The 202,675-nt window shown below is 46.1% G+C and overlaps 7 protein-coding genes across 10 annotated transcripts; 3 read left to right on the forward strand and 4 right to left on the reverse strand.

The window, feature by feature from the left end:
* Window positions 1-20,596: 20,596 nt before the first annotated feature.
* LOC129328706 (zinc finger protein 394-like) lies at window positions 20,597-34,970 on the forward strand. 2 transcript variants are annotated; one of them, XM_054977945.1, is made up of 5 exons: window positions 20,597-20,654; window positions 22,655-23,481; window positions 25,639-25,768; window positions 26,358-26,603; window positions 33,736-34,970. In XM_054977945.1, exons 2-5 carry the CDS (start codon window positions 22,723-22,725, stop codon window positions 34,530-34,532), a joined length of 1,932 nt encoding a protein of 643 aa, XP_054833920.1. In that variant the 5' UTR covers window positions 20,597-20,654; window positions 22,655-22,722; the 3' UTR covers window positions 34,533-34,970. The 2 variants fall into 2 exon arrangements, with proteins under 2 accessions (XP_054833920.1, XP_054833919.1); XM_054977944.1 differs by lacking the exon at window positions 20,597-20,654 and adding an exon at window positions 22,441-22,529.
* Window positions 34,971-40,084: 5,114 nt separating this feature from the next.
* Window positions 40,085-108,324, reverse strand: LOC129328664 (zinc finger protein 721-like). The gene is made up of 7 exons (XM_054977878.1): window positions 108,240-108,324; window positions 106,268-107,140; window positions 105,149-105,284; window positions 100,647-101,627; window positions 73,214-74,277; window positions 42,976-43,558; window positions 40,085-42,891 (listed from the first exon to the last, which is right to left on the reverse strand). The coding sequence occupies exons 2-7, from the start codon at window positions 107,042-107,044 to the stop codon at window positions 42,449-42,451; spliced, it is 3,984 nt and encodes a 1,327-aa protein (XP_054833853.1). The 5' UTR covers window positions 107,045-107,140; window positions 108,240-108,324; the 3' UTR covers window positions 40,085-42,448.
* On the reverse strand, window positions 56,342-68,104 carry LOC129328689 (uncharacterized). The gene is made up of 5 exons (XM_054977916.1): window positions 68,044-68,104; window positions 67,052-67,171; window positions 62,797-63,725; window positions 59,106-59,850; window positions 56,342-57,141 (listed from the first exon to the last, which is right to left on the reverse strand). The coding sequence occupies exons 3-5, from the start codon at window positions 63,490-63,492 to the stop codon at window positions 56,402-56,404; spliced, it is 2,181 nt and encodes a 726-aa protein (XP_054833891.1). The 5' UTR covers window positions 63,493-63,725; window positions 67,052-67,171; window positions 68,044-68,104; the 3' UTR covers window positions 56,342-56,401.
* LOC129328723 (zinc finger and SCAN domain-containing protein 30-like) lies at window positions 87,690-94,247 on the forward strand. 2 transcript variants are annotated; one of them, XM_054977978.1, is made up of 4 exons: window positions 87,690-87,759; window positions 89,950-90,774; window positions 91,212-91,350; window positions 92,363-94,247. In XM_054977978.1, exons 2-4 carry the CDS (start codon window positions 90,085-90,087, stop codon window positions 93,229-93,231), a joined length of 1,698 nt encoding a protein of 565 aa, XP_054833953.1. In that variant the 5' UTR covers window positions 87,690-87,759; window positions 89,950-90,084; the 3' UTR covers window positions 93,232-94,247. The 2 variants fall into 2 exon arrangements, with proteins under 2 accessions (XP_054833953.1, XP_054833954.1); XM_054977979.1 differs by having other exon boundaries at window positions 92,366-94,247.
* Window positions 108,325-111,049: 2,725 nt separating the features above from the next.
* LOC129327826 (zinc finger protein 287-like) lies at window positions 111,050-145,407 on the reverse strand. Its single transcript, XM_054976579.1, has 11 exons — window positions 145,341-145,407; window positions 142,377-143,190; window positions 127,695-127,765; window positions 127,063-127,232; window positions 123,837-124,174; window positions 123,257-123,358; window positions 118,539-118,973; window positions 117,455-117,569; window positions 116,328-116,398; window positions 115,995-116,121; window positions 111,050-113,334 (listed from the first exon to the last, which is right to left on the reverse strand). Exons 2-11 carry the CDS (start codon window positions 143,112-143,114, stop codon window positions 111,623-111,625), a joined length of 3,879 nt encoding a protein of 1,292 aa, XP_054832554.1. The 5' UTR covers window positions 143,115-143,190; window positions 145,341-145,407; the 3' UTR covers window positions 111,050-111,622.
* Window positions 133,130-139,423, forward strand: LOC129328715 (zinc finger and SCAN domain-containing protein 31-like). 2 transcript variants are annotated; one of them, XM_054977961.1, is made up of 3 exons: window positions 133,130-133,989; window positions 137,078-137,198; window positions 138,315-139,423. In XM_054977961.1, the coding sequence occupies exons 1-3, from the start codon at window positions 133,204-133,206 to the stop codon at window positions 139,262-139,264; spliced, it is 1,857 nt and encodes a 618-aa protein (XP_054833936.1). In that variant the 5' UTR covers window positions 133,130-133,203; the 3' UTR covers window positions 139,265-139,423. The 2 variants fall into 2 exon arrangements, with proteins under 2 accessions (XP_054833936.1, XP_054833937.1); XM_054977962.1 differs by having other exon boundaries at window positions 138,318-139,423.
* A 20,033-nt stretch (window positions 145,408-165,440) lies between the features above and the next one.
* Window positions 165,441-195,034, reverse strand: LOC129328770 (zinc finger protein 665-like). Its single transcript, XM_054978047.1, has 6 exons — window positions 194,963-195,034; window positions 192,883-193,751; window positions 191,423-191,531; window positions 189,977-190,243; window positions 179,490-180,496; window positions 165,441-167,579 (listed from the first exon to the last, which is right to left on the reverse strand). The coding sequence occupies exons 2-6, from the start codon at window positions 193,672-193,674 to the stop codon at window positions 166,878-166,880; spliced, it is 2,877 nt and encodes a 958-aa protein (XP_054834022.1). The 5' UTR covers window positions 193,675-193,751; window positions 194,963-195,034; the 3' UTR covers window positions 165,441-166,877.
* Window positions 195,035-202,675: the final 7,641 nt, after the last annotated feature.

Raw genomic sequence — 202,675 nt, forward strand, 5'->3', positions numbered from 1 at the left:
TGCAATGTGGGGAGGGGGAGATAACTTCAAAACAGCTGTCTATTGCGGCAGTTTTTAGCATGACCAGCCCTATTATGTCTCATGAATCCAGAGGTCCACCTGCAAGTGTATGTCCTAGATCCCTGAAGGTGGGAGGGGGTGGCAGAAAATGGGTGGGAAATGGCAGCGGGGGTCGGGGAGTAGATAACTGGCTGTGCTGGGAGAAGAGGAGGGGAGGATCTGCAGCAAAAGTGCTTTGGGCTGGCTGGGGCCGCTTCAGAAAAAGGATGGGAGGGTAGATAAGATCATTTGGTGCCTGTGCTGTGGTGGGGGGGGAGGAATGAACAAGCCATTGAGGGATGACTGGATGGGAGGCTTCATGGCAGAGCACCAGCAGGGAGGGGAAGTGTGAAGGTCTGGAACTGTGTGTGTGTGGGGCGGGGAGGGTAGAGAGCGTGCAAAAGCAAGGAAGAAGTGTGCGTGTGTGTGTGTGGGGGGGGGTAATTTAAGTGATCAGTTGGTGATTCTGCATTGCAATTTATATCCGTGTGTCGTGGAGGCGAATGCAGACTTTTGAGGTTTGGGAGAAGATATGATCTAAGTTGCCAGTCTATAAGCTGGTCTGTTCATCTCTGCTGTTTGCAGTTAGCTGTGGAGGTTCAAGAACTGTTGCACCAGGAACAGAATCCACCCCTGAAGCTCATATGCTGACCTTGGGCCAGATGCACTGTCCTGGCGTAACCCTCCTTAACGGTGGTAGTTGCAAAATGGAGTAGGGGAAAGAACCAAGTATGCCATCCTGAAGAACCTGGATGAAGGATAGCTTTATTCATACCTTTTCGTCATAAGAATATAAAGACAGTCAAGCAGGTTAAAAGGCTCCAGCATTCTGTTTTCACCAACTGTCCACTCACTGTATGATTCCCGAAGTATGCAAGTAGCGCATGAAGGTTACAGTTGGTCTCCTGTGGAGGCCTGCTTGTCATTTGTATGTTTTCCAGCAGTCTCAGCAAAACCCACATTGTTTGGGGCACAATCTCGCTAGTGCATGTAACAATGAAATGTGTCAGTTTCCTTTCAATTGACTGGGGCTGTAGAGGCCCCTAAAGGCCACATAGCTAACTCCTCTTCCCTATAATTTACTTAAATAAAACTTTGGCTGGTAACAATAAAAAGCAGTACAAAAAGATAGGGATGGAGAGAATCTCTTTCATCCACGTTGTGGCTACGGGACCCTGGTGCCTCAACCCAGCTGAAGGGAAGAGCTGGCAGTGCCCTATAGACCGGTTCACGCAAGTTACGAAACTGGCAAACGAGGGAAAGTCCCCCAAATGCCCTACAAATCTGCCACCAGTCCCTCGGTGTTTTCCCAAAGCCTAGGAGTGGAGGGACACCACTTCAAGCCTGTAAGGGAGCTAAACAAAACGAAGTCTACCTTGCAAGAATGGTTTTGCAAGCAGAATAATTTTACGGTAGGTGGTTCACAAGTGTTTGCAAAAGTGAGTTCAGCAGAATGAATTAAAGCTTTGAGACTCTAAAGTCAACAAACCCACACAGAAATACAATATAATTATTTAAGGTGCAAGGTCATACTAAATGCACGAGACAGAATGTGAGGATAAAACAAAAAAAACCTCTACCGCTTGCTTCATAAGCTCTAAGTATACATACCAGTATTTCAGCAGAAGGTAAATCACAGGGTTGTCAAAGCTACGGGAGGCACAGTCTCTGGTCAAGAAGCAAAGAATGGCCAGGCTTCATAGCAAAGCAAGACAGATGGTTGCCTGAGCTTCCATCCAGTCGGCGCCAGATTTGAGACGATGGGCAAGTTACAATGGAAGGTCACTGTAACCCACCTGAAGTCTGAATCTCCATGTTGGGTAGTTGGTTTATATGCTATTTTGGCGCCTCAGTGGTGTGGGCCCTGCATCCAATCAGGCAGCAAAATGCTGATGTCACTGGCAACAATAATTAATGGGAGGGGCGGGTCCTAGGTAGCCCATTCAAAATCGCTTTACATCTGCCAGACAAGCAGTCAGATGGCGGGAAAGATGGAGCCACCCCAAAAAGAAGAAAAGAGAAGCAAGGTGCAGTGGAGAGTTGTTTGTTTTATCCCAACACGTTTCACAATTACCCTCATCAGGGGATCTAACAAAATAAGATTTAAAAATATATTATGAAAATACAGTCACATTTCAGCAATTGATACGAAATGTTTTTAGAAACTAAAATTGCAACACCCAGGGGCTTGAAATGTTCAGTAAACCAATTAGATTTTATTACCTGCATTACTGCAGTTCGGTTGTGAGTTTCCTGAAGGAAAAAAGTTAGGGTGTTCCTTAGATAATAAGTTTGAAATTCATCTTAGTTTAGTGGGAATGTTTAAACCCCTGCAATTCCAGGTTATGCATTTAGTTGGGGGTCATCTGAGAATAAATTGTACCTGGCTTCCATACCTGTATATATCCAAGAGTGCCATGTTACAAGATAATAACAAGAAGATTACGTTTGGAATCAACATTTGAACTGTAAACTCTGAGATAATATTAAAATAAAATAAAAATCCCATTCCCCCCCTTTTTTTACAACACAACGATCTTCTGCAAAGGTTGGAACAGTAGCTCAGGGAGATTTAGGGCTTAAGCCTTTGATCTGTCCACAGAGTTTCTACCTTCAATGAAGGAGAAAGAAACTGTGCTCCCCCCTCCTCTCCCATTACTATTACAGCATTTATACAAATCGTTTATGTTCTTGGTTTCACTTTGCTTAATCGAATTGTGTGGAACAAGGTTGAGGGTCTTGTTTTTGTTCAGTGGTCGTAGTAAAGTAGAAGGTGGCAGCAGGAGGAAAGTGCCCCTCATTTTACTGGAGAATGCAAGTTCAGCTGATGCAGAAGGGCTTTTCCTGATTCCTGTCATGAGCTTGATGTAGAGTTCCTTTGTGGTGAACCAGTAACTTCGAGGTACGGCTCCACTTATATCTGATATTCGCCTTTATCAGAGTTTTGGTGGTTGCTTTTAATTCTCTGCATTTTTGCAAAATGTCTGGTGGAAGATCTTGAAAGAGATTAATTTTTTTCTGATTCATTTCAAGCCCACCTTTACATCTTGTTATATTGAGGATTTTATCTTTTGTTCTTGAATGGAGAAATTGCACATTGATGATCTGTGGGAATCTAGGTTTCTGGGAATCTAGGTTTGCTTTTAGTTGATGGTGGAGGGCCTTGGCGAAAGGATCTCATTATTAATGGTGCTACTCCTTCTAGTTCTAGGACTGTTGCTAGCCACAAGGAGATGAAAGTCAAGAGGTCTGTGTTTTCATCTGTATACTGTATTTATATTATTTAAAGGTCAGCCCCCTCCTTCTTCCACACTAAAGTTACTTAGATCATAAAATCCAAAGGGAAGAACCCCTTGAACAAGGGTAACCCAACAGGTCCTCTGTAAATAAGCAGCTAAGCAAAGGAAAATAGCAAAGAGGGTTGTAGGAATGAAATAAAACGCTATGAGCCACAGAAAGCCTAAGAAGCAATAATTCTCCTGTCTTCCAGCACCGAATCTTTCATTTTGGATGCTCTCATCATATGGTTTTTGGGGTAAGATGATTTATTTATTTATTTGATTTGATTTATTCCCCGCCCTCCCCACAAATGAAGTGGTTTACCATTGCTTGCTGCAGTACTAACCAGAGTTAGCTGGAGTGCCACTTCTTGATTGGCTTTACCATCTTCTGACATTTTAGAAGCATATGTCTCCCACTGATTCCATTCTGCCAAGGCAGGGAGCTCCTGTGGGTCAGCCTTCCTCTGACATAACTGCATGGACTGTTCTTTGTACTTTTTTATACACATTGTGTCTTCTATTCCAATAGCACTTATGCAGGAATAATTCTCATTGAATAAAATTGGGTTTACTTCTGAGTAAACATGCATAGGATTGCATTGTTTTTGAGCTGATGGAGGGGAGTGAGTGACCATTTGTGTTTGGGGGAAGGTGGGTAACTGCTCTGAAGTTTGCCTTCCTTGTAGCTGGCTAGATTTTCCCAGTTGTCAGTACTGACTTTGTGTTTGTTTATAGGAGTTGCTAGACAATCCTCAAAATGGTACTGCTGATCTCACAGTTAACGGTGATCTCACTGTTATGGTTTTGCACAAGCCCAGACATTGGTTCAACAATCCTTCCCCCCCCCCATAATTTTTCTGTTAAAGTATTTATATTTTTCTGAAAACCTGGAGGGTTCCTTGGGCTTTTATTTATTTGTTTCGATTTCTATTCTGCCCTCCCCACATCAGCAGGCTCAGGGCAGATTACATTTATGCACATTAAAAATTTACAGTTAAAAACACACTAAATACAATATAAATATTTAAAATACAGCACACCACTAAATTATTTCAGTTAAACCATTTCTACTGTCACTAAAGTTTCTTTGGAGGTGGATATTTTGATAGGGAGGGCTCCATTCTACCCTATTCGGCTGGCCGGGGCCCCACCCAGCATCAACCATACACCTGGCGGAACAGCTCCGTCTTACTGGCCCGGTGGAACGATAACAAATCCTGCCGGGCCCTGGTCTCATTAGACAGAGCATTCCACCAGGTTGGAGCCATGACCGAAAAGGCCATGGCTCCGATCGACGCTAGGCAGGCCTCCCTGGGGCCAGGGACCGTTAATAGTTGTTTTTCACTAGCTCGAAGTATCCTCTGGGGCACATATGGGGAGAGGCGGTCCCAAAGATATGCAGATCCCAGTCTGCATAGGGCTTTATAGGTTAATACCAAAACCTTGTAGAAGAGTCTCTTCTGTGTATATCTGGCCACATTCTTTCAGGCTACCAATCTGCATAGGGGTCAGGTTTGCAAGTAGATATGATATTGATGAAGTTGAGAGAAGGCTGCAAACCTTGCGAACAAATGGTGGGCTATTTTGCTTCAATAGATTATCTTTGGTCTACTTTCACTTCTTTAAAAGGTATTCTGAAAGGGAGGTAATGTGTAATAGTAGCTTAACATGTTTTGAGTGTAAAAATGGTAAAGTCTGCCAATCTTCCTTCTGAGGGGTGTTGGCATCAGGCCTAAAAGAAGGAATGTCTGACAAAATTGTATGTGTCCTCCTCCAAATAAGCGAATACAACTTGATAAGCAGCCATGGCCTCAGAGCTGAAGTTGCCCAACCAACTGTCAAAATGGGGACCAATGGTGCCCCATTGAGATCTGGGAGCTGGATTCCCCCCACCGACAACCCACGACCCAAGTGCAGGACCTCCATCTTCATAGGGTTTAATTTCAGCTGACTCTGTTTCAACCATCCAGTCACAGCCTCCAGAGCTCCAGCCAGAGCATGTGGGGCGGAGCTGGGCTGGCCATCCATCAACAGATATAACTGGGTGTCATCCACATACTGATGACATCTCAGTTCAAACCTTCATACCAGCTGGGCAAGGGGACGCATATAAATGTTAAATAACATTGGGGAACGTATCACTCCTTGTGGGACACCACACACCATCAGCCCCTTTGATTGCACTTTTTGATTTTGTTCCCCTCCAGATTATTAATAGGGCCAATGATGGTGTAGCATAAATAACTTGACGTGTGATATTTTCCATTTCTATGATATTTTTTCCCCAAAATCTGAACACTACTGGGCATGACTACCACATATGAATATAGTTACTTTGCTGACCACAGTTTCTTCAACAGTTTACATTATTTGTGTTGATTATTCTGGCATGACATACTGGGATGATATACCATCAGTGTAATAACTTCGAAGAATTTTCTCTGAGGGTTATTAATGCTGTTTTCGTTGTTTGAGATCCATAATTTTTCCCATACAGTTTGTTCTATTTTTATCTGTGTAATTTCCCCAAATTGTTTTTAATCCATTTAAAGTACTAGTATCTGTTTCAGTTAAATGTGAATATATTTTGGAAGTTAGTCATTTTGCGCTGTTCATGTTATCTCTTTGGTTATAGTTTGCCTTACTGTAGAATTCACAACTAGATGATATAATTGATGAAGATGGTTCCAATTCATTGGGATTCCCTGTAATTTTTCTTTTAATTGTACTATGGTAAGGGAGATTCATTTTTATAAAGATCTCTCATTCTATAAATCCCTTTTTCTTTCCATTTAGTATATAGTTCTATTTTACCAATGTGATAAAAGTTGGGGTGCAGCATGAATGGAATTAATGGGGATATTTCTGGAATTAATTTGTTCTTCCAAATTTTTAATAGGGTATATAAAAAGAATTCTCAGCTCATTTTATATCGCTTACTTTTTTCCCTTCGAAAATAGTTTTTTCAGTTAATTTCAAGTGCTCTTTACTTGCTTCCATGTCCACCCATATCTTATCAGAGGCGTCCTCCAGATGTGTTATCAATGTTTTCAATTGGTTTGCATCATTATATTTACTTATACTAGGTTCTCCCCAGTCTCCTTGATCCAATCTTTTTTGTCTCAGTTGTGGTTTTTTACTTTGATAAATGAAATTAGTGAATATCTTTTGCCATTTTGCTAGCTCTTTTGATTCAATTGTTACGGGAAGTGTTTGAAAAAGAGCATAATTTTGGCAGCGCTACCATTTTAACAGCATTAATTCTCCCCATAATTGTCAATTGTATCTGGGACCATTTCTTAATATCTTTTCCTATTTGTCTACTCACTGGGTGAAAATTTAGTTGCTGGAGTTTGTTTAAATCTGCTATTTGCCTTTGAGGTATACATCCCAACTGGTCTAAAGAGAGAATCTTTTATTATGGAGCTGATTCGGGATGCAAGGACTGCAGTGAATAATTTTGCATTTTGGTTTAATAATGCTATTGGGCGGTAGGAATCTAGTTGACCTATTTGCTTGCCAGGTTTCAAAATAACTGTAATTGTTGCATCTTCCCATGAGTGCAGTGCTTGTTTGTCTTTCACTACCTGGTTAAATAGTTTTGTCATATGCGGTATTAGCAAATCTTTAAATTGTTTGTAAAATTCTGGGCCATATCCATCTATGCCTGGGGATTTTCCTTTTCTTATTTCTTATTACTTCATCTATTTCTTTGCCTTCCGCTGGCTTATTTAAAGTATTCTTGGGCTCACTCTTCAGTTCAGGAATATTCAACTATTGTAAGTATTCATCAATCATTTTTTGTAATAGATTCTCTGAAGAGTAGTTTTTTGAAGTGTTTAGCACTGTGTTGTGTATTTTTATTACTACATTCAATAATTGCTATTCTGTTTCTGTTTTCTCAGAGTATTTACTAGTAAATAATTTTGAATTCTTGTTGCCAAATTCATAATGATCCTGCTTTACATACAGCAATTTTTAGTAATAGAACCTATCTCAGTGGTATCTAATTCTTTCCGTTTCTTTACCAATTCATCATATATTTTTGATCCTTTTTTATGTTTTGCTTCTAATACTTTTATTTCCACCTGCAGTTTCAATTAATCTGGCCATTTCTTGAATACATATCCTCTTTATTATTGGTTTTAGGGCATCCCATATGACATGAATTGGCATCCCTTCAGTTGTGTTTTCTTTAATGTAGTTTTGCATACATTCCTGTATTTTTTTTCCTGGATTCTGGTTAATAAAATGGTATTAAACATCCATGTATAAGTGGTTGGTTGCTGCCCAAGGATGTTCAAATCTACCCATACTGGGGCATGGTCAGATATTTTTTTAATGCCAATTTCTGCTTTAATAATACTTTGTATTAAACTTGATTATATTAGAATGAAATCTGTTCTAGAATATGTATTACATCTCTGCGAATATTATGTAAAGGCCATCTTCTGTGGATTGTCAGCTTGGCGTCTGTTTTTATTCCCTCTTTTATCCAAATAATTTGTATGAGTCCAATTTAGTTCTCCTCCTATTATAAGTTCCCCCTCCTTAAATTTGTCCAACTTTTGACGTGTCCCTTAAACTTATTTTGCTTCTTTTTTGATGCATAAATGGAAGCAACGTAATTGTTTTACTTGCATACTGTCCTTTTATAAAGATATAGTGACCCTGTGGGTCTCTAATTAATTTCTCTTTTTGGAATGGCTGCACTGCTGAGAAAACAATTGCTATTCCTTGCTATTTCATGGTGCTGTAAAACGTTGCCCAAAATATCCATGTTTCAATAATCTTTCTTTTTTACTGTGACGTGTCTCCTGAAGCATTATGACATCTGGATGTGATTCTCTTATATAATTTGCTACTCGTCTTCATTTTTAATAGGGTCACCCATTCCTCTGACATTAAATTTTAAGATCTCCCTTTGTAGCCATATCTACCCAATAACTTTATAATTCTATGTTTATCCTGTTTTCCTCGCTCCTCTTTTTGCTTTAGTCCCTCCATCCAGATATTTAAGGCAAAATTAAACTATGCAGGTGTCAAATCTGAGTCCCACCCACCCCATTCTGAGTTTAGGTCTTACATAAACATTACTTTGTTTTCCTTGGAACTCTGAGATAGGAGTTTCCAAACTTGCCTCAGAAATCTGTGGATCCTTTTAGTTCTGCCTATTTGCAGTAGCCAGAAGCAGCCAGACTGTTAGGTGATTAAAAAAATAGAGATTGAACTGCCACTTTGGATAGGGTTTAGAAGTCTAACAGGCAGGTTAGAAAAAGTTCTAGCCAATTGTTTTGGTTTCTGAAGAAAGCAGCTTGGTTTGGTGTGTTTCCCAGACGGGGCACAGACTGGTTGAGAAACCCTAGGAACTTCGTCTTTTGCCTAGAGGGGAACTAAAGGGTCAGACTGCAGTGTCTGTGGGGCATTAGAGGAGGAGCTGGATTTCAGGAGGGACGTCAGTGTCATTGTAAAAGTTGTAGACAGTCAGTGCAAGGCTGCCCCTCAATTCATTTTCCTGTAGACGTGAACCAAAAAGACCCCAAATCATCCCAATTCTTCTTTTTCCATCCCAGGAAAGAAGTAGGGAGGAGGGGATTGCTTCCACTTACCTCCAATGCCCCTCACCAGGATGGCCCACTTGCTCACCTTATCCTCCTCCTCATCTAATGTCGGCTGTGCCTGGCTGGGGAGAGACAATAGAACAAATGGAGCTCCCTCCCTCCCTCTAGGCCTAGGCATTGATCTTGTCCCCGAAGGCCAGGATGTATTCAGAGCGCTGGTCATCCAGAGGGACAACAGCACAAATGCAGATCCCTCTCTGGGCCCAGGCACCGTGATGTTGTCCTAGCAGGCCAGAAGGCATTCCAAGAGCTGCCCCTCACTCAAGCAGGCCTGGGATTTCTGAAACAGAAGGGGCAGCCCTCTCCTGGACAAAAGGGAAACTGCCCTGCCATCTGACCCTGTGGAGCCCCTGGCCTCTGCCCCTCCCCTATTGTCTAGCCCCTTGGGACAGAAATTCATCTGATCTTGCTATGCTCTTAAGGGCAAGGTAAAACGAAACATAAATAAGAGTGTAGAGGGTGAGTCCTAACTACAAACCGAGGAGAGTCCTGTGTCTGTTTGCACCACTGGCTAAAGAATTCCTGGCCGTGACTGCCATGTTTCCTAGATGGGAAAGGGAATAAAAATACTCGTTGCCTGAGACCCTCCCTTCTCATGAGTACCACCAGTACTCTAACTATGCTTAAGAAACCTGTGTAAAACTTGTTAAATGTACCTTCAACCAGATTTGACAGTTTCTGGCTGTATAACGCTTTTTATGAAACTTTTTTTTCTAGTCTGTGATCCATATGTTGTTACAAACTATTATATAAGTTCTCTCCACCACCTCATTTCCTGAGACAAATAAAGCTCTTGCTTTTATTACCTCTGGTCTCCTTGGTTCTCACAAGCAGACAAGGTTATTCCTTCTGTATTACACAGGCAAGTAAAAGGTGGTGTGCCTGCACAGTACTTCTTTTGAAGATGGGGCGTGTGGATGGTAACCACATAAGTATAATTTACTGTTCAGAAGGCAGCCTACAGAGAATCCACAAAGTAATGTTGGCCAGTCCCTAAATGTCTTTCTGGCTATTGGGTTGAGTTTACCCTGGGATGAGCAGTGATGGAAGGTGGCCATCAAATTCCTAAAAAGTTAACAGTACTCTACCAAAAAGAGAAATATTGGGTTTTATTAATCTGCAGCTCCTCTAAAATATAAATCATCTCCGCTGCCTTGCCAACATGCCTGTCACAGAAGCCCAGAAGCAGGACAAAAACTTAGTGTTGGGGAACACAAATTGTGTTCCAGCTGCCACATCAGAATATGCAATGTTGATGTTTTGTGATACTCTGTCCTGATACTGGCATTCCGTTATCACTTTGTGAGAACTAGATTAGGCAGATAGGGCACTTTACCAAGATGGTGTCTTACCAGACCCCCTGTCCACAACTTGACTTTCTGGCCAACTCTTCTGCCAGAATTTCACTTGTGTTCTCAGCGCAGAAAGAGGAGGCGGGGGGAGAAATTGTAGCCCAGGTCAGCAGCTTCACTTGCTTCAGGCTCAAATGGTACAGGCTGCAGCCAGCATTTCCTCAATCACATGTGTTCCAATTTTTAGCACAAAACATGTCTGTGTATAGGGAACTCCCCTGACATTTTTCACTCTGCCCAGCTCGCTTCCAGTCAGGAGCTAGGCTACCCAGGTCTCCTGATGTGGCAGCAATCTACCCTGTTCCCCACTGGCACCTCAAAGGCACATGGGAGGAAAATGGGGACAAATTTGGGGAGTGCTCCAACAGTGCCTCAGCATGTAACAACACTTGCGGTGAAAACCAAAAGTGATGTCATGGTTTAGAGGGACACTCTTATTTTTACCCATAGAGTTTTTGCAAATCCTAGAGCACTCCTGGGGACATCATGACATCATTTTCAGTTTTTGCTAGGACTGAAATTGTGTGTCAGCATGATTCCTCTATCCCTGAACTGATTATGGGGGCTCCAGGCTATGGTCTGGCAACCCTAAAGCCCGGTGGGGTGGGTGGTGGGTAGGAAGGAATTGGAGGATTGGGCTGTGAAAAGGGAAACCACAGTAAGGGGTAGAGATAAGTGACCACAGTGGCCCCCTTTTTGTAATTAGACCTCAAATTGCCTCTACTTTATTTTGTTATTGAGAGAGATTTGGACTGAAATAAATGAGTCCACCGCTATCCTGTGTAGCCCACTGTCTTTGGAATGACTCTCTGCACCTCAAATGGTTCATCAGTTTATTGTAACACAATTGTTCAAGGAAACCAGCTTTGTATTGTCGAAGGCTTTCACGGCCGGAGAACGATGGTTGTTGTGGGTTTTCCGGGCTGTATTGCCGTGGTCTTGGCATTGTAGTTCCTGACGTTTCGCCAGCAGCTGTGGCTACACCTCTGAAGATGCCAGCCACAGCTGCTGGCGAAACGTCAGGAACTACAATGCCAAGACCACGGCAATACAGTCTGGAAAAACCACAACAACCATCGAAACCAGCTTTAATAAAGGTTTTCTACTGCACAGCCTGCTGTTAGGGTTGCCATCTCCCACGTGTGAAATTCCTGGAAATTTGGGGATGAAGCCTAGGGAAGGTTTGAAGAGGGGGCGGGGGGGGGCCTGGCAGGGATGTCATGCCATAAAACCAACCCTCCAAAGCTGAGGAACTGATCTCTATAGCCTGGATATCTATTGTAATTCTGGGAGAACTCTAGTCCCAACCTGAAGGTTGGCAACCCTACCACAAGCACAGATCTTAAAAGACAGTTAAACTGTCAGCTCTCCCTAGAAACTGTATGGAACCTGGACCCACCAGCCAACAGCACCACCCACTGGTAGGAGATGCTTATATAACCTTTAGTATCCTCCCTTCTGTTGTAGGTCAAGCAGTGGGACAAATTATGCCCCAAAGTGTCAGATGCAGCCCACCTCAAGCTGTGGCATTTGTCTAGTACTCTGTTCCTCCCCAAAATTGTCTAGCACCTTGAAGGTCAACTGCCATTACGAACTGCAGAGTAGGAAAGAGGGTCACACCTGAGTCTCTGCCCGTTTTCTGAGTCAGTGTCTCACTCGGAGCCCTCAAAAGTGGATTGAGATCCAGAAATAGCCCTGAGGATGAAAAAAATTGCCAACCACTGTTGTAAATACTCCTGTAAGGCCCAACTCTCTCAAAGGGCATTTGATGTGATGAGGGAGAGAAAAAGTCCTCCGGATCTTTTGCTTCGTTGCTTTTTAATACTGTTATAAGGCATTATCATTTATTTCTGTTTTATTGTATGTAAAAGTGTGCACTAGCAAGATCTCTCAGGTTGGACTGACAAGTGAGCCCATTCATACACGCAAGTCGTTGTTTTGTTTAGCGTTACCGTTGTAAACCACCTTGGAAATCTTGTGCAGAAAGGTAGGATATACACTTTTTACTTATGTCATCACTATCTGCTTGAACTGGGCTTGAACTGGGAAACTCAGATGAGGGTGGGATTTAGCCTGGTGAGCCCCCAAGGACTCAGGTTACTAGTCCTCTTGGGCCATAGGAGAATAACAGTTTGCAATCTCTCCTAAACTACTACCCTTTTTTGCAAACTCGGTTCAGGCCAGGGTTTTTTCAGCCTGGTTTGCTGGCCTATCACAAACCAGGTTTTGGAGTATCAACCTGGGAACATCCAGCTTCAAATCCCCCTTCTATTCTGAATGATCTTGGCCCAGACACTAACTCAGCTTAGCCCACCTCACAGGGTTGTTGGAGGACAAATTGAAAGAAGGAAGAACCTGAGTACTTTGAAGCCTGAGGCTCAGGACTGGAGTGGCCGATAGGGAGGGTTGTCAACTCCAGGTTGGGAAATTCCTAGAGTTTGGGCGGGGGGAGCCTGAGGAGGGGAGAGTTTGGGGAGGGGAGGACCTTAGCAGCGTATAATGCCATACAATTCACCCTCCAAAGCTGGCGTTTCCTCTGAGAGATCTGATCTCTAGTCTGGAGACCAGTTGGCCCCATGTGAAGGTTGCCAACCCTGTCCATAAGCCTCAAGACATCCTTTTACTCACACTCAGGCCTCAGGCCCTTTCACATGTTTTCCTGCAAGTTTACGTTTCCCATGCAGCCTACAAGCCCAGGATTGGGCCTGGTGGAATTGGAGGGAAAATCCAAAAGCCAATTGTTGTGGAGGAGGAGGGGCCTTGAAGAACGTTAATAATAATAACAACAACAACATTCAATTTATATAAAGGCTTGCCCAAGAAGGGGCATTTTTCTCACGCAGCAGAGAAGCTGATACCAACAGAAGAGGATCCCTCACCTAAGAAGGGTGAGATTGACCTGAAAGGAACCAGATATTGAAACAGAGTCAGGAATTCAGTAAAACAACTGCATTAGGGAACTTTATTGTCTTATTTCCTTCTGGATTTATAGCATGCCCTGTGCTAATTCTTCGTTTTCACAACTATTCTTCATCTTCGTTCTTCTGTGCCTCCACACATGGGACTGCGCAGGCGCAGGCCAGCCGCCGGAGAATTTTCTAGAGCTTCCATGGCTCCGAAGGGGCCGTTTGTCGCGCGCCTCAGCGACCGTTTTCCCGCCCAAACGGTCACGTGATCCTCCAGCGACCAACGGCCCCTTCCCTCAGTTCTCTTCTTGCCGCCGCTTGGAGAGAACGTGAGCTTCGTTGCTCTGTGCTTTTTTGTGCTTCGTGCTTTATTCTGACTGATTGCTTGGCTTTTGACTTCGGACTTCGTGACCTCGACTATTCTTCGGATCTCGTTTTGGACTTTGTTGTGGACTCGGTAATTTGACTCGGACTGTTTTTGACCTTCCTTTCGCGTGCCCCTGAAGATGGCCTCAAAGGCTCTCTTCAAGCATTGTCTTCAATGCCACACGAAAATGGCCAAGACCGATGGCCATGAACTGTGCCTGTTCTGTTTGGGGGAGACCCATAATGTGACGGCCTGTAAGATTTGCCAGGGCTTCACCAGCAAGGCCCGGCAGGAGCGCAAGGCCCGACTGAACTCCTCCCTGTGGCAGAAGGTCATGTCCGGAGGCGCTCCGTTGCCCTCCTCCAAGGCCGGCCCAAGCCCCTCTGCCGAACGGCATTCCAGAGCTGGCTCAGTGGCCTCCGCGAGGTCGGGGTCGAAACCGCGTCCCCCGAGTACCTCGGCGTCGAGAGCGGCCTCTCCAGCGCAGGGACCGGTGCGGCCGCCCCGTAGCGCGTCATCTACCAGGTCGGATCCGAGACCAGCTTCGGAACCGAGGATCCTGGTACCGAGTCCCCGGTCGGAACCGACGGCCGGATCGGTTCCGATGAAGCCTAAGAGGTCGAAGCCGAGGTCCCCTTCGAAGGCGAGGAGCGCGTCGGTTCCGAGGTCTTCTTCGGAACCAGCGAAGAAGAAGAAGAAGACCAAGCATCATCGGTCGCCGCGTCCCGCTCCTCAGGAGGAGGTCATCGTGCTTCCTCACACGCCTTCCCCTCACCTGGGCTCCCCGGAGCCAGAAGACATCTCCGTGCAGGTGCCGGATCCGATGGCCTTCGAGACGGTGCCCGCGGAATTCTCGTCGGGGCCGGAGCCGAGCCCGCACCGTCGGAGCCGACCATCGCTTGCCCTTCGGTCGCCGAGGCTGGAACCGAGCCCGTCTCCTCGTCGGAGCCGTCCGTCGCCTGTCCGTCCGTCTCCACCTCTGGTCGGTCGTGAGCGGCATGGTTCCGGGGACAGTGTCCGATCAGTCCGGTCCACTGCGTCCCGGCATCGGCAGGCTTCCTACCTCCCCTCGCCATACCGTTGCCAATGGGAGGGGGCACCTGCAGGCTTCTCCGTGTCGGAACCGAGGCCTTCGACATCGAGGTCGGCGTGGGCTCCCCCTCCGCTCCAGGTTCCGGAATCCCAGCTCGGTTCCGATGAGGAGGATGGGGAGAGCTTTGGCGGCTACCAGTCGGAGTCCTGGTCCGAACCATCGCCAGCTGAGGAGCTAGTGCCATCTGCGGACTCGCCATTCGAGGACCTCCGCATCTACGCCGACCAGATGGCAAGGATGGCCAAGGCTCTCGAGATGGACATCTCTTCGGCAGTTCCCCAGACCAAGGACAAGCTCCTCAAACGTATCTATGGGGATAATCCGGCGTACGTTGGCTTTCCCATGCTCGAGGGTATTGAGGAGATTGTGGAGAAGGTGTGGCAGGTGCCCTGTGATCAACCTCCAACGTCCAAGCGCATCGAGCAGCTTTACAAGATCAAGCAGGGCACCTGGCCGGCGTTGGTGAAACACCCTCCACCTTCCTCCTTGGTCACAGAGGAGTTCAATCCCCGACGATCGGGTCACTCCTCGGTGCCTGCCGATAAAGAGGGCAAGAAGCTGGATGCCATGGGCAGGCGCCAGTACATCGTCGCTTCGCTGGGTCTGAGGATTGCCAACTACCAGACCATCATGGCAGGGTACCAGCTGTACCTCTGGGAGAAGTTGGCATCCTATACCCGGGACCTCCCTCCTGAGCAGAAGGCTGTGGTGTCCCTGCTGCAAACAGAGGCTGTCCGGCTGTCTAAACAGCAAATGAATGCTGGGAGCCACGCTGCCGACACTGCTGCTCGGGGAATGGCTTCGGCGGTGGTCCTCAGGCGCCACTCCTGGTTGCGGTCTACGGCCCTGTCCCAGGAGGTGCGTTCCAGGGTGGAGAGCATGCCCTTTGAAGGGGACTCGCTGTTCTCCAAATCGACCGACGAGACCCTGAAAAAGAAAAAAGAGGACAGGCAGACGGCGCGGTCCTTGGGGCTGGCTCCTGCGGACAAGCCCTCCTCCAGGCCACGGTACGCTCCCCGGTCCGGCCCTTACCACTACCAGGGCAGATACCAACATCAGCGGCCGGGCTACCAGCAGTATCCTGCATACCAGCAGCGGCCTTACCCTCCCGCACAACAGCAGAGGAGGCGTCGGCCCTTCAAGCCTCGTCCGGCACAACAACCGGCCCAGCAGAAAGATCAGCAGGGCGCCGGGAGGCAGTACTGACGGGTCACGCCAGCCGTATCCCCGAACTTTTCGGACAGACTGAGTCCACTCCTCTCTGAGTGGGAGTCAATAACATCTGACTCATGGGTCTTAACGATTGTCGAAATGGGATACGGGCTGGAGTTTGTTGAGCTGCCTAGATGCAGTTCACCCCTGACAGCTGTCAATAACACTATGGCCGAGCTGGATGCGGAGATCGTGTCGCTCTTGGCCAAGGGTGCTGTGGAAGAATTGCCCTATGAGGACTCTGTAAGGGGGTTCTTCTCTAGGTTCTTCCTGGTCCCTAAAAAGGATGGGGGCTTACGTCCCATTTTAGATCTGAGGGGCCTTAATGCCTTCCTCAAGGTGACCAAATTCAGAATGGTTACGTTGGCGGCTGTGATCGCCTTGCTGAAACAGGGAGATTGGTTTGCGGTTCTTGACTTAAAAGACGCATACTTTCACGTGGGCATAAGGAAGGAGCACAGGAAATACCTGAGCTTTGTTTACCGGCAAAGGGTTTTCCGGTATAAGGTGCTCCCCTTTGGCCTGTCCACTGCCCCACGAGTGTTCACTAAATGTGTGGCCCCTGTGGTTTCCTTCCTACGGGAAGAAGGCTGTACCATCTTTCCGTACCTTGATGACTGGCTCATCGTAGCTGAATCAGAGTCTAGGCTGGTGCAGGACATTGGCTTGGTACTTAGCACTTGCCAACGCCTGGGGCTCCTGGTGAACTTGGAGAAATCCAAGCTGGTGCCCAATTGCAAGGTGTCCTACATTGGTGCACTGTTAGACTCTGTGGAGGGTAAGGCCCTGCTCCCCTTGGAGAGGGCTCGGTCCCTAAGGGGTCTAGTGTCCATGTTTAAAAGGAACCGATTCCAGTCTGTGCGCACTATCCAGTGCTTACTAGGGCATATGGCAGCGGCCACCTCTGTGGTGCCTTTCGCTAGGCTGCGTATGCGCCCTCTCCAGAACTGGTTTGTGCGGAGGTACGATGCTCTGCTGCACCCTCCGTCCCTCAAATTCTCTATCCCGAGGGTCATCCTCTCCTCCTTGGACTGGTGGCTGTCTGATGACAACTTGTTTAGAGGGACCCCTTTTGGGTATCAACACCATGACATCACGGTTACCACTGATGCCTCTCTGTTGGGATGGGGGGCTTACTGTGGTGATGTGTCTGTGCAGGATGTCTGGTCTGACAGGGAAAAGACCCTCCATATCAATGTGCTTGAACTAAGGGCCATTCGTTTCGCACTTGTGTCTCTTACAGCACTGCTGAGAAATCGTCAGGTCTTGGTGCAGACGGACAACACGACTGCCATGTACTACGTGAATCAGCAGGGGGGCACAGTGTCCATGGCCCTGTGCCGGGAAGCCACACTCACTTGGCAGTGGGCTATCAAGAACGGCGTGTCGCTCCGTGCTATACACGTGGCTGGGTCAGACAATGCCCGGGCAGATGCCCTCAGCAGGGTCCCTTTACTGGACCACGAGTGGGAACTGAACGTAGAGTGCGTTGGGCCGATCTTCCAGATGTGGGGTCATCCAGTGATAGACGTGTTCGCCACTGCGGCGACCACCAAGGCCCACACGTTCTGTTCCAGGGCAGGGAGCGACCCCCTCTCTATTGGGGATGCCTTCCAGTTTACGTGGACGCAGGGCTTGCACTACATGTTTCCTCCGTTCCCCTTGATTCCCAGGGTCCTGTGCAAGATAGAGGAAGACGGGACGGACTGCATCCTGGTGGCCCCCTTCTGGCCACGGCAGGTTTGGTTCCCGAAGCTCCTGCGGATGTCCCAACGGACATATGTGAGTCTGCCCCCTCGGCAAGACCTTCTCCTAAACGGGAGCCTAGTCCACCACGATCCCAGGAAGCTGCACCTAACGGCTTGGCGGATCGTTCCTCCCCTGTAGGCTTTACTGACGAGGTGCAGAGGGTCCTCCTGAATGCCCGTCGGCCATCCACTAGGCGCGCTTATGCGGCCAAGTGGCGCAGGTTTGAGCTCTGGGCACTTGCCAAAGGAGTGGTGCCTGACAGCAGTCCCTTGGGGGTTGTATTCGAGTATTTGTGCCACTTACGTGGCCTGGGCTTGAAGGTGTCCTCCCTCAAAGTACACTTGGCAGCGATATCAGCTGCTCACGCCCGAGTTGAGGGTGCTACGGTGTTTTCTCACCCACATTCCCGCCAGTTCCTTAAGGGCATGTACAATCTTTACCCACCTGTGTCGGCGCCAGTGCCTCAGTGGTCGCTGTCCTTGGTGCTCTCACGTCTCATGTTGCCTCCATTTGAACCTATGGCTACATGCCCCTTGGATATGCTATCCTACAAGGTAGCATTCTTGGTGGCCGTCACATCGGCCAGAAGGGTCAGTGAGCTGTCTGCGCTGCGGTCTGACCCTCCCTTTCTTGTGTTTCATCCCAACAAGGTGGTCCTGCGTCCCTGCCTCGGGTTTCTGCCCAAGGTGGTGTCCGCCTTCCACCTCTCGCAGGATATCTCACTGCCTGCATTCTTTCCTCAACCCTCCTCTAAGGGGGAAAAGGCCCTCCATTCCCTAGACTTGAAGAGGGCCCTAGCCTATTACCTGGATAGGACGAAGGGATTCCGCTCCAGTCCTCACCTGTTTGTATGTTTTGGGGCCAAGGACAAGGGTAACAGGGCTTCCCCACAGACCCTGTCTAGGTGGATTGTGACGGCCATTAGCAAGGCCTATTCCCTGGCAGGGGTGGCTTGCCCGCTTCATGTCAGAGCCCACTCCACGCGGTCCCAAGCATCCTCTTCGGCACTCCTCAGGGGGGTGCCCCTGGTTAACATTTGTAAAGCAGCCACATGGTCCTCTGCAGACACCTTTGTCAGGCATTACGCCGTTGATGTCAATGCGGAGCAGGATGTATCTGTGGCCAAGGCTGTCTTACACTCCCTCTTTTCCTGAGGGAGTTTTGGTATGACTTTCTTGGCGTACCTGTTGGGTACCCTTGAGTGAAAGTGTGTATATATGTACCTGGGGGTGTGTATATATGTAAATATTGAGTATTTATGTGTCCTTACACAGTATTTTTTACATAGATGTATATATGCATATCTATTTATTGTTGATCTTGTTTGCTTAATAAAATTGTGTTGGACTTCACCCCCGCCTTCCTTATTGTGTGAAGCTTGGTACACTCCCATGTGTGGAGGCACAGAAGAACGAAGATGAAAACAGGGTTAACATACCTGTAACTTATGTTCATCGAGTTCTTCTGTGCTGACACACAACCCTCCCTCCTACCCCGCTGTGAACTCCAATGCACAATAATGTGATGGCTGTAACGGAAATTGGTGTTTTTAAGGTGTTATGGCTGAGGTGTGTTGGTCAAGCGGCGGCAAGGGAGAACTGAGGGAAGGGGCCGTTGGTCGCTGGAGGATCACGTGACCGTTTGGGCGGGAAAACGGTCGCTGAGGCGCGCGACAAACGGCCCCTTCGGAGCCATGGAAGCTCTAGAAAATTCTCCGGCGGCTGGCCTGCGCCTGCGCAGTCCCATGTGTGTCAGCACAGAAGAACTCGATGAACATAAGTTACAGGTATGTTAACCCTGTTTTATTTAGAGCCAGTGTGGTGTAATGGCTAGAGTGGAAGACTAAAATATGGGACATCCAGGTTCAATTCGATGCTCTGCCATGGAAGCTTGCTGGATAATCTTGGCAAGTGAAATACTTTTAACCTAACCTACCTCACAGGGTTGTTGTGAGGGGGGAAATGGAGGAGAATGATGTAAGCCGATTTAGGTCCCCATTGGGGAGAAAGGTGGGATATAAATGAAGTAAATTTTTTAAAAAGAAATAAAATGTAGTCAATTGTTACCATATTTAGTCAGGGTTTTCTAGGATTGCCACCTCCATGTTGGGAAATTCTTGGAGCTTTGAGTGTGGATCCTGGGGAGGGCAGGGTTTGGGGAAGGGAGGGAAGTTTGTGGTGTGTAATGCCATAGAGTTCACCCTCTAAAGCAGGGTGGCTTTGAAAGGGGATCAGACAAATTCCATGGAGAAAAGTGTAAACAGAACCTCCATAGTCAAAGGCAGTGTACCTCTGCATACCAGGCATGGGCCGTTTCCATGCCATGTGTGCTGGCCTTTCCGATCATCTGGGTGGCCACTGTGGGAAATAGTATTCTGAATGAGATGGCCATTTGAACTGTGACCTCGCAGGGTTCCTTTTTTAACCTTAGCAAACTGCAACGTACTGGATAAAAATTTGATTGGTAAAAATTCAAATCTTGCCACCTCGGCTAGTGCCTGTCAACACATCTTGTGGCAATATGTTCCATGGAGCTTTTATGTGGTTTGTGACAAAGCTTTCTTTTGTCTGACCTGAATAGTCTGTCACTTTCACTGGGAGGAAAATACTTCTCCCCACCCAGGTCCCTTGGGGAGAGATTTTTCTCTGTTCAATTTCTTCCACACGTGCATAATATTACAACCCTCTATTATGATCTTTCCCCGTATACACAGCATGCAACCATAAATGCTGTCATGAATATAATGATCTCCCAAACTGCAAGTATCAAATGGAGAGCAGTGACAGATTTAATACAACAGATAACCTGCAACAGCCAAGTTGGTTGGACAAGGGTTAAACCTAGAGAGTTCCCCTGGAAGTCCTTTCTGAAAACGGTAGAGAGGATCTGAGGAAGTGTGTGTCTGGGTCAGTGGGTGAGAGAGAAGGAGGTCTGAGCCAGGATGTGAAATGTGACAAGTTCACTTCCTGTTGCGTCTCCTTCTCCCCAGCAGGCTGGGAAACCCGGGGAAGGAGGGTGATTGTGGGGCACTTGGGTGAGTTGTTTGGGGGGGGTTATCTTAAAAAGAATGTATTGCCTCAAAGAAGATGAGAGGTGGGGAGGGGTGCAGTTGGGGGCTAGAAGGAAAAAATTATGAAAAGGAGAAATAGGATGCAAGATCTTCCCATCGAGAGTTGCCACCTGTCTCTCCATCCAGGCAGAGGATTTAGAGATATCAACTCTTAGATTGGCCTCCGTAGTTGTGCTTTGAAGATCAGCTTGATCTGTACCCAGGAGCCACTGAAAATGTTTCACTGTATGCTATGGAAAGTTCCACGTGCTGATTTTTCCCACTCAGAGCTCTGTTAAAGGCAGAGGAACTGCCAGATTTGATGTAGGAATTTTTCACCCTCCTGATCAGTTAGCAACGCTCACAGGTGAGGGGCATCTACAGAAGTGGCAGAGGTTTGGAAGGGGGGGATTTTGCTCTCTTGTCACACTGGCATTATCCAGGCAAAGTTCAGGATCTGTTAAGCACACGCTTAAATCCCTGCCCTTGAAACCAACAAGAGCTGAATGTAGTCCTTAAGACAGGCTGAGCAAACCTGTGACAGGTCCAGTTTCTCCCACTGCAGCAGGAAACAAATCATCTCAGTTCATACCACTGGAACTTTTTGGCTGGAGGCACATTCAGGACAAAGTATTTCTTCTTTATGAGATTTGATGCTACAGGCAGTGACCCCAGCTATTGGCTTAGCTAGCCTTAAAAAGAGATTAGACCTCGTCTGAATCATCAGCCATTTAGACATGATGAACTAAATGGAACATCCATATTCAAAAGTTGTGTACCTCTGAATACTAAATGCTGGAGGGCTGAATGGGGCTGGGGGCTGGGTCTGTAGCCTTCATGCCTGACTTGTGGGTTTCCTGGAGGCACCTGGTTGGCCTCTGTGGGAGACAGAGCTGTGGTCTGACCCGGAAGGACTCTTGTGATGGTCTCATGGTGAATTTCTTCCTCTGATGCCCTCTTCAAAGGCACAGAAACAAAATGGCTAGTGGTTACATCTCAAGATAGTGTGAGAGACAGTGTGGAGGGAACGGTCAGTGTGTTTGAAGTAGGATTGCTGAGGCCCGTTCAAATCCTAACCCTAATCCTTGAATCTCATTGGGCGTCCTTGGGCCAATCGTTCAGACCAACTTAACCGTACAAGGTTATTGCAAGAATAAAATGGAGGAGCAAATAAACACACCTGCCAAGCTTAGCTACTTGGAGGAAAGGGGGGATAAAAACCTAATATATTAATAGAAACTGTATCCAGGCCAGAGGCAAAAGTGTTTCTTTTACCTTTCAGACGAATTTGATTTATTATTAATTCGCGTCAATATGTCTAATTCTCAACAGGGTCCCATTTCTGCATACTTATATTTATTTATTTCACCTATACAGCCAGCCTCCTCTCTAATGGCAATCCAGTGTGGCTTACCTCATTCTCCTCTCCTCCATTTTATCCTCACAACAACCGTATGAGGTAGGTTAGGCTGAGAGACAATGACTGGCCCAAGGTCACCCAGCAATCTTCCATGGCAGAGCAGGGATTCATATCTGAGTTTCCCAGATCCTAGTCCCACACTCTAAATACTACAGAACAGAAAAGACAGATTTGTCTACAAATCAGGTTTTCAGAAAAGTCTGAAATCTAAAAACAAAACATTGGGGGCTACCTCCCCAATAATAGAAGCAGCCCCTGTACCTTTAAGAATGGAATGCCTTCTGGGTGGCTATTGTGGGGATTGCTAGGCAACCACAATAGTATTGCTAGTCCTTCCTTTCTTCAGAATTTCAAGCCAGCAGAGCACCGATTCCTCTTTTGGAGGGCTGTTGCTTCTGTGCTTTTCTGTCTCCCTTGCTGATCTGCCATTTTGTACTTCGGTATGAATTCTCAGATAAGAGGTTTAGTGTTTTAGCTTTCTGGTATGTTAACAGGGATGGGAGGAGCATTGGCAATGCCTTGGATAGTTTCACTCATGTGCCTGCGCATGTCTCTTTTCATCCAGGGAGAAGGCCCCCTCACACTGCTCTTGAACCCACAACCTCCCTTTCTCTCTCCCTCCAAGAGCCTTTGATGCTGAAAGATCAGCCAGGGATGAAAATGGAGGAGCAAAATGAAGGCGGCCCCAAAAGCATGGAAGGATTAGAGAGAGTGAGCAAAGTCCCACCAGTCAGCCAGAAAGGCTGTATCAGAGAATTCCTGCAGAGAATGCCAGCACAACAAATCAAAGAGGAAGCCGGTGAAGGTCTTCAGCGTTGGGAAGTCCAGTGGCAGGAGTTCCTGAAGACTGTGGAGTCCTCTCATGTAGGCTGGGGGGTCCCACAGTTGCCGGAGGAACCCACGCCCTGGGACGACACCAAGGCCTTCCTGGCCTCCTTCGAGCAAGTGGCTGAAGCCTGCTGGTGGCCTAAGGAAGAGTGGGCAGCCCGTCTCTTGCCAGCCCTCAGTGGAGAAGCCAAACAGGCCTATAATAGGCTGGATTCAAGAGACAGAGAAGATTATGGGAAAGTGAAGGCAGCCATCTTGCGTGGGGATGCCTTGAGCAGAGAGAAGAGCCGCCAGTGCTTTCGGCATTTCTGCTACCAGGACGCCGAGGGACCGAGAGAGGCTCACAGCCGACTCCAGGAGCTCTGCCATCGGTGGCTGAAGGTCGAGCGGCACTCGAAGGAGCAGATCCTGGAGCTCCTGATCCTGGAACAGTTCCTGACTGTTTTGCCCCCAGAAATCCAGGCCTGGGTGAGGGAACGTGGGCCAGAGACCTGCTCCCAGGCAGTGGCCCTGGCTGAGGATTTCTTGCAGAGGCAGCGAGAGGTCCAGAGGCAGCAACCACAGGTGAGAGATATCCTGGATAGTAATTATCCTGAAGGGCCCACTTCTCTTTTGGAAAGGACGGTTGCAGTGGGACTGTGGCTATCTTCCCCATTGGATCTGTGAAGATCAGCAATTTCCATATAGTGTATTGGAGGACTCTCTTGTGCCACGAGAGAGGGCTTATATCGCTAAAGGATAATTGCATGCACAAAGGAGGCTACCTGATGAATCTCTGTATGCTCTACTGCTCTTGCTTGCTTCCTCTCAAAGCTGAAAGTGAGGAAACTCATTCTGATTGCAGTGTAGTTGGGAATGTAGGGAATATCAATCAATCGTTTCCTCAGAGATACAGCAGAAAGACTCGGATACAGAGGAGGGTGCCTGTTAGGCCCCTTCATATGTTGCATCTGTGAGCTTTTTCCAATCAAGAGGGACAGTTACAAAGTAACTGATGCAGGCTCTGCTAAAGGCCCATAAATTATTCCTGTTCTTTCATGGCTTCTTTTGAGGCAGGTTGGAACTTTTGAGCCTATTTTCAGGAGTCTCTCACTCTACCCTTCTGATTTTATTTATTTGGTTTAGAGATTTATATTCTGCTACGCAATCCATCAAGCATCCAGGGTGGCAGACACCAAGTATAAAATCCAAGAACAGGGTGTTTGTTTGTGTGTGTGTGCGCGCGCAACCAGATACAAAGTGTTCAGTCTTCTGTCTAAGAGTGTGGGGGGGAGGATCCTCAGAACTGGGTTTTTGACAGAATTCATATAAGCTTCTATTTGTCTGACAAAGGGAGATTTGAAGCTTATACTCTGAAACTCTTGTTGGCCTTGAAGATGCTGCTGGACTTGAATCTGGCTTTGCTGCTGCAGGCCAACATGGCTACCCACTTGAAAAATGTGAAGTCCCAGTTGCTCCGTTGCCACAGATTGCTTCCAACCTTGATCCCTTTGAAGAGGGGCTAGATTTGTCCCTGCTAGTCTCAGGATAAGGGCCAAAGGCCAAGAGCTCTTTAGTTATTACCCTTCATCTCACACCTGAGGTTAAGCCTCCAGCAAGCTCTGGGTCTGAAAGCAGGACCTGCGGAGGGCAGGAGAAAGCTCCCAGTCAAGTGACCCCCACGCCGATAGGCTCTCCCTTGAGCCCGGCTGGGTCCTGCTTCAAAGGTATGGTGCATTGCAGAGATTCTAACCCCCACTTGATCCTGGACCCCACTGTGTGATTTTTAGCCATTCGTCATCTCAGCCAGTTCCTCACAGGGTTGCTGTGAAGATAAAATGGAGACGAGAATTTTTGGGACAAATTATGGAGTAAAAATATATCAGATGGACCCCTGACAGTTATGTTTGCTGGGGACTGCCTACCTACCCTGTGGAAAATCACTATTTTTGTGGGGAGTGGAGGGATGCCTTTAAAAACCCTATTGGTTTGAGTTAGGTTGGTGTTCTTCGGGGTTTAGCTTCTTTCTCAGAATCTCCTCAGAAGCTAAACCTCAAAATGGCCACACCTTGACCCTAGCGCACATGTATGGAAATGCCTGTGTATGGACAGTAAGGTGCCATGCAAAACACCATTGGTCCTTTCACAGCCTGCAGCAGCTTATATTTTGATATATGTAGTTTATCTAATTGATATCTTATTGCAGGACAGATCATTTCTCAAGTGTATCTTCAAAAAACTGGTAAATCACAGGGACCTATTGCCGAGTATATTATTAGAATATGCTGCGGACTGTAGCTGAGTGCTAGAGCCCCTGCTTTGGATGTAGAAAGTCTTTGGGTCAGTCCCCAACACTTCCCATTAAAGAAGCACGGATGGTGTCAGAGAAGACCATTTCTGCCTGAGAGCTTGGAGAGCCATTTAAACTCAGAGTAGACAGAACTGAGCTAGCGAGACCAATGAAACAATGCAGCTCCATATACCTGCAATCATAGAGAGGAGGCATAGCTGAGTGGTAGAGCATCTACTTGGCATACAGAAGGTCCCTGGTTCAATCCTAGCCTCTCTAGTTGAAAGGATGAGGTCCCAGGTTTGATCCTTCAGTTAGGGTCTTGGGTAGCAGGAGTAGTGGAAGACCTTTCTGGAGACCCATAACCCTGAGCTCAATGGACCCATGGTCCAACTTGTGATAAGGCAGGCTCATGCTTCTAGCCCTGAAGGAGATCTTCCCTGCTGTTCCAGGTAACGATGCCATTTGAGGAGGTGGTTCCAAGCTTCTGTGAGCCAGCGCTGGTTCCATCTGGCCCTGCCCACCAGCAGCTGCACAGGGAGACCAAGCAGGAACCTGAGAGTGGAGATGCAAGCATGCTGGGTAAGAATTCCTGGAGCCTCAGAGTTATCAGGGAGGGGGATGTCTTCAGGTGTGGCTCCTTCTGCCTGAGCAGGTAACTTTCCAGAATGAAAGGTGCAATTTCCAGAAAGGGAAAAGGAAAGTCAGAAAAAACCCTCCTAAGGTGCTATAAACTGTTCTAGATTTCACTGCTCTGGACACGCTTTCTATTTTGCACCCAAGCGACATTTCATTTGCTTGTATTCTGTGAAGGTCTTGTGAAGGAAACAAAGCTACCAAATAGATTTTACAAGGCGCTAGATCTTGTGCAAGTTCCACTCTTCTGGTTCACTGTGTTGGTTTTTGAATTTCTATCCTGCTGTATTTGGGGGATGAAAGGGAAATAGGCTTGTAGGCCTTCCAGTTGGCTGCTGTGTGAAACAGACTGATGGACTAGATGAACCACTCTACGGATCTGAGCAGAGCTGCTATTAAGATTTTCATGTTGATCTTTCCTCCTTGTCCTCTATGGTCAGTTGAAATAGATAGACCAATGATCTAACTCTGTAAGGGACAATATAGCAGTGAGTATCTGTCCATAGAGCCCCATTTTTCTCTCTCTTTTATCCAGGCACTAAAGGATGGGTGAGCCTTGATGTAGGGGAGAAGTATGCAGCAGAAGAGTTGGAGCGATTGCGACAGCACAGAATGTCAGTGTGGAGAGGAGAGGAGAACGTCGCCCAGTTTTGTCTGCCAGAAAACACTCCGAGGACTAAGCAGGAAAGCCACTCTGTGCAGGAAGTTGACACGTCTGTTCCATTTGAGGGATCTTTCCAGGATCTTAAGGAAGATGCATTCCAGCGAAGAGTCCACACCGGTAAGAGACAAAATATCTGCAATGCTTATAGAAAAAGATTCGGTCAGAGCTCAATCCTCATTAAACATGAGAGCGTTCACACAGGAGAAAAGTCGTTTAAGTGCTCGGACTGTGGGAAAAGATTCAGTCAGAAATTGCAGCTGATTGGGCACCGCAAAAGATGTGAAAGTGAGAGGCCCCACAAATGCACGACCTGCGGGAAAAGATTTTCTCGCAGCTCTTACCTTAATACCCATCAGAGAATCCACACTGGGGAGAGGCCGTACGAATGCTTGCGCTGTGGTAAAAGCTTCAGCCAGAAAGCTAACCTTAATACACACCGTAGAATCCACACAGGTGAAAAGCCGCACGAATGCTCGGTTTGTGGGAAAAGGTTCTCTCGTAATACCTGCCTTAATAGACACCAGAGAATCCACACAGCACGCTAGCGATATGCTTGGACTTTTAGGGGTATGACAGGTTTAGGAGAAGATCAGTATTGGTCATGGGGGAGTTGGTTTGGGACAAGCTTTGGTCAGAAATCATGTGATTTTAGTCATTGTACAACGCAGGAGAATTCTATCTCCTATATTCTAACTAATTGCTAACACAATAAAGAATGTTCTTAATTTCCTCCGTGGCTATTTTGTTTTTTTAAGAACATGGGGGGGGGGCAGATGGAGTGATGGTGCTTTCAAGGATAACCTTGTCAGATACTTTCTGAAAGCCCAAATATACTAAAAACAAAACCCCATAAACCTGCATTGAGAAAAACCTGAAATCCACAACCTACACAAAGCTGTGTACAGACGTACATTAAAAACAGGTTTATGGCATCATGAATTTATATATGCTTGTGATGTTTTTAGCTCTCTCTGTGTGTGCCTTTCTTAAGCAGCTAAAAAAGTAATAAAATAATCAAAAATATCAACACCATGAAACCAGCAGCAGATAAATCCACAGCCCTGAGCCCATTAAACTTCTAAAGCCTAGTAGGAAAGAGCAGTTTTGGCCTACCCTTGAAAAGAATCCAAAGAAGGGACAGGCAGACATCTTGAGGAAGCGAGTTCGAGAGCAGTACGTCCCTACTTGTGGGCTGAAGACCCGGGAAGGCCACAGAGTTATTGCAAGGGGGCTGCAAATCCATATGTGCACTAAGCATTGTCATTTTGATATTTATGTCGCTATGTATTTTCTCAGTTGCTACTATCATACAATTACTATCAACTAGTACAACTACTATGATGTGTGTGGGGGGGGGGTGGTCCTCAAAAAATTTTGAAGTTAAAAAGAGATCTCATACTCAAAAAAGTTGGGAACCATTGTTCTAGAGTATAGGACCCATCAGCAAAAAAAAGGTGGATCTTGTGGGATCTACCCTGTGTCTGCCAGTGAGAATATCCTGAGTGGAATCCCCTGAAAGACTTTTGGCAGCAGGGTGTGGAGGAAAAGATGTCCCACAAGGCAGCAACATTACTTCTGGGTGAAGACACAGAAATATTGTCACTGCATCAAGCGACACTCTAGGAATTTTCCTAATCTCTATAGTAAATAGCATAGAGATAGGGGGATGCCTAGAGTGTCAGTAAACATGGTGCCATCTTTCCCATCACTCCATTGAGCAAGGGCAAGGGAGAGCATGGCCAAGAGTTCACCTGCTATAAGCGGGCAGCTGGCATCCCTAGTCCTCGTTGATTAATTTTAAGCAGCAGGAAGGGGTCATAGGGGAGGAGAATTTCTTTCTCTAATGATGATATAATGATAGCATATCAGCAAATCCAAAACTGGCATATACTGCCCACGCTGGCTGGCTAATGCTTCATTGCTACCATGTCTTTCTCAAGTTTTCATATGCAAGAGGTGCTTTGCCACTGAGCTATGGAATCTCTTCAAACTACAGAGGGAGAGATGAGTGTACAAGACAGCGGGGTTCTGGAAGAGAGCACTCTTGCTTACCCCAAGAATTTTTGAGGCTCTAACTAAATGACAACATGGGGTGTGATCCTGGAGCATATTTTTGTTCTCGCAAGAGTTCTTGCAACACCGGAAACACAAAGAAGTCATCACCAGAAGCCCATGAGCTAAGTCAGCTCAACTGCATCTTGTCTTGCATTTCTATTTGTGCAAAGCATAGCCTAAGGTCTATTCCCACGACTTCCCCTCCGATAACGAGCTTTGGTCAAATCATAGCATACTTCCTGCTTGGGCTGTAATGTCTGCATCAAATAGTCTTTTTGATTTTTTGTATGTGGCGACATTGATGGAAAGGGGGTAGCTGCGGAAAGCTCTTGATCTCACAGTAGCTCTTGTGCTAATGGAGGCTGCAATAATGAAAAACTTCTCTTTGATTATTGCATAGCAGGCCCCAACATATTGTTCCTGGGTCCACCCCCAAATTCCCCTCGGTCCTGGAAAGCAGGCGTGTGCTAGGAGTTCCTGGTTGAAACAGATCCACCAGTCTGTGGAGGCCCAGTGAGGACTGAAACCGTGGCATGTGAGGAGAGACAGCTCAGGTCTTTCTTTGCCCCGTTTTTCCCACTCTGAAATGGCCCCAGGAAGCAATGCCCCACTGGTAGTCCATTGATACACACATATAGCACACCAGCACCCGAGAATCTACATTTCAACCAGGAACTTGCAGTGCGTGTCTGATGATCAAACATACCTTGGGACAAACCCAGGAACAATGTCTCATATTAGTTAGGCCCTGAATGGTGCTGCTGAGTCTGGATCCCTATAAATGGTTCTTTGTCAATCCAAGGACCTTGCCCGGACAATTACTAATACCGCTACTGCCGCTTCTCTCCCACCCACATAGCATTACCTACGCAATGGGTTGTCCCCAGATATGATTCTTTCTTAGAACTTGGGGGAGGGGCTGTGGTTCAGTGGCTGAGCATCTGCTTGGCAAGCAAAAGGTTCGGTCCGTAGCATCCCTCCTTCAAATGATCGGTTTGGTGGTGAAGTGAAAGATCTTGGCCTAAGACCCTGGAGAGCTGCTGCCTGTTGACGTAGACAACCCTGGCCCGGATGGACCAGTGTCCTGATTGCTCATCTCCCTGGTAGCGTAGAGAACCCCAAAAGGGGAGATTTCCAAGTTGTTGTAACCCTCCCATGATTTCTCACGGGCTCCCAGCTTGTCACTATAATGGCTGGTCCCTGTGTGAATGATAAGGATTGTGCAGTCACTCACAGAGACTGGGGTCTTTACAAACTCAAGAGACTCCTTAACTGCAGGAAAACATTACTTTGTAAATTAAGCAATAGAAAAAAAGAAGAAAACTCTTTAAAAACGTTCTGAGGAGGATCGAGCATGCCTCAGGAGGCACGAAATGCGGAGAGCAGCTGAGAATCAGTGAAAGAAACAGTGTCTTGGAAGTGGGGAAGCCTGTTGGAGCCTCTGAGAGCATACAGAATACTGGTGGGAAAGATTTTGGAGTGTGTGGGAACATTTTTCCAAACTGTTTATCCCTCAGCTTGTTTACATATGGAATTTTTTAATGCTATCCTTTCTCTAAAGAGCCCACAACACCTTACATAATACCCCGCACACACTGTGCGGTAGGGTTGTGGGTGGCTCAGGGTCACCCAAAGTGAGGATTTGAACTAGGTTCATTTTAATTGTTACACTGGAAGCCTTATAGAATAGCAGGAAGAACTCACAGCCACCTTCAGTTGCCTCCACTAAAGGAAGGGAGCCGTTTTGGAAGCTTTATATCAATCAGTGGCACCTGATTGGTTCCCTGGGGTCACTTGACATCACAGGCTGGGAGGAGTCCCTTCTAGGCCGTGGTACAGCGTTGTACGGGGTTGCCGTTATGTTGACCCATTGTAGGGGCTTGTCATGCAAACCGGAAGGGCTTCTCCATGCTGGTTGCCAACCTCTATAAAGAGGGGGACAAAATATTAGTGGTCCAGAGAACAAACAAAAAGCCTCCAATCCCCTAAGAGCTGGAGGGTGTGAAAGTCATAACCAGGGGTGGGACTGTGGTATACAGTAGGACTGCAACTCTTTCAACACCAGCCTATTCCATAAACAGGGCTTACTCCCTAATACGTGTGCTTAGGATTGCAGCTTTCATCAGATGAAAGCTGCAATATAAACTGGTTTGACTGATCTGAATAGTGCTCCCCATTTGTTCAAATTGCAGCCTTTAAAAAAAATGCTTCTTTAATGCAAATACTTACAAAAACTGTTGGTGTTTGGCTGATTAAAACATGCCCTTGAAGCAGTTTCCACTTACCAATAGGATTTGTGCATTTGCATAGATGGTCATTTCGATGTCTAACTTACCAGAAAACATGAATTTGGGCAGGGGTCATAACAAAAGGTAGGAGTAACAGACCCTCCCTACTCCAACCCAAGCTGCCCTGGAATTTATATACAACCTCTCCTTGCCAGGAAAAAAAATCACACATCCAATAAAATAGTGTCACATGGGTAGCCATGTTGATCTGCCGTAGAGGAGCAAGATTCAGGTCCAATAGTACCTTAAACTCCGACTAGATTTCCAGGGTATGAGCTTTTTGAGAGCGAGCTTTGACTCTCGAAAGCTCATACCCTAGAAATCTGGTTGGTCCTTAAGGTGCTACTGGTCCTGAATTTTGCACATCCAATAAGGTTATCAACTGGACTATGTAAAAAAAATGGCCTATCCCTTTTAACAGAGGCTTAATGAGTGGAAATGGGCTGCTGAAGGTTTTCATGGCATGAAGGTCAATCAGCTCCACCTGGCGTTTGCTTGCAGGTCGAACTATTAAATGGGCAAGTGAAGGTACCACTTGAAAGTGGGCAACCCTAACACCCAACGATCTGCTCACGGACATGCAGTTTCTTAAGGATTCCCATTTGTGCCCTGGGGCTTCACCCTTGCAGCTGTTAGCAGAGACACCAGTAGAGTGTGGGGGGCAGTTACTGCTCTGTCTCTAAAATTGTTTTTGGTAAGATGCCCCTGATCAGATCAAAGTTGAGCTGCCGAAGATGAGAGGTGTGGGTTAAAGTTAGTTCAAGCCCACCTAGAAACTGGCAACGTACATGCATTTTCTTCCTCTTTCCGCCCGTTAGTAGAGCATGTGCTCAGCTTGCGTATGGTCTCATGTTCAATCACTGGCATCCCTGGTTAAAAATATCACCTGAAGCAAAAGGATGAAAAAAAGGAAAGAATCCAGAGACATACGGTGGTCTGAGTAGACAGCGCTGATCTGGACAGAGCGCTGGTCAAGTTCTGGCTGCATCTGCACAAGCAACAGACCGAAGCAGTGGAATATATACCAATAAACTGCCCAGCCCCGCTGCATTATTCTGTTTTTCCAGAAATATATGCTGTTAGATTCAAATGTTTTTATTATATTTTGTAATTGGCTTTATTGATTGAACATTTTTGGTTCACGTTGGTCATACATCTTGTCTCCCAGTGAGAAAGGTGGACTATAAATGAAGCTAATAATAATTTTGAATGTTCCCCCAGTGTTTTTTTTTAAACCCTGCCAGTAGAAAAGTACTTCCACAAGAAGCTGGTTAGAAAATACTTTTTCTCTCCCTATTCTAGGGTTTTACTTGCAGACGTAAGCACAAATGGTACATAAGAACCACTGTGGTGTAATATTTAGCATGTCAGACCATGAAGTCCCAAGTTCAAATCCCCATTCAGCCATGAAAGTTGGAGCCAGTCGCTGTTTCAGCTTTTGTACCTCTCAAGGCTATTGTGTAAATAAAATAGGGGCAAGGAGAACTATGTATTATTTAGAGCTCCTTGGTTAAAAAAAAGTAGTTAACTGACATGACAGGTAAGGATATTTAAATATTTGTTACCTGCTTTTCCTTTTAAAAGAAACTTTCCAAAGCTGCTAAAAAGAAATGATTTTAAAAAGTAAGTGGACCCAGAAACAAATTAAATTAACTTTAAAATCTCAACAGTTCTTGTTGATTCATATTACACCACAAGTGAGATGAGACAAAGGGGGGGGGATGGGGAATTAAGGTGTCATTCACTCCCACCAACATTCTGTAATGATACTGTCCATTCTACCACCTCAGGACTCTACCACCTTTATCTATTGCATATGTAGACCAGGCATCAGTCTAAGCAATCCATATGTCCTATCTCTATTCCTAACAATTGACTTGGACAGCATTCAGACATCACAATAAATGATGGTTTGTTTAAACCCATTTGGTAATGGCAAACTCTGTTCAGTCTACCAAATACACACAACCCGATTTGTCTACTACATGTCTCCTCTCTGGCCTCCAGCAAGGGAAGACCTCTGCCTTTTACTGACATCTCTGTGGCCAGGCAGCCTTGAGCAGTGCTCTGCTCAACTACCGGTTTATGAGTTCAGATATAATAACAAATTTGGGAAGTTCACTTTGCGGTGATCAAGGTTTGGCGGGTGAACATACTGTGTTTGGTGGCCACAATCCCTTGTGTACCAAGCCTCAGAAGTCTTCATCTCCCCACTGTCCATGTCAAACATGTGCAGAAACAGAGTTTCTGGCGATTCCTAGAGCGATCCAATAGACCTCTAGAACTACTCTGCAGACCCTCTATAACGACCCTTTAACCATAGAGTTTCCATTGATTCCTACAGCTACCCTCTAGGTTCCTAGAGCCACAAAGGGTTTTACTCAGAAGCGATGACATCACTTTTCCCCCCTCTTGCTGTCACTTGGTGTGGTTGCAGCCAATGGCCTGGCAATTCTAATGGTCAGGTCAGGTAATTAAATGGCATGGGGGATGTTTAAATGACTCCTATAAGGCTGTATAAAAATGTGGACTTGGAAGCAACACCAAATGGTATGACTTTCTAAAAAAATACAGTTTTAATTTATAATCACTGGCAGATTAATTTGTTTATTTATATGATTGGCTGCTGAGGAGGGAGGGAGGGAGAAACTAGGACTCCCATGTGTGAAACGCTGCTGATTTCACTGTACTGTATGGAATGCATAGAACTGAAGCATGGAAAGGGACCCGATGACCAGGTTCGACCTCACAAACAGCTGAACACCCCATCAAAAAATTGGCTTTCTGCTTGCAATTAGCAAGCACAATATGGGTCAAACCAGCAGCGTTCAAACATCCTTACAACAGACTTGTGGGTAACAAACAAGCTACAAACCCTAGTTTGAAATCTTTTTTTGCTCTGACAGATGTGTGGCAAGCACGTGGGGATAGTGGAAAAATCGATCAGCAAACCATCTTGGATCAAGTGGAAACTCACCGAGCATCTCCAGAAGAAGCAAAAGAAAATCTTTCCCGGGGCCCGGAACTGGGTGAAACTTCTGAGATTCTTCATGAGCCAAAGACACAACAAGAAAGGCAGCTAAGGAACCGTGTGGGTAAATCTGTTTTTAGTGGGGTGCGCAAGGAAATCCTTGATGACACCTTGCCAGTGCCTAAAACCAAGACTTTCCCTGTGGTTGGAACTGCTTTAAAACAGAGTTCAGATCTCCTTAAACAGAGTGATGAGGAGACTCCATACCAATGTGCTGAGTGTGGCAAATGTTTCGGGCGCAAGAGACACCTGTTCGTGCACCGAAAGACCCACATGGGGAACACGCTCTATGACTGCTCAGCATGTGAGAAGAGGTTCGTTTGGATATCTGACCTTACCCGCCATCAGAGGATCCACACTGGAGAGAAGCCCTACGCATGTGCGCTGTGCGGCAGGCGGTTCAGTTCCCACTCCAGCCTCATTAATCACAAGAAAACGCATGGAGGAGAGAGACCGTTCCAGTGCCCAGACTGTGGGAAGAGGTTTGTTTTCAAGGCACACCTCACAAGGCACCAGAGAGTCCATCTTGATAGGAAATCGTACACTTGTTCTGAATGTGGCAAGAGCTTCTGTCAGATCTCGCTTCTCATCCTCCATAAAAGCACACATGCGGAAGAGAAACTTCTTTCGCAGCCTCTAGAAACATTGGACTTTCAGCCCGAGTGTCTGTAATGTGTTGAGATGGTATTGATCGTATTGTTCTCCTGTTCATGGGTTGTACATTTTGGTGCCACCTTTGACATCTTCCTGTTCAGAGCATTGTTCTTATTCTACCTTGTCCTCAGAATTGTTTGCAGTCCTACATACCTTTGCGTCACCTGCCTTTGTCCAGTTCTTAAGAGGGAAGGAGTTGTGCAAAATCTAATTTGTTCCAATTTCTTGGTGTTGCTTGCAGCTTTGATATCTTCTTTCCTTCAGGCTTGTCTTTTAAGGCTTGGAGTTACTGTGAAATGTTGTCTGACTTTAAAGCTGTGTCCATAACTGTTTGCAGTCTCTGACACTGTACACATTTAGTCCAGTTAAAAATTTAAACTTGAAATGTAAATGGTTAAGTTCTCTTTGGGAAAGGAAGCTGACCTTTTAATTTTACACTTTGTATAGCACTGTGAAAACAGATGATATTGTCTCAGTCAATAGTAATAATAATAAATTCAGAGTTGTATTTTGTTTGTTTGATTCTGAGAGCAGAAGCCCAGTGAGAAAAACACAGCTGGGGGAAAGGGTTTCTGGAACAAAACAAAGTGCGGGCGAAAGCTTCGTCTCTTAGGAACGGCAGATAAAATTTGACACAATATGTGCTTTTAAAAAATTATTTATGGAACTACTTGGACAATCCAGGTAAAAACTTAAACAGATGGAATCAAACGCCAGCTGGTCTTTTCGCCCTAGCTCCTCCAGTGTTTTTTTTGGTGCATAGGAACAACTAGTAGCTCCCTAAAGTAAGGAGTGTCTCGCTGATCACAGTTCTGTAAAACTGCAGAAAAGCTGCCATAAAGTCCACTGCTGGAAAACGCACTAATTGTATTTAACACTCTTCCACGCAGTTACTGTTTGACTGTTCTTTCCTCATCTACACACAGTTTACTTATCACAGTTTGCTGGATAAGACCCGTGGTCCATCTAGTCCAGCATCCAGGATTCTCTAAGCCAAGGTCCCCAATGTGGCCCCCACTAACACCCAAGTGTTTTTACAAAGCAGGTGGGGGAGGGTTGCAGGGGATCCCCATCTCCTAGCCTCTGCCCCCCCCCCGCCTCTGACTTGGCCGGCAGGTGGGGGGGGAGGCCCTGGGGAATGAGCTGGTGCAGCAAAAAACTTCCCAGGTTAGTGCGCAGTGGGTACACTCCTACCAGCTGCAATGACATCACTTCTGGAAGGGACATCACTGCACCTGGGAGCAGTCATGCCCCCAAGCTTCACAGGGGCCAAAATTGGCCCTTGTGAAGGGCAGGCGCATGCCCACCACCAGGCATGATGACGTCATTTCCAGAAATGACATTGTCGTGTCTGCCGAGAGCGAACACACATGCTTTGCATGTGCACAAGAACAGAAAGGTAAGTCCCAGATCAACCCCCCCCCCCTCCCACCAGGAGGGTAAGGGGACCTGGCAGCCCTAGGGTGGGAAGCACTCCTCTTGTCCCCTGTACTTGGGCTTCCTCCATGTGTGTGTGGCTCCACCTCCTGTAGTAGCCATTCCGTAATGTGTTCTGCTTCCTGTGGCAGCCATTTTGTGGTTGCACCCACCACCCTGCCTAAGTATTCCAAAGGTGCCCAGCACTTCTTAGGCCCCTGCTCTAAGCTATCAGGGCCTGAAGCAGGCTGGTTCTGGCCCCCCCTTTCCCCCCTGTCAGTTGTTCTCAGTGTTCATTAGGTGTCAAGGATTTTTGACCCAGTTTTTGCACCAGATGAACTGGTAATTTAACTCAATGGGATGAGATGCAGCTTTAGCTGAAGTTGTCCCGAGACTCTCACTATTGTGGCTTCAATAGATTGATGCAGCACACCTCCTCTGGAATAAGAAACCCATCGTGGTCTTAAAAGAGGCTACCAGGTTTTCAAAATCTCCCTCTGTGGCTCCAGTGTTCTCCCTTTCTGACTTGCTTTTCTCTCAACGTGAAAATTGCATGTGCCTTGGGCCAAGAACACGCGTTTCCTCTGTAAAGTGTGATGGCCTTCTGTGATCCTAAACAAGGCAGGGAGAATGGAGCTCGATGACTGTACTGGGCTGCCCAAAGAGGTGGTGGGACCTTCTTCATGCCGAGCAGATGCTCTGCCACTCAACCGTGGCCCCCTCCCTAAGTAAGCCTACCTTTCACAGAGTTAGACCCTTAGTCTATCTCATCCTTTCGACTGCAAGTGCCTGCCGGGGATTGAACCAGGGAGCCAAAGGCTCTGCCATTAACCCGTGTCCCCTCTCTTAATCATTTGAACACATAAAGCGTATAGTGTATAAGGTGTTTTATATATAAAGACTGGTACGGGGGCATTGGCTCTGTTGCTCAGAGTACCTTCTAATGCTCTAGTCTCAGCCGCCCATATACAATAGCTGAAGGAAAGTGGCCTGGAGAAAAATATCCTGGCTCTTTAATAGAGATTTCCTGTGTGGAAATGGCCTGCTGAAACTTTTCATGGCATGCAGACCAATGACAGTCCATCAAGCCTCTGTTAAAAAGGACTTTTTTATTTCCTCTAGGAAAGTGGCAACAGCACACATGAAGCTGTCTTATGCTGAAATCAATCCCTCAAGCCCATCTGGGCCCTCACGTTCTGTTCTGACTGGTAGCAGCTCTCCAGCCTCAAGTAGAGTGAGGGCCAAACTACAAGTGATGAATGACACAGGTTGGACACTTGTCAGCTTCCCTCATGTTTTGATGGGAAATGTAGGCAGCTTGGCAGAATGTTGGACAAGTGACAGTTGAAAAGTCCATTGGACAGCAGTCAAGAGAGCCAAGCTGCAAGACCAGGATGCCTACATTTCCCATAAAACTTGAGGGAAGCTGACAAGTGTCCAACCTGTGTCAGGCATCACTTGTAGCTTGGCCCTGAGATCTACAGTCCTTGGGCGGGGGTTGGGGAATGATTAAGCCTCCTCCAGGACTATTCATAGGGGTTATTTTGGCACCAGATAAATGGCGGAGGGGAGATTTAACCCCATTCATCTGCCATTAAATAGATATTTTTTTAATGATTTTTTAAAAAAGCTTCCAGTAGTACATAAAGACACATCTTTGGCTCCCTCCAACTTTTTCTTGAGAGTTGTGAGTTTTGATACTTTTCCCCAGCTGTATCTCAAGCACTAATTTTGGAAGCCCTAGTATCTAACTACCAGTATTTTTGTGAAACAATTGGTCTTTGTGATGTATTTTAATCCCACCACCTCCATTATTTTATTGCTGGTTTTCATTGGATGGGGACTAAGCTTGTATTACCATTCCTTTATCCTTCTAAGGAGTTCAAGGCAACGTCCATCTCCCCCCCCCCATTTATCCACACCATAACAATCCTGTGAGGTAGGCTAAATAGGGATGTGTGAGTAGGGTTGCCAGCTCCAGGTTGGGAAATTCCTGGAGATTTAGGGGGTGGCACCTGGAAAGGGCAGGATTTGGAGAGGGGAGGGACCTCAGCAGAGTATAATCCTATAGGGACCATCCTCCAAAGCAGCCATTTTCTCCAGGGGAACTGATCTCTATGGCCTGGAGATCAACTGTAATTCTGGGAGATCTCCAGCCACCACCTGGAGGCTGGCAACCATATGTGTGAGACTGGCCCCATGACCTCCAGTGAGCTTCATGGAAGAGTGAGGATTTGAACCCAAGCCTTCCCTCAGTGTATTTATAAAGAGAATTCACCACACAACCTATATCAAATAAATAATCGTTGGTTGTTAAACCTCCTGCTTCAGTGATCTCTGTACTTTGTGCAAAAAATTTACCTCATGGCAGCGAACTCAAACCCTTAACACTTCCTACCCTACAACCATCTTGTAACTGAAGGGGAAGTTTATGTCTCAAAACCAACCAGGCCTCTCAAATTCAACAGAAGCAGTGTGAGTGCCCTAGGTTCCACAAAAGGTTGGGTCTGTCCCAGCGGGGCTCTCCATTCACTTTATAATCCTGTAACTGAATCTTGGCCTTTGCTGATTCAACCTCACCTATCTACCAGCTTGTGGCTAACCTCCATCTCTCCAGGCCCTGCCTGTCTCTTGTGGAGATCCGCAGCCTCCAGCTTCTGCCTTGACCCTTGGATCCTGCCCTGTTTGTTCTTGCCGGCATGCCTGTGCTTCTTTAGCCTTACTGCTCAGCTTGCCAGGCACAGAACAGGATACTGCCCTAGTCTAAAACTCTACCAACTATGCCACAGTGGTTCTTACCACTATGAAACTGACTGGGTTATATTAGAGCAAGATTCTGGTCCTGTAGCACCATCTAGGCTTCCAGGGCATGAGCTTTCGACAATCAGAACTCAATCATCTGACATGACGATGGAAAGCTCATACCCTGGAAGTCTAATTGGTCTTTAAGTGCTACTGGACCCGAATCTTGCTCTTCTATTACAGACCAACATGGTTACCCACCTCTGTTATAGAAGTTTCAAGTAGATAGCCCTGTTAGTTGGTAGCAGAACAAAATCTGAGTCCACTAGCAGCCCAAAAGGCCAACATTTCCCAGGATAGTTAGGTGGGTAGCCATGTTGGTATGCAGGGGCCAGTGGCACCTTAGAGACCAACAAGATTTTCGGAGTGTAAGCTTTCGAGGGTCAGAGTCTCAAAGTGTCTGACGAAGGGAGCTCTGACTCTTGAAAGCTTACACTCCGAAAATCTTGTTGGTCTCTAAGGTGCCAAGTGGACAAAAATCCAACATTCCCCAGGGTATAAGCGTTTGTGACTCAAAGCTCACTTCATCAGAGAGCAGAACCACAAGTGACAAAAGGCACAGATTGGACACTTGTCAGCTTCCCTCAAGTTTTGATGGGAAATGTAGGCACCTTAGTCTTGCAGCTTGGCTCTCTGACTGCTGTCCAATGGACTGTTCAACTGTCACTTGTCCAGCATTCCGCCAAGCTGCCTACATTTCCCATCAAAACTTGAGGGAAGCAGACAAGTGTCCAATCTGTGCCTTTTGTCACTTGTGGTTCTGCTCAGAAGCTAGTGCTCTGAAACCACCACCAACAGCCAGTAGGAACAGCTCCCTTCCCTCCCCTAAGCGGCAGCCTTTTAAATACTTGGAGAGTGATCATGTCTCCCCTCAACTTCCTCTTCTCCAAACTGAACATTCTTAGATCCCTCAGTCTTTCCTCATACGGCTTGGTCTCCAGGCAAGACCAACTCAGACTGTGTTATATTAATTACTGAGAATCAGAAGCCAGCTGAGTAGCTATCCTTGCTGAGACGTAAGTGCTTTAAAGGAAGAATGCATTAATAAACTTCGACTTTGCTACCTGCCAAGCAGGTGGGCGACCACTCAGTTATGGCCTCACCAAGATCCACAAGCATCTGCATGGTACAGAACCGGTTTTGCTCACAGATAGTCCCGGGTTCAACCTACAGCATTTCTCCTTAAAAGATCTCTGATAACACATGTTGGAGGAGACTTTTCTCAGCCAGAGTGGACAAATGGAGCAAGACAGTCCAATGGGCATACATGGTCAGAAGACCTGAGTAGCACTGGTATATTTAAACAAACGCGCACACATGTGTATACACACACTGATAAAACTGCAATTTTTTTTATTTCAGCATGGGGAAAAAATAGATTTCCTTCCACTAGAGGGCATCAGTCTCGACCAAACAAAACATCTTCCCTGTTTGACAAAAGACAGTCCAACAGTACCTTCTTGAATTGAGAAGATTTGCTGTTGAGTGTTGCCGCAGTACTCGAAATGCAAGATCGAGAAAGATCCGCTTCCAGGGGAGTTGACGCCCCTAACCAGGAGCAAGTTCCTTTGATTTAAATGTGAGCATTACGTGATGATGAGCCACCTTGTAATGATGGGCGCAAGCTCAGTTCAAACACTGCTCGGTCTTACTGACGTTTTGAAAACGGAGAAAGAACAGCCAAGGAGGGGCCTGCCATAGCAACATTTTTTGGTCAGCTCTAGGCTCGAATTTTGCAGAGGCCCGCTTTGACGGATTTTTCATGCCCCGGAATTATGCCTCACTGTCCCATGAGCAGAGAAAAGGGGACGTTGATTTCAGTCCCAAGACCCAGAGGATTTAACAGAATTTGCTTCCCACGAAGCAACGTAACAACATATACCCTCCTTTGAAGTGCAGACAAACTCACCCCCTTTTGGGATAGGTTGGAAGTTATTTTCTTTTATACTTCACCTTTCCCACTGGGACTCAAGGCCGATTAGAGGTATGATTAAAAACTTGCAGTCAATCAGTAAAACTTCCAGTTTAAAATAATGATGAGAAACTCACTCAGAGTGAATTCCCCATGCCTCTCCCAACAGCCTGTCTTGTAGGTTTGGGGTTTTCTTTCCTATTGGCATCTGCCAGGCTTACCCAACAAAAATACTTAAAACTAATTCTCTCTATTGACAACTAAAAAGAGAGACTCTTCTGCCCCAACTACTGGCCAGTTTATGAATGCATAATGACGTGGTAAATTTTCCCAGGACTCTACCACTTTCTGCAGGAGGGAAAAATCCCACCCTTGAAGGATCCCTTAGGAATGTGTGCGACTGAAAGTAGCAAGTGAGAAGCAGAGGTGTTTTGACCATTGCCTTCCTCTGCAGAGTCTTCCTTGGTGGTCCCTCATCCAAGTATTAATCCTACTTAGCTTCTGCGATGTGATGAAATCAGGCTATACCATGCTGCCTTCCCACCAAAACATCCCTTAGAGAAAAAAAATTAATTAAGCTGCTCCTAGAAAACTACCTGGATAGCCCAGGTGAGCCTGATCTCGTCAGAACTCAGAAGCTAAGCAGGATCAGCCTTGATTAGTAATTGGATGGGAGACCTTCGAGGAAGACTAGGGTTGCACAGGCAGGCAATGGCAAACCACCTCTGTCAGTCTCCTGCCTTGAAAACTACCAAAAAACTACAAATCAAGGTGAAATGTTCAGCTTAGCCTCATCTCTTATATCCTATTTTTCTGAGACTAAGGAAGTGTCTCCCCTTCACCCTGGAGGCATGGGAGTATTCCAACGTGCAACCTCCTTGTCCTCTTATCAGATTAAAGGGGTATAGTCCAAAGACAATTTTACCACGTGCCCTGGCACTTGGTTAGTAAAGACAGAAAAGCAAATGGATTAAAATCCCTCTACATCCTTCTCTTCAGCCACGGCTCACTCTTCTTTCTAGGCATCCAAGTCCTCAGACCCCACCCCCCATAACACTAAAACCATAAAACTTTCCCAGAGTCAGAACCTTAGGCTCTGGGAAACATCAACAGCTTCAAGAGCAGAAGCTGGGATTTCACACACTGGGTCACGAAACTGAGATTTCAATCTGTTCCCCTTCTTGTTTCATTGCCCAGGGACTCCACTAGAACTTGGCATCTGAAGTCACCTGGCACCTTCCAATCCGGGCAGTATCAGGACCAGTCTCTTCTTGGAGAAGGAATGAGCCGGTAGAATTCTTGATGGCTTACAGGCAGCACTGAGATAAAAACCAAGCCGGCTGGATTAAAAAAAAAAAAACATAATCCCCCCTCCCCCCGCAAAAGTTTCTCTTTGTATTTTTCAAGGGATGGCTTCTCTTTAAATCTGCTCAGTCTAGCACAAGTCTTGGAGGGTTCCTGTCTCCTTCATACTGGAAAGGAAGAAACATCTTTGAAGAGTCAAAAAACCAGACCAGGATGGAGATGCCCTTGAGTCACCTGCCTGAAAGTATTTCTCTGCCCACAGCCTATAATTAACAACAACTAAGCATCTCGGTTCGCATCAACTGGCAAGATCTCTCTTCTTTTTAAGGGGGTGGTCTGCTCTGGGAATAGAAGTCGCTGTTCTCCTGTGACTGCTGGAAATACTCATCCCCAAGGAAAAAAAGGGGGCCATTGTAAAAATACTGAGGCCTGTTAAAAAAGGGAAAGGTATAGAGGGGTGGAAGTACTACATGACCTATGGATCATCCTGTGGAGATGTTCAGGAATTCCCTTCTGCGTGGATTCTCTGGTGACTAATGAGGTTTGAGCTCTGAGTGAAACTTTTCCCGCAGTCCAAACACCGGTATGGTTTCTCCCCTGTGTGTGTCCTCTCATGTGCTACAAGGCTGGAGCTCCCCCGGAAACTCTTCCCACAAACTGAGCACTGGAACGGTTTCTCGCCTGTGTGGATCCTCTGGTGGGTTATGAGGTGAGACTTGTAGCTGAAGCTTCTCTCACACACAGGACACTGGAAAGGCTTCTCTCCAGTGTGGATTCTCCTATGTGCGCTAAGGCGAGAGCTCACGCTGAAGCTTTTCCCACACTCGGTGCAGTGGTATGGCTTTTCACCAGTGTGGATCCTCTCGTGGCTCACAACCTCTGAACTGCGCAAGAAACTCTTCCCACAGTATGAACACTTGTAAGGCTTTTCACCAGTATGAGCTCTCTCATGCGCAAGGAGATCTGAGCTCTCGCTGAATGTTTTCCCACAGTCCAAACAGACAAATGGTCTCTCTCCAGTGTGGCTTCTCTGATGTTTCCGAAGGCGAGAGCTCACACTGAAGGTTTTCCCACATTCTGAACATTCATACGGCTTTTCTCCTGTATGGATTCTCTGGTGGCTATTGAGGTATGAACTCTGGCTGAAGCTCTTCCCACACTCCAGGCATTTGTACGGCTTTTCTCCCGTGTGGATTCGGTGATGGGTAATGAGGTTTGATATGTCACTGAAGCTTTTTTCACACACTGAGCATTGGTATGGCTTGTCGCCAGTGTGGATTCTCTGGTGGCTAACCAGACCTGAATTGCGTCGGAAGCTTTTGCTACAGTATAAGCATTTGTACGGTTTTTCTCCCGTGTGGGTTCGCTCATGAGCTATCAGACCAGACTTCACACTGAAGCTCTTGGCGCAGTGGGAACATTTGTACGGTTTCTCTCCCGTGTGGGTTCTCCTATGGGCAATGAGACTCGAGCTCACACTGAAGCTCCTTCCACACTCGGAGCACGTGTATGGTTTCTCTCCCGTGTGGGTTCTCTCATGGACTATGAGGCGGGATCGAAGGCTGAAGGCCTTGCCACAGACCAAACATTTGTGAACTTTCTCTCCAGTGTGTTCTGAACCTTGGCTCAGATTTCCCTTATAGACTATGATCTTCACAGGTATTTCACCTTCCTGAGCTTCCTTCTCAGTAGAAGCTTCATGAAGGTCTTCGTAGTCCCCCACCAATGGAATGGATTTGCGCACCCTCTTCCGTGGTGGCTTTCCCTGTAGCTTCTGGGGACTCTGATCATTGGCTGCATCTCCCTCTTCACACAACAGGGGAAATGTCTCGACGCCATCCTCGGTTGTCTCAAGCGGCTCCTCGGTTTCAGTCTTCTCTGGGTGAGGAATCCTCACATCATTTTCACTTGTGTGTGAACCATCTGAGAGCATAAGAAGAGCACAGTCAGAAGAACCCTGGGGGAGAGTAGACCAAAGGCCCACCTACTCTACCTTCCTGCAACCTATAGTTAGTTGACATTGATTAAAAATATTTATAGAAAAGAGTCCAGTAGCACCTTTAAGACTAACCAACTTTACTGTAGCATAAGCTTTCGAGAACCACAGTTCTCTTCATCAGATGCATGGAGGGCGAGAAGAAACTGGTCAGATATATAGGTGGAGAGGGGAGGGGGGGAGTAGATAATGGGATCCGTTTGCTTCTGATAATGAAATCAGTTACTTCTGATAATGAGATAACCATTCACAGTCTCTAATTTGACTCAGTCAGGCTTGGATTGAATAGAGACTATGAATGGTCCACTGATTGCGTCTACTCCCCCCTCCCCTCTCCACCTCTGTATCTGACCAGTTTCTTCTTACCCTCCATGCATCTGATGAAGAGAACTGTGATTCTCGAAAGCTTATGCTACAGTAAAGTTGGTTAGTCTTAAAGGTACTACTGGACTCTCTTCTATTTTGCTACTGCAGACTAACATGGCTAACTCCTCCGGATCTATAAAAATATTTATATATCCCCCTCTCCCCACCACAAGACTGAGGCAATTCACAACCACCGAAACCGGTAGAAAGCCAGCCCCAAACAACTGTGCCACTGAAAACACAAACACTAGCCAGTTCAACCAGGAAATCTAAAAGCGATTTTTTAAAAAAACAGCAGCATGTAGTGCAATGGGGGGGGGGGGGGACTATCATGTGGGGGGGAGTCACTTGTAGAGTTTTTCAGTCTGGAAGATCCAAATGTGGCACCAGGCCCAGAAGGAAGGAAAAAGTATTCTATAGCTAGGGCTATCACTGAAAAGTACCTGACCCTTTTATCCCTCATATCTGTCCCTTTTATACTCTGCTTCCTGCTTTCACTCCCCCCACAAAGTCCCCCATTTGGAAGCGGGCTTGTGAAATTTTAATGGGGCAGCTAAATAAGTTTTCCAATGGACCCTGCCCTTCCCTATGTCTAGCAGAGAAAAAATATATGGAAAATCAGCAAAAAGCATTCATGTATTCTTATGACACATAACTTACGCAGGATTATGCCTCTCTGAGGCACGTCATTTACCTTGGCACAGAATTTTGATTCATTCCTTCAAGTGCAAGCAGGGCAGAGCCCTCAAGACAAATGGAGCCCTTACCCAAAGAGTTGCCGTCATCAAGAACACTCTCTTCTTTGACCTCCAAGGACATCTGCTTCTGGTCAGGGTCCAGTGGAAGCCCATCTGCTTTTGGGGAGGCCATGCCCTCCACCTCAAACAGTTTGGCTGCCTAAAAGAGCAGGGATCGGGGAATGAGAGAATCAGTTCTTCCCTTGAACTCATACTGGGCAACCTTCAATGTGGCTCGGAATCACATCTAGCAACCACAATGGGACAGTAATAAAAGCTCAGTTTCCTTCCACACCTCACCCTAAACTGCAGCATTCACGGTCAAATGCTGAAAGAGCTTCATACCTGCTACCTGGCTGTAATCCTACAACAGCCTTGTGAGATAGGTCAGTTGCTGGCCCCATAGATCAGAGAGAGAGAGAGAGAGAGAAGCTGTCCTCCAGTTACTTAGCAAAGGCGAGATTGGACCCAGGGGCAGTTTTGGTTCATCATTCAAGCCTCATAATCCCTTGCGTCACACCAGCTCTCTCTCTAGAGCACCACTTGTATTTTCTGCTGACCTTTAAGGAAGAAATCAAGCAGGTGGTACCTGAAGTATGCTCTGACCTGGATAGCCCTGGTGAGCCTGATCCCATCAGATCTCAGAAGCTAAGCAGGGTAGGCTTTGATTAGTAATTGGATGGCAGACCTCCAACGAAGACCAGGGTTATAGAGGTAGGCAATGGCAAACCACTTCTGATAGTCTCTTGCCAGGGAAACCCCACCAGAGGTCACCATAAGTCAGCTATGATTTGAGGGCACTCGCCGCCACCACCTGAAGTATGTGCTTTCCAGTTCACCAGAACCAGTAAGAAGAATTTGGGGAAGGTAGAATGCCTCAGAAACACGAGGCAAAACTACCCAATTTGCCTTCAACTGACTCCATTTAGCTCCAAAGTTCGAAGTGATTTCTAGCCACTCTTCCACAAAGGGATCTTTAGTCTCACTGCTTTATGGAGAGATCACAGACACTTGTTGGACTTGCCTTTCCCTATGGATTTTAATACTTTTATTGACTTTTCTTGGAGTAACTTGAAGCCATCTAACACTCAGTGGAGGCTTTCACAGAGCTTACCACTATGTTATGAGTCATTCTCCCTTCCCCAAATCCTTTTTATACACGTATTTTGTTAACATCAGCTTGAAGAAGAGTTCTGGTGAACTGGGAAAGAATGTAGACTGTTCTGTTTCACTGGGTTGGTCCTAGTAAGAGGCATTACATAGATAGTGTTCCTGGTTTTCAGATTTTAGTTTTTGACAGACACTGCTTGAAACAACTTCCTCCATCTTTAAAATCTCCCCCCCTCCCTTCTATAACAACTCAGGGACAACCCTGGCCTACTTTACAGGAATGCTGTAAGCTGTCAAGCTGGGTTTTTGTTTGCTGCTATTGAACTTAACCTCCTAGAAAATTGATACCCATAAATAGAATTTTGCCCTGTATTTATTAAATGACCCAAGAGAGACAGGAAGTCACAAGGCATAAACAATGCAGGAGAGCATGTCATTTCCTGTCCCTACCGCCCTCTCCCATGGGATTGCTCATTCGCAAAGGTTCCTACCTGCTGTGTTGGCGTCTCAGCCTGTTGCTGCCTCAGCAGGAATTCCTCTGCCAAGGTCACCGCCTGGGCACAAGTCTCTGGGCAGCCATCTTTGACGAAGCTCTGGAGTTCTGGTGACAAGATGGCTAGGAACTGCTCCAGGATCAACAGTTCCAGGATCTGCTCCTTGGTGTGTCTCTCTGGCTTCAGCCACCGATGGCAAAGGAACCAGAGGCGGCTACAAGCCTCGCGGGGCCCATCTGCCTCCTTGTACTGGAAGCGTCGGAAGTGCTGCCGTTGGACTTCCGTGCTGATGGCATCCACCCGCAAGATGGCCGCCTTCACCTTGTCATAGTCTCCCACATCCCTGTCCTCCAACCGAGCTTCTTCTTTGAGGCCCGGCATGAGCTGGGCTACCCAATTTTCAGGCTGGGTGCTAATCTCCTTCTCAGCGGAGAGTGGAAATATATCATCCCAACAGGGGGTACCTGGTAACTGAGGGTCCTTGGGTTCCGAGTGAGAGATCTCCACTGATCTTGCAGCGTCTTTCAACTGGGTATCTTCACAGGCCGGGGGCTCTTCTCTTTTAACCTGGGCAATGTGATTGCTCATTTTGGTGCCCTCAAAAATGTCTCCAGAGACCCATGGGCTCTGGACTGCCATCTTCTCCACTGCCTGGTCTGTGGAAAAATATTCCTGGAGACTCGGGAGGACGGTCTCCTCCTCCTCTTTAGAGGCCATCTTGTCTCCTCAAATCAAGGAGGGCTTCAGGCTTGCTCAGTTCTCTTTGCTCACCTTTTGCCCCTGGCCACTTCAGTCCCTCACTGACCAATGTTGCCCAGGGGTCGGGGAGAAGAAGAGGCTTAACACCAGCTTTTAATATTCGCCTCACAGGTGATCTATGTACAAAAGCCTAATTAAAAAAAAAGAAGATATTTGTTCACTTAAAACATTTTGATGCCACCTTCCCTTCAAGAAGATCCAGCTGATGTAAATGTCTGTATTACTGTAATTGTTTAAAGGCGATGCACACAATTTTAAAGATTGCTTTAAGTCACTGCAACCACTTTTTGAAAAACTGGAGGGCACACAGGGGTATTTACACGCTGGCTGGATCGATCCACCTGTTCTTAACGCCCCAGCACGGATTGCTTGCACAACAGGACAGACTGAGGTGCGGAAGGGTTCTGGAGGGTTGCTGCCCTACAATCAAGAGTATTGAAATGGATAAAGCTCTTTCCCTCAGCGGACAGTCTGATGAAATTTGGAACTCGTAGTTAACTATGTCCCTACGGTATCAGAGAATGGGCACCTATCAAGTACTGTGGCAGAGTGGAGATTTGAACTTGCGTCTCCCAGGCTGCGGGTCAATGCCCTAACCACTACACCATACAGGATCCTGCTGAGACAGCTACAAGAAGCTTGAGAGAAGTGCTACCCTGAGGATTGTTGCTAAGGCCCCCTGCAACAGGACGTATCTGCTGTGCTTTGTTTCGTGGCCAATAGCGACTATCTGGAAATGTATAATTTGCAAAGATAAATGAGCTAACCGTTAAGAACTCCATCTGTAACAGCGCAAGAATGCACAGGGGACATATTTCCTTTAGCATGGGGGAGGGGGGAGTATGCACAGATCCAGGTAGGGCCAATGCAGCCAGGATTCCTTGATGTGGCCATTTTATCCCCCCTCCCATGGGAAAAATTTAAGTCCAGGCTTAAGGAGGGGAGGCAAAGTTATACAAAGCTGCTTCCCAGCATAATCCTAAACAGAGTTACACCCTTCTTAACCTGCTTCAGTTGCCTCTTTATATACATTATTTTTAAAATACTTCTTATTCAAACCTTCCCACCCACTCTGAATCCTTGAGGGTGGTTTTAGTATTTATATATAAACGAACAAACTGGTCATCATTCATTATGATGTGTGCACGTGGGGGGGGATTTGTACCTTGCTTTGGGATCGTTACGGCCTAACCAGACATTATGGCATCCGTGAATCTGTCGTGGCAACCCACCACTATATGGGAGCTGGGAGCTCCTGGTGGCAGCTCCTTTTAAAAGCGCTGCCCAATTTGGCCGAGGACCACAGCGTGGGGAGAAGGGGCCCCCCGTGTTCCCCTGGGGCATTTTCTTGAGCTGAAATGGTGTAGGCTAGGCAATATGGAGCCCCTCTGATGGGGCAAACAATGTTTCCGGACACCATATCAGCTCAGAAAAAAAGGCACAGGGGGAGGCAGGAGTCTCTTTCCCCTGCCGCAGTCCCAAGCCAAATTGGGCTCCTGCAGTGCTGTTAAATGAATTCCACAAGGAACTCTCAGCTCCAATATGGCAGCGAGACTCCATGATGGACTCACTCCAAGGTGGACTCTGACTAGATGCCATAACATCTAGTCAGGCCCTCACTACTCTTGAAAGACTCCTATTTATACCCAATCTTGGCCCTCTCCCCCGCAACCCCCTGTAATCTTCCTCGGAAGAATCCAGTTTGGTGTGGTGGTTAAGAGTGCGGGATCCTGATCTGGAGAGCCAGGTTTGATTCCTCAATCCTCCACTTGAAGCCAGCTGGGTGACTTTGGGTCAGTCACAGCTTCTAGGAGCTCTCCCAGCCCCACCCACCTCACAGGCTTCCTTCCCACCCATGCCCCCCCCCGGAAATAATAGTAGCCAGTTATGTCTCTGGATGCTACTTAGTTACATGGGAGAAAACAAAGGGATTGCCCCTGGGGTGGGGGCTAGCCTTGCTCTCTGGGCCTGGCGACACCACCCAGAACCAGAGTACATGGCATGGGGGCAGGTATACACACTGCAGACATCTCGCATCATTAACACACCCACCCACCTTCCCCACAAGTGTTCTGGACACCCTCACATATTAACAACTAAACGGGCTCCCTGCCAGTTGCTGAGAATCAATTCTGCTCCTCGATGCGCAGGGGCCTCCTGATCCTGGGTTAGGAGGCTTGGCGGATGGACTGACAGCCATTTTTTATTTAGGACATCTCTAAAATTCCAGCCAACTGTTAAAGAAGCCACAATAACCAAACCAGGGGTATTTATTTTATTTTAAATATTTATATACCTATCTTTCTCCCGGGGCGGAAAACAATCTCATCTACCTATTTATATCTCCTCTATCCAGATGGGAAGAGAAATATCCAACCCGCAAGAATTCTTTTGCATTTTGAGGGAAGTAGATAACACTTCTGGCCTTTTCACCCAAAATACTTGTCCTAAAACCTGTTTTCACCTAACTATGAGAAGTGGTGGGGATTCAAAACCACTGAAATCAACTGTGGGATATTTTTGGAAGGATGGCGCAGAGCTCAGCTGGATTTTTGGGTGCTGCTGTGTTTAAACACAGTTCCTCCCAACAAATACACAAAAGTTACATTTAAGGTTTCCTCTTAAAATCATACAGCTCAGACCTGTACAGTGATTTTTTAAAAAAGATACAGGACCAGTCTCCTCAACTTTCAGAATAAATAAAAACATCATGATCCCGCCAAAGAAAACCAAAGTGTTTTTTTAATCCTAACACATTAAGACAAAGTGACCAATTTTTAAAGATTTTTTTAATGAAGAAAAATTCAGAAATTAAATAATATTTCATGAAACCTTGCATAAAGGTACTGTGCTGATCACTTTAATACTTTGGCAAGGTCAGAACTGCATGGACTCATGAAAGAGAACAGCCAAGGCTGGCTCTATCCAAGTCCGGAAAGAAAGAATTCCTCCTCTCCAGTCCTAATAATGGACTTTTTTCTTTGCAAGAAGAGACTACCAAAGGAACCATCTAGTTCAGCATCCCGTTTCCCACACGGCCAGCCAGGAGCCTTTAGGGAAGCCCACAAATGCGGCATGAGAGAAAAAAACCCTTTAGCCTGCAGATGCACCCTCACAATACAGTGCTCAGATAGAGTGGCCCTGACCAGGGAAGCTTCATTTAAGCCCCCACGGCTCATAGCCACTGGCTGAGAGCACCCATGTCCTATAGCTACTTCCTGAGTTTGCAACGGAGAGATTACTTATTTTTATTTACTTATTTCAATTTATAGTCTACCCCTCCTCAAACGGGGGGTGGGGGCATGTTGGACAAGCAATAGATCGGTTACAGCAGACGATCCGTAGTAGAAGAGCAGGATTCGGATCTAGTAGCGCCTTAGAGACCAAGTGCAAGCAGAAAGAGATCAAAAAGAACCTTGCTGAATGGATATTTCTATTAAGAGTTCTAGGTGGTCTCTAAGGTGTTACTGGACCCGAAGCAGACAATATATTCGTGTGAAGAACCGTGGGAAAAAACATTATATATAAATATATAAACAGAAAAATTGTAGTATGCAGGCAGGGATAAATGCCTCAAGGCTGGGTTTGTTTGTTTTTTGCAATTTCTCTCCCTCCTTTATTTAAAAAAACTATTATTATTATTATTGCATCTGCATCATCACCACCACCCCATTAATCGATATCTCACCTTTGAAAAACGAGTCCTCCAGGACTTCTGCAATGCAAAACCTTATTGCTCGGATGCCAGTTCAATAACCAAGCCTTCTTCCACCCACCGCCGCCTCTTTCTCTCTCCCCCCCCCCCCAAACAGGAAGGAACTCACTAACAGTCTGACCCCCCCATGCAGTTCCTCCCACGAGCTCTCTAGCAACCTTAAACTCTATCGTTTTAACCCTTCATGCGCCCCACGAAACTGCAACCGATAAACTCAAAGCGGTACGAGCAAGGGGAAAATAGACGGCACTTTACATTTATTTGTTGCCCAAGATTTTTGTCGGCCCACGCCCATTTTGTCGAATGCGTGAGCCAGCAAGATTTTTGTACGGGGGGGGGGGGAGAAGCATGTAAATAGTCGGTGAAAAGGCCTTGATTGCGATATTGACTTCGAGTTAGTGTAACTCTTTAGGACTGCACAGTTTTCAAGTAGGCAGCTGAGTTGGTCTGCGGTAGAAAACAAGATTTGAATCTAGGGGCACCTTAGAGACCAATATGATTTTCAGGGCGTAAGCTTTCAAGAGTCAAAGTTCTCTTCTTCAGATAGGACTGCAGTAACACAATGCAATCCTATGAAGATTTACACTGTATTAAGAAACCCATTGATGCAACTTTGCAGAGGAATTGCACTATGAATTACTTACAGTGAAATCCCAAGGAGCCAGAGGAGTTAGCTGTGTTAGTCTGTAGTTGCAAAATAGTAAAGAGACCAGTAGTTCTTTTAAGACTAACCAACTTTATTGTACCATAAGCTTTCGAGAACCACGGCATTGCATCTGACCAGGAGAGCTGAGGCTACTGGACTCTACTATCCTAAGGAGTGTTACTCCAGTCTAAGCCCATTGAAATCAATGGACTTAAACGAGTAATTCTGCTTAGGATTTCACTGTTAGAGGGCTACAGCCTGGGAATTGCCCTGCAATAAATCTGCTCACCTGTAAAATGTCGCAAGACTCTCTGTTATCTAAAAGGGCAATTAAATTGAGTAAGAAAACCACTCCCATGTCCTAGTCAAGCCCAAGATGATTAATGTCCTAGCTGCATATGAAACTCAACAGCTCCGGGCTAGGATTTTCCTCCTAAGTGAAGGGCAGCTTTTATATCTACTACTGAATGTCCAAGGCAGAAATCCTGCAGGTCCAAAGGGGACATGGTTGGGGCAGGGAGCCGTCAGTCATTGACCTGCATTTTTAACAATAATCAGGTCTGTTTAATTTAATTTAATTTTAATTTATTACATTTATATTCCACCCTCCCTGCATCAGCGGGCTCAGGGCAGATAACAACAATTCAACATATTAAATATCACTAAAAGCTTTAAAAACTCTACATCTAATCATTAAAATTACATTAAAAGTCTCCACTTTGTCCTGCTAGGCTAAAGAATCCATGGCCTTTGGCTTTTGCCCTGTTGTGCCTGCTGGAAGGGCCAAGATCCTGTGGTGCTGCACACATTTCATATGTACAATGTATCCTAGATCAGTTTACAACTCAAGGGGGCAAGTCTGTAGAGGTCTCTTTGGGAAGGCGCGTGTTCTCTGCTAGTGTTTCCAACCTCCACGAGGGAGCTGTAGTTCTCCTGGAATTATAGCTTATCTCCAGAATACAGAGATCAGTTTTCCTGGAGAAAATGGCAGCTTTGGAAGGCAGACTCTACAGTATACCATAAAGTCTAGGAGAAAGACTAGTCTTGGAGTGATACAAGCCACTGAGCTCCCTCCCCTTCCCAAGCTCTGCCTTTCCTAGACACCACCCTGAAATCTCCAGGATTTGCCCAAGATGGAGTCGGCAACCCTCTCTCCAAGAACTTTGGTGAGCTAGATGGATCCAAGTCTTACTATCTATCAGTCTGCTATATTTCCATCTCAACCTTTTCTGTAATGAGATCCAGGCGGAGAATATGGTTCTCCTTTCCAGACTTTATCCACACAACAACCCTGTGAGGTAGGTGAGGCTGAGAGAAAGCAACTGTCTTGAGATCACCCAATGAACTTCACAGCTGGGTAGGGAACAGACCTCAGACTGGAATTGACTTTTGGGATTCTGGAGACACACCTAGGATTGCATTCATGCTCTGATTTTGGACTGGATTGGGCTTTTGGATTCTGAACTCTCCCCTGGCTTTGAACTAGTGTGTTTACTGTGGACTGGAGTGGGACTACTCTGCTTGGGCTAGCCCAGCCCACAACACTGCCATTCTGTGATGCTACCTGTTTTCTTTTGTGAGCTCAGCACCCTCTGCATGTTCAGCGCCTGTTATCGAAGATTCCTTGAGGATAAAGTTTAGAGGGCCTTCTAAATGGAGGGCTTCATCTGACTCCATCAAGCTCTCTATATTTTGGCAGCTCAGGCAGTTCTCACACATAGCAACGGGCGTTCCCTCTGGGAATGATGTCGGCTGCTTTGGGTTCCCCATTTGTGAGAAAAGGAGGTTATAAATGAAATAAATCAATAGCCAGCCAGGTAGATGCTTCAAGAAGCCCACGAGAAGGCAAGAAAGGTACCGCCCCTCCTCAATTTGCCTTTCAGCATGTAGAATTCAAAGAAATGCACTCTGAGACTTCTTCACTAGCTATCCTAGTAAACTGTGATTTGACCTCATTATTTTCAAGATTTTTTTAAGCTTCATTTATACCCCACCTTTCTTTCCGGTGGGGACCCAGAGTGGCTTATATCATTCCCCTCTCCTCCGTTTCCCTCACAATAACCCTGAGAGGTCGAGAGTACATGACTGGCCCAAGTTCGCCCAACAAGCTTCCATGGCAGATAGAGGAATCGGACCTGGACTCTCCCAGATCCTGGTCTATCACGAAGGACTGGGCTTGCTGGATCACACACCTAGCCCAGTATCCTATTTCCAATCGTGGTCAGCAAACTGACTCTGGGTTCAGGGGAAGGAGTGGGCAGATTCCTCATTTTGCAGAAGTCCTTCACATGCAACCTCTAGGCTGGGAGGTTCCATTTTCAGGCAAACTGCCCTTGATTGGATTAAGATCATCCAATCTTGTTTTTGAAAGAATAGCCAATACCATGTCCTGTGAAGGCAAGCGCCATAAGGTAATTAAACGTTGGCTGAAAGACATCAGATTCTAGCATGACCCACTTCAAGGATCTCACCTAACCCACCGGGACCCCAAATCACAGTTCTTGTGTCCTAAAGAGTCTGAGGTAGAACTAGTTTGTGCGTGGCTCCCGGCTTCTTGGTTGGACAAGCTGCTCCCAGCAACAGCACAAACCATTTATACACATAAGGTTGCCAGCTCTGGGATGGGAAATTCCTAGAGATTTGGGAGTGCAGCCTGGAGGAAGTGGGGTTTGGGGAGGGGAGGGCTCAGCAAGTTATAATGCCAAAGTCATTTCTGTAATCTGGAGATAGTATTCTGGAAGATCTCTAGGCCCCACCTGTAGGTTGGGCAAGCCTATAATGCGCATAAAAGGCCAGATCAGTAGACGACTCCAGAAATACGGCTCATCCACTAAACAAGACTTGAAAGGTACAGGTGGGTTTGTGTACCCTAAAACCAAGGGTCTTCAACCTTTTTTAGATCCAGGACTTCCTGAACAATGAACTGCAAGCCGACTGCAGGAAACCCTATGACATCAGATCCACATGACAGGAAGGAGGTGGGGCAGAATTACATCTTTGTCGGTGTCAAGACCAGGACCATAGATCAACAAACTCAGAGAGGGAAAATACAAGCCAAGTGCCAGGAGTACCACCACAGGAAGCATCAGAACCATGGAGGAACACACATTAGCAGCGTGTCCTTCCTAAAAGCTATGGACAAAAATGGAAGCTGTCGAAGGCTTTCACGGCCAGAGAACGATGGTTGTTGTGGGTTTTCCGGGCTGTATAGCCGTGGTCTTGGCATTGTAGTTCCTGACGTTTCACCAGCAGCTGTGGCTGGCATCTTCAGAGGTGTAGCATCAAAAGACAGATCTCTCAGTGTCACAGTGTGAGATCTCTGTCTTTTGGTGCCACACCTCTGAAGATGCCAGTCACAGCTGCTGGCGAAACATCAGGAACTACAATGCCAAGACCATGGCAATACAGCCCGGAAAATCCACAACAACCAAAAACGGAAGCTCCTTCACCTACAGTTTGAAGTAGCAAAATCCACTATTTCACCTCCAGACTCCACTGAAAAAGATGCCCATCACCAGTTTCTCCCAAAAGGCATACCATAGAGTGCCACCATCCACTCCTTTCTTTGTCCCTCTAATACTCCCCCCTCCCCCAGTATTCATTCATCTCCTCACCCACCCCTTGGTCACCGGAAAGCTCCATCGGACATCCGGCACCTGAGATTTCATGAGGCAGTGCCCTGTTTCCCCCCCACATACATCTTCACAATTGTAAGGCTCAGGAAGTGGAAATGAAATCTCAGGCTCTCCAATCACATTAACAACAATTTCTGATGTGAGATGGGATCACTTCGCTGCTAGGAAGGTAAATGGAGGACGAAGAGAAATTTGCTCTGGAAAGCAGGAAGGCCTGGGCTCTCCAGGATAGGACCTGGCCTGTTTGTGATTATATACCCGCTGTAATAACCAATGTGGCCACTGCTGAAAACTCCTCCCTGAAAATTCTCTATCGGTGTACGAACATCAGCTTTCACAATCGCTTTCAGGTTGCTTTTAATTGAAGAGTTACTTTTGCTGTTTCATTTTATTTCGAGTCTTTCATTAGTTGATGGTGGGCAGTATTTTAACTTTTTAAAGCCAGATCGTTGGGAGCCACCTTAGAGGCAGTAGTAGAAGCAACGGAGTCTGGAGATCTCCCAGAATTACAACTGATCTCCAAACAACAGGGACCAGTTTCTCCTGGAAAAAACTGGCTGCTCTGGAAGGTGGACTCTATGGCACCTGCTGAGCTCTCTCCCCTCCCCAAATCCTGCCCTCCCTAGGCTCTACCCCCAAATCTCCAGGAATGTCCTAACCTGGAGATAGCAATCCACGGCAATACCCTGTTTCCCAGGAGCTCCCCACAAGTGAGGTACGGAGCCATTATTCCCACTGACATGCCAGAGGTTTGCTACCTTTGAACCTGGACATTCCATTTCTGTTGTAGCCAGTAATTGCTGAGAGAACTATCCTTTGTCTATTTCCCGCTGTTTTTTTAAAAAGTACATCCTTTGGGGGGCAGGAAGTAACTAAAACCAACAAAGGTGAAACAACAAATTTACATATTTTAATTCCAAAGAAAAATCTGCGCTCGCTTGGAAAGAAAAAAGAAAACTTGGTCAGAGTTAAAAGCATGGGAGCCGATTTTCCCTCAGTCACAGTTTTTTCTCTTCATGACCTGCTTTGGACTGGCACCGAAGGCAGCAGACGAAGCTCCAGAGACCTGCTCAGGACTGGGAATCAGCAGAGGAGGGAAAGGATCAGTCTCAGAGTGGAAGCTGGTGGAAGGCCCAATTAAGGATGGAGCCCGGTCAGGCCCAGTATCGTTTTGCACTTCAGAAGAAACATGCCCTCTGGGTTCGTCATGGCCAGGAGAATGCAGAGGGGTCGCATTGCTTCCAGAAGTACCTGCCTGCTTCTCACCAGTGTTGGGAACAGAGTGCGGAGCAGACCAGGGGGGGCTGAACCCCGGGTACATATTGTAGCTCGGAAAGGGGCTGGGAGAAGGATATCTCTGGGCTGAAAAGGCAGTGGCAATAGTCTCCATAGCAGAGGTTTGCCTTCCCATGAGATCCGCCAGGGTCTGATGGGACTTCTCGATGGCAGCTATCATGCGGTGGGTCGTGACCCGGTCCTGCTCACGCTCCTGCTTCTCCTGCCGCCTCTCCAACTTGTCTTCCGCCCTCTCCTCCCGCCTCGTGTTTTCGAATGCCCTCAGGTCCTGCTGGTGCAGCTGCCGGAGGGTGTCCACTAGGTCAGAATGGGACTTTGAAGCAGATGACTCAGTCGTGCGTCTCGTGGACTCCAAGCGCTGCCTCCAGTTGCGCTCCCGCCGGTAGCGCATGCGCTCCACGTTGCTGATGGGCAACCTTGGATGCTCCTCTCCAGCATCTGTGGGAGACAAAGGCCATCAATAATTTTGTCGCCAGGGTCTTTCATATCACTTATGACCACATCTTTTTTACCTGCAGTTGCTAAGGAATTAACATGGAATCTTCTGCAAACAAAACAGACACCGCGACACGGAGCCTCAGCCTTCCCTAAATGAAGCTTCCTTATATCGACAGACCTTCAGTTATGCAAAATAGGCACGGTTCTACAAATCAGCTTAATTTTTAAAGACAGGAATATCCAGCTTTTCTCATTTTTCTGTAATATTAACAGCCATGATAATGCTTGGAATGTACATCGTTCTTTCAAAAGTTCAAAGCACTTCAAATATAGTATATCTGCAATCCTTACTGTGTTACCTCTGTAATTCTTGCTGCATTACCTCTGTAAAGTAGCATTACTATCCTTATATTTTAAATAAGGGAGTGGGTCTGAGAGATAATAGCCTATGTGAGCTTGTGAAGCAGGCAAGGGTTCCATTAGAGGTGTTATCAGCAGAGGTCAGGCCTCTTCACCACAGCAGAATGAGGTGTTAGCAGCAGGGAAAGCACAATTTTGAATGCTCCCCAACAATAAAGAAATTCCTTGCAAAAAGCAACTAGCAAACAGGAAGTAAACCGGAGGTAGAACTTTCGACTTGTTTTACATGCAGGGAGGCTGTTGGAAGCAACTTTAGTTTTTAATGTGTAAGTCGGGCCACTGGGAGAGATTATCTGTGGTTTTGGTGTTGGGTGCAAGATCAACGACACCCAGCTCTATGGTTCTGTCTAATGCTGCCACGACCATCCTAAAGCCAGTATTTGATGGTTCACTTTTAACCATTTGTCCGGAGCAAACTGAAATTGAATCCTGACAGGTCATGAAGGCCGAAGTCTTCTCTCTCCCATCTTCATTTGGCATGGAGGTTAGTTCCCTACCTTGACCCAGCTGACCTGGCCATGCACATCTACGCCAGGGTTACTTCAAGGCTAGACATGGTCTACACAGGACTGCCACTGGAGACAATGTGGAAACTCCCTCTCAAGCAACATGCTACAGCTCATTTATTATCGGGACCATTCAAGTCAGTATTAATATTGTCCTTAGAACAAGAAGGGAATGGAGCATCCACGTACAAGCAATAGCAGCCTCTTGCATTTCCTCCCTGTGCAGCTTCTCCAGAAAGCACAGGAGAAGGGGGGGAAATGGAAATTGATGAGGGAGAAAATAATGAGTCTCTTCTGGCAGCACTGGATGTGGTCTGATTGGGGGCGGGGGATCAGCACAGCCATCCTCGAGCTCAGACTGTTATCTGGAGAGGAGTCAATTCGAATCCAGAATCTGAGCAACTCCAAACTTCCTGTGGTTCCCGAGTCAATTCTTCATTTCTTAAGAAGCTGCCACACAGTCAATTCTTTCCCCTACACTGACCACACAACTCCCCTCCTTAAAGCCCGACAATAGCTTCTGGACCACTTCTATATCCAGCATAGACCCTTACCTTCAAAGTAATCCCTGGCCCTCTCTGCTAGATCTTTCCGCTGTCATCTCCCAATACCCCTCCTGCCTGTGACCTTTGCTCCTCCAGCTCTGCCACTGAAGGTCTCCTGCTCCCTCCCCCACCAATGACCCTCACTCTCTCTCTCTTATGGCCCCTTATGGCTGCTGTCACTTCCTGGAGCACCTGCAAGATGTCATCTCTCTCCTTTCCTTCCACTCCTTGAAAAACACCTTTTCTATGAAATCTGGCACCTTATTCCCCCCTTGTTGAAATTAAGCTTAAGGTAGAGATAAATTAAACTGATGCATATTTTCTCCCATTTAGCACCACTTCTGGCGTCTTCTGCTCTCTTTGCCATCAACCTTGCATCAAATTTACACAGTTCAGGGGAGGGTGCTGTCTTCGTGTACTCCAAAACTGTCAAATACTTTGATGACTAATGATAAGGGATGGCAGAATAGGACGGATGGTCACGGTCACTCACCAGCTACCTGGACATCAGCAGGAGATTCTCTGGGGGGCAGCAATGGAGGGTTATTCCGCACAGGGGGGTCCACTTTTTCCACAATTTGCACATTGTCTTCCTTGGACACTTTTGGGGGTTGCAACATGTGGTCGCCTGGGGTCACCTGCAGCTCTTTTGAAGATGCAGTTGGCGTGACGTACCGTTCTGGGGCTTCTGTCTCCTGAGCCACAGGTGTGGGATTGGTGGCTTCTCGTGCAATCCTGGTGGCTGCCATGGGGTTTAATGGCAACCGCTTCCGTCTCTTGTCCAGTCGCTCCACCACGCCAGCACCGCACACCTTGCCGCAAACAATGCCTTTCCGCAGGCACAAAAACTGCTCCAGGAGCTTGAAGTAGGGGGCAGTTTTGGGGGCCCGGCCAGAATGAAGATTCCCGCACTTGATCTCCTTGTAGCCCCTCTTGAGGTCCTTAGCTCGGCTGCGGCATTGTTCTGCATCACGCTCAAAGCCCCGCTCCCGCAGGCGGTCCGCAATCCATGCAAACAGCTTCATGTTGCGGTACTGCTGCCCCAGAGCAATCTGAACATCTTCTGCTTTCCAGATGTCAATGAAGGCGATGGTCTCCTTGCGGGACCAGGCGTCCCTCCTGCGTCGGGGCTCTGGAGAAGGAAGGTTAACATCCGAGGGGCTTGGAATGGACTCAGCCATCGGGAAGTGTTCCACAGCCAGCCGAGAGTTCTTCACGTCAGTCTCCGTCCGTGTATGCTGGAGAAACAAGCAAGAGAGAAAAGAGAGACTAGGTGACCGTTTAAGGGCCCGAGGGAAAGTCTGGAACTCAAGCGGGGAAGATGTTGGAGGAAACTGAGGGATCTGCCGGAATGGCAGCCTCAGCAGCGGCTCTCTGCTCTACATCTCTTGCAAACCAACGACGGACCTACCGCCATTTGTTTGCTTTTGTAATTTACTACGCGGTGCCCTTCCTTTGCATGACTACAGCTCTTGCAGGCAGACAGTACTAGAACCTAGGGTCATCCATTGAAGCCAATGGGAGGGAACTTCCAGATAGACAAAAGGAAGTACTTCTCTGCACAGTGCATATTTAACCTGTGGAACCTGCTGCTACAGGCTACCAACTTGGAAGGCTTTAAATGGGAAGTGGACAATTTCGTGCAGGATGGGGCTGGGTATCTATGCCTTCCCGTACCAGCGGCAGTATGCCTCTTTCTATCAGTTGCTGGAGAGCACGGGCACAGGAATGCTGTTGCAATCATCTTGCTCGTGGGCTTCTTAGAGGCAGCTGGTTGGCCAACGCGTGAACAGAACGCTGGTCTAGATGAGCCTTTGGTCTGATCCAGCAGAGCCTTTCCTATGTTTTGAACTTACACTTTGTGACATTAACCAGGTTGACTTGTACTGTTGCCACCATCATTCATAGGATTTATACAATGCTTTTAAGTGAGATGTAAAGGATGGAGAAACGATCTAAAGGAATGTGATCAAAAGAACAGAAAGAAGGGAAGTGTTTTCTCTGCTTCTGGATGTACGGCACATCTGTGTACAAGACAGCAGGCACAGAGAAGGAAGCAGGCCTGGCCCCAGCCGCCACCCAGCACTGGGCGCACAAGCATCACGCATAAGCACATAAAGCTGCCTTATAGCGAATCAAACCATCAGTCCATCAAGATCAGTATTGTCTACTCAGACTGCTAGCAGCGCTCTGTAGTCTTTCACATCACCTACTAAATGGTCCCCAACTGGAGATACTAGAGATTGCACCTAGGACCTTCTGGGTGCAGGGCAGATGCTCTGCCAGTTGAGCCACAGCCTCTCCCCTCCCCTCCCATCTATGCTCAGTGATCTTAATATGGGCACTACACACTCACAAATGTAATCAGGAATGCAGCTTTTTAACAACATGTGGGATGGATCCTACGGGCATCAGTTTTATACATGAGAAGCAGTGTGGTGTAGTGGTTATAGCATTAGACTGAAGAGATCCAGGCTCAAATCCCCACTCTGCCCCAGCAGATTGCTAGTCATACTCAACCTAACCTACCTCACAAGGTTGTTGTTGTGAGGATAAAATGGAAGACAGAAGAATGATGTAAGCTGTTTCAGGTCCCCGCTGGGAAGAAAGGCAGAATATAAATGAAGGAAATACATACAATATATAAGATGTAGGTGCTGTAACCAAACTGGGGAAAAACATATGTGAGTTGGCTGCAGGGACACCATGCTCCATCACCAGATGGGTGGGGTGTAGATCATATGGCTGAGAACCAGATTGGTGTAGTGATTAAGAGCGGCGGGGGTTTGATCCCCCACTCCTCCGCTTGACGCCAGCTGGGTGACCTTGTGTCAGTCACAGCTCTCCAGAGCTCTCTCAGCCCCACCCACCTCACAGGGTCACTGTTGTAAACCACTCTGAGTGGTTAAGTTGTCCTGAATGGTGGTATATAAATTGAACGTTGTTGTTGTTGTTGTTATGCTGGATCGTGATCCCCACCATACATGTAGTCCTATGCACAGATACATTACATATATGGAGTTTGGGGGAGGGGGAGGAAAGAGTCAGGGGTCTATAAATGTGGCTGGCCCAAACACCTTGCCAAATCAAGTCAATACCAAAAAAACCAATATGGATCTAATGATATACACTAGTTTATTTGAACTGGCTATCTTCAATACAAGATCTGAATGCAAAAAAATAACAACTTAGAACTGAAATTCAATTAAGCCTTTCAGATCAGTAGAAAAAAATCTGAACTCTAATTCTAGAAAGGTATTTGAACCAATAATTGAAAACTTAAACAGTCCCCAAATTTCCGAGTCAACCTGAGTCAGCAGAAACTGGGGGATACACCAGGACTCTATCAGCAGCTACTGGACAGAGGAGTTGATTTCTTATTTTCAATATGCTTCTTGGCCTGCAGAAAATAATATTCTTTCCCTGCTCAAATGAGATTTTCATATATCACAACTTTTGTTCTGAACAATAACAAATAGTTCAAAAAAAATAATATTCTGGACAAAGTGAAACCCAAAGTTTTAGGGCTATGAGAGCTGAAAGAGAAATCACTGAACGGGGAGGGAATAACCTTTCTGGGGCATCAGCCTCAGATTTTTTCCCCTCCTCATGAAAGAAAACCAAATTAGAAGCTGTGAACAAAATTGATCTGACCTGGGAAGTGAAATCACCACGACTGCCCAGCAGTAGCGAAGCCGAGTATCATAATTCTTTTCCTGTCATTTCTTCGGGAACTAAGAACCTGCATAGTGTCATTTTAATGAGCTAGATCAAAAAGATGCTTACCGCATCTCAGCCTAGCCTAGTTCATCGGGTGGTTGTGAAAAAAATGGGACCATCTCCACATATGCTATCCCGAGCAGCGCTAGTAATCATTCAAAAAGGGGTCATTTTATCTGAAGAACACCCTTTAAGATATTTTAAATTGAGAGAAAATGACTGACCCAAGGGCACCCAGTGAATTCCTCAGAGGAGGCAGAGTAAGAACCCAGCTCTTTCTATCCAATTTCTTAGCTAGACTCTTCTTTAGAAGCAAAAATGCAAGGAAGGGGGAGATCAGTCAGAATATCAGCATTTGTCTTCACCACAGAGAGACCAGACACCTGAATCTGCACAAAAAATAATACACCCATACAGAAGGTCAGCCCGCAGCTTGGCAAACTGATGTGCAAACCAGCTCTTACCTTTTGATCCCTCCTCTTGGCATCCTGTTGAATCTGCAGGAAATCCTCAGCCAGGCCCACCGCTTGGGCACAGGTTTCGGGGCCATTTTCCGTCACCCAGCTCTGGAGCTCTGGAGGCAGAATGGTCAAGAACTGCTCCAGGATCAGCAGCTCCAGAATCTGCTCTTTGGAATATCGCTCAGGTTTCAGCCACCGGTGGCAGAGGTACCAGAGGCGGCCACAAGCCTCGCGGGGCCCTTCGGCCTCCTGGTAGCGGAACTCCCTGAAGCGCTGGCGGTGTGTTTCCCTGCTGAGGGTGTCCCCGCCCTGGACCTCCTCCTTTGCTGCCTCAAATCCGCCCCTTTCAGTGACCGGAATTTGCCCGGGTGGGCCTTCTTTTCGGTGCCACAGACTGCCTTCCACAGCTCCCTTGAAAGGCACCAGGGTTGCCTTCGTGTCGTCCCAAGGGGCAGGCTCTGACAGTTTCCGGTTTCCTCGACCTGAATGAAGGGACTGCCCTGCCTTTGGCAAGTCTTCCAACTGGGATTCCCAGCACCGGGGCAGCCCCTCGTTGGGTTCCTGTTTGACCTGTTGCGGAGGTGCCCACCCAAGAAGCCCCCTTTTGGTTCCAAATTGTATGGTGTTTGGGCCTTTCCCCTTGCCCTCCAATCCCGCCAGAGGCTTTAGGCCTTCTAAGTCTCGGTCCTCCATTTTCATTCCTGGAAGAACAGCTTCTGGTTCTTCAGTGGAGATGTGAGGCCAACCCAGCCTGCGTTTCTCAGATATTCTCCCCTTTTTTCAGCTGGTCATGTCTCGAAGAAAATGAAAATAAAAATTATGGGGTGTTGGCTGGTGTGTCTTTCATTGAAAATGGAGACAACAGCAATCCCAAAAACAGGAAGCTATGCAGCAACTGAAGATCTTTGAGGCCTACTAATCTGAGTCTCCCCCTAAGAAAAAAAAGTCATGGAAACAATTAGGGCTGCAACAATCCAACAACTGGACATCATTAAAAAAAATAGTCTGTTCAACATAAGGCACTCGAGATGATTCAGTCAGCAGATTTTTAAGAAGTGCATTAAAAAGTTGCAGATGGTGAACACTAGCTTGGGGAGCGAAATGGGAATGCCTCTTCTAAAGACTTATCACACCTGCACATGGGAAACACCACCTTGAGAGAGGCATTGTCTTCTGTAAGAGAGAGAAGGGGAAATGCCTCTTGTAAACATTTATCAACACTGCAGCTGGCAACCTCCATCTTGGAAGAATATTCCTTTCTTTATAAGAACAGGAATGCCTCTTCTAAGAATGCCTCTTCCTATGACACAAATGCACATCATCTAAAACCAAAGAAAGCACAGGTCTCTTTTTAGAACTAATGTTCCCGCCCCCATATGAAAAGTGATGGAAGATTTAATCAATCTGCTAAAATTATATTAATTGACTAAGATGTTCTTAATTGTTATGATTAGAACTATCAACTGTACAAATGCAAATATAGTGCAATTTTGCTGTTGCACATGGGCAAAATCAACAGCTGCCTGTACACGGGAATTCTCTGTGGTGCTCCCACTTTATAGAATGGCCTACCTGGGGAGGTTGGCGGTCTCAAGACAGCCATCATTAAAGGGATAGGGAACCCATCAGTAAAGGAATAAGGAGGAACCACAGATTTTATTACTATTGCTGTAAATATTGAGGGACTATAGACTTCACTACTATTACTATAAATATGATCCTACTGGGTAGTTCCTATGTTGTTTAATATGTCAGTCATAGAATTGGTTATGCTCTGTTTCAGCATTTGTTTTATCCTGTATTGGATTTCTGCTGGTTTTTAAATCTTTGCAGATTTGCAGGTATATACCCATTACATGTATATTGAAACGTCTTAGATATTGACTGTACTGACTCACACTGTGTAATCTGCCTTGAGTCTCAGTGAGAAAGGCAGACTATAAATAACGTAAATAAATAAAATAAATAAATTACTAAAGAGAAGCTGTAATAGACGATTTCAGGAGTGTACAGCTAACTGGGCTAGGCTTTTTTAAAAAGGATAATTCTGCACCCAAGAAAACAGGAATTCTGAGACCTTCATAAATCAGGTCAATTAGCATAATTTTTGCTACAGAGGGAGGAGGAACAGCGCAAGGCACTGAGGCCAGCATGACTCAACTGTGAGCCACAATGGTGGCTAATAAATCTATAGCGGACCACTCTCTCTCAGCCTTCCTAAGAAGGTAAGAATTACCACAATGGATCAGGCAAAGATCCATCAAGGCCAGAATCCGGTTTCCGCTAGGGAACATCCAGATATCTTCACAGATGGTTAAACACAGAGGATGAAAATAGCAGGCCTCTCCCAGCATTTACTCCCTCCATCCCCACAATAACTGGAATTAGCAGTGTACTGGCTCTTGACATGGAGATTCCATTTAGCCATTATGGCTAATAGCTTCTCCTCCAAGAATTTTCAAATCCTCTTTTATAGCTGTCTAGGCTCATGGCCATGATCGCATCTTGTGGCAGTGAATTCCAGTGAGGGAAGAAGTGCTTTCAGCCAGCTGTCCTGACTTGACTGTCACCAAGTTCTGCCATTACAGAACCTAGCATGCCCTTTGTATCTCCCTTCTTAGGACAGCAATTCACCTTTTTGTGATAGAACCCCTAGATTCACTATGTCTGGGCTTTACATAGTTTGCTATTAAGTATTTTCCAGGGTTTCTGCCCTGTTACTTTGTTATTGTGCTAGGACTGAGCTTGAAGGGAATCTTGTCAGTGGGTCAGTCTAGATGTTCTCAGGAGTTCCCTGAGTGGTGGCAGCCAGTTACCAGGATGTTTTCCAGGAAAATCTTGTTCTAAGGGAGTTCCCAAGAAGGAACGGCCTCTTTCCCTCTTCCTAAACACACCATTCTTCAACTGCCTGTAAGACAAAACGACGTTATCCTTGAGACCCCAGCAGGTGATGCTGCTATGATTCATTAATTTGTTTTATTTCTTCCTTAACTGGCCGTAAAATTCTCAGATGTTTGTTAGAATTCATTTTCTCTTGGTTTTGATCGGATTTTAACAGCGTTGGCAGCATCTTTGACTACAAGCCATTTGGTATACTTTTAGTTTAAAAAAGGCACCAATACATCCCTCTTCAAAAGCAAATCGACATCAAGAATCTGAGGGCACAAAGCACAGCAAACATAATTATTGTCTTCCAAGATCAAACCAAAAATCTATCATGTCAGCATTCCAGTTCTCCTAATCAGATGACTTAGAAAATCTTCAAGCAAAACACGGAGGCCAGAGTCTACCTCATTTCTTGCTCCTCAGCTACATACAATTGGAAGTACATTGCCCTTGAAGATGGAATTTCCATTTAACCATCACTGAGATAGTCAACCTTGAGCCTTTAAAAGTTTATAGTTTTCTAGGAGGGGGAGATTTGAGTGGAAGGAGAATTGCCCGACTATTTATTCCCCCCATAGCTGCCCCCAGCTCTATTGTCCAAAAAAACAAAATAAAACCCTACTTTCCTCCAGCCATATATGATTTTTAGTTACCCAGCTGCATTCACCTATTTAAGCAATTTAAATTTAAAAAAACAAACAAAACTTTGCCCCAAGGTGCTTACAATTTAAAGCCACATACATGCAGTGAAACATAACCAGAGGGATTGTAGGAGTCAACGTTGTTTTCAGGCATAAAAGACATTGTTTTCACTTGGGCACCATTCCAAGTATATTTTTTATGCCTGGTTTTGAGCAACCCCCCCAACATTATGGATTTTGGATGAGACAGACTGTCCCCTTTCTTCCTGGATTTTATGCTGTTGATGTTTCTCATTGTTTAAGGGTTTTTTAAAATTGTACATTTTAATTTTAACTTTTACAAAACTTTTGAGAACTTCTTTTTAAGTGTAAATAAATAACGTAAACAAATGTATTTATGGGGCTGTTGAAAAGCTACCAGGTTACTTTACTACATTTCCTTTTTTATCACACTTCTCCATTTTATCCTCTCAACATCCACATAAGGTAGACCCAAAGTCACATAGGGAGCCTCATAACAAGGGAAGGGGTTGAACCTGGGACCAGGTCTCCCCAACCCTAGGAAAATGTTCTAACCACTAGAATACATTAGTGCTTAACAGTACTTAGTCCAGCAGCTGTTTTCCAACAGTATCAAGAAGGAAGGAACCTGTAACTGTCTTTCTCATTGAAAATATATACTTCCACTGATCAGAAGTGAAATAAACATAATGGGCGGTGGTCTCTTTTACCTTCACAGATGCAAACTTTTAGCAGATCACATTTGCCTTTCCAAAGTCTTGATTTGTTTTTTCTTGATAAAATGTGTTTTCCTTTATAATCGGCGTGGGGGGGGGGCAGTGTCAACAAACCTGAAATGCCAAAAATGCAAAGTTTGACACAGAAAAAACAACGGCCTGGAACGGTAAGAAAATGTCTAAGATTAGGGGCAACAGAGGCATAGTTTTCCGGGCAAGCCAAAAGCCCCAGCACCTCTCCATTCTTTTTTAAGCGCAGCAATTCTCCCCCTTTCTCAACCATCCCACACTTTTGCTTTTTTAGCGACCCCCAAAAAAGGAGCAAAAAAATCCATTTTCTTAAATATGAAAAATGAAAACCATGTAAATTCAAGGCAAATTCTTGCCTTATATTAACTTGCCTTATATATCGTGCCTTATATATCAACACAAATTCTTGCCTTATATTAACTTATCCAGAAAACTTGCCTTTCGCCTTTCTTGGCGATCCAGCCAAGGCGGCTTATCAAAGTCCTCCTCTGCCCCGCCCGCATTTTTACCCACTCAGAACCCCCTCCCCAACAACTGAGGGCGCCAGTAAGGGCAAGCGGTGGCTTCGCCTGCCGCCACCGAGCATGCTCCAGGCGGTCCGCGCATGCCTGGAGGGGGGAGGCTGGCGTTCCAGCCGGCAGGAAAGCGTCATGGGACAGGCGGGCGCCTCCTGCCCCCACCCTGTTTTAGTACCCCGCCGGGCGCTCCCGGCTCCCCGCGCCGCCCTGGCTTGGCAACGCCTCCCGGCGGCTCCGGGGCGTGCGCGCTTGTGCGCCAGGCGCTGCGCAAAACTGCAAGGGGCGCATTCCAAGGGACAGTCCTTTTGCGTTATTTTCTTTTTAGGAAAATACAGACAGGGCAGGAGTGGGAGGAAAGAAAGGAGCGGCAAAGGAGGCGAGGGAGGCGAGGCGAGCAAGGAAGGGGGGAGGAAGCGGAGCCCAGCCCCGTCCACTCACCCAGCCCCCGCCACTCGCCGAAGCCAAACTTCTCTCCTCTGGCGCCTGGGAAATCCGCACTCCTGTTTCCCACGCACGAGGGGAAGGCGGAGGGAGGGCGCGAGCAGCGCAGGAAGGGGCCGGATTAGCCCTTGACATCATGAGGCTCGCAGTTCGCCCCCGCTGGCCTCTCTAGGAATCGGAGTGAGACCACTTTCCGCCCCTCGTCTGAACGCAGAGAGCTCTAGATCTGGATTGGGACGCGCGCAGCCCCGATTTGTCATTCTTGTGCCTTGAACCGCTCCTCGAGCGGGGAGGGGGGGGGTTCATCCATCGCTGCGAGGGGGCTGTACCGGGCGGATTTCTGCCTATAAGCCACTCCTCTCGGCCCCAGCTCCCCAGCTGTATTGTGAAGCTAATAACAATAACTTGATCACAACTCTGGGTGAGGCATGAGTCTGTCTAGAAGAGCGGTATATAAGCGCAGTTATCATTATTACTCACAGGTGGTTCTTGCGGGTTTAAAAAACTGGCCATGTTAGATCTTAACCAACTTAAAATGCTGCACCACTGTCTCCAAGGGTGTACCATAGCTGAAGCCCCTATGTACATATGTGTGGTCAAGTTGCAAAAGACTTATGGCAACCCTAGCAAGGGTCTTTCAAGGCAAGTGAAAAGTAGAGGTGGTTTGCCAGTGCCAATTTGGATAAGGAAATTTTGTTTTATATATTGTCGAAGGCTTTCATGGCCGGAGAACGATGGTTGTGGATTTTCCAGGCTGTATCGCCGTGGTCTTGGCATTGTAGTTCCTGACATTTTGCCAGCAGCTGTGACTGGCATCTTCAGAGGTGTAGCACCAACAGACAGAGAGATCTCTGTCTTTCGGTGCTACACCTCTGAAGATGAAAGCCTTCGACAATATATAAAACAAAATTTCCTTATCCAAATTGGCACTGGCAAACCACTTCTGATTTTCACTTGCCACGGCGATACAGCCCGGAAAATCCACAACAACCAAATTTTATTTTGTTTTCTTTAATGCTGGGTCTTATTTATTACTGTCGGCAACAAATTCAAGAGCGACAAAAGAAAGTCCGGGTGATGTTCAGAACTCACTGCCGCAACATGCTGTTTGCTTTGAGAAGTTTTAAAAGGGGGATAGATCTCCCCATTCTGCAAGAGGACAATTCCAGTAAATGGATGCTCACTGTGATGGCTTAATGAAGCCTCATGTTCAGATAAAGTGTATCTGACCATGTGAGCTTTGACTCAAAAAGCTGATGCTCTGGTAAATTTTGTTGGTCTTTAAGGTGCTACTGGACTAGGATTTTGTCCCATGTTCAGAGGACTTATAGATTGGAAAGACAGTCACTACAGGGGCAGAAACCAGGGAATGACAATTGCTTCCGTGCCCTTCTTGTGGGTTTCCCAAGAGACATCTGGCTGACCAGTTTGTGGAAATAAGCAGCCAATTGGGCTCTTCAGATATCCTTTAAGCATCTGCAAGCAAGGGAGGGAGGAAGCTTCACCTGATGAGTTTGTGACTGGCATCCAGATGCTCATGACATGGACATCTTGCCAGATCTCCCCTTTTCCCTCCATCCACAAAAGTGGCAACTGTGGCAGGTGCAGGAAATTTCACCTTGGAGGATATGCACTTCAAACCTCGGACTTGGAATGCCAGGGAGGAAGTTGAATGGCAGTTGAACAGTCAAGAGAGAAGGGACGTTGGAAGGGCACCGGGGTTCTTTCTGAGATCCTGATTGCGAAGGAGGACAGCGCTGACCCAGTTGGTGAGGTGACAAAATTAGGTCTGATGAGGGCAGATTTTTGCTGTTTGTGGAAACAGTGGGATGAACTGTAAGAAAAGATGCAAAAGTATTCATAACAAAAGAGTTAATCCCCTTTTCTGTTCAGATTTTGAGATGTGCACAATGTGATTCTGTGCCTCCTTGCTCCAAAGGAAGTCTTGCTGAGTTCAAGGGCACTTATGTAAACATGTACAGGATCACAAATTGAAGTCCAAATTCAACCATGCCAGCATAGTGCAGCGATTAGAGTGTAGGTCTAGGATCTGGGAGGCCCAGGTTTGAATCCCTCCTCTGCCGTGGAAACCTGCTGGATGACTTAGGGCCAGTTGCACACTGTCAGTCTAACCTGCCTCACAGGATTGTTGTGAGGATAAAGGATGTGACATTGATGTAAATCACTTTGATCCCCATTGGAGAAAAAAGTGGGGTATAAATATGTACTATATCTACACACACATACACAAATATTAAAATAAATAGTTTCCCCAACAAAACCTATTTCAAATTAGATCCTTCCTCCTATGGATCTGATTCATGCATGACAACTTCCAAACTGATCACCTTGTAAAGTTGGGTTTTGAGCTCATGGGAAACGGGGGTCTGGTTCTTAAAAATTTTAGTTATCTATTTATATTTATTTACATTATTCATAATCCACCTTTTTTGCTAAGACTCAAGGAGGATTACACCGTATAAGTCAATGTATACGATCAATGGCTGGAACATTCAACAAGCAATACAATAGGTTATGAATTGCAGAATGAGCCTTGGGGAAGAGGGGAGCTCATTTACATCATCCCTCCTCCTCTAGTTAGCTCATTTGCTAATTGGTTATGTTAGAATAGGCTGCATGGATATTATTTTTAGAGTATGCTGGCCATGGAAGCAAGTCAGTGATAAAAGAGGTGAAATTTGTGATATGTGGAGCAGGGGAGAGCAGGTTTCCTGAAGCTTCCAGATGGATTCCATTATGGAATTTTAAGGTTATACATTGCTAGACGGCTATCAGCCAGTCTGAAAATGTGCATGATGACGTGGAATTAAGAGTCACTGAGTTCACCCAATACCTGTTTTCAATTGTTGGAAGGACATGTGACATGGAGGGGAGAGTAATCCCCACTAATTACCTCCTCTCAGGCTTCCATGTTGTCGTAAGGACAGCTAATAGGCGCTTATTTAATCTCTTAGGATCTAAAATGGGCTATAGTGGGAGGCAGAAAAACCTTGCTTCATGAGCTCCGCCCCAATCATAGTTCATGTTGGATATAAGCCATCATCACAGGTATGTATAAAAAGGCCTTAGGGGTGCCTCTGCCCACCGATTGCCAGCCAGAAGGCAAACCACTTTGGCAACCACCCGCCACCAGCAAATGGGCAACGAGCCTTCATGCCCCACTGTGCTGATGTCACTTCCGGAAGTGATGTTGCTGCACTCTTCCCCTGTACTTGCGATTCCAAACTGGCAACAAAAATAGTATCTGCAGTCCTGGTTTGCAAGGCAGGCAAGTGTGATAGCCGGAGAAAAAAAGACATTTCTGAGCAGAACTAAGAAGCATTTACTGACCTAGGGCAAAACTCGGAATGTGCCAAGAAATAAATACTTTTATCACTTTTCCCCGTTTTGCCTTTGGGTCTAGCTTGCTCCTGAATCCTTGAGACAGAAGAGGAACTGGCTACTGCCTGATAAGCAGCTCGAGAGTCACAGTGATGCCGAAATGCTGTGAAGCTGCCATAAAGCTGATGTTTGCCTGTTCAGATGCATCAGAAAACTAGAGTTTGTTGTAAGCCTTGAAACAACCAATTAGCATGCCACCCAAATGAAGGGTGGGTGGGTCCAGGGCTGCTTGGGATCTTGTTCAGACAGTAATTCAGCATTCTGTCTGGATCAAGAGCTTCTTGGGAGAATCTGTAGTACTCAGAAAAACTTTGCATGGTATAAGAACCTTTTTATATTCCTGAATCTATACAATAGCTAATTCAAAAGACTTCTAACAAGCATCCACTGTCTTAAACCAGCAATAAAACTCAAGGTTACTTCCGGCACAATGTCTGGGCTGCATAACGCAAACCGGAGAAGAGATTCTTTTCCTTATAGATCAGCAGGTGCTTTAAGAGCACATCTTTTCCACTTTCAGTATGTCTGTGTGTGAAGTCATTGGGGAAGCTGTGGTCAGATTCCCAGATGTGTAATGTTAGCTGGGGGGACAAGAGCAGCCACGGGGCAAAGAGGTAACACCCCCCTTCAAGGTCCCACTCTAGGTTGCGTCTCTGCAACTGCCTTTATTGCTGCTAAACATGATATCTAAAGATGTGCTCAGTTTGGCCTCAGAACATTCTGCAGTCTAAGAAGTTGTTACAGAAAAATGGGTATTGCTGGCTTGTCTGAAAACAAGTCTTTTAGTGTGGTTAAGAGAAATTCTCTTAATTCCTCTTTACCCCATTTCTCCCTGAAATCTGCTTCATGTCCTATTTTTAGGAATTTGGAGTCTGTTTCCAATTCATTCCATTTTGATCAACGAGGAATTTGAAGAGAGGAGGGGCAGGAAGGGAGGTTTTGCAAAATTTCAGAATTTCACTCTGTAGATGTTCAGAGGTAGGCAATGTCTTCCCAAGCCTTCCTGTCCTCCTGCTAGTGCACCCCCCCCCCCGTTCAATAGAAGACAACTTCAACTTGGACATCAGGTGCAGGACAGGCAAAGAAAGGCATCTGTTTCATGCACAACACCCAATTACTGAATTCTCATCCATCAGATGGTCAGTAACTTAACCAGGGAATGAAACACTAACTTAAAAGTGATTCGATGCATTCATAGAAAATATCTGTCAAGTGCTATTCGCTGTAAGAGCTAAATGGAACTTCCATGGCCAAGGGCAGTGTGCCTCTAAATATCAGTACCCACAAAACAGCAAGGGAAAACTGTCATCATGCCCTACTTGTGGGTCTTCTCAAGACCATCTGATTGGCCCACCATGGGAAACTGGATGGTGGATTAGATGGTCTTATCCAGCAGGGTTCTTCTTATGTGCTTCTGGCTTCATCATCTTTGTTCTAGCAACAGACCCAGCAGGGACATTCGATAGCTTCTCACCGTCATTCTGAACCATCTGGAGTGGATGGGTGAGCACACAGACTAAAAGTTTGCAAAACAGCATACAGCTACCCCATTGCAAATTGTCCTTTTCCTTAAATCAGTCCCAGACTGTTCATCACAATATTTGCATGCTGTTCTCTAGCACCATATGGAAGACAACTAGCTCATTTTTAATGAAGCTATTTACATTCCTCATTGTGTCCAGTGTGTCACAAGTTCATTATTCCACAGTGACCCATTTTCTGTAACGTGCTCCGCACATTCTGTATATTATCCATTTCTTTCCATGTGGATTTTCTGGTGGCTAACAAGGTTTGAGCTGTTCAGGAAACTTTTCCCACAGTCCAAGCATTTGAATGGTCTCTCCCCTGTGTGGATTCTCTCATGTGTCATAAGGGAGGTTCTTGCACGGAAGGCTTTCTCACACACTGAGCACTTGTACGGCTTCTCTCCTGTATGGATTCTCTGATGGGTGACAAGATGTGCTTTATAACTGAAGGCTTTCTCGCAGTCCATGCACTTAAATGGCCTCTCCCCTGTATGGACTCTCTTGTGTGTACTAAGGCGAGAACTCACACTAAAGCTTTTCCCACACTCCAGACATTTGTATGGCTTCTCGCCTGTGTGGATTCTCTCATGGCTTACCACCTCTGAGCTGCGGCAGAACCTTTTCCCACAGAAAGAGCATTGGTACGGCTTGTCTCCAGCATGAGCCCTTTCATGGATTATGAGGTCTGTGCTCACGCAAAAGCGTTTCCCACACTGCAGACACTGGAACGGCCTCTCCCCTGTGTGGATCCTCTGGTGTTTCTTAAGACGAGAATTCACAATGAAGCTTTTCCCACACTCGGAACATTTGTATGGTCTGTCTCCCAAGTGGATTCTCTGATGGTTGTGGAGGTCTCGTCTTTGGTAGAAGCTTTTGCCACATTCAGAGCACTGGTAAGGTTTCTCTCCTTTGTGGGTCCGAAAATGTGTGAAAAGGCCCGAGGTGTCACTGAAGCTTAGTCCACAGACAGAGCACTGGCAGCGCCTCTCTCCCGTGTGGATTCTCTGGTGGATTAGCAAGCCAGCCTTCTGACAGAATCTCATCCCGCAGTCTAAACACTCGTATGGCTTCTCGCCTGTGTGTATCCGATAGTGCCTCTTAAGGGCTGAGCTGACAGCAAAGCCCTTCCCACAATGAGTACACTGATGCGGTTTCTCTCCCGTGTGTGTCCTCTTGTGAGCGCTCAGACTGGAACTGACACTGAAGCTTTTCCCACAGTCTGAGCATTGGTACGGCTTCTCACCAGTGTGAGTCCTCTCATGGGCTTTCAGGCCCGATCTCACGTTGAAGCTTTTCCCACAGTCTGAGCATTTGTATCGTTTTTCTCCTGCATCCATTCTCGGACGGTTCAGATCAATTACATTCCCATGGATGAGAGTTCTTTTGTGGTTCCCACTCTTCCAGATTATCTGTTTACCTGTGTTTGGGGGGAGATCATTCACACGAGAATCACCTGGGTTCTCCTTTGAATGGCTTTCTTTTTCACTTGGCAGTTTCTTTTGACTCTTAGGGGCTTCTTCCTGCTCATAACACCCAACAACATTTTCCACAGTGATTCCCGGGGCGGTTTCTGGTTGATCAAAATGTTCCAGCTGAGTCATTTTCTCTAGTTTCATGTCATCTGCTGGAATGAAGAAAGACTCATTATTTTTAGTTCTAGTCCACCTTTTTCTCATGGACTCAAGGGGAATTACAAAATTAGAAAAGTGATCCAATAAAGGAAAACAGTGTAAGACAACCCATAAAAACACAACAACTGGATTACAATCATTAAAACACAATGCAGTACAAACCTATATCCCTCTCCTCGCAATAAACTACAACCCTATTCCCTTCATGAAAGTTCCCTCCTGGACAATTCTATTTATTATAGCCCTATTCTCATTATAAAAAATTCTTTTTGACATGATGCATATCAGAAAATAATGTCTTAAAATGAAAGCCAATGTGGGGTAGTGGTTAGAGTGTCTGACTATAACCTAGGAGACCTGGGTTCGATCCCCCACTCTGCCATGGAAGGTTGCTGACTGCCTTGACCCAGTCACATCCTCTCAGCCAGACCTACCTCACAGAGTTGTTGTGAGGATAAAATATAGGAGAAGAGAATGGTGGAAGCTGCTTTGAATCCTCATGGGAGAGAAAGGCAGGATATAAATGAAGCAAATAAATATATAAGGAATAAACTGTTGAGAAATGTGTACATAGTTCTTGACAGGGGATTTAAGAGAAGGATGTTGGTTGGGAAGGGGAAAGTGATTATGTGTGAAGTGAAGCACATCTGAGTGACAAAATGATAAAGAACCAAAGAGGGACAGACAGACAGAAAGGTTAAAAAAGAAGGGAAGATTAATTCTTTTTAGGAAGGGCTAGCCTGGGCAGATAGGGTTTTGTAGGTAGTTAGGAAAGGAAGATATCAGAGAAAGGATGAAGTTTATTGTTGTTATTTCGAATTGCTTTTCCCTTTGATGGATCTGCATTTAAGTATTGGACTGGAGGATGAGAGAAGGGAATGAATGAATATGAGGTCTGTATATTTCTTTAAATAAAGTTTGTTTTTATTAGTTTTCTTTGACAAACATGGTGTCCTCAACTGTTTGTCTGCATTCTCAGAGCTAACAGAGCAACACAGTTTGTGAGAACAGAAAGAGGCAGGGAAACAGACAGCACTTCAGTGAGGGAAGTGTGAGAGCTAGGGTTGCCAATCTCCAGGTGGGTCTTGGAGAGCTACCAAAATTACAACTGATCTCCAGACTGTAGAGATCAGTTCCCCTGGAAGAAATGGCTACTTTGGAGGGTGGACTTTAGGGCACTAAACTCCACTGAGGTCCCTTCCCTCACTAAACACCGCCCTTCCCAAGCTCCACACCCAAATCTCGAGGAATTACTCAACCTGGAGTTGGCAACCCTAGTCACAGTCTGCCCAAACTCTGGGGAATGATAATAGAGCAAGAGCCTTCCTGACCTCCTCAGGCAGGACTTCCCTCAAGCCGGAGCCACACCTGAGAATGCTCAGGTACGGGCAGCTGTCAGTCTTGCCCATTTGCAGTGTGGCACCTGCAGAGGACTAACAACGAGTGATGGGCAAACTTTTTCTGCCCCCAAGCTCAACTCATAATCCTGCTGCCAGTGATGAGCGCTGCAATCAAATGTTCAGGCGAGGAGTTTGGGGTTTTTTTTAACCGAGCGTTCTATATTGTCACACAGTAGGAAATGAGCGGCTATTATTTTGGGTCTATTTTTAGTCCAACACACAAAGGCTAGTTGCAGATCAAAGCTAAGCAAATATCCCCAAACTGAGATTTTTTTTAAAAGGCTCAATGTTTCAGTAGCCAAGCCCAGGTGGGGAAAGCCACATTCCCTGAGCTTGTCTGATCAAACTCTGGAAATATTTTTTTAAGGCAGTTCTTTGAGACAGACTATTATTTTCTGTACTATTCCCTTTTAGTCTGGCATTTCACATTAAAAGTTCCTCAGACCCAACTCAGACTCACCACAGCCACACAGACTATTATTTTCTGTAGTATTCTCTGTTTTTGCTGCTCCTCATTGAGTAGGGCAGAAAAATGGGAAAATAATGCCATGCCCCACCCCCTGTGACTTGTCACGGGAAAGCTGCTGGGGGGAAGCAGGGGCCCTCCCCCTGCCATGACGGCATTCTGAGCCCAAACATTCCGAGCTGTGGGGCTGTTGGGAATTCATGTTGGGTCTAGGGAAACCTGTTCCAGATCTCTTAAAAAATACATCTAGTCTGGCCCTCAGGCGGGGAAAGGTTTGCTTGAGTCCCTGAAGAATTACTGCGACTTGACAAACAAAAGCAGCGTGGATCAGCTTTGTACAAACGTGTTCAAGTGTAGGGATTGAACCAGCTCCCCAAACCAGCTGGCCTTACCATCTATGTTCTCATTCCCATCAGCCTCCTGTTTGCCCAAAGCGGCCTGCAGCCCAGCATCCAACGGGACCTGCTCTTCTTTGGGGGGATCCATGCCCTCTTTGGGACCCTGCTGAAAAAGCATGGAGTTGGATTCAAAAGAAGGCTGATGTGTCAAATGGTTTTTTAAAGGAACAACTGAGGGCGCATAAGTTTTGCCAAACTCTGCAGAGAGAAAACTCCTCGTTTTGATTTTAAAGTTCTAAGGAGCCAGGGTTGCCAGCTGCCTGGAGAAAAATGTCCCATCCCTTTAATAGAAATGTCACTGAGGTTGGGAAAAGTTTCAGCTGCCTATTTCCACATGTGAAAAATATTTTACTCCAGGTCTGTGTCAACCTTAACTAAGCTATATCTTGTGAGATTAGCATCACACACTTTTTTTAAAGGCTTGATGGTCCCTATGAGATGTGTATGCATAGATCTGCGGAGTGGGATTAACTCTTCTCCCCACACATCATTTTCCCAATGTGTGTCTATCTCCTGTGTATGTGTGTGCATGCATGCACATACTACAGTGGCTGTTTTTTCTACACAGGAAGTCATACAGGTATTGTACAAGCAACTACTTCTACGGTGTCCCCTACAGGTCAAATACCAGATGGGGGTGAGGGAGAGGAATTTATTTAATGAAGAAATACCAGATGGGAGTGAGGGAGAGGAATTTATTTAATGAAAATAGGCACAGGGGAACCCCACCCACACACTCTGGCTGAAATATGAAGAGGCCTTCTAGGTTCCACTACCTTTTTTTTAAAAAAAGGTGGTGGTTGTGAATCACTTGGTTGCCATTCTCAGTCAACCTTCAATTTAGACCTGACTCTGCCCCAGGATGATCCAAATGGAACTTCGTCTGTCCGCCTATCTTCACCCTCACCTTCTTCTCTTCTCTCTCAGACTCTGCTTGCATCTGCAGGAACTCCTCTGCCAGGGCCACGGCTTGGCCACAGCTCTGAGGTTCCCATTCCCTCACCCAGCCCTGGACTTCTGCTGGAAGGACAGTCAGGAACTGCTCCAGAGTGACCAGCTCCAGGATTTGGGCCTTGGTGTGGCTCTCTGGTTTCAGCCATTGGTGGCAGAGATCCCAGAGTTGCCTGCAAACTTGGCAGGGTCCCTCGGCCTCCTGGTACTGGAACTGCCTGAAGCGTTGCCGCCATTTTTCTCTTCCAAGGACATCGTCCCTGAGGATCTCTTCTTCCATATTCCCATGTTCTTCCAGGCTGTAAGACTGTGGGAACCGAGCCCCTTCCTCTTGCTCAGGACACAGGCTCTCAATGGCCGTTTCCCTGAAGGATGCCAGTAATCTATGTGACTCAAAAGGGTCCATTTTTCCAGGTCCCAGTTTAGTAGGTTGTTCTTGGGCCTGGAGAACTGGGAGGAGCTCCTTCCTCTTCATGAAACAAAAGATCTTTCTGGAGTGGGTTGATAGGCTGACTTTTTCTCTGAGACCCGCCAATTCCTTCCCTTCCATCTTTCTTCCTGGGTGGAGGACTCGCTCTAATGCAGACAGGAAGCAGAGGCCTTGACCCCCTTGCTCTGCCGTCTTTTCCTCTCCTACAACAAGCACGGATCGCTCACACAATTACAGTCTTTCAGAACCATATGGGAGGCATCCCTTCCTCATGACCTTTTTGGTTAGATCAATCCAACAGGGAGGATGAGTCCCAAAAGGGTCTTTTGGTGACAGTCTAGGTGTGTCATGAAGCTTACAGAAACAGAACAGAAACTGCAGGAAAAAATACAGAAGGGACATTTTTTATGGTACAATAGAAAAAAAAGTTTATTTGAGAAATTTAACTACCAAATTTTGAACCTGTGCCCTTTGTGCAGGATACTTAGAGCCACAAAATCCATATTGAGATAAAATATTTTCATTTCAAATAATATAACTGATCTCTACAAATAGTCAATGATTCTCTATTGTGACATTTGTTACTATAAAAACCTAGTACATTTTAGTTATTCTTCTTGAATTCAATAAAGTCATTGTGTATTCTGTGACATTTAAGCTAGACAGCAGTTTGAAGTAGACACTGTATGTATCTAACGGACGGAGATATAAATTGGCAGTCGAGTCAGACAGAACACTTCTTCATGTACAAGGAAGAAAGCATTATAATAAAATGCATGCTTAGCATTTACCTCACATTTTCAGTGTATTCAAAGTCCTTTTAAAGCATTATCATCCATTTATAACCCACCATTCTCACTGAGACTCAAGGTGATTTGCAAAATGTAAAAATTCAGTCAGATAGCAAAGACCTCTGAAAAACAACACAGTAGGACTAGGGTTGCCAGCCCCGTGCCAGCAAAACCCTGGAGCTTTTTGAGGGGGGGGGAGCGGGGTGGATCCTAGGGAGCCTGAACACCTATGAGGGACATCACAGCCCTCACACAGCTCTAAAAATTTCCCCAATATCTATGGTAAAGACCATAGAGATTAGGGGAAAATCCTAGAGCAGCATGGATGGGCACCTGGGCCGATTCCAGACGGCCCTCTCCATTCTGAAATGTCGTGTGTTGCCGCGCGGAAAACGCGAAATATCACATTTTCTGTGCGACGACGCGCGACGTTTCGGAATGGGGAGGGCCGTCTGGAATCGGCCCTGGAAGTGATGTGACAGACCATGACATCACCCCTCCATCTTTTTTTTCTTCCAATTGAGCACAAGCAGTGGAGGGTGGGGGAAAGGGCTTGCCCGTCCCAGGCTAGTCACAGTTCTCTGGAGCTCTCTCAGCCCCACCCACCTCACAGGGTGTTTTGTTGTGGGGATAATAATGATTTACTTTGTAAACTGCTCTGAGCGGGCATTAAGTTGTCCTGAAGGGCGGTGTATAAATCGAATGTCATTATTATTATTTGCCCTGAGTCTCAGTGAGAAAGGTAGCTTATAAGCAGTGCAACACAGAACAAATTCACAATGGTAGCAGCATCCTTGCAATGGATATGAAGATGCTATCATGTCAAGTGAGGCACTAAGACATCGGGTGAGCATAGTAATAGAACTTGGATTTCAGAAATCTGAACTATTCAAAAAGGCTTTTTACTCAAATGGGAGGGCTGCATTGTAGGGATGGGGTCTCACTAACAAGTTGGGGATCATAGACTTCATCACCATTTTTGCCTCATATGTTATCTGCTGTTTTAAATATGTGCTCCTATGTAAAACCAGCGCTCCATGCTGTCTAATGTTAGTCCTAGAATTGATTATGTTTTGCTTCAGTATCTCTACTATGTCTTGGATCCTTGCCAATGCTATGTCTTTAAACTTGTATAAGTTTACCTTATGGTATTATATTGAAATGTACTTACTTGATACTGATTGTATTAACCTCATACTGTGTAATCCACCTTGAGTCTCAGTGAGAAAGGCGGACTATAAATGACGTAAATAAATAAATAAAATAAAATAAATAGCCCAAGGTCACCCAGTTGGCTTCAAGGGAAGGAGTGGGGAATCAAACCTGGCTCTCCAGATTAGAGTCCCATGCTCTTAACCACTACACCAAACTGGCTCTCATTAGTTTAAGATGTATAGCTGTGTGGGTAGAACAGCAGAATTTGAGTCCAGTGGTACCTTAGAGACCAAGGAGATTTTCAGGGGTTAAGCTTTTGAGAGTTAAAGTTCCCTTTTCCAGTCATGAGTCAGAATGGAGATCCCAGAGCCTTTACATCCCAGCCAAAAGTGGGTGTTACAAGGGAGGGCATCAGGATGCAAAGGTACAATGCAGCTTGATTACATAGGAGAGATGTAGCAAAGGAAGATGTCAGGAAGTAAAGGTACAATGAGGCTTGACTAGAGGAGAAATTAGCATCTGTAATGAGACAAGAATCTTAAATCTTTATTCAGCCCCCTTTTCCATTGTTCTGACTCAGTTGGGCTGAATAGAGACTTAGGATTCTTATCTCACTACATATGCTTATTTCTGCTTTAATCAAGCCGCATTGTACCATTGTACCTTTACATCCTGTCATCTTCTTTTGTGGCACCCCCCCATCTAATCAAGCTGCATTGTTCCTTTACATCCATACTGACATCTTCCTTTGCTACACCCATCTCATCTAATCAAATCGCCCCTCCCATTCCTACTCATGTCTGAAGAAGGGAGCTCTGACTCTCAAAAGATTACATCCTGAAAATCTCTAAAGTGCCACTGGATTCAAATCCTGTTGTTCAAGGTAGATTATACAGTGCGTCAAAATGACCAACATGATGGGACATCCAGTAATAATAATAATAATAATAATAATAAGAAGAAGAAGAAGAAGAAGAAGAAGAAGGACATGATCAAGTCAAGATCTTGTGGGATTTTAGAATACAAACTGATTGACACCTTGAATACAATACACCAGATATAACAGTTGTGGAAAATCGAAAAGCTTAGATAATAGACATTGCAATTCCGGGGGAATGCCAGAGTTGAAGAAAAAGAACAAGAAAAAATGATTAAATATAGAGACCTAGCAATAGAAACCACCCGACTATGGATGAAGAATACAACAGTAGTCCTTGTTGTCAGCAGGGCATTGGGAACTATTTCGAAAAATGCTGCAACTTATATGGAAAAACTGCAGCTTTCCGACATAACACCTACAGAACTGCAAAAGACGGCATTACTTGGAACAGCATACATACTGCTCCGATACCTGGCTGATACTTAGGTCTCTGGTGGAAACTTGTATCAGCTCAGCTAGGCCAATCAATGATAACATGCGATCTTTATTTATTATTGATAGTGTTGTGTGTAATTTGAATAATAATAACAATAACAATAATAAACAGTGCATAATGTAGACATTACTCAGTATGAGCATACTTACAGCAGGCAGTACCCAGTCTGCAGTCCCTATCCCTTTACCAAAATATTTCTTTGAACCCTTCCTTTACAGTCCAGCCCTCCTACCTGTGTGAAAAAGCCCTCTTGAATTTTTCAGTTTTGCATAATTTGCAGAAAGCCAAGCGAGTGGGGGCCCTCCTAACCTCGTGCACCAGGCCGTTCCAAAAGGTGGGGGCCACAACAGAGAATGCGTGTGTATGGGCAGCTGTTGATTTTGCGTATTTGCAGGGTGGCACCTGCAGAAGACCCTGTCCAGATGAGCAAAGCCGCGGTGGCAGAACATAGGAAGAGAGATTGTCCTGCCGACATGAGGGACCAAGGCCATGAAACGCTTTGCTTATAGTAGCTATAGCCAACACCCTGAATTGAGTCCGGTAACTGATGAGCAGCCAATGGAGTGACTGCAAAATGGGAGTAATATGCATGTTCCTCCTAGCTCCTACTAATAGCCGAGCTGCGACTTTCTGCACCAGCTGGAGTCTCCAAGTTGACTTCCAGGGTAGACCTATATAGAGCACATTACAGTAGTCTAGTAGTTTAAAGTGATTTAGAAATGCCATGAGGGCCCAGTCCTCATCCAGCTCACAGCACGGTGGGCTGAGATCGTTCTTGTCATACCCCCATGCCAGTGCCAAAAAGGCTGCATCTCCCCGTCGTTTTTTCAGCACTTGAAAAGGCATGGGGTGTTTGGATGGGACAAGACCCTTTCAGGACTGGCAAAGTCAGCCATTGATGTTCAGTGGAGGGGAAGTCAAAGCCACAATGGGTAGTAGTACCTAGTAGGTAGAATTTCCCTCTTAAGGTGCTTCTTCAGGGGTAGTCTCTGTCTCTCTGTAGAGCACTGCAATTTTTTCCTGCTCTGAGTGTTGAGGTGGAATTGCCAACCAAGGACCACCCATTTCTTTGCCTTTCTTGTGTTATCCAGAGGGAAGAAAAAAAGGCAATCCAGGTAGGCTGCCCCAAGCAGAACCAGGTACATCTACTCAACACCCTGATTCATAAAACAGGGTGTGTGTGTGCTAAATAGCTGAACTGGCCCCTGCAAAACTGGGACGGGAGGGGGAGCCAAATCTGTGTAATACTTTAACAATTAAACTAGAGTCCGTGAGCCCCTCAGTGTCTTAACGTAAAAGACCTGGCATGACAAGGGCTTAGGATCGGCTCCTCGGAAGTCTGTTCTCCTTCCTCCCTTTTTACATTTCTGTAACATCCGCCTGACAAAGGATTTCAATGAACTTGAAAGCTTGCACCACGGTTCGTGATTCTGATTGGCCCCAATAAAAGGTATTATTGCTACATGGATTTGGTTCTCCCGGGGATGCTGGGACAATGAAATGCTTTCAGCTGCTTACAGAATTTCAGGAAAGATGAAAGCCGTTTTCCAGTGCGGATTGCAAAACTCCTGGAGAGATGCAAGCGTTGGGAAAAGGTCTTCAAACCAGCCTCAGTGCTGTGAAGACCAGCTGCAGAAGAAACACCCAATCTCCAAATGGGGGGGGGGTGTCTTTATCTCTCCTCCTCCCCTCCAATTATCCTCAGTTCCTTCCCTTCACCTACCCTTTCTCATCGATAAAGGACTCACCTTTCTTGCCTCCAGCTTCAGAGTGCCTCTTGCTATTGCTAGGAAATCCAAGACATCTTGGGTTTTTCTCTTTCTCCTTCTGGCTCCCCTCCCAATAGGAAAGGGGGGGGGTCTGAAACTAGACCCTTTACACCCCCCTCTTTACGTTTTCCTTTGCCTCTCTAGGAAGCAGAGCTCTGTCCATTTAACCCTGAGAAGAGAAAAGAAAAAAGATGCCTTCACCCCACATCTTGCTCCAAGGAGCGTTGCCAACAGGCCTGGAGAAAAAGATGTTCTGACCCTTTAATAGAGACTTAACAGACAGGTTTTTTTGCTAAGCTATATATCTCCATTTCATGCCAAACTTCACCCATTTCCCTATACTTCACTTTTAAAAGAACAGGACTTTTCCCCTCCAAGTTGTTGCAGTCCTTTCTTAGACAGGTTAGTCCAGAAGGGATTTGTGAATGTGAGAAGGAATAGTTAGCTGGGAATATTCTGGTGTTTTTGGAACTTGGAAGAGGTGCCCCTTATGTGGCAGAGGAGACTTCCCTTAGTAAAGGAGGGTTGCTGATTGATATTTCACTATTGGGAACTCCTGGTTAGAAGATTGACTCACAGGATCTGGAGGCTCTTTTATCGACGGTGATACTGAGTGAAGCAGAGAATGAGCTACAACTATTTATTTGCTTCATTTATACCCTGCCTTTCTATCCAGTGGGGGCCGAAAGCAGCTTGCATCACTCTCCTCTCTTCCACTTTATCTTCCCAACAACCCTGTGAGGTAAATTAGGCTGAGAGGGTGTGCCTGGCCCAAGGTCACCCCGCGAGATTTTATGGCAGAGTAGGGATTTGAACTTGGGGCCTTCCAGATCCCAGTCCGACACTCTTAACCATGACACTGTGCTGTTCCTGAATTCGGATCAGGAGGACAGACAGGCCATCTTGCTTGCTAGGATGGGATGCTGCTCTAGAGGACTTCTGGAGGCCAGGAACAGGCAGAGTCATGAAGCAACAACAATTCAGCTCACCAGCTCCTCCTCCTGCCTCGGGGGGGGGGGGGCAGGGTGAATTCATACTCACCCATTGTTAGCAGGGTCTGAGCTGAGTGGCCCCCAAGGTGATGGCTCATTCTAGAGCCCTTTAAGCATCCTAGTGCCCTTGATCTGGATCAAAAGAAAGGGGAGATTTGAGGTGTTGTGAATTGCCTGGATACAAAGCACCAGAAACAAGGTCCCTGAAGTTGGGAACCTCTATGTGGTTTTGACTGAGGTGGCCATCAGCTTTCAGAGAAGGTGGCACCTTGGTGGCTAAAGGAAATGTTCCTTAGTTGGGCAGAATGCTGGACAATTATCCAAGATAGCTGGCTGATTTTCCTCAGCCAGAGCTGCTGGGTAGCAGACAGGTTTCTGAGAGACAGGAATCTTTTCTATGTGTGATCTGTTTTCATGAACTACTTGTGAGCTACACATGAGTTGCTTTTAATGCGCTACCTTTATTCTTTTGTGTAGGGTCTGACTTGTTTGACCAATGTAGAGAGCAGAAGGGCACTGCTGATCCTTGATGAGACATATAACATTGGAAGATGAATAAGTGACTGAACCTGAGATGGTATGACTGGTGTTGTTAGGTCTGGGGATTGTGTTGTTAGGGTGAATATAGGGACAGAACTAGGATCTTGGGTCCCACCTTAACTGGGACCCAAAGCATCGTACACCGTTCGCTTCATCTCCATGTTAACCTTAAAACAACCCTGTGAGGTAGGTTGGACTGGAAGTATGTTACTAGCCCAAGGTCACTAAACAAGCTTCCATGGCAGAGAAGGGATTTGAACCCGGGCCTCCCAGATCCTAATTTGACATACTTAATCACTTGAGCTTTCGGTGTCTTGTACCCTTCCTAGGAGGAGCAAATGTTTACATTGCCTGAGCAAATCCTCACTCGGGTCCAGATATGAGGACAATCACAGAGGAATTGCTCAGGCCCTGTATTAGCATTTCATGTGTGTCCTGTCAGGTTCAGAAACATCTTTCACATGAGGAAGCCCATTCATATCCAGCAGACTGAGGAGAGGAAGTTGTGTGTAGTGGTTAATGTGTTGGATGAGGACACTGGAAAAAGGGTTGCCAGTCCCCTGCTGGGGGCGGGGGATCACCCACTCCCACTCTCCACCACCTGCCCCCACTTACCTGGCCAGCAGGGGAATGCACCTCCCGGACACACTCCCGGGCAGTACGGCCCAATTTGGCCCGAATCAGAACAGATTCAAGTCTAATCAGGCTGCTGCAGAGTGCAGGGGCACTCTAGGGCCTACCGTGCCACCCTGGCAGCACCCCTGTGCTCTGCCCAATTCAGCCCCCTATGGAGTGCGGGAGCACTCTCAGGAGTAGCACATTACCTACACGATGATGTCACTTCTCGGAAGTGACATCATCGTGCAGACTTGGAGTTTGCACGGGGACCACCGAGGTAAATGCCCACCTCCCACCCAGAGGGTAAGGGGACCTGGCAACCCTAACTAGGATTATTAGTCTCCAGGTAGTGGCTGGAGATCTTCTGGAATTACAACTGATTTCCAGACTACAGAGATTGGTTCCCCTTGAGAAAATGGCTGCTTTGGAAGGTGGACTCTGTGGTATTATATCCTACAGAGGCCCCTCCCCAAACCCTGCCTTCTCCAGGCTCTACCCCCCTAAATCTCTCGGAATTTCCCAACCTGGGGTTATCAACTGTAGAGGGCATCACTTCAGTTTTCAGGTGGGGGGGCTGTCCCATGACAGAAAAATCTCTCCTTACAAGTAAAAAATCAGAAGATTTAATGCCATAAAGTCCATCCTTCAAAGGAGCCAATTTATTTGCAGAACTGATCTCTATTGTCATTATTCCGAGAGATTGCCAGGCTCCACCTTGAGGTTCAAAACAGAAAGGCACGGCCTATCGCAGGATAAGGATCACGGCTTTTTTTCTGGGAAAAGAGGTGGTGGAACTCAGTGGGTTGCCCTAGGAGAAAATGGTCACATGGCTGATCACATGGCAACACAGAGGGCAATCTAAACTCCCCTCTGTCTGGAGATCAGGGGGCGGGGCCACCAGCCATGTGACCATTTAAAGAGGTTCCAGAACTCCGTTCCACAGTGTTCCAGCTGAAAAAAAGCCCTGATAAGGATGGTAAATTTCCGTCGAAAATCGCACCAACTGGAAACTGGAGATTGTTAGAATTTAATTTAATTTAATTTAATTTATTATATTTATATTCCGCCCTCCCTGCTTTCGCAGGCTCAGGGCGGATAACAAATACAAACATGTTTAAAAACATTTAAAAACATTAAATAATACATTTAAAAACATTTAAAAACATTAAATATAACAATTCATGCTGCCCAGTGGTTTATACATGCCTCTGTGTTTGCATAGGGGTGATGGTTTAACCCCCCCTTCATGGTGTATCCTTTGTCATGGTCTAATTGTGCCTTTGAAAAAGTATTTACCACGAAACGGGATTATAATGCTGGCACACACGCGTCAGGCTCTGCCCACTTTTAAAGAAATTAATCCTAAATACAGCTACAATTGGTTTGTGCAAAGGTTTTATTAATTTGCAGTAAATTCTGGAAGTGAGGTGATTCCGCCGATCTTCTTGTGGATACCCGACAACGGAAGGACTTTGCAACATCTGCAAAAGAAAAATATATTTCATGAAATAAGAATTGGATATTCATGTGCAATACAGACTGAATGCTCATCCTGGTGTTTAACTGTTTCCCTGACCATTAATTTATGCTTGTATACATTGCTTATATATTTGTATGATGGATTGAATGTAATTATTGTTCCTACTCTTGTATAAATTTTCTCTTCAATAAGTTTACACTTTTTAGCACATTAGTACTTTATAATTTAAAAATTGATACACATTTACTATTGTGCTGAGTCTCCATTTCCTCTGAGAGGCTGTGCCTTTCTGTTTTGAGCTTATTTCGGAGGCGCCCTTTCTTTTTTGTTGGTTCCACCTGGAGGTTGGCAACCACATCCCATGGCTCATGTGTCCCGCTAGCACGCCATTGTGTTTCCTCATTGTGAACTACAATGCCCATAAGCCTTTGCCAACCCGCTTGTGGGTTCTTTGTGCCAAGCCAGAAAGGTTTGTGGCAAATGCACAGCCAGGAAGGAACCCCAAGCAATGGATCACGGCAGGGATACGCACAAAAAGGCGCTAGGGAGCGAAATCAACACGATCCCCTTTTGCAAAAACTGGATTTGCACCCAGTAACATTTCATAGCTGAAGAGAAGCAGAGCCTCGATTCCTAGAAGGGAGCTCCACAATCGGGACAAGCCCCTTCCTGTTTTGTCTCCTCCCCAGGAAAGTCGCTTTTAGGAGTGCAGTTTTGGCCCGGGAGTGGCTGCAGCTTTGGGGGTCTGGAAAGAAATTCACAGCTTTTTTTTAGGGGGGAATATCTGGGTGAGTTGCGCCTCCAGAGAAGAGTTGGCTGGAGCGGGGAGGTGGGGGCTGGGGGGAGGGTGATAAAGAATCCTTGAATTTTGGAGCCACGGGGGAGGGGGGAATCCCCGTTCTCTAGGGGCCAGTTCGTGCATTGCATAGACCCAAGTGGTATAGCCATCTCTGGAACTGTACCACTTAGTCTTGCAAGTCCGGCAGTCGCCTACTTGAATGTCCTCCCCCCTAGCAGGTGGGTAAAACTCATTGTGCCTAGAAAACTAGAGCACTAAGGAGAGTTCAGGCTAGCTTTCGCCCTGAGATGCTAGTTTTCTTTGTGGCAGGGCCTTTTTTTCTTAATCTGTAAATTCCCACTCAACCCAAGTTTCCCCCAGTTCTGCAGATAAGGCAACATTTAGGGGGAGATGCCAGAATTCCTTATTCCTCAGGATCAAAAAAAGAACTTAGATTCCCAGATCCATACCCTCGATATTTGGGTGTAGCTAAGAAACTGGAGTCCCTGATCCAAATTCAGATTACCCTGAAACTTTCTTCACGACTCACCCATTTTTCAGGGTCCGAAGCCCAAAATTCTTTCTCACATGAGGCTAGCTGATGTGGGGTTAGGATTCCCAATTGCAAACTGGGTTGGGTTATGCTTCCAGTAGCACACTGTCAAGACTGCAGGTCCTTGATCTCATTACAAGAATCTCCACCTTCGACCTTATGGCGCCCTACAAACAGAGCCTCCTTCTGTAATGGTAACTAGTCAGTCCAGGTTTCCACCAGTTTGTGCTGGTCCAAACTGGTGATCATTAAAGTCTCTGCTCCTGAGGGGTGTGGAGTTCGCTCTGCCCTCAGACTGGCATTTGGAGGGGCAATGGAATGACTCCGAGCCCCAACAAGGTGGTGACGATAAGGTCCCGCTCCTTCTCTCCAGTTTGAAGTTGGGATGGTGCTTTCTCTCTCTTTGCCTGCATTATATTTAGATTCTCTCATAAGCAGTGAGATGCCTTTGAGGCTTGGCACAAAGTCAGAGAAACTCCCCCCCCCCCCCGCTTGACTGGGCTCCAAAGAAAGATGGGACTCTTGCCAGATTAGCAGCGTAATCCTCGAGAGAGTTACCCCTCACTAAGCTCTGTTGACTTCAAAGGATTTAGAAGGGTTTAACTCTGTTCAAGAGGGCACTGTAAAATGCACTGGTTCCTGCTTACTCTGAGAATGGACCACTTCCCTAAGCAAGATTACAATTCAGGCTGCATTCAGACATCATCAGGTCACAATAAAGCAGGGTTTGATCAAAACCTGGTTAGCTGTGATTGGCATGCAGGTGATCTAACAAACAAGGGTCTGTTAGTTGGCCCCAAACTGAAATTTTCAAACTGAAACCACAGTTCGTATTCACTGTGGTACATGGTGATGTCTGAATTCATGATTCATAATTTCTGAGTATTGCAGCTGGCAATTGAAGGAGGATATCCTCCCTCCTATAAAGCAAGAAAGAGCCAAGAAGCTGGCAAACGGGGGTTTAGGCACAAATCAGGATTTTTTAAACTTAAAGTCTGCTGGATTAAGCAGAATTTGTTACTCAAACCACAGTTGAACATGATGGTTGAATGCAGCCATCAAGATACAAAAGATTCTTGCTTGGGGACTGTGGAGGATTTGTTTCCATCCCACTGAAAACAATCTCTCAGGTGGCCACTTCTGCGACAAGCCTACATTGATTTTTATGCCTTTTGCATAAATGCCTGCAGAGAATCCTGGGAACTGTAGTTTGGTGAAGCCATGGAGACTCCTGCGTGACAGATGTAACTGTGGTTCCCAGGGTGTATCACCTACCTTGGTCTGCCAAGCACTGAGGAGATGTTTGCCGCTCCCCTGGATTTCTGGTCTAGTGTAATAGCCTGGGAAAAGGTAATCCTCACTGGTTGGCATATTGATGTAGAGCAGGAGTTATTCTTCTCAGCTGAAAAGCCTCCTTGTCAGCGGGACCGATAAGCTGTTTTTTCACACTCTCGGTTCATCTAGTATTGCGTAGGCTGTCCCCTGTCCTGCTGATTTTTCTAGGTATGGCAATATCTTTTTAAAAAAATCTTTCATAATGGAATACAACCCTGAAGTATAGTCTGGATCCCAATTTGCTACTTGAGGGATGGCTGAGCCTCTGTGTGTATGATTTCTCTTATTTCCAAAATCTACTCTCTTTCTCAGGCCAGCCTCAGGCACATTTGGTCTCCTTTTAACGTGGTGGATCTGCTGCCGTAGGACACACCTGCCGCAGTGACCCTCATTTGCTGGAGCCGCTGAGGAGATCTGAACTGGGATTTGGCAAAGAGAGTGAGAAAGATGGCTGCCGAGCAGGCCGCTCATAACCTCCAGGATAAGAGTATCAGGGAATTCTTGCGCAGGATCCCGGGAGAAGAGATTAAACAGGAGCCGAGAGAGGAGCTTCTGAAGCAGTGGGAAGACCAGTGGCAGGAGTTCCTGAAGAGAGTGGAGTCCCCTCACTCTGGAGCGGGAGCCCCGCAGAAGTCGGAGGAGACCTCACCCTGGGACGATGCCAAGGCCTTTCTGGCCTCCTTTGAGCAAGTGGCCGAAGCTTGCCGGTGGCCCAAGGAAGAGTGGGTGACCCGGCTCCTTCCAGCCCTCAGCGGAGAAGCCGAGCTGGCCTTCAACAGGCTGGAAGGCAGAGACAGGAAGGATTATGGGAAGGCAAAGGCAGCCATCTTGCTAGGGGATGCCATCAGCCGGGAGAAGCAACGCCAGCATTTCCGGCATTTCCGCTACCAGGAGGCAGAGGGCCCGAGAGGGGTTTATAACCGACTCCAGGAGCTCTGCCGTCAGTGGCTGAAGGTCGAGCGGCACTCGAAGGAGCAGATCTTGGAGCTGTTGATCCTGGAGCAGTTCCTGACAGTCTTACCTTCAGAAATCCAAGTCTGGGTGAGGGAACGTGGCCCGGGGAACTGTGCCCAGGCAGTGGCCTTGGCCGAGGATTTCTTATGGATGCAAAAGGAGTCTCTGAGGTGGGAGCAGCAGGTGAGAGAGCATCCTTTGCTTGCCCTTCAGTGTCTTGAGTAGGGGGGTAGGCGGATGGAGGGATATGTAGATTTTTGCCCATCTCATTCCCCCAAAGGGGAGGTGTGTGCTAGCTTGGATTGGGGCTGGATTGCTCAGCAAGATGAATTCTCATGAGGGATCAGGCTCTTCCCTTTAGCAAGAGCCCTCCCCAAGTCATCCCTCTGTGCTAAAAGGGGATCTGGGTGGCTGTGGCTGTGGCTCAGCAATAGAGTATCGGATTGGCATGCAGAAGGTCCTAGGTTCAATACCTGGCCTCTCCATTGAAAAGATCAGGTAATTCAGCGATATGAAACACCTTTGCCTGAGACTGGCTGCCAGTCAGACTAAACAATATTGATTTTGATAGACTAATGATCCAGTATAAGGCAACTTCATGTATTCATTTGCTGTTTCAGGCGCTGACCACAGGGGTGCCATCGGCCTGGGTGGCTGCCCCTGCTTCCGAGGCAGAGAAGGCTTTGTCTGATGCTGGAAAGAGGCCCCTGTGCATAGAGCCCAAGCAGGAGGTGGACAGAGAAGCTGTGGCCATACTGGGTGAGTGAGATGCCAGCCAATTGATTGTGAGTGCAACAGAGGTGGAAAGCCCGAGAAAGTCACACTGAGAGGCTGTGTGGTGTAGTGGTTAGAGTGTTGGGCTAGGATCTGGGAGATCCAAGTTCGAATCCCTGCTCCACCATTAAATCTCACTCTCAGCTTAAGCTAACTCGCACAGTTGTTGTGAGAATAAAATTGAGGTGGGGAGAATATCTTAAGCCATTTTGAGTCCCCTTTGGGGAGAGAAGCAAGTAAATAAATGAACAAGGAAGCATTTGGTTCATGAGAGTCCAGTCACACCTTAAAGTCCAACAAGACACTCAGGTGTAAGCCAGTGTTCCCCAACCAGTGTCAGAAGTTCCATGAGAAATCTTGAAGTAAATAAATAAAAATTTTGAAATACCATGAAAAATTCCAAACATTCCTTAAAATATCACAGTTATTAAGGTTATATTGAGTTGTATATACTGAAAGTCAACCTATACTGACTCTGCATGTGAACTTTATTTTTATGGTTAAGTAAACTTTATTTTGATTTGATATTTTGATATTTTTAAAAAAGACTAGATAATACAAAAGAAAGGGAAATGCTTCTCATTTTTCTTACAATGTAAGCAGATATATATAGACAGGCAGATCTTTACAAATACATATCCTTGAAAATAATTTAGTAGTCATTGAAGTGCATGCCTCACCATCAACTTTTTCTGGCCTCTACACATTTTCATAGGTAGGGGTTCCTTGGGATTTGAAAAATTAAGTTAGGGGTTCTCCCGTGGAAAAAAGTTTGGGAAACACTGGTATAAACTTTCGCAAGTCAACCTCCCTTCATCAGATACAAGTAGGAAATGAAGGGAGCTTTGTTCCCTGAAAGCTTATACTCTGGAAATCCACTTGGTCTTTAGGGTGCTACTGGATTCAAATCTTGCTCTTCTACTACAGACCAATATGATTATCCACCTGATGACTTTAGAAAGACTCTCTTTCCCTTCTGCCTTTCTCGTTATTCCAGTAGAGGATGTTCGAGGGAGTGATAATGGAGGGGAACTGCTTGGGATCCCATCTGCAGAAGTTGTGCTTCAAAGAGTGGAAGAGAATTTTGGGAGTCAGAATGGTCGCAAGAGGAGGGCAAGGAACCACCAGACCGAGAAATGGAGGAAAAAAACTGTTCCTTGTCAAGGTGGCGGGTTCCACGAGTCATCAGTTCCTGAAGAAAAGCAAAAGGAAAAGTATAAGTGCAACGTGTGTGCAAAAATCTTCAGTTACAAGTCAAGCCTTAAAATACATCTGAGAATCCACACGGGGGAGAAGCCGTACAAATGCTCAGAGTGCGGGAAGAGCTTCAGTCGGAGTGACCTCCTTGCTTCACACCAAAGAATCCACACCGGGGAGAAACCGTATAGTTGCTCACATTGCGGAAAGAGCTTCTGCGACCTCTCGACTCTTATTAAGCATCGGAGAATTCACACAGGGGAGAAACCTTATGAATGTCTGGAGTGTGGAAAATGCTTCAGTCAGAAGGCAATCCTGACTTCGCATCAACGGATCCACACCGGGGAGAAGCCTCATAAATGCATGGAGTGTGGAAACAGCTTCAGTCGGAACACATACTTGACTTCCCACCAAAGGATCCACACAGGGGAGAGGCTGTATAAAACCGTAAACTGTAGCCAGGGCTTTTCTGAGCAACCGAGCCTTTCCCACCCCCAGAGGATTCGTGTAGGGTGCTCGGACTATGGCGAGAGCCTCGGTCAGCACCCAGTGTGCATGACTCATCAGAACCTGTTCGCACTGAATGATGCGATTGGTGTTTATGAATCCGAAGAAAAACCTCATTTGGAGGCAGCTGCTTATGGGACTTCAAAGCCTTCTGCGAATTAGCTGCTCGTCTTGTGGCCGGCAGCAAATAAACTTTGCCTCCCGGTGGCTGGGCAGTTTTCTTTTCCTGTGGAGATACAATTCCCCCATGCACAACTGCTCTCGCTGTGGAAGGAGGCGTTGTAAATGCTGGAGCAGTCTCCGTTCGGTGATGATGTAAGGAGGGGAGAAGGCCTGTGAGCTTCCATTGGGCAAACAGCTAGTTGTGTCGAGTTTGACGGGCAAAGGATGAGGACGGAGTGGCAGTTTGCTTTCCTTTCTCCAGCCCCATGGTATCCCCACCTCACAAAACCTCACCACTCCTACTCCCCAAGGAAGTGGCTGGATCCACCACACCCTTGATTTCTCTGCCGGGGCAGAGAAATCAATCAAGAATGGGATAGTTTTGGAAAAGACAGGGCAAAGAGTTGAAAATAAGATAATTACACACCTACCCCTTCCCCCAGCTGTGTTCTGCTTTGGGAGAGGCAGAGGTAATGCCCTCCTTTTCCTCCTTCCTGGCTCTTGAGCTGCCTTCTCTGCAAGCTCGGCCGTGCAAGAGGATGCCTTGATTGTTTTTTTTTTGTGGTCCCTTTCGGTGGTGATACAGTCAGTTTTGCCTGTGTTGCAGATAGCACTTGAATTTCACCTGAAGGGCAGCTGTCCATTCCAAGAGGAGGAAATGAAGGCGTTCACATGGGGTCACTGGTGGAGTAGAGGGCCACAGTGCCCCCCCCCCATTGCAGCCCTTAAATGTTCTCCTTGCTTTGGCCCACTTTGGATTCTTTCTCCTAGTCATACTCCAAAGGATCAGAGCGTGACTCGTAGAGAGAGTTAGATGGCTTCACATGTTTGCTTTGCTTGGTAAGATGCTTTTATTTTGATTTTTTTTTTTTGCTGTCATTTGTAGTTGTTTTAAGAGGGAGCAGAATTTTTTTAATGCAACTTTGACAAAGCGTACGATTCCACCACTGGTCACCTTTCATCCTCTCAAAAACAAAGGGTTTAAAACAATAAAGTAATACGAGGTTTTTACAAAAGGCATGTTCTTGGTCTGCTCTGTGACGTCGAGACTTGAGAATCTCTCATCCTGCTCCACCTGGACTTCTTACTGCCACACTGTTTTGGGGAGCCTCTGCATGACGTGATCCTCTGTTTGTCTGGCTTCCGTGTCCCAACTTTCCTCACTTTGCTGCATTTCCCCCCAAACTTGGTTTGGTATGATCATTTTTGGAAAGATCGCAGTCAAAGCACTTTTGGATGCTGTGTGGATGGGAAGATGCACACTTCCTGCAGGATTCGCCTGCATCTGCATCATTTTCCTTCCTCAGTCCTCGTGGCCACCATTCCCCTCTCCCACACACTCTGAAGGCCTTTTCCAGTTTTAAAAATTGGAACAGCTTGATTGCTATAGCACTATAATATTATAGCAAACTGTTACAACAAGGTATTTCTTCGTTTATCTACGCTTTTTTGTTGTGGAGTTATAAGAGGAAAGGTGCAGGTTGAACTTTCCCCCTAAATTCTGCCTGAAAGGTGCTAGAGACTTTTTTTTAAAAAAAAAAAAGCTGGGAATGAACAGATTATTACTATAGCATTATAAGAATCTATTGCCATCTCACTGTTTAAAAAAATCTGATTGCAGGGAGGAAATGGCAGCCACAGAGGGCTGACATAAGGCAGGTCCAGGGGAAATGTCCATGTGATTGCTCTGTTAACATGGCAAATACCTGTGTGTTCACAGCACCAATAGGAGCTACACATAGAATCATCTCTGTGAGCAGCACAACAGATATCATATAGTTAGAATATTAGACTGGGAGACCAAGGTTCAAATCCCCACTCTGCTATGAAAGCTCACTGGGTGACTACTGGCCAACCACACACTGACAACCTAACCTAACTCTCAAGCTTATTGTGAGGATAAAATGGAGGACAGGAGAATGATGTAAATTGCTTTGGGTCCCTCTATGGGGTCCACATTGGGTAGAAAAAAGGAGAGTGCAAAATACTCCCTCCTTTACAAAACAAAGAGGGCTTGGTTAAGAACTTCCCTGAGTTCTCAGAGCCAGCACTCTGTAGTAGTTAGAATATCAGGCTAGGATCTGGGAGACTTGAATCCCCAGTCTGCCATGGAAGCTTTGCTGGTTGAACTTGGACCAATCACAGCCTCTCAGCCTGACCTGCCTCATACCTTGGAAATCTAGTCAGTTCTTAACGTGCTACTGGACCCAAATCTTGCTCTTCTAGTGCAGACCAACATGGCTATCCACCAGAAACTCCCTCCTCTGTATTACTCTCACAACAACCCTATGAGGTAGATTAGGCTGAGCCCATGCAACGGTCTTGTTTCATCCAGCAAGTTACATGGCACAGTGGAGATCTGAACATATTCTCCCAGATCCAAGTCCAAATCTTTAACTATTACACCAAGATGGCTGTCTTGTCATCCACCTGTTAAAATCACAGGTTCCCAATCCAGAAAAAGAAACTGCAGTCCTACCAATAACACTCAGCTGACACCATGGGGAGATCTCAAAACATGGGCACGTATGCATTCACGCGCACACACACAGATTGCATATAAACCACTAAACATACTGTAAATCCCTGTAGAGAGAGATCAAGATGGGTAGCTGTACTAGTCTGTCTATAGCAGTAGAAAAGAGTAAGAGTCCAGTAGCACCTATAAGACTAACAAAATCTGACTCACGAAAGCTCATACCCTACAACAAATTTTGTTAGTCTTATAGGTGCTACTGAATACCTGCTCTTTTCTTGCATAAATCCCTGTTACATTTAATTAATATATCTTACAGAAAGATGCTCCAGTCTTTTGTCAGTATCAGAATGGCCAGATTAACCTTATGCTTGAATTATCAAGAAGTTTGCTCCACCCCACTAAAGCTAAAATTTATCACACTTGTCATTCAAGGCACCTTGATTCCCAGAGAAACCTCAATGGCGCATTTTGTGAGTCTTGAAAAGCAGAAGTCAGACCATCTAGAAAGTTGGAATGTGATGCATATATAGTCCAATACAGATGATGATAGGGCTGCCAGCTCCAAGTTGGGAAATTCCTCGAGATCTGGGGGGTGAAACCTGGAGAAACCTGGAGTAAGTGGGGTTTGGGGAAGGAAAGGACCTTGACATGGCATAATTCCATAGAGTTCACCCCCAAAAGTAGCCATTTTCTCCAGGTGAACTGATCACTGTGGCCTGGAGACCAGTTGTAATTCTGGGAGATCTCCAGCCACTACCTGGAGGCTGGCAACCGTAGATGATGATTAAAAAGTTTGGCAATGGGGCTGTACTACTGAGGGTCAAAACCTTTTAACGGAGGGTCAAAACATGTACTTACTCTTTACAACCTTGAGCGATCAAAGTTGAACACGAGAGGGAATCTTGGGGCCTGGAGTTCCACTTTCTCTTCATATGCTTTAACCAACCTTAGATAGTGGTTGGAAGACTTACAGCAGTAGTCAAAAATTTGTTTTCAGAAGCCAAGCTTTATTATGGAGATTGTTAGGATATTTCCACATGACCTAGCAATGTAAAATTTGGTAGATATAAAGTCCATGATGCCCTGATTATTGGTGAGAGGAGGAAGGAAATTAAAAACGGGATAATAAAAAATTAGAAAAGGTACTTTTCCACTAGTAAGAGACTTGAAGCGTCCGTATAAGGCACACAGATGGATTACGTCTGAAATGGGACCTTTCTCTCTTTTTCTTCAAAAGTGCCCATTCAAAAATGGTTGATCCCATCATAGGAGGATGATTGACTAACCAGAAAACATTTTGTGGTTGTTGTCTCCCTCCATCAGCCTTTTTGTAATTGGTCCTGCTTCCAATGGCAGCCATTTTGTGGTGTCGCCCGCAGCCCTTTCTCAGAATTCCAAAAATGCCCACAGGTTCAACAAGGTTGTGGGTCTGTGATGTAGAGGATTCTGGGGTAACTTCTCATTTCTTTTATGGAAAGGGTGCCTTGTAGGTTCAACATTGGGGTCACCAACCTTAAGGAGCCTGTGGGTGCCTTTGGAATTCTGACAGGATGGTGGGCTCATCCACAAAATGGCTGCCACGGGAAATGGAGCCAACCACAAAACGGCAGCAGCAGGAGGTTGAGCTAACTGCAAAATGTCAGAGAGTGAGGTTATTCATAACACTAATAGTAATTCTTCACGATTTCAAGCAGAAGCTCTGTGTAACAGGATGTCTTTTAAAATGAACATCGTGTTGTAAAACATTTTCTTGCTAATACACCATATCTTCATAGGTTTGTGAGGTCCCAGGGCTGTTCCTCTGGTCCTTTCCCCCAGCTGGCCAGGCGAGTAGCAGCAGAGGTAAGAGGTAGGGAGCAGGGGATACCCCACTGGGGGACTGACAGCCATGCAGTGATGATCCTTGTGCTGTGAAGGCAGCTATTGTCAAAGCAACATTTTAAAAGATCTGCACAATCAATTAGATCTCCCAATAGCCAATCAGAAGCCCTGCAGGGCCATATGCACTTCCTAAAAACACTTGGCATGTGATAGGAAAGGTGTGTAGATGCCATGGTGCCCACGGGCACTGTGTTGGGGACCCCTGTTCTTCATTTTGGGGACTGCACTGTCTCTGTACTAGGGGATGATTGTGGCTGGGGGGCTGTATCCCTTGAAGAGCTAGGGTGGGGGGCAAGAGTCTAGCTCCCTCAAGTGGAAAATGTTGGCCTTCACTGGCTATAAAGCTTACACATGTCAAAAAGTGTATGATCTAGAAATATTCATAACTTATACAACAGGCATGCTCTGGAGCTATGGCTGTCAGGAAATTCCTGGATATTTAGGGGCAGAGCCTGAGGAGGGTGGAATTTGGAAGGGCAGAGAGTTCACCGTCTGAGGCTGCCATTTCCTCCAAGTAAACTGATCCCTGTAGCCTGGAAATCAATTGTAATTCCAGGAGAACTCCAGCCCCCACTTGGGAGATTGGCACCCCTAAGTAGGGGAGCCCTGATCCTCCTTTGTCAGGCTGCTCAGATTCTAGAGCCTCTTTCCACCCTACAGGCAAATGATGTCACTGTCAGATGATCTCAGCAGTTTGGAGAGGGAGTCTTTGCCCCCAAAGCTGAACAATTTCAAGCTCAATTTCTATCACCTTCATGGGTTTCCCTATGTGGTAATGGGGAAATTGCCCCACGATCCTCCTCCAACTGTGAGCCTATAAAACACTGGCCCGTTTCTGAGAGGAAGGAAGGAAGGAAGGAAAATGAAGTGCAACTCTACACTTTCAGTCAGTGCCAAGTAAACCTCAGGGATGCACAAATATGCAATTTCCGCCCATTTATTCTCATATTTACCCAATCACTTTTCTTCCCTAGATTTTTCCATTTCATTTGCTTCTCTTTTGTGACACAAGTCATAATGCCTTTTCTGTTTAAAAAAACATCCATTTCCATAGCAATAGTTCTACTGATCCTTCAAAGTACGGTCAGGTAAAAACAGACAATTGTTTTGTCCCAAACATGTCAGAAACTGAAATTTTCAAATCAAAACAGTGTATTCACTATGCTGGCATTAAAGTGTTGGAATAGTACCTGGGAGAACCAAGTTCGAGTCCCCACTGTGCCACGGAAGCTTGCTGGGTGAGCTTAAGCCCAGCTTGCTGTCTTAGCCTAACCTAATTCACAGGATAAAGGGAGAAAGATGTAACAAGACTCTCTGGGCTGCCACTGGGGAGAAAAGTGGAATGTACATAAATAAAAATAAAACAATTGCTAATAGCCTTACATGACATTGCTCAGGCTGTGGGTCTCCCCAATGCCTCTTACATCACAGGTGCGCCTTGGAGTGGGAAAATGAAAGGTCATCTCTGATTTTTTGCTCAGAAGAGCACTAGGGAGGTGAGAAATAGCATCTTGCAAAGGGAAGTGGAAGCAAAGCAGGTCTGCCAAGAGCCTGCATCGACCTCAACGCAAAAGATTCCCTCTGAGAACACCCCCCATCGTCCAAAGGAGGGCTTTCTTACACAGGTGATAGGTGTGTGTGTGTTATAGGCCATCAAATTGCGAGTCCCAACATACAGTGAACCTATGAATTGTCCTCCAAAATATTCTATCATGGGCTGTGCAGTTCAAAGAGATGATTCAATAAAGGGATAAGGACTGTACCACTGTGCACTGTCTGCTACTGTCACTTATATCATGTGAAATTGGTTCTGTTTTGTTTCAGCATTGCTTCAGCTCTGTATTAGATTTCTGCTTGTTTTCAAGTTTCTGAAATGTATACCCTATTGTATTGTTACACCTCCTTCCTTACTCCCTCTCAAAATGCCAAACCAAAGAAGGAAACAGAGACCTCTCGGGAACCTTAGGAGAAGAAAGGATGGAAGGAACCTACCAATGGAGTAGATAAGGGAAAAAACCTCTCTAGGAATCCAGATTCTCCAACTCTATGACTTAACTGGAAAAGACAGCAAGAGCTGTTTCACTGCCAAAAAAGTACCTGTAATGATTTCTGGTCAAGCAAAGGGTTAAGGACTCCTATTAAGGATTCCAAAGAAAGGCTTACAGCTGGTGCTGAAGTCCAAGCTTCTGTGGGCTGATTTAGCTGTTTCCTTCATCAGGTATGAGAGAAAAAGGAGACAGGTGTACTATTTGGCTCTCAGACCCCCAGAATAACTCAAGCCCTGGGAATTTTGTAACCCTATTCCCCCTCTGCCTTCAGCCATGGGACAAAGAAATGCTCTCAGGGTTGGATGCAGCCTATGTCTTCTTAGTTGTCCATTCCCATTCTATAGGTTAAGAATAAATAAAGAATGCACCTTTTGAGAAACATGGTATGACTTTTATTGTTTTAGAACCTCAAGTGTCCGCAAAGGCGTATCTGCAAGACAGAGAACCACACCATTCGTAACAGCACATGGGGGGGGGAAATGCTGCTCCTTCTTAAAACCATAGGAAACAATGAAGAAAGCATGGAAGCGTCTCAGCAAGCAGAGGGAATACAGTTTGCTAACCTTGGACACAATCTCTTAGTACCAAACAAATAACAGCCAATAAGGGTGGCGTTACCACTGAACAATGGGAATACTGAAAATATTTGTAATCAACTTTTCTGGTCACTGCAATGGCATCTACACATGCCACTTTATCCTGGCAAGAATGGGGAGGTCACCTGATCTTTGGAAGACAACATTTATGCACTGTACATAATTAGACAAGTAGCAAATTACTAGGATTGCACATTCAGTTGAAGTTTTTCCCACTCTAAAAACATCTATACATTGTCTAAGTGTTCGGATGTGCACAGCACGTACTGCACAGAGGCTGAATGTTTTGGTCATATTCTGAGCAATTTCTCCATCTTTTAGTTAATAAGGCTCGAACACTGAGACAGCATTGCCACAGTTTCTACTCCGAAAGGATGTCTTGATGTGAAGTAAGGTGAGCATCTTTCCCACATTCTGAACATTTGTATGGTTTCTCCCCTTTGTGGATCTCTTGATGTGAAGCAAGATAGGTGCTCCAGCGGAAGCACTTGCCACACTCCAAACATTTATATGGTTTCTCCCCTGTGTGGATTCTCTGATGTGCCTTCAGGCTAGATTTACTGCAAAAGTTCTTGCTACAGTAGGAGCAAATGTAGGGTTTCTCCCCTGTGTGGATTCTCTGGTGTGAAGTGAGGTGTTCACTCCGGCTGAAGCTCCTTCCACAAACCAAGCATTTATAAGGTTTCTCTCCTGTGTGGAGCCTTTTGTGTGAAGTCAGGTTAGTGCTCTTACTGAAGCTCTTTCCACACTCCAGACATTTATGTGGTTTCTCCCCAGTGTGGATTCTCCGATGCGCGTTAAGGCTTGATTTTGTACAAAAGCTCTTGCTGCAGTCCAAGCAGTGGTACGGCTTCTCTCCTGTGTGGATTCTTTCATGGGAAGCACAATGGTGCCTCTGGCTGAAGCTCTTCCCACAGTATGAGCATTTGTAGGGTTTCTCCCCAGTGTGGATTCTCTGATGTCTTTTAAGTCTCGGCTGATCAGAAAAGCTCTTGTCGCAATTTGGGCATTGATATGGCTTCTCTCCCATTTGAATCCTTTGATGCGATGCAAGGTTTATGCTCCAGCTGAAGCTCTTCCCAAAAGTCAAGCTGGAGTTTGTTTTCTCCCCCGTGTGGACTCTCCAGTGTGCATTAAAGCTAGACTGACGGCAAAAGAGTTTCCCACAGGCAGGACATTTAATCCATCTTTTTCCTTTGTGTTTTTTTGGCTGCGTGCCGCCACCATCACTAGCAACAGGCTCTTTCTTCCATTTCTCCATCAGTTGCTCTCCTTCTTGCCTCTCTGGTCCTTCTGTATCCCCAACACTCTCTTCTGTCTCTTCACACTCTGCTGTTTCCGATGAGACCCTGCTTGGCTCTCCCTCACGTTCACAATCCCACATGTCGTCTCCTGCAACACAGAAAGAAAGACACTGAGACCATAAGGAAATTTCTACCCTAGGGAGATCTATTTGTCTCTCTTTGTCATTGTCTTCCACAGTGCGGGAAGACTTTGGGGGGAGGGGCATTTGCTCACTTTCTATTATTGGATATCCTCCCTGTTTGTTTTTTTGTTTATGTTGTTTATAATCCACCTTTCTCACTGATACTTAAGATGAATTCTATAGTGTAAGTCAATATGATCTACAGCTAAGTCATGCAATAAACAATGCAATAGAGTTTGGATAGCAGAGAATTTGAAAACAAGCAAAAATTGGATAGAGAGCTAAAACAATGCCAAAACAAAGCACAAGTATGACAAATTAAATGATGCAGAAGTTACATAGTAGGAGCATATGTGCAACAACCAACAGTACATAGTAATATAGTCTCCAGTTCCTAACACTTTACCAAAGTGTCTCTCTCAACCATTTCCTTACAGTACAGACCTCCTTTGTTTAATTCTTTTAAATATGTTGTGTGTGGGGTGTGTGTGTTTTAAATGCTGTGTTTTAATGTTTGAAATGTTTTAATGTTTGCTGACTTGCGAACCCTGAGTTGGGTTGCAAGGTAGCCACAGAAATGTTTTGAATGAATGAATGAACGAATGAATGAAATTGACAGAAATCCAAAGGGAGGAGGGACGGAAGGATTGTCAGCAGTGGAAGCTCCACTGAAAGACTTCTTTTCCACAAATGATTTGTCTAAGTTCTCCCTTTAAAGCCATTTCAGCCAGCAGCCATCAACATTTCCTATGGCAATGAATTCCACAGGTTAATTCTGCTTTGTCAAGAAATTATTTCCTTTTGTCTGCTCCGAACAGATTGCCCATCAATTTCACTGGATGTCAGTGAATTCTAATTTTATGAGAGAGGGAGAAAAAGTTCTCTCTGCCTGCTTTCTCCACCCCATAAATAAATTTATAAACCTCCACCATGCTGTCTCCCCTGAGACCTTCTTGTTCCTCAAGTTTAAAAGCCCCAAATGCTTCAGCCTTTCCTTATAGGAAACGTGTTTAACTCCCACAGCAGCTGGAATTATTGTTTGCATATTATTAGACATCCAATCTTTGCATCACTACCCCTGTGAGAAGTTTCTTCTTTCCCCATAGTCTCAAAAGTTCTGGAAATTTTACATCACTGCTTCAGGGTCTGACCAACTCCAGGCCTGCTTAGCTTCAGTAAGGGGGTTGCATTAGGTCCCCGCTGCTTGTTCCAGACCTGGGCCTTCTTATGATTCGTCAGAGATTTCAAGGATTCCTCGGTATGAAAATCAGACACAGCAGACAATTTGACTGTTGTTTTTGGCTGTCTTACCAGCCAATGTTTTCCCTCTGATAACTCAAAAGCATCAGCAGATAGAGGAGTTGGGGCGAAATTAAAAGATACATAAAAGCTTACCTTCCTATTGTACCTAAACCCATTTTACTGCTTTAACAACACCACATGTATTATTTATAACTTACTTTGCATATACAATAGTGTGTATGTGAAGTGTCGTCAACCGGCAGATGACTTGTATAGATCTCTCAAGGGGGTTTCAAGGCAAGAGAGGAGCAGAGGTGGGTTGCCACTGCTTTCCTCAGTGTAGTGACCCTGGAGTTCCTTGGCAGTCTCCCATCCAAGTACCAATCAGGGCTGACCCTGTATAGTTTCTGAGAGCCAACAAGATCGGGCTAGCCTGGGCCTTCCAGGTCAGGGCATATAAAATTGTACTATTGAACATGTTTATAGAATGCCTGGTTTTCCAAGAAGCAAAACTGCAAGTATGCCCAATATCTGAGACAGGGAACCAAAAACTGCCACTTAACGGAGGTATATTCATTTGCTGTCTGAGAGGAAGGAAAAAATAGCAGTTGATATTAAAAAAACAAGCTTTGTGGTAAAGCAGTATTTTATTTGGCCAGAAACCACCCCATACTGCTAACACATTTGACTATCAAGTTTATGCTGCTGGAAACACTGAACTCTTTAATAATGTACTATCAATGCATTAAAACCTATTAATTGTTGCTATCACCTTCAAGCCATAAACGTATCTTTAAAAATATGTTTGCGTGAGCGCATACAGTATACATAGGAAGAGGGGAAGGGGGTATGGTATAGCTTGATCTTATCGAATCGTGGATGGAGGACCACTAAGGAAATGGTCATGACCTTCTGGGACATTAAAATCTTTATGAGGCACATTCCAAATGTTGTCTTGAAGGAAATATTTCACTCATTTCAACAGAGAAAATGAGTGAAGATTCCCCCCACTCACTGTTCCCCCAAATTTCTGTGGAAAAATTGTTTAATGGATTTCAGGAAAAAATGGTGGGGAGATGCTTCTCCTCCCAGGCATTGACAACTGTAGCCTAGAGACCACCAAGGAACCTTCTGGCACCACCTCAAGTTCCACAAGCCGAAAGTCAAGATGGACGGACACCCTGCCTGTCCCAGGCACTAGACAGTAGAGGCTGGAGCATTTCAGGGAAGGCGAGTAAGGATTGCCTTCCTACCTGCATTCTGTGGCCCACTGATACATCATGAAAGAGAGATGTGCAATATGAATGAACACAAGAAGCTGCCTCGTTCAGACCACTCTAGCCCAATCCTGTTCATTCTTGACGGGCAGTAGCTCTCCAGGGATCCAGGAAGACAAAGATCTGTCCCCAAACCCTTGGAACTAGAGATGCCAGGGACTAAATTGGGGGCCTTCTTCCTGCAAAGTGGCTGCTCTGCCCCTAAGCCCTAAAGGAAGCTACTGGCTGCCTGCTCCCGAGTCAGTCCTTCGGTCTGTCCAGGTCAGTATTCTCGCCTCTTGACAGGCAGCAGCTCTCCAGGGTCTCAGGCTGAAATCTTTTACATCACCTCCCACCTCATCCCTTTAACTGGAGAGGCTGGCGATTGAACCTGAGACCTTTCATAAGTCAGAAGCTGCCTTGTCCAAAATCAGACTACTGATTCACCTTGTTCAGCGATGCTGGCACTGATTGGCAGCAGCTGTTCTGGATCTCTGGCACAGAAAGGCCTCTCCCAGTACTGTCTACCAGAGATCCTTTCAAGTGGAGATAGCAGAGGCTGAACCCAAGCACCAGCATCTTCTCAAGATTACCAAAGTGGGAGGAAAAATTACACAAAACGTGAGAGGTATCAGGACCGTTACCCACCCCAATAACATCAGAGGTGGTCTTGAATTAGGAACCGTGTTCACAGAAAGCTTCAGTTTGGTGTAGTGCTTAAGAGCGGCAGGACTCTAATCTGGAGAACCGGGTTTGATTCCCCACTCCTCCACTTGAAGCCAGCTGGGTGACCTTGGGTCGGTCACAGCTCCTTCAGAGCTCTCTCAGTCCCATCCACTTCACAGGGTGATTGTCGTGGGAATAATAATGACATACTTTGTAAACCGCTTCGATTGTGTGTTAAGTTGTCCTGAAGGGCGATATATAAATAGAATGATGATGTTGTTCATGCAAAACCAGGCGAAACTTTACGAACCCAAAGTCCTTACCCAGCTGCTCCCCGTGTGAGCTTGTATCTACTTCATTCACCTCCTGCTTGGCCTCTCCACACAGTTGCCTCATCCCTGAGTCCGATGGAGCCTGATCTGCCTTGGAAAGGGGGTCGGCCACTGCCGGTGTCAGCTCCTGAAATGAAAGGATCCCTTTTCAGTACAGAGAGGCCGAACTAAGGATGATAGCAGGCCTGCAAAAGGGAGACGCCTGGCTGGTGTGATGCACTAGGCCTTATCCCAATACCTGCAACTGCAGATAGTGGGAATTAAGCCCAAGATCTTTGGCAAGCAAAGCAACCCTTGCCACAGTCCCTTCCCAAAAGCTGCCTCGCTCCCTAAGGACTGTCCACCAGGAATGACATCAGTCCAAGGCAGGGAAAAGTCATTTCTAACCTCTATTATTTGAGATCCTCAAATCAAGCATGTCGGGGACTGAACCTGGGACCTTCTGCATGCCAAGCAAATGCTCTGCCACGGAGCCATAGACGCTCTGAGACATAGATGCATGTTAGACTCAAGGCTCTAACGTGAAAAGTCCATTCTTTTATGTATCACTTTTTATGTAATGCTGACTTGTTGATAGCGTGTGGCTGATAGAAGACTGCAACAAATAAAACTGAACCGAATATTAAAAAACAACCACCAATAAAGCCAGCAGTTCCTGTTTCTGGCTTCTGTGGGCCAAAAGGCACAGTGCTGTGTAGTGGTTAGAGTGTCAGCCTAGCATCTGGGAGACCCAGGTTTGAACACCTACTCTGCCACGAGAGCTTGCTGGGTGGCCTTGAGCCAGTCACCTACACTCAGTGTAACCTACCTCGCTGGGTCGTTATGAGGATAAAAGGGAGGACAGAAGAACACCGCAAGCCACCTAGGATCCCCACTGGGAAGAAAGGCAGGGTATAAATGAAATTCGAAAAGCCCCCCAGTCTTGAAACTCGGGTTGCCAGCATTTTTACATAGCTGTTGCTCCCTTGCTTTAACAGCAAATTAACCTTTGTGGAGGCCAACATAGGAAACATCACCTATCAAGCAGCTATCAAAAGCACAGAAGTAGGCAAATACTCCCTACCCCAGCAATCCGGAATGCTCAAGATATCTGTGATAAGTCTCCCTTACCTGTGGCTCTTGTCTCTTCTCGACAGCCTCCCTTTGCAGCTGCAGGAAATCCTCAGCCAGGGCCACCGCTTGGGAGCAGCTCTCAGGGCCATGCTGCCTCACCCATTTCTGGATCTCTGGTGGGAGGACAGTCAAGAGCTGCTCTAGGATCAGCAACTCCATGATCTGCTCCTTGGAGTGCCTCTCCACCTTCAGCCACTGATGGCAAAGTTCTTGGAGTCGGCTGTAGAGTCCTCTTGGCCCCTCGGCCTCCTGGTAGCGGAAATGTCGGAAGTGTTGGCGCCACCTCTCCCTAGTGAGGGTGTCCCATTGCAAGATGGCTGCTTTCACTTTCCCATAATCCTCTCTGTCTTTGGCCGCCAAGGTGTTGAAGGCCTGCTCTGCTTCCCCACTGAGGGCTGGCATGAGTTGGGTCACCCACTCGTCCTTGGGCCACCGGCAGGCTTCGGCCACCTGCTCAAAGGAGGCCAGGAAGGCTTTTGTGTCATCCCATGGCGTGGGCTCTCCCAGCAACTGTGGAATTCTCCAGCCTGTATGAGGGGACTCTACTGTCTTCAAGAACTCCTGCCACTGGGTTTCCCACTGCTGAAGTGAACCCTCACCTGGTTCCTGTTTGACCTGTCCCTCAGGCCTCCTCTGCACAAATCCCCCAATACTTTCAATCCGGGTGACAGGAGGGGCTCTTCTTGAGCCCCCCGATTCCTCCCCCAGCTCAAAGCCTGCTGCATCTGGACCCTCCACTTTGAAACCCGGCTGCATCCGTTGTTCCAGCTCCATTGGGATCTGAGGGCTGGACTCTGGTTTTCTCTCCTGTTCCGTGGCCACACTTTGTGTCTGGCTGAGGCAATCTGTACCCCAGGACCAAACTCTTCCCTAAGGGAAAAGAAGAGAAACATATGAGAAGTGAGAAAGAACATACGCAGGACTTCAAGTGAGCAACAAGGAGAACTTTTGCAAAGCACAGAGAACATGGTAGCAACCCTCCAGAACACTGATGGCTACTGGGGAATACCTTTGAGGTGCAAAGCGCAGGATTGAGCGCAAAAAAATGAATCCTTGTTCCTGTGGGGTGTTGAAGGTACCCCATGAACAGTCTTGCCTTTCATTTTAGAAGTTTATCGGTTTATTTTCGAAAAAGCAATGAGGGTCATCAAACCCATCACTTTGAATACACTAAACCGATCAATAAACTGGTCTTCACAGGAAACAACAACAACAAAAAGAAACTCTAATGTGACACTGAGAGATCTCTGTCTTTTGGTGCTACACCTCTGAAGATGCCAGCCACAGCTGCTGGCGAAACGTCAGGAACTACAATGCCAAGACCACGGCAATACAGCCAGGAAAAACCACCACAACCAACAAAAAGAAAGCTGCACCATGGTCAGCAACCTTCTTAAATTAAAGCACCAAGCTACATCAAGGGAATTTTTACTCTCAAAAGATTATACCCTGGAAATCTAGTTGGTCTTTAAGGTGCTACAGGACCAACATGGTTACCCACCTGAAACAAACTACATCTCCAGGTTAGGAAATTCCGGGAGATTTGGGGTTGGAGCCTGGGGAGGGCGGGGTTTAGGGAGGGGAGGGAACTCAGTGAGGTATGATAAGAGGAGAATGATGTAAGCCACTTTGAATCCCCATTAGGGAGAAAAGGCCCGCTATAAATGAATTAAATAAACATAAATAATAATGCCATACCGTCCACCCTCCAAAGCAGCCATTTCCTCCAGGGAGCTTATCTCTGTAGTCTGGAGATCAGTTGTAATTCTGGGAGATCACACTTGGAGTTGGCAACCCTCAGTCAGCCCCACAGAATTACTTTTAATGCAGAAGGCAACACCCCGCCCCTCCCCTGTTGCCCTATCTTGTGGGGAGGAGGAGAAGGAAAGGAAGGGGAAATCTCTCTTCTTTCCTCCCACCCTGGCAGGGATTTCCTTGTTTTGCTTCTGAAATTGTAAAAGTTACTCACCCTGATCCCCCCCAAACCAAAGAGAGAGGAATATGCAGGAGAAGCAATCCCTCCAAGGGGAAAATTTACATTCAAACGAGCAGCTAGGTTGGGGGGGGGGGAATGGGGGGTTCCCTTCTAGGACTCCACGCTCTATGTCTCCCATAGACTTGACAACCAAACTCCCAGACTGGTACTTCCTGCCTCTGCAGGCGGAGGTTCCTAGCTGCCTTTGTTTTGCTGCTCAGCTGCTTGCAGGAGGCGACCGTGGGGGAAACGAGAGACTTTGAACTTGGCAACAGAGGGCTTGTCCGTGCAACATCAGTCCCCATCGAAAAGTCGATACACAGCCAGGAATTCATCCGTTCCCCACATCAAGTCTTCTCCTGTGGGGTGTGGGTGTGCTCCATTTAAAAATGCTAAGCAAAATTGCCCTGCATTTGCCACTTTGATTGTTACTGTCCCCACTGGGGGAGCGGCTGACACAATACCCTTTTAATGCAGCCATCCTCGTATGAGGTGGAGGGGTAGGATGTCTCTGACAAAATGCCTTCTACTAGGGTTGCCAACTTCTAAGTTTGACCTAGAGATCTCCCAGAATTATGGCTGATCTCCAGACAACAGAGATCAGTTCTCCTGGAGGAAATGGCAGCTTTGGTGGGTGGCCTCTATGGTGTTATACCCTGCTGTCCTCTCCAAACCCTCCCTCCCCCAGGCTCCCCTACCAAATTTCAAGGAATTTGCCTACCTCCAGGTGGGGGTTTGGTCTCCAGGTCACAGATATCAGTTCCCCTGGAGAAAATGGCTGTTTTGGCAGGTGGACTCCATGACATTATGCTCTGCTGAGGTCCCTCTCCTCGAATCCTACCTTCCTCCATCCCCCAAATCTCCAGAAAGTTCCCAACCCCGAGTTGGCAACCCTCGCAACTGTACTTTGGCCAAACCAGTGGAACCCAGTCTTAATGATGTATTCACGCCCCTTTTTGTTCAATTTCCAGCATCCGTGGCTGTTCTAGAGTTCTACCCAACCCACAAAATACCTTATTCATTGAAAACACATTTCTGCAGTAATGATAAATCTAGATAAACTTGTCTTCCCTACGCAGCTGAATTCAGCCAAGCTTTGTGCCCTATTCCCTTCCATGCAGACATAGCTGGACTTTTACAAGTACATTGATCAAGCAGAATTAACCAGTGAGTGTTCACACTTACAGTAACAGAACAGGGTCTGGGAAATCAAGGTCCAAATCCCTACTCTAGCTACCTTGGACCAGTCACTGTCTCTCAGCCTAGCCTACCCCACAGGGTTGTTCTGAGGATGAACATGAGGAAGAGAGAACTCTATATAAAATTCTGAGATCCTTGAATGTATGTTGATCCTATGGGGGGCATTGTTGACATCACAAATCTGTAACACAAGAAGGGGTTCAGCGCGTGCACGTACCCACTTCTCTTTGTGGAAATCTACCACCCGATCTGATGCAGTCTTGATCTACTATTGCTGTGAGGATGAGTTTTCAAGGAGGGAACCGGAACAGCAGTCAGAGACAGACTTAATCCCCCACCTACTGGTTTCTATTTAATTTCTGGGAAAGGGTAGGAGTCTTTAAAATCCTACCTTTTCCCACTCCATATGTCTGATGAAGGGAGCTTTGCATCTCGAAAGCTCACACCTGGGAAATCTACTTGGTCTCTAAAGTGCCATTGGACCCAAATCTTGCTTTTCTACTATAGACCAACACAGCTATCCACCTGAAAGTATTTAGTTTTTGTTTCGTAAGCCACATTGGGTTCCCAATGAGGAGAAAATTAGAATATAAATGTATATTCTAAATAATCACATCATGCTATTGTGCAATAATGAGCTGGATCTAGCCAGCTTTTTCAAACAAATAACTCTATTTCCTCTCCTGTCCCACCCTCACGTGACTTTTGTCCAGACAGACTACAGGTATTACAGGACTCCTCCGTGTGTTCATACACACTTTCTGCATTGTTTATGATATCTCATCTCTTACATTGTTTTGATGGCATTCTAATCTGCCTCTAGTCTCAGCGGGGAAGGAAGCCTATACATTAACATGGTTATACCTCTTCCACCATGGAGATGCAACAGCTAGAGATTTGGGTTTCTCTGACTGTTCCAAACCAGTCATTACTGCATCCCGGATTGTTGTCTGCATGGATGTGTGCAAAAAGAGCAGGCTCCCCACTTCCCCCTTTTCAGCTCTGTATATCAGTATAAGCTCAAAGTGGGCAGCTCAGGGAAGAAAGAGCACAGAAAGTCTTTCAAAGCCCAAATGCAAATTGTAAAAAACTATTCTATACACAAACCAACAGCTCTTGCAGAAATCTCCAAGGTGAAGTACAGAACAAAGAAAACCAAAAGAAAAATACAGTTCCTTGCTATCTCAAATTTACACCACCTGGAATCTTTTCCACATGGGCCTAACAAGAAGCAAAGATGGCTTTCTGACCCATATGTTAAGGGGTCTCAGGAATCAGGGAGTCCTTTTGGGACCAAACACCAAAAAAGGTGCCCATTCAAACTCCCTTCCAAAGGAGGTTTTGACCCAAAATGGATTATACCTCAGACTTCTAGGGTGCTTTCCATACAGCAATGTTTTACTGTGGAGTACAGATAGTGGGTGGGATGCAAAGGAGGAAGGAATAATAATGACTAGACCAAATTCTCCACCAATGGCTTGACAGCTGTCAGGTCATTTTGACAGGCAATGGTATTTGCCCTAAGGAAACAGAGGCCTTGTGCATGGGGCCATAAGTTTAACCTTCACACAGATCGCTTCCCATTATGGTAAAGAGTCCAGTAGCACCTTAAAGACTAACCAACTTTATTGTAACATACGTTTTTGAGAATCACAGTTCTCTTTGTCAGATGCATGTTAGACTAACACGGCTAACTCCTCTGGATCTTCCCATTATATAGCTTCATAACACAAAGGGTAACAATGTTCAGGTGGAGTTTATCATTGCAAGACTGCCTCATTCATGTCTGTGGACATAAGAATGTTGTTGCTGATCATCTAGACAGTTCTAAACACAAAGTAACTGGTCTGTAACCTGGACAATGGGTTTATATGGATGTCTTTACAATATATAACAGTAGAAAAGAGCAAGATACATCTGAAGAAGTGAGCTGTGGCTCACGAAAGCTCATACCCTCCCATGAAAGCTCGTACCCTCCCTGATGATAGAGCTTCCATGCTGTGAGAATAACCTGGTGGCTAATAAGACTATAGTTCTGATCCTTTGTTCTCAGGGAAAAGGATTGTCAACATATTCTCCATGTGGATTCTATGATGTTCAGGCAGCTCAATTATATTCCTGATATTTTTGCCACATGCCAAACATTTCTACAGCTACCCCCACCCCAGATTTAAATTCTATGATGCAAAGTAAGGCTTGAGATCTAACTGAAGCTCTTTCCAAATTTTTAGTATCTCTTGTGTGTGAGTTCTTTGATGTTTAGTAAGATTGCCACTGTCATTGAAGCCCTTTCCACACTCCAGGCATTTATAAGGTTTCTCCCCCGTGTGGGTTCTTTGATGCTTAGTAAGGCTGCCACTGTTACCAAAGCTTGTTCCACACGCGATGCATTTATAAGGTTTCTCTCCTGTGTGGATTTTTTGATGATTTGCAAGGTGGTCACTTCGAAAAAAGCTCTTCCCGCAAGCTAAACAGTTATAAGGTCTCTCTTCGGTGTGAATTCTTAGATGTCTAGTAAGTTTCTCAGTATCACGAAATCTTTTTCCACACTCAAAGCATTTATAAGGTTTCTCTCTTGTGTGAATTATATGCTGTTTAATAAGGCTGCTGCTGTCACTGAAGCTCTTTCCATATTCCAAACATTTATATATTTTCTCTCCTGTATGAATTTTTTTATGATTAGTAAGGTGTTCACTCCGAAAAAAGCTCTTTCCACACTCTAGGCATTTGTAAGGTTTCTCTCCTGTGTGAGTCCTTTGATGCCTAGCAAGTTTGCCACTATCACAGAAGCCCTTCCCACACTCTAAGCATTTATAAGGTTTCTCTCCTGTGTGAATTCTCTGGTGTCTAGTAAGTTTACCACTATCACAGAAGCCCTTTCCACACTGCAAGCACTTATAAGGTTTCTCCCCTGTGTGAGTTCTCTGATGCTTAACAAGGCTGCCACCATCACAATAACTCTTTTCACATTCCAAGCATTTATAAGGTTTCTCTCCTGTGTGAATTTTTTTATGCTTAGTAAGGCCACCACCATCACGGAAGCCCTTCCCACACTCCAAGCACTGATAAGGTTTCTCTCCAGTGTGAATTCTTTGATGCATAACAAGTTTGTCACTATCACGGAAGCCTTTACCACATTCAATGCATTTATAAGGCTTCTCTCCTGAGTGAATTCTTTGATGCTTACTGAGGCTGCTTCCGTCACGGAAACCCTTTCCACACTCCAAGCATTTATAAGGTTTCTCTCCAGTGTGAATTCTTTGATGCTTACTGAGGCTGCCACCATCACGGAAACCCTTTCCACACTCCAAACATTCGTAAGGTTTCTCCCCTGTGTGGATCCTTCTATGTAAATTAAGCTGTTCATTCCTACTAAAGCTCTTTCCACAATCTAGGCATTTATAAGGCTTTTCTCCTGTGTGAATTCTTTGATGTCTAGTAAGTTTGTCACTATCCTGGAAGCTCTTTCCACACTCCAAGCATTTATAAGGTTTCTCTCCTGTGTGGGTTCGTTGATGTAAATTAAGCTGGTCACTCCTTCTAAAGCCCTTTCCACACTCAAGGCATTTATATGGTTTCTCTCCTGTATGAACTCTTAGATGTATCTCAAATTTTGATTTAAAATTAAAGCTCTTTTCACACAAGGGGCACTTATATGTTCTGTTTTTCATCTGTATTTGGGGGAAGATAAGCATTTCATGAAAGTTTGTGTTCTCAGTATCAACCGATGTAGCCATCCGCTTTTCTTCGTGTTCAGTTTCTCTACTCTGCTCTCTCTTTGGTTCATGTTGGTACTGAGCACTGTCTTCCACTACAAGGTACTTGAGTCTTTCCACAGACACTCTGTTTGTTTCTTCCTCCTCTTCCTCAGTCTCACAAACACCTCCCCCTGGAATAAAGAGAGAAATTTGATAAGTAAGTCAGTGAGTAAACTCCAGGTAGCTTGCACTGTAATTAAGGAATGGTGCTTTCCCCAACCAGATCTGGGAGACCAAAAAAACCTACTGGAATCTACAGCAACAGGCCAAGGCGTTCTAAAGAAGGAAAGGGAGCTCCCCCAACATGGGAGTCAAAAGGTAAGGGTGTAGAAATCATATTCTTCTTCCCTGGTGCCTGTAGTTAGTTTGTCATCCTCAGAGGAAGAGAGCCAGTTGGAGAGGGAGAGAAAAGAAAGACTATCTATGGTTTCCTGGGACCACCACCAGAAAGGATTTTCCACCAGCATTTCCTACCTGTGGTAATTTTTTAAAAAATTCTGGAGATAGAAATCTGGGTATAAACACACTCAAAATTAAATTGTTAACTAAGGGATAAGATAAACCAAAAGGAATGAGACAGTTTTCATTTTAAATGAACAAGAAATGAAGAGCATTCAGCAAAAATAAAATAAAATTATGAGGTAAATATAAGCAGAGAACTTTGAGAAGTGGAGTGGCATTATTAAAACACATGTGAGGGTAAGTAACTCTAGTCTCCAGGCTAGGGTTGCCAGGTCCAGGCTGGGAAATTCCTGGAGATCTAGGGGGTGGGGAGAGGCCTGGAAAGAGCAGGGTTTGGGGAGAGGAGGGTCTCAGTGGGGTATAATATCATAGAGTTCACCCTTCAAAGCAGCCATTTTCTCCAGAGCAACTGATCTCTGTTGCTTGGAGATCAACTGTAATTCTGAGAGAACTCCAGCTACCACCTGAAGGTTGGCAACCCTATTCCAGGCTGACTAACTCTTTGTGACACTCTTGATCACACAACTACGTGTACTCCACAGCTCCCCTAGCTCAGATTCAGGACAGTTCCAGTCCCAAGATTGTGTCTTTCCCTCTCTTCTTTTATGCTTTGCTTTCCTTTTCCAACCCTTTCCCAACTTCTCTTACTCACAACCTCCAACTCCTAACTGACTGCAACTGTCAGTCTTAAACTCAGCTGTGATGGGTTGTTTCAAACCACCACTCTCATTGGTTCCTCTGTTAAAGGGGTAATTTTCACCAGGCACTCCTCTCATTCGTTCTTATATCGCTGGGGTAATTTTCACTTATTCTGCTTTTCACTCTTGGGGTTTCCCACTTTCTCATGGGCAAATGTATCATATTAAATGTATGTTACTTAAAAAGTCCAAATGGAACTTGCAAACCTACAAGAATAATAATTTAGGCAATGTCTAAGTAATAAATTCTTAAGACCCAACAAACATGTACAGGGTCATTACAATAGGATATGATAGAATTTATGGGTTATAGGTAGATTCATCAGAAAGAGCACCTCTGGCCAAAGGCTGTACAGACAGCTTCCATGGTAGACTTCAGATTTAAACACAGGCCTGTCACCCATCTCCTAGTCTAACCACTACAACGTACTATACTACACCATACATTTTTATCTTGTCCATATTTCCCACCAAAAACGAACACATAGTGAAACCATTTTATATATGTTGTCTCTTGCACGTTTGATTTTTAGTCTAATTATCTCAGTTAATTATCCATTTTTAATAGTTGTAGAACACCACCAAATCTTTGCAGTACTCATTTGAGCTACTCTAAAACTATTGCACAATGAATGTAAGAGACATCATCTTTCACAAAACTATATAGTATATACTTCGGATCAAAAGGTTGTTTGAGCCTGAGAGACTGTTCATTTCTATTGTAACTTTATTTCAAAAGATGTGGTGAAACCATGATATGTGGGGAAAAACCTACTGATATGCAGACTTCAACCATTCGTGGTAGTTAATTTTGTTCTCCTTGTGGGGAGATTTAGAATAATTTTGTCTTATATTATTTAATAATTTGGGGTCCATTGAGAAATGACAGGAAGGGGAAGGTGGGCTGATTTGCAAATCCCACCCCCCAAACAACCCAATATCTTTTAGATCTTTATAAATTTGATAAAGTTACAAAAGAAGAAGAAATTGAGGGTATCAGAGGACAATTTCTGCTGTTCTGTTTACATTTGTGCATAATTGTTTATGGGAATATTTTCTAAAATTAAAAAGGCAATATCTACATCTCTGAATATGTAACTCTACCAAGCCAAGAAGTGTAGTAGAACTGTAGTAGTGTAGAGACAGCCAGTTTGGTGTAGTGGTTAAGAGTGCCATACTCTAATCTGGAGAACCAGGTTTGATTCCTCACTCCTCCACTTGAAGCCAGCTGGGTAACCTTGGGTCAGTCACTGTTTCTCAGAGCTCTCTCAGCCCCACCCACCTCGCAGGGTGATTGTTCTTGTGGGGATAATAATAACATATTTTGTAAACCGCTCTGAGTGGGAGTTAAGTTGTCCTGAAGGGCGGTATATAAATCGAATGTTTTTGTCAGGCCATGACGCACTCTCTGGCTCTGATGGTGGCCACAACACTGGCTCTAGTCAGTCCAGCAGGCCACACTGAACACTACTTTAGCTGCCACCCCAACCCTAGAGGCCTCCAGCGGGGGTAAGTACCAGGGCGAGCCTCACAACCACATATTGCTGTTTAGTGTTTTCATTCACGCATCATCCCAATGGCCACAATTTGTACCTTTAGCATCTATGAAAAAAGAGCAAAGGGCACCTTACCCAGAGAGGCCACAACCCCCCAGTTCTCCATCATGACTTCCCTGTGCAGGGCTCTTTGGCCTGGATCCAGCAGGGCCCACTCAGCCTCGGTGAAATGCAAGGCCACCTCCTCAAACGAGACTGGACACTGAAAGGAGAAGATTTTCTCATCACAGATCACCCCAGAAAACTGGATGGAGATGGGGGGCGGGGGGAGTTCTTATGGTCTTGCAGGATGCAGAGCTCCGTGTGAGTAAAGGGAGCAGGGTCCGGACCCTTTCTTGCTCAAACAGCCCGCAGATCTGGAAGCAAAAACCCCTGGGACGGGGGTGGAGGGAGGCATAACTCCCCTACCTGGACTTGAGGTCCTGCAGCCCTTTCTGTGTCTCTGCCAAGATAACAGCTCAGCAACGTCTCTCCACTGCCTGCAAGGGAGACAAAATTGGAAGAGCGTTACGCCTGGGCGCACCCTGCCTATTTCGTCTGCTTGTTTGAGTCCCACTTCACACCACCCCCTTTACCAAGGTTGTGAAAACTCACCCTATGTACACTTAACAAAATTTGTAATAATTTTTAGTAAACTGCGGGAGAGGCTGAAGAGAAGCACCAGATACCTATGAGCCTTGGGAGTGTTATAAATGCTGCTGACATGTTTCAGGTTTCTGTGAGACTTGAAACTTGCCCTTTAAACTTTGGAGATCAAAACCGCAACAATATCCTTTCTGGATAAGATCAAAGGGCCACTTAGTCCAAGAACAGGCATGCTATTCTCCTGCCAGCAGGGCCCTCCTTGCGTCTGGGCTGGAGGAAAAAACGAGGCGGAACGTTGCACCACACATCGCTGTCACGTCCGGCCAAAACGCCCAACGTGACGTCGGTGCATCAGTTGACGCTCTGGCAACTCTTTGGTAATACTAAAGAGTTCCCGGAGTGTTGGCTGACATGCTATGACATCCAGGTTTTCAGCTGGACTCAACAACATGACATTATGTCCACCCCTTGCCTCACCGCCAAAGCTCCCTAATCTCCCTAATTTAGCATACTGTTTCCCAAGTGGCCTGCCAAACACCCTTGGAAAGTCTTTAGGGCCGCACAAGCCAGATTATCCCACTATTATTGGCCCCTAGCAACCGGTTTTCAGAGGTATGCTGCCCTAGAACATGGAGGTTCTGTTTATTCGCCATGTTGAATAGCCGGGTCCGTATTTGCCTCCTTTTTATTTTTGAGCCACCTTGAGTCCCTCTAATGGAAGGAAAGCGAGATAGAAATATTTCAACTGAGGTGAATGAAACTAGAATTGCCCCCCCTTGAATTCTGAGGCACCACAATTAGTGGCCATCATCGCTACATACTGTCTCGGTGAGTTCCACAGGTGTATTTTATATTGTGTGAAGAAGTGTTTCCTTTTTTCCTGCCCTGGACCTTCTAGCCATCAGCTTCACTGGGTACCCCGATCCCATCTGGGCATGAGGAGTCCTTACCGCACGAGAGGGCATCTTGGGTACGCTCCTTGGTCTGCACCCTCAGCCATTCTTCTGGCTGGGCTCTGTCTGTCTCACAGACGTTAGTTTCCATCTCCAGGGACGGCCCCCACATCTGAAATAGCAGTGAGGTAGGTTGGTAAGAGGAGGAGTGGCATGGGCAAAGGGGACTGTCATGACCTCCTCTGACCAGTTCTCTGACCAGATCAGCGATTCAGAACTGGAAGGGTCAGAGGACAAGCATGGAGCGCAGCAAGGTCAGGCGGAGCTGACACTGCAGAAGCACCAACGGACCCCACGCCAGAGACCCCTCCGCCAGCACCTGCAACCGAGGCCCTGGCTGACCCTTCCCAGCAGCACCCAAGAACACCCCAGTGGAGCCTGCAAATGAACTCTTGCCTCCTGCAAGCACGTCCACGCCACCTGCCTCAGAGACCACCACTGGGATCCCATCAGGCAGGAAATGAACCTGGGCTCAAAGCCCCTCCAGATCTTCTTCCACACCTAGAGAACGGTGGTGGCAAAGAGCTCAGGGAGAAGGTGAAGTACAGGGCTGGCAGTATGCCACATCCCTGCAGACACGGATGGTGAGACTTCCTTGCAGGACCATGGCTGGACAGAGCAAAACCTCCTGAGCCTCAACACCTGCTGGCAGATGCACCTGAGCCAGATCACTCCTCAGCCTAGTTAGGGTAAGGCTTGGCAGGGCTTTAATGCTGGATCAACTGGTTCGCTTCATGCAAGCCTCGTCTTCCAACTCCCTCACAGGCCAGCCAAGTAATCCACACCCAAGGAGACCAGCCAACCAGCTGCAAGACAGGGACGGATCCTGCCCCACTCCCCGTCTCTGCAACCCTTCTTCTATGAGCGAAGCCATTTCAACCACAGTGGCAAGAATCAGGCTTCTCTTCCAACCCCGGTCAATTACCTGGAAGATCAAGAAACTGTCTAATAGAAGAAGGCTCTTAAATCTCTCCGGTGGATTAAAACTTGGACAAATATCAGGAAGAGAAACTTTCGGATAAGGTCAGATATTGCTTGAATTCTAAAGCATTTTAACTACTTGGAGGAACCCTCCCCTCACCTGCTCTGCCTGTCTCTTCTCTGCTGCCTGACTCAGGAGGAAACCTTCAGCCAGGGCCACTGCCTGGGAACTGGTGTCCGGCCCGCATCCTCTGACCCAGCACTGCATTTCCTGGGGCAGGATGGCCAAGAACTGCTCCAGGATCACCAGGTCCAGGATCTGCTTCTTGGAGTGCCTCTCTGGCTCCAGCCAGCGGTTGCAAAGTCCGTGGAGCAGGCTGCAAACCTCGCGGGGGCCATCAGCCTGCTGGTACTGGAAATGCCGGAAGCATCGGCGATGTTCATCTGCGACCACGTTGCCCTGAGGCAGGGTACCTGGCACAGGTCCGTCCCAGCATTCAGCCGGACTCCCCACCTTGATCGGAAGGAGGCCCCTCCTTAGTCTCTTGCCAGTTCCAGGTCCTTCCGGGTCCCGCTCTTCCATCACCTGCCCCTTCTACTGGGTAGCCTCCGACTGCAGAGAGATGTCTTTAATCACTTGGCTAGGAAGAGAGCCTTTTCCTTGGGGGAAGGAGAGCGATACGTCAAAGAGTAACAAAGAACACAAAAGGGAATGGAGATGCAACCTCAAACGTCACAAACCTTCATATGATCAAGAGAGACATAAGAATTCCCCTGGTGGGTCAGAACAAAGGTCCCTGAAGTTTGCGGGCCAGATTTAATATCATTTTGCTGTATTATATATCAAGCTTTTAAAGATGTGCCTGTTTGGACCTTTGGGAAAGTAAACAAGCTCTGGTTGGCTCTGTAAGGATGTTACAAACATGGCCTTTGGTTACTGTGGGTCAGTCTGTGCTAGAGCCTAGGTCTCAAGGTAAACTGGAGCCCAAAAAGGACCGAACGGCAGGCGACGCTTTTTGACCTCAGCAGCCCCACAGTGTTAGGCAATAGCTCAGTCCAAGCAGCCAGCAGAGGGGAGGGGGCAGAGGCGTGTCAGTGTGAAGAATGAGCAGCTGTGATGGGGAGACGGAACAGAAAAGCACACAAGGGCCTACCGAGATTTGGCTAAAGGATCTTGAGGCTCAGGAATGGATTCTCGGGATGTTTGATGTGGGATTGTGGATTTGCCACCCTGCTTCCATCCATGCTGACCTCTGCCTGTAGACTGGTCATTAATAGCAGATACTACAAAAGATCCAGTCAATCGGCCTGTTACTGACCACAAGGCCACAAAGACACACCGTTGCCCTGCTGTTGTTTGGCCAGTGTAACTCTGATGCTGGCATAGAGTGGGGCTGCAGCAGGGGTGTGTTTCTGGGCTTCTCGTTTCCCAAGGGGACCTTTGCCTGGGGCCTGCATCTCTCATCCCTGGCAAAAGTTAAGGCTGCCGTTCCTTAGTCCTCCCACCCAAAGGCCAGTGCAGGAAGGGCATTTGGCTTTCTGTCATGGCTGCCTCTGCCAAGTGAGCTACAGAAGTGGGGAGATGTGGTTGGAAAAGCCACGTTTCTTGCCATTGCCCCTCTTGGCCTTCCTTATGTGGGTGGTGGCATGCTGGTGGGGGGGGCATGGCCACATCAGGATGCTCCACCCCCTCTCCATCCCTCACAGAGGCTGTCGCCTTGTGCTGTGATTGGTGGGTGTTGGTGGTGTTTCCATGGACACCATGGGGGTGGGGAGGTTGCTAGGCTCTCTGCACCTGGGCAATGGCTGTTTTAACAATTTTCTCTCCTCTGCTGAGAAGGCCTTGGATACCTACTTGCAATCCGGCCCCTGCAATGCATCAGCGTCTTCGGATGGGGCCGTTGTGGATTCCAGTTCAGTCAGGAGTGTCCCCTCCCCACCCGCCTTATTTTACTCATCAACACACACACACACACACACACACACACACACACACACACGTTTTTTTCTTGCAGACCAGCAACAAAATGCCACTTTATTTTTACTTCATTTATATCCCACTTTTCTCCTCCCCTCCATTTCACATCCTTGTGAAAGAAGCTAGGCTGAGAGTGTGTGCGTGGCCCAAGATTATCCAGCAAGCTTCTAGGGCAGAACGGGGATTCGAACCTGGTTCTCCCAAATCCTGGTCTGTCACTCTTGCCGCTACACTACACTGGCACTCAGTTTCATACATTTAATTGTTCTTGTATTTAAAGACACTCCCCACCTCCCACGCCCCCCAAATCTCCCATACACAGTGGAGCAAAACCCATGCCTGGCACAATTGGTAGCCGCCAGGTAGGGCCTGGAGACCTCTCGGAATACAGCTGGTCTCCAGACCACAGAGATCAGTTATCCTGAAGGAAATGGCCGCTTTTGTGAGGGGCTTTATGGCATTATACCTGCTGAGGTCCCTCCCCAAACCCTAGGCTCCAGGAATTTCTCAACCTAGCGTTGGCAACTCTAACTTGGGGAGCAGAGGAATCAACCATGGCTGAGAATACCACCAGCTGTCCTCCCTTCCAAGATATAAACACTGCTTATCCTCCAATGGCTTACTTATAAGTTAACGTTCCCAGGATCCATGCACACGGATTTCTTCTCCTGCTGGAAATCTGGAGCCTTCCTCCTCCTCTTTTCTTTCGCAATTCAGAAGCAATTCCTTCTCCCCTTCCTCCTTTGCTCGGCCTCTCTAGCAAACAGCTCAGTCACTTTAACCCTTTCAGTACTGCAGACAAATGAAAAAAGGCTTCTTGTCCTTTCCAGCAAGAGCGGACCTGAAGGGACGGACTGAACTTCAGCCAGGTCACCAACCTGGAGTTCTGGAATCATAAGTAATCTCCAGATTACAGAGATCAGTTCCCCTGGATGAAATGGTAGCTTCAGAGGCTGGAGTCTATGGTATACCAGAGTCTAGGAGAAATAGAAGCTCACCCTCAGACACTGTCCCCAAATCTCCAGGGATTTCCCAAGCCACAGATGGCAACCCTACTTTGATAGATTTTCCCCCAGAATTGGAGGCTCAACGTCTTGGCTTGACCACTTTCTCTGACCACAGAGACTTTGAGGGATATTCAAATGACGATTCTAAGGAATGATAGTAAAGAGTCCAGTAGCACCTTTAAGATGAACCAACTTTATTGTAGCCTAAGCTTTCGAGAACCACAGCTGTCTTCATCAGATGCATGCAAAAATTTTGCAACTATAGACTAACATGGCTACTCCTCTGGATCTATGACCATGGAAAGCACCGCATTAAGCCAAATGGAGAGGAAATCCATCAACCTCATGAAGAAATTAGCACAGATACGAACAGATCTCGCCCCATGCATCTGACAAACAGAGCTGTGGTTCTCGAAAGCTTATGCTGCAATAAAGTTGGTTCGTCTTAAAGGTGCTACTGGACACTTTGCTATTTTGCAACTACAGAATAACACAGCTACTCCTCTGAAGGAATGGTAGGACATTTTAGAGGTCTCTCATTCATAGGATTGCCATAGGTTGGAGGCAACTTAAGGGCACATAACACACACACATTCTAAGGAAAGGCATCCCTTACCTTATTAATTATACTTTCAGGCAGTGTTAGGGGGGTCCTACTTATGCAGTGGCACAGTTCTATGCAGTTTGGTTGCAGGTGACACTCGCTGTGCAACATCACACAGTGATGATATCGCTCTCCTCTGCTCTGGTTAGACCTCACCTAGAGTACTGTGTCCAGTTTGGGCCACCACAGTTTAAGAAGAATATAGACAAGCTGGAACATGTCCAGAGGAGGGCATCAAAGATGTTGAGGGGTCTGGAGACCAAGTCCTATGAGGAAAGGTTGAAGGAGCTTGGAATGTTTAGCCTGGAGAGGAGACGATTGAGAGGCGATATGATAACCATCTTGGGTCAGTCACAGCTTCTTGGAGCTCTCTCAGTCCCATCCTCCTCACAGGGTGATTGTTGTGAGGATAATAATGACATACCTTGTAAACTGCTCTGAATGGGCATTAAATTGTCCTTAAGGGCTCAATATATAAATCGAATGTTATTATGAACCTCAGCATAGTCTTTTTGGGAAGCCAAAGAAGATTTCCTTCTTCCTTGCTCTCTTCTTACAAAATGATTTCTGTGTAAACAGAAAAAGCAACCCAACCATGAAATATGCAAAAAATTAACTCATTGTTTCCTTCTATATTGAAACAATTTCTAAACAAAGCTATAATTCCTCAGAAAACAACAAAATACGTTTTCAGGGAAATTTCAGTAGGTAGACAGAGAAGCAATACAACAATTCAAAACATTTTTCTTGTCTTCTATCCATCCTCGTGTGGATTCCATAATAATATTAAAAATTTCAATTCCGTTCCTGAAATTTTTCCACATTCCAAACTTTTTTAGAGCTACCTTCACTCCAGATCTGAATTCTATAATGCAAAGTAAGGCCTGAAATACAACTGAAGTTCTTCCCGCACTGAACAATTCAGGTTTCTCTCCTGTGTGTGTTCTCTGCTGTCTAGCAGTTGCCACAAAATGGAACCTCTTTATGCACTTCAAGCCTTTCTAAAGATTCTCTCCAGTGTGACTTCTTTAATGTATAGAAAGTTTAACACAAACAATAAAGCTCTTTCCACACTCCAAGCACTCATGTTTTCTCTCCTATGAATTCTCCGATGTTTAATAAGTTGGCTACTAAAAGGGAAGCTCTTTCCACATTCCAGGCATGTGTAAGTTTTTTTTTCTGGCATGAATTCTTTCTGGCTATGAATATGAAAGCTCTTTCCATATTCTCAACAATTATAAGGTTTCTCCTGTGTGAATTCTCTGATGTTTCGTAAGTGCATTAGTAACATGGAAACTCTTTCCACACTCCAGGCATTTGTAAGGTTTCACTCTTGTGTGAATTCTTGCATATTCAGTAACATGGCCACATTGATGGAAGCTCTTTCCACACTACAAGCATTTATAAGGTTTCTCCTGTGTGAATTCTCTGATGAATACGAAGCAGATCACTGACATGGAAGCTCTTTCCACACTCAAAGCAATTATAAGGTTTCTCCCCTGTGTGAATTCTCTGATGTTGAATGAGAACTCTGCTGTAATGGAAGCTCTTTCCACATTCCAAGCATTTATAAGGTTTCTCCCCTGTGTTCTTTCATGTTCAGTAAGTTGGCCATGTTGACAAAAACTTTTTCCACACTCCCAGCATTTATTGGGTTTTTCTCCTGTGTGAATTCTCTGGTGTCTAGTAAGTTTACCACTATCAGAGAAGACCTTTCCACACTGCAAGCATTTATAGGGTTTTTCTCCTGTGAAAATTCTGTGATGTTTCATAAGAGTATCACTGACATGGAAACTTTCCACACTCCAGACATTTATTAGCTTTCTCCCCTGTGTGAATTCTCTGATGTTTCATAAGAGAATTACTGACAAGGAAGCTCTTTCCAAACTTCAGGCATTTATAAGGTTTCTCTCCTGTGTGGAGTCTTTCATGGTCTTCCCATTTTAATTTATTATAGAACCTCTTTTCACATAGGAGACCCTTATACACTCTCCTTTCCTTCTGTGTTTTTGAAGGGATGAGCACTTCATGAAGGTTCTTGACCTCAGTAACTACAGATGTGGTCCTCTGTTCTGGTGCTGTTTTCCTACTCTGCTGCCATTTTGGTTCATGTTGATTCCTGTTGTTCTTGTCCACCAATGGGTCCTGGATTATTTCCAAAGAACAAGTGTTTTGTTCCTCCTCGTTGTGAGTCTCACCCACACCTCCTGTTGGAATAAAGGAAAAAAACTGATTCATAATCTGGGGATGGAAGTCCAATTAGAGGGCACAGTCATTAACAAAATGGAGCTTTCTTTGGCCTGGCCTGGGGCCCAGAAGTGCCCTTTCAAACTACACGTTATTCTGAAGGATGGGGCAGCTCTGAGATGAGAGGCAGGGATCATAAGGACCACCTTCTCTCAGATGAACATACTCATCCCCTCCTGTCATCTTCTCAGGCTCTGCTTTGGGTGCCCCTACCACCTGAGGCTAGATGGGCGGCAACCCAAGAAACGGCCTTCTCGGTTGAGGAGCCAAACTTTGGAACTCCCTGCACAGAGAAATTCATCCGTTTTCCTCTGTAATATTTGACGTGTAAATAAGTCAGTGTGTTTTATGTCTGAGCATTTATGGGGGGAGGGTTAGTATTTGTTACTCTGGGTTTCAAAGCAGGCCTCTAAAGAAAGAAAGGAGGAGGGGTGGATGGATGAGTGAAGTGTGCTCAGACTGGATGGTAGCTGTACCCTAGGGGGTGAAGTGCAGTTTTATTCTGAGAACACAGGAAAAGGTTTTCAGTCAGTCTTTGGGTATATCAGAGAGAGGTTAAAAAGGAAAAGGTAATCCCCTGTGCAAACACTGAGTCATTACTGACCCACGGGGAAACATTGCATCACAACGTTTTCTTGGCAGACTTTTTATGGGGTGGTTTGCCATTGCCTTCCCCAGTCATCTACGCTTTACCCCCAGGAAACTGGGTCCTCATTTTACCGACCTCGGGAGGATGGAAGGCTGAGTCAACCTTAAGACAGCTATTTGAACCTGGCTTCCGCCAGGATCGAACTCAGGTTGTGAGCAGAGCTTGGGCTGCAGTGCTGCAGCTTACCACTCTGCGCCACAGGGCTCTGAGGTTATTCTGTCTACATAAGCAAACTGTGGGGAATCCTGAAAGGGCCTAATTCTGGCTATGTCAGGCATCTTGTGTGGAAGCCTTTCTCGGTGTATCTCAAAAAAGGGTTATTCTTCCTAATTCAGTGATTCTCGCCAAGTCAGCCTATCTCTGTAGAGCCTGAGAGCAGAACCACAAGTGACAAAAGGCACAGATTAGACACTTGTCAGCTTCCCTCAAGTTTTGATGGGAAATGTAGGCATCCTAGTCTCGCAGCTTGGCTCTCTGACTGCTGTCCAATGGACTTTTCAACTGTCACTTGTCCAACATTCTGCCAAGCTGCCTACATTTCCCATCAAAACTTGAGGGAAGCTGACAAGTGTCCAATCTGTGCCTTTTGTCACTTGTGGTTCTGCTCTGAGAGAGTCTGTGTTTATGTGGATGAAAGAATTATTTTGTGAGGAAAGAACTATGAAAAAATTGGGCTTCGTGACTTGGTCTGTGACTATACCTTTTAAAAGATATAACTGTTTTTAAAACCACCAGGCTTCTCAACCTACTCTGAAACCAGTATGCTTACCAATACTCTGCAAACATCACACATACGCATTTATAAATAAATTCTACTTTTGGTTAAGCAAAATGCTGCTTTCATCTGGAATACAGAATCTCTTTTTAACCTTACAGCCTACTCCGCCCCCCTCCAATACGGTGTCCGTATTGTCCTTCTGCCATCTAAAACAACATCTTCTTATAATACAGGCCAAACAGGAGTCCCAGATGTGATCACAAGAGATCACATAGGCCAACAGCTGTGTGTTTTTTGATTGGGTTGGTCCTAAATCAATGGATTATGTGGATTGTGCTTTCAGTTTCTGGATTTTTCTTTTGGACTGGCACGGATGCCAGCAACACCTTGCCGTGTGAGATGGGCCACTCATGCTTCCTACACTGAATTGAGGCCCAAGTTCTGTGTCTGGCCAGAACAGGAGTGTGATGATTTTAAGAGTGTGTGTGTGTGTCTTTAAATGCTTGGTGAGGTACAGATGAACATTGGGGATGAAAGAGAGGGATGAGTGAGTGAGATGATCGGCTGAAGACCGAGAGGGCGGGTGGAGCGAATGCGTTTTTTAATTACTGAAGGAGAGAAAAGATTCAGTCTGGGCAAAGCAGGCAACCTGTGTGTAGCCTGAGGGTGTTTTGAGAGAAATATTGATTCTAGTTCATTCAGGCAACCTGTGTGGAAGCTTGAACTTCGTGTGTCTGCGAAAGAAGTTTAATTCTATCTGAAGCAGGCAAACTGCGTGTGAGCCCGAGAGAGAAAGTTTGTGTATATGTGTGACTGAGCCTATGAAAAGAAATTTTAAGAACTGAACTATTTGAAACCCTCAAGCATAATTAACAGTATAAAACTGATCCGCTTCTTGTAAAAATAACCGTTTGTTTTGCTTGGTTTTTATCCCAGAGTATCTGTTATTCCTATATATCCCATTCCTATCCTCAGGGCCACATAGTCCCATGAAGAAGCCTGACGCTTGGGCACATTATTAAAGGGGAAATTTAAGTTATTTTGGAATATAATTCCTGGTGGCAGCAATCTACTCAGTGGGTGTAAGAAGAAGAGGGTTAAAGGCAAAATCCAACTAGCTAAAAAAGAAATGGGTCATAACAAGGAAGAATTGAGGTGATCAGGCCTAATGCTTGGGTCAAGGGTTACCAACCTCCAGGTGGGGCCTGGAGTTATCCAGGAATTACAGCTGATCTCAAGTTTAGAGATCAGTCCCCCTAGAGAAAATGGTAGCATTAGAGACTGGATTCTATGGTATGCTATAGGAAAAACCAAAATCCCAAGCAGACACTGCCCCTAAATTATAGGAATTTCTCAAGCACAGTCGGCTAACCCTCATTGTTTCTAAGACATACAACCCAGCCATACATTCCCAAACACCATGTCAATGGCAGCAATTTTCACATTTGGCATTTAGGAAAGAAAAACCAAGGGACCCTTACCCAGAGAGGCCACCCTCCCATAATTCTCCATCATGACTTCCCTGGAGAGAGCTTTCTGGCCTGGATCCAGCAGGGCCCACTCAGCCTCGGTGAAATATATGGCCACATCATCAAAGGAAACTGGACACTGAAGGAAGAAAATGCTCTCATCACGGATCACACCAGGAAAACTGGAGGGGGACATGAAGGTGGAGGGGGGGAGGGAGGGAGGTTATAGTCCTTCAGGATGCAAAGCTCCCTGAGAGGAAAGGGAGAGGGGTCCAGATCCTCTCTTACTCAGTCATCTTGCGGCAGATTTAGGAGTAAAAGCCCATGGGACAAAGGGAAGGACATAGATCCAGAGGAGTTAGCCGTGTCAGTTCTGTAGTAGCAAAATCAAAAAGAGTCCAGTAGCACCTTTAAGACTAACCAACTTTATTGTAGCATAAGCTTTCGAGAATCACAGTTCTCTTCGTCAGATGCATGGAGGGCAAAAAGAGACTGGTCAGATACAGAGGAGGAGAGGGGAGGGCGGAGTAGATGCAAACAGCTCCTTCTGATATGGAGATGCAAACAGCTCCTTCTGATATGGAGATCAGTTTGCTTCTGATCCTTCTGGGAAGGACAGGCTGTCCTCTGCTTATCTCCCCTACCCGAAATGGAGGTGAGGCGTCCATTTCCACTTCTCTGCAATGGTCATGGATGAACAATGTTTCTCCCCTGCCTGAGAGAGAAAGAAAGTAGGAAGGAAGGGCTTATTCCCAGTTGCACAGTTCCATTCCTACTTAAGAAAGCTTCCCACCTGACTCGCTGTAATTTTTTTAATGCAGCAGTTTCCTGGTGCTGAGGGAAATTCTCGATGTATTCCTAATATCTGCTTATTTACCAGTATAGAAGTTAGGCCATCAACGTCCCTCCCCATCCCAAACCCTGCCCTCTCCAGGCTTCACCTCAAAAATCTCCAGGAATTTCCCAACTTGGAGCTGATAGCCCTAGATTTGGATCTGGAAGCTAATTGGAAACCAGCGCAGTTTGGCTGTGGGAATTCACACATGAGGCGCTTGGTTTTTTCAAAAGTAACCCTGCACTGCCATCTACTGGCGGACAATATGCTTGGCCTTACCATTTTTAACACCGTTTGGCTGCTCTGATCTGGATGGGCCAGGAGAACCTGACCTCATCAGATATCAGAAGCTAAGCAGTGTCAGCCTTGGTTAGTAATTGGATGGGAGCCCTCCAACGAAGACCAAGGTTGCAGAGGCAGGCATATGGCCCATGAAAACCCACAAGTCAACTCTGACTTGAGGGCCAGATTTCATTTTCGTTTTGGCAATAAACTCTACTTTTTGAGCCTGCAAAAGCTGGAAAAAAGCATGACATGTAATAGGAATAAGAAGCACTGTTGCTTGCTCTGTTTTGATAGCTTGTATAAATATGTCCTTGACATAAAAAGCCCTAGGCTTGTGCGCATGAGAACAGCTGGCTGGAGACCCAAAAGCTCAATGGGGTGGACGTGGTCTTGGGCGAAAAATGTGGAAAGAGAGCGGTGAGATAGCCAGATTCCCATAGAAGGAAGATTAAACATACTGGCCTTAAACTGACACTAGCATGCTGCTTCTCAGAAGGGACCCACAGCAAGCAGGCAGATTCCCATGCCTAGGCCATGCGACTAGATCCACCTCGTGTGGGTGCTTTGCATGTGCGCAACACAGAGCCAACGTGATGACAGTCACTTCCGGAAGTGACATCACGGCACCCCTGCGAGCACTCCTGCACTCAGCACTTGGGCCCCGTACCAACCCTGCTTAACTTCTGAGATCTGATGAGACTGGGCTGTACCATGCTGTCTTCCCCGGGGTTTTTTACTTTTAAATATATTTTTTTCTGTGATGGCACCTTGCTTGTGGAATGCCTTCCTCCTGAAGCTCACCTGATGTCTACACCTCTGACCTTTTAGGCCTGTGGCCAAAACATTTCTGAACCCAGGCTTTTAAATCAAAGTTATTTTTTAAAACATCATTTTATAGTCTGTTTTGAACCTGAAAAATGCTGCTGCTCCGTGTATAACCCTGTTTCGTGCTCTAGCAGAATTTTTGAATGTTGGGTTTTCATAACTTTTTTGATGCTTTTGTTGCAAAAATAGCAAGGTTCGAAGAGGAAAAGAGTTGATTCCAGGGATAAAAGGGTACAGAGTTTCAAGCCAGTAAAAAACACTCTGAGCCCACCCTAAAATGACGGGGAGCATCTTTTATACCCCTTGCTCCGTTTTGAGGCAAAGCCCACCTTCTGGCTGAGACAAAAGGCCCCCTCCTCTGTTCTCAGCTGTAAGTGAAACTTCCCCGTGTTATCTAGCCGGTTTCGAACAGTAGTTGTTTACTGCTTCTGCTCTTGCTGGCCAAGCATTTCTCTGCTGTGCAGCTGCATTCAAGGCCAGGCAAAAGCCTTGGTAGCCTGCATTTCAAGCTCCCAAGAAAAAAAATGGCTGTGCTTCTGCTCACACTTCGTTTTATATTGTAAGCCGCCTCCAGCAGGTCTCCTCAAAAGGTGGCACAGACATTTTCCAGATAATGTTTTCTGCAATTAAAAAAAAAAACTTTAATTTTGTTCTTGTCCATAGGAAGGAACACTAAAGTATACAAGACACACAATACAGGCTTATGAACAGTTGCGTTGAGAAGCATCTGTTTTGAAAGAGTTAAGTCAACAGAGCTCTGCTTCCTAGAGGGGACTGCAGAGCTATGAACGGCCTGGCCCGGGAGGGGCATTTGCAGTTGGAGAATCCAGAAGAGGAGCTCCTGCAGAGAGGTGCCATGGAGGGGGGGGGGGGGCGCAGGGAGGGGGGGTGCGGGTGGGGGAAAGAGGTCATCTCCAAGGGGGGGGGAAGCAGGAAGGGACTCTTCCCTCCCCTTCAGCCCTGGCCTTCGGTGCTGGGCCAGCAAAGGAAGAGTGAAAGTGATTTGCAAGAATTTCCTCCTCTTCCCTTTGTTTTTCCCTTTGTTTCCTTTGGGGTGAGTGGGGACGGTATTGTCACTGGGGGGGGGGCGGAGGCGAAGGGGCTGGCCCTATGCTTGCCCTCTTCGCCAGAGGTCCAGATGTTGGGCGGGGAAACCTGGATTGATTTCACTCTGGCGTCGCCTCTGCCTTGCATGCGGGAAGCCCCATGTTCTTCATTTAAGACGGTCAAGGAGGAGGTGATGAGAAAGACTAGGGAGCTCCTGCCTGTCTGAGCGTACACGGCCTTGACAGACGAATGGTGTGCTTCAGGGTAAGGGCAAAAGGCGGGCTCTGTCAGTCTGCCGTAGTAGTAAAATAAAACCAAAAGTCCAGCGACACCTTAAAGGCTTAAGATGGATCTCTAGATGAGCTGTTGTGAGTTACAGCTCACTTCCGGATTCGGTGTAAGGCAGCCTCTCCGTAACTGTGTTTAGCTAAAAGGAGAGTCTGAACACACAAAGCTGCCTTATAGTGAATCAGGCCGTGGGATCCGTCAAGGCCAGTCTTGTCTACTCAGGCGGGCGACTGCTCTCCAAGGTCTCAGGCAGAGGTCTTGCCCATCACGCACTGCCAAGTCTTTTTGACTGGAGACACCGGGGATTGAACCTGGGACTTTCTGCAGAAAACAGACGAACTACTACTAAGCCATGCACCCCCTCCCTAACTGAGCTTGCCTTTTACTGAGTTAAACCTTTGGTCTACTTCATCCTTTCCACTGGAGATCCGAGGGAGATCGAACCTGGCACCTTCTGGATGCCAAGCAGATACCCTGCCACTGAGTGAGGGCCCCTCCATGTTTAAAGTTGGTTTACCAACCTACTGGCCACATTTATTTATTTATTTACTTCAGTTATACCGTGCCTTTCTCCACAATGTGGACCCAAAGCAGTTTGCATCATTCTCCATTTATCCTCACAACAACCTTGCGAGGTAGGTTCGGCTGAGAGTATGTGATTGGCCCAAGGTTACCCAGCAAGCTTCTGTGGCAGAGTGGGGATTCGAACCTGGTCTCCCAGTTCCTAGTCTGACACCTTTGCCACTATACCATACCACTGTGCTTTGGTGCAATATACAAACATGGATATTTTGGCTTGTTTCCTTGCCCTGTTGCTGCAACAATGCAAAACTGGGAAACTAACCATGTCTCTGCAACAGAATGGGTGCAGTTCATGAAGCTGGCGTGTTGCTGAGACCTTTAAGGTTCAGGTCTTGGGGTGTTACGGTGTCCACCTGTGGACGCCAACACCTTTTTAAAGATGAATTTGGCCACTGAAAAATGCCGTGAAGGTCCAATACCGATCTGTGGGGTAGGGGCTGTTCTGGCACATGAAAAGGAGAGTAGCAGGGATACAAGTTTGCCTAGTCCCATCACAAGCTCAATTAAAATCAAGCCACAGCATTTTTAATTGGCATCCATGGGTTCGACTTGTGGATTCTGTAACATCCTTAGATGACCTGGGTTTAAAGTCCCAGGTTGCCATGAAGCTTTCTAGGCCAGTCTCTCTCTCTTTCTCTGTGCCTAGACTACCTTGCAATGTTGTTGTGATGATAAAATTGAGGAGGGGAGCCACCCTGAATTCCTGGGAGGAAAGGCAGAATGAAAGAAACATCTATTAGATCAAGGCAAATCAAGGTCTGAACAATCAAGTCCCGTTTGAAAGCTGGCTTCAGAAACTAGCCAAACTATGATTTGGTTTTGCATTATGGGGCCAGTGACAATCTGGAGACCTGTAGGGGTGTGAAAATGACATAGAGTCCTCAGGGGAGCCCAGCAATCTGGGCAAAGGCGGACAGCAGTCAGCTCTCCTGAAATGAATTTATCCTTATGATGTAGAGCAGGGGTCCCCGATCGTTTTGACCCTGCAGGCACCTTTGGAATTCTGTCACAGGGTGGTGGGCCCGTCTGCAAAATGGATGTCGCAGGAGGTAGAGTGAACCTGAAAATGTCAGGGAGTGAGGTTATACATAAATAGTAACTCTTCAACATTTTAAGCAGAAACTCATCTTAACCTTTTAAAATGAACATATATAACTGTTTTAATAATATTTTCCGGTTGATTTTAATGGTTTTATAATGTGATTTTAGTATGTATGTTTTAATTGGTGAGCCACTTTGATGGCCCTTATGAGGGTAGAATGGCGGGATTTACATTTTTTAAAAATGAATGAATGAATGAATGAATGAATGAATGAATGAATGAAAGAAAAAGGGTTTTTTTGCATCCACGCAGCTTACCTTCAGTCACACAATAAAGATTCTTGTGCTGTGGTGGAAGTGGCTGCTGAAGAATTTTTTTACAATCTGTTGATCTCCAAAGGCCAGTCAGAAGTTTTGGTGGGCAAAAAGCTGGCCCACTTTCTATAAAACATTTGGCAGGCACCAGGAAAGGTGATGGCTGGTACCACGCTGGGGACCCCTGCAAACTTTAAAGCTAGAGGAGTGGAAATAATACTCAGATACAGATACTATACCCTCCCCAACTGTCGTGTCCATTCAGCCAAGAGCTGAGGAACACACACAGCATGGGATTTCTTACAGAGACATTTTGGCCCCTGTAATTGTTCATTGCCCTTGGTGTTCTCCCTTCAGATCCTCTATCCTTGCAATAGGATAGGATTTGAGTTTCGAGAGTGTGTTCAGAAATTCTTTTCTTCACTGTTAATTCCCGAGCACCAGAGAGGCAGGGGAAAGAACATTTGATGTAGCTCAGACCAGCTTTTTGTTCTCAGGAAGGGTGGAGAGCGATTGGCACAGGATCTTGTCCACTTGGCCTCCTTGTCTGACAGTTTCCCTGTCTTTTATCATTTAGTGATTTGGGCCTGTGGGCACATATGTGCTCAGTAAAAAAATTGGTTTCCTAAAAAGATTGTTTTTCAGCATGCAAAATGGAATATTTTAGAATGTGAAATTATGTATTTAATAAAAGATTGAAACTACAAATTGGAATTTCCATATACTTTGAATATATTTACCACATGATTAATTTATTTAAATATATTTATATATATATTTACAGCCCTACCCATATTCATCAGAATTCATACTGTCTTCCTCTTGCTCTCATTTCTGACTCTTTTTCTCTAGGTAGAGAAGTTCAAGTTTGGATCACGGCCATTCATTCTAGAGTTTTCCATAGTGCAACGTGACCTTTGTGATTTTGTCTGAGGATGAAAATGGAGGTGCAAGACCCCACAGGGCATAAAAAAGAGGAAGTGTCTCATGCCCTCCAGGCCAGTGTGGGTCACAAACCCAGAGCAGACTTTGAAGGGGGAAGGAATGCCTCTGAAGTAATGCCGTCAGGGAGTAGCGGGGGTTACCTGAGTACAGCAACTCCGTATCGGGTGAAGGAGGAACCAGAAGAAGGTTTCGCCCTGCGCTGGGAAGACCAGTGGCAGGAGTTCCTGAGGACAGTGGAGTCGCCTCAGTCAGGGCAGGAAATCCCAGAGTTACTGGAGGAACCCTCACACTGGGATGACATTAAATCCTTCTTGGCCTCCTTCGAGCAAGTAGCCAAAGCCTGCCGGTGGCCCAAGAATGAATGGGCAGCCCGGCTCCTGCCAGCCCTCAGCGGGGAAACCAAACAGGCTTATATTAGACTGGAATCCGGAGACAGAGAGGATTATGGGAAGGTCAAGGCAGCCATCTTGCAAGGAGATGCCATGAACAGAGAGAAGATACGCCAACACTTCCGGCAGTTCTGCTACCAGGAGGCAGAGGGACCAAGAGGGGCTCACAGCCGACTCCAGGAACTTTGTTTTCAATGGCTGAAGGTTGAGAGGCACTCCAAGGAGCAGATCCTGGAGCTGTTGATCCTGGAACAGTTCCTGACGGTCCTGCCCCCAGAAATCCAGGCCTGGGTGAGGGAATGTGGGCCGGAGACCTGCTCCCAGGCAGTGGCCCTGGCTGAGGATTTCTTGCAGAGGCAGCGAGAGGCCCAGAGGCAGGAAAACCAGGTGAGACCTATTTGTTCTGTTTCTCCGGTGGGGCATTGGGGGGGGAGGGGCTGTGTTGGAATGGGGGGGCAGTCAAGATATCTGACTAGACCAGGATAGATAAGAAGCGTTCCAGGGCTAAAGCGTTCAGTCTGGTTCTGGTGACAAGATTGTGATTTTATTTATCAAATTGTTTTTTTAACCTGGCAGTACTCCTACCTGAAGCTTTCTAGGAGGGCTCTCCTGTAAAATTAAAAACAACTATTATTAGCAAAAGATATAATAACCAGATGACAGCAAAACCAATAGCCGTACCAGACAAAGCAGTTCCAAGCGTGAGGTACCACCACACAAAGGACCTTGTCCGTACTGATCACCCACCCCAGGGCCAAACTAGACGAGACAGCCTCTCTGTGGCCACCATGGGGACTCGGTTGCCATTGATTTTTAAAATGCCATGAGGGCTGGCTCCTGATCGGGCCTACAGTGCTCCTGCCCACCTGCCCCCCAGGCCTTCTAAAGTGTTGAAACAGCCGCAGGAGCAGGGGGCTGCAGTCGTTTGGCACTTGATAAGATCAGAGGGGGGGGGACAAGAACACTGCAGGCCAAGCAGGTCCTCGTGGCATTTTAAAATCCCTTTAAAATGGCAACAGCATCCTTGTGTCATGCCTACTTCGGCCTTTGAAGGAAGTTTTTATGCAATCCTGTAGCACCTTTAAGACTCACCAACTTTATTGTACCGTAAGCTTTCGAGAACCACAGCTCTCTTCGTCAGATGCATCTAATAAAGAGAGCTGAGGTTCACGAAACTTATGCTACAATCAAGTAGGTTAGTCTTAAAGGTGCTATTGGACTCTTTACTGTTTTGCAACTACAGACTAACATGGCTAACCCCTCTGGATTTAAGTATCCTGTCCACAGAGCTAGGGCTTTAAAGAGGAAGGAGCCCTGCACTTTGAACTATGCTGTGAAACAAAGCAGCAATATTGTTCCCTGGTTGTTGTGGGTTTTCCGGGCTGTATGGCCGTGGTCTTGGCATTGTAGTTCCTGACGTTTCGCCAGCAGCTGTGGCTGGCATCTTCAGAGGTGTAGCACCCAAAGACAGAGAGATCTCTCAGTGTCACTACTTTTTGTGCAGCTCTTCAGTGCTGCTGCTGCTTTCGATCATTGGAAGCTTCTAAACATTTAATTTAATGTAATTTATTATATTTATATTCCGCCCTCCCCGCTTTCGCAGGCTCAGGGCAGATAACAAAATACAAATATCACATACCATTTAAAACATTTAAAAGCATTAAATGGTACATTTACCCCACAGTGCTCTAAGTGGGACATGGTTGAATAGCCTTGTCATGGAAAAGCTGCTACTACAATTGGGAAAAGGCCGTACTCAATTTATTGATTTTACAATGTTTGAATCCTGCCTTCTTGCCCAATCAGGGCCGATGAGGCCGTTAACGATTAAAACAAAGGGTCATAAAACACACCATAAAACTAATCAAAAACCAAAGCTAAAAATAACTATACAAAAGAAAATACAGCCAATTAGAACATAAGGCAGGAAGGAGGAGTCATTGAGGAAACACCAGAAAAAGCACAAAAAGTTTCCACCTGATGGAAGAAGACAGTGGTGTGGGTAGACACATGTCCCTGGGGATGGAGTTCTGTAAGTTTGGTGCCATGACCGAGAAGGCCCGCTTGGCTTGCTTCCAAGGAGATCTGCACTTCCTTCAATAAGCACAGATCTGATAGCACCCACCAGCCACGAACGTCCTCCTTTAAGAGGAAGGAAACCCCTTCCAAATCAGGCTGACTCCGATCTTATCTATTTGGGTTGACGCCAACCCTTCCTCTAAAAAGTGTACGTGGTAGTGTTCATGGTTCTCCCCGCCTCCATTTTACCCCCACAACAACCTTGTGAGGGAGGGAGCTTAGGCTTGGAGAGAGTGAATGGGCCAAGGTCACCAACTGGACTTCCATGGTAGAGGGGGGGATTCGAACCTGGGTCTCCCAGATTTTAGCCTGACACTCTAGCCACCACACCACACTGGCTCTGTAATCCCTGGTTAGCAGTACTGTTGTGTTGACCCACAGGATTTCAGTTTCGTCTGAGCTCATAAACACATGACACTGCCTTATATTGAATCAGACCATGGGAAGGTCCGTCTTGTCTACTCAGACTGGCAGTGGCTCTCCGGTCTTTCACACCACCCGCAACCTGGAGATACTTTGAACTTGAGTTTATTGGTCCTCATCCAGACCACGTGACTTCAAATGTCAGTTCAGAACATCCCCCTGACTGTTGACTGTGTTGGAAGGTCCCATTTTCCCTGAAGACTTTTTAAAGTCTTAGAGGGGCGGGTCAGCTTAGTGAGAGGAGGAGACTGTGGCAGCTTTCGTCTCTGTTACTGCTAAGGACATCAGCCTGCCGTTAGCTGGAGTAATGCCAGCTTAACTCCACATATATAGGGGCGGATCCTTGGGAGGAGCTGTGGCTCAGGGGCAAAGTGTCTGCTCAGCATGCAGAAGGTCCCAGGGTCAATCCGTGGTTCCTCCATGTTCAAGAATCTCCACTGCTGAGAATGAGCTTTCTCTACTGCCGCAAGTCAGAGTAGACTGTGCTGGCCTTGATGAACCTGTGCTTTCTTAGATCAACCTTTCAAAGCCTGCTTCCTTCACCTGGGGCGGTTGGATGTAAGCCAGGCAGATCCATGTTTTGTTTTGTTTCCATCTAACAAGCTCTGCAAAAGTTCATATATTTCTAAAGAAACTCTGTGCTGACTTCTCCTGATGATTCTATTTATCTGTCCATTTTTATCCTTCTCTTCCTCCAAGTAATTTGGGTGGCATTTGTGAGTTCTCTTCCCCATTTTGGCCTCACGACAACCGTGAGAGGTCAGTTAGACTGAACAAGTGACTGGTGCAAGGGTCACCCCCCACACACCCAAGACATCTTCAGAAGCGAGTGGGGATTAGAACCCAGGTCCTAGTCGGAGACTAGCAAGGATGCTGCTAAGCGCAAAGTGAAGGGAATGAGTCTCTTGTTTCTGCCCCTCACCTCCCCAGCCCTAATGTTTTACCCTGACAGAGCCTCTCTCTGCTGTTGCAGGTGGCCTTTGAGGATACGTCTGTGTATTTCTCCGAGGCAAGCCAGGCTACATCTGAGGTGGAATGGAGGCAACTGTGCCCGGAAACCAAGCAGGAAGATGCTGGGGACCCTGGCCTGCTGGGTAAGATAAGGGGCCATTTTGTGTGTGTGTTCTTTCCGGAGGAAACTTTGACTATGGCTCCTTCTCTTCCTTCAGGGACCTCAGGGGCTGCTTTTTCCCACAGGTGTTTCGCCTGTGTGTTTTGTTCTGTTTTCTGGTACTGGGCAGAAGCCTCTTTCCAATAAGAAGGGAAGCCAAAAGAATTAACTGGGTGCTCTCTTTCATAAAGCATTGGTTCACACCTGCACACCAATACATTTCAAAAAGTTTCAGGTAGGTAACCATGTTGGTCTACAACAGAAGAGCAAGATTTGAGTCCAGTAGCATGTTCAAGACCACAAGATTTCCAAGGTATGAACTTTCAAGAGTCAAAGCTCTTGAAGCTATCTGACAAAGGGAGCTTTGTCTCCTGAAAGCTTATACTCTGGAAATCTTGATGGTCTTGAATGTGTTACTGGATTTGAACCTTGCTTTGTTTCAGAAAGGAGTTCAAAAATTGCCCATGTCTAAGCATCAGAAAGCTAATACACGAGACTGTCAAGCAGAACTAGAAAATGGCCATGTTTTTAAAAAGTCCTTTGGCTGAAAATCTCAGAGTTTATGGTTGAGGGCCACGGGCTTACTGGGTCCTGGAGTGTGGCTCCAGGAGACTCATCTGTTCCTTAGCCTGGTGTCTGATGAAGGACAGAAAAAAGAAGATCTCTAAACAACTGGTCTAGCTTCTCCCTTCTCCTGGTTTTTGGGCTCTTGTTTTAAACTTCCCAATAAGATAACCCAATCAGACCTCTGTCCCATTATATCTGCATGTCAAAATAATATAGTGAGTCATTGTTGACACAATTCTTTTGATGAATACAAATTATTAACATTTTGTTTGAATCTTTCCTCTCCCAACTGGTATTCTACCTATCATGTTTTTATCCTGGCCATTCTGCATAGAGCTCTGGGTGGCCTCCTTGGCTGGGATCATTCCATTTTCCTCACTCACAACAACCCAGTGAGGTAGGTCCGGCTGACCAAAACGGATTGGCACTAAGTTACCTAGTGAGCTTTATGGGTGTGAATTTGATCTTGGGTCTCCCCAGTGCTCTGACCACTACCCCATGCTGTTTCTCTCACTTCTCTTTTTTACTCCAGCAGGTGATGAATGGGAAAGTGATACGGAGGAGGGTGAACCACATGACTTGTCCCCACTGAAAGGGAAAGATGAGATACTGAAGGAGAACTCTTGGGATCAAGATGGATTGGAGGAACAAGAGGGGAACTACTTAGAGAAGAGGAAGGAAAAATCTGTCCTTTGTTGGGATCGAGGCTTCCGTGAAAACCCAGTTGAACTTCTACAAACTGAAAAGAGAAGAAGCAAGTATCTCAGCGTTCACTGGAGAATCCATGCAGCAGAGAAACCAAACAAAAGCTTAAAATTTGGCAAGAGCTTTAGCTGGGGCAGAAATCTCTCTGAATGCCAGGCACTCCACACTGGGGTGAAACCATATAAATGCTCTGTGTGTGGAAAGGGATTCAGCCAAAGCACACACCTGACTTCACACCAAAGGATCCATACCGGGGAGAGACCGTACAGCTGCTCGGAATGTAGCAAGAGTTTCAATCAGAGCACGAGTCTCATTCAGCACCAGAGAATCCACACAGGGGAAAAACCATATCAGTGCTCCGAGTGTGGGAAAAGCTTCCGGCACAGCACAAGCCTCACATCACACCAACGTATCCACACGGGGGAGAAGCCATACAAGTGCTCGGAGTGTGGGAAAGGCTTTTGCAATCAGTCAGGGCTGATCAACCACAAGACAATTCACACAGGAGAGCGGCCATATAAATGTTTGGAGTGTGGGAAAAGCTTCAGTCAGAGCACGCACCTGACGTCCCACCAACGAATCCACACAGGGGAGAAACCATATAAATGCTCGGACTGTAGCAAGACCTTTTGTGACCAGTCAGGGCTGGTTAAACATCAAAGGATTCATACTGGGCAGAAACCGTACAAGTGCTTGGCCTGTGGGAAGAGCTTCAGTCAAAGCACAAACCTTATCAGACATCAGAGAATTCATTCGGGGGAGAAATGCCCACATTAGCCTCCCCAAGGACTTAGATCAGCAGAGAGAGCCATGTTTCCGAGGCTCTGCTTTTTTCCAGCGGTTACCCTTTCTTGTATGACACCTCCTTGCCAAAAGTTTGTGGTGTATATGTGATTTTCATCACATATTTTAATAGAATGATTTCTGTGGCTTGTTTTTATGTATGTCTTGTGGGAACTGTAGGTGTGCCAGAAGGTTATTGTATAAATGCTTGGAGTACAGAAAGGGGTAAAATTAGGAACAGATGTCTAAATTCATATGAAAGAATCTCACGTTCACATGTTACAGTGAGCGCACATACAGCCTGCTTGTACATGCATAAACCTGTTTGTAAGGAAGAGCCAACATGCATTCACCTTATGAATGAAACTAGGAATCAACAACTGCCATATACGCACATTCTCTGTTATGGCTTCCTGCCTTATGGAATATCTTGCCAGTTGAGGTCAGGAAGGCTCTCACCCTCCTGGCTTTCCACAAACTATGCAAAACTGAATTATTCATGATCATGGGAGCTTTTTTGGCCCAGGGAATAGGGCTGTGCTGTAAGGAAATAGTTCTGAAAGAGGATTGGATAAAGAGTTAGGGACTTTGGGTAGTCCACACTGTCTGCTGCTGTAAATAGGAGTCTCCAATGTACATAGCATGGTTTAACACGTCGTGTTGATTCTTATCCTTTGCTTCAGTTGTGCTTCAGTTTTCTGGTTGGTTCCAGATTCCTACAATCCAAATCCTATGGCACTGTCTATTGGAAGTCCCATCGTGTTGACTGTATTGACTTACTCTGTGTAATCCGCCTTGAGTCCCAGTGAGAATCATGGACTATAAATAATGTAATTTAAAAAATATAGACCAGTATTTGGATACGTGTGAGGTTTAAGTCAGACGTTCACCTGCACATGTGTTGAATGTAACATGAGAATAATAGCAACAACAACTACCCTTCTAGACAGATTAGTGCCCCACTCAGAGTGGTGAACAAAGTCAGTGTTATTATTATCCCCACAATACAGCTGGAGAGCTGGGGTTGAGAGGAGTGGCTTACCCAAGGCTGCCTGCTAAGCTCATGGCACTTGTGGGATTTGAACCAGCAGAGTGCTGACTCACAGCCCAATCACTTAACCACTATGCTACTTCAGGTCTAGGAATTCTGACTCGCAAAGGCTCAGACCCAGCAAATCTAATTTATCTTTAAGATGCTACGGACCCAAAGCAGTTCTGTAGACATTCTCTGTAGAGAATGACTCAATAGACGTATCAAAAAAATCAAGTGTATGCTGGACATGGATTGTATGTGCTGTGCATTCAATGCAACTTGTGAACCGGGCTCTTGCTTTGGGGTAGGGGTGGGGGAAGAAATTGATAAATGAAGCTTTTTCTCACTGGCTGAGCAACGATCATTAGACGTTATGACGTTCTCAAAGCAGAGAAGTCTCAGATGGGAGTGAAGTGGCTTTTTGGAGGATTGTATCTGAGTATTCATCAAGGACGCTGGACAGAAGTCCACGGAGGAAACTTAAGTCCATGCAAGGAGGGGAGATTCGTGCACAAAGTGCTTCTGTCATTTCCCTGTGCCACATTTCAGATTTTTTTTTAAATGGTAATAATCTAACAGGCTGGTCCTCTGTGTAGTTATGGATCTCTACAAGACACAACCACAAGACAATTCACACAGGAGAGCGGCCATATAAATGTTTGGAGTGTTTGGAGGAACAGCAGGATAAAGAATATACCAGATAGTCAAGGGGAGTGGCAGAGATAAGGGATCCGATTCTGTCCCATTCCCTGAATTTGGCAGTCCCATCGCCATGAGTGGGAGCCATTCTAACCCTCTTTGGAATTTCCTTGTGAATCTTGTAAACAAAATGGGGCAGGGGTTGCAAAGAAAAGGGGACAAAGGCTTAAACCTGCAGTCAGTGGAAAGGCAGGGAGAAGCCTGTCCCATCAAGGGACCATCGGAGGGTAGGCCAGAGTGTAGTTGGACTGGGACCCAGCAGCCCCAGGTTCAAATCTTCACTTCCACTGTGGAAGCTCTCCGAGTCACTTGGCCTAATGCTCCCTTGCAAGGCTGTTGTGAGGATAAAATGGGGGAGAAGAACCATATGCACCAGTCTTGGTCCGAGGACAAAATGTCCATGCTAGATTGAGGAGCCAGCCACCCCCTTCACTCTTCATGCCTGGATCCAGTTCCAGTTGAGACTCCCTGCCTAAAGGAAATAGTTGTTCTGAATTTAACATCATTTTATTTGTACTGATATATTTTTTTTAAAATTTCTGTGAGCCAGTTTGGTATTCAGCTTTGGCTAGGGTTGCCAACTCCAGGTTGGGAAATTCCTGGAGATTTGGGGGTGGAACCTCAGGAGGGCAGAGTTTGGGGAGGAGAGGGACCTCAGTGGTGTTTAATGCCATAGAGTTCTCCCTCAAAAGCAGCCATTTCCTCCAGAGGAACTGTTCTTTGGTGCCTGTAGACCAGTTGTAACTCCAGGAGATTGCCAGACCTTATCTGGAGGTTGGCAACCCTAACTTTGTTAAAAAAAAACCTGGCATTAAAAATAAAAATATAATCATCTATATGGGATATATGAGGGGCTATATTGAGGTTGACACTTTGCTAAATTGGTTCTGGAGGTCTTAACTGCTGTTAGTGCGGTGCAGTGCTTAGAGTGTCAGACTGGGATGAAGCAGACCCAGGTTCGAATCCCCACTCTGCCACAGAAGCTTGCTGAGTAACCGTAGGCCATTCACACACTCTCAGCCTAACCTACCTCTCAGGGTGGGTTTTGAGGATAAAATGGAGGAGAGGAGAGAAGGGAGTAAGCTACTTTGGGTCTCCACTGGGGAGAAACGGGGGAAGTATAAATGAAATAAATAAATAATTTTGCTGAATAATGAAAAGCAATAGATCTCATCATGGATTGTAAAAAGATTCTTTTGCATCGTTCACTCATTGAGGCAAAGAGCCTAGTCCGTAAGGAAGTAGATAGAATTGACAGTCACGGAGGAAGAGGCAAGAGGCCCATTCCAGTTTGGTCTGTTTCTCTCTGCCTCTGTTGAGACCGCAGCCTCCACTCTGCCACAGGCAAACAACAGCATAAGGAATTGCTCTCACCTTTTCCTCCTGTCTCTGGGCCTCGCGCTGGCTCAGCAGGAACTCCTCAGCCAGGGCCACTGCTTGGGAACAGGTCTCTGGCCCACAGCCTCTGACCCAGCGTTGGATCTCCAGGGGCAGGATGGTCAGGAGCTGCTCCAGGATCAGCAGTTCCAGGATCTGCTCTTTGGAGCGCTGCTCAAATTTCAGCCACTGGCAGCAAAGTTCCTGCAGTCGGCCAAAAGCCCCTCTTGGCCCCTCAGCCTCCTCATAGCAGAAGTGCCTAAAGTGTTGGCGAATCTTCTCCCTCCGCATGACATCCCCTTGCAAGATGGCTGCCTTCACTTTCCCATAATCCTCTCTGTCTCGGGCCTTCAGCTTGATATAGGCCTGCTCAGCTTCTCCACTGAGGGCTGGCAGGAGTCGGGTCACCCATTCTTTCTTGGGCCAATGGCAGGCTCTGGCCACTTGCTCAAAGGAGGCCAGGAAGTCCTTGGTGTCATCCCAGGGAGAGGTCTCTCCTGACACTAGTGGGGTCCCCCACCCTGAGCGAGGGGACTCCATGGTCTTCAGGAACTGTTGCCACTGGACATCCCAGTGCTGAAGCTCTTCAGCGGGTTCCTGTTTCACCTGCAATCCTTCTTTCCTTTGCAGGAATTCTTGGACACTGTCAGCCTGCAGGACATGAGGGGCCTCTCCCGCTTTCCCTGAAAACTCCCCTAATTGGGCTCTTGTGGTGATTTGCAACTCCATTGCCATCCTCGGGTCACCTCACAAAAACAGTGTCACGGTATCGAAAAGGTAAGAATATATTGCCGTGTTCTTGACAGGAGTGCTGGAAAGAGAGGCAGGTACAATGAAAAAAGAGAATGAACACAAGGAAACAATCCTGCTGTCTTGTGTAATAAAACAGGCCACATGCTAATTATATGCTGATTAGAATATGTATTCCCCCCCTTGCCCATATATCTTAAAGATGTAATTTCCAATAATCAGAAATTCTTAAATTTAAAAATTACCACACAGGGAGTCTGGTCTTCACCCTCCTATGTTGGTTTGCAGAGACATATCACAATTCAAAGCAACAAAAATGCTCCACAAGGAGGTCATAGAGATTACCTCACATATATTCCTAGAAAGCTGCCTTATCTTACTATATAATTGAGTAAGCGTATTCCAGACGACTCACTTCCTACCCTGGTGCACATGGCCGCCTGTATCTACTGCCTAGTATTGCTGCCTCTGACCATGGAAGTTAGCCCTCCTGGCTCAGAGCCATTGCTGGACTTATCTACCAGGGATGTGACAAATCCCCTTCCAAAGCCTTCTAAGCAGTCACTATTACATCCTGTGTCTCAGCAGGTCCAAGGACATTTGGTACCCTAGGCAAACTATGCCCCCCCCCTCCGCCTTACATTCAATATAGAGAAAAATGTGAACAAACTAGACTTCTGCTTTTATTTTCTTGGCATTCAAAACGAATCACATGAAAATAAAATATTGATTTTGATTTTGTTGTAGGCAGCTGCCTAGCTCACCTATATAGTTGAGCCAGTCCTGTCCTGTGGCAGCGAGTTCCAAATGTTTCATAAGCATTCTCCCCTCAGATGTTTACCAGTTGGCTTCTTTTTGTTGTTGTTGTTGTTCAACTGGGCATTTGGTTAATTCTGTTTAGTAGGTTCTCCCCCCTACCACTTTTGACCGCTTCTTTGTGCAAATTGTTAGATTCAAGTCCAGTAGCACCCTAAAGACCAACAGGGTATAATATTTCAAAAATCAAAGCTTCCTTCCCCTCTTCCATTTTATCTTGTATCTGAGGAAGGGAGCTTCGGACTCTCAAAAACGTATACCCTGAAAATCTTGTTGGTCTTCAAGGTGCTACCAGACTCGAATCTTGCTCTTCTAGTGGAAACCAACACCGCTACCTACCTGAAGTTATCTTCAGGATTTTATTGTGTATCATTGGAAATGGGCCCTTTAAGAAAATTAGAATAGTAATGCTTTTAAATTCCTTTCAGAACTGTTCCAACTTGTAATTTTTATGGTCGATTTTGCATTTGGTTGAGGGACGGGGCAGCAATTTCATAGAAATGATGGGATAGAGTTGAGACTCCTCTGTTCCTACTTGCCTGCAAGCCATTTTGGCTCTCTGGGGCTCTCCTTGCTCAGACCTGTCTGGACAAAGGAAGTTAAACAAAAATAACCAGAAACGAAAAAGGGGCCTGGTGGGTGGGTGGCTGGGGCAGTCCATGGACGACAATGACCACTGCGAGCCCACAGAAGGGGGGTCTATGTCTAGGCGCTGTTTCTACACCTATTCCTCCTGCAGCAGAATTAAAACTCGCTTCAGAAGAGCAGATAAAGAAAAGCCACTGAACACCATCCCCTTCCCCCAAATTTTGGTTCCCACGTGCAATAGAAAGAGATGGACAAACGGAATGTGCCATTGCAGATTGCAGGAGGAAGACCGCCGCTTAGAATGTTCCTTTGGCTCCCCGCAAATAGAAAACCGGCACTGGGAGAAAAAAAAGACGGGGCGCTGTTTTCTATCTGCAGGGATTGAAAAAAAAAGGATAAATACAAAGGAATAAACTAGCCCTCGGCATCCACCTGCTGCGGCCTGAAGTCGTGCAGTCCAGTGCAACCACCTTTCTCCCCGCGCATGAGAGCTGAGCCCCAAGTTCTGATAGAGCCTCTTGTTCCAGATTCCCATCGGGAAGAAAATAAATAAAATCCCCAGATAGGGCAGTCTGGATTACGACGCACCCCCACCGGCCCCAGGCTAAAGAAACTGCTGGGATGATCCGACTCTGTGCATTTCAAAACGCGGCAGTGGGGGGGGCGCTTGCAAAGTTCTTCTTGCAGAGTGGGAAGGGGGGAGCCTTCAAGCTAAGAAGAGGACCCACTGCAACGGGGGGGGGGGTCGGAGGGCGTCTCTTTCCTATCCTCTGGTACTTTGCATCCCCCCATCTTAGACGCCCTTACCTCTATGCAGATCCTTCTAGCTTTCTGCAAGCCCCCCTCCCGTCCCCAGTCCATCACACTATTCTTCTCCTCTCCGTCCCGGCTCCTCTAGGAAGTGCAACTCAGTGGGATTAACCCTTTTCCTGAAATGATTTTTTTAAAAAAAGGTTTTGACTTTGCATGGAGTGCCAGCAAGATTTCAAGAGAGCAGCTTTTATTTATTTTATATTTTTCATTTACGTTCCTCCACCTTTCTCCCCAATGGGGATGCAAAGCGGCTTACATCAATCTTCTCTCCCCCATTTATCCCAACAACCGTGTGATGTAGGACAGGCTGAGAGTGTGTGACTGGCCCACAGCCATCCAGAAAGCTTCCATGGCAAAGGGGGGTTTCAAAGCTGGGTCTCCTAGACCCTAGGCTGACACAGCAATCACTATACCACAACAGCTCTCAGAGTGGACTGGCTCCCTCTCAGATGGGTGTGGGCTGGGCATGTGTACCCCCTGCCCTATAAGAAGGGATACCACCTGTTGTGGAAGGGGGAATAATATTGCTTCTCTTCCTAATCTAGGGAGGAATACCACTAAGATTGGACTCACAGGCGTTGGGGGGGGGAGTCCTGTGTTGTGCCCCCTCCCCAGAAATCTATCTCTCCATTCCCTCCATATAGCGCCCCCCCCCCCAGTCCTATATGCAAAGATCTTTCTTCTGTGGCAAGGAAACCCAAGATTAAATCTTTTGCTAAAGGGGAAGGGGGAGGTTGCTCATATGAATCTGTTGGAGCAAAACCAATCAGGATTGTTGGGGCACCTTGAAGATTTTATTCCAGTGTCAGCTTGGGTGAGTCAGCCTTTCTGATGCATTGGGAAAACCAATACTGGAATTTTGTTAGTTATCATTTCAAGGTTCCATCAGAGAAGTGTTTGATTTTAACTTTGTTTTAATTTGTAAATTTGTAATCATTTTGTAAGTTGCTTTGAACTATGTGGGAAAGGTGAGTATAAATACTTTAATAAATAATACATAAAAAATAGAGACAGGCATTTTGGAAACGTCAAAGGGTTTTATTTAATGTTTTTCAAAAAGTCTTTGAGTACTTTTTTTTCTGAAGGCAGACTATACAAGTTCTTATATGTCTGCCATTAAAGGTATTTGAATTGAATTGATACAAGTTCTTATATTGTATAGGAGCCAGAGGACAGCTCCTTCACTTCCAGTTATCAGCTGCATCTTGCAAGTGAACAAACAGAAAAGGATCTTGTAACATCTCAAAGACTTATTGTGACTGAAGCTCTCCCAGGCTAGCCACCCCTCGACTGGGACAGCTTTAAAGGGGAATTGGATACATTCATGGAGATTCACGGAGGACAGGTCTAGCCGTGGCTACTAACCACATTCATAGGTTGGTCAGATCCACCAAGGCTCTTTTGATGCTCCTTTGGATGCATGAATCTGATAGACAGACAGTTCAGACATAACACAAAAGCCCGTGGTGTAGTTTAACTGAAGTTAGTTATTGAAACCTAGAGTCGACTAGCAGAATTGCCTCAACAAAATGCTGGCGTCATCTCTTTCACTCTTTCCACTACCTTACTTGATATCCTGGCAACAAGGTCTCAGCTCATATGTCTGCATTCCCACGTAAGCCAAAACCATAGTTAAGAAAAGTTCTAGTTTCAAACCTCGGCTTATCAGACCCTAACAAATCACGGATGGCAATGTGGTTTGCATTTGGATGATCACACAAACAGGTCTAGTTGAAGAAAGGCATGGTTTTGTGTGATGTCTGTAGTTAGCTGCGCACCAGGATATAGAGGAAAACATCCAAACTGTAGCATCTGAAAGACATATGATGTAAAAAGCGTTAGCTGATGTTTCCACAGAAAACTCAGAAGTATTCCTTGGCTCTATCATCAACCCAACGGGAGACTGTAACCAAAAAAACAGGAGGAGACCAGGACTTGGAAGAGTAGCTGTGAGGGAACTAGAAAAGATTCTTAAAGATAAAGATGTCTCTCTGGCGACCAAGATCAAGATAATCCATACTATGGTATTCTCCATTACCATGTCTGGATGTAAAAGTTGGACAATGAAAGAAACTGACAGGAAGAAAATTGATTCATTTGAAATGTGGTGCTGGAAGAGAGTTTTGCAGATACCATGAGTGGCCAAAAAGACAAACAAGTGGGTACTAGATCAAATCAAGGCTGAATTCTCTCTATAAGCTGAAATGACAAAACTGAGGCTATCATACATCATGGTCACATCATGAAAAGACTTTCTGGAAAAGTCAATAATGCTAGGAAAAGTGGAAGGCAGCAAGTAAAGAGGAAGATGAGATGGCTTGATTCAATGAAAGAAGCCACGTCCTCAAGTTTGCAAGATCTGAGCAAGGCTGTTAAGGATAGGATGTTTTGGAAGTCTCTCATTCATAGGGTTGCCATAGGTCGGAGATGACTTGACAGCAAGTAACACACACATAGGAGATAAGCGTCAACAGCAATAGCTAGGGAATAATACATGCTTCCATATCATGCAAAGCGAATTAAAAATCTGTAGAGGGTGAGAAATTAGTCATCACTGCATGGGTGGCAGTTTGCAGATCACCCTTAGGGGAAGAGGCCCTTCTCTGGAGATGCTGGAGCTCTGTCCTTTGATAATTGTATTCCCCTCCCCCCCCCACTTCATTCTGGAATGGGGTGATTGGCAGGATAGGTGAGACATGGCAGGAAGGTCTAAGTCTGTATGCTCTACAGATTCTTTTGCTCTGGGGTTCTTTCACTTTCTCAGATAAATTGCTGCTTCAGCTCTGTTTGGACTACCCTACCCAGGTGAAGCCTCAGCATTTCCCATCTGTAAAATGGAGCCATTGTTTCCCAGAATACGGGCTCAGTGCTGTGTTCCTTAATACGCTACACGACTATGTTATATAGGAGACTACATGTGCAAACTGTGGCACTCTCATTGGCTGTATTTCACAGCTGTGCCTCTCAGACGTTTAGCAAAATAGTAAAGATGCGTCTGATGAAGAGAGTTGTGGTTCTCAAAAGCTTATGCTGCAATAAAGCTGGTTAGTCTTAAAGGTGCTACTGGACTCTTTACTATTTTGCCACTACAGACTAACACAGCTAACACCACTGGATCAGATGTTCAGAGCACTTTCGGCCATTTTAACCCTTCTGTCCTCACCTCTAACCGTCACCACAGTGGTGCCTTCTGAGAATTGGCAACCCTAACTGAACACACCAAGACTCATTTCTCCAAAGAAAGGCAAAACCATGATGTGAGGTAGGGTTGCTAACTCGGGCTGGGAAATTCCTGGATATTTGGAAGTGGAGCCTGGGAGGGAGGGATTTGAGGAAGGATCTCAGTTAAAATGTCATCGAGTTCACCCTCCCGAGCAGCCATTTCTCCAAGAAAACTGATCTCTGTAGCCTGTAGATCAGTAGTAATTCTGGGAGTTCTTCCAGGCCCCACCTGCAGGTTGGCAATCCTGGAAGGAGAGGGCTTTCCAAAGTCTCTCCCCCTTCACATTTGCTGCTTCTGCCTCGTCACTTGGCCAGGGGTGCTATTTAGGTCACACACTTCCCCCTTAGCAGAACAGCCTGCCCTGCCAATGTGAACGGCACATATTTCTCCTGCTGTGCTAATATTCCATGACAGTCTATGGTCAAACATGAGAACAAAATCCGGGTAATGCCTTTAGTAGGATGCAAAACACCATGCAAGTTTCTAAGCTTAACAGAACTCTTCACAAGTCTGGAAGTCACAAGATTTTGAAGGATAGAAAAGCGGGAAGCAGATTCTTCAGGGCGTGGTGTTAAGGTCTGATCAATGACAATTGCGGGGGGGGGGCGCTAAGAAAAGCTATTACATAGACTTCATGCTGGTTTTAGGATTCTGCATGGACCAATATGGCTGTACAGCTCCCCCATCTTTTAGTATTAAAGTCAAGTCAGGAGAGTTGCCAAATCTGAGCTGGGAAATTCTGGGAGAATTGAGTGTGAAGCCTGCTGGGGATGGTGAGGTTTGGGGTGGGGAGGGGCCGCAGTGGGGCATAATGCCATAGAGCCCATTCTTCAAAGCAGCCATTCTCTCCAGGGGAACTGATCTCAGTAGTCTGGAGATGGGGGGTCATTCTGGGAGATCTAGGGTTGGCCTCCCTAGTCCTCAGTCTCCAGCTACAGGGGCAACATTTCCAGCACAGCGCTGACATTGTAGCTCCCTGTCCTCTGGCAATTTGGGCGGGGAGTGGGGCAGGGGTCAATAGACTTGCACAAATCTGCAAAGGAGCCCAACCTACAACCTCCTTGCCTGGGCGGTCCTAGAGGGGTAAAGATGTCGGGCTAATTGGGAGGGATCATATGCCCAGGGACAAGGCTGAAAAGTCAAAGGGGCAAAGCCAGAGAGCATACAAATTTATCTTAAAAACATCTCTCACCCCCTTTCAATATCAGGAGAAGGGAAAAGGGAAGCAGAAAGGAGAACCAGAGGCAGCTGCAGTGTTTACAGAAGCTGCTTTGAAAGCACAGAATATCCCAGGCTGAGAAGGGAAGTTAATATTGGCTTCCAGATGGAAGGAAGGAAAAACTAATCACGCCAGTAGAAAACTGGTTGGGTTGGCCACCTTGCTGAAACTAAGCAAGTGTGAAGATGTCCAGTGCCCGGCTGTGGGGACCTTATAGCAAAGAATCCCCTCTCCCACATTCCACCTTGAACTGTAGGATAAAAGAAGAGCAACATCCAATGAAAATTAAGATTATAGTTCAATGCGTAGGAGCCCCAGCATGGAAGGTGACGAGGAACTACACAGAATCCTTTAAAGCTCTCCCACGTGTACACAGGTAAGGAATAGAGTTGTCAACCTCCAGGTGGTAGCTGGAGATCTCCCAGAATTACGACTGATCTCTAAGTCACACAGATCTGTTCACCTGGAGAAAATGGCTGCTTCGGAAGTTGGACTTTATGGCATTATATCCACTGAGGTCCTTCCCCTCCCCAATCCCTGCCCTCTCCAGGCTCCACTCCCCAAAATCTCCAAGAACTTCCCAATCTGAAGCTGGCAACCCTAGAAGCAGTGCTTTGACACAAGGTCTGTACACCAGAGGAGGCAGCCTGGTTTGTTACAAATTCAGGCACGGAATAAACAGCTTTGTCCCTGCTTGGTGCTGACTACGAGTCACACTACAAACAGTTTTAGGACGAGAAGAATGATCACCATTCTGTGTTTCAACGCAGCCATCAATGCCAGGAGAGAGGAAACGGAAATGACCGGGAACCCCCACCCCTTCCCAAAATTCAGTCAAAGCCATTATGTGGTTCTTCACATTGCCACACCCAACTGGCAAGCCACAAAAACTTCGCAACAGCGGCTAAACCCTCTTTTATATTCAGTCTTTTAGCAGGATGTGCCAGACTGTCACATCACCAGTTTCTGTCCAATGGCAAGAAAGGCACGTCCTGGGGACTGTTCAGCTCCTTATCAGTTCTCAGGCTTAACAACTTGTGTGAATAAACAGGGAACCTTAACCCTTTCCTCCTCTATTAGGTGACATATATGAAAAAGTGTCTTTTACTATGTTGAGAATATTTCTATTAACGGATTCCAACCTGTCAGGGCGAAGACTGGTGAGAGGGGCAATGGGAGGGTATGCCACCTTCTGCCCAATTTTGAGAAAAGCCCACCCCTTGCTTCACTTTCTTTATCATTAAACTAAGCACTGGTTTGCTGCATCTTATATAGAAAGTCCTTTTCTCCATCCTGGTCAGAACGACAATCTCATCAACCCACACGAAATGCAAATAAATAAACAGAACCAACAACTTTGATGTTTCAAATAAAGCGTTGGTGCCTCTGGAGAAGCTGGGAACGGTTTTCAGATAGGAGAAGCGGTACACACAGTGCTCGCTGTGCAAAAGAGGGTCGACCGGGGCAGGAGTCCTCGTCGGTCTCTTGCACAGATCTGCTTCTGTCTCTTGCATGGATAGCTGTGGTCTGTTGCCCGACCCAGACGGAAGATGGCTGTTTTCATCGGCACCCCCAGGATGTTGTGCCCCAAAATAAGAGCACGCAATGCGCCAGTGGCTGAAACAACAAAAGTATCAGGGAAGTAAAAGTATTTTTTTAATTGTATGCTGTATTAATGTTAGCATTCACAATGCTGTAGCATAACGTTGAAGTGGTTGGGATGCAAGTCGGCACTCTGCTGGTTTGTCTCTCTCTACTGCCATGAGCTCAGCAGGTGGCCTTGGGTCAGCCACTCCACTCAGCCCCAGCTGTATTGTGGGGATAATAATAACACTGACTCTGTTCACCACTCTAAGTGGGCAGTAATCTGTCCAGAAGGGCGGTATATAAGCACACTGTTGTCATTATTATTATATAATGCTGCAGAAAATCTCCTGGAATCTGCAGTAGTATATACTGCAAGTAAAGCCTTCTGAAGGTGCTACCCTGCAAACAGAGGAGATTGGCAACTGGCCGTTCACGTGCATTCTTTGTGGTGGCGACCATATTATGGAAGGGCTGGGCTGACCCCCCTCCCCAACGCTTCTATTGTTTCACAGAACGTGCAAAACAGAAATGTTCAAGAGGGAGGTGTGATGAGATTGGACTAGTCTGGACTATGTAGGCTGCTCCGCATTGTCTCCTAGTCCAATGTTATTGTTCACTGCATGTCTTATTAATTACTTTATTTACTTCATTTATAACTCTTCCTGTCTCCCCAGTGGAGACCCAAAGTGGCTTACACCTCTCCATTTATCCTCACAGAGCCAGTTTGGTGTAGTGGTTAAGAGCAGCAGGACTGTAATCTGGAGAACCAGGTTTGATTCCCCACTCCTCGGCTTGAAGCCAGCTGGGTGACCTTGGCTCAGTCACAGCTCTCTCAGAGCTCTCTCAGCCCCACCCACCTCACAGGGTGTTTTGTTGTGGGGATGATAATGACATACTTTGTAAACCGCTCTGAGTGGACATTAAGTTGTCCTGAAGGGCGCTATATAAATTGAATGTTGTTGTTTTCCTTCTTCTTCACAGGAGCCCAGTTTGGTAGCTTAGGTTGCAAGCTGTGATTGGCCCAAGGTCATCCAGGCAGCATAAGATCCAGAGTCACTTTGGCTGTGCTGGGATAGGATCTTGGAGACCCAAGAGTCCCTCCTGTGCCATGGACATTTGCTGGGTGACCTTGGGCCAGTTGCACACTCTTGGACACTCTTGGCCTAATCTACCTTTCAGGGGTGTTGCGAGGAGAGTAACGTAAGCAGCAGTGGGCTCCTGCTAGGGAGAAAGACGGTATAAATGAAGATAAAAAAATAAGAAAATAAAACCATAGTTAGAGAGTCTGAGACATGGACTGGGAGATCCAGGTAGACATCAGTACTCGCTAGAGATCTTGTTTAGTGACTTTGGGCCAGTTGCTCTCAGGCTCACCTACCTCACAGGGCTGTTGTGGGGATACAGTCAAGGTGGGGAGAATCATGTATGCCATCTTGAACTCTTTGGAGGAAATGGGTGGCTCCTACCCTGTCCTACCACTCCACTGAGCAAAGTTTATCCATTTATAAAGATATTTATACATCCTCCATCTTTTCTCTCAGCTCAAGTTTGAAATCTTTTTCCAGCCTAAGGAGTCGTCGTTCATCTTAAGTGGCTCATCCATTGGAGGAAGAGCCACTGACGTGGGAGAAAGGCTACGTAGAGGATGGTTGGATCCCCACAGGAGATGCTGCCAAGTGAGATGGTCCAGTGCGCTAAACTCTGCCTATGTAACAGCTTTATATGGTCGTATTTGTACACTTATACCCAGATCCAGGAATGTGGGAAAATGGTAATTCTATATCCCTGGTTAAGCCAGAATGTCAATGGAGGCGTGCATGCAAATGAAAGCTGAATGCGACGGCATGAAACGTGCTTCTGATCTATGTCAACGGATCCTGGCCCAGCAAACGATCAGTGTGCAAGAAGCCTGCTCCTGTCCATGGATATCCTCTCACCTCTCCCTAATTATCAGCACACTGGAACACGTGAAGCTGTCTTTGACACTTGGCCGGTCAAGGCCAGTCCTGCCCATTCTCACTGGCAGCAGCTCTCCAGCGTCTCAGGAAGAGATCTTTCACAGTGGTCCTTTCGACTGGAGCTCCCAGGGATTGAACCTGGGACTTTCTGCCTGCTGAGCAGAAGCTCTACCCCGAGCCAGGGCCACTAGCCAGTGATAGCAATACTTATCTGGTGTGCCTATCATGGCTCTGTTAGGGATTGCCAAGAAACTAGCATTCAGTGTGTTGAGAGCCCAAAAGCCGTCCAGATAATTATTCCCATCAAGAGTGTAGTTTATAGAGATCATCCTTACTTTGGCCTCTAGGGCTACTTGCGGTGCCCCCGTTTCTCGCTGCAAATCTCCACCGCTGGTGCACAGGAACACACAGAAGGCGACGCCGGTGGCTGCCCCTCATGTCCAAATGCTCCGTGCCCATCAGCACGAAGGGCCTTGCGCTTCCATCTCCTCCTCGTCTTCCTGACACCTCTCCAGCTCCCGTCTTTGTGCCCGATAGGAGGCTGGAAGAAGAAGGATCAGAATGGTAAGAAGAACTCTTACCCTATTTCTACCCCCACCATTTGATCCAGAAGGATTCTCTAGGCAACCTACCCAGAATTACATTCAGCAGTGCTTCCATCCCTTCTGACCCAAGAATGCTCTGGGGTGCCATAAACTCAGTCCATAATTCTCATCAAACCTTTCTGGTTGTTCCTCAGCCCGCTCTGCCCAGCCTCACTCCCTTGGCTGCTGACAATTGCACAGTCAGTTGCCAGGCTGCAGGCAGTTTACTCCCTTCCCTGGAGGAATCTGGTCTTTTTACCCTCCCAAGGCAGAAGATATGGGAAATGGGACAGTCGTGCCTCAGCCGAGGTGCTGAGCGACAGCAACGGCAGTTTGCAGTTTGCAGAAGTGATTCGCAGAAATTGTGTAAACCCAACATCAAAGCTTATAGAAAACGAGAGCTTTTTTTCAGCAGGAACGCAGTGGAACGGAGTTCCGGCACCTCTTAAAAATGGTCACATGGCCGGTGGCCCTGCCCCCTAATCTCCAGACAGAGGGGAGTTTAGATTGCCCTCCGCGCCGTGCTGAGCAGCGCGGAGGGCAATCTAAACTCCCCTCTGTCTGGAGATCAGGGGGCAGGGCCACCGGCCACGTGACCATTTTCGCTGAGGGCAATTTAAACTTTAAAAAACTCTGCCCTTGTTCCAGCTGACCCAAAGTGACGTCAATGTGCGGTCGTGAGTTCCACCACCTCTTTTCCCAGAAAAAAAGCCCTGTAGAAAACTATGTAGCATTTGTGCAGTCTGGCATGTAGGGAGGAGATTAAGAGAAATACCCCAAAGAAATATACTGTTTATTTTAAAAGAGAAAAGGGGAAAGAGTGGTTGGACTCCAAAACAGGTTGGAAAAGGAAACAATAATAATGATGATGGTTGTTGTGGGTTTTCCGGGCTGTATTGCCGTGGTCTTGGCATTGTAGTTCCTGACGTTTCGCCAGCAGCTGTGGCTGGCATCTTCAGAGGTGTGGCACCAAAATAATAATAATAATAATACAGGGACAACACACAGTGTCACAGCACATGGAATTTCAAATAAAAAGGGATAAAGTAAGTTCAACTTAACTAGTCATACTTTACCTAGACAGTAGAAGGTTCCACACATGTAGATTACTCCAGCATTCTGCAGGTGGCAAAACCGGGGGAAGAAAAGCTGTCTGTGGTTGGGTCTGATTCAATTATTCTTGATAGTTCAAATTTGGCAAAGAAATTTCACTGCAGTGCATTATGAGAGCATCTCTAAGAGACCTGAGTGTTTACTCGTAGTACTGCAAGCCACATTTTAATGTACGTCGACTTTCATTAGCTGACGAAGGACTCAGAATTGTTACAGTCCTCCGTAAGAAATTAGGGCGGCGTGCCATCCCAGACAGCCAGAGCGCCTTATCATCTGACATGAGTTGCCTTTTTTAAAAAAAAAGAAATATTCCAACTTACCTGGCAGGTGACGATCTTTGAACGGGGGGCACCCCGCCGCATCCCACAGAGCCCGCATCCGGTTGAAATAACGAGGAATGTTGGCTGGCCTCTCTTTCCCCTCTGCAGCAGGCCTACCGGCTGCAAAGAAGTCCGTCTTCAGCTGTTTCCACTTCGATCTCAGCTGGTCGATTGTCCGGTTGAACCCCAGAGAGCACAGCTTGTCCCGAATTTTTTCCCAGTGCTGCTGACCCCTCTGTGAGCTGCTGCTCATCAGCAGGGCAAGGGCCGGACTGACCTTAATGCTGTTCAGCAAGGCCACTACCTCTTTCCCTTCCCAGCGCTGGCCCCGGATGCGCGGGGCCATAGTTGTGAACAACAGAGACGGGTCTGGGCTAGTCACAGTGAGGGTGGCTTGGCATGTGTGCGGAGGGTTACAGAAATGCAAACGCCTGTGTGGCTTCTCCCCTGAGTGGCTTCTCTGATGGATGCTGAACTTGGAGCCAGAGAGAAAGCATTTCCCGCAGACCAGGCATTTGTGTGCTTTCCCTACTGTGCAAGTGCTCTTTGGCATGAAACTTCCCCCGTAAACTGGGCGGGAGTTGGGCTTCTTCCCAATATCAGTTCCTGCTTGTGCTGTGGTGTCGCTGGAGGCCTTGAGGCCTCCCACCCAAGGAATGGATTCATCTGCTGCCTGGGCCTCCTGTTGACCGTCGGCTCTGTCCTCACCAGAAACAGAGGCCTGTCGACAGCACTGGGAAGCATTACCTTCTACTTTCCATACTGACGAGCCCTGCGGTCCAACCAGCTCCGTGTCCTCGGATGAGTATTCTTCCCCCTCGTCCATGGCTGTCCATCTTTCAGCTGTTGCAGAAATGAGAGAGAATCTTAAAAAATCTGGTTTCGCAGATGGGCAGGGAAGTGCTCCGTATGTTGGAGGAACCTCAAGTCCTCACCCAACGTGACGTTCACTGGATGATCTAGGGGTGGTCTTAATTATTCTGGGGCCAAAAGCAAATGCCCAGGATGGGGGCGGCAGAATCAACTCGTCTCCTGCTGCTGCCCCTCCCCAGAACTGGGGCCACCCCAAGTCTAACCAAAGGGGAGCCAGCTGCCAAGGAGGAAGGCCCAGGCAGCTGTCACCATGCTGGCTACTTGAGGCCCAGAGGAGGTGGGCATACATGGCACTAGCAGCCAGCTCTCTCTGTTCTTTCTCTCTCCATCAGGGGGTCACGAACAAGAGCTAGTCAGGGCCCTGCTGGGGCAGCAGCCCCAGATGTCCTGTGACTAAGACCACTCCTGGGTGCCCCTGAGGAAGTCATTCTTTCTCAGCCTAGTGTACCTCACAGGGTCATGGGGAGGATAAAATAGAGGTGTGTGCGCTGCTGTTGGAGGAAGGGTAAAATAAGCAGATGGATAGAAAGCGGAATGGAGTTCAGTGGGGAAAATGGGCTCTCCCAGACATCAGAGAACTTTGCAAGATGCCTAAAATGCATACCAGTTCCCAAAGATTCCTAAATTTGAGTTAAGTAGGACACGGAAGTATCTTAGACAGTAAAACCAAAAAGAGAATAATTTCCATCTGCTACAACTTAAGTTACCCAGCTCTCTACTGTGACTCACAGAATGTTCTCAGACATTTCAGTTGAGAAAGAGCATGTTTCCCCCTACAACAAAAATACCGAATTTTTTTTAAAAAAAAGAAAGATCCCATAAGAAATAAATGCTAGTACCAGCTACAGATGTGGTTCTCAAGATTCTAAAGATTGACAAGATTCTGAGTTTCCAAAACCGAGAAGGAGCCGCAACAGCTGTCAGCCCAGGAGGGTGCTTCCAAGCATCCCAGATCTCGGGCACCAAAAGGCCCCCTTCCTCACCCAATAGGCTGTGGTCTCCGTCATCCTCCTCCTTGGTATCCAGGCCCAAACCTCTCTGGTCCATGTCAGATGCTCCAGGGAAACTCATGGCCCCTTCCTCAAAAGCTGCCTGCAACAGTGAATGAGGCATTTTAGGGCAGAGTGACGCTGGGAGGCGGAATTCTAGGTGGAAGGCCCCAATTCTGTCCCCCTTGTAGTTTGAATCCCCACCGCCATATCTAGGGGAAAAAAATCAGGATATAATATACAAATGTTGTTGATCCTGTCTTTTGTGGGGAGGAGGACCCAAATAAGCCAAGCTCATGCGCTACAGTTCCAGGAGAAAGAGGAGTGGATTCAGAAGGCCAGAAATAACTTGCTAACAATGTTTTAGATGAAATCCAGAAAGTGAAAGGCCACAGGAAGATTCATCAGCAACACCTGCCCGCCACAAGAAGGGAGAATCCACGTTGTTCAGATCTCCAAAGCCTGCAGGCCCAGATAGTATGGTTGCCAACTCTGTGCTGGGAAGGGGAGAGGCAGCAGTGAGATAGAATGCCACCTTCCAAAAGAGCCACTTTCTCCAGCGGAACTAACCTCTGTAGCCTGGAGATCAGTTGTAATTCCAGGAGATCTCCAGGCCCCACCAGGAGGCTGGCAACCCTACCAGCTTCAGAGAGTGAATTCTATAGTATATGATAAAAGACTAGGAGAAACTGAAGTTCCTGTCCAGGCACCACTAGGTTTGCCCTGAGTCAGGGCAGCGAATCCCCTGCCCCCAAGTCTCATTGCCTGAGTGATAGTGGGACAAAATTTCTTTAAAGAAAGCATCACATGTGCCTAGGGTTGCCAGTCCCCAGCTGGAGGTGGGGGAATCCCCTGCGCCCCCCACACTTAGCTGGCTGTCATGGGGAAAGGCAGGGGAACGCACCTACTGTGGCGCACTCCTGCACAGCACGGCACACCCTTGCGCTCCACAGTGGGCAGATTTGAGCACCAAATGGGCTGAATTAGGCCTGTTTGGGGCCTAAATTGGTTTGCTGTGAAGCGCAGGAGCACTCCAGGGCCCATTATGCCACCCCAGCAGCGCTCCTGCATTCTGCAGTGGACCGATTTGGGGCCCAAATGGGCCCAATTTGGCCCCAAATGAGCTGAAATCAGCCTGCTGCGGAGCACAAGAGCACTCCAGGGACTGTTGTGCCACCTTGGCAGCGCTTCTGTGCTCCACATAGGGCTGCCAGACACCCGGTGGGGGCAGGGGATCCCTGCCCCCACAGCGGGGGGCGCGCACCTTCCATGCACGCCCTCCTGCGGTGCTGCGTGCCCCCGCACACAGCAGCCCCAGGATCAGGCCTGTTTTGGCCTGGATCAGGGCCCCTGTGGAGCGCAGGAGCGTTCCTGCGCTCTCCAGGGGCCCACAGCAGGCCCAATCTGCGCCCATTTTGGCATGAATAGGGTCCGCTTTGCCGCAGATTGGGCCCGTTGTGGGCCCCTGCGGAGTGCAGGAATGCTCCCATGCTCCACAGAAATGGGCCCAATTCGCATCAAAATGGACCCGATCTGTGCCAAAACATGCACAGATTGGGCCCGTGTAGCGTGGATTGGGCCCCTGTGGGGCATGGGAGCGTTTCTGCGCTCCACAGGGGCCCACAACAGGCCCGATCAGCGCCCAAACGGGGGCTGCGTGATGACGTCACTCCCAGATGACGTCACTTTGTGCGCGCGCACGAGCTCCTCCAAGGTAAGAGCCAGGCCCCAGTCTCCCGCTGGGAGATCGAGGGGGCTTGGCAACCCTAGCTCCACAGTGTGCCAATTTTGGCCCCAAACAGGCCCAATTCAGCTTCAAACGGAAATAAAATCAGCCGGCAGCAGAGCACAGGAGCGCTCCCAGGAGTGGCATGAGGCCTGCACGATGACATCACTTTCCAGAAGTGATGTCATTGCACAGACTGGGAGTGTGCATGTGCTTTGTGCATGCGCAAAGACATCTAAAAAAGTGAATGCCATGTCTCCCACTTCTTGCCCGGAGCGTAAGGAGCCCTGACAACCCTACGTGTGCCATTATGTCACCTCCAGTGAAAAACTAGAAGTGAAGGAGGGTAGACTGAGGAATTACAGAAACTCTATGGTTTTACCATAGAATTTCCAGAGATTTCTCAAGCTACCATATGTCACTTCCAGATTTGCACCAGAAGTGACATAGCAGTGCATTTGACAGCACACCCTCCCAATATCCACTCCCAAATTTCCTGGCCTGGCAACTCTAGGCACTACTGCTAAATCTCCAAGAATTCCCAGGCCAGAGTTAACAACCTTAGCCCCAACTTCAAAACAGGCAGAGAGATCTCAGCTTTTGGTCCACCACAGGTCTCCTTGTACTACACAGAAACAACACAGGGCAACAGTGTCACCTCTTTCTCCTGTCTTTGGGCCTCCCTTTGTTTCAACAGGAAATCCTCAGCCAGGGCTACTGCCTGGGAACAAGTCTCAGGTCCACAGTCTCGAACTCGACTCTGGATCTCCAGGGGCAGGATGGTCAGGAGCTGCTCCAGGATCAGCAGTTCCAGGATCTGTTCCTTGGAGTGTCGCTCAAATTTCAGCCACCGGCAGCAAAGTTCCTGCAGTCGCCCATATGCGGCTCTCGGCCCCTCAGCCTCCCGATAGCAGAAGCACCTGAAGCGCTGGCGCTGCTTCTCCCTGTTGATGGCGTCCCCTCTCAAAATGGCTGCCTTCACTTTCCCATAATCCTCTCTGTCTCGGACATCCAATTTAATAAAGGCCTGCTTAGCTTCTCCAGTGAGGGCTGGCTGGAGTTGGGTCACCCACTCTTCTTTAGGCCACTGGCAGGCTTCGGCCACTTGCTCAAAGGAGGCCAGAAAAGCCTTAGGATCATCCCAGGGTGAAGGCTTGTCACCCAGTACTATTGGGATCCCCCAGCCTGAGTGAGGAGAATCCAGTTTCTTCAGGAACTCTTGCCACTGCGCTTCCCATTGGTGAAAGGAAACCTCCTCTGGCTCCTGTTTCACTTGTCCTCCTGCTCTCCCTTGCCAAAATTCCCTGATACTTTCAGACTGGAGAATACGCGGGGCTTTTCCTGCTCCCTGCAACACTATCCCTGAGGTAGGGCCTTGCTCCTCCATTTTCATTCTTGGATGAACTCACAAAGATCACGTTGCACTGTCAAAAATTCTAGGATGAGTTACTGCGATCAGAACACAGAAGCTCTGAGCTTCTCCCTAGGAGAGAAGAGACGGGCACACATCAGTGAGAGAGAACTGGCAAGTCAACAGCCGACCTCTGGTAGAAAGTCAACTGGCCTAGATACCAAATATATCCAAATCTATGTGACCCCAACCTTTTGGAATGGCCTGCCTCAGGAGGTCAGGAAGGCCCCCCACCCTGGGTTGGAAAATTCCTGGAGATTTGGGGATGGATCCTGAGGATGGTGAGGTTTGGGGAGGGCATAATGCCATAAAGACCACTCTCCAAAGCGGCCATTTTCTCCAGGGGACCCGATCTTGGTAATATGGAGATAATTTGTAATTCCAGGAGCTGTCCACGCCCCACCAAGAGGTTGGCAACCCTACAGTCTGCAAACTGTGCAAAACAGAATAGTTCATGAGGACATTTCATAAAGGGAACACAACTGTAGTCAATGCCATAGTGTATGGCATGTATCGCTTGGTTATTGTAGGCATTATCCTGATCTTACTGCACTGTTTCCTACTTTTGCAGTACCGTTTTCTGCATTATTAACATATCACGTTTAATACTTTTTTGCATTGTTTCTAATTTTTCTAACGCTAAGAGTCAGGTGAGGACTGGGAAGACCCAGGCTCAAATCCCCACACAGCCAGGGAGCTCCTGCGATGATTTTCTTTCAGTCAAGCCTACCTCACAGGGTTGTTGTAAGGATAAAATGTATGCTTGTTCCAAACTCATTGGGCAGTGGCCCAGCTTGCCAGGGGTGTGGATGGTTTCCCTCTTAGCAAATGCCTTCTAAGTAAAGGAATGTGCTGTGCTGCGCCTTTAAGGGAAGACTGGCTCTGAGACCTCCAGCTAATTTTATCTGCAACGCAATATTATTCTGTGCCTCAAAGCTACTCTGGCTGTCTTTGGGGTCCCTTTCTGTCCTGCTACTTTCTCAGCCAGAAAGAGAGAGGAAAGGGGGGGGGGGACATTCCATCCCCTCCAACTTAGGGTTGCCAGCCTGTGCCTAACAACTGGTGGGAATGGGGTGGGGGGTGGAGGCATGGGGTGCACGCGGTGTTTCATGTGCCTTGATGACACTATTAGGCAAAACTCAGAAGTGATGGGTAGCTCCCGGAATTGCTAGACACTGTATGATAAACCATAGAGTTATACTGTGATATTGCCAGAAAGTGGACGTTTTTATTTCCTAAACAAATTAAGCACTGCCCAAAGGAAAGGGGAAGATGCAGAGGGAGAGACCAAGACATTCTTGCTCCTGAACAAGGCAAGGGGCTGGCAGCCCCTTCTCTCATGCACCCCCCCCCATCTGACCACTTCCCTTGCAGATGCAATTCAATCCCCCTCCCCAGCTCACCTGTCTGCTGCAGCCGCTCTCTTCTTTCAACCTCTCTCTGTTTTCACCTGCAGGGAAATTCAAAATCAACCCCCTCCTGTGGCACAGAGCTAAAAAGGCCCCTCTTCCTTCCTCACTGCCTCTCTAGGAAGATCGATTCTCTGACTTTAACTCTTTGGACGCCAATTTGAAATGCAGCAAGGAACCTTGTGGGACCCTGAAGAATTGCTTCTTTCATTTACTTCATTTTTATACCCTGCCTTTCTCCCCAATAGGGGTGTAAAACAGCGTACATTGTTCTCCTCCATTTATATCCTTGCGACGACCCTGAGAGGTAGGTAAGACTAAGAGTGTATGAATGGCTCAAGGTGCATGGTGCATGCGCTAAACAGTCCATGGTGTCATAAGCTTTGCAGACTTCTCGCCACTTAATCAGATGCTTGACATCTTCGCCTAGGCCATTCTGCAGTCTACGCAGAATTAACAGGTTGAGGATTTTTAAAAGCAAAATAATGGTTACAAATCAGACATCACAAATGGCAGCTTTCAGAAATCCCTAGGAACATTTCAATCCACTGACACCTCAAGGCACTGTCTTTTAACAAAACAACCTCCAAAGATGAAACTGCTGAATTAGCATTTATCAATAGTATTAAGGAGGGCTTAAACAGAGTCGGCTCATTTCTCAACCCACCACAGCTGTTGCAAATCGTCCCTATTTGTATCTTCTAGGTTTTTGAATTTGGCATAGAAATGTCAGAAACTATTCCTCCTACGTTGCACCCCCAGGCTTACCACACCACTCATATATTAAGTTGCCAACCTCCAGGAGGGAGGGAGTTCTTCTGGAACGACAACTGATCTCCAGGCTACAGAGATCAGTTTCCCTGGAGGAAAATGGCAGCTTAGGAAGGTGGACACCATGGCATCCCATCCCTGCAGAGCTTCCTCAGCCCCAAAATGTGCCCCCCATAGGCTCCACCACCAAATTTCCTGAAATTTCTCAACCTGGAGTTGACAACTGATAAATAAATCGTTATGAATGCCCCAGAAATCTAATTAAAGGATTCCATGTTTGGGCCATTAGCAGAGTCTATCATTTGGCATAGGAAGCATGATTATAGGTGGTTGTGAGCTCGTTCTGCTGGCTGGTGTGTGTGCAGGAGAAAATAACAAATCATACACTTGCTTTATATTTAGAAAGGAAAGAAGAGTTCTTTATTGTAGGAACTCCATACTCTGATAGGAAAGGAGGGGAGACAGATCCTAACTAACTATCTAGAAGGAGAGAAGTGTTGCCTGGAACGATGCCAGGAAGAGAAGTGAGAGGGAGGAAGTCAGGAGGAGGAAATCCTGAAAATAGCAATCTGCATATCAAAGGATAGTCAGAGCAGTAAACAGAGTGCCCTGACCTCTCTGTCTTTCTAACTCTTAGGTTTGTCCCCCTCTGAAACTTGAGGAAAGGGACAACACTGAATCCTCCTCTTCCAACAGCAACTCAATACGTGTTTCAAGTGAGGCTATACCTTATGCATCAGATATGGGCTTCTAGTTAACAAATGCTTTAGGGTGCCACTGTATGTGGTATTTCCTGTTAGAGACTTAAAAGGCTGCCGTCTTGCAATAAAAAGACATTTGTCTCAGAGCGGAACTACAAGTGACAAAAGGCACAGATTGGACACTTGTCTGCTTCCCTCAAGTTTTGATGGGAAATGTAGGCAGCTTGGCGGAATGTTGGACAAGTGACAGCTGAAAAGTCCATTGGACAGCAGTCGGAGAGCCAAGCTGCAAGACCAGGATGCCTACATTTCCCATCAAAACTTGAGGGAAGTTGACAAGTGTCCAACCTGTGCCTTTTGTCACTTATAGTTCCGCTCTCAGTGATGGGCTTATAGAATTTTCTGACCACCTGTCAAGGTCAGTGTTGTCTCCTCAGACTGGTGGTAGCTTTCCAAGATCTCAGACCGAGGTCTTTTACATCACCCACGGCCTGGTCTTTTTAACTGGAGACGCTAGGAACCTTCCACATGCCAACTAAATGCTTTACCACTGAGCCACAGCCCCCCAGCCCGGGAAGATGGCAATGCTAAGTGGTAAGGAAGTCCAGCTATATCCCGATGCCCCCTCCTCGTTCTTCTAAGGATTACGGGCACCAGACACAGCATTGTGTTCACACGAAGCTGCCTTCTACTTTGTCAGTATTGTCTCCTCTGACTGGCAGCAGCTCTCCAGAGTCTCAAATCAAGGCCTCTCACATCACTTGCTACCCGATCCTTTTAACTGGGGATGCTGGGAATTAAACCTGGGACCTTCTGCGTGCCAAGTAGGGCCTCTTCCTCCTGAGCCAGAGATCCCTGAGCAATAGAGAGCTTTTTCTTCCATAGATTCCTGAGAGGAAAGAGGCCCAAGTCCTGGGCAGAAGTTTTTAGTGTCATTACAGATAAATCCCTTCAGCTCTGTTCCGTCATTCTTTCTTAGTATCTGCACATAGGCTGTTATTTCTCAGGCCTTCTTGCTTGTAGTGTTGCCAACTCCTTAGGAAATGCCTGGAGATTTGGGGGTAGAGGCTGGGGAGGGCATGGTTTGTGCGAGGGACCTCGACAAGGTATAATGCCAGAGTCCAGCCTCCACAGTAGCTGCTTTCTCAAGGGGAATTGATCTCTGTAGTCTGGAGATCAGTTGTAATTCTGGGAGATATTTACACCCCCACCTGGAGGTGATTGCTTGATTTAGCTTATCATCTGAAAGTACATATTTAAATATGTATTCTATTTTGCTATTTGACATCCTTAAGTGTTTTATTAAATGAACACTGCAGTCATATGTGGTTCCCGGACATAATATTTGACTGAAATTTTGTTTTTGATTTGCTATTCCATAGGACATTTCACATGTATGCAGCTGAATGAATGAGCGTCTTGTAAATACGTATCTGAATAGTATTTTTCTTCAGCATTCCATATACAAAGTTGTCAGCTAGCCAGGAGAAAAATGTTATTTTCTTTCAATAGAGTTTTAGCGTGTGGAAATTGGCAGCTAAAGTTTTCATGGCCTGGAGGAAAATTACATGACCTGACAAATAAGGGACCAGTTTAAAAGTTGGCAACATCACATAAGGACGCGGAAATAAGGGGAGTGGAAAAAAGCCCAGGATGAGTCCAATTTGATGTTATGCTCTGGAGATAAGTTCTCTTCTTGTTTTGGGTTAAAAATAGAAGATTCTTATCACGCCTATCCCTTTGAACACCAGGGATGGAAAAAGGAGGGGGAATATATCTCCAGAAATTGCTCCACTTTGTTTTCAAAGAATGGTGAACTTGCTCAGAGCAATGCCTAATTACACCAATACCTATTTGCCGTTTGAAAGAAGGGGATCTGCCCAGCATTCCATGGTCTGAGATTAGCTTTTGAGGTCCCCTACCCCTGTTGAACATGTGGGCACTTGTGGAATTTCGGGGACAAGTAATGGGGTGCAACCACAAAATAGCAGCCAGGACACAGGTTTACCAGATTCCCAACAGAGGTGGTAGAACTGAAGAAATTCTGGTGGTTTCTAGAAAAGCGTGATGTCACTTCTGGGTTTTCCCAGAAAACAGTGCTGTTGCCTGGAATTCTGGGACTGTGTGCAAGGTATATATTTGAATCAACAAGCAATAAATGGGAAATTAACGGAAGCAATTTCGATTGAAAAAGGAACATGCCAGGGATGTCCTCTGTCACCTTTATTATTTATATTAGTGATAGAGACTTTAGCAACAAAGATAAGACAAAACACAAGGATCAAAGGAATAAAAGTGGAAGAGACAGAATTTAAAATGAAATGTTAAGCAGATGATGTGATTATAATAGTTTTAGATCTACAAAAATCGCTATAGTACCTAATGGAACATATTGAAGAATTTGGATTCCTTTCAGGATATTAAGTTAACAGGAAGAAGACAAAAATAACAAAATTTTTACAGTAACAAGAAGAAGATATTGTAAAAAGTACAAAATGCACAGTAGTAATGAATATTAAATATTTGGGGATAAATGTGACTGGAGAAAATTATCATCTTTTTAAAAACAACTTATCAGAAGGCTTGGAAATTGATACAAGCAAATCTTTCCAAGTGGAAAAAAACAAAAAAATTTCAGGGCTGGGGAGAATTTCAGCAATCAAAATGAATGTATTGCCAAAATTAAGTGGTTTTTTAATTTCAAATGTTACCTATACATATAGAAGAAAGAATACGAACAGATTGGCAAAGACAGATAAACAAATTTATTTGGAATGGCAAGAAACCAAGAATAAGTTTTAAAGTACGTCAAGATGAGAAGAAGAGAGGAGGGTTAGCAGTCCCAAATATAAAATTATATTATCAAGTGGCAAATTATATTATCAATTGCTTTTGATTGTGGACTAGATTAAAAATCCAAAGCAAAGAACATTAAAACTTTAAACAGTTGACTTAGATGAAGGCTTGAATATAAATATTAAATATAAATTTGAAACCTAAAATGTTGAATTTAAATGGATCCCACATAAGCAAGTATTATTGTAGTCAGTATCTTAAAAAATTAACGAAGGGGACATTGGGAAGAGATATTTTCTGTTTTATATATCTTGTCATATATATTTTGATCCATACAACTGTGTTATATAATCTCTTTTTTCTTTCCTGTACCCCACCATGCCTGGCAACCTAAAAGGAAAAAAATACAATATGCCATTTGGACTCTCTAGTTTGCTATAAGGTATTTTCCAGGGTTTCTGCCCTGTTACTTTGCTATTTAGCTAGGACTGAGCTGGAAGGGCACCTTCTCAGTGGGTCAGTCTAGATGTTCTCAGGAGGTACTGAGTTATGGCAGCTGAAGGGGAGTTCCCAGCAAGGAAAGTCATTCCCCCCTCTCCCTAACCATAACAATGTTACACCCAACTTTTATACACCCTTCTAAGGCAGGTGAAACTCCAGGACAGTTCGTGTAAGTAATACTTAAATTGTTGATGCTACCATTCAGCTGAAACAAACCACAAAACCAGAGAACTCTGCAGAGACGGACAGCTGTTGGCAAATGCTCTCCTTCCTGAGATGGTTTTCTGGAGCTCAAAAACCCAGACTATTCAGAACGGGGCCCCTGCTGATGACCTAACTGTATGGGGAGTTTAAGGTGGAAAGATGCCCCCTCCGTGGATTCGGTGGTGTCTGATAAGATGTGTGCTCTGGCTGAAGCTCTTCCCACACACTGAGCATGTATAGGGTTTCTGACCTGTGTGGATTCGTTGATGTTTAATGAGACCAGATTGATTACCAAAGGTCTTGTTGCAATCTGAGCATTTATAGGGCTTCTCTCCTGTGTGGATTCTTTGATGGGAAGTCAGGTGTGTGCTCTGACAGAAGCTCTTTCCACATTCCAGGCATGTGTAGGGCCTCTCTCCTGTGTGGATTCTCTCATGTTTATTAAGGCTGGATTTGTGGCCAAAGCTCTTGCTACAATCAGAGCAGCTGTACGGCCTCTCCGTCGTGTGAGTCCTCTGATGCCTAATAAGTTGGGAGCTCTGGCAGAAGCTCTTCCCACACTCCAAGCACATATACGGTTTCTCCCCTGTGTGGATTCTTTGATGAGATGTTAGGCTTGAGCTCTGAATGAAACTGTTGCCACACTCCAAACATTTATATGGCCTCTCGCCTGTGTGGATCCTCCTATGTGAAATAAGAGTTGTGCTCTCATTAAAGCTTTTCCCACACTCCAAGCAGGTGTATGGCCTCTCCCCAGTGTGTATTCTTTGATGCGAAATAAGGGATGTGCTCTGGGTGAAGCTCTTTCCACATGCCAGGCACTTGTATGGTTTCTCCCCAGAGTGGTGCTTTTGACATTCGATGCCATTTCTTCCCTGGTTGAAGGTCTGAACAAACTCCAGGCTTTGATTAGTATTCTGTTGTGTGTGCATTCCCCAGTGGACACTGAGGCACTTGTTCTTTCTCTTAGCAATTTGGTTTTCTTGTTGTGATGGGATTTCTCGGAACCCCCCATCTTGACCAGGACTGAATTCATCCTCTCTGTTCTCCGTGTGGTTCCTTTCTTCCTTTGTTACTTGTTCTAGATTCCAAAAGTTTTCCTTCAGTTCTTGTGTGCCTCTTTCTGATGAGATCCCAAATGGGTCCCCCTCATCCTTACTCTCTCTCATGCCACCTGCTGGAATAAAAGGGAGAAACTTCAATAGACCCCAAGGCTGGAACAAACCCTCTCATCAGGCACCTGTGGGACATGTGTTTCTGATGCATGTTATGGCCAATATAGGTTTCACTGGCTTCACCTAGCATATCTATATATTCATTCATACTTTCACAGTAATCAAATATAGCTTGGTGCAAGTAAAAAATGGAAAGGGTCTTGTCTGGGCCCTGGTTAGTGGCAACTGATAAGGCAAGGGGAACACAAAGAACCTAGAGCAATAATGGGCAATTGTAACACCATGTCTGGCAGCCAAACCTGTCACAGCAAAACATCCTCAGATATTCACACTTACAGTAAAGCCATGAGAAACACCCCCCCCCAATGGTACACAGACAGATTTATGACAGGTAATAGAGCTTTAGTTGTTTTGAGAACCGACATCCAATGGCCTTGATGTGGCCTGCATCCGCCGAAAGCTGGTATCAAAGGTGCCAAGGAAGGAGAAAGTGTTATTTGATACGATAAAAAATTGCTACTGTGCGAACGGACAGCTCAAAATTTGATTGATCAATGGAACCATTCCAGATCGTTGAGATGTTTAACCTTTTTAACCAATTATGTATCTTTTATTATAATTTTTGCTAATGAATCCAAAGGTATAAAAATTCATGTAACTGTCTTGGGAGCCCGAAGAAAAGCTGGGTTCCTGGGGTGCTTTTAAGCCCCTCCTATGCATTCTCCCTTGTTTATAATAACCAATATTTATCTCCTTCACTAGACTTTGTATATAACGGACCCATATGGTTAATTTTACATTTCTTAAGTCAATCCCCACTCCTATGCCACTAACAGGGACCAATCACACTTGTTGGCTTGGCACTGCTAAGCACTCAGTGTATTTTCTCTCTCCCTTTCCCTATTAGGATTCTCAATTAACTATCTGTTCCTAGAAGAGGTGATCATTACAGCTATTCAACTGTGACATTGCAGAAGCATGGATCAATGTGGCCAGATTAGCTGAGTCTAAGAAAGGAGAGAGTTGGTGAAGCAGGTGGCGGCTGAAAGAAGGCACTCTTGATCACTGCACTAACCTGCTTCTCAAACAACATGGTTGGGTCCATGAACATGTTTCTGGCTGGTACTCTGAGATGATCTGGAAGCTACGTGATTGTGGCCTGAGATGATCTGGAAGCTATGTGACCTGTGTAAGTTCCTGCCCTTCGTAAGAGGCAGATGTCTATTCTGTTTCTTTCTGCTGAAGTGGAGAGTCCCCGCCCCCATTTCTAGAAAACTGAGATGACTGTTTTCACATTGACTGGACGAGTGCAAGAAGGGGTGGCTTCCACAAGAGGACAGGCTTATCTGCTTTTCCTATTGCTGCGATAGCTGCCAATACAGTCCAGGGGCAATGGAGATTCCAAATGGCAGGAGTCCCTGCAATTTCCCTGCCCCAGTCTCCCACCAGTGACCATTCCTCCTTCCCTGGGCCACTGTGGCTTAAAAAAAAAAATTAATTAAAAAAATATTTTTACAAACAATTGGCATGAATAGTGTTTCAGCGATACAACATTATAATAATAAGGAAATCGGGTTATTTTATTTATTTACATTATCTATAGACTGCCTTTCTCACTGAGACTCAAGGCAGATTACACAGTGTGCGTCAGTATGATCAACATCTAGGACATTCAATAAACTAAACAATAGGGTATGGGTTGCAGGACTTTGAAAACAAGAGTAGATCTGAATACAGATATGAAACACTACAGAAACACAACATAAGAAATTTGACAAGACATATTAAACAATGCAGAAACTCCCAGTAGGAAATATCTGATGATGGACGGACAGCCTGACTCTGCCCCAGATGTCTTGGAGCGTGCCTTCGAAGCTGTGACTGGGTGGTTGAAGCAGAGTCTGTTGAAATTAAATCCCACAGAGATGGAGGTCCTGCATGTGGGTCTGGGGGCCATGGGCACGGGACTCCGGCTCCCCGCTCTTGATGGAGCGCCACTTGCGCCGGTTTCAAGAGTTAGGAACCTGGGGGTGATCCTGGATGCCTCCCTGACTATGGAGGCACAGGTCGCAGCAGTTGCCCGGTCTTCATTTTTCTAAGACAGGCCCGGCAGCTTGTCCTCTACCTATCGACCAATGACTTAACTGCAGTGATCCAAGCAACGGTTACCTCTAGACTAGACTACTGCAACTCACTCTACGCTGGGCCTTCCCCTGGGCCTGATCTGGAGGCTACAGCTGGTCCAAAATGCAGCTGCATGAGTAATTGCAAGGGTCGCAATTAGGGAACATATAACACCTATACTATGCCAGCTGCATTGGTTGCTGGTTGAGTACCGGGTTCGGTTCAAGGTTTTGGTGTTGACCTATAAAGCCCTATGCGGATTGGGCCCAGCATATCTGCAGGACCGCCTCTCCCCATATGTACCCCAGAGGATGGTTCGTTCAATAAATGAACAACAGTTGGTGGTCCCTGGCCCAAGGGAGGCCCGCCTGGCCTTGACCAGAGCCAGGGCCTTTTTGGTCCTGACACTGACCTGGTGGAACTCTCTGTCTGAGGAAACCAGGGCCCGCCAGGCCTGTAAGACAGAGATGTTCCACCAGGCATATGGTGGAGGCTAGGTTGGGCCCCCACCGGCCACACTAAAGATCTGTCCACCACCCTATATACGAGCCTATATATGAGCTAGGCCCTAAAATGCAGTATTTTATTGTCGCCATCTGAAGAGAAGCTGTATTGTATTTATTATATAATGTTATTCGTATAATGTTTTATCTGTTTTTAACTGTTATTTATGTAAATTGAAATGTTGTACTCCACCCTGAGCCCACCTGGTGGGGAGGGCAGGCTAAAAATCTAATAAATAAATAAATATCTATACCCATAGACAGTACTCAGTAGTATAGTCTACAGTCCCTGTCTCTTTACCAAGACATCCATCTATTATTATCATCATCGTCTAATTTCTAGCCTGCCCTCCCCGCAAGCAGGCTCAGGGCGGGTCACACCACCATTTTTTTACCACACAGGCCTGTTACTTGAGTAAAAAGGCCTCCTGAAGAATTCAGTTTTGCATAGTTTGCAGAAAGCCAGGCGAGTAGAAGCTTTCCTGACCTCCTCATGCAGGCCATTCCATGAGGTGTCGGCCACCAAAAAGAATACACATGTATGACGGCAGCTGTTGATTTTGCTCAAATGTAGGGTGATATCTTGCAGAAGGTCCTACTGAGTTGAATGAAGCTGCTAATAGGAAGCACAGGCGGTGCCGAAATGTGAAAGAGAAAATATCTGAATTCCCTGCTTTTATTTTTAAAAACTAAGTCTCTAGCCCCTTGCGTTGCAGAGATAAGCATTTCCCCTTATATCTAAGCACTCCTCTAAGCAGCTACCTGTTGCTCTCTTTCCTTCTCCCATGCCATGGGCAAACTGATCTTCTTCATTCAGCCAGGAAACATGGTTCAATTTGGAAACTGCAAGTCCCTCTGAGAAGGAAGGAAACAAACCAGTCACATCTTGGACTTATTCTTTTAAAAACACATTTAAAGTAAACAAAACAACAATTTTTCAACAAATATCTCACTCCACGATTAAAAAAAAAAGAAGTGAGGGACATCTTCCAAAAAGCATCTTGGAATTCTGATGGAAGCACAAAATCTTTAGCAGTTCTAGTCCTTTTTCTTTTTAATCAGATTGACGGTGGCCAGGGAAGGGTGGAGTTTGGGGAGGGGAGGGACTTCAGTGAGGTACAATACCATAGAGTCTACACTTCAAAACCATCATTTCCTGAAGTGAAACTGATCCCTGTAGAATGGAAATTGGTAGTTACTCTGGGAGATATTCAGGCCCCTCCTGGAGCCTGGCAACCCTATCAGATATACATCGTACATGCAAGACTGTTAGAAATACTTTTTCCAAAGAAGTGTGCAGGATCGAGCCAAATATCCATCATAGTAATCAATTCTGTATACAGAATTCTGTCCTGAATATCTCCCTCCTTCTACCCTCCCACATTTCTGTCCCTGACCCCCAACAGATGAGGCTCAAAGACTGAGTGACTTTGTGACTGTGTGAGATGTGAAAGGAAAGACCTCACAGGAATGGAGTTTAGTCCTGCCAAACGTGAGAAGGTATTGAAAAATACCCAAATATATTATGCTGTGCTAAACAAAATGGAAAGCATGAGCATCTTACACTCATTACTGTATCCTTTATTTTTAAAAAAAAATTACATAAAATAAGCAAGGGATGACTGACACCTAACTGTAGCTCTGTAGTATTGGGTGAGTTACTGTGATGTCATAGAATGTTTTCAAATATTCAGCCTGTGAAGGAGCGTGCGTCCCTCTGCAAGGGGAACACCATAAATAAAACAAGGAATAAAGGTCAAGTTTCAGGGGCATTTCTGCGCCCCCCCCCTCTTTTCCCCTTAAAAGGTACAGAACTTGGTATGTTAAGGCACAGACAAACCTGTGTGCTAGTGAAAAGGTAGGGGTGGGGAGAAGCCACAGCTGAGGTCAGCTAAGGAAGAGCTTCAAGGCATCCCCAATCTCAGGCTAAAAACAACTTCCCTCTTTACTCGCCTTGCAGGCCAATTTCCTGGGCATCCTCCTCCTTGGGTTCTGCATGCAGCTGGCTCTGCTTAGTGACAGATGGATCTTGATCGGCCTCAGAGAAACTCACTTCCTCAAATGCTGCCTGCAACAACCGAGAGAGACCATTTCAAGGAAGCATATCAAGGCTGAAAAACGGGACTAACAGAGGTAAAAAGTGTGATTCTGTCCCGTCCCCCCCATACTTTGGAGCCTCATTGCCACAAATGGAGTAGGGTTGCCAACTCCAGGTTGGGAAATTCCTAGACATTTCGGGGGTGGAGCCTGGGGAGTGTGGGGTTTGGGAAGGGGAGGGACCTCAGCAGGGTCATAGAGTCCACTCTCCAAAGCAGCCATTTTCTCCAAGGGAACTGATCTCTGTCATCTGTAGAGCAGCTGTAATTCTGGGAGAACTCCACGCCACACCTGGAAGTCAGCAACCTTATATGGGAGCTGTGTGTCAAAGTATGAACTTTTGAGGACCCTCCAGGGAAGCATCCCCAAATTGGGCCGTTTCTCCGGTACAAGAGGATTTGGTAAGGCCAGATCCACTGTCACATTTTTATCTCACTTTTCCCGAGGTGCTCAGGGCAGAATATGTGACACCCCCCTGCATTTCACCCCCACAAAAACCCTATGAGGTAGGTTTTCTGAATTGCAAGTGACTTGCCCAGAGGTAACCAGACAATGAATGGGTCTCACCTCTTTCTCCTGTCTCTGGGCTTCTCGCTGCCTCTGCAGGAAATTCTCTGCCAGGGCCACTGCCTGGGAGCAAGTTTCTGGGCCATGTTCCCTCACCCAGACTTGGATTTCTGAAGGCAAGACTGTCAGGAACTGCTCCAGGATCAACAACTCCAGGATCTGCTCCTTTGAGTGCCTTTCAACCTTCAGCCACTGAAAGCAAAGTTCCTGGAGTTGGCTGTGAGCTCCTCTGGGTCCCTCGGCCTCCTGGTAACGGAAATGGCGGAAGTGTTGACGCTGCTTCTCCCTCCTCATGGCGTCCCCTTGCAAAATGGCCGCCTTCACCTTCCTATAGTCCTCTCTGTCTCTGGCTTCCAGTCTGCTAAAGGCCTGTGCGGTTTCCCCTGAGAGGGCCGGCAGGAGTCGGGCTACCCATTCTTGTTTGGGCCACCAACAGGCTTCAGCCACTTGCTCAAAGGAGGCCAGAAAGGCTTTAGGGTTATCCCATGGCGAGGGCTTCTCTGGCAATTTATCTGAGAGTGGAGGCTCCACGGACTTCAAGAACTCTTGCCATTGAGCTTCCCAGTGCAGCGTCTCATCTGTCTCCTGTTTCACCTCATTGCCTGGACTCCTCTGCACAAATCCCCCAATTCTCTCACCCTGGGTAACAAGAGGGGCTTTCCATGTCCCTTCAGATCCTTCCCCTAAGGCAGGGCCTGTGGGGTCTTGCTCCTTCATTTTGATCCGTGGGCGTTCTCACAAAAGTAAGTGTCACACTGAGGAAAATGTTAGAATAAATTACTGTAAGATTAAACAGCCATACCGAGCTTCTGCTTGGGGAATGGAAATGGAAAGAAGAAGCAGGAAGAATGACAAGTAAATGGCTGACCTAGGATTGCCAACTTCCACGTGAGGTCTGGAGACCCCCCAAAACTGCAACTGGCCTCCCACCTACAGAGATCAGTTCCCTTGGAGGAAATGGCAGCTTTGGAGGGCGGACTGTAGGGCGTCACATCCCTCCTGAGCTTCCTCACTTCTCCAAACTCCACCCTCCCCTGGCTCCACCCCCAGATCTCCAGGAGTTTCCCAAGCTGGAGTTGGTAACCTTATATGCCACTCCTCACCCACACACTTCCAGTCTCCACACTTCTGGTCTTTCCTGTTTGCATTCAAACCTTTCATTTCCATTTCACAATATTCCCCTTTTCTTGGGTGTCATGGCTCATTGCCATTGATAGAGCCACCTTCCATAAGCATCGAAGTACTGCCATACTGGATCCAACCCAGTTAATCCAGCATCCTCTTTCTCACAATAGCTTGCAGATGTCTCTGGGACATCTTTAGCTTTCTTTAGCTGTTATGGCTCAACAACCACTGTTCAGAGTTGAGCTGCCTCTGAACATGGAGGTTCCATTAAGCCCTCATGGCTAACAGCTGTGGACAGGCGTCTCCTCCACATTTAGCTCCCTTTTCAAACCATTTAAGCCAATGGCTATGTCCACATTTGAACCACCTTATAACAATAACAACAACAACAACAACAACAACAATAACATTCAATTTATATACTGACCTTCAGGACAACTTAACATCCACTCAAAGTAGTTTACAAAGTATGTTGTTATTATCCCTACAACAATCACCCTGTGAGGTGGGTGGAGCTGAGAGAGCTTTGGAAGAGCTGTGACTGAGCAGGTCACCCAGCTGGCTTCAAGTGGAGGAGTGGGGAATCAAGCCCGGCTCTCCAGATTAGAGTCCTGCCACTCTTAACCACTACACCAAACTAGCCTTGCTCCCCTGCCAGTGTTTTCAAGGTCCCTAAGAAGCATCTTCAATAGGATTCTTTAAAAATCTTTCAGAGCCCTAAAACTGAAATAGCATCAAAACTGTAACCATCCACTGTTTTTGGTCTTGGCCTTCCTCCAGAACACAGAGAGGAAAGCGTTCCATCCCAAGAGTTTGCTTTCCATAGACAAACTACCAGCATGTTTTGGGGAAAACAGCCTCTTTCACACAGTGCAAGCCTACAGTTACCAACCTCCAGGTAAGGCCAGGAGTTCTCCTGGAATAACAACCTATTCCCAACCTTCCGAGATCAATTCCTCTTGAGAAACCAGCAGCTTCAGAGGGCCGACTCTATAACAACCAATAATGTAGTCAAATATGATTTCCAGGAACCACATGTGCCTGCAATGCTAATTTAGCCAAACAGGAAGAATATCAAATGTCAAAATAAAAAATATTTTTAAACATGCATTTTCATATGATATGCTTAAATAAATAAACCCAAGCAACTTGCTGGACTTCACAAGCGCCAAAGCAGGGACCCAAACCCCAAGGCCACAGAAACGAGCAGTGTGTGAGGAAAGAAATTTAGGGCCCATCCCTGCAGGGCTTCATTTGGGTGTGTGGAGGTCGGTCGGTGTCTGTTTGCGATGGTCTTACCGGTCTGCCCCAAACGCACCTCCGCTTTCCCCTGCAAGGAAATCCCAAGCCAAGTCCTCCCCCTTTGCAGAGAGGCAGAAACGCCCGCTGGGGTGCCTCTCTAGGCTAGCGGTCTCGCTCACTTTAACCCTCCACATGACGCTGGCTGCCCTGCAAAGGGGAAAATCTCCTCCGCCTGCCGGGCTTTGCAGCAGAGAGGGCTGTAAAAGAAGCCGCAAAAGCCGGCCAAGAGCGCCATCCCATGTCACGCCCGTCTAAGTCACCTGAGAATAACGAACGGGTCTAGAAGAGCGTGACTCTGGGTTGCCAGCTCCAGGCTGTGCCACTCCTGAAGACTTTGGAGGTGGAGCGCTTTGGAGACGGGAGGAACCTCAGTGGGGTATAATGCCAGAGTCCAGCCTCCACGGGAGCTGCTTTTTCCAGGGGAACTGATCGCTACAGTTTGGAAAACAGTTATAATTTCGGGAGTTGGCAACCCCCAACTGAACTAAAATAACAGCAAGTTTGCTTCTTCATTCCTGGCAGAGCCGTTATGGGCTGCACAACAGGCAGAGTATTCACCTGATGAAGATGTCTGTCTGTCTGTCCTCCCCAATGGGGACCTAACGCAACTTACATAATTCCCCCTCCCCTCTATTTTATTCTCCAGGCATTCCGCTGTTCCGGGCACAAAAGCTCTGGCAGGAGAAGTAACTGGTGGCAACCCTGAATTATTGTCCCTGGTCCTGTTCTCATGATCACTTAGGATAAATTGACAAAACAATATGCTACAATAAAATTGGTTAGTCTTAAAGGTGCTACTGGACTCTTTTTGATTTTGCTACCACAGACTAACACGGCTAACTCCTCTGCATCTAAAACCAACCCCAGGCGTCCAGTTCTGGCTCTATACATATGGAGAAAAATGCACAATAACACCGGTATATTTGAAAATGGTCCATTAGAATATAAAATGGTACAGTACTAATAGGTTGAACCACTGTTACTGTTTTTAGCTATTTATTTTTTCATTTCTGTTTGTTTGATTAAATCATATACTGGTCTTATATTGATTTGTATTGCTTTCACGGTTATATTTTATTATTATTTTGGTGCAGCCTCTTTGGTTATCCCACTTAGGATGCATTGCCAAAATTACTCAAGGTACAATAGTTACTGTTGATCAGCCAATTGTATTTATAATCACAGCTATGTAAAGGTATTGATTCTCCCTATTTAAATGCATGTTTATTAGTGTGGGATGCTCCTTTTACTACCAGGAGTTGGGTCTTCACTGTGGGTGGGGGTCACACCATGCCCTGTCTCCCTTTCCCATCAAGTCCTGCTCAGCTCTGTTCATTAAAATGTTCTGAGATTTTTCAATCAATAGTGCTTTATTTTCTTCAAAAAATACACAAGACATAGGATAAACCAATGAACAAAGAATTAGAGTACTGATCTTTTAGTCTCAGATGTTGGTCTGCAGTCAAATAGCAAGATCTGGATCCAATAGCATGTTAAAGACCAAGGGAAGTTTGACTGTAGAAAGTCTAGAGTCTTGGAAAGTCTAGAGTCTAGAGTCTTGGAAATCTAGTCTACACTCTTGGAAATCTAGTTGGTCTTTAAAGTGCTATTGGACCCAGAACTTGCTTTTCGATTGATCCTTGGCTGTGAAGCAGGAGGTGCAGTATATTCTTGATCCACAGCAGGCTGTCTTGTATTTCCAAGATTAGAACCAATGCCAGCCAACAGCTGGGATTCCGCTCCAGGGGCAAAACTGACATATCTCTCCCCGAGTATAAGCTACTCTCTCAAGGACCAACCACTCATATGCATACCTGCACCCCAGGTATCAACAGTCTGGCCAACACCCATCAGAATTTACTTCCTTCCTGATTACTGAAAATGCATGATTCTTGCTCTGTCTCTCCCCCACCCATAAATGGGATGGTTTATAGGATACATTCCCACAAGGTTTCTCTTTAGCTGGGTCTGCATATGGGACAGAATGAGGCAGTGGGAGGGAATGTACCACTTCAGACTGCATGGAGGGTGAGACACATTTGAATGTTCTTCTGTTTTTTTAAAAAAATCCCTGCATATCAAAGTCAGCACATCAAGGATTAAGTTTCTGGCCACACTGTCTTCCTGCTGTGCTTGTCTCACTGCAGGGAATTTCTTTACCTGACATCTCTCCCACTGGCCATCCAGCATGCTGGAGCCCATTTGTTCCCTTCAAGTCCTTACCCTCCCTGTTTTGATATACGGTGTAGACCAGGCCATCTTAGCATCAAGAGAATCTCCAGGTTCGTTGCCAGTTATAACACGCAGAGGTGAGGGGTGGTGGTGGAGGTGACTATTCTGGGGTTACGAAAACACAATCCTCTGAGGTGTCAAAATGGATCACGCAACTCAACTACAGGAAGAAAAGGCAACAGCTCAGTGCAAAAGAGCAGAGTCCAGAGAAAGTCCGACTGGGTAACTTCTAACTTAAAATTATTATTTCTAGTCTACCTTTCCCACTAGACCTTAAGTGAATTACAAGTACGATAATTTTTTTCCATTCAATCAGGATGTGGATTGTAAAACAGGATAACGTGGGTCAAGTAATACAGTAAGTGTATTATCACATATGATATTAGGAATCTAACAGCTGCAATTCCTAGTATAACAAAATAAGGCAGTTGGGCTCTGATTCTAGAACAAGGGATGGTAGAATAAACTGTGTCAGGGCTGGAAATAGAACAAATCCTCATGGAGCTGTCAAGTTTTCCAGATGACCTTGGACCAGTCACCATCCTGTATGTGCCACACCTCACAGAGTTGTTGCGAGGCTAAAACAACAACAACATTTGCTTTATATACTGCCCTTCAGGATGACTTAACACCCACTCAGAGCGGTTTACAAAGCATGTTATCATTATCCCCACAACAGAACACCCTGTGAGGTGGGTGGGGCTGAGAGAGCGCCTAGAAGCTGTGACTGACCCAAGGTCACCCAGCTGGCTTCAAGTGGAGGAGTGGGGAATCAAACCCGGCTCTCCAGATTAGAGTCCTGCACTCTTAACCACTACACCAATGTGGAGAGAACACCCCAAGGAGAGAGTGTGTAGTTTGTGTACAGAAGATTCCAGGTTCAATCCCCACAACTGGCAGTTCAGGTTTCCATGGGTAAACTGAGTCAGACAAAACCTGAGGAGATTCCGCCAAATCTCAGGCTCAATATCAGGCTAGAGCTTCACCAAAAACAACTCCTTGAAGGAAGAGTTGGACAGAAATGCTGAAACACAAGTATTCAGATGCAAGTTAGTGAGGAGGAGCAGATATCACTATCATCATGTAAAAGTGAAAAGTCAGCCCCTCACATTGGAACCTGCGGAAAAAGTCAGTGTCCCCAAACCTTGGGGGCATGATCACAGGACACTTGAAATCACCGTCCAAATAATTGCCCATACATAGACAACACTTCCGACTTGGTTAAAACCTCTTCACTCCCAACATCTGAAGACATGGACAAACAGGTAAACTTACCACAAACAAAAAAATACGTGCACACAAGGGAAAAGTTTATTTTCAGTATAGCTAGCATATCACAGTTATCACCAAACAAGAGGTATTAGCAAGAAAATATCACCCCAGATTTCCACTGTAAGCAACTGACAGTAGTGTTGCAACTGAGGTTTCCTCAAAGTTATTTTTAGGGTTTCCCAGATAATTGGCTCTAATTTCTAATAGCATTTCTCTGCTGCTCTCATATCTGATGTTTGATCATTTACTCAGGGAAAAGGCTTCATTTTGGGTGGCTTCTTGGTCTCATAGAAGCCAAGCATTGTTGCCAAATCTCTTTCCACATTTCCATGTGCTGCCACTGCATTCATTTCTCTTCAGCATGATTTCTTTGATGTAAAGTGAGATTTGTTTTTTTGCTGAAGCTCTTCCCACACTCAGCACACTTGTAGGGCTTCTCCCCCGTGTGAGTTCGCTTGTGGGAGATGAGGCTGGAGCTCTGACTGAAGCTCTTCCCACACAGAAAGCATTTGTAGGGTTTCTCCCCTGTGTGGATTCTCATATGCTTAATCAGGGTGGAGTGGTTACAAAAGCTCTTGCTGCAGTTTGAGCATTTATAGAGTCTCTCCCCTGTGTGGATTCGTTGATGGGATGTAAGGTTAGAACTCCAAGTAAAGCTCTTTCCACACTCTGAACAGGTGTAGGGTTTCTCTCCCGTGTGGATTCTTTGGTGTGAAGTCAGGTTTGTATTCTTGCTGAAGGACTTCCCACACTCCAGGCACTTGTAGGGCTTCTCCCCGGTGTGGATCCTTTGATGCGAAATGAGGTGGGAGCCCTGGCTGAAGCTCTTTCCGCACTGAGAGCATTTATACGGTTTCTCCCCTTTGTGGATCCTCTTGTGCTTGATCAGATCTGATTGGCTACAAAACCGCTTGCTGCAGTCCGGATCTGGGCAGCTGTATGGCTTCTCCCCCGTGTGGATCCGCAGATGTGAAGTCAGGTTTGTGCTCCGGCTAAAGCTCTTCCCGCACTCGGAGCACTGGTATGGTTTCATCTCTGCTTGACATTCAAGAAGGTTTCTGCTCTCACTGAAGCTATTCCCAAACTCAAAGCTTCCGGCTGGTGGCTGACCCATATCAATTCTCCAATGAACGCTGAGATACTTACTCTTCCTCTTTTCCATTTGTGGGTCTGGCAGAATGGGAATCTCAATCATATCCTCATCCTGACAAGGACTGGACGGATCCTTCCTCTTTTCCGTGCGGTCTTCCTCCTGAATCTTGGATCTGCCTTGGTTCCAAAAATTTTCCTTAGACTCTTTGTGGCTGACTCTTTCCAACGGTATCCCAGGCAGATCCCCCTTGTTGTCTCTCTTCCAGCCATCACCTGCTGGAGTAAAAGAGGGACACTCAATAAAAGCACAAGAGAGAAACATTTCACTCATTCCTAGCTGCTGCGTGTGTCCATTCCTCAGTCCTCTCCCTGCTCTTGACAATGTGACACGTTGATCTTGGCAAATCCCATCTTGGCAGTGAGCCATTTATTCTGTCTGTCCTTTCTCTCCTCACTTAAAATGACATTAGTCTATTCCTTAGAAAATATGAGGTCATTAATAACTCACTCCAACTGGCCAATAGCAATGGATTTGATCAGACGATGGTTCCATCAAAGGACAAGTTTATTGATTGATGTACTTCATTTATACCCCACTATTCTCCCCCAAAGCAGCTTGCATCGTTCTCGCCTTCATTTTATCCTCACAACAACCGTGTGAGGTAGGTTAGGCTGAGAGCGTGTGACTGGCCCGAGGTCACCCAATGAGCTTCCATGGCAGAGGGGAGGATTTGATCCTGGGTCTCCTATATCCTAGGGCAGGCTGCATGACAGCAGAGGTGCCAACTCAAGAAGCATCGTGCAAGTAGGCAACCCATCTCTTCTTGGTGGCCTCCTCTACAGTCTCAGGTATGGGAGACTGAGAGCGGGACCACAAGTGACGCCTGACACAGGTTGGACACTTGCCAGCTTCCCTCAAGTTTTGATGGGAAATGTAGGCAGCTTGGCGGAATGTTGGACAAGTGACAGTTGAAAAGTCCATTGGACAGCAGTCAGAGAGCCAAGCTGCAAGACCAGGATGCCTACATTTCCCATCAAAACTTGAGGGAAGCAGACAAGTGTCCAACCTGTGTCAGGCGTCACTTGTGGTCCCACTCTAAGGAGTGAACGTAACTGGAACCTGCTCCCAGTATCTTCAAACGGAGCAGCTGAGCAGACCCCTCTGCCAAATGCTGCACCTAACATGCATGGACAGAACCACCTCTGGAAAACGCCAAGGAGGCAGCCATGCCCCAGAGCAGAATGACCCGTGACCTTCAGCAGACTGAGCCCTTGAGCCAGACGAGAACCAACAGGAAAGGCGGAATTTTTGTCCTTCATCTATTTAACATGTTGCTTAGTATTCTTCCGGCTTGGGGATTCATGGAGGTCTAACGCAGCTCCATTTGCGGAGCTGACCGGACTGCCGTTTTAACCGGCCGGAGGGGTGAAAATAGCCCGCGGCCGACTGCTCCCAGGCGGGGAGCAGGCAAAGAACGCTCAAGACCCTAGGGTGAGTTAGATCTCGGACGAGGGGGGGCTCTACTCAACGAGTCTCCCCCCGATCCTTGAGGTCCCACCTTGCGACGGGTCGGCTATAATCTCTGCGGCAGTTTCGGGGCCAATTCGGCTGGCATAAGACCTACATACCCAAGCTTCGATCGGGGAAGGAAGCTGAGAGGGGAATTTAAGATCGAAACAGCGATTACAACCCGAGAAAGGTGAAGAGAAGGTAAAGATCGCTATCTCTTGAAACGGGACAGATTGACAAAAACAGAGAGGAAAGAAAGTAGATTTTTAAACTGCAACAGACTAGTGAAAAGGAGGTGAAGACTCGGCAGGAGTTGTATTTTAAAAGAGACTAAGTTTAAAGAAGTTATTACAAAAATCGGACTATTGTTTTGAATACCTGTGGTTTTGGAGCTGTGGGAAAAAGACACCATCGCGAGACCTGCTGTGGGAAGACGGGAGACAGGAAGTGCGTAACAACAATAGAGTGGCTGGAGAGAAGCGGCCCTTGCCGAAGGACAGGAAGTAGGGAATCGCCATTTTTGAAAGGGGAAGGGTCGCGGCTTCAGCGGAAGAGGAAGTAGGCCATTTTGGATTACAACAACATAGAGAAACCATAGAGAAAAGACGCCCGACATTTTGGACACTTTAAAATTTAATTTTGGCAAAGATTGGGACATTTGAAAAAAGGAAAACGTTTAATTATACGCCACGGAGCTAAGGAAGAGAGCAGATTCGTGGGAGCGAGCTAAAGCAAGCCCCACGATGTCGAAAAAAGAGTGGCAATCGGCAATAGAAAATCTGGACAAAAAACTTGTAGACATGATGAAAGAACTTAAGGACACGAAATTGGAGCTTATTAAGGAGGTTAAAGAGGTTACACAGACAGTAAAGTCGGAGCTGTCAGAAGTGAAAAAAGGCGTGGAAACGATTAGTAGTGAATTACAAGGAACGCAGCAGAGAGTTAAAACAGTAGAAGACGCGATGGAGAATTTAATAGATACGCAACAAACAGAGATGAGACTGGTGAAGGGGAGGATGTCAGTTGCAGAAACTAAACACATGGAGAAGCAGCTTCGTTTTCGTGGTCTGCCAGAAGTGGAAGGGAAGTCAGCGCAAGAACAGATGACTGAGGTGTTGGCTGATTACCTGGGGAAGGAGGAGGAGGAAGTTGTGGCTATCCTAGATGTGGCGTACCGTGTGAACTCGAGAATTGCAACCCAGAGGAAACTACCAAGGGATGTGATTGTGCAATTTACAACTAGAAACATGAAAGAGAGGATTGTGACAAAACAATTTCAAGATCCATTGGAGATTGATGGCAAGACGATTATCATAATGAAGGAACTGCCCAGATCAGTGTTATTGGACCGGAAAAAATATAAAGTGCTAATTCAGACTTTGAAGGACATGAATATCAGGTATAGATGGGAGTTACCGGAAGGAGTGTCCTTTGAGTTTGGAGGGGCAAAAAAACGCATCAGATCTGAGCGGGAGATGGAGAGATTTATTAAGGACAATGAAAAAGACTTACCAACAAAACTATGAATATGGAGTGTAAAGTATTATCTTGGAATGTAAATGGACTAAACTCACCGAATAAGAGGAAAAATATTTTTCATTGGCTACTAAAACAAAAATGTGATATTGTTTGTTTGCAGGAGACCCATATTAGAAAACAGGATGTAAAATATTTAAAATCTGGAAAATTGGGCAAAGAATTTGTAGCGGCCTCCAACAAGAAAAAAAGAGGAATGGTGTTGTACATAAAAGAGGAGCTGCAGCCAAAATTTGTTATGAGAGATGCGGAAGCCAGATTTGTAGCAGTGGAATGTATTTGGAATTTAAAGAGAGTGTTGGTAGTCGGACTTTATGCACCTAACGGTGCAAAAGAAAGCTTCTTTGAGGATTTAAGGAAGCATTTAGACGATCTTGCATACGACCAGATAATTCTTGCTGGAGACTTCAATGGAGTGACAGACTTGGAACTAGACAAAAAGACTACAACGGCACAAAAGAAAAGAGGACTATTACCAAAGCTTTTTTTTTGAGTTGATTCAACAAGAGACTCTTGAAGATGTATGGAGGAGAGAATATCCTAAAAGCAGACAGTTTACTTTTTATTCTGCAAGGCATTCCACATTATCAAGAATTGATATGATCTGGGCCTCAAAAGACTTAGCATTATGGACTAAGGAGGTAGAAATAATGCCCATGGTAGGCTCAGATCACAATCCAATTATGTGGAAATTTGGAAAAAAGAGAAAAAGGAAAGCATGGAGAATAAATGAGGACTTGTTACAGGAAAGAGAAAATATGGAAATACTGAGAAGAGAGACAAAGTTTTTTATACAATATAACGTGAATAAAGAGGTACCAACCAATAAAGTTTGGGATGCATACAAGGCGGTTGTAAGGGGCATACTAATGGACTTAAATGGTAGAGCAAGAAAGAAGAAAGAGGAGAAAAGACAAGAGATTGAGGAGAAAATAAAAGCCAAAGAAATACAGTTAAAAAAGAGACCAGGGAAGAAGAAGGTATACCAGGAAATTAAAATACTTCAAGAACAGCTAAAGGCAATGAGCAATAAAGAATTGGAGTGGAACCTTAAAAGACTGAATCAAAAAGCGTTTGAGGGTGCAAATAAACCTGGGAAATATTTGGCATGGCAATTGAAGAAGAAAAAGGAAAAGAAAATAATAAATAAAATCTGTGAAGAAAATAAAACGTACTTGGAGCAGACTACCATTAGTAGAGCCTTTTATAAATTCTATGCTAAGCTGTATAATAAAAAAGAAGTAAACAAAGAGTCAATAGCATCATATCTGGAGAAAACCAAACTTCCAGAAATCTCGGAAGCTTGGAGAAATAAATTGAACAGTGAAGTAACTGACGAGGAAATAAGTAAGGCAATACAATCTGCAAATCTAGGAAAGGCGCCAGGGCCAGATGGACTTACGGCTAAATTTTATAAGACAATGGCCAATGAACTGGCACCACTCCTAAAAGAGGTGATGAATGGAGTTTTTAGGGATCAAAGGATTCCAGATACTTGGAGTGAAGCGAATATATCATTGATCCCAAAAGAGGGCCAAGATCTGACTAACGTGAAAAATTACAGACCTATATCATTACTTAACAATGATTATAAAATTTTTGCGAAGATATTGGCAGAGAGATTGAAGGGGTGGCTCTCGGAAGTTATAGAGGAGGAACAAGCAGGCTTTTTGCCAGACAGACAAATAAGAGACAACTTAAGGACAGTGATTAATGCTATTGAATATTATGACAAGCGGTGTGACAAAGAGGTTGGTTTCTTCTTTGTAGACGCTGAAAAAGCGTTTGACAATTTAAACTGGGACTTTATGTTTGCCACTATGGAAAAGCTACAACTGGGAGAAAGATTCGTCAAAGCAATTAAGGAAATTTATAGAGACCAGACTGCAGCAATTGTAGTGAATGATGAACTGACCAAGAAATTGAAGATCAGTAAAGGAACAAGACAAGGTTGCCCGTTATCTCCATTGTTGTTCATTTTAGTATTGGAGATTCTGATGATACAAATACGACAAGATGAGGAAATACGAGGAATAAAAATAAAGGACTATTCATATAAGGTCAGAGCATTTGCAGATGACATAATGTTAATTGTAGAAGACCCACTGGAGAACATGCCAAAAGTGATAGATAAGATTAAAGAGTTTGGAGATTTGGCAGGTTTCTTCATTAACAAAAAGAAGTCAAAGATATTATGCAAAAACATGACTAAGCAGAAACAACAATCGTTAATGGAAACAACGGATTGTGAAGTAACCAGTAAGGTGAAATAATTGGGAGTTGAGCTGACTGCAAAAAATATAGATTTGTTCAAGAATAATTATGAAAAACTATGGACTCAGATAGAGAGAGACCTGATCAAATGGAATAGATTGAATTTGTCATGGTTGGGTAGGATTGCAGCAGTTAAGATGAATGTGTTACCAAGAGTAATGTTTTTGCTACAGACAATACCAATCATCAGAGACTCTAAACAATTTGAAAAATGGCAGAGGAAAATATCAGATTTTGTTTGGGCAGGCAAGAAGCCTCGAGTGAAAGTAAAAGTTTTACAAGATGCAAAGGAAAGAGGCGGAATGCAACTGCCCAACCTGAGACTTTATCACGATGCAATCTGCCTAGTTTGGTTAAAAGAGTGGATGACATTAAAGAATAAGAAATTATTAGCCCTAGAGGGATATAAAAAAATTTTTGGATGGCACGCATACCTATGGCACGACAAAGTGAAGGTCAACTCGATGTTCCTGCATCATTTTGTAAGGAGAAGTTTATATACAATCTGGAAGAAGTATAGAAATTATCTACAAGAAGGAACCCCCTTGTGGGTGGTTCCATATGAGGTGATAGACCCGAGAGCTGTTGATAATGAACAACAATGTTTAACGTACAAAGAAATAACTAAAACTGAAGTATCTAAACTTAGAATAAAGACGCAAGAGGAACTATCACCTAACTATGATTGGTTCCAGTATAGACAGATTAGAGACTTATACAATTCGGACTCTGCAAAAGGGGGCATACGAACAGAGAACTCGGAACTAGAGCAGACCCTTCTTAAAGAAGACAAGAAAAGAATATCTAAGGTATACCAAGTACTGTTGAAATGGTATACTGAGGATGAGATAGTTAAAACACAGATGGTGAAATGGGCTATAAATTTCAATAAAGAAATAACAATGGAGGCATGGGAATACTTGTGGAAAACTACAATGAAGATAACGACATGTACTAATATCAAAGAGAACATTTACAAAATGATTTATCGTTGGTACATGACACCAAAGAAGATTGCGCTAGGGAACTTGAATACTTCTAATAAATGCTGGAAATGTAAGAAACATGAGGGCTCCCTCTACCACATGTGGTGGTCCTGTGAGGTAGCTAGGCAGTACTGGGGGGAAATAATAAGAGAAATGAGTGAAATTTTACAATTTCAAATTAATAAGAACCCAGAACTCCTGCTACTGAATTTAGGAATGGAGGGAATTCCAGCCCAACATAGGACGTTGATATTTTATATGACAGCAGCTGCTAGACTTTTGTATGCGCAAAAATGGAAAGTACAAGAAGTGCCAACTATTGAAGATTGGATCTACAAATTGCTGTATATGGCTGAAATGGATAAGATGACAAGAAAACTGAGAGATCTGGACTCAGGGCAGTTTAACACGGACTGGGAGAAGCTGAAACAATATTTGGAGAAGAAATGGGAGGTGGGAGGAAAACTGTGGCAGTTTGAGAACTACTGAAGTATAATAAAAGTATAAAAGAGAGGGGTGACTTTACCGGGGGAGGAAGAGAAATGTGAATTTATAAGCAGTTAGATTAATTGATTGGTATATATATAGATATGTATAGGTTAACTGATAGAATATTGATAAAGAATAATTAATGATAAGGTTTAAACATGAGGATTGAGTAACTAATAATATTTTCTTTCTTTGATAAGATTTATGTGCACCAAACTGAATGCATAGAAGAGTTAAATTGATGGACTATGTGATGAGCCATATAGAATTACCATAAAAAGATGAAATGAGTAATATATAAAGAACAAATCAAATTGTTTGATTTAAATGTGGGAAATCTTTATGGTTTATGATATATAGGTTTATGATATATAGAAATATTCAAAATTGGAAAATGGGATAAATTGTTTATCTAAAGACGTACAGTTTGGGTGTATAATAAGTAAAGGAGTTAAAGATGCACTGCTTAATATAATGGAGAATGTATATCTGTTTTAGACAGAGGAATTTAATAGAAGTAAGGGAAAAGGGACAGAGGGGGGGAAAGCTGTTGGAAGTCAACAAAAGGGGGGGAAAGGGAGGGGGTTAGAAATGAAAAATTTGGGGAAAATTGAATGTAATGTAAAAATAATAATATTCTAACCCAATAAAAAACTTTTCTAAAAAAAAAAAAGGAAAGGCGGGACCAGCCAATGAGAACATTCGCGCCGAGACACACAGCAGCCCACAGAAAGGAATCCCGAAGAGGCTGTTATGTACCGAATGGAGGAAAGAGAGCGAGAATTCCCCCCCCTTCACTTTCCCACATCACTAGAACTCAGAGGCCCCCAGTGAAGCTGACGGGCAGCAGATACAGGCCAGGCAAAAAGAAATAAGGACCAGAGGCGACAAGAACGTAAAAACAGCCCTGCTGGATTGGACCGGCAGTCCATCTAAGCCTGCATCCTGTCTCACACAGTGGCCAACCAGTTGCCCTGCAGGGCCAACAACAGGGCATCGAGGCTGAAGCCTTCCCCTGATGTCACCTCCCAGAACAGGTATTGAGAGGTAGACTGCCTCTGAATGGGGAGGTCTCTTTTAGGCACCACTGCTAATCGCCACTGGCAGACCCTCTGCTTCATGAATCTGTCTTACCTCCTTTCAAAACTATCTGTGCTTGTGGCCATCCCTGCCTCCTCTGGCAGTAAACTAAACAATGGAATTACTGGTTGTGTAAAGTATTTCCTTTTGACTGTCCTAAATCTATTACCCATCGACTTCATTGGGTTCCCCTCCCCCGAGTTCTAGTATTATGGGAGAGGGGGGGAAAGCTCCCTCTAGCCGCTTTCTTTGCATAATTCTTTCTGCGTATAATTTTATAAAAGTTATGCGGATCATCACAACAGTGAGAAAATTCTGCAGAGAAAATTCTGTCACCAAGCAGCTGGCTTGGATGGCTTTAAAATGATAGCACAGAAATTTCAGTTCTATCATCCGATGACAGCCAAGACACCAAACGGAACCTCCATATACAGAAGCAGTGTGCCTTTGGACACCTGCTGTTGGGTGCTGAGGAGAAGAGCAAGGGAGGCTTCACAACCTTCTCCAGAACATCTGGTGGTCCTCTTTGGGAAAGAGGATGCTGGACTAGATGGACCCATCTTACTGTTCTGGAAACCCAGAGGCCTATCTCACTGGAAGATGAGGAGGCCCAAAGTCTAAAGGTGTGATGTTCTTGTTTGGAAAATTTAGGACCACTGCCTGGTGTTCTTCACCAGAGAAGATCAGGCAAGGAATATTAGACTGCTTTGCCTCACAAATGTGGACCTTTTCATGACACCACAGGAAAGAGGAGAGGAGAGAAAAAGGAAAAGACAACCCAGGGAAAAGAAAACAAGGGAAGATGACCCACCGCTACACAGAAAAAAAGAATCAAAATAAAGGATTCATCTCTTAAGAGAAAGTTCTCCAAACTTCTGCAGCCACTCCAGCTAAAGAAGAGCTTAATGCAAAGACCCCCTGAGACACACCCACCTATACCAAAAAAATCTCTCCCGAAAGGGAAGGGCAATCAGCACTGAGTCCCCGGGCAGGACGCGAAAGTGTTCTGAAGCTGTTTCTGCTCACCAATGGGACGGCACAAGACCATGAAGGAGGGATAGTCAAAGGGCCAGAGATCTCTTCTGTGGGGTCTTCAGCTTGATGTTTGGCTAAGGGGCGCTTTGGTTTTGCGGCGCCTCCCCAGGATGTAGTTGGCCTCATCACCATGTACCAACGCCATCTTGGATGTTTGCAGATGTCTTAGACAAAACACTTGCGGAAAGAGTCTTTCACAAGCCCACCTGCTTGGGGTGAGAGGCTTCCCAGCAAGCATGTTCGGCAGCACGTTGTCCTCCCACTTCTCCCCAAAGCTTAGTAAGAGAAAGAACATGACTGCCTTCTCCACGCTCGGAACAGCCTCCTCCCATTTCTTTTTCCTCCTGCTTCTCTGAACTCCAAGACTCTGACCCCGCCCCCAGTCCTTCAGAAGGCCTGACAGACAGGGGGGCGGGCAGGGTCTGGTTTCACTTGCATTACAGTCTGAAGATACCAAACAGTAAAAACTATCAACTGAGCCAATGCAACACCCCTTGGAAGTCTTGACACAGAAGATCAAGCGAAAGACAATGAAAGCGTATCCCCTTAAAAATTAAGTGGGAGTGAAAAGGTCCCGTCTAATCATTGTCTACCCTTGCCCACAGCCTTGACGTTCTATACATCCTCAAAGTATCAGAACAAGGAGTAACCCAGATACCCTTGAGATGTTCAGAGGTGGCTTGCCATTGCCTTCCTTGGTGGTCTCCCATCCAAGTACTAACTAGGGAAGACCCTGCTTAGCTTCTGAGCTCTGGTAAGATCAGACTAGTATGGGCTGTTAGGCTGCTAGACCACTATGCTAGCCAAAGCTTCTCTCGTAAACACTGCAGACATTTCACTTCTTACCAGAGTCAATTCTCGTCTGAACTATGTTCTCAGTGGCAGCCAGGTCACGGCCCCAGCAAGGAATGGATTCCTCTGCTGCTTCCGCCGGGTGGGTCTCCTGTTGACCGTGTGGTTGTTCCTGACTTGCCAAGGCATTTTCCTGCCAACAATAGCGGGAAACGTCACCTTCTATTTTCCACACAGACATCCCATGGGGTCCCACCGCTTCTGAGCCTCCTGGCTCTTCTTGATTGACGGCATCCTCTACGGCCATCCACTCCTGGGCTGCTGGATAAATGAGATTCCGACACATATTCTCTAGATTATTACAAAACAGGAAACTGACGGTGATCAACGTGACAGAGAAGGTAAAAAAAAATATTCTTACAGAAAACGTCACAAACGGAATAATGTTCGTCGGCTATGCGAGTTCTAGTCACTGGATGAACTAATGTGACGTCACAAAATGTTCTGCAGCATTTCACCTAAGAAGCAGCATGCTTTCCCCTGCAATCGTACAAGGTGTTTTTTGATCTGTGAGTTTTTATTGTATTTTATATTTATTGTTTTAACAACCACTTTTTTGAAATTGTGTGATTGTACACAACAAGTGATTAAGATGTGGAATTCAATACAAGAGGTCAGCAGGATTTGAGACTGGTGGCACCTTAGAGAACAACAAGATTTTCAGGGTGTAAGCTTTTGAGAGTCAGGGCTCTTTCCTTCAGACAGAAGCAGGAATGTAAATCCTTGAGCCTTTATATCCCAGCAGCCCTATCTGAAGAAGGGAGCTCTGACTCTCGAAAGCTTACACCCTGAAAACCTTGTTGGTCTCCAAGGTGCCGCTGGACTCAAATCCTGCTGTTCTACTGCAGATCAACATGGCTACCCGCTTAAAACGATGTCAGAGGATGTGGCAAAGGCCACAAGCACAGACATTTTAAAAGGGGGATTAGACAGATTCGTGAAGGAGACCTCCATCAGCAGTCAGCTGCTGAATCCCAGTGCCAAGAGGAAAGATCAGAGAAAGGCCTCGGTCTCTAGGCCCCGTCGTTGGCATCCCAGAGTACCTGGCTGGCTACTGTGTGAAACAGGATGCTGCACTCGACGGACTCTTGGTCTGATCTATCTGGGCTCTTCTAATGTTCTTATTCTATACCATTTTATTCTATCTTATAATATTGCTGCTACTTGCCTGGGGTCTTGAGTTGGTCAGGACAAAAATAAATAAAAAACAAACACTGTGAAGAGATAAAAGGGAGGCCAGAAGGAGCCTATTAGAGCATTGTCTACAGAATCCAAGAAGAGTTTCTAAATTCTGTCCTACTCCCCTTCTTCCTTAATAAATCAAATATGGTGGCCAAAAGCACAAAGAACCTCCAGAGCTCCCTGGGAGAAAGAGGCCCACTGGGGTCCAGCTAAGAAACAGCTTCAGAGGGCCTGGGCCCAAAAGGCCTTCCTCCTTACCCAACATAGGGCCATCCCCGTCGTCTTCCTGCTTAGTTTCTGTGGCCAACTGCTGCTCTGAGGCCTGGCTTGCCTCGGAGGAGCTTGCAGCTCCCTCTTCCAACGCCACCTGCAAGAGATCAAATTTTTCAGAACAGAAGCAACCATCTTTGAAGAACCTCTAAAATGGACACATGGGGGAAGGAGAACCCGTATCCACCACCCCTCTGAGTTTCCTGAAGGAAAAGCAGGAGGGGGAAAATGAATACATCAGATCAAGAAATGAAAACACTCTGCGGTTATCAAAGTGAACTCTGCCAGAGCCAGGCTGAGGCAGAGGCCAGCTCTGCAACCCCTGCTCAGAGGGACATCCTCTTCTGAAGCCAGGTGCAAGCCGACAACATACAGGGCCTTCTCTGCAGTGGCACCTGGCATTTGGAATGCTCCCTCCTCCACAGCCTGGTGCCAGTTCTTTTATACTGCTCAGCACTCTCTCTTGCAATGATTAGTGGGGGGTTTTTTATTATCAGCTATTAACTCCTTCTGATGCTCCGTTTTACTGAATTTTAATGTGTTGAACAATGTCTGGCAGATGGCTCCCTTTTCTACATGCCAGAACCACAAACAACACTGCAGAGGTTGTGGGGAGGGGGCTGTGGTGAAACAATCAACACAAACAGGCCCTCCTGAAAAACAGGAGCTACAAGACTTGTCACTTGTCGCCTATACTGTGAAGTTTCTAAAGAAAATTGGGTCTTGATATATCTTTGGCAAGCTTTGCTGACAATGAAGAAATTGCTTAAAGACTTTCAAACTGGACTAGAAAATAGAAATTGGAAAGGCCCTTTACTGCCAAAACAGAAATCCGTATCAGATGACTGAATGAAGCTCTAAGATTTACTCAGCGGAATTTGGCCTTCAAGATTTGTCAGACACCCAGGAAGGGAAAGGAGAAATGGTCTTTATTTTTATTTAGACTGAATTACCTCAGGATTTTGCTCCCAATGGTGACCGAATGTAGCTTTATAAGATTCTCTCCTCCATTTTTTCCTCACAACAACCCTGCAAGGTAGATTTATGTTGAAAGTTTGTGACTGTCCCAAGGTCAGCCAGCAACTGTCAGTGGCAGAGTGGAGATTTGAACCTGCGTCTCCCAGATCCTAATCCAACAGTCGAACCACTACACCATGCTGTCTTTCAGACACCCAGTAGGGGAAAAGGAGAACGAGTCATATTTACAAACAGAGATAAAGCTCATTTCTTATGATGTGGTCTTGCTCAATCATTTCTTATGATGTGGTCTTGCTCAATAATCTTTTAGGGAAGAACTGTGACATGGGATCATATATAACTTTAATTTGCTGCTATTTGAAAAAGGGTGAGATCAAACTATTTCAAAGTGTGGGGAGGGATAGAAATATTGTTACTTTGGAAATGAAGAAATCTGTCCCGTCCTTAACAACACAAGGAATTGATCTCACCTGGTTTTCCTGTCTCTCAGCCTCTTCCTGCCTCTGCAGGAAGTCCTCAGCCAGGGCCACCGCTTGGGAGCAGGTCTCAGGGCCATTTTCTCTCACCCAGCTCTGGACCTCTGGTGGAAGGATGCTCAGGAACTGCTCCAAGATCAAGAACTCGAGGATCTGTTCCTTGGAGTGTTTCTCTGCTCTTAGCCACCCATGGCAAAATTCCTGGAGGTGGCTATAAGCCCCTCTTGGGCCCTCCGTCTCCTGGTAGCAGAAACGCCTGAAATACTGACGCATCTTCTCTCTCCTCATGGCGTCCCCTCGCAAAATGGCTGCCTTGACCTTCCCATAGTCCTCTCTGTCTCTGGCATCCAGCCTGCCAAAGACCTGCTTGGCTTCCCCGCTGAGAGCCGGCAGGAGCCGGGCTACCCATTCGTCCTTGGGCCACCGGCAGGCTTTGGCCACTTGCTCAAAGGAGGCCAGGAAGGCCTTGGTGTCATCCCATGGGGTGGTAGGCTGCCCTGCCAATGGTGGGCCACCCCACACCGAGTGAGGGGGCTCCACATTCCTCAGGAACTCTTGCCACTGGGCTTCCCAGCGCAGGGCCAAACCCTCTTCTGGTTCCTCCTTCACCTGATACAGAGTTGCCCGACTGAGAGATCCCACAGTACTTTCGGACCGCCTTGCCTCAGAAGGCTTCCTTCCTCCTTCCCATTCCATCCTGGGTTTGTGACTTTGTGGGACACGAAAGGTTTTCTCTGCTCCAGCTGATACCTCCCATCGGGAAGTGTCCTGTACCTCCATTTTCATCCTTGGGTGATTTCCCAAAGATGCTGGCAGACGACAGAAAACTCTTAAAATGTCAGCAATCAACAGGTGGGTCTTGCCTGAAGGGAGAAAGAGGGTAAGAGTGAGCAATGGGATTCTCAGCAGTGGCTAGGGCTGGCACCAATTCTTTTTAAACCTATCGGCCTTTTCAAAAATGCTCCAGTCAAACCTTTACATTTTCTTTTAACTAGTCCTATAACAAATCGACTATTTCCCATCTGGGATTATTCTGCATATCTCAAGTTGTACCACATAACAAACTGCAAAATTATCACAACAGGAAACATGGGTGTCACAATCCCACACACGTGTCCAATCCCACACCACCAAAACAGCAGTGCCCACATTCATGCGCTACCAGCTGAGTTTATATAATGCTGTCAGAAGTTCTGCAATTCATTTGAGAGAGAGGTTACTAAAATAACCTTGGTTGTTTGGCGAGTAAGCCAATCCAGTGTCGTCAAAGCACTGACACAAAACCCTAGCTTGTCCCCCAGAAATACAGCCTGGGAGAGAATGAAAATCCTTGCCAGAGTTGTCTTTGCAGTACACCATAGATTTGGATTTGACCTGTGACATCAGACCCTTTGAGTGCTGTGCCACACACAGCGCACTGGGTTTGTGATATTTATGGGGCAATCTGTGGACACGGGTGTGACTTTTAGGATCTGATCGACGTGGGGCCTCTCCATGGAAAAATGAGGCTCTGTGTACATTTTCCTTCCAAATCTAGGACCAGATCCATTTCGGGGCTGAATCCTCCATACAGACATGGGGAGGACGGTTCATCCCAACCATGTTATCCAACACGTATAAACTATACACGTCCTTTGGAAAAGCAAATCAAGCATGTAAACTGATTATGATGAGCCCCAGCTCTGCACACACCCCCTTCCAATGCGTATGAGTTTTAAAGGCGGGGGCTCCGTGGCTGCGTCCCTTCCTTTCTGGGTCCCCTTGTTTCTATCCAGGCATGCAGGCGATCATTCCGTCAACCAACCCGCCCCTTCCCTCGCCTAGCACAACCAAAGCCACGTGCGACCTCCCCCCAAGGAAAGATCTCCAACCCCACCAGTTTACACCAAAACAGCCAGTCGCAGGGGAAAGGCATTCAGAGAAAACCAGTTTCCGGAAGAAACCAGGCAAAGCCCAACTTTGCAAAGGGGTCTCCTTTCTCAGACTCCCCCCTTGACAGAGAACCAAGCGCTGTTGTAGGGGCCCCATTCCTGCTGCACGAAAGCCCCCCCCCCTTGCTTTCTCCCCTCCTGACCCGGTTTCCTGATGGGGGTGCCAAAAAGCCCCCCTCCCCTTTACACAGCAGAGGCTGGGTCCGCATCCCGTGGGGCTTGCCAAGGGGATCCTGGGAATCGTAGTTTCTGGCTCCTTGGAACTACAATTCCCGAGGAGCATCGTGGCATTTGTCCTTGTGGGAAAAGGCCACGCGCCACCCCCCACCTAAAGCGGCAAACGGGGAGTGCGTTTTTCTTGCAACACAATCCTAAATATTCTTAGGGAGTCCCAACGGCAGTCTGCGCAAAATTACTTAATCCAGTTTAAAGCCATTGAAATCTGAAATTCTGCATAATTAAGTCCCGTGTCGTCAGGCGAAACACATGCATTTGTTTAATTTAAAGCCTTCCCCGATAAAGAGGCATTTGCTGAAACCTTAGGGTTGCCAAGTCTGGCTTGAGATATTCCTGGAGATTGGGAGGCATTGCTTAGGGAGAGCGGCGCTTGGGGAGGGGGGGTGCTCAACAGGCATGTGATACAAGGTTGCCAACTTTGGGTTGGAAAATTCAGGGAGATTTGGGGGTAGAGCCTGGGGTGGTGGGAGGGGAGGGACCTCAGATAGGGTGCCATAAAGTCCCCCCTCTCCAGGGGAACTGATTTCTGTAGTCCAGTTGGAATTCCAGGAGATCTCCAGGCGTCACCTGCAGGTTGGCAGCCATAAAGTAGGGTTGCCAACCTCCAAGTGGGGCCTTGAGCTTTCAGAATTACAACTGATCTCCAGACTACCGAAACTAGTTCCCCCGAATGGAGCTTTGGAGGATGGACTCTATGGCATTACACTTCACAAAGGTCCTTCCCTTCCCTAAACCCTGCCCTCTCCAGGCTTCACCCCTCCCCGCAAATCTCCAGGAATTTCCCAACCTGGAGGTGGCAAACCTATTAGTGCTATCTGAAATAATCAGAGAGGCAGCATTAACTGTCATAGATCCAGAGGACTTAGCCATGTTAGCCTGTAGTTGCAAAATAGTAGAGTCCAGTAGCATCTTTAAGACTGACCCACCAACTTTATTGTAGCATAAGCTTTCGAGAACCACATCTCTCATCAGATGCATCCATGCATCTGATGACGAGAGCTGTGGTTCTCGAAAGCTTATGCTACATCATCAACAGTGACAGCCTAGAACCACATAAAACCCCTATAATTCATGTAATATATCATCTACAGAGACAGGAATTCCATAGGGTTGCCAGCTCAATTCTGAAGTCCATATCACCAATCACTATATCAGAAAAGTTAAATGAATCAGCTGGGGTGGGGTGGGGGGAGTTCAATCCATTTAATGCTTGCTGGCATTTTAAAAAGAGGTATTTGACTGTACCAAAAAGGGGGGAAATCCAAAAAAAGTACTATGTGCAGAGGTGTATTGGGCATTCCCTAGGTGCCAGGGAGGGGGCACCACTGAGAAGGTTGTCTCTGTTGTGTGACCCCCCCCCCCCTTCACCTCAGAAGTCGATATAACCATAAAACCAGGCCTGACAGCATGGGCGGAATTGCCTGGGGAGGAAAAATCTGGAAGCTCCTGTTCCTTCATTATCCCAGGTCCAAGGCTATATGAGGCTTCGGTCAAAATTAGTACCTTGCTCCAGGACTAGAACTGAACAGGGAACTCTTCAAGCAGTGGTATGACCTGCAGCCCACCCCCAAGGAGCAGTCCTGCCACTGCCCTGTGGAGGGACTGAATGTCTGAACTGTCTTCAAGGGCAGCCCCACTCGGAGCATATTATGTAATCTAACCTGAGAGGTGGGATGAGAGAAAGTTTCTTAGAAGTATGTTGGAAGAGGGAGGATTTGTATCTTGGTCTCTCAGATCCTAGACGGCTGCACTACTCTATAGCTCATTAGACCAGTCTAAATAGTGTATCTGGAGGCCAGAAGCCGTGCAGCCGTTCACACTTCTGGAGGGAAAGAATCCCACAGGAAGGATTCAACCACCCCTACAGGGCACAATGCTTTATGGGGCTTGGCTAAACTTCCCCTAGGCTGCCAGCAACCCTCCAAGGCCCACCAGGAGTAACTCTGCATGGGACTACACTTGTTAGAATGTTTTAAACACAAATAGGCAAATCTGATTGGCTACCTAGCATTGTAATGTCATACAGTCCGCTCTGTGATCCCTGATTGGCTGAGATAACTCACTCAAGATGGAAACAAAGCAAGGAAAATGGCTGCCACGACAGCTGCAGGAAGGGGAAAATCTAGTTATGATGTACTCAGTCTGAGTTTGCCTGATGAGGTATTCTGTAGAACTCAAAAGCTTGCAGCATGAAATCTGCTAAAGGAAGTGGTTCACAGCTGTTGGCTGATCTACGTACACAACCCATTGGCTTTAATGGCTTTAGAAGGATGTAAAGGTTGCACCTAGTTGCACCTTGTGGCTGTGACCTACAGTCCATTTTGTCAGCTCTGGAGGATATGCCAACTGTGCCCCTTTCTGGAAACCTTGGATCTCACTCCTTCTGAGCATGCTCTGGTAACCTATTGTCTTGACAACAGTGATGCACTTTTTCACCTTGAAGACAAATTAGAAACTTTAGAATCAGCAGTGAGGGGCCACTTGTGGGCCACTGCCACTTGAACAGGTCCAATAACCTTGAAGATTCCATGATCTCCATAGTTTTGCAATTTGTCTCCAGGCAGAATGACAGTTTTAAACAGAGTCAGAAGACATAAAGCTGCCTCATACTGAATCAGACCATTGGTCCATCAAGGTCAGTTTTGTCTACTCTGTCTGGCAGCTGCTCTCCAGGGTCTCAAGGGAGGTCTTTCACATCGCCTACTATTTGATACTTTTAGATGCAGATGTTGGGAATTGAACCGGCAGCCTTCTGGGTGCGAAGAAGAAGCTCTACCACTCGGCCATGGCCCCTCCCCCATAGCTTGCCTCCCAGATTTTTAAAGTAGGTTCTTCTCCTATATATTCCTTCTTGAGGTCTTGATGTGAGGAAGTTACCTTCAGAGCCCACCAAATCCAGAGGGCTAGCCACGTTCGTTCTTGTTGCAACAGAATAACAAGTGTTTCCTTTTTTTCTTGCTTGTGAAACAATCATTATTGTAAACAATGGTTGTTGGGGGTTTTCCGGGCTGTATTGCCGTGGTCTTGGCATTGTAGTTCCTGACGTTTCGCCAGCAGCTGTGGCTGGCATCTTCAGAGGTGTAGCACCAAAAGACAGAGATCTCTCAGTGTCACAGTGTGGAAAAGATGTAGGTCATTTGTATCTACTCAGGAGGGGTGGGGTTGAGCTGAGTCATTCTGTAAGAGTTTCCCAGGGTGTGGAATGCTAATGGCGGGAGGCTTCACTGTAACCTGAGGAGGTTCTTTTGCATATGGATTGGTGCTTGATGTGCTAATCTTCTCTGCAGGGCTATTGTCGGGTGTGGAGTGTTTTGTTGGCCTGGTGTTTTTCAGAACTGGAGCCCATGCTCTGTTCATTCTTAAGGTTTCTTCTTTCCTGTTGAAGTTTTGCTTATGCTTGTGAATTTCAATGGCTTCCCTGTGCAGTCTGACAAAGTAGTTGGAAGTGTTGTCCAGTACTTCCAACTACTTTGTCAGACTGCACAGGGAAGCCATTGAAATTCACAAGCATAAGCAAAACTTCAACAGGAAAGAAGAAACCTTAAGAATGAACAGAGCATGGGCTCCAGTTCTGAAAAACACCAGGCCAACAAAACACTCCACACCCGACAATAGCCCTGCAGAGAAGATTAGCACATCAAGCACCAATCCATATGCAAAAGAACCTCCTCAGGTTACAGTGAAGCCTCCCGCCATTAGCATTCCACACCCTGGGAAACTCTTACAGAATGACTCAGCTCAACCCCACCCCTCCTGAGTAGATACAAATGACCTACATCTTTTCCACACTGTGACACTGAGAGATCTCTGTCTTTTGGTGCTACACCTCTGAAGATGCCAGCCACAGCTGCTGGCGAAACGTCAGGAACTACAATGCCAAGACCACGGCAATACAGCCCGGAAAACCCCCAACAACCATCGTTCTCCGGCCGTGAAAGCCTTCGACAATACATTATTGTAAACACTTCAAACGTACAGAGAAAACCATTAAGAAGAGCAGAAAATTGGTAACTTCAGTCTCCCAAGAAGCTGGCATAACCACTGCAGTGGCTGAGGAGACCTGGTCTTTGTTCAAGCCTTGGGAAATGCAACCGGATTCCAGTAAGATTCAGAGATATCCTTACAGATATGGTGAATCTCTCCTCACACCAGGCCTTTTGTGATGATGGCCCTGCAATAGCTGAATTTCCTCTGCTGGATCTTCTCAGAGCCTAACTCGATGCTACAAACTGCATGAATTCCTCATGGGACTTGCAGTTTATACCGTAGCTGTTAGTTCCCAGTGGCAACATGCATAAATACAGAGCAGGACCCGATTCGAATCGGAACTGGTGTGCGGGAAAAGGAATTCCTGCCTTCTTCCCTAGTTAGGCTGTGAGTTGAACCTTTGTGGAAAGCCACAAAAAAAAACCTTGACTGTGGGTGACAGGCAGCTGCATTTAATTTTTTGTGTGTGTCTTTTGTTTCATGCCACTTTTATGCTCATATTGGATGGGATACTGTAGATTTATATTGCTAATGGTGGTGCTTTCTCCTGGCACGATAAGCTTTCCCATAATAGAAGAGGAGAATACAGCTTGCACAGGGGAAAGTCCCACTGGTAGCAAAACAGATCTGGAAGAGTCCATTTTAACACTCTAATGGGTTCAACACTGAAATTTTTCTTCCCTGTCTTCTGGTTTCATTAATATCTGGTTTGCTTTTTTTTTAAGGGCAAGAATATTGTATCACCAAACTGATTTGCTAAATCCACTGTTATGCACCACTTGATCTACTCTAAGGCATTATGGAGATAATGTTCTGATCTCTGGATTTTACTTCAGGACCCCCATAGCTGCTAATAACTTTTTGTTCAATCTGTTGCCCTTAAAGCACCTTCTAAGTTGCTTACAGTGTTCTCCTAAGCAGCATCTGACGAGGAGAGCTGTGGTTCTCGAAAGCTTATGCTGCAGTAAAGTTGGTTAGTTTTAAAGGTGCTACTGGTCTCTTTACTGTTTTGCGACTACAGACTAACACGGCTAACTCCTCTTCTCCTCAGCAAAGTTCACCTTCCTATTTATCTTTAGTGTTTCATAAGCTGTGATTCACGAAGGCTCATACCCTACCACAAATTTTGTTAGTCTTATAGGTGCTACTGGACTCTTGCTATTTTCTACTGCTACAGATAGACCAACACTACCCATCTTGACTTACCTTTAGCATACTCAGAAGGGTACAGTTCTGTTTAGCATTGCACTATTAATGATTTCGCTTACCTTTGCTGGGGGGCAAGCCTCCCTCCTTTCCCAGTTTTGACTTTACTTATCTGACCCTCATTAATCCTTCGTTTTAATTCCTACAGCATTTCTTCAACGAAACCACTTGGCCATATGACCACCTTTTAACTTTGTCCTTCGTTCTTCACACGTGTCGAAATTTCAAATGTCACCTCAAGGATTACTATTTAATAAACCCGCCTCCCTTTTCAGAATATTGACCTTCCTATGTATTCTCCACCCTCATCCCCTCAAACACAATATTTCAAAGAACTAAACCAAAGGGCAATGCTAGCCCCCCACCCTCCACGTGCATAGAGTCTCTTTGGCTTATAGGATACCTCCTTGTGGGGAGGGTTAGACGCAGCACTAACGCACCTTTTCATAAACTTTTTTCTCATTTTATTGCTTTAAAACATCTGAGCAGATGAACTTGCATGGGAAACTGTGCCGTTTTTATGTTGCCTTAACAAAAATCTTCTAACGAGCTGTTAGGTACAATTTATATGTCTATACATTTCTACATCATCCTTCCTTCGAGGAAGTCAGGGTAGCATAGATTCTCTCCATTTTGCTCTCACAACAACCTGGTGAGGGTAAGGTAGGCTGAGGGTAAGGTAGGCCTTAGGTCACAGGGTCCCATCTTTATGCCGGAGGGCAGATGGGATCCTTTGCCTCTCAGGTCCCTTCTGGAGACCTTGGAGAGCCACTGGCAGTCAGAGTAGACAATAATTACTTGGATAGAGCAAGGGTCTGATCAGTATAAAACAGCTTTGTGTGTTCAGGTCTTCCCCCGATCCAGGCATCCCCAGCATGGCACCCTTGGGCACCATGGCATCTGCCAACACCTTTCCTGGTGCCCACCAAATATTTTTAGAAAGTGGGCAGGCCAGGCAGGGCTTTTGCCCAGTGGGAATTCTGACTGGCTGTGCAGATTTTTAAAACTTGCTTCAGCAGCAGATGCCACCACGTCAGAAAGCTCTTTACAGTATGACTGAAGGTAAGCTGTGTGTAAGCAAGAAAATACTTTTAAATGGTATGTGCATTTCAAAAGGTATCCTGTTAAACTGAGCTTCTCCCTGAAATGTTGAAAGTTACTATTAGTTATGTTTATGACTTATTGAGGTTGGCTCTGCCCCCCCCCCCCCCCCGGTGGCAGCTGGTTTGCAGTTGGCTCTGCCTCCCGTGGCAGCCATTTTGTGGTTGGCTCCACCTCCTGCAGCAACCATTTTGTGTCTGTACCCACCATCCTGTGTCAGAATTCCAAAGGTGCACACAGGCTCAAAAAAGTTGGGGACCCCTGCTCTACTACTAGTTTTGAACTAAGGGAGTTCAAATCCCCACTTAGCCAGGAAGTTCCAGCAGTTGACACTGAGCCAGTCCTTCAATCTCAGCCCCATCTTCCTCACAGGGTTATTTTACTTATATTTCTTTATTTAAACATATTTATACTAGCAACAAAGCCCGTTATGTAAAGATGGGGCTGGGATCTAGAAAACTACCACCAGAGGGCTGCACCACCATGGTGGGCCTTCCCGAGCCTCTGGAGGTCCAAGCTGCTACGCTGGGCCTTCCTAGGCCTCTAGAGGGCTGGGCTGCAACTTCAGGCCTTCCTGGGCCTCTGGAGGGCCATGCTACCGTGCCGGGCTTCCCACCACTGTGCCAGGCCTCCCTAGGCCTCTGGAGGGCCAGGCCATGGTGCTGGGCCCTCCTGTCACAATGCTGGGCCGTCCCGGGCCTCTGCAAGTCCCAAGGAGGCCACCGTGGTGGCAGGAAGGGAAGCTGTGTTGCCGACAACTCACCTTTTATTCCTATGGAGGGGTCTGCAAGTGCGCCCACACAGAGATACAAAGTGAGTCATCACCAATGTGACTTGTCTTTTATATAGTAGGACTAGAAACAAAGTCTGTTGTGCAAATAAACACATCAGGCTCTAGAAAGCTGGAGCTGGGGAGGGCTGGGGAGGGGGTCTGGGAAGGGCTGGCAGGTAGGGGGCAAGGGGGGTCTGGGGAGGGCTGAGATGCAGGAGGGGTCTGGAGAGGGTTGGCAGGTGGAGGGGCAAGGGGGGCCTGGGGAGAGCTGAGAGGCAGGAGGGGTCTGGGAAGGGTTGGCAGGTAGGGGAGCAAGGGGGGTCTGGGGAGGGTTGAGATGCAGGGGAGTGATGCGCTAGGGTGCATTGCTCTCGGCAGAGCCGGGGTGATGGAAACAGTGTGCCGCAGGAGCTTTGCCCCCACTCTGACTCCACCAAGAGACACACACCTCGGCTCCGGTGGGGCTTACAGGGTGGTGGGCGCTTCTTCCTCGCCCCAGCTCCGCCAAGAGAGGCGCACCTCGGCTCTGGCAGTGCTCACAGGACGGTGGGCG

The sequence above is a fragment of the Eublepharis macularius genome, chromosome 4 (assembly GCF_028583425.1).
Source record: "Eublepharis macularius isolate TG4126 chromosome 4, MPM_Emac_v1.0, whole genome shotgun sequence".
Lineage (NCBI taxonomy): Eukaryota > Metazoa > Chordata > Lepidosauria > Squamata > Eublepharidae > Eublepharis > Eublepharis macularius.

What these genes read in the sequence shown, in the direction of transcription:
- LOC129328706 (XM_054977945.1), top strand. Translation starts at nt 22,723, where the DNA reads ATGCTGAAAGATCAGCCAGGGATGAAAATGGAGGAGCAAAATGAAGGC. An exon ending in TCCAGAGGCAGCAACCACAG is followed by an intron (nt 23,482 to 25,638) that starts GTGAGAGATATC and finishes CTGCTGTTCCAG; the next exon opens with GTAACGATGCCATTTGAGGA. An exon ending in TGGAGATGCAAGCATGCTGG is followed by an intron (nt 25,769 to 26,357) that starts GTAAGAATTCCT and finishes TCTTTTATCCAG; the next exon opens with GCACTAAAGGATGGGTGAGC.
- LOC129328689 (XM_054977916.1), bottom strand. Translation starts at nt 63,492, where the DNA reads ATGAAAATGGAGGACCGAGACTTAGAAGGCCTAAAGCCTCTGGCGGGA. An exon ending in CCAAGAGGAGGGATCAAAAG is followed by an intron (nt 59,851 to 62,796) that starts GTAAGAGCTGGT and finishes TTGTTTCTCCAG; the next exon opens with CATACACGGACGGAGACTGA. An exon ending in TGCTGATGTCCAGGTAGCTG is followed by an intron (nt 57,142 to 59,105) that starts GTGAGTGACCGT and finishes TGTCTCCCACAG; the next exon opens with ATGCTGGAGAGGAGCATCCA.
- LOC129328723 (XM_054977978.1), top strand. Translation starts at nt 90,085, where the DNA reads ATGGCTGCCGAGCAGGCCGCTCATAACCTCCAGGATAAGAGTATCAGG. An exon ending in CTCTGAGGTGGGAGCAGCAG is followed by an intron (nt 90,775 to 91,211) that starts GTGAGAGAGCAT and finishes TTGCTGTTTCAG; the next exon opens with GCGCTGACCACAGGGGTGCC. An exon ending in AGAAGCTGTGGCCATACTGG is followed by an intron (nt 91,351 to 92,362) that starts GTGAGTGAGATG and finishes TCGTTATTCCAG; the next exon opens with TAGAGGATGTTCGAGGGAGT.
- LOC129328664 (XM_054977878.1), bottom strand. Translation starts at nt 107,044, where the DNA reads ATGGAGCTGGAACAACGGATGCAGCCGGGTTTCAAAGTGGAGGGTCCA. An exon ending in CTCACACGGGGAGCAGCTGG is followed by an intron (nt 101,628 to 105,148) that starts GTAAGGACTTTG and finishes TCTGTGTTGCAG; the next exon opens with GAGACGACATGTGGGATTGT. An exon ending in TTAGCCACCAGAAAATCCAC is followed by an intron (nt 43,559 to 73,213) that starts ATGGAAAGAAAT and finishes GGTTCAGAACAC; the next exon opens with ACTGGAGAGAAAGTTCACAA.
- LOC129328715 (XM_054977961.1), top strand. Translation starts at nt 133,204, where the DNA reads ATGAAAATGGAGGTGCAAGACCCCACAGGGCATAAAAAAGAGGAAGTG. An exon ending in CCCAGAGGCAGGAAAACCAG is followed by an intron (nt 133,990 to 137,077) that starts GTGAGACCTATT and finishes CTGCTGTTGCAG; the next exon opens with GTGGCCTTTGAGGATACGTC. An exon ending in TGGGGACCCTGGCCTGCTGG is followed by an intron (nt 137,199 to 138,314) that starts GTAAGATAAGGG and finishes TTTTTACTCCAG; the next exon opens with CAGGTGATGAATGGGAAAGT.
- LOC129327826 (XM_054976579.1), bottom strand. Translation starts at nt 143,114, where the DNA reads ATGGCAATGGAGTTGCAAATCACCACAAGAGCCCAATTAGGGGAGTTT. An exon ending in TGGGAGGGTGGCCTCTCTGG is followed by an intron (nt 124,175 to 127,062) that starts GTAAGGGTCCCT and finishes TTATTCCAACAG; the next exon opens with GAGGTGTGGGTGAGACTCAC. An exon ending in AGTGTGGAAAGAGTTTCCAT is followed by an intron (nt 118,974 to 123,256) that starts GTTACTAATGCA and finishes GCTACCCAGTAG; the next exon opens with AAGGGGCAGGTGATGGAAGA.
- LOC129328770 (XM_054978047.1), bottom strand. Translation starts at nt 193,674, where the DNA reads ATGAAAATGGAGGTACAGGACACTTCCCGATGGGAGGTATCAGCTGGA. An exon ending in CGGGGATGGCCCTATGTTGG is followed by an intron (nt 190,244 to 191,422) that starts GTAAGGAGGAAG and finishes TCATTTATCCAG; the next exon opens with CAGCCCAGGAGTGGATGGCC. An exon ending in TCAGACGAGAATTGACTCTG is followed by an intron (nt 180,497 to 189,976) that starts GTAAGAAGTGAA and finishes CTTTTACTCCAG; the next exon opens with CAGGTGATGGCTGGAAGAGA.